At 38.9% G+C, this 278,785-nt stretch overlaps 6 protein-coding genes across 8 annotated transcripts; 3 read left to right on the forward strand and 3 right to left on the reverse strand.

Moving 5' to 3' along the window:
- Positions 1–37,605: 37,605 nt before the first annotated feature.
- On the reverse strand, positions 37,606–170,214 carry DZANK1 (double zinc ribbon and ankyrin repeat domains 1). Its single transcript, XM_036751307.1, has 20 exons — positions 170,106–170,214; positions 161,443–161,596; positions 155,656–155,773; positions 154,033–154,126; positions 153,642–153,709; positions 148,863–148,948; positions 145,498–145,615; positions 127,994–128,107; positions 120,981–121,073; positions 114,050–114,169; positions 113,068–113,232; positions 107,313–107,514; positions 80,214–80,317; positions 73,897–73,968; positions 63,564–63,660; positions 63,072–63,163; positions 59,496–59,576; positions 57,487–57,614; positions 38,370–38,444; positions 37,606–37,872 (listed from the first exon to the last, which is right to left on the reverse strand). The coding sequence occupies exons 1-20, from the start codon at positions 170,212–170,214 to the stop codon at positions 37,707–37,709; spliced, it is 2,256 nt and encodes a 751-aa protein (XP_036607202.1). The 3' UTR covers positions 37,606–37,706.
- Positions 170,215–175,564: 5,350 nt separating this feature from the next.
- On the forward strand, positions 175,565–196,142 carry POLR3F (RNA polymerase III subunit F). Its single transcript, XM_036748223.1, has 9 exons — positions 175,565–175,720; positions 183,424–183,541; positions 184,622–184,689; positions 184,820–184,887; positions 186,724–186,836; positions 187,551–187,694; positions 187,877–187,984; positions 190,522–190,713; positions 194,364–196,142. The coding sequence occupies exons 1-9, from the start codon at positions 175,659–175,661 to the stop codon at positions 194,439–194,441; spliced, it is 951 nt and encodes a 316-aa protein (XP_036604118.1). The 5' UTR covers positions 175,565–175,658; the 3' UTR covers positions 194,442–196,142.
- An 11,293-nt stretch (positions 196,143–207,435) lies between these two features.
- On the reverse strand, positions 207,436–216,029 carry RBBP9 (RB binding protein 9, serine hydrolase). The gene is made up of 5 exons (XM_036751432.1): positions 215,861–216,029; positions 213,083–213,125; positions 212,285–212,390; positions 208,671–208,756; positions 207,436–207,755 (listed from the first exon to the last, which is right to left on the reverse strand). The coding sequence occupies exons 1-5, from the start codon at positions 215,960–215,962 to the stop codon at positions 207,529–207,531; spliced, it is 564 nt and encodes a 187-aa protein (XP_036607327.1). The 5' UTR covers positions 215,963–216,029; the 3' UTR covers positions 207,436–207,528.
- Positions 216,030–231,533: 15,504 nt separating this feature from the next.
- SEC23B (SEC23 homolog B, COPII coat complex component) lies at positions 231,534–269,082 on the forward strand. 3 transcript variants are annotated; one of them, XM_036750508.1, is made up of 20 exons: positions 231,534–231,872; positions 234,688–234,922; positions 235,704–235,761; positions 236,988–237,074; positions 238,659–238,895; positions 238,989–239,074; positions 240,836–240,980; positions 241,373–241,531; positions 242,106–242,221; positions 247,265–247,388; positions 249,324–249,404; positions 251,183–251,272; positions 252,451–252,557; positions 253,251–253,404; positions 256,060–256,137; positions 256,702–256,863; positions 258,246–258,332; positions 264,390–264,545; positions 265,358–265,423; positions 268,602–269,082. In XM_036750508.1, exons 2-20 carry the CDS (start codon positions 234,702–234,704, stop codon positions 268,689–268,691), a joined length of 2,304 nt encoding a protein of 767 aa, XP_036606403.1. In that variant the 5' UTR covers positions 231,534–231,872; positions 234,688–234,701; the 3' UTR covers positions 268,692–269,082. The 3 variants fall into 3 exon arrangements, with proteins under 3 accessions (XP_036606403.1, XP_036606404.1, XP_036606405.1); XM_036750509.1 differs by having other exon boundaries at positions 231,820–231,872; positions 234,699–234,922; XM_036750510.1 differs by lacking the exon at positions 231,534–231,872 and adding an exon at positions 231,925–231,947.
- LOC118843102 (60S ribosomal protein L36-like) lies at positions 248,714–249,110 on the reverse strand. Its single transcript, XM_036750511.1, has one exon. The coding sequence runs from the start codon at positions 249,081–249,083 to the stop codon at positions 248,766–248,768; it is 318 nt and encodes a 105-aa protein (XP_036606406.1). The 5' UTR covers positions 249,084–249,110; the 3' UTR covers positions 248,714–248,765.
- A 5,324-nt stretch (positions 269,083–274,406) lies between the features above and the next one.
- On the forward strand, positions 274,407–276,765 carry SMIM26 (small integral membrane protein 26). The gene is made up of 2 exons (XM_036751044.1): positions 274,407–274,617; positions 276,404–276,765. Exons 1-2 carry the CDS (start codon positions 274,500–274,502, stop codon positions 276,604–276,606), a joined length of 321 nt encoding a protein of 106 aa, XP_036606939.1. The 5' UTR covers positions 274,407–274,499; the 3' UTR covers positions 276,607–276,765.
- The last annotated feature ends 2,020 nt before the right edge of the window (positions 276,766–278,785 follow it).

Below are 278,785 nucleotides of genomic sequence, written 5' to 3' on the forward strand. Positions count from 1 at the left end.
TAAGATCGCAAGTTCTTTGAGGAAGGAGACTTTTTTCATTTTTTGCTTTGTAGGCTACTAGTGTAATCCAAAGCACACAGTAAATGCTGAATACAAGCAGCATAGCCTAGCCTCAGAATCTTGACCAGAGCCTCAGGTCTTACCTATTATGGTCACCATGACCTTGTGTGAATCACTTGGGTCCTCTCAGTGCAACAGGCAGATTAGGGCTAGAAGTTGCAAATAGTTATTGATCTGCCCTACACTGCTAAAATCACAGGCCTAAACAAAAAAGGAAAAAAAAACTCCAAAAAACCAAACCCGCCTCGTATTATAAGCTCCTAATTTCCGGAATTGTATGATTTTGTTACACACACACACACATCCCTCCCAGTACCTGGCATGACCCTTAAGCACAACAAGTGGTCCTCAATCACTAGGCCATTAAACCATCATGGCTCAAGACCAAAGCACATGAAGTACTCTGGAAATGTCACATTCGTCCTCAAGAAGTTTTGGTTTGATTTTGATTTGAAGACCTCGAGGCCTGAAAGTGGAGTCATCTGCCAAATGACTCTTCCAGGGTGACAGAGGAAGGAACAGGCTGCATCTTTTCTGTCCTCTAGGATAATGCCCAGGTTCATCTTTGTTCTTGCCTAGTAGGTGATGTTCAAGACAAAGAAGCTTTAATGAGACTTTCCAGTAACTAAACCACCTTGGCTGAGGTCCAAGACAGACCCAACTTAATACTCGCTTATTCCACTCTATAAGTAATAGTACTCTAAGGAAGTTCTAGTGAATTTAGAAAATTGGAGTAGGACCAACAAGGGAGAGGAGAAAGCTGAAGAGCCTAGAAAGAAGAGCAGTTAAAAGCAAATTCATCCTTCCCATTTTACCCAATTGCCTCTCATATTGAAATGAAAGATAAATTGAATAAAAACATATGTCTAGTGAAAGATTTGTACTCTGGAAAACAAAGCTTCCTTTGAAGAGTATCTCCCATGAAGGTTTTTGAAAAAGTGAGAATGTTTTCTCAGTTTAGGAAATTTTGGCCTGAACTGTGACCTGTCATGTTTACCTGTCATGTTTATTTACCCGTACTGTGCTTGCAGACTCAGCAGAGATGTGGCAGCAAATGTGGGACGAAAGCATTAGAATTTCATTGAAACCCAGACACATTGCAGAGCACTGAAGGTTCTACATGAAATCATGACACCATTTCATACCACTTGCTTTTTAAATGATAGAGTATGATAGAGTTCCTTATGAACTGCATTTTTTAAAATGTTACGATGATTGTTCTGGGGTGTCACTATTTTTGAAATTTATTTTATTTTTAATTTATGAAGCTAAAGAAGCATTTACATAATAGAGTAGAATTTTTTAAAATGCACTATTACTAAGCTTCCAAACCCCCTCTCCCCAATTAAAAACCAAGAGAAAAAAAAAACTTGTGAAAAATAAGCATAGTCAAGCAAAATGAATCTACACTTTAAATTGTTAAATCTGTTAAAAAAAATTTGTCTCTATACCTTGTGTCCATCAACTATCAGGAGGGGGGTAATTGGATGCTGCATTGAGCAGAATTCTTAAATCTTTCATGGCTGTTTTTTCTTCCTAATGTTTCTACCCTTGTGTGAGCTGTTTTTGTTTTGCTCACCTCTCTCTGTATCAGTTCATATAGCCTCAGACTCTATGAAATCTTCTCTTTCATATTTTCTTGTGTAGTAATCCATTACACTCATATTCCACAATTTGTTTAGACATTCCTCAGTTGTCTAAGTCACCCCTTTAGATTCTAGTTCTTTGTCTTTCACCCCTCTTTAGTCCACCCTTCAGGATCCTCACACCGCTCCCACCCTGCCTTTACACACACACCTGATTGTTTCTTTATTGAGTTTTGTTAATATTTCTATAGCAAACTTTCTATAGCAAATTTCTATAGCAAAAAAATGCGTTCACCCATCCTTTGTCCATTTCAGGTGAGTGAGATTCATCGGATGCTGATGCTCACTTCCCCCGTCCCTTCCTCTATGTTTGTATTCTTTATGTACCCCAATACCCTGATGACTCTGGAGGAAACAGTGAGGCTGATGACTTTGCACAGCTCTGCCTCACTTAGATCCAATTGACTTGCAAGTCAAGACATCCCCCTCCTGATGCCATTGGTCCTCTTTGAGAATGACATATGAATAGCAACAATTATCCTCAGGAAGAGGGTGTCCTGGAAAGAAAGAGATATTTTATATATCTACATCTATATATGTACATATATGTGTGTATATATGTATATGTGTGTGTGTGAGTGTGTGAGTGTGTGTGTATGTGATGAATGGCCATGAATGTCCAGAACCAGTAGGGATGTGTTGATTGTTTAATCGCAAGTGTGAGGAGTGTGTGACAGCATGAGATACTCTAGCTTCCTCTAACTCTAGTAGAACCATGAGGGGCCGGCTTGCCCATAATCCTCTCCTGTGTCAGGTTTCTCCTCAGGAGAGCCACTGGCAAGGAAGGGGTGAGTTGGACGGTTCATAAAGTTCAACCATGAGGCCACAATACAAGTAGAGAGCTCCAAATCTGTTGAGTTCTAGTAGCTTCTTGGTCTAGCAGTGCCATCACTGTCCAATCTTGCCTTACTTCATTCCTTGGACCGGTTTCTCCTCACTGTGGAGGGCCAGGAAGAGAAGATAGGAATGTTTCATATAACATGGCCAAGTGTCACCCTAACTAGTAGAGATTTTCAACCAGAACAAGTTGTTCTAGCTTCTAACTGCAGCAGTACCATCAGAGGCCAGCCTTGCTATAAATGATACGACGTAAGGATTATACTGCACTCTCTGAGCCAAGAGAACTTGATTGATGGCAGGACAAAATTTCAGTCTGTAAGCGCCAGGTTAAAATAGGGCGCCTCACGTAAGTTGAGTGCATTGGGTGCTTCGCAGGCACTCATATTACGAACATGAGTGAGGAGCTATATACAGGCTTTTAATTTAATTTTTCAATGAACAAAAATTTATTTTCTCTGCCTCCTTCCTCCTCCCCCCATTCAAAAGAAATGCAAAACTCTTGTACCAAATATGCATATGTAAGCAAAAAAATTACCACGTTGTTCATGTCCAAAAGTATATATGTCTCGTCCTGCAGTTAGGTGGTACAGGGACTAGAACACTGGGTTTGGAGTCAGGAAAGCCTAAATTCAAATCCAGACTCAGACATTTAGTACCTGTATGACCCTGGGTAAGTCATGTAATCTGCCTCAATTTCCTCAACTGTTAAAATGGGGGTAATAATAGTACCTACTTCACAGGGTTGTTGTGAAGATCAGATGAAATATTTGTAAAGTGCCTGGCACATATTAGACATTTAATAAATATTTGTCAATCAATTGAGAGGTAAGCCTGCCTGTTATTATTATTATATGTTGTAATTATGAAAATTATGTTATTTAATCAATAAATATCTGTGCATATTATATCTATTAAATGTTTAAGATGTATTTGTTATAAAACAAATTCTTAATTTTGTTTTAATAAAATATGAAGGCAATGGAATACTATTGTGCTATAAGAAATGGGGATGATACGGACTTCAAAACAACCTGGAAAGACCTACATAATATAATGCTGAGTGAGCGGAGCAGAGCCAGGAGAACACTGTACACGACCACAGATATATGGATTCTGTGAGGACCAACCCTGACAGACTTTGCTCTTCTCAGCAACACAAGGTGCAAAGACAACTCCAAAGGACTCACGATGGAGAATGCTATCTACATCCAGAGAAAGAATTGTGAAGTTTGAATGCAGATTGAGGCACACTTCATGCTCACCTTTTTTTTCCCCTTATTTTTCTCTCTTTTGTTTTTGGGGTTTTTTTTGTGGTTCTGTTTCTTCTTTCTTATGATTCATTCCATTGGTCATAATTCTTCTCCACAACTTGACTGGTGTGTAAATTAATTCAATGCGAAGTTACACGTGGAAGATGTATCGGATTCCATGCTGTCTTGGGGAGGGAGGGGGGGAGGGAGGGAAGAAAATCTGGAACTCAAAATTATGTAGAACCGAGTGTTACAAACTAAAAATTAAAAAATAATAAAAATTAAAAAATAAATAAAATATGAGCCAAAAGTCAGTTGTGTTGATTCTTTTATCAAAAGTGTGAGGGGTGTGTGACAATTTTTTGTTACCAAACACTTTTGCTAAATGAATAAATAAACATATCAGACTGTATAGCTGTTCTGTCAGCAAAAGGTGGGGCAGTGGATAAGAGGATTGGCCTTGGTGTCAGGAAAAGGAAAATTCAGCATTCTGCTTCTGGTTCAAACTAGGGCTTCGTGACCTGGGGCAGGTCATTTATCTCGGTGCCCTTGCCAGCTCTCTGACATTACAAGTTAGTGATGAGTTACTAATTTCTTTCAGGGGAGGGACATTCCACGTCTGGAGTACCCTGATACCCACCAGAAAAAATCACAACTCATATGTACATACAGTATAAGAGCTTCCTTTCCAATAACCCTATGAGGTATCTACTTCATTTTACAGATAAGAAAACAGGCTCTGAAAGGTTAGGTGACTTGCCCACAGTCAAAAAACTCAGTAAATATCCAAGGGAATTTAAAGTCATGTTAACCGACTCCAAGTCCAAGGCTCAAATGCCTTCTAAGCCATGTTTCTCACTAGTTGGTTTACGAAACTGTGGCCTTTTCATGCTCTTCACACTTACTGTGTGCAGAGCTCAGTCCTAGGCACTGTAGGGGAAATACAGTGTGCATCATGGGTACAAAAACCCAAGACAAAGTGTCCAGGGGCCAGTAGGTTCTATAACTGTTGGATAGTATCCCAGGATTCAATTGCAAGCCAAATGTCATCTTAAATCTGTTCATTTTATTCATTTGTTTCCCTAAGCCTTTCCTTGTCAACTGGCCCCCCTTTGCAGCCTGGAGGGCATTTACCTACACCGTGGCTGAATGGCTAGGATATGTACCAATTGACTGGTATAACCTGCCTGGGTCCTACAAACGAGGCAAGCTAGTAAGCAATGAAGTTTCAACCTCCTCCTCTAATGTATAAAGAAAAAAGACATTCGTAGTGTTTATAGAACATTTAGTTGAGTGCAGAGCTCTATGCAAAGAGATTTCAATATCTAATTGATTTTTGACATGTAACTTGGTAATCAAGTTGATTCTCTACGATATGATAAAGATTTATTAAATTCTTCTTCCTTATTAAACACCTACTATATGCCAGGCTCTGTGCTAAACTCTGGGAATACAAATAAGAAAGAGGACAGTTCTTACCCTTAAGGAGCTCATAATCTTTTTTAAAAATGTATTTTTATATATTTCATTAACTATTTCCCAATCACATGTAAAAGCATTTTTTTAATTTATTTTTTTATTTTGGGGGGGTTGGCAGGGCAATTGGGGTCAAGTGACTTGCCCAAGGTCACACAGTTAGTACATGTGTCAAGTGTCCGAGGTCAAATTTCAACTCAGGTCCTCCTGACTCCAGGGCCGGTGCTCTACTCACTGCACCACCTAGCTGCCCCAAAAGCATTTTTAACATTCATTTTTTTAAATAATGAGTTCCAAGTTACCTCCCTTCCCCTCCCCCACCCTTTGAGAGGGCAAGCAATACAATATGGATTGTACACACGAAGTCATGCAAAGCATTTCCATATCAGCCATGTTGCAAAAGAAAACACAAACACACAAACCCAAGAAAAATAAAGCAAAAAAAAAAGACTTCATCAGTCCCCTGGAGGCGGATAGCATTTTTCATCATGGATGTTCTGGATTTGTCATGGATCATTGTCTTGATCAGAGTAGTCAGGCCTTTCACAGTTGATCATCATTACAATATGGCTGTTGCTGTTTACAACGTTCAAAGGGCTCATAATCTAATGGGAAAAGACGATGGCCAAAAAGAAACTAAAAAGGGTAACGAGGTTTGGCCACAGAGCAGCTCGTGGCAAAGGAAGAGACTGGTGGGATTGTGACTTTGGGGGAAGTTTTTGCTCCTCCATTCAGCCGTCCAATCAGAGGGGCAGAATCTATTCCACAGTACCAAAGCTCAAACAACCTCCATGATGATGAGTTTCCTAATGATGAGTTTATGGGGGTGAGGGTGGGGGAGCAGGGCAGGAAAGGAAAAGGTATATGTGTGTGTGTGTGTGTGTGTGTGTGTGTGTGTGTGTGTGCCACTAGAGAAATAGTGATGATGGTAGAGGCGAAACCAAGCAGAGCAGTTGGTGGCAAATGATTGCTCTAATTAGATTTCGATCAGATAATGCTTAGGGAAGCTTTCCTGAAAAAGTGGAAAAGTTGTTGGGTCTGTGTTCAACTGTAGTTTCCTAACTTGCAAAATGATGATCATATCTCCATACTATATACACCTCAGTGCTGTTGTAAGGACATTACTATACTAAATGCAAGTTGTTATCATTTGTAAAGGTTTCTCTATGAATATCAAAATAGGATTGGAATTCCTGCATCAGCAGGTACATTTAGAATACCATTGTAGTGGGGATTACAAACTTTCCCCTCTGATGAAGGCTTCTCTCCAGGTCAGGAGCCTGGCCTGTGATCCCCCGGCTCTACCCTGTCCCCATGGAGAACTTTAATGAAACAACCCAGGGTTGACTTGCTTTACCTGGAACTGCTTCCCTGGAGGAAAATGGAAAACAGACAAAGGGAGAGCCCTTAGAAGACTCTATAGGAAATTTGCTGCCTGCTAGGGTAAATGAAGCATCTTTATCATGACCTAGCCCAGAGTAGAAAATCCACCTATTTGAAGTGGCATTAAAAAAAAATAGATGTTTCTAATGCTATCTGAAAATACATACCAAAATATGGAAACCGAAGGAAAAACATCAGAAGATAATCCATGTATCAGGGACAGAATTCTAGAACTCTCCTTCCCTTCCTGGCTGTGTTTCTGACTCTCACTTTGGACTTTGCCCTGGAACTCTTGGAAGGCCTGGAATGGCCAGGCCTCAGCGCCATAGGCCTTCTTATCCTACAGCATGCCTCTTTCTCCTGTGGATGAGTTCCTTTCCAGGGCCTCCATTTTGGATACAGCTGACCACTCTTCATTTCTCTCCCAGCTTCTGTACCCTACACATTTACTGTACAGCTCTGCCCCTAGGTGGGTACCTTATCTCCTGCAGTCCCCTACTTTTCAGCTCTCTTTTATGTGCTGTCTTCCCCTACTAGTAGATAAGATCCTCAAGGGCAGGACCAATCTCTTTTTGCTTGTATTTGTATCCCCAGCCCTTGGCACCATGCCTGGGACATAGTCCACACTTAATAAATGCTTGTTGCCTGCCCACCTGTCAGAAGAGGTTCTAATGTAATCACCCAACAGTCCAGTTGCTCAAGAGCTAGACACCAGAGGTATGTTCTAAGCTGGGCCTGACTTAGGCCAGGCACCTGGTGGTATAAGTCTGATGTTGAAATGAGGCAGTCATATATCATACACATTCAGTAGTTAACAAAAGCTCTCCTTAGCCACAGCAAAGGAAGGCTCTTCAACAAGGACTTGACCAAGGATACCTTAAATCGATTTCAGCTGAGTGAAACTGCCTTCTCTTTGAAATGTCCATCATGGTCCACCAGCCAACGGGTCCCTGGACGGGTCCTCAACGGGTATGGAATGATTATCACCACCTTCTAGAAGGGAGTCAAAAGAGAAATAGCGAAACCTTAATGACCAGGAGGGAGCTGCCCAGTGAGAGAGTGGTCATTTTGGTCACATCGCACATTGGTGCATTAGGGTCAGCAACGTGAAGTTTGGAAAGATAGACTAAACTATGAAGGGCTTTAAATTTTGGGCCAAGGAGTTCATGATTTATTTTAGAGGCAATGAGGAACGCTTAAAGGTTCTTGAGTGGAAGCAAGGCAAGATCAAGCTTACCTGTTCTGTGTTCTCAGGTTCCACTTGGCTAGGGACGATGACCTCAAGAAGTAAAAGGTTTTCAAAGTACACCAGGCCCTTCAGGTTAGGAGGGAGACACAAGCCTCCCCAGCTGAAGCTGTATTGGTGACTCGAGTGAACTACACCATGTACCCAGTAAACAATGGTCCCCAGCCTGAGTAGTCAGGGCATCAGAAATCTCAGTACATCCAGACCCTATTTGAATGGCCCAGGGCTGTGCAGAACCGGATTCCCTTCAGTTTAAAATAGCTGGTTGGTTTTTGTGGCTAGAGCAGTTGGTGTCTCTAGCCTCAGGTAGTTTCACCGTGGTAATAGTTGAATCTTGCCTCTTTCTTTTTCTCCTCTTGGATAATGGGTGTGTCTAGGGATGTTAAGAGATGTGAAATCATAGCCCTAGAAAACCAGAGAACCCACTTGGTGAGTTCTCAGCAGAGTGCGGCATGTTTTAAATGTTTTTTTAAAAGAGAGAATTAGCAGCCAAAAATGCCTGTCAGTATAATCAATCATTTTAAAAGAGAACTCTGTTTCTTAAATATAGCAAAAACTACAAAAATAGAGTATGTTATGATTATGTTGAAACTATTCTCTCCAATATTACTAATGATCCCCTAAATGACAGATCCAATGGCCTTTTCTCAATCTTCTTTCTTCTTGACATCTCTCCAAGCTCTAATATAATTACCTCCTCCTCCTGAACATTCTCTTCTCTCTGGGTTTTCCTGCTTTCTCTTGGTTCTCTTCCTGTCTGTCTCATTGCTCCTTCTTATTCTCTTTTGATGGAGCTTCTATGTCATGCCTGAACTGTGTTTGTCTCCCCAGGGTCCTGGGCTCATTTCTCTTTTTTCCTCTAAACTCTCTCACATTCAATGATCTCCTCAGTTCCCATAGGTTCAATGATCATCTCTGTGCAGATGATTCATCGGAGGAAAAAGTATTAATCTTGACTTTAAGATTTTGGGGTTCAAGTCCCAAGCTCTGGGGCATATTTGATTGTCCAAAGGGCTTTGTGGAAGGCAGGATAGATGTTTCTCTTCCTTCCTCTTTTCCCCTACCCCCACCCCCGCTAGTAATGAAGTCTAGTAGCAGAGCAAGAGATACCACTTTTAGTAGTTTTGAAGAGGTTAAAGAAAAATGAACGATAGGTAGGGAACCATACGTTTCTAGGTGTGCTCGAGAACCCAAAATACCTACATGCCGGGTCCTGCTGAAAGAATTTGACTCAAGCTTTCTCAGCCAAGGAAAAAGACAAAGTTTATTAGGGATTCACCATAACGGGTTGTCTTAAGAAATCCCACCCTTTATGACAAGGAAAAAGACAAAGTTTATTAGGGATTCACCATAACGGGTTGTCTTAAGAAATCCCACCCTTTATGACGCCTGTTTTCACAAGCGGCCCAGATTCAATCTACAAAGCTAGACAGAATCTGAGCACCTTCATGGAGGTGAGAGGAGACTTATATACACAAAGATTGTGGGAGGGATTGAGGGATCATCTGGGGTGACTAGAGGAGGGGTTTAGGGAGGGTCTTGAGGAGGAGTCTAAGGAGGAGCTTGATGGGACCGGGATGAGGTCAGACTCCAGGGACTAGGTTGAGGTTAGACTCCAGGAACCAAGAGAATGGGATTAAGGGTGGGAAGTAGCTGAAGGCATGGATATTGGTAGTATCATGGGTGGCAAGTAGCTGGACAATAAAGGGCAAGGCTAGGTAGAGATTTGGGCCTAATGATAATGTAAGGTTATAGCCTCAGGGCAAGGCCAGATCTCTTTGGAAGATTCAAGGAGAGTTCAAGGAGGCTCCCAGAAACTGTATTCCAGGTTCAAGGGGGTTCCCAGAGACTGTGCCCTCATCAGTTTGATTCTCTATTTAGAGAGAGGGGGAACACACTCCTCCAGATAGATACCATGATGAAAAGCAGTCCCTGAGGAAGGAAGCAACCTTGAAGAATAAGACCTCTAAGAGCAAAGAAGAGAGCAGGCTATAGATTCAAGAGATTTGACCATGAAAATCTAGGTAGTGTAACTAGGAAAAGGATTAGACCCTGGGGATCCAGCTGTGCAACTTCCCAGTAGAGTCTCTTCATGGGAGCTCTCCCTATGAAGAGAAATAGAACTTCCAAGCCCCGCCGTGCCAGGAGTTGTGTTACCTGGGCCTGATAAGGGCACAGTCTCTGGGAACCCCTTGCACCCTTGAACTCTCCTTGAATCTTCCCACTTGATCTGGCCTTGGCCTGAGGCTATAACCATTAAGCCCAAATGCCTACCTTGCCCAGTCCTCTATTGTCCAGCTGTTTCCCACCCTTAATCCTGTTTCCCATCCTTAATCCTGATCAAAATATCTATACCCTAGCTCGGTTACCCCAGCCCTTTATGGTCTGTCATTTCCATATAGCCTTCAGGTATTTCCCCCACCCTGGAGTCTGACCTCATCCCAGTCCCTTCAAGCTCCTCCTTAGACTCCTCCTTAAGTCCCTCCCTAGACCCCTCCTCTGGTCACCCCAGACCACCCCTCAATCCCTCCCACAACCTTTGTGTATATAATCTCCATTTTGCCTCCATCAAGTTAGTCAGATCCAATCTAGCTCAGATTGGTCTGGCCCGCTTTCCTTACAGGCGTCGCAAGGGGTGGGATGTCTTGGGGCAGGCCTATTTGGCCAACTCTTAATAAACTTTGTCTTTTCCCTTGGCTGAGAAAGCTTGAGTCGAATTCTTTCGGCAGGACCCGGTGTGTCGGTACCTTGGGGTGTCGAGCACCCCTCACCCCAAACCCTCATCAGGCCACACATATCTACATCACTATCATTGTACTTCCCCCGCGGCCCCCCCGCCCCCGCCTTTGATTTATTTATTTTTAATTAATTTTATTTTCAACGCATGGAACAAAACAAGCATTTCCATAACACAGTACAATAAAAGATGATTGTACACGAAACTGCAAATTTACCATATACTATTTCCTCCAAATCTACAACAAAGGTATCATGTAAATTTTTTTCTTCCCTTCCCCCCTTCCCCAGAGATGGCTACCATTAGACACAAATAGGTATATATATAAAATATACATATATGTATGTATGTATATATTTATGTATGTAAAATTATTTTATACATACTTCTGTTGGTCAGTTCTTTCTCTGGATGCAGATAGTGTCTTTTTTCAAATATCCTTTATTTTTAAATTTGTGTATTTATTATAGGCAAAATATCACTCAAGGTCGTTCTTAAACGTTCTCTTGGTTCTGCTCACTTTGCTCTTCATCGTTTTCTGCAATAAGATCACTGAGCTTGTCAATCGACAGCGATCTGTGCAATTTCCAGCTCTTTGCCACCACAAAGAGAGCTGCTATAAACATCCCATTCACATTCAAAGTTCTAATGGCTATTTGTGAATTTCCCTCCATCTTATTTTTACTATTTTCTTTCTCAGCTTCTCTTTTTACCCTATCCCTGTTACTTCATTTTCTCCCTCACCCACCCATCCTCCCCTCCAAGAGCTCCCCCACCCCCCCCAATCTCAATCCACATACCTCTCCAAAAATTCCCCCATCCTCTTCCCTCACCATCCCAAATCCTATCCACACATTCCTCTAAATGTCCCTCCTCAAACTGTCCCCCAGTTTTCTCATCTCTCTACACTTTCAGAAGATTTCTACTCTCCTAGATGTACACATTCCTTCCCCTTCAACCCAGACGAGAGGAAGCTTCCAGCATTCCCAGCCTTCCACCACCACTTACTTTCTCTGTATTAGTTCTTCCTTTCACACCCATTTTAGTAATATAATTACTCCTTTTTACCTTTTCCTACACAATTTTGTTTTTTAGAATCATCCCATTATACACAACTCAGCCCCAACTTTGCTTCCAAGCTACCTTAGTAATGATGAGTTTTAAGAATACTGAGAACATTTTCATATGTGTATGTGTGTGTGTGTGTGTGTGTGTGTGCGTTAAAAATTTGATCTTAATGAGTGTCTTTAATGTTTTCCTTAAATTTTTTTCTGGATCTTTTGTATCAAATTTTCCATTGAGCGCTCCTCTTTTTGTTACAAATACCTGAAAATCTTTCAGTTCATCAAATATCTATTTTTTTTTCGCTCAGGAACTTTGCTGGGAAAGTTATTCTTGGACACAACCCCAGCTCTTTTGCTCTTTGAAATATAATGTTCCAAGAACTCTTAGAGTAGAAGCTGCTGGGTCTTGTGAAATCCTGACTATACTTCCGCTGTATTTAAATTATTTTTTTTTCTTGTTGCTTGCAATATTTTCTCCTTAACCTGGGAGTTTAGAAACTTGGCTATGACATTCCTATAAGTTTTCCTTCAGGGATCTTTTTCAGGTGGTGAATGGTAGATTTTTTTCTATTTTTTTAGAACTTCAAGGCAATTTTCCTTAATAATTTCTTGTAATATTGGAACCAAATTCTTTTTTTTTTTTATCATAGCTTTCAGGTAGTTTGACAATTCTTATAGTCTCTCCTTGATCTGTTCACCAGTTCAGTTTTTTTTTCCTAATGAGATGTTTCAGATTCTCTTGTATTTTTTCTAGTTTTATTATTTCTTGGTGTCATAACATCATTTGATTCCTCTTCTCCAATTCTAGTTTTCAAGGAGTTATTTTCTTCCTTAAGGTTTTGTATCTCATTTTCCGATTGGTTAACTTTCTTTTTGTAATTTTCCTGGATTACTTTTATTTATTTTCCTAATTTTTCCTCGGTCTCTCTTATTTGATTTTTAAATTCCTTTTTAAGTTCTTCTAAGAACTTTTTGGGCCTGTGACCATTTGATGTTACTCTTTGGGGTAGGAGTGTTTTTTTTTTTTTTAACTTCACTATCTTCCTCTGAATATGAAGCCAGATCTTCTTTTCCACCAAAGTAGCTGTCCAGGGTTGGGTTCTTTTTTCCTTTGCTTGCTCGTTTTTATTTTGCTTTATTTTATTTTTAGTAGTTTATAATTATAATCAGGTTTTAATCCTCTGAGTTGTGGGTAATGTTGCACTAGGCCTCAGGTCCTCCTTATTGTTATTTTCTGAATTCTGTCTGGGGGCTCCACCTCAGAGACTTCTCTCCTCCCCTAAGCCATAGTTAGGGCCCTCAGCCACACTGTCCCCAATATGTTCTCCCTCCCTATGGGTACCACATTCAGAAGTCTGCTGTGCCTTAGATGAAAGTTTGTGAGGTAAAAGTTCCTGAGGCAAAGTTTCTTGAGGCTGTGAGTGAGGTGAAAGTTGAGTGCTCCAGGGCCTGCTGTTTGTTGATTCAGTGGAGTTGGGCCTGGTGGCATCTATACTTCACTCAGGCCAAACCTCAGCCCGGGGAGGGCCTGTCTTTTCTGAGGTCCTCTCAAGTTATCCTGGGAAGACAATTGCTTTATTCCTTTATTTTTGCTGCTCCACGTTCATTTCGTGGCAATTTTCTGTCTGTTTGTAGAGGAAATCTGGAAAGCCTGGAAATTTCTGAGCTCCTCCGCCATCTTCTCAGAATGGCCCTCATTGTGCTTTTTAAGATTGAAGCCGCTCTTCCCAGATGCCAAATCTAGTTGTGGGAGAGCATACCCCAGGTCGGCGAGGGGACTATTTTTAGCTACCATTTTTTACTGTTGTCTTAGTAAACACCTTTGCTAAGAGCTAGGTAAGCCTACTCGCTGATCATTTTTGGAGAGTATACCAGTAAGGGCTCATGAGCTATAGTGTTAGGGGTACAGATCTAGAGTTACCCTTAGAACCCAAGAAATCAGCTGCCGTATGGAGATCTAATCCACAAATTGTGACTGCCTGTTGGGTAAGCAGCCCAGAGTAAGCATCATATTGATGAGGTTTGGGGTTGAAGGGTGCTCGAGACCCCAAAACACCGACAACTGGGTCCTGCCGAATGAATTGGACTCAAGCCTTCTCAGCCAAGGAAAAACAAAGTTTATTAAGGATTTGCCTTATGGGGTTGTCTTAAGAAATCTCACCATTTGTGACACTTGTTTTCACAAGCTGGCCAGATTCAATCTACTGAGCTTAGTCATCGTAATTTTACACGATTTTTTCTTAATTTCTCTCATTTCTTGTATTTGCATAGCACCTGCCTCCTGCCGAACTCAGAGAACTTCCTTAGGACATTGAGCCTGCAGTCTCATTTTCTATACTTTCTATCTTTGATTTTACAAGGGTTACGCCTTTAGTAGTGTTTGCCCCAAAAGAATGAATGAAAATGTTTTTGTTAAACATCTCTTCTAGGCCAAGCACTCAGCTAAAAACTAGGGATTAAAAATGCAAAAACGAGACAGTTCCTGCCCTCGAGGAATATATATATCCTTTTTTTTAAGCAGTATTTTTTTATTTTATGGAATAAAATAAGCATTTCCATAACATACAACAGAAACAATAAAAAAGGCAATTGCAAATCTACTACACACAACTTGCTATTGCTTTCAAATATACAACAAAACTATCATGTAAATTTTCTTTTCTTCTCCCCGACTCCAATCACATTTGGGGAAGAATTCTTTGGTCTGGGAGGTCACTGAAACCAAGGAGCTGGAAAAGTGGGCTGTCCACTGACACACTCTTTAGAAAGTTGTTGAGTTCTTTTTCAGTCCTGTTCTATTCTTCATGATCTCATTTGGGTTTTTCTTGGCAAAGACACCGGAGTGATTTGCCATTTCCTTCTCCAGCTTACTTTACAGATGAGGAAACTGAGGCCAACCAAGGTTAAGTGACTGGCCTAATGTACCACTGGGACCACATGTAGTATCCATGTACTATCCATACTCCTTATGTGTGATACCTAGGTATTATATTTTTTATAAGTTTTTATTGATATTTTGTTTCTTAAATTGCCATAGTATCCCATGTATTCCTCCCCATCCCCCTCCTTCTCCTCCTCCCTTAGACAAATAATTGTCCATCTCATATGACAAATAATGTTTTTTAAAGAGGATAAAAAAATGTCAGTATAACTGATCAATACATTGAAAAATTCTGAAAAAATGTAAAATGTGTAAGACTTGTGAACTTCCAAGAAGGGTAGGCTGGGCACATCATCTCGTCTCTCATTTGATTTTTATAATTTTGTTACGTTTGTAATTTTGATTTTTTGATGTGTCATTGTTTTAACATTTATATTATTGTGGTTACTGTTTATATTGTTGGCTTTGCTTACATCATTCTGCATCAGTTCATATAGATCTTTCCATGTTTCTCTGTATTTATCACACAGATCATTTCTTTTAACTCAGCATGTGTAGATTTCCTCTGGCAGAATGGGTAGATGAGAACCATTTGCTTCAATGGCCATGAAGGTGGATGGAGCACTTAGAGCTTGGTCAGACATTGAAGATGCCAAGGTCATCCACTGCCATTGTTAGTCATCCTGACTCTTTTGGGGGTTGTTTTTGGGGGGGCAGGGCAATTGGGATTAAGTGACATGCCCAAGATCACAGAGCTAGTACATGTGTCAAGTGTCTGAGGCCAGGTTTGAACTCAGGTCCTCCTGACTTCAGGGCTGGTGCTCTACTCACTGAGCCACCTAGCTGCCCCTCATCCTGACTTGTCTTGCCACTGGACTTTGATGACTCTAGAAGAGAGAGACTGACAATTTGTGCCACTCTGCCTCATTTAAATCCAATTCATGCACATGTCAAGACATCACCTGTGATGTCATTGGTCCTCTTCAAAAACAAAGGATGAACAACATTCCATTACATCCATATGCCACAATTCATTTAGCCAGTCCCTAGTTAATGGGTATCTACTTAGTTTCCAATTATTAGCTATCAAAAAGGTGCTAAATTATATATAGATGTACATATACATGTATATATGTACATACACACACATATATCTAGGCGTTATTTGCCTTCTATTGATGATATGCATATTTATGGGAGATTGTGTTCCAAGGTTATTGGTGGTTCTTTTGCTATGTTATCTCATGAAATGCCTTTGTTTTGCACTGCTAATGTCCTCTGACTGGATTGCCTAAAAAAGCAGTCAACATCAATGAGCTAGAGTTTTTGAGGAAATATGGTCCTACAGAGTACTCTGAACTGCAGGTAACTTAACTATTCTAGGGGTCCCATATGTGAGTAGGAGTGCCTTAAGCGCTACATTAAAACTTATGAAAATTTCTCAGGTATGTCAGAGATCTTGAGATAAAATAGGGAAACTGAGTCCAAGACTTAAAGGCTTTCTTTTCAGGTGAAATATAGTTTTGCATTAACATTTGCATTAAAAATGCAACCAGTCTGAAATCCGAGGAGAGTCCCTAGTCTGAATGCTATATGGCTTCTTGAGACCAGGATTACTGGGAAACAGTTTCTCTAGCCCCAATTAATAACATTAACTAAATGTTCACTCACTCTGGATTACCATATTTGGCACGTATAGATTTGTAGGTTGGCCCAGGGATAACTACTACTGCCTAAAACTGATTCTCAAGCTCTTTATCAGTGAACTTTCCCTTGACAATTTTTTCTTATTGATACAATTAGTTCTACCTCTTTCTGTATCCCTAGCACTTAGCACAGTGCTGCACATAGTAGTAGCTTAATAAATGTTTATTGATTGAAAGCTAAAACTAAGCTGGCATAATTTTTTTAAAAAAGGAACTAGAAAATATTCCTACCATAGAGACAGCTCAGGGGCACAGTAGATAAAATTTTGGACTTGGAATCAGAAAGAACTGAGTTCAAATCTGGCCAGACACTTATTAACCATGTGACTCACTTTACCTCTGAGCTTCAGTTTCCTTATCTGTTTGAAAAGGGGGCGGATAAAATAGCATCTACCTCCCATGGTTGTTGTGAAGATAAAATACAATAACTTTTGTAAAGTGCTGTACAAATGCTAACTGTCATTATATTCCTGGGCACTCTCCTACAAATACACACCCATGGTGATGTCAAATAGAATTTAATAATGAGGCACGTGTGGAGGGAACACAAGTGGTAAGGGAAATTCACATTTTTGAGACCTCAGTGCCTTGATGTCCTTTTTCTACTTATGGAGTCCCTGGGCTCCTACCCCCTTAGACACAGTACCTCAGCTTGGCAGATTGCTCAGTTGACCTCCCAGAGTTGGATTCTCACCACACCTTGACTCTTGGTTGCCAGTGGAATTTTCACTTGAATCCACAGGTGGCTCTCTTCTCTGCCGCCCAGGTCATGCTCTTCAAAGGGGCTACATCCTTTTAATCAGTGCCTTTCTGTGTCTGTGTCTCCATAAAGAGTGTGTCTGCTTCAAGTTGGATGCTGTGCCTCAGACTTTTCTTGAACTTCTGTGTGGGATGTCTCCTACTGACTCAGGCGCTCCACCACGTCCTGTATGTAGATAAGAGAGAGAGAAATCTCTTCCTTCCTTCCCCAAGAGATACAGAGCAATTCCTTCTCAATATCTGATAATGATTGAAATGGTAGTGAGCTCAGACTTTTAAGGGTCCATGGGCGGCATTGCTAATCTTAATTTGGTAACAGTCGTAGTTTCCTTCCAGTTCAATCAACAATTCTGTCTAATTCCGCCAAGGAGAATTTTTTCTGCTCTTCATAAGGGGACAGGGTATAATGAAATCTTTACAGTTAATTTAACACTTTCTTATTGCCTCAGACTGGGTTGCACCCTGGGTTTCCTGGGTTGGGGGCTGCTCAGATATCAGCTCTACTACTTTAAAATGTTGATCAAATGGAAATCCTAGCCCTCTGACCTGTGTATCTTATGGTATATCACACATATCTGGGTAAAGACCACATCTGCCCCCCATGGCTCTAAGCTTATGGCAAGATAAGAGAGTACTGAACAAGGAGGCAGGATGTATGGCAAGATAAGAGAGTACTGAACAAGGAGGCAGGATGGGAAGAGGAGTGGAATTGTTTCTTGCCACCCAATATAAAATTAATAAGCTCAGCATGTATTTCTCAGAATATGCCATTTTTAAATTTGTCAAACTCTTCTTCCCTTTCTCTATCTCCCTCTCCTTTTTCTCATGGTTTCCATCGGAGGCATCTGATCAGCTGGTTGATGCCTTAGATAACCAGAAATCCATTTATCTTCTCCAAATACATTTTTTGGTCCTGACAAGAGTTGGTCCTGAATTCCAAATGCTGCCCCAAATCTTCCTTTACTAGTTTGGCTTATTCAAGTGGCTCCTACATGTGCTCAGGGAGGAGGCTTTATACGATCTGTGGGGTAGAACAGAAGCATAGACTAGAGGAATGTTCACCGGAGTACATCCAGTGCTAATGAATAAACCATGTTTGTGCTGAGTGGCACACAATGAGTTCAGTCAATTTATTGCTTGGCCTGGAGGGAATGTGAGCTGGCAACAACCTCCACTCCTCACCCAGAATAGAACAGATTATAGATCACAGTGGTTGGAGATACAGGTCTCAGATTATTCATGCCGATAAGAAAAGAAGTGTTCAGGATTTGCAATGGTTTCAAGTAGCTAAGAAAGTATGAATTCAAAAAATTTACACAAAAAAAGAATCTTAGCTTAAGTAAATATTTTTTTAAAAAAGGGCTGGTTGGTTGTTATCTTTGTTCTCAAAGAGGACCAAAATGACATCACTATGTTAGAATCAAGTTACAGTGTTTTTTATTGTGGCTGATCAGACCAATATGAGCTCAGAATGCTCTACCACAGGTCAGGTACAAATAGTCCATGTGAACATTTGGGGTGGATTCTCCAAATTGGAGCATCCTCGTGTTTCTTTTGAGCTATTTCAATTTGGCTTTGCCTTTTCTGACGAGGGCACACCATGCTGAACCAGTGTCTCCCATGTCACATAATCAATTCCAAAGTTCTTAAGAGACACTTTGAGAGTGTCCTTGTGTTGCTTTTTCTGACCACCATGTGAGTGCTTGCCCTGTGTGAGCTCTCCAAAAATAGTCTTTTAGGCAAGCTTAAGTCTTGCATTTGAACAGCGTGGCCAGCCCATCGGAGTTGTGCTCTCTGCAGTAGAGTTTGAATGCTGGGCAGCTTAGTTTAGGAAAGAACTTCAGTGTCCTGGCAGCCTTTGAATGGCAAGTTAAGTAGGTAGACTTTATTCACAAGGCAATGGGGAAGGAAGGGAAGAAGGAAGGAAGGGAAATAAAGAGGGGGAAGGAAGGGGGGAAGGAAGGGAGGAAGGAAGGGAGGAAGGAAGGAAAGAAAGGACAAGGACGAATCTGGGAATTGGAAGGTCTTAATTCTAATTATTCCTTAGCTTCCTTCCTTGCTATTCATACATTCTAAGGGAGGGAGATGACATGGTTAAGGGCAGCCCCTTAAAAGAGTGCTCTCTTTATTTCAGTTCTACTGGTTTGGGTAAGGAGAACCCAGAATGCCCACGGATTTCACACACACACACACACACACACACACACACACACACACACACACACGGCAGTTAAATTCTCATCCTGAAAAACTTTGTTGTAGCCACGGACAGTACCCTTTACCCCCAACCAACTGCCTCAGCCTCACCTGACGTGGTGAGGGATTAGAGCAAAAAAAAAATTGGAAGACCACATTCTGTTTCTCTGCTCCTTAACCCACTCTCTTTTTTTCCTTCAATATGCTCCATCCCAAATGGAATATAAACTTCTCGAGGGCAGGGACTGTTTAGTTTTTGTCTTTGTATCCTCAGTATCTCCTTTACCCATAGTAGGCACTTAATAGCTGCTTAAGTGAATTGAATTGAGTTTTGGTATGTTTCCCTTTTTGAGATATTTTCTAAATGGATGCTTAGGTACTTTGAAAATTATGTCGTTTTCCGCACACAGAGATGTCTTCTGAGTGTGCCACTCTTCACCCTTATCTCCTTAAGTTTCATTTCTGTGTCTTCATACAGCGTACCAGTGAATGAGTTAAGACTCTGAAAGGGATGATCAGCTCTGGCCTTGACTATGACAATAGCCCCCCAATAGGTCTTCTTGCATCTAGTCTTTTCTCTACTCTTAATCATTCCTATACATTGACAGATTAATCTTTTTTAAAAATGCACTTCTAATGCTCTCACCTCTTTGCCTACTTTCCATGACTCCCCATTGCCTTGTGAATAAAGTCTATCTACTTAACTTGGCATTCAAAGCCTGCCACGACTTGTCTCCAGACTGCCTTTTCAAACTCATCTCCCACTATTCCCTTTCACATATTCTAAGATGAATTCAAACAGAAATACTTTCTGTTCTTGAACTGCGTCTCCTATTTTCCACCTCTGTACATTTGGTCAGTTTAACTCAACATTCATTTATTAAGGGCTGCCATGTATAAGGTGTGGTTCTAGGGGCTGAGCTGGATTGGCTCATGCCAATCACTGAATCACAGAGTATATTGGGGAAGTTAAGGCATAACAAAGACTAGAAAGGTAGGAAGGGGCCAGATTAGAAAAGGCTTTGAAGGCTAAACAAAGGATTTCATATTTGATCCTGGAGGTAACTGGGAGCCATTGTTGTTTGTTGAATGGGGCAGCTGGGTGACACAGTCAGAACCGCTCTTTAGGAAGATCAGTTTGACACCTGAATGGCAGATGGACTGGAGTGGTAAATGCAGAGGCTTTTGGCAAGGAGACCAACCAGCAGGCTAGTGCAGTGGTCCAGGCGTGAATGGTATTATTACTGTGAATACTTACACAGCAGTTCACTCTTCTTTTTTTTACCAGTAGGTAGATGGGCTGAATCTCTTCTCTGCCCCCCTGCTATGGTCCCATCGACAAGATACTTTTGTTGTCTTTGTGTTATTGTAGTCGCCTCTGTCCCCCTTTCTGCTCTGGCTATATAGGACAGAGGAATGGGATAGGGATGCTTTCTCCAGCATCAGAACTGGGCAGGGTCTGTAAACAGATCCTCTTTGCCTTCTGAAGCAGTGATGGGGCAGATGTTTGGATGGCAGCTAAGCTTTCCTGGGGAGCTGTACCACTTTCTAAACCAGACTACCAAAGCCTTGGTATTTCCTAGCTAGTAGAAGAAATTTCCATTCCCCTGTGGTTTAGCCCTCTCTTCTAGAAGTTTCACAAGCAGAGCTTGTAAGATAGTGCATAGTGCCCTATAAGGACTCTCCCTTTATGACCTCCAGGGAGACATCTGAAGGAAATAAACTTGGGACCCCCCCTTCCCCAAAAAAGGACATCTTTTTGCACTCTCAGCACATACAAATATGTTCACACAGCTAGATTTGGGTCAGCTGCCAGAAATTCCTCAGATTTCCACTCTCTAAATTTGATTCAATTCAACAAACATTTTTAAGCACTTACTATATCTAAGGCACTCTACTAGACATTGAGGATACAAGACAAAAATGAAAGTATCCCTCTCAGTCTCTTGGAGAGAAGAAGATCCCAGAACCCAGATTTCTAGAGAGAATAGGGAAGTTACAGAGCAAGGCTAGTGTGTTCGCAAGAAGATCATGCACAGGGCTCCCCCAATGCTGAGGGAGCAGTAAGAGACTGAGACAAGGCGAGGGACCAAAAGACCAAAAAATTTGTTAACTCATGGCCATGAGTTGTTCAAACAGTGCAGGTCCGATGGGGAGGGAGGCTGCTTCTCCAGCAACTCCTGATTTCCTTCTTGGAAGTGAGGGGATCCAAGCCTTAGAGTACCTATAACTGTACCTGAGGTCAAAATGGGACTGACCAGAATGTTGGCAATCCTGCTCAAGTCCCCATGGCTAAGTCAGGAAGGGGAAACATGCAAAAGCAAACGATTTGGTCTTTATCCTCTGGCATTGCCATGATCTGTAAGTTGGCTGAAAAGAGGGTTGCCACTCTAAGCAACCCCAAGTTAATTTTCCTTCAGTTTAAACTACAAGATGGCACTATGAACCTGGCACATTATATAAGAGAGATGAAAGATAATACGTACAAAGAGGAAGAAGAATCGTGTATGGACAACTATGAATTCTTTGTGTGTTTCTTGAAACATTTGTGGGACAGAATAAAGGCTTTACTATACTTCATGTGGCACACAATATCAAACTGGCATAAACCACACTACATCCAGTGTAGGGGAAAGTGCATGCCAGGCATTGCCTCTGCTGATGAAATTACAGGTCTGGAAAGAAAGGGAAAAAAGGCAATGATTAATCAAGTGAGGAGTATTATTCACCTGACTAGAGGAAAGAGTTAATTCAATAACTAAGCACCTACTATTTATAGCCATTCAGAGATTGATTGAGAACCTGGGAAAGCTGAAGAATTTTTATGTCTTTGATGCAAATAGGGGAGTTTGGAAGAGGATTCAGTTTAAGGAGGAAGAGAATGAGTTCTATTTTGGATGTGTTTATGAGGTGTTTGTGGGACACCTAGGCTGAGATGTTCATTTTTCAGTTGGAAATATAGGCTATTTCATACATTCATAATACATTCATATACCACAACTTGTTCAGCCATTCCCCAATTGATGGGCATCCCCTTGGTTTCCAATTCTTTGCCACCACAAAAAGAGCAGTTATAAATATTTTTGTACATATGGGTCCCTTTCCCACTTGTGTGATCTCTTTGGGATGTAGCCCTAGGAGTGGCATTGCTGGGCCAAAGGGTATGCACATTTTTATAGCCCTTTGGGCATAGTTCCAAATTGCTCTCCAGAATGGCTGGATCAGTTCACAACTCCACCAACAATGTATTAATGTTCCAGTTTTCCCACATCCTCTCCAGCATTTATCATTCTCCTGTTTTGTCATGTTAGCCAATCTGACAGGAGAGATGTGGTACCTAAGAGTTGTTTTGATTTGCATTTCTCTAATCAGTAGGGATCTAGAGCATTTTTTCATATGCCTATAGATATCTTTAATTTCTTCCTCTGAAAATGGCCTGTTCATATCCTTTGACCATTTCTCAATTGGGGAATGACTTTTATTCCTATAAATTTGGCTAAGTTCCCTGTGTATTTTAGAGATGAGGCCTTTATCAGAGACGCTAGTTGTAAAGATTTTCTCCCAATTTTCTGCTTCCCTCCTAATCTTTGTTGCATTGGCTTTGTTTATACAAAAACTTTTCAGTTTAGCATAATCAAAATTATCCATTTTGCTCTTTCTTGTTGGGTCAGGAATTCTTCCCTTTCTCATAAATCTGACGGATAAACTATTCCTTGCTCTCCGAAATTGCTTATACTATCAGCCTTTATTCCTAAATCATGTACCCATTTTGACTTTATTTTGGTATGTGGTGTAAGATATGGGTCTATGCCCAGTTTCTGCCATACTATTTTCCATTTTTTCCCAGCAGTTTTGTGAAATAGTGAATTCTTAGCCCAGAAGCTGGATTCTTTGGGTTTATCAGAGAGTAGATTGCTATAGTCAGTGACTTCTGCGTCTTGTGTACCTAACCTATTCCAATTGGAGTCTCTTTAGAGCAATCTTGAGGAGATATCACAGCAGAAGCTAAGTGTTTAAATTGTGATGATAGCTGTTACTGGAACCAGATTCTAGTGCAGAGAGAGGGCCATTTGTGACACCTTGCAGTGAAAAGGCAAGCATTCAGATAAATACAGCTTAAGGATGTCTGATATGAAAGTTATGAGCTCAGCAGTAAGAAACAAATTTAGAACATCAATAGGGTAGTATCTATAACAAGAAGTTTTTTCTGTTGAAGCCCCCATCAGAATCCATGCCATCTGTATAATGGGAGTCTGGGGCATTTGAGGTCACTGAGATGGTGTCTCTTCCTGTGGAGGATGCTAAGTGGTTGCTTCTAAGGGAATTCGATGACAACTAAGCAATTCCCTTGCAGAGACTGGAACTTGTATAGACTTTTCGTCATTGGCTCTGGTCAGCTGACCATGTGATGAAGATGAGGCTCCCGGATTGTCTGTGGAGTCATTCAAAAAGGCCTGTCAACTTCAGATACCTCTCTTTGTCTCAGTGCTTTTGGAAGAGCTCAGCAAGTGAAGAGGGTAGAGCCTTGACCTTGTAAATTTAAGACGTCTAGAGGGCTCTTCTGGATCCCATCATTCCAGAATTTGGGTTTGTGGTATCAGTGTCCCCAAGGTGTGAAGGTGGTAGGACAAGGGTGTGCTGGAGTCATCTCAAGCTGGCTTGTGGGAGCCTATGGTGAATTTTTCAAAGTACGCATTTTCATTGTTGTTCAGTCCATTCAGTCATGTCTGACTCTTTGTGACCCTATTTGGGATTTTCTTGGCAGAGATACTGGAGTAGTTTTGCCATTTCCTTCTTTAGCTCATTTTATAGATGAAGAAACTGAGACAAACAGGGTTAAGTGACTTGCTGTAATGGCAAGCAGGGTGGGACTTTTTGCTGTTTTTTGTTTTGGAGTGCTTCTCAGCACTAAGGCAATTAAGTGCCTTTGAGTCTTGCCTTTGCTTTGATCAAGAGTCTTTGATTGAATGGGGAGTATTTGATGACCTGCTTAAGTCATAGGAAAGCCTAGGTCACATGCATTTGAGTTTTATGGTTGTGACGCCCTCTGACCCTGAAGAAGTGTGTATATATATATATATATATATATATATATATTCTGAGGTTAGCATTTTGCTTGGGGCTCACTCATTGGAAGAGTGTTCCTGTGATTTTACCAGATGAGGCTCTGGGCAGCCATTAAGGAGCCCTCCTGGCTTTGAAAACTCAGATGTTGGTGCTTCTCTCTTTGGTAACTATGTATGTATTACTATGGACAGACAGCTAGAAGCCTGTCTGTTGATTTGTGTTATTGGTTCTGTTTATATTTTCTCTGTTTGTAATTTCTGTTTGTATTTGCTCTGAAGTTCAGAGTGCTGACTTTTTCCCTGAACTAAGTGAATGATATCTGTATGTTTGATTAAAGTGAGATTGTAAACCCCTTAAAGTTGCTTTTCTTAGAAAAGCAAATCGAAGAACTTGTGCTAGCAGCTCTCCTGTGTGCTGGTGTTATTGGCCCTACACAGCCACAGTAGCTGCAAGCAGCATTATTGTTACACTTGCCCAAGGTCACACAGCTAGTAAGTGTCTGAGGGTAGATTTGACTTTAGGCATAGCATTCTATCTACTGTGCAAATTGGCAAACTGTAAATAGGGCCTGATTCATTGTTTAATTGGTTGTCTGGACCTAAGAAGATAATGAAGAAATGATTAATAATATAGATTAAATTAAAAATGTGTCCTGCTAACATTTTTCCCCCAGAGAGATGATTGCTAATTATTTACTAGCATCCCACTGGAGTGGAGCATCCCTTACCCTGGCATTCAGTCTGGGTTTCCCAGATGGTGTAACATCATTGCCCTGAGGTGCGAGGATTGACCTTTGGTAATAACCATCAGGGCCAAGTGGTAGTTGAGATACAAGGTCATCCAGCCATCATACCTCATGGGGACATAAATTTTGCTATGTAAGAACTGAACTAAGTTTTGAGACTACTTCTTCTGAGACTGAGGTGATATAGGGGAGAATCTGCCTCTGAGGATGGGGTGCGGGGGGTGGGGGGATAATGTATGGGTTTTTTTGCTATATTTTGGAAGTAAATATAAAAGCTAATTCAATGATAAATGGACACTTAGTAGCTGTGTGAACCTGGGGAAGTCACTTAACTCCTCTTTGCCTCAGTTTCTCTATCTGTAAAAAAGGAATAAAAATAGCACTTAGCTTGCAGGGTTGTTGTGAGGAATAAATGAGAGATAACAAACACAAAATGCTTAACGCAGTGGCTGGCACATAGTAATTACTATATAAATGTTAGCTATTATTATTAAATGGTACTGGAGCACTAGCAACTTAGTTGTTGTTCAGTCATTTCAGTCGTCTGGCTTTTTGTGACCCCATCTGGGGTTTTCTTGGCAAAGATACTCGAATGGTTTGCTATTTCCTTCTCCAGCTCATTTTACAGATGAGGCAACTGAGGCAAACAGGGTGAAATGACTTGCTCGGGGTCAAAAAACTAGTATGTGTCTGAGGCCAGATTTGAATTCAGGAAGATGAGTCTTCCTGACTCCAGGCCAAGCACTCTATCCACTGTGCACCTAGCTGCCGGCTAGTAACTGCCCTTCCCTCCACCCATAATGGGGGAACCTGCTGGCTGGTGGGGTTTGAGAAGACCCCTCAGTGTACCTGGAAACCTGAGGGGCACCTTAGGCTCAGGCAGCAGGCCTCATCCTAAGAGAGGCTGCATGCTCTACATGTAAGATACAACTAATGACACGTATAGTCCTAGCTTAGAGGATTATCCTACAGATAACAGTTTCTCCCTGTCCCCCACGGGGACAGATAATTGTGCATTTGTCCCTAGGAGCAACTACAGTTACATGATTTCATCTCTGGTGCCTTTCTCAATAGTCCATGTGGCCTTGAGCCCAATGAGAAGATATGTTTTTATAGGAGAAAACTCCTACTGAAGGTTTGTCCATGATCCTTTTGATTCCTATCCAGAGCAAAATGAAAACCCAGGGGTCTTAACTGCAGCCACTTTGGAAGCCTCAGGCTTTCATGCTTTCTGGGCCCAGTTGTGTATCTTCAATGAGACAATGTATATGAAAAAAAATGCTTTGAAAAATAGCAAATTCCCCTAGGCAGCCAGTCAGAGAGAACCAGGGCTATCAGGGTGGAAGCTGGGGCTAAAGGTGAGGAGAGGTGGCCGTGGGTGGGGAGGCCAATTACTGGGTCCTTTTAAAGCTGGTTAAGAAAACAGCTCAAGATTGCCAAGCCATGAGGCAGTTTCCAGAGGTCTCAGGCTGCATTGTTGGGCCCTCTGGTTCCACTGGAAAATGTTCCAGTTTCCCTACCCTGAGTCCCAAGAGGCCCCACAGCATCCTAAGAACACCGGGGAGGGGCAGGTGGTGGCTGGTCGGGCTTGGGAGGGGCCAGGGAACGGGATTTCTCTTTCAGCTGTAGGTTTTCTCAGGAGGGGAATCTTGTCATCAGAGGCCTCAAACCAACAATTCTCATTACTCCTTCTGCCTCCTTCCCACATCCTTTCCTCTCTGCTCACGGAGGAGGGGACCCGGAGACATTCCTTCCTTCCCACCCTTCCCCCACACCCCCCAAGAGCCGGAATCCGAGCTCCACACCAAATGCCCAGCCTGGGGGCAAACCCTCTGCCTCATTACCACTTCAATAGGCCAAGCAGCAGGCAGGAGCTTGCCGTTTCCACCCCACCACCCCCGCCTTCCTTCCCCTCCTCCCGGTGGCTCCGAGCTGGGAGCTACTTTCCCAAGCAATCTCACCTTCCCCAAAGGGGCTGGGCCCTAGCCTTGGGTCAGCCCCGCCCAATTCCCAAGGTGTTATCAATCCTACCATCCAGGGCTGGAAGGGCCAAAGGGTACGTCCTCACCACCGGCATGGCCACACCTAAAACCAACCGGGATTTCCGAGCCAGAAACTTCGGGCTCCTGGTAAAAGTTACGAGATTCTTTGTATTTGGTTACTCATTCTCCACCTAACAATCTAATTAATTGGGTTGTTAACCTCTTTCAGCCTTTCCGCAAGGACTGCCCCATCCCTCACAAATATTCCTACGCTGACCTTCTCCCCCCTCCTCAACTCTCCCTATGCGGAGTGATAATTAAGCGGCAAATTAGAGAGAAGAGATAACAATCTTGGATCCACTATTCTCTACCTGAGCGGACCCTGCCAGATTTCCCCTATCACAACAGGAAAAGACTTAGCTCTTGGTCTGGGAGCGTTTTCCACCTTGGAGAGCCTGATCTGTAGAAACAGTGCAGACCACAGCACTGCTTCCCACAAACGACCTCCCTTCTTGCTTTCACCACCTTCCAGGCTCACCTACTCAGGTGCCTCGAAGAGGTATAATAAGGAATAGGATAAATTGAGTGGGGAAGGGGAGGATGGGCTGTAACCACTCATCCCCCATCCAGTCAGGCCCAAATCTTTTAGAAGGAGGTTGTCAGAGAATGAAACACCTGGGGAAGGCAGGCCTTGGAAGAGGAGAGTAATTATAAAAGGAGCTTGCTGGTGAATCGTTTCAGTCGTGTATGACTTTTGGTGACCCTATGTGGGGTCACAAACTGGAGTGGTTCGCCATTTCCTTCTTCAGTTCATCTTACAGATGAGGAACTGGTGGAAACCGGGTTAAGTGACTTGTCCAGGGTCACACAGCTAGTAAGTGGGTGAGGCCAGATTTGAACTCATGAAGATGAGTTTTCCCTATTCCAAACCTCTGTACCCATCTAGTTGCCCCATAAAGGGACCTTGGAGGTTGGTAACCAAGGGATGAACCAGGAAGTAGGGTGCTTATTTTACAAAAGTAGGCCCCTCTATGGTGTCAGCACCTTAGCACGAAACCACCCTTGCCCTGTTCTTATTATAGTGTTGAAGACATGGTGGGTGCTTAATAAATGTTTATTGACTTGATGCTACCTCCATCTAACCCTTCACCCTAGTTGTTCTTTCCCTCCTCAAAGAAATTAAAAAAAAAAATCTGTGTAATGGAAAACTACTGTATGTGCACAGGCTAGTTGGATGTAGTTAAGACAGTTCCAATTTTGTTGATTATACCCAAAGCATCACAGTCTTGGGACAAGATGGACATCCTCTCTATCCAGAGAGGTCAGGGTGCTGGCCACTTTGGTGTTATGTAGCTTCTATACAGCCTGGTTAATATGATGTTTATTGGTCTTAATATCCATAATGAATACTAGAGTGTTATTGTCAGTGAGCCAACGAGCATTTTAAAAGCACCATCTACTATGTGCGAAGTCCTGGATCATGGAGATTGTCCTCAGTTTTCTTTGGAGGGCTTAGCACATAGCAGGTATTTAGTATTTAGTAAATATTTATTAATTGATTGACTATTAGCTGATTTCCTTGGTTAAAGGACACTTAATGATAGCATAGTGATCAAATTTCTTCCTTCTAGGTGAGATTTTCAGAGGGTACTAGGGCTGTCTTCAAAGCCAAAGAATCTTGGGTGCCAGAAGATGAGGGACGTTTAGATTTTCTTCTTTTGGTGGCTCTATAGACCCTTCAGCTCTGCTTTCTTGGTCTTAAGCTCTTTGATTTGGTTTCTGTCTTGGGGAGACAGCTCCTTCCTTCTTTGCCTTTGTTGCCATCATGGAGGAAAGGGCTGGAATAATCTTCTATTTATCAGTGTATGTCCTTAGAGGCAGTGTAACATAGTGGTTAGAGTGCTGCAGTTAGATTCTGGGAGATCCGAGTTCAAATCCTACCTCACACACTAAGTTTGTGACTGTGGGGAAAAAATCACTCAGCTACTCTGAGCCTCAGTTTCCTTATTTATAGAATGGGAATAATAGCACAGAATAATACTGTTGTGAGGATCAAATGAGACTGTATACATAAAGCTTTTTGTCATCCTTAAAATGCTGTGGAAATTTTATGATGACGATTCTCCCCAGGAGAATATCACTTTACTGACAGCAGGAACTTTTTTGGGCTTTTGTTGTTCTATCCATGGTGCCTGGCTGTAGCAGGTGCTTTTGTAAATGTTTGCTGCGTAGCTCTGAGCTCCTGAGCACAGAGAGGACAGACCCAAGCAAGAGGCGATCTTAGAGTCTGGGGATTTCTTTTCAAATCTGCCTTTCTGAGTCTCTGTGGTTTTGAAGCATGCTCTAAGAGGAAAGCCAGAAGAAGAAGAGAACGGGTCCCTCATTTTGTGTCATGGGACTAGGCAGGGGCCAGAGTGTGTCTGGTCTCCAGATGCTGCCTCTGCTCTTTCCTTCTGAGACTGTGGTGGGTAGAGTGACCAGAGCTGAGGGGTGACAGGGACACTCATAAGAACTGACAGCCCTGTGAGCCCCCCTCCCCGCCCCCCACTTCCTCTGACTCCTCTGACTCTGGCCGGGGTGGGGAGGGGATGGCCGCAGCTCCCCAGTAGCTGTCAAACTCATCTGGCCGGGAGTTGTTAGGGTGAGAAGAAGCCAAGATAGTGTTTCTGGTGAACGTGTCTCCCTCCATGCCTCATGACTCACTGCCTTTCCATTACTAGCTCCCCCATCCTCGTATTAAAAAAAAAATCTAGCAGCCGCTAAATCCTTGTCTGGTGTGATTAATTCTGGCACAGGCTGGGATTAAGGGAGAGCCTTGGATTTTTGTTCAGGGACACGAGATACAATTCTATTTCAGCACAGCTGAGGAACAAGGGGAGGAAGAGCAGACAGACTCTGTTGGAAAGTAGAAAATGCAATGAAGGCATACTGAAATTATACTCCAAGACAAGTATAGTTTTCTATAAACAGGAGAGCAAAAATGAGAGAGTTTATATATACAATATTTGTATATTTATAAAATTTACATACATAAATGACATATAAACTCATATAAATATAGCATATATTTATATATAAACTCTATATTTTATAATATATATTGATAATGTATAATTTATATAAAAATGATAAAAACCCTCATATAAATATAATAAACATTCTTCCTCCCCCCACCCCCCCCCACATCCCTAGATGTGGTGGAAGTAGGAAGGTCTAAAGTCCTTGGCATCAAGCCAAGCCCAGGAAGTAGGGTCATACCCTGGGGGATTTTCATCATCATTCATCACACATGGGAACACAGTCCAATACCGCTAGAAGCCCAGGACTAGAGCCTCTTGGTGGGAACCCATCTGCAGCTGTGCTGATATGTGGGAACCACCAAATCCCCTTGTATTCATTAGAAGTGGAAACCATCCTCCCCTTTCTCAATGTTACACTGAATTGAACTAAATGGTTCATAACTGGGTTGAGATATTATATATTCATTCATTCTTTAACCCTCTAGTAGTAAGCACCTAATAAAGACTGAATTTGAATTTTGAATTCATTCATTCAACAATATTTATTAAAGACTGATTCATTAATATGCAAATATAATTCACAGGCCCAATACCTATCATGTATGTCTGATCTCTCTCTCTCTCCCCTCCCCCCCAAACATATACACACATATCCGTGAAAGAGTAGGTAAGATGTGCTGTCACACTCCGTAGCAAACATTATCCTTGACCCTTCCCTGAGAAGAATAGGAAAGGCCATTGGTATTTTTCAAAAACCTGTGACAGCTTTATGTAGGCCTATAGTCTATATATAAACAGCATATACACATACACATACAATATACATATGCGTACACTTGTGGGTGTCACCTTATAGGTGATACAGAAGCATCCACAGGTCACTGCCCTCTAGAAACTTATAGTTTAGTTGGGGAGATAGAATAACCAAGCAATTATCATGTCATTGCAAGACATATAGGGCATGCCAAAGCTTTAATAGCTTAAAACAGCACCTAGACTTTTGGGACACCCAGTACACATAAATATCATACCAGTCCTGAGCAAAGATAAGGTGTGCTCCACAAATACTTGTTCAGTGCTGTGGTGGTCATGCTCCAAGGCCTTGATGTTCTCAGAGGCAGCAGCAGGGCTCTACCAGAGACAAAATGGCATATGGGACGGCTCTCAGACAGCCAACAGAACTCAGTCCCGTGTAAGCTCAGCTTTTGTCACTGTGATATTGTTGCAGGTAGGGGTGGGACTGAGTCCTAGAGAAGCAAAGTTTAGCTTCTCACCCCCAAGGAATGGTAAGGGTAGTTTCAAGGTCCCTCACACCCATGGATTTCAAGTGTGCCCCAGGCTCATAGGATGTCAGAGTTGAAAGTGAGTGACTTCCAGATCATGCCCCAGGGGAACTGTTTGGAAGAACCTGGAGAAGAGAAGACTTAGGGGGAGTAGGTAAGGGTCACAATTCTAGAGCCAGAAGGAACCTCAGAGACCATCTAATCCAATCCCTTCCTTTTTACAGATGAAGAAATAGAGGCCCAACGACTTACCCAAGGTGACACTGAGGCAGGAGATGAGCCTTAGTCCTATGACCCAGGGTTAGCGCCCTTTCCAGTGTACCTGCCACACTTGGAACAGTGCAGCAGCATCCTAGCTGAAATCCTTGCATCTAGTGTCTCCCCTCTCCAGTTCATTCTCTTGACAAGCGGTGAAAATTATCTTCCTAAAGCACTAGTTCGGTCAGGATTTTCCCTTTTGTCTCCAGCATAAAATAACATTTTATGGACATTTAAAGCCCTTAATGATCTTAACTCCAGCCTACATTTCTGTCTTACTGGACTTGACTCCCTCTTGTGAACTCAAAGAGAGTTAAGTGGACATTGCATATAGCAATAGACTTGAAAACAGGAAGACCTGAGTTCAAATCCTGCCTCCAACAGTTACAAGCTGTGTGACCCTGGGGAAGTCACTTAACCCTTGCCTGCCTGGCTTCTTACTCTGAAATAACAATAGCACTTGCCTCCTAGGGTTATTGTAAGGATAAAATGAGAAATGTGTAAAGCATTTTACAAACCTTAAAATTCTATCTAAGTTTATTATTATTGTTAATTCCAGCTAAATTGGACTCTCTGCCGCTTCTCCAACTCTGCATCCCATCTCTAGTTTCTGCTCCTTTGCAGTTTTCTCTCAGGCTTAGAATGGATTGCCTGTTTGATGGGGGATGGGAAAGCCCCGGAACCCAGATCTCAGGCATTCTCCTGAGGCACCAGGCCCATCCCAGCCAATAATCCCTTTACCTGTCCTTTCCTTGTGGCCTATTGTTTGCACTCAGCCCCATCCCAGGCTACTTGCCGCTCCTTAATCCCATCCATATTTTCCCACAGTCTTTCTCTATAAAAGTGTCCCTGTTGCCCCCATTAAATTGTTCTGATTCTTAAAATTTGGCCTGCTTCTATTAGTGATACAGTGAACCCTGTCTCTGACTGAAAGAAGGCTTGAGTGGTGGAATTCTTTCAAGGCAGACCCTCACGCCTTTTGCCCTTGAACTTCGGGGTCCCTGCACCCCTAGACCACAACATAGTCACCTCTGCCTCTTATAGTCCCTCAAATTCATTTAGAAATTATTAGGTCATGCATCATCTCCTAGGAGGATTTTTTTCAGATTCTCTTGGTTGTTACTTCTCTCATCTTTATCCAATAATGTTAGATCCAGCAGGACCCACACAGATCATCCAGTTTGGTAGAGTCAAACAAATAGAAAGGAGAGGGGGGGTGGGCCGCTGAACCACACATAAGGATCCCATCTGCTTCAAATTGACTTAGAAAACCATATATTAACATTATCTACATTTTATTGTATTTTTATTTATTTTGTTAAATATTTCCCAATGACATATTTATCTGGTTCTGGCTGTACTGCCTAAGTATTGGGGGCCACATTCAGCCTGTCATCTAGTCCTAACTACCTCTTTGCACCAGTGGGGAAACAGGCCTTCAGAGGCTGAATGATTTGTCAAGGTCAGACAGGTCTTAAGGAGCAAAGCAAAGTCTTGAGCTCTTTCTACAACTGGCTTTAGGGACCCTCAGTTTGGAAAAGCAGCTTCCGACCCTAAATATGGAATCCTGGATAAATAACCTAAAACACTCTCTCAGCCTTAGTTTTCTTATCTTTAAAATGAGCGTAAAAATAGATTTACCTCGTAGAGTTTTTTTGTGAGGATCAAATGAGCTGATTATCGGGTAAAGCTTTTGGAAACCTTGAGTTGCTATATAAATGTCAGCTAATACGCAAAATGCTCCGTCAGCCATTAAGTGCTTTGCAAATGGGAGGCGTTGTCATTGTTGTGATTATCACCTTAGACAATCATTTCATCTTTCTAATACTAGTTCTTGTCTTCTGTTAAATCATCAAATCAACTGGTATTTATTAAGTGTCTACTACATGTCAGGCAGCAAGGTGGTGCAGTGGATAGAGTGCCAGGCCCGGGGGCAGGAAGACCCATCTTCCTGAGTTCAAATCTGGCCTCAGATATTTACTAGTTGGGTGACCCTGGGCAAGTCTCTTAACCCTGTTTGCCTCAGTTTCTTCATCTGTAAAATGAGCTGGAGAAGGAAATAGCAAATCACCCCAGCATCTTTGCCAAGAAAATCCAGAAATGGCGTCACGAAGAGTCAGATACAACTGAAATGAATGGAGGAGGAACAAGAAGTCAGTTGTCAGTCAACAAACATTTATTAAATGCCTATTGTGTGCCACACGTGGCATAAAGTGCTGGGGGTACAAAGAAAGATGCATTCTAGTGGAAGGCGCAGCACACCCATAGTCACATACAAACAAGATAGAAAAAATGTGACTGGAAGGTAGTTTCAGAGGGCAGGGACAAGGGGAGAATCTGGAAATGACTTTTGCAGAAGGCTGAGCTTGAACTGAGTCTCGAAGGAAGCTGAGAAAGGCAGGAGGTTGAAGGGAGGGAGAGCATTTTAGGTATGGTGATCAGCTACTGAAAAGCATGGGGTGAAGCAAGGGCATATCATCTGTGTCATTGGTCTTCAGTCACGCTCGACTTTTTGTGACCCCATTTGGGGTTTTCTTGGCAAAGCTACTGGAGTGGTTTGCCATTTCCTCATCCAGCTCATTTTACAGATGAGGAAACTGAGGCATACAGGGTTAAGTGGCTTGCCCAGGGTCACCCAGCTAGTAAGTGTCAGAGGCCAGATTTGAGCTCAGGAAGATGAGTCTTCCTGACTCCAGGCCCAGTGCTCTATGCACTATGGTGCCCCCTAGTGGCTCTTTATATCATCTGTAAGGAGCAGCAAGTAAGCCAGTATAGCTGGATCATGGCAGGCATGGAGGTAGAATCAAGTGTGGGAGTTGTTGGAGTTAAGCCCTAGTCCAGAAGTCTGGACAGATCAGAAGGGGCCAGGTTGTGAAGTACTGTAAGAGGATTCCATATTTGCTCCTAGATGCAGCAGAGAGCCATTAGAGTTTCCTGAGTAATGGGATGACACGGCCAGACCTGAGCTTTGGTAAAATCTATTTGGCAGCTGTGTTGACAAAGGATTGAAGAGTGGAGAAACCCGAGGCAGGGGGACCAAGTAGACAACTATTATTGCCAAAGTCCAGGGTGGGGGCTCTGTGAATAGAGAGGGGGGATGGCAGAGGAGAGATGTGGAGGCAGACAAGATTCAACAACTAATTAGATGTGTGGTGAGAGGACTGATTATTAAATAACTGATTGTTAATATTGGGGAGACTCAGGATTTTTTCCCTTCTTACATCCTCATTCTCTACTAGGCCAAGCCAGCATCTGAAGGACATTGTTAATGGATGAGATTGCTCAAGATTCCATCTTGGGTGGGAGTTGTTGCCCTACCCCACCTTACAAAGAGTTTAATCTAAGGTGAATTCTGGCCCATTGTGTTCTACTCAGTCACCTGGGAGCAGAAGTGGACCCCCTTTTGTCTAGATTCAGATAAGAGATAAGTCTCTTAGACTAAGACTGAGTAATCAGTCACATCCCCAGACCCTCATTAGAATAAGCCCAACTCTCATTATAATAGTCATTCTCTCATAACTTGTTAACCAATCAGAGCTGATTGCCACTCTCAGGAACACCCACTCTTCCAAGGGCGTATAAGGGTTGAGTGGGTTCCATGAGGGGTCTTTGGCATTCTAGAGGGCCACTAACCCCTTTTATTAATTATTGCTAGCATGATTAATAAAATGGTTAATTACCCAGAAACTATGTCTCATGAACTTTTTATACAGCACAGTAGGATGAGTATGAAGAGTCTATGAGGACACTGAAGTTTCAAACCTGGGTGACTAAGAAGATGGTGGTGTCCTAGATGGTAATAGGAAAGATGGAAAGGAGGGAGGGTTTGGGGGGAAGACAATAAATTTTGTTTTACACACGTTCAATTGGAGATACCCAGAGAGCATCTAGTTTGAGATAGCTTAATTCTGAGCTTCATTTCATTTTGGGGGTCCTATTATAAACAGAAAAAAAACCCAAAAGACAAGGGGCTAAAACTTCAAAAAGGAGGCTAGAAGACCATAGCATTTCAGCAATAATAACAACAACAAACATTTCTAGCACCTACTTTCTATAATTTCTCAATGCTTTTGGCTTGAAACTAGTAATACCTAACATTCCTGGGAGGTAAAAAGAGATTCTGGACTATTTGAGACCTGGGCAAAAGAACCAGTAAGTGAATTATCCTCAGCAAGGCAGTGATAGGATAAATCCAAGAATCTCATTCTTTGTAGATTTCAGGGTTGGTCTGAGGTACCACCTCATACCTATCAGATTGGCTAATATGACAGAAAAGGAAAATGATAAATGTTGGAGAAGATGCGGGAAAATTGGAACACTATACATTGTTGATGGAGTTGTGAATTGATCCAGCCATCTTGGAGAGCAATTTGGAACTATCCTCAAAGTGCTATAAAATTGTACATACCCTTTGATCCACCAATACCACTTCTAGGTCTGTATCCCAAAGAGATCATAAAAATGGGAAAAGGACCCACATGTACAAAAATATTTATAGCAGCTCTTTTTGTGGTGGCAAAGAATTGGAAATTGAGGGGATACCCATCAATTGGGGAATGGCTGAACAAGGTGTGGTATAAGAATGTAATGGAATACTATTGCTCTATAAGAAGTGATGAGCAGGCAGACTTCAGAAAAACCTGGAAAGACTTACATGAACTGATGCTGAGTGAAAGTGAGCAGAACCAAGAGAACATTGTACATAGTAAACAGCAACACTGTGCAATGATCAACTATGATAGACTTAGCTCTTCTCAGCAATACAATGATCCTAGACAATTCCAAAAAATTCATGATGGAAAATGCTATCCCCATCCAGAGAAAGAACTGATGGAGTCTAAATGCAGCTGGACGCATACTATTTTCACCTTTTTTTTTTTATGGTTTTTTCCCTTTTGTTCTGTTTTTTCTTTCACAACATGACTAATATAGAAATATGTTTAACCTGGCTGTACATGTATAACCTATATCAGATTGCTTGTTGTCTTGGTGGGGGGAAAGGGAGGGAGGAAGAAAAATTTGGAACTCAAAGTCTTGTAAAAGTGAATCTTGAAAACAACCTTTACATGTAATTGGAAAAAAAATAAAATGCTATTAAGTGCAAAAAAAGAAAGAATCCAGGGCTGGTCAGGACTTCATAGGACATGTAGTCCAAATTCCCCTTTTTTTTAAAGAGGAGGAAATTGAGACTTGTGGAGGTTAAGTGACCTGCCCAAGATCACCAAGGTTATAAATAATGGAGCTCCAAAACTTCACAGATATAGAACTAGAAGGATCCTCAGAGATCATCTAGACCAGTCCCATCATTTTGTAGATGAGGATACTGAGGCCCAGAGCAGTTAGGTGATTTACCTAAGGTCACATAGCCTTTAAGTAGCAGCATTGGGAGTCACTAATCTTTTTACTGCACTATGAGGGAAGGTTGGATTTGGAGTCAGGGTAGCTGGGTTCATGTCTTAGTATGTGACTTACTGCTTTTGACCATGTGCAAGTCACTTCTCAGAATCTCAGGTTCTTCATTTGCAACATGAAGCGAATATTCCTTGTTTTGTTCTTCGGTAACGTCTGACTGTTTGTGACCCCATTTGGGGTTTTGTTGGCACAGATACTGGAGGGGTTTGTTATTTCCTTCTCCAGCTTATTTTACAGATGAGGAAACTGAGGCAAACAGGGTTAAGTGACTTGCCCAAGGTCACACATCTCGTAAGCATCCAAGGACAGATTTGAACTCAGGAAGATAAGCCTTCTTGACTTCTTTTACCCCAACCTAGTCATCAAACCATTGGAGATCAAAAGTAGATCCCATTAGAAAAAGTTGGGGGACACCCTGAGCTACTTGATCACACACAAATTAAAATATCCAAAAAAGAAGCATAGTTGCATATTGCTGTATAATGATTTATTCAAACATAATTTGTAGGGCCAAAGGTTAAATAAACATATCTGATATAGAAATTGTTTATAAGTTTCATAACAGAAAAAAATTTCAGAGTTTTATAAGCAAGTATGGATATATTTATCACAATACGGAGTAATCAGGGCATGGCCTTGTGTGCTGGTTCTTTAAATAAAGACAAAGTGGCATTTAGGAGTAAAGAAACTTAGGGTCAAAAGTCTTCTAGACTGAGGTTCTTAGATTGGGTATGTTGGTCCAGGATTCCTTGGCCAAGTTTTGCAGCAAACAGTGAGATGATTTCATCATTCCCAGTCTTCAGAGCCAAATCATACGCTGACTGTCCTTCTTCATTTCTCTTTTGAATATCTGCATTGTATCTGCACATGAAATATATGAAAGTGGAAGTGGCTTGTGGAAAGGGTGTCTTGTCAGCTATATCCACCATCTATCATAGAACTTGGTCTAACTGACCTTTGTGCCATCTGGCTTTCATAGAGAGGTTATGATTGTGTCTGGCATAAGAAATATACATGCATTTGGCAAATAAGGAAAAGCATGAGATCTGTACATTTATACTTCATTTATACTACATTTCATAAAACATACAATTCTAAATCTTGGGCATTACATCAAAACAACATATCCAGGTATATTGAAGGCAACCAACAAAAGGGCAATGCTTTCATTGTGCCTTTGAAAGTTCTTTATTTACCAGTCCAAGCCTAAAAGGCAAGGTAGAGCTCTTTCTATGGTGGTGGCTTTCTAATATCGTGAGAACCCCTTTTAGGTCCACTTTTCAGCAGGATGGTTTTTATGCCCACATTTCACTTCCCTCTTTTCAATATCTGACTCACCCAAGAACCAAGGAACTTACCTCAATAAGGCTTCTATGCATTTCTTTCCTTCTGGCCCCAGCAGACACGCTTCATGAAGAGCTGTGTTTCTGAGTCTGATTGGAGGAGAAACAAAGTCTGTTTTATTCCTGACTAAGGCTTTGGTATCAACAGGAACAGACATTGGTGAGGAGAAGATGGGCACTAGTGGGTAGGTACTGCATAATGCTAGGAACGAACATGGATTCTACCTCAAACTCCACCACTGACATACTCACTAATTGTGGAAGGTCACATCAATTTCCTCCTTTATCCTTTGCTTAGAGAGAGGCTGTGAAGATGAATGAGTTTAAGTTGCAGAGAGAACGAGAAGTCTTATAAACATTAATTTAAAAATATTGATATGAATAAACACATATGACCCTTGTATCAAAGACACCCTCCTTACATGAAGGGCACAGATACATACGTGTGTGTGCATATATATGTGTGTGTGTCTCCCCATATACAAGCATGTGTATGTATATATATGTGTGTGTGTATGTACATACACACACACATATATATACATACATACATACATTTTGAGAACTTCTTACTTCTATGGCTCATTTGTCTCTGCCCAGGTGAAATCTGAGAACTTCAGTAGATGGCACCCCCTCCAAATTTCCCTTACAAGCACTTATGCTCACAAGGCTTCAAAATAGATATAGTAAAGGCCATAGAAAAAACTCACATCTGAGTCTACGGTGAGTCAAGAAGTCCCTTTCGGTTTCAGGTGGACCTCCACCTCTTCCTCCTTCTAGACACCTATACTGTCCTTGTGATTTATAGCACTACCCCGAATGGGGTCCCTAGCAGGAGAAAGGAAAGCAAGAGAGTCCAAAGAAGTCCCTGTTCTCCCTCAGTGACTCATATGGCTTCTTTATCTTATAATATTAGATTGGGTGAAGTTCCTAGTGAGGGAGAAGGGCTTATGGTTCATTGGCTGTTTGATACTTTTTCATTGGCATGATCCCTGGTTGGTATTTCCTTCACTCCAGTTTTGTTGTCTCTGCTTCGTATTGCCATCAGACATTATGGGTCCATCTTGTCTTTGTCACAGTCCTCTCTTTCTGCCCCCTGTTGTTGTCCTCGCTTTTGCTTGGGTACTTGCTGTTGTTCATTCTCTTGCTCAGGAAATGGTGTCAGCTCTATAGCAGGGGGACCATGAAATGATCATACTAGAATCTCAACCTATACTTTTTGGTGTTTCAAGAACCAGGATTCCTCTAGGCTGTTTAACACTCTGCTCCTTGTACCTGGGTTCCGCAGTCCTGCAATGTGGCCAAAGGACGTCTTTAGGTGAGGGTGGGAATCTCCTTTTATTCAAGTAGAATGAAACTGTTCTATTTAACCGTAGACTCTATTTCCTGCCCCTGACTAGGTTAGTGAGTCGATTCCACTTCTTTGTTTCTAGCTGTCAGCATTTCCCAGTGGGTCTTTGGGTGAGGGGAGAGGATACAGAAAGGCTCTTGAATGTTCACCCTCCCTTTCCATTTCCCTTTCTAACTCCTATCTTATTCCTTGGTAGCTGGATCTAGCCAGGCAAATTACCCAAATTCCTTCTTCATAGATCTCTGAAAGAGGAAAGAGAGGAGAAAGGGGGAGAGCCAGTGGGTAGTGCCAGGGCTCTGGAATGTAGAGCTTTGCTCTACAAACCAGCAGAGAGTCATGTTCTTGCTGCACATACAAGGAGCTCATTTTTAGCTAATGATGTGTTATGATATTGCATATGTAGAATGATTTTGAAAGAGTTCATCTCCTCTAGGATCAAATATAAAATCCTCTGTTTGGAGTTTAAAGTCCTTTATAACCTGTCCCCTCCCATACCTTTCCAATCTTCTTACACCTTACCCTCCCTTGGCACACATACTCTGTGACCCAATGACACTGGCCTCCTTGCTATTCCTTAAACTCGACACTCCATTTCCCAACTCAAGGCATTTTTACTGGTGGTCCTCCATGCCTGGAATGTCCCTCCTCATTTTCACCTCCTGGCTCCCCTAGTTTCCTTCAAGTCCCAGCCAGTCTTACCTTCTAAAGGAAGCATTTTCCAATCTCCCTTAATTCTAGTTACTTTCTTCTGTTTCTTATTTCCAATTTATTCTGTATATAACATGCTTGTATGTAGTTGTTTGCATATTGTCTCTCCCATTACACTGTGAATTCCTTGGAAGCAGGGACTGCTCTTTCTATCTCTAGCACTTAGCACGGTGTCTGGCACACAGTAGGTGCTTAATAAACATTTATGGACTAATTGACCTAATACAGTTTGGTTTGCTAATCTGACACAGGCAAAATCACTTAAGTGTCTTAAGTGAGAGTTTATCCTGTAGGACTGATTTATCATGAAAATAAAGCTTGGTCAATGCATGTAGGGCCTAAAAGGAATCAGAATAGGCCTATGGAAATCAATCAGAAGGCTTAATGGGAATAAGGCAGAGTCTGAAATAAACTTATGCAGTGGACACTGCATAATACTCAGTTTCTTTATGCTTGTCATTTTTGTTGTTACTATTTTCCTATGTGTTTTTTGTGAATTGCAATGTTTTAAGTACATATGTGTTTTAAAGTTGTGTTCATCCACTTGGAAAAGCACTAGTTTTTTTTTTTCTTCACCTTTTTCCTTTGGCATTATTTCCACCTCTTAACTACACTAAGGAATTTCCATCAAGCCATTGTGATCTATAGGTTCCAGTCCAAGATGGCTACCAATGGACCCAGTAAGTGTAATTGCCACAGGTCTTCTTTGGTCTTTTCAGGTGTAACATAACAATATGGGGATTATTAGGAGGAATGGTGGATAATATGAGGAAATATGGATGGGGTATGGTCTCTGTCTAAAACTTGGGGGCCAAATAAGACTTTCAGTCTATTGAAACCATGTGAAAGGCTACTCTAGACCAGCTAAACCAATTAACCCAAGCCCACAGCTCCATGTCTTGAAAGAAATTGTTACATATAAAAGATATCAGATTGTAGGCAAATAAGAATTTTAATAAAATAATAGAACACTGTAACATCACTGTACCCCCACCTCACTCCCACTTCCACCTGCCAAGACGCAGCAAGACATATATATGAAGTAGAGACAAAAAACAGTGGAAAAAGAAAATCACCACAAAAGAAAAGGACACCTCCCTTTGAAGGACACCATTGAACCGAAGTGTGTTAGGTCCTCACTGTGGTCCTTTCTGAGGGCTATGGAAGTTAAAGGACTTGCCCATGTCCTAGTGGCTAGGATTGGAACCCAGGTCCTCTGGCTACAGAGTCAGTGCTTTTGTCACCAAATGATACATTGGCTTGGTTTGTAGGAAAGGATGGGAGGCTTTCTGTCTCTGAAAAGTCCCCTGACCTTATTTTAGATGCTTTAAAAGGGTGTTACTCTTAGACACATTACAGGGAAACATACAAAGGGTTAAAAAACAACAAAGAAAGGGAGAAGTTACAAGGTTCCTGTAGGTCATAATAGCTAATTCTTGTCTTCTGTGATGGTGACCTCCTAAATGGGGGCCCATCACCCTTCTGAGGGCTGTGCCATGACCCTCACCTGGCACGAACCACCAGTTGGAGGATAAGAAGATAGTTTACTGCAACCTTTTCCTCTTGGCCAATCATAGACCTCGTCTCTAATAAAACCTTATCACCTCTTTCACCCATAATCACTCATCTTCTTGAGCCCCCTTTGGGACTGTACTTTGTCATTCTTTGTATCCTTTGCACTTAGCACAATGATGGCACATAGTAGGTGCTTAATAAATGCCTATTGACTCTCTCACTGGTACATCTCAACTCCTCTTGCTACTGACCTCCCAGAGCAAGCTCTTAACCTCTTGCCTTCTACATCTGTGTGGGCCCCGCTAAATGGAACAGTGACTTAGGCAACTGCAACAGCCACAGACAAAATTTCTTCTCCCCTCCAACATACTCATACCATGTGCCTCTTCTCTCCCCCAACCCAAGAGCTGGGGCAGGCACCCTTCAATGAGCTCTGTGTTCTAGGGCAGTGGATAGAAAGAGCTCTACTCTCCTCCACTTTCCTTTTCATTTTCAACAGGACAGAGCAAGTAGCCCAGGATAAGCAGGTACGATGACTTGTGATCTGTTTAGCAGATCTCATATTTTCCCCCCCAAACCCACCTCTTTTCCTAACTTCCCTGTTTGTCAAAGGCATCCCCATTCTTCCAGTGATTGAGATCTTGATGTCATTCTTGATTTTTCAGTCTTATCCAAACACTTGTCTATCCTTGTCATTTCTCTCTTTGTAACACCTCTCACATATTTCCCCTTTTCTGCACTCACACAACCACCAGCCTAATTCAGCCTTCCTCACCACTTGCCTGAACTGCTGCAGGAGCCTCCTGCGAGGCCTCCCTGCCTCAAGGCTCTCTCCTGCTCCATTCCATCCTTCCCACTGCTGCCAAAAGGATTTTCCTAAAGAACAGGCCTGACCATGTCACTCCCCTAATGACAAAACTCCAGTGGTTTACTACTGAGTCTAGGATCATTTTAATCTTTTTAATGTCTATTTTTGTTTTTAAAACAACATATAAAATGATTTAGCATAGTAGAAAATGTATACAATTTATGAATACATAAATACATATGTGGGTACAGTCTCATTTTTTCTCTTTTTACTGGTGGGGTGCACAATGTTTGGAGACCACTGCTTTACGCAATTATCCAGGGACCTGGGCCTTGTTTCTTCTTGGTTTCTCTTTGGCCACCCCCACCCTCACCCATACTCCTTTCTTAATGATAGCCTCTAGGGTCAGCCAGCCAAATGTCATCTGGACTGTTAACATACCGTTCTGATGAGAACAGATCTTGGTTTCTAGTCATTGGCTTCAGTTGGGCAAAACAGCAGGCATTTCAGTTCTCCTGGAATCTTCCCCTTTTACCATCTGTCTTCCTTGCCCCTTAGTTCGGAATATGGAAGCCACATGCCATGAAGGCAATTCCTACCCTATTTTCTCTCCCACCTCCCAGAAAAGACTTCTCTTGGGTTTCTCACATGTAAGAAATAGTTGCCTTTTTTATGCTACAGACCCTCCTGGGCAAGGCCCTGTTCTTACTCCATGGTTTCCCCTGGACTTCAGGCTGCGAGAAATTTAAACAGTGATTGGAATATAATAGTGTTTAATAAATGCTTATTGACTGATCCATATATACTTTCTCTTGTTGCTGGAATCCTAGAGCAAGTCCTTAACCTCACCCCTGCTGCAACTGTGTAGGCCTAACTAGATGGTTGAAACCTAACCATGACTTAGCCCATCTGTAACAGCAGGAACATGGGCAAAATTTCCTCTTTCTTCCAGTGTACCCATGCCATGCGCCTCTCCTGTCCCATGACCCAAAAGCTGTGGCAGGTACCTTTCAATGGGCTCTGTGCCCTAGGGCAGTGGATGGCAGGAGCTCTACTGTTCCCCAACCCCCTTTCCATTTTTAGGGGGACATGAATGTTCCATTGGAGATAACAATGTTTGGCCTTGAAAAACTCTCTTCAGAAATTCTGCATTACCTTTGACTATCTTCTCTCTTAGTTGATCTGATTGAAGCAAATCCAGCAGTTTCTTATGGTGACTGGTTTGGCCTTTATTGGCGGTGACTTTTCTACACTATTGCTATACAGTGACATCTGAATGCCTTGCTCTATGGCAGTCATGTAGGTTAGGCACCATGAAATCTAAACTGTCATATCCCTTTTCCTGGGCTGATCCTGGGATCTCCATGTTGCTCCCAACTACAGACCTTCCCTTCAGTCTCCCCTTCTCTTCTTGGAGCACTGGACGTGGAGACAGCAAGACTTAGATTTTGAATTCCACCTCAGATACTACTTGTGTGACCTTGGGAAGGTCACGCAATCTCTCATCTTCATTTTCTTCATCTGCAAAATTAGTGGATAATAGTGAATGACCTCCAAAGTCTCTCTAGTCTCTAAATTTGATGGCCCTTCCATTAAATTCCTGATTCTGGGACTCTGGGCTCACAGTTCTTTGTAAGATAGACATAACTGGTATATCCTTGGGAAGAACAACTGTGGACTCCCTTTCCTGGCCCTCCTATTGGCTCTTCCTATACATATCACTGTTTCCTATGTATCCTGAATTACTGAGTCATGGTGCATGTTCCTGCTCCAGTGCATGGAAGGAAGAGAAGGAATGAAATTTTAATCATACAGTAAGTAATATTAAACCATTCCTTTTCATCTGTCAGGGCAGGCTCATGATATCAAAAACATATAGCACTGGTAGGAAGATCTTTCCAAAGGATGCTCAGTAGTGTCAAGTCTATCATCACCGTGGCATGGGGGAACTTTATAGCCTGGTAACATTTGCAAGGGGGCTACAAAGTTTTCAGTTGTGAGAGATGCAGATAAATAGTGATCCATGAGAAAGCTGAGTCAGTTTTTTTTTCCAGAGAGTGGGGTGCAGGCCAGATGTCCTAAGATCCCCTCTCAGACTAAGATTTTTTGATGAATTGTGGAACTTACTAGGGAGAAAAGTTTGGATTAATTCCTATTTCAATCATTCATTCAAAACACAGATCTTTCCCTGGTTTAAAAGGCAGGATTGTTGTCTTAAGATAAAGCACAGAATTTTTAACTAGAATGGACCATGGAAATCAGTTATTCCACCTCACTCACGTCACAGATGAGGAAACAAGATGCTGAGATACCTGGCCTTCTTTGCTAAGGTCATACAACTAGTGGTGAAGGAGGCCGAGTGTTTTAGTCTGTATGTTTTAGTCTGTAATTACATGGAATAAAATGAGTGATAGTATATTCAAATGTATCTGGCACCTTATACTCAGACACAGAGACAGCATAGGACCATTATTAAGCCATTTTCCTACTGTCATGAGTAAGTCAATATTGTACTGCAAGAAGTTTGGGTAAACAGATATACCTTTCTCTCTGAAATCTTGAAAGCCTCATCTCATTAGTGGCACAAAAATCTTTTAAAATGTCAATCATGTATACAATGTAAGGCACCCCCTGCCCCGCCCCAGCATGTTGGGAGGACCCTTTGTGGAGGATTTATAGAAGAACATGGACAAAAGTCACACGGGATGAGGGAATTAGAAGGGTTGCAAGCTCACCTTAACAGGATGTACCTGTATCAGTGAGATCACAAGATCTCTCAAAGTGCCATTGAAGTAAATGATTCTGCAAAGTTCTAGGTGGAATACACACCTACTCCTGTGAGTCATGGAACCATCTATGTTTCATGTCCTTTGGCTACCTAAATAACTTAGCTAGCTAAGGTTCTTGATGACAAGGAGAGTTAAATTGTGTGGTTGGCTCCTCTCCCCTTACGCTTTGTCAGAGGAAATCCAAGATTGACCAGGTGATTGCCATTGTGCTAGGCAGCAAAAATGTCTGCAAACGGTTTCAAAGGGCAGCTCATGAAGGATTGTGCTGCACACACTGCCCTTTTATCAGCAAAAACTTAGCTATAACATCTCAAGGCCTTGGGTTTTTTTTAACCTATAAAATGAGGAAGTTGGACTATGGGCTCTAAGGCCCTTACTAGCTCTAAATTTTATGACCCTATGTTTTATGATGGTGCTTTCCATATTGCCACATCAGTCTATTACCCCATTAACAGATAATGATAGTGTCCTATCTGAACCACAATGAGTGATGGTGTGAGAAGGAATTTTGAATATTTTCATTTGCTGCAACTCTAATCTTGGGACATTTTTCAGTTAAGGGGTTTTTGCCTTGGATGAAAATTTTTTTAAAATCCTATATCATCAAAGCTTCTGGGAGTTTCCTTCTTTACAATCAGCATTCACTTTGCTCATAATGTCTGGTGTCAAGGCTATCTTTTCTGAAGCCTTTTTTTAGTAGACTAACTCTTCTACTGTGATCAAATAAGGAGCTTCCACAACTTAATTTCATTGATTGATTTATCAGTGACTGACTACCAGTCCTATCACTTAGGATATTGGAGAAATTCTGTTTATATGAAGAATTAAGAAAATGTAGCATAGAAGTGTGCACATAGCACCCACAAATGATTGTTAACTATAGAGAAGGATTTCACTCTGTGTTCTCAAGGTCAATGTATTGGGGCACTGTTAGTCTCAAAGGGGGAAAAGTTCCTCTCTACAGGTTTTCAGCTCCCAATAAAACAAATCTAGTAATACTGAACTCTGTGCTGTGTTAGTATATATAGTGAGGATGAATTTAAAATTCAAGTGAACTGCTCTTGGGGACAGAGCATCAGTCAACACAGTGAAATGATCTGCTCCATGAAAAGATTCTTCTCAAGCAAATGAGACTTCTAGTTTTCCACCAACCTAAGGTGTAGGGAAGAACTGAAATTCAGTCTGTCCAAGTACACCGAATGTGACTAGGCTACAATCTTCTTGCCAGGCTTGTCTCGGCACCAAATTTAAAGGGTAGCTCATAGCGCTTGTACTCCTCTAAGGAAGGTGGCCCAGGTGGAGGTGATGGGCTTAGAGCTGAAATGGGGCAGTCAGTGACTGGAGGGTAAGAACTGGTTTGAATTTAGAGCAGGACTCCCACTTCAGCTGGGAAAGAAATCTGAGTCTAGATTCAGTTCCCTGGGTTCATCTGGCTGCAGGTGGGAAGTTGGAACACATAAATACCAGAATTCATGTTCTGGCCTGGCCTAGAAAAAGGGAGAGGCCCAGCCCTAGCTCTGGACCCTTCAGTGGCAAAAACAGTACCCCTTCAGGGGCTATTTTGTGGCACATTTTCCCTGAAGAGGAACAGAAACCCAGCTACCAACTGGGTTAGAGGTTGAGAGCTTCATTGGTCCCCCACTTCCAGAGGGGCAGGCCTTTTGACAGGACAAGCTAATGAGGGGACACACTGAGAAATATTTTCATATCTAAAAATTTGAGATATTAGGCAGTAAAATTGTAGTAAAATTGTGGTGGGTCAATCAACCCACAAACACTTAATTGCCTACTATGTCCAGGCATTCTCAGAGGTGAGTATTCAGTAGCCACAGGCCCTGCAGGTGATATGGGCCATCTTGGTGAGAGCAGAGAAAACTTCCTCAGGTTTAGGAGTTTTCAGCTGTTTCTGAGGGTGGGGTAAAGGGAAGAGAAGAGGAAAGGAATTAGCACTTATTAAGTACCTATTATATGCCAGGCATTATGCTAAATGCTTTACAAATATTATTTAATACTTACAACCACCCAAGGAAGTAGGTGTTTCAACAATCCTGCTAGCAGCTGCTGTGAGGGAGTGTAAAACAAACAACAACTAGCTCACAGAACTGCAAGCCTAGGTTCTTTTGATCTGCTTTACTAAGGAAAGCAACGTTAAGGGGTTAACAATCTTACTTTAATCCAGCATACAAATATCATTCACTTAGTTCAGGGGAAAAAACCAGCACCATGAACTTCAGAGCAAATACAAACAAATTACAAACATCAACAGACAGACCAAATACAATTCATAGTTATCAACATCTGAACCAGGGAGCTCATAACAACGGCTGGCTCAGAGTCACGGTCGCTACTGCTGCAGCTCAGAGCTCTGAAAAAAGAAAGCTGACTCCTGGTTTTATATCTTTTTCAGGATCAAGGGTAGGTCACATATGCAACTCACCTACGTGACCTAAAATTGTCACCAAAATGTGACTTAAACCCACGTGATCTAAAAGCCTCTGATGTCATAAACACGTCATTCAAAGCCATGTAAACTAGGCTTTCCCTTGAAGCAAGGAGGTCATCAAGGACCCCTAATTTAATCACGGAAATAAAGGCCAAACTCTTCAAGGATCCCCAATACACTTGGCGTAGTTGGCAGTGTATTGGGGATCCTTGAAGAGTTTGGCCTTTGTTTCCTTTGATTATTCAGTGTCTTTGATTGAGTCTTACTAGGTGCTAAGCCCCAGGCCCAAACCCCTGTCTATTAGGTGCTAAGCCTATGTGGGTGTGAATTGGTAACTAAGGTGGGGCTCCAGGTTGGTCCAATGAAGGGAGGCGCTAACACTAGAGCCAATCGAAAGAGCCTAAGTTCTGGTTGCTCAGATGACGTTTGATGACACCTGAAACTGTATAGAAAGAGAAGACAGAGCTCTTTGCTTACAGCTCTCACTCCTGGAGGCTCGGGACTCTAGGTAGCTGCTGTAAGGGCTGAACTCAGATGTTGATGCTTTTCTTGGTAACTATGAATTGTATTGGGTCTGTTTGTAATTTGATTGTATTTGCTCTGAAGTTCAAGGTGCTGGCTTTTTCCCCTGAACTAAGTGAATGATATTTGTATGCTGGATTAAATTGAGATTGTTAACCTCTTAACGTTGCTTTCCTTAGTAAAGCAGGTCAAAAGAATCTGGGCTTGCAGTGTTCTGTGAGCCGGTTGTTGTTTTTTTTACACCCCGCCCACAGCAGCTGCTAGCCGGACTGCTGAAACAGTAGGAAAGGTCACTTCATGTGGCCAACCCCCCGGCCACCAGGACTTTTACTCTTTCCCTCTGAGTTGTGCTCTCCTCATCTCTCCAACTTTTCTGCTGACTGGAGGATGCAGAGTAAGCTTGGGCTACTGTTCTAGGAGAGCCAGTCCCCAGGAGGAGGTCATGAAGAGTCTAAGTTTTAATAATGTAGCCAAAAAATCCCTGGACTAAGAGTCAGGACATTGGGGTTCTAGTACCCTCTCTGACATTAATTCTGGGCCTCTGGGTCTCTTCTGTTAAAGAGGGTTGGCCAATGTTGTCTCTAAGCAGTTCCAGTTATAACAGTCTGTGAGTCTGAGATTTAGTTCCATCTGATTCTGCCTTGGCTCAATCTCACTTTCAGTAAAGGTTCAATAATCTTTCCTCTATGACCAGGGGCAAGTCATTCCTCCTCTCTGGGGCCTCAATTCTTCTGTAAAATGGAGGTGTTGCACTGGGTTAGGGGTTCTTAACCTGTGAACTTGGGTTTCACTTAGGTTAAATGAACTTGTGAAGTTGTTTTAAAAGTACTTTGCTAACTATACTGTATTTCGATATATTTGGTTTCCTTTGTAATCCTTTTGTTTCATGCATTTCTGTTTATTTTTAACTATTTGATTATAAGTTGGTGCCTCAGAGAAAGGTGCCTTTTCAGCTTTAACAGTTTACAAAATGTGACGGGAATGGAAGCCATAAGAAGGTTGGGTGACTTACCTATAGGAAGACCGTATTAGAGATAAGATTGAAATTGTGTTCGCATATTCTTTTACCTTACCCACTGGATTCCAATGTTTATGTTTTTTTTTTTTTAAGAACTTTTACCAGCTGCTATTCCTCTATACCCTTACCATACACATACCATCTCATAACTAAGGTAGGGACTGCCAAGTAAAACTGCTCGCCATTCTCCACGTGTTACTCTCTCTTGCCTCTGAACTATTATACAAATCATTTAGTTAAGCTGGAATGCTTTCTCCTTGCTATTACATTTGCCACAAAGCCCTCTCTCCTTCAAAATTTACTTTTAAAAATAATGCATCTCAGCATAATCCCATTTATTCTAGTTACTCTAGTCATTGAAGTCATCTCGTTATCTTCATCTCTCTCAGCTTCCTGATTACCTGGCATTTAAATGTATACCTCCAGTAATACTGTATATTGTTATATTGTTGGCTATACATATATATATATATATGCTTATGTTTCCCTCATTTGGACTGATGTGCATAAATTGGTCTCTTCCAGTAGAATGCAAGTTAAATGAAGGCAGAGCTATCTTTTTCATTAGTTTTGTAATCCCCTCACGGCCTAGTTTAAGTGTTCTATACACAATATGGATTGAACTAATGACTTAGATTTAAATAATGCCTTATTTGCTGTGAGAATCTCTTAGTTGTGACATTATAAGCCATCTGAAATGTTATAGTAGAATTCTGTCACTATGTACTTTGTACTAATTCCTTCTTGGTTACTGCTGATTTCATGCAATACTCTTCAAATAATTGCACTGTATGTGGCACATATTTTTACTTTGGCATAGGATGACTGAGGAAATGTGATATGTCCTTAAGTCTTTTGGAGAGTCTCCATCATTAAAGGAGACTCAATTCAATGCATATTTTATTAAGACTATAATGATATGTACAAAACACTATGTGGGCACTGAGGATAAAAAGACAGAAGTGAGCTTCCAATGTATTTACATATTGCACTAAGTAGTGGGCTTTGCCCAATACAGCTGTAACAATGCTGCTTGTGCCACTGTGGAGGTGTAAGGCCAATAACTGCAGCACACAGTGGGGCTGCTAGCACAGGTTCTTTGATCGACTTTTTTAAGGAAAGCAACTTTAAGGTGTTAATAATCTCAGTTCAATTAAACATACATATATCATTCACTTAGTTCAGGGGAAAAAGCCAGCACCCTGAACTTCAGAGCAAATACAAACAGAAATTACAAGCATACATTATATAAACAGAGCAAACAAACAGAGAAATTGACAGACAGGCCTCTATCTGTCTGACCAGGGAATTACATAGCAGAGAAAGAAGTACCAACATCTGGGTGTTCAAAGCAGGTGGAGGGGCAGGGGAGGACAGGACAGGGGGTGGGGTGGGTGAAGGGGGGTGGCTCCAACAGCTACCCAGAGTGTCATCTGGCCAAATCACCAACATTCTTTCAATGAGTGTGCCCCCAAAGGGAAAAAAACAAACGAACCAAAAAGAACCGCTCCCCCCCCCCCAACCTCAGAGCTCTATTATACCCTGTTCAGGGCCCTAAGGGCTCAGAGCCTACATAGTAAAAAGGTATGGGGCCTGGGGCCTCACATCTAGTTAGTGAAAGGGTATGGGCCTGCTTCTAATCAGGCCTCCCTTTGTTGGCCCCACCTGAGGCCTATTCAATGGGTGGGAAAGATTGGCTGGCCTAGGGGCTACTCAGTAAGAGAAACAACCAAAATTTATCTACAGAATCTAAGATTCATGGTGGATTAAGTCAATTTCTTCCTAGAAAACCTCACCAATTAAGGGAAAAATTCTTCTCAATTAAACAAAAGAATGTGGGAAAGAACAGAGAGGGACAGATTATTTTAACTCTTTGGGAGACATAACTATTAGTGTCCTTGATTATGGTAAATTTGAGAACTGAGACTATTTTCTGTGCCCTTTATGCAGATGCTAGCCTCTCCCTGTCATCTTTTCAAGTCATACAGCTAACAATCTCAAGAATCTGCTTTATATTTTCTAGAGGCTGTTGTTAAATGCCTTCATTTTCTGGTGGACACGTATTTCTCCTTAGCAGTTTCTACCAGGTGTAGATAGGTTCATTATGGTACAAATGACATAGAACACAAACCCTTGGAACGCTCCAAGCAGGCAGTCTGCAGCCTGCCAAGCTATTTGATGGAACATCTAGGCAGTAACCTGGGCTGTGCTTCCCTTTGCCTGGCAGATGAGTGAGAGAAGAGGACAACGCAAATGTTTATTTGCCAGTGACCACTATCTCAAAGGCAGAAACATAACCAAATAAATCCTAAATCAAATGAACAATGTACATTATTCTGTGATATTGGAGAGAGTGAAATTCATGTACTTTATTCCTTTATTAATGTATCTATATATTCATTCGTTCATTTATTTATTTAATCTGCCTTCACCAAGATACTGAGATAGGAAGAGAGATAATCTTCTATTTTGTTCAGGGAGAGACCACTTGTTCCACTTTATTACTTCACCTAAATGTGACCTAAATCATACCAATAACAATGATAATAAGAATAAGAGTTATGTAAAATACAGATAAATCATTATAGTTATTATACTTAGAAGAAACATTACAAAATCTTATACAGAAATAGTAAATAAATACATGGCTCTGACTCTGGAGTTAAAGCAAATGTGGAAAATTGGAGAGCATAGTGTACCAAACATCAACTCTCTTAGGCACCTCACAGAACTGGGGAACTTTGATATTTTAGGACCTATGAAAAAAGTACTTCTGCACAATTCCTTTGTCAAGAGGTTTCTTCCAATAATAGATTACTATGGACTTTAGGCCAGTAGAGCTAATAATGCTATTAGACCAGAATCACCTATTATAAAATACATATATATGTAAGCCTAATATGAAAAATGTTATTATAAAACACTCCAGCAATTAGCCCTCAAAAAGAAACTGACAAAAGAATTCACAAAGTACTTTAAGATTAAACACTAACAATATTTGAGACAATTATCTGTAAAACAAATCTTCAAACACAGGTAAGATATTCTGCTATTTGATAAAATAATGTAGTGGGATCATGGATCTAAAGCTGTAAAGCACTTCAGAGACCATCTCATCCAATTTAGATAGAGATAAGAAAACAAGCCCAGAAAAATGACTTGCCCAAGGCCACATAAACAGTGTCAAAGAAGGGATTTGAACCATGGTCCTCTGGCTTGAGAGCCAGTTTTCTTTGCACTATACTAGTAGACTTTGCTCACAGAGATGTTCTATTTGGTAGAAAAAGTTAAAACACACACAAACAGACACATACAGAAAAAATCATTCTGGAAAAGAGGCTAAAATAAATTTGAACGCTAAGGAAGGATCAAGGCAAAGTTATTTGTAATCTTAGCAACTGGGGTAATTTCATATTCACCAGGGGTACATTTTATAGAAATGGGGATGTTATTTAGGAGTCAATTCACAAGAGTAACCACCACAGTAAGAAATTTCCATTCTAATAACAGCTTATTTTAATGTCTTTGGCCCATTATGCTATAACGACTAAATACAAATAAAATGAATCCATGCTGGAAATGATACCATTTTAAAGTACTCAGGCACTGATTTTCAGAGTAGTTTGAAAAGGGGAGATTCTAAGTGGAAACTATTACTGATGCTATTACAAACTAAAACAACATGACTGAGATGATAGCAGCTAACATAGGGGTGCACAGTGGTCAAGGTGTGCTGTCACACCAATCCCATGCTCTATGCATACCTATGGCAGCCACATACAACTTCTTTTCATCTCTATAAAGCTCCTTATGAGAATGGACTATACATGTATCAAGGATTACTCAAGTAGGAGAGAAATTTGGAGTCATTAAAAGAACCTTGCAATTTCTCAAAAGTTAGAATCTAGCTATTTTTTCTCCTCCTTCTGTTGAGTTCTGACCCAACTAATTGCCCATGTGTAGTATCTGTCCAAAATAGATTATCTCTATAGACTGTCTATTCAACTGAACATTATAGTCTGGGCAATAGGCATTCTTCATCCACTTGGTTTTTCCTATGTGGGTGATTAGGCCAAACTCTTGAGTGGTTATGGATCTCAGGAGGTTTTGCAACATTTTGAAACTTGATGTAATCAGCACATTGTTATTCACAAATTGGAGCATCTAAAGGACCCTTCTGTCTAGAAATAGTTTCTCTTTGACTTGGACTTTGCACTGGATCTCTTTCACAATAGTAGAGAATACCTTTGGTGAGCATATGTCTCCCTGTTTTATCCTCTGCTTGATAATAATGACCAATGGATCACTGAATGAGGTTATCAACATCTCTCTTGAAGCATCTAGTACATTTTGGACATATAAATATGTAATAGGGATAAACAGGTGAGTCCCTCTGATCTACAGAACCCAGAGCCACTTCTAGTTGGCCAAAGGTATTCTGGCTCAGCTCTGAAGCACTTCAGGAGGGCAAGCATTTTTTTTTTAAAGATTTAAAACAAACAAACAAACATGCTTCCAGGGATTTGAAAGAATATAGATGCCTCAGTGATGAGCACCTAGTTCATTCCTAGGAAGATAGCATCTTCATAGACTTATACCCTAACTTTTGGTGCTGTCAGCTAGGAATAGTGATGGGGGCCACCAAACCTCATCAATAGTACCTGGATCCTAGGGATGGGGACTCTAGCATCTCCTCTGCTAAAGATAAAAGGAGAGCCCGCATAAAAGAGCTGTGAATCTGTAAACCCTGGGTGGCCTCTTGATGTCTCCTGTAATGACAGTAGGACAAAGAGGGTCTGTATCATCCCAAAGCACCAAGCCCTTCAAGGATGAGCCAGAGAACATACAGCCCATTGGAAGTGGTCTAGACTCTTGGAGATCATGGCAAGGGGAGCTTACCTGTTTGCCCCCATTACAAATAGGAGATAACTTGTTAGAGTAGAGCCTTTAGGATGGAATTTTACTTTATCAGAATAAATCCTTTCTTATTGTCAATAAGCACAAATAAATTTTATAGCTTTTTTTCATCTTGTATTTGTTTTTTTTTACTCCTTCCAATTTCATTCTTAATTGTCCTTGGTATGACTTAGCTCAGTTGGATCTCTTTCAGTCAGTTAATAAACCTTTAGTAAGAACCTAGTAAGTAGCAGGTACTTTGCTAAGGGCTAGGGATATAAAAAGAAGCAAAAGATAGTTCCTGCCTTTGAGGAGCTCATAATCTAATGAGGGAGACAACAAGCAAACAAATATGTACAGGCAAGCTATATACAGGATAAATAGGAAATAATTAAGAGAGGGAAACTATTAGAATTAAGAGAGATTTGGTAAAGGCTTCCTGTAGATAGGATTTTAGTTGAAATTTAAAGGAAGCTAAATAGAGAGGAGGAGGGAAAGCATTCCAGGCATGGAGAACATGCTCAAAGTAAAGAGCTGGAATGTCTTGTTCATGGGACAGGAAGAAGGCCAGTGTCTTTCTCTAAACTGTGCTTTCCTTCTATTGCTCCATGCTGTTTTATTATAGGACTACTATTGGTAATCTTCTATCATCTTTTTCCATAAGAGTTTACAAATGAATTTATATTTGAGTGGCAGTATAGTGAAATAGACAGGGCACAGAAAGGCCAGGGTTCAAATCACACCTCAGATTTTACTAGCTCTGAATAAATCATGAAACCTTTCTTTGCCTCAGCTTCTTCCTCCTAGAAATGAGAGATTGGTTTCTATGGCCTCTAAGATCCCTTCCAGCTCTATCTCTATGATTCTATCATATTCTAGACAGGCACTGCCTTGGCTGCCATACTGTTCTACTTTAAACATATGTGAAGTATTTGCTGACTAATATGGTTTTTAGGCCCTAGGTTTCTTAATTATAGAAATTTGTTTATATCGGTTAAATTTCTGTAAGAAATTATTATAAACATAATGGATATCCTTTCCTCTATCCATTTCTCCTTTTTGGAAGTTTGTTCAAATATGTCAGATTGGAATTGTTTTCAATGTGCTCCATATTTGTCTCATTTTTATTTTCTTCTAACTGTATGAATTTTGAATCCTATCCTAGGATATCTTTGATGAAAATACAAGAAGGGTACTGGTAGACTTTTACAGCTGTTTTCCTGTAGTAGATCACATCATCATAGTTATCCAAATGACTGAATAGTGTAGTGAAGATAAAATCTCACTCTATCTACTGTTTGTTGATTACAAACAAACATTTGGTGAAGTAGCACAAAATGTAGCCTTAAAGGCTCTCCACCAATCCCTCTTATAGAGACATATACAATCAAACAAGATTCCCTAAAATAGGTGACCATGGAGATAACTTTGTTTACTGATCTGCTAGGTATCAACATCAAAAGAGACATCAAACAGGGAGACAGATGTTCAAAGGTTATTTGTCAGTGTTAACAAGGATGTCCTCAAAAAAAAAAAAGGATGTCCTCTTGCAGCCTATCTCCTAAAAAGATATGCATGTGAGAAGTGGTATAAGCATGTATAACAGGGGCCAGTAATATAGCAAGAACAGATGGAAAGCCTGAGTTTTGCAATAGTGCATAGGAGATAATTTTTGAAAGCTAAAAGGAGGCTTTTAGCTTGTCGGGTGAAGGCTTTATGGGAAGATAGGGACAAGAGTTATACAGGATAAGAGTATGGATACATTTCAATCTGTACCAGCAGAAGGAGTATCCAAACCAATGAAATCATGGCTCCATTAAAGTATAAGAAATAGTATTAAAAAATGGAGTTTTCCACTCTATATTATCAAAAAATTTGGTAAGGGTGCAATAGAAGGAGCAAGCTGAGAGAGGTAGGAGATTAGGTAGCCTATTCTTAGCAGGTATTCCTCCCATTTAGCAGATGGAGAATTTAAGATGAGTAAGTGCTACCCTCAAAATTATCTAGTTCATCAGCAATACCATTGAGAACAGGATCCAGAATTCCTGATTTCTTTTTGTGGTCTATTCATTGATATTTTAGGGTAGACAATGCCGCCTCCTTTATGAGATGCAATATGAACAATTAAAATCTTGATGATCCTAGACAAATCACTTAACTTCTTAAAGACCAAGCAACTCTCTTAAGCTATAAATTACAAAGCAAGTGCTGATCTGAATTAATAGAGGGAGTTTCCTCACCCTATACTAGTGAAATCACAAGTCTAGACCAAAAAAAATCTTAATAAAATTTTAAGAATACTCTATCCTTCAGATGTTAGCTGTATTTGAGGGTCATAAAATAGTATAAACTAATAAGTTAAAATTTAAACTAAGGACAGTTTCATTGTTTTAATGTTCATTTAATGAGTTCTATGGAAAACCCACTGAAAATAGGTAAATCAATAGTCCTTTTTTTTCTTTACACAGTTTTGGAAGGTTAAAGAAAATAACCTTTTCAATACAGAGAGGTAGCTTGGTTTAGTGGAGCAAGGATTTGCATCGTGGTAAGGAAGAATTAGGTTCAAATATTGCATCTGACAAATAATCACTTTGTGACTGACTATGTGGCCAGGCCCTTAACCTCTTAGTGCTCCAAGATGAAGAAGTTACCATAGGCCAAGGTCTCCTACTGCATCCTGGTCCATCTCCAGTTGTCTTGATCTATATCTGGCCACTGGACCCAGATGGCTCCATTTGAGAAAGTAAAGCTGGTAACTTTGCACAGCTCTCCCTCATTTAAAATCCAATTCACTTGCGTGTCATAGCACTACCTCCCTGATGTCATTGTTCTCTACGAGAACAAAGGACAAACAACAACAACCACCACCACACTAGAGGGAAGTTCCTTATACCTATGAGATCACAGGTCCAGGCAGAAACACTTTCAATGATCAAGTGACTTTAACCATCTTTAAATCATTTAAATTGAATAGAGATTGCACTTTCTTTTCATTATGCTAAAGGAAAGTCCTAGAGTATTTTTAGATGGTTGCTACAGAAAATGAGAAGACTAGCTAATGTATTCAATTGGGGTTACTTACGGTCCTGACTGGTGGTCAATGTCTGCACCTTTTTGCAGAAGAACTGGTATTGCTTCATGGTGCTTATTTAAAACTGCCACAGTTAAAGAAGGTCTGTCTTCATTATTGGTACAATTGGGATCAGCTCCCTGCAATGGACATAAAAGGAGATATTTTAATAAAAACTCTGTAGTCCAACTAATAGTACGGTGAAATGATTGCAGAGATCGGTAAAACATAACTCTTCATGGACTAAAGGAGAGGGACTTTAAGAGTTAAGATCAGACCCACAGGAGACATGGATGTGTGAAGGAACAAATACGGATTCTGTACAATAGAGAAAGCAACTCAATTTGCAGTTCTGTGAGTTATGTATGGGAAAGAGGATTTCCTGGCTCTTAATGAGCTAGGATTACAAACTTTCTTTCCAAAGAACCCTCAGGGCAGGCGTTGAAGTGCTTAGAAAAGTGCGAACTTGGAAATCGTTCATATCCTTTCAGCCAGAAATCCTACTACTAGGTATATGTTCCAAAGAGATAAAAACCAGAAGGGTTCCATATATAACAAAACATTCATAACAGAACTTTTGTGTCAGGGAAAAAACCCAACAATTAAACAAAGAGGGTAGCCATTGATAAAGGAATAGATGAACAAATTCTGGTTTATGAAACAACAGAACATTATTATGCCTTATGAAAAGACAAATACAAGAAATTCAGAGACATAAAACAAAGAAAACAAAACCAAGAGACAAATATACATAATAATTACAGTAATGTAATAAAAAACAATACCAAAAAGCAGCTGTTTATTAATTTCAATGAGCAATCTTGGTCTCAGAGAGAGATAATGAAATATACTCTCCTTTTTCTTAGAATAGAGGCAGGAGACTATTGGTGCATAATATGTTGAATGCTTCCAGACAAGTTTGTTTTATTGGTTAGTTCTGTTGTCTTTCTTTGTTACAAGAGGAATTTCTGGGGGAGGGGTGGGTGGGAGGGAGAGTATATAGACAAATGAATGTGGTATTAAAAAATAGCCATCGGTAAGTCTATTTTTCTTTTCTTTCTTTCTCTTTCTTTCTTCCTTTCCTTCTTTCTTCCTCCTTCCCTCCCTCCCTCTTCTTTTTTCTTTCTTTCTGGCAATTGGGGTTAAGTGACTTGCCCAAGGTCATAAAGCTAGTAAGTTTCTGAGGTCAGATTTGAACTCAAGTCTTCCTGATCCAGGACTGGTGCCTCATCTACTGCACCACGTTGCTGCCCCCAGTAAATGTAGTAGCAATTTAGATTTGAAGATCTTTTTCATCCATTAATAGGCATGTGACCTGCAGGAAGCCTAGGTCATGTGTGGTGGGAGGAGCTTCCTGACAGGAAAAGGAAGTTATGTCACAGGAAATGCTAATGGGGGGGAGGGAGAGAGCAGTTATGACTGCTTATGGCTGCTAATGGCCACCCTCATGATGGTTAGAGCTGAACAGGCTGACTTAGCTGTACTGTGAGTTTGTTTTGGGTAAGACCCCAGCAGGGGGTAAGAGAGGTTTTGGGATGGTAAGGCTCTAGGTTGTGATGTTGTGTTTTGGGTTCCTTGCTGTTATGATGAAGTGGACTGACTGGTTGTGGGAGCAGATTGTTTGGTTATGGGATATGGTTCTCTGGTGTCTGAATAAATGGTTTATTTCTTCTACCTTCTATGTGGAGAGTCTCATATACTTTGTGATACAGAACTACATAGGCATTTTGACAATAATCTTCTACATTGTTATTATTGCCTTACTGTCACAGTAAATCTATTTTTAAGGACATATGTTAAATTTCCTAAAATTGTGCATATTGCCTCTATACTATTAAAACTTGAAGTAGGTAGCATTTAGCTTAAAGTTTTTAATCTAGTGGTTAGATCCATATTAAAACAGCTTTTTTATTTAACATGGGTTTAAAACAACATTGAAAAATGTTGTCAGAAACAAATAGACAGGAGGCAGTATATTTAACCGTTTTGAAGAGAGCCTTTGTTGCTATTATTACACTTACCTCATCAAGCATTTGTTCAAGCACAAAGATTCTTCCATCTCCTTTTAGACTTATTTCCTTCAAAAGGTGTCTACTTTCAGCCTACAGAAACACAGAACATGGTTTATAAACATTCTCTTCTGAGTTATACCTTTCCAATCTCTATCTCAGGCCTAATCTTGGGAACAAACCTCCTGACACGTTAAAGACTAGAGTGGCACTGAAATTGGTTTGCTTTAATCACCAACTTTGGCAAATTAACATGGGACCACAAATAATTGATAGAGGAGGTGAGAACTTGGTGGTGTAAAGGAAACAAGGAAGGAAATAAGTATTCATTAAGCATTTACTATGTGCCAGGTACAGGTAAGCATTTTATAAATATTGCCTTATTTGTTCTCACAACTCTACAACGTAGGTGCTATTATCATCCTCATTTTACAGTTGAGGAAACTGAGGCAGTCAGAAGTTCAGTGACTTGCCTAGGGTCGCACAGCACTCAGGTCTTTCTGACTCAGGCCCAGCATTCTATCCACTGCCTCACTAGCTTCTTCATGATAAGCCAGTGATATGGCTGTTGGCAAACAAATGGAAGTGGTTAATATAAAATGGTTAATTATAAAATCTGTGCCTGAATTATTTTTGGGCTCCTTTAGGTTCTTTGTGTTTTCAGCATTTTCTTTGCGGTAAAATAAAGGTTATCTTGTACTGTGTTTTCATTGTTACTATGAGTGCTTGTATAGGAGGAGATGCTAACATGAGTTATATGCTGAGGTTTCCCAGAGGAAACTCTGGGTACAGGTGATAAAAGGCTAACTAGAACAATCTCTTTGTTAGGGGTCATTCCCTAAGATCAGACGCTATCTTTGTAGACACAAAGTTTGGGTTTGCATTTCACAACTGGAAAATAGAACTTTTATGTCTCAAAGGCAGAAAGAAACCTACTTAGGGTCTTTAAAGGAGAAAAGGGAGTAGGGACGATCTCTAACAGCATCGGTAGATAGAAAAGACTCAAAAGAAAAAGAGGTTAAGCACAGAGAAGGAAAAAAGAGACTATAATCATAGTAAAGAAGCACCTTGACAGTTACATTAAAAAATATAGCATTAGTGACTCCATTTTGCCTCTGCTCACTACTCTGTGAAGCTAAGTTTGTAAATCACCTGATTTTGGAGAAGTCACAAGATTATCCAGCCTCCCAATGGTCACTCAACTTAAAGAATATCATGACTACCTCTCTTCCTCTCACCTCAGTGTCTCCTGATTCTCTCCACCAAAAACAAATCAGGTGTGTTAATCCCTATATCCTGGTTTTTTCCTGTTTTTCACTCCCTCCACATTGTATATTAATTGTGTAGAAATCAATGGTCAATGTCCTTGGCTACTGAGAGCCTTGTACTGGATTTGTTTCTGCCACTGAATGCATTGCTAAATAAATCATTTGCCTGGATAAAACTTGGTTTCTTTATTCCACTGTAACAATCCCCTTTCACCTGGTTACCTGTAATAGTCCCTGCCTCAAGTCTCTCCCCAGTACAATCCATATACCGTATAGCTGTCAAAGTGATTTTCCTAATGAGCAGATCTAACTACGTCACTTTCATATTCAATAAACACCCTACTGCCTCTAGGATAAGCCTTGTTTGGCTTCTAAAGCCCTTTACAACCTGTATGTCCAGTCTTTTTAAATGTTGATGCAACTCTATGAGCACAACCAATGGCTCTCTATTTTCTCTAGGATCAAATATAAACTCCATTTGCCTTCCCCATTAGACTGTGAGCTCCTTGAAATCAGGAACTGTCTTTTGCCTTTTTGTCTCCCCAGTGCTTAGCACAGCACCTGGCACATAGTAGGCTCTTAATATTTATTGATTGATACAACCCATCCCCCAAATTACTTTATTATGCATTGAAGCAGCAGAAGGCCAAAGTGGAGAGAGTGCCAGACTTGTCAAATCCTGTCTCAGACACTTCCTGGCTCAGTGACCCTGGGCAGTCATTTGACCTCTCTCAGTATCAGCTTCCTCATCTATAAAATAAGGATGATGAATAGTAGTGCCCACCTCACAGGGCTGTAGTGGGGATCAAAGGAGATGCTATGTACAAAGCACTTACAAACCTAAAAATGCTATATAAAAACCAGCGATTACATCATCACGATTGTTACTCTTATTACATTACTTCCCTTTATACAGTCTATGATTCAGACCAAGGGCGGGGAACCTGAAGCTTTGACGCCACTTGCGGCCCTCTAGGCTCTCAAGCGTGGCCAAGAATGTTCTGGAAAGTTTGGATTCAGTCAAAGGCATGCACTTGAGGGCCTAGAGGGACACATGTGGCCTTGAGGCTGCCAGTCCCCTACTCCTGGTCCAGTCTGGCCTTCTTGCTGTTCCTTGCACTTAGCACCCTCCATACCTTTGCACTGGCTGTCCCCCCAAACAGAGCCCGAAATGGATTCCCTCCTCACTTTTCCCCCTAAGAATCCTTATTTTCTTCAAAATTCAGCTCAAAGGTGGCCTTCTGTGTGAAGCTTTTCCTGTTTCTTGCAGTTGCTATTAGACTGTGAGCTCTTCGAGGGCAGGGATGATCTTTTGCCTTTCTCTGAATCCCCAGTGCTTAGCACAGTGCCTAGCACTTGGTAGGTGCTTAATAAATATTTATTGACAGACTGTAACCCCTCCCCCATTTTCTGTATTTATTTTGAACATAATTATACACAAATACGTTGTCTTCCTTGAGGGAAGGAACTATTTCATGTTTGTCTTTGTGTCCCCAGTGCCTGGCAATATGTGACATCTAGCAGGAGCTTACTCAATGTTTGTTGGTTGACTAGTTGTTTGAAATGTTCCTTCTGGATGTATGTCCCTAGGCTTCTAAGACAGACCTGAAACGAGAGGGGGCTGCTGGTGAGGCTGCAAGCACTCACAGAGGAGAGGGATTAAGATCTTGGTGGATGTTCAGTTCAAAGGCTCATACACTAGAACAACTCTTAACTCTGAGGCTTGGCAGAAACTACCCAGAAGGGGCCATCCAACAATGGTACCACAAAGAGCAAATTTTTTTCTCTGCCACTTAGTAGTTGCATCATGTTGGGTGAGTAACTGTGTTTCACCAAATCTCCATTTCCTAATTTATAGAATGGGAATAATAAGATTTTCATTTACTTACCATACAAGGTGGCTACGAAGAAAGTACTTTGAGATATTTCTAAATGTCATGTGGGCCCTCCAAAAGATTTCTGTGATTAGTTCTCTTTTTGAGAGGTCTTTAAAACAGTTTCTAAGAATTTGAGAGATTAATTAACAGGCAGAAAGGTACAATGGAAAAAAAAACTAAATTGGATGAAAAATTGAAGAGACATGGGTACTAGGTCCAATTAGTGACTTAGATCATCATTTAACCTCGTTTGACTTGTTTCCTTATCTGTAAACTAAAAAGGTTGGACTAGTTGACCTTTAAGGTCTCTTCTACTTCCTGAAATTTTGTGATTCTGTTTATTGAAGGTACTCCTTTTCTACCCTTCCATTGAATTGTTGTGAATAGCAGGGCTATCCCCTGTAGTAGAGAAGGCAATCACAAAGAATAAGGGTTGTACATACTGAAATAAGGTCTTCCTTTCCTAGAAATGGTATCTTCCTTTTATTCATTATGTCCCTTGTAGAGTCTGAGGTGCTTTGGTTGTTTTCATTTACTAAAAAAGGACATAAAAAAGTTAAGATTCAAAGAAATACTCTCTCCTTGCAGTATACTGGCAGATGAGACAATCTATGTTGAAGGGGGTGGTAGGGAATAAAGAAAATTAGATGGTAGAATTTGTGTTCCATTAATCCTGTAAGAAGGGTCCTTACCATTTCCTCATGAAGCTTTCTCTTAACCAAGCCATAGAACCTCATCATCCTGTTTCCAGGGCATTTCAGCTGGTATATACTTAATTCTAAGGAAATATCAACTAAGTGGAAGGGTGTCAATATATGAGTTATTGTAATGGGTGGTAAAGTACATTATTTTCAGGTTCTCTTCTACTATAGGTTGCTATTATCAAGTTTTATGAGATACTCTTAACTTGTTGGAAACATTAAGGGAAAACTCACCTGCGCACAATTGGCTACCATAATGTCCATTTCGACCTTCTATTGTTGTGCTTGGAAAATGCTTGTCATAATTTACTAGTTTGTTGGTGGAAATATTCTGGCAAAGGACATAAATAATGCATTTTAAAAGATAACCCTGAATTTTTTTTGCTTAATGAGTACACAGTGATTCTTCCTAGATAATTCAAAATTTTTTTAAGAAAGGCAATGTCTGAAACAAAAAGAAACATTGAAAAATAAAACTTAGCAAGTTAATCTTCAAAACAATGAGCTTTTATATAATACATATGTAAAATATATATTTAGATTCAGTTAATATTAAGAACTATTAGAATACCAAAGGAAAAAGAAAAATTAGAGAATTCAGAGCAGATAACTAACTGAAAGACCTCAAATTTTTAAAAAGGTATTGTATATTAATTTAGCCAAGATAAGAATAATGGTTGCAAGAAAGGATCAAGCCCTAGTATTGACAGTTAGAACATCAAGTAGATGTGATATGTTTAAAAGCAGATGAAGAATACTTCAGGATATAAAAGAACTGATAATCTGCCAACAAATCTCTGTAGCTACAAACACCATTACCAATATCGGTGGAGATAAGAAAACTTATAAAAAGATTTTTAAGAGTTAGGTGGAGTAGAATGTTAATAAAGATCAGGGTGAAAGACATAAAGTAAAATCAATGACTAAATTAGATTATATACAATGAAAATGGCACAGTATAAACATCTTTTCACAAATGGTTTCTCTCTATAAACATACAGCCACAAAGTGCAGGTAGAGACAGTGTTGTGGAGAAAGGAGAGATAACCTTTGAAAGCTAGATTGTATATCACTTCTAGAAGTGAATTTAAGGTTTATTATCTTAATGACAGAAACACATAAGAAATAATTCAAATAGCTATGTTAAAAGTTCATGTTTAAAATATTAAAAAAAACTAGATAAGTTATCTTCTGATTCAATTTAAAGGAAAATAAAACATTTAAAGTCAATAAAGAAATTAAGGAGATGATATGGACTGTCTGTGTGACACCAGGCAATTCACACAACCTCTCAGTAGCCCCAGGAAACTCTGTGTCACAATCAGGTAGAAGGGTATAAAAGGCAGAATAGTTGTTTATCTGCATTTGTACAACGTGTTGCCTAATTGGGCATTCCCTTCCCTAATGAAATCATAGGTCCAAATCCCAAATCTCAAATCAGAACTAAAAGGAACCTAAACATATGGAAATTTGAGACAGGATTATAGATTTAGAGCTGCAAGGATTTCTGGGGCCATCTAATCCAAAACGCTTGTTTTACAGATAAGGAAACAGACTTGGTGACTAAATGACTTTGCCCAGGATCATATAGGCAGTGAGCAATGGTACTTGGGCACTCTGGCTTCAAATCTAGCACACTTTGTATCACACCAAGCAGTCTCTGGAATAAATATAGAAAACAATGCTGTATATTTTTAAAAATCTAATCAATGACTTTGTGAATATGCATAAGTCCTTAGTAACATTGGGGGCCAGTTCCTGAATTATCACTCACTATAGCAGGTTGTGGTTGTCACAGGGTTGACTTCTTTAAAAAAATTTATTTTTCAAATTAATCAGTATTTATTCTCTCACTCCCTCCTCCATTGGGAAAAAAGAAAAACAAAGTTCTTATTACAAATCTTCATAGTCTCCATGTTGATTATTTTCAAATCTACCTATCTTCCCCCAACCTCTCTGCTCACCTCCTATCTTGCATCTCCAACTGCCTTTCAGACATCTTGAACGGAATGTCTGGTAGACATCTTAAATGTAACACATCCAAAACTGAACTCATCTTTCTCGCTAAACCCTGTTCGGCCCCCATCCCCACCCCAATTTTTCCTGTTACTGTAGAAGGTAGCACCATCCTCCAAGTCCCTCAGGTTTACAACCTAGGAGTCATCCCTGTCTCAGAAACTACCTCACACCCCCATATCCAATCTTTTGCTAAGGCCTGTTGATTTCACCTTTGTATATGTTCCCTTCTCTCTGCTACAGCCACTCTCTGGACACTGCCACCACCCTGGAGTAGGCCCTTATCATCTCATTCCTGGACTATTATAATAGCCTGCTGGTAGGTCTGCCTGCCACAAGTCTCTTCCAACTCCAATCCATCCTCCATTCAGACAGCAAAGTGATTTTCTTTTTATTTATTTTCAGCCCCACTGGATAGTATTTTTTTCCAATTACATGTAAAGATAGTTTTCAACATTCATTTTTATAAGATTTTGAGTTCCAAATTTTTCTCCTTCCCCTCGCCCCTCCCCAAGACAGCAAGCTATCTGATATAGGTTATACATGTACAATCATGTTAAACATATTTCCACATTAGTCATGTTGTGAAAGAAGAATCAGAACAAAAGGGGAAAACCATGAGAAAGAAAGAACAAAAAACAAAAAAAGTGAGAATAATATGCTTCAATCTGCATTCAGATTCCATAGTTTAATGCAGGTCTGATCACAACACCCTCTATAAATTCTAGTGGCTCCCTATGCCTTCAGGATCAAATACAAAATGCTCTGTTTAGCATTCAAAGCTTTTAGCAGCCTAGCCCCGATACCTTTTCCAATCTCCTCATACATCCTTCCCTGACATGTACTCTTTGATCCAGTGACCCTGGCTCCTGGCTACTCCAGAAACAAGACAATTCATCTATCTTGTCTGTGGGCATTTTCACCAGCTGTGCTCCATGCCTGGAATGTTCTCCCTCCTCAGCTCTGCCTACTGATTTCCCTGGCTTCCTCTAAGTGCCAACTAAAATCCTATCTTTTACAGGAAGCCTTTCCAATGCCTCTTAATTCTACTGCTTTTCCTTCTGTTAATTATTTACTATTTATCCTTATTTGTATATATTTGTTTGCATGTTGTTTCCTCCTTTAGATTGTAAGTTCCTTGAAAGCAGTCTTTTACCTCTTTTTGAATCTCCAAGTGTCTGGCACATAGGCCCTTAATAAGTGTTATTTGTTTGATAACTGAATGAAATAATTCCCACTTTGATCATGTCCAAAAATATTTCTCATTTGGCATCTTAAATCCATCATCTCTTTGTCATATTGTACTATTATTACTCATTAGCTCCCTTCACTATGTTTCCCACTAACAATTATCCAGTAGATCAGTAGACATTTTGAAAAGGCATTTACTAAGGAAGTTGAGTAAAAATAGTTTATGCCCCCAAATTCTGGGGCATACTCTCACAAATATACACAGATTCATGGAACTAGTGGACTCAAACTTAAAGAGTACAATGGTAGTGAGAAATATTGGTAGGACTGAGGTAAGGCAAAGGAATAACTCACAATTCTTGTTGTTTTGTTGCCTGGATGTACTTTCTTGAGTTCATACCTGGCATTTTCTATAAGGCTGAGAGTGGAGGCATCAAAAAGAGAAAGAAACTATCCTACTTATAAAAGCAGTTCCCTGTTAGGGGCTTTGCTCTATCTTTGGAACTGAAACCCTTACCCCCCCAAACCTGGAGTCTTCCATTGACTTGAAATGGTTTGCATACACACACACATGTGCATATATATATGTATGTATGTATATATGTGTGTGTACATACATCTCTCTATATATATCTATGTATACATCTCTATATCTCCATCCCAAGGAGTGTGGCTTTATATCAATGAATCATAAGATACTTCTAATGTGCTATCTGATTTCATCCAGAAACTAATATCCCAAAATTCTATAAAATTGATTAGGCATTTATTCATAAATTGTGTTGAAGTTGAAGGAAAATTCCTTAATACCCAGCACAATGAGTCAGCTGCAGCATCTGGGACTTCTGTGATTATGTTCATTGGGGTGGAGGTATAATCCCCGGCCCTTACACTCTTAACCTCCCAGATCCTCATTTTCCCCAACTGATTATCTAGCAGAGCTTAATGGATAGGAGTGGATTTGAAGTCAGGAAACTCTGGATTCAAAACCCAGCTCAGATGGATGGGGAATGGAGTGGAGGCAGTGAGAGAATTGAAATGAAATAAATGAAAATAAAAATGAAATGGAATAAAAAAAAATCCCAGGTCATACATTTACTAGCTGGGTAAATGAACCTGGGTAAATGACTTCATTTCTCCCATTCTCAGTTTTCTCATCTGTAAACTGGTGACAAAAACTTCTACCCTTTCCAGGCCTGTGAGGCTCAAATAAGTTCATGTATGCAAAGTATTTATGAACCTCCAAGTGTAATATAAATGTGAGCTCAAACATGGCTGCTCATTTAAAAAGTTGAGTTTTTACCACAAAAAGAGTTTTGGAATATGAATTAATTTCTTCTTTTTTTCCTCCTCCTTCTCCTCCTTCCTCCTCCTCCTCCTCTTCCCTCATCCCCCTCTGTCAAAACCACACTTGTTATTTCATCAATACAGAAAGCACTCTGTGAAAAACTCCCTTTACCAATAAAGCTCAGTCATAAGACTGTAACTTATTCTTAGAGAGTCGTCTGGGTCACTGAAAGGTTAAATGATGCAATGTAGCTGATATTTGTTAGAGACAGGTTTTGAACACCTTCCTGACTGTGAGGTCAGCTCTCTACATCAGCCAATATATCATGCTACCACTCACATATTCATTGAAGAATTAAAAAATAATAAAAATTTAGCTGTTTTATTTTAAAAGACAACTTTCTCAGACTATAAACTGGAGAGGTGTGGATTATCATTGGCAGAGGTAGCTTCCTCACCTGGAAGTTCCCTATATCAATGAAATCACAAGTCTAGTGTTGTTGAGTTGTTTTCAGTCACGTCTGACTCTCTGTGATCCTATTTTTGGGATTTTCTTGGCAAAGACCCCAAAGGGGTTTGTCATTTCCTTCTCCAGCTCATTTTACAGATGAGGAAACTGAGGCAAACAGGGTTAAGTAACTTGCTCACAGTCACATAGTTATTAGGTGTCTGAGGCCAAATTTGAACTCAGGTCCTCCTGATTCCAAGGCTGGAGCTCTATCCCACCTAACTGCTATGTTGAAATCAAGTAGCTATTTCTTTTCCTTTCTTTTCTTTCTGCTTTGTGTTTTTATTGATGTCTTTTTTTTAAACATAACTGTAATTTCTCCCAGTATCCCTCCTTATCGCTTCCCAAAGGAACATCCCATATAAGAGGTAATATTTTAAAGGCAAAAAGAAAAAGAGAAAAAAGTTCACACAACTGATCAATATAACAATAAAATCTAAAACTATGTGCAATGTACAATGCTTGTGGACCTCTCACCTCTAAAAAGAGATGCAGTGGGGCTATTTTTTTCATATCTCTTCTTTCAAGCCATGCTTATTTATTTAAATTTTTAAATATTCATTTGTGATTATTCTTTTTGTTTGTGGTAGTTTCTGTGCATATTGTTTTCTTATCTCTGTTTACTGCCCTCTGCATCAGTTCATGTAGATCTTTCCATGTATTTCTATTCCATTTCCATTTTCATATTCGTCATTTCTTTATATCACAGTAATATTCCATTATATTCATGTACGACAATTTGTTTAACCATTCTCATTCCTCAAATGATAAGCATTTACTTTATTTTCCAATTCTTTGCTTTCACAAAAAGTGTTGTTATAAATATTTTGATATGTAGGGCTTTCTTCTTCTCAATGTTTGTTCGTGTCCTTTGACCACTTATCGACTGCAGAATAGCTTTTAGTCTTCTATATATCTACAAATTGTTTATATATCTCAAATACCAAACTCTTATCAGAGAATTTTGATACAATGATTTTTTATCCCTGTTTTATTGCTCCCCATCTTATCCTAGGTGCCTTAATTTTGTTTGTGCAGAAGGTTTTCAGTTGTAGGTAATAAAAGGCATCTATTTTGTCTTTTGCAATTGCCTCTATTCCTTATTTGGTTAAGAATACTTCTCTGCGGTGGGGGTGGGGGGGTGGGGTGCAGAGCCAAGATGGAGACTGGAAAGCAGGGGACTGGCCTAAAGTTCAACCCCAGGACCCTCCAAACACCTATAAAAATGGCTCTGAACAAATTCCAGAACTGCAGAACCCATGAAATAGCAGAGGGAAGCAGGGCTCCAGCCCAGGACAGCCTGGATAGTTGCTGGGTAAGGTTTATCCCACAGAGCTGGGAGTGGAGCAGAGCAGAGCCCAGCATGGGCTGCGCTCAGACCAACCAGACTGGGAGCCTTGTGGAACAGGCTCTAGTGCCCTGAATCAGTGAGCTGTGGCAATTACTAGACTTCTCAGCCCACAAATACCAAACACAACAGAGAAGGTTAGTGGGAAAAAACTGCAGGGACTGAGTGCAAGGAGTTCACTGTTCGGCCACTGCCCTGGGAGCAGTGGAGGTGGTGCAGCTACAGAAGTACAGCTGCAGTTGCTTCTGGCCCCAGGCCCACCTGGTGGGAGGAATTAAGTGGCAGATCCCAGCAGGAGTGCAGAGCCTGCTCAGATCTGAGTGGAGGTCCGGGTTGGTGGTTCCTGGGGGAGGAGGAGTGCTAGTATGGCAGAGCTTGCTATGTAGAAAAAGATCTGAAAATAACAGTGCAGCCCCTCAAGCTTGGGACAAAGTACTCTATACTCCACAAGCAGTCATAACCTGACAAAAAACTCAAGGGTAAAGTAGTTGGCTGGGAACACGTCCAGGCAACAAAAACGGACTCAGATTCAGACTCAGACTTCGAAATCTTTCTTTGATGACAAAGACCAAAACATACAGCCAGAAGAAGTCAACAAAGTCAAAGAGCCTACATCAAAAGCCTCCAAGAAAAACATGAACTAGTCTCAGGCCATGGAAGAGCTCAAAAAGGATTTGGAAAAGCAAGTAAGAGAAGTGGAGGAAAAATTGGGAAGAGAAATGAGAGTGATGCAAGAAAACCATGAAAAACAAGTCAATGACTTGCTAAAGGAGACCCAAAAAAATACTGAAGAAAATAACACCTTAAAAAATAGACAAACTCAAATGGCAAAAGAGCTCCAAAAAGCCAATGAGGAGAAGAATGCCTTGAAAGGCAGAATTAGCCAAATGGAAAAGTAGGTCCAAAAGACTACTGAAGAAAATACTACCTTAAAAATTAGATTAAATTAGGAGCAAGTGGAAGCTAGTGACTTTATGAGAAATCAAGATATTATAAAACAGAACCAAAGGAATGAACAAATGGAAGACAATGTGAAATATCTCATTGGAAAAACCACTGACCTGGAAAATAGATCCAGGAGAGATAAATTTTAAAATTATTGGACTGCTTGAAAGCCATGATCAAAAAAAGAGCCTAGATATCATCTTTCAAGAAATTATCAACAAGAACTTCCCCGATATTCTAGAGCCAGAGGGTAAAATAGGAATTGAAAGAATCCACAGATCACCTCGAAAAAGATCCCAAAAAGAAAACTCCTAGGAACATTGTTGCCAAATTCCAGAGCTCCCAGATCAAGGAGAAAATACTGCAAGCAGCCAGAAAGAAACAATTTGATTATTGTGGGAATACAATCACAATAATCCAAGATCTAGCAGCTTCTACATTAAGGGATCGAAGGGCTTAGAATATGATATTCCGGAGGTGAATGGAACTAGGATTAAAACCAAGAATCACCTACCCAGCAAAACTGAGTATCATGCCCCAAGGCAAAATATGGATTTTCAATAAAATGGAGGACTTTCAAGCTTTCTCAGTGAAAAGACCACAGCTGAATAGAAAAGTTGACTTTCAAAAACAAAAATCAAGAGAAGCATGAAAAGGTAAACAAGAAAGAGAAATCATAAGAGACTTACTAAAGTTGAACTGTTTTGTTTACATTTCTACATGGAAAGATGATGTGTATAATTCAGGAGACCTCAGTATTACGGTAGCTGAAGGGAATATACATACATACATACATATATACATATATACATATATACATATATACATATGTATATATATATATATAGACAGAGGGCACAGGGTGAGTTGAATATGAAGGGATGATATCCAAAAAAATAAAATCAAATTAAGGGATGAGAGAGGAATATGTTGAGTGAGGGAGAAAGGGAGAGATAGAATGGGGTAAATTATCTCACATAAAAATGGCAAGAAAAAGCAGTTCTGTAGGAAGGGAAGACGGGGCAGTGAGGGGGAATGAGTGAATCTTGCTCTCATCAGATTTGACCTGAGGAGGGAATAATATACACACTCAATTGGGTATCTTACCCCACAGGAAAGAAGGAGGAAGGAGATAAAAAAGGGGGGATGATAGAAGGGAGGGCAGATAGGGGGAGGAGGTAATCAAAAGCAAACACTTTCGAAAAGGGGCAGGGTCAAGGGAGAAAATTGAACAAAGGGGATAGGATAGGAAGGAGCAAAATATAGTTAGTCTTTCACAACATGAGTACTGTGGAAGGGTTTTACATAATGATACACATGTGGCCTATGTTGAATTGCTTGCCTTCTTAGGGAGGGTGGGTGGGGAGGGAAGAGGGGAGAGAATTTGGAACTCAAAGTTTTAAAAGAAGATGTTCAAAAAAAAAGTTTTTGTATGCAACTAGGAAATAAGATATACAGGCAGTGGGGCATAGAAATCTATCTTGCCCTATAAGAAAGTAAGGGAAAAGGGGATGGGGAGAGTGGGGTGACAGAAGGGAGGGCTGACTGGGGAATGGGGCAATCAGCATATATGCCATCTTGGAGTGGGGGGGAGGGTAGAAATGGGGAGAAAAGTTGTAATTCAAACTCTTGTGAAAATGCTGAAAACTAAAAATAAAAAAAGAATACATGTCTCACTCACAGCTGGGAATGGGATATGATCTGCTTTTCTCCTAATTTTTTTCTGTAGTATGATCTTTAATGTTAAAATTACATAGTCTCTGTCCTGAAATGTAATTGGGAGAAAAAATGAAATACTATTGGAAAAACAAAAAAAATTAAAAATTAAGTAGGGAGTTCTTTCCTATTAGATTTGTATTTTCCAGTTCTTCAAATATAGTTATTTATTTCCATTGTTTCTGATTTTTCCTTGTCTAGTTTGTTCTATTGGTCTACTTCACTCTTTTTTTAAAAAAATATTTCTTTATTTGTGAAAAGGGAATAGAAATGTATTTTTATTTCAGTATTTCTATTAGAAAAATAATGTTCAACAGAATTACTATATTTTATGCTAGCAACTCTATATCATTGAATTTGTTGCCCCTTTCTTTTTAAAAAAACATTTTTTAACATTCTTTTTAAATTTTGAGCTCCAGATTCTCTCCTTCCCTCCCACACATCCCCACCTACTGAGAAGGCAAATAATATATCAATTATACATGTGAAACCATGCAAAACATATTTCCATATTAGCCACATTGAAAAAAAAAAAGCAAAAATAAAATAAAGAAAATTATACTTCAATTTGTACTCAGAGTTCATCAGTTCTCTCTCTGGAGGTGGATAGCATTTTTCATCATGAGTCCCTTGGAATTGTCTTGGATTGTTGTATTGATCGGCATAGCCAAATCTTTCACAGTTGATCATCATTCTAACATTGTTCTCATTGTGCACAATGATCTCTCAGTTCACTTTATTTTGCTTCAGTTCATGTAGGTTTTGCCGTGTTATATAGCACAATTGTATTCCATTACAACCATATGCCACAACTTGTTCAGCCATTCCCCAATTGAGGGGCATCCCCTTGATTTCCAATCCTTTGCCACCACAAGAGGAGCTGCTATAAGTATTTTTGTACTCATGGTGCTTTTCCTTTTTTTTTTGATCTCTTTGGGGTATGGACCTAGTCATGGTATTAGCGGACAAAGGGTATGCACAATTTGATATCCTTTCAGACATAGTTCTAGATCATTCTCCTGAATGGTTAGACCAGTACACTACTCCATCAACTACTCATTAGTGTACTTATTTTTCCCTCATCCCCTCCAGCATGTATTATCCACAGGCAAGCTGCTGTAGAGAAGAAATCAGATCCAGGAGAGAACAAAGGGCTACGGGGTGTTGCCGGTGTGGTTATGGTTAATTTTTTACTTAAAATAAGACCATTAAATAACAATCTTTACAATACTTTGTATGTAAGTGGCAAGGGACCATGAACATCCTTTGTACCCCATGGAGCCCGCTGTGCCACATGTGGCAAAATGCTGAAAAGAGCTTAAAGATGAGTTCTGGGTTGTGCCCCTAGACAGTGCCCCTACCTGAGACCCAGTGTCTAGGGTTAGTCTATTTTTTAGTTCTGTACTATTAAGTGGCTTGCCTATTGTCAATCTTAAAAACATATCAAGATAAATGGAAGCACTCCCATGAATTGTTAACTCAAAAATAATGAAATAAATAGATCTTCAAACTTAGGTTGTGTTTTTTTTTTAAACAATCTGACTCTTCCCACTCACCTTTATGATTTTCATGTAATTCAGCCTGATGCTGACTGCATAACCATCTTCATGGATTGTAGCTGAGAGAAGCTATTAAAAAACACACACACATAAAGGAGACATTCACAGTTGTTTGAGTCTCATTGGCCTGAAAAATAGCCTAGAAAATTAACGGACTTTGAGCTATATGTGGATCCTTAGATACTTAATTTTAATTAATAACTGGATATCTCCTCAGTTATGAAAGGGCAGAGTCCAGGAGAAATACTGGCAACATACTGGTTAGATTTTAGAAATCACTTAATTGTTTCTGTTAAATTGCCTTATCTAAAAATAGAAGGATTAGATTATGTATCTATTAGCAAAGATTTTTGTCTATGAGATTATCTAACAATAAAAGTAAACTAATAAAGGTAGATCATGTAATATTTAATAGTGAGAGAGATAATTTGTCCAAGATATTTTTAATATAGCTTAGTGCCATCAGGGCAATGAATAGACAAGATCAGGGGGATCTCCAAACCACAGTCCCCAAGTCATATTAAGCAGCCTTCTGTTCAGATGAATATTTAAGCGCATTAACAAGTTTTTGTGAAGAGAAATAAAGATTGAAACAGTAATAGTAGTACCTAAATAGGATGCCGCGTATTACCACCTAAGAATGGCATGGAGTGTAAAAAGTGACTTAAAAGATAGTATCAAAGAGATGTATGAGGTTACATTAAAAAATAGCATTAGCGACTCTATTTTCCCTTTATCCATCATTTTTGTGAAGTTGGTTTCAGTTGCTTGTAAGTCACCTGATTTTGGAGGAGTCACAAGATTATTTCCCCTCCCAAAGGTCACTCAGCTTAAGGAATGTCACAATTACCCTTTTCCCTCTCAACTCACTATCTCCTGATCTTCTCCATCAATAGGAAAAGAGATGTTTCCATCCCTGTAATCCTGTTTTTCATTACTTTCAGTTGTAATACTAACTGTATAGAGATCAATGGTCATCATCTTTGGCTATCAAGAGCTTTGGTCCTAGTTTATTTCTGCAACTGCATGCACTGCTAAATAAATCATTGTCAGGATGTAACTATTTGGTTTTTTTATCCCACTGTAACAATTATAGTGACCAAAGAAGGGACTGAGACTGCAAGTTTTTGTGTGACTTTGCCAAAGGATCATCCTAGGGCTCTGATAAGATTTCTACTGATGGACTTCCTCAGTGAAGGACCTTCCATCCCTGGACCTCCGTGCCCTCCCAAACCACATGCAGATGGACTTCCATAGATGTGAGTAGCCCTCAGATGAGGGTACCATGGGGGCCAGCTCTAGTATGCATATGGATACCCCTTTGGGGAAATTTTTATTGGCTTTGGAACAGGAAAAAGTTCCCATTCAGAAAGGGATAACTAAGGATAGCGCTCTCAAATTGGGTAAAGATTGGTCTAAAATATAAAAAAAAAATCCAGATGGGTTCCTGATCTGGTCTGAAGAAGCAATTTTCCATTATTGTAAATTAAAGACTTTGAGACTGCTTTTAGAAAGTTTGTGCGTACTTTTTCATTAAACTTTCAGTGGGAGATAAGAAGAAAAGGCTTTGCCAACAAGTACATCTATGTATCTCTCTTATTGTATTATCTGTATTTTGTATTTTGGTCAATCAAAGTAACTCCTTCCTGTGGCTTGATCAGCCAAAGGGAAATGTGTAAAATGTGGAAACTTTTTCTGAGGAACTTTCAAAGTCTTCAGAAACATAGTTTCTCTCTCTTTCTGCATTTCTAACTCTATCCAAGTTGGAGAGGATGACAATGAGACACAGACAAGAAGGAAGGGAATCTTTGTTCCCAATTTGCAGGAATTTATGGCATTGTAAATCAATTAGAGACTAAATTTGTGACTGAAATTTCTCTAAGGTGAATTTCCAAATTATAGTTTGAAAGTTTCTATAAAGGTTGAAATGTTTTAGTGAGTTTTGAAGTACCACTGCATAGAATTTATTTTAAGGAAAAATAAGAATAAAACTTCATGAAAGTTACATGGAAACAGTGCTTAGACCTTCTATCACTCTTTCCCCTGAAGAGTTTATTTATTATTTTATTATTTATTTATTGTTTTAGTGCAAGGAAGGAAGGTGATTTTACTGATTAGAGAAAAGAGAAAAAAATGGGTCTGCAATTTACAGTTCAAATTTATTTGGTACTTAAGTACTACCTATTATTAACTTTTTCTTCACCATGAAAAGAGAGAAACATGTTTAAATCAGGGAGCAACTTAAAAGTAAGTAAAATTTAATCTGGAAGACTGTTTTGTGTTACCACTATATTTCTTCTGTGAATGATATAACAGAATTTAATTGTTTAGGTAAACTAGAAGCAAAATCACCAAAAGGTATTAGAATAGATCACACATCTGTTATCTTTAAGAACCCCAAAGGCAAAAGTCTTGCAATTCTTTGGTTTTATATAATAAAAACTTATGCTAAATTGTAAAGGAAAAATTCAGTGGAGTGAAGATAAGTTCTATAGATAGTTTGAGATATGATTGGGAAATGAAGACTAGAGAATTTAAGCTGGGTGGAATTAGGTTAGATTGTGAAAACAAAATGAAATGAGTTGGCTCAATGGGTGATTTTAAAGCAAAAGAAAGAAAAGTTATGGGGAGATGGGTATACCACTATGAATTTTTTTCTTTCTCTGGATATGAGCTAACTGAAACAACTTTTCACGTTGAATTGCATTTTTATTTATTTTGTTAAACATTCCTCAATACATTTTAATTGAGTTTGACACCTCCGGTGTAGATAGCAATCCAGCCATGCTTTCTCTTCCTGTGCAACCTTTGAAATTTGAAATGCTGGCAGGTGATGGCCCTTGGGAAAACTGAGATATGATATGATTCCATTTGTAAATATGGAACCAGAGGCAACTGAATTTGTTTCTGTCACATTTAAGTGAGATGTGTTCTCCTACCAGCATATTGTGGTAAATCAGCTTTTAATGAAAGATACATTTGATGTTGGCAGTAAGGAGACACACTTGGAAAACTACACAGATCAGAAAACCCGAGATAAAGTCTGGTCTCAGAAATTGTGATCTTCAGCAAGTCCCTTCACCTGTTTGCCTCAGTTCCCTCATGTGTATAAAATGGGATAACGATGGTACACCTCCTAGGGTTGTTGTGAGCATCAAATAATATAATATTTGTGAAGTGCTTAACACAGTACCTGGCATATAGTAAGTACTAGATAAATATTAGTGATTATTATTACAGTATTACTCCATACTGGATTACTCTATCCAGGGGTAGGGAACCTGCAGCCTTGAGGCCACATGTGACCTTCTAGTCTACTACGCCCATGAGACTAAAACACCATGGGACTATGGGATGAACAAAACAACATGCCAATGAAAATTCTATGTACTGTAGTCACCACTGGACCAAAAAGGTCTAGTGGAGAAACATACCTAGCAGAGATGCCATGCAGCAGACTCAATGAGAGCAGCTTGATGAACAAAAGATATCAGTGGCCCTGCAGCAGTAGAGGTACAAGTTGATCCTCCACATGTATGTGTGCCTTTGTCACATGTTCCTCACTTATGTATACCTTTTGTGTGATCTCCCTATTATATGTGTGTATATATGCATATATGTATATGAATACACACACACATGTAGATATAGATATATATGAGGCAGCTAGGTGGCATAGTAGACAGAACTGTTGAGAAAAAATGTTATACTATTATATATAACTAATTATTAATTTGTGATTCATACTTTCCCTTTTATTTCTCTTAAAATCCAATTCCTGAAAAGGTCAGTCAATCTCTGAAGGGCATGGCTGAGTGATGAGATTTGCTCCTAGCCCCCAAGGCACAGGTTTATTAACTAAGTGGGTGAGACTCTACCCAACTGGGAGACCCAATTTCTGTTTAAAGCATAAATAGAATCCAGTCTGGGGGAGCCTTTGCCTGGGGGAAGAACCCCCTGTCTTTGGTCCCCTCCACTAGAATTTAGGGCAACCCTGCTCGTGAAGGAGAAAACTAGCCAGACGTGCATCTCCTCATTAAATGTAGATTGAGTTTCATTCGTCAGCAGAGTTCCCTTTTAGAAGGGATTTAAGGCATTTCAAGGTCTCCCTATGGTTACCAAAAGAAACCACTGGCCATCAATTTATTGATTGCCGCTAATCTAATTAACAAATTGATTATTATTAACCCAGAAACTCTGTCCCTCAGGTTTTCATTCACCACACCATGTGACCCTGTACAAGTCACTTAACCCTGTGTACCTCAGTTTTCTCATCTGTAAGCTGGAGAAGGAAATGGCAAACCACTCCAGTATCTTTGCTGAGAAAACCCCAGTGGAGTCACACACCTAAAATGACTAAACTGATATATAAAATAGTTATGATATCCTCCTATTTTGTCATAGGAATGGAGTAAAGCTCTTGAGGTGACTTCTCAGTCTATAAGAACTTCCATTGTGCACACACAGCAGCTTTTGAAGTTATGCCATAGGACTTGTACAATTTAGAGTTAAAAATATTTAAGAGATCAACTAATCCAGACTCCTTTGATGGATGAGGAAATGAAGCCCAAGGAAGTTAAGTGACCTGTATAGTATTGAGCATGTAATGAGTAGCAGTCAGGATTTGAACCTGATACTCTGAGACCAGATCTAGTGTCCTGTCTCTATAGGTTCTCAATTAAGGGTCAGCAACAACTTCTACATAGCAAATTTCATATTTCTTTAGCAATATCTTCTCCTTATGAGATCTCAGAGGAGCCTAAAGATTATTTTGCTCCCAGTTTCACAATATATCAAGGTGAAGTTGTAGCCTTCAAGGGCTGTTTACATTTCAACACACTTAAATATAGGTATCACCTAATTTTGGTTTTCCAGCTTCTGGGACAAATGGAAAGCTGCTTAAGGCTCTGTAATTTAAGTTTTATTTCTTACATACAAAATACCCTTTTTTCCTCTTTCAGTAGGATTTTTCCCTTTAAAGCCTACAAAAATAACATTTCTATTAATCTATTCCACATTTAATCAAGTTCGGTAGTGTTACTCAATTCAACCAATATATTCCAACTATATGCAAGGCACACATAGTTTGTATCCTGGAGGATACAAAGACAAACTTTAAGCAGTCCTTTCCATCAAGGAAAATACATTCTAGTAATATACTTTTTTTTGGGTGGGGGGAGGAATTGTAGTCCAGAGTAGTCTAGAACTATGATTTCATAGGTTTAGAGAACTCCAGGTGAGGAAGGTCATCTACCAATGTAGAATATTATGCTGTTCTTGTTCAGTCGTGTCCCACTCTTTGTGACTCCATTTGGGGTTTTCTTAGCAAAGATACTGAATGGTTTGCCACTTCCTTCTTCAGCTCATTTTACAGATGAGGAACTGAGGCAAACAGGGTTAAGAGACTTGCCCAGGGTCACACAGCTAATAAGTGTGGGAAGCTAGATTTGAACTCAGGAAGATAAAGCACTCTATCCATTGCACCACCTAGCTGGCCCCATTCTTAAAAAGTTGGCTTGAGCACTGAATTGTCCAGGGTCACACAACAGGTATACATAGAGATGGGACTTACTCTCAAGGTGTAAGCTGCCTCTAAGCTTTAGCTCCACCTTCGTCACCTCTCTAGTAATGCATATACTTGCTATTAAATAATTCACTGACAGGCAACAAGGCTAGACAAGCAAGTTTGGGGACCTTGAAGTTATTGGTGTGGTCCTTATACTGGATATGGGCATGCTGACTCAGAGGGAAGGGCTCTCTGTCTGAGTCATCATAATCCCTTTCAGCAACACCTGGCTATTTTTTTTTTCGGTCAGCTCCCATGCTGAGTCTGTCTAACTTTGCTCTACGGAAAAGCTCTGACAAGATTATAGCAAGAGGTGCTTATAACTGCAGGCTGAATACTCTAAGGACTTAGATTAAATGAACCTCTAACATCTTCACTCTGTTTGGAAAAACCAAAACAAAACAAAACAACCTCTTTCAGCCAGAGTGGAGCAGATATTTGGTAAAGTTTGACAATTCATGATTCCTGGATCTTTTATGCTTTTCTTGGCTAGATTTATAGGGCACAAAAGTGCTAGGAGTTAATACATTGTAGGAAAAATTCTTCAACGCGTTCTTTCTCTCATCTTTAGTAGTACATAGATAATGAATTATGATGTTTAGTCATGTATCTTGTTTCCAAGAAAGCTACAAAGATATTACCTAGAGGTGCCTACTAATTAGGCCAATAGGACCTAGAAGCGATAAAAAAAAAATCATAATTTTATTCCTATTCCTTGTCCTGCCCTTTTTATCCATTGTTTTCTTACCTTTCCCATCCTTGGTTCTCCAACTAAGGCCCTGAAGTTAGGGTTGTTCTGGGTATAACTTCTGAGATGAGCAAAGATATGATCCAACTGTTTCCTCCAATATCCTGAAAGTAAAAGGAAAAATAAAAGCAGACATTGATAATTCTTCTGTTGCTATGTAGGAACAAAGACAGAAAAAAGAAACATTTAAATGGGAATTTTCTCATTCAATTCTTATACTTTGTTTTTTAAAGATTTGAAAATATTTTGTAACCTTTTGGAATCAGTATTAGAATGTCATTGGATTTACTGACTCTAACGGCTTAGGTTTCATAGAGGTCAGCTATTCCAATCATCTCATTGTACAGTTGAGGAAATTGATGTTCAGAGAGTTAAGTAGTTTGCTCATTGTCACACAGCTAATTAATTAGTGGCAGAATTAGAACTAAAATCTAATTTTTTTAAAAAAATTCCCAATTCAATTCTTTTTCTAAGACCTCAAGCTATCTCTCCAGTAGCAGCTCAATGTGTCACAAAATGACTCCAAGAAGATCTGGAGGAAAAAAATCCAGGCTTCCTTGATAGTGGGGGTTGGCAAATAGATTTAGATTCCATGTTTAGCAACAGCATTTCCAGGGTAACATGGTTGTAAATTCACTGGAAAACCATTTGATCTTTTTATAGTTAAATAACAACAGTAATGACGGTGATGATTATATTCATGTAAATAACATATCCAAGTACATAGTGTGAATAAGAGCAAATATTCTGGATAGTTGCCAAAATGTCCTATTACATTGGAATGGTATCAGAAACTTTTTTGGATACACATTTTATTTATATTTTTAACATTATTGTCCTTCCTGAAAACCACCCTTTCCCATTTTCTTCTCTAACAAAGGAATACAACAATAAGGTAAAACAGACCCTGTCTGACAGGCGAGGTCTCCCTTCGGCAGCACCTGGAGTCTAAGGAGAGGTTAATAGGCTTCATCATCAAGTTCTCTGGAATCAAGATTGGCCATTGGGTTGATTTGAATTCTAATGTCTAGGTGCTGTTTTCCTGTCCATTGTTGTGGAAACAGTGCATATGGTTCTCTTGCCTTGGCTTGCATGGATTGCTCTGCATAAATGTAGGTAAGTTTTCCCCAGCGTCTCTGCACTCTTCATATTTGTTCTTTTGTCTCTGAACCACACTTGTAATTTCACTGGCATATGAAACTCCGGAGAGAATCCAGATCTGCATCTGGCCCTGTGTGGAGCACTGAGAAGTCACGCATCATCATGTATCAGAGGCCAGCAAGTTGTCCTAGACAGCACCATGGAATTGAGTGCTGGACCTGGAATCAGGAAAACCTGAGTTCAAATCCTGCCCCAGATACTTAATAGCGGTGTGACTCTAGGCAAGTCACTTAACCTTTGCTTGCCTCAGTTTCCTCATCTGTAAAACAGGAATAATAATAGCACCTATTTCCCAGGGTTGTTGTGAGGATCAAATGAGATATCTGTAAAGTACTTTGTAAATCTTAAAGATATCTATATATAGGCTATTCTTATTTTTTAAATATATTTATTTATTTATTTTTAGTTTACAACATTCAGTTCCACGAGCTTTTGAGTTCTAAGTTTTCTCCCACTCCCTTCCCTCTCCCCTCCCCAAGACCATGTGCAATCTGTTATAGGCTCTACATATACATTCACAGTAAACATATTTTCACATTAGTCATCTTGTAAAGAAGAATTATAACCAATGGAATGAATCATGAGAAAGACGAAACAAAACAAAAGAAAGAGAGAGAGAGAGAGCAGATAGTCTGCTTTGATCCGCATTCAGACTCTGTAATTCTTTCTCCGGATGTGGAGAGCATTTTCCACCATGAGCAAAAGGCTATTATTATTATTATTATCATCATTATTACCATCCACTATGCCATGCTTCCTTTCACTGTTGTTTCTTATGGCACAACCATATACTATTCAACAACAATATTATATTCAAATAACACATTGATTTGCAGCCATTCTCCAATTATTTGACACCTGCTTTGTTTCCAGTTTTTTGTTTACCTCAATGACTTCTTTATCCTAACTTTTCATTTAATGAATCTAATTCCACATACTGTCAAATGGCAAGTGATAAAGGAAGAATAAAGGGCTTGAGCCTCTACCTTGTCTTTTTTCTTAAGGAAAAATAATCTACCAATGATTTAGGGTTGCAAATATTCCCCTTAACTGTCAAAAAAACAAAATGTAGCAAAATGAAAGCATGTGCATTTTTCTGTCCCTAGGAAGATTCTGAGGCAGTGGCTAGAATCTCTTGCTGCGCCCGACAGTTTCCATCCTCCTCAGCAATGCTGGCTGCCCAGGACATATATCCACGTAGACTTCCCAAGAGGTCAAGTGCTCTAATCTATTGATGTTAATCCTTCTGATAGTTGCCATGCCTTGGAGTGCTGCTTTTGTTGAATGTGGATGTTTAGCTTGGACAGAATGAGTCTATGATTGGTCCAGCACTCTGCCAGATATCTCCTTCATCACTCTCACTTCCTGTCTCTTCTCCACAATGACATAGTCTATTAAATGCCAATGTTTGTTGTGAGGGTGCATCCATGAAGTTTTATTGTGTTTAGGTAAATGGAAGACAGGGTTGGCGATGAGAAGGTCATGAGATGCTCAAGTTTTCAGTAGTGACTATTGCTGTTGCTGTTTCCAACTTAATTCCTTGCAAGGACTGTCTGCCATATCTCATAGTCTGTGCTTACTCTGGCATTAAAGTCACCCAGAATTATAAGCTTGTCCTCTTTAGGCACACTGATGATAAAGGTCTCCAGGTCTTCATAAAATTTTTCTTTGACCTCATCAGGGTTTATCATGGTGGGCGCATATGTACTGATGATGGTGGCATAGCACTTTTCTGCAAGTGGCAATCCCATTGTCATAAACCTGTCATTTACTCCTTTTGGGAACCATGCAAACTTGTTAACTAGATTAGACTTGATGCAAAAATCTACATCAGCTTCACAATGCTCCCCATCACTGTGGCTACTACAGAAAAATGTGTATCCAGCTCTAACTTCAGTAAGCTGGCCTTCATTTGCCAGCTTTGTTTCACTCAGAGGTGCTATTTGCATGTTATACCTGCAGAGTTCTCATTTTTCTTTCAGGTCTGCTGGATTTCTTGTTATTCATCATTTTCACAAAAGTTTTTGCATATGTTTTTGTGTTTCAACTGCATGGTAGGATCCCCACCTGCCACAGTAAGCAGGCCAGGGTTAGGTGAAGCACACAATTTTTAGGGCACCTTTTCTAGCCCCTTCCTCATGCTAGGAGCTGTGAGGTCCTTAAGAAGGCTGCTCAGATACCCAGGGAACTGCTGAATACCACTAATGCTTCAGTCTAGTGAGAAGACAACCCTATGGTCTGTGCTGCCTGTGTGCAGGGTTGTGACTACAATTCCCAGTGTATCCATACTGCTGCTTTATCACTAGCTTGTCACCATAGGTCTTCAAGGTAGATAAAATAGTAACATAATAAAATAATAAAATGATGAAATAGTAAAATAGTCTTTTGACTAGTACATAAATTGGATTTAAATAAGGCAGAGTTGCATCAAGTCATTGGCCTCATTCTCTCTTCCAGAATCACTAGAGCCCAGTAACAAGGCAAAAGTCAAGACAAATGGCAATGGCTCTGGAAACAGGTGATGATCTTGGTGTCTTTGGTGTCTGACCAAGCTCTAAGTGCTCCACAGTGCCTACTTCTGCCACCTTCATCACCTATGGAAACAAAATGTTCACATCCACCTGGGGAAGTCTTCAAATGTTTGGGGCAGATACCCCACTAACTTACTAACAGGTTTGAGGCCTGTCAGTTACCATCAACCTGTTTTATCCCATCTGCCAAGATGGTTTTATTGGGGTGTGGCCACTGCATATGTTATAGCTTCTTGGAGTCACAGAAGAGAATTGGGTGGCAGGTGGACACCAAAGGTGGATAAGCAGCCCTGAAAAGGCTCAGCAGCTCTCACACCAGAAGTACTAATCCTCCCTGAATACTCCATATACCCAGATCTATCTGCTACCACTAAAAAAAAACAGAGAGCTTGGAGTATGATAGTTCAGAAGACAGAGGATAGGCTTACAACTAAAAATAACTTACTCAGAAAAAATGGAGTGTAATTCTACAGGGAGAAAAATGGAATTTTAATGGAAGAATACTTTTTTTTTTAATCAGTCAGTCAACTACCATTTATCAAGCATCTACTAAGTTCTGGTGCTAAGTTCTGGTGTTACAAAGAAAGGCAAAAAAGCCAATGCTCTCAAAGGGCTCACAGTCTAATGGGGGAGACATGTTAAAGGTTAAAGGCACAAATAAGATACACACAGGATAAATTGGGAGGTAATCTCAGTGGGAAAGTAGTAAGATTAGGGAGGAGTGAACAAAGCTTGCAGAAAGTTGTACTTTAACTGAGGCTTGGTCATCTTGGGCATCTCTTGGTCCTCTCACCTTGTAGTACTTAAGATGAGCATGAACAAAGAGATCACTACGAATATAACCTCACCTTGTATGCTAACATCTGTTCTGGGTGCTCAAAACAGAACTCCTCATCTTTACTCCATCCCACCTTTCTTCTGAACCTCCTTATTTTTATTATAGATACTACCAGTCTCCCAGTCACCCAGATTTGCAACTTCTGTGTCATTCTTAACTCCTTATTCTCAGTCATCCCATATATCTAACCAAGTGCTAAATATTGTTATTGCTACTTCTACAACACCTCTCACATTTGTCCTCTTCCTCTTGCATAGCTGCTACCCTAGTTCAGACCTTATTTCCTCTTCCTGGACAATTGCAGTACCCTCCTATATGCTCTCTCTGCTTCAAGTACCTCATTGCTCCAATCCATTCTCCATACATTTGCCAAAGTCATTTTCCTAAGGAACATTTTGACCATGTCATTCCCTTACTCAACCAACTAATGGAACAATACTTTCAAGCATTCTTGATGAAAAGACCAGAGCTTCATAGAAACTTTGAAGTGCAAACATAAGAGTCAAGAAACATAAAAAGATAAACCTGTGTCAGCAATCACAAGAGATTAAACAAGAATAAACTATTTACATTCTAATATAAGTAGATGATAAATGTGTCCCCTCAGAACCCCATCATCAGGAGTTATAATGGGAGTCTAATTAGATAGAAGATCTGGAAATCTTTCTATTAGGTTTTGATGATCTTAAAAGAAGAATGGAAAGGAAGGGGTACAGGAACACATTAGGGGAGAAAAGAGAGAAGAAGGTTAAGAAAATTACCTCACATAATGGGGGTGCACAAAATAGAAGTCTACACAAACAAGGAGAAAAGAGAGGGAAGAGTTGACACTTGAATTTTATTCTCATGTCAACTGGTCAAAGGAAGAAAAAATACACATTTGGGTATAGAAATACATTTCACTCAATAGGAAAAGAAGAAAGAGGGGTAAATAATAGGGTAGATTGAGGGAATAGTCTTAAGATAAACTCTGAGGATGTACAAAATTATTTATAGTAGCTCTCTCTGCTTTGACAAACAATTGAAAAGTTGAGGGGGTACCCCCCAATTATAGTATACAAATGTAGAATACTACTGTGCTGTAAGAAATGATGAAAGGGGTAGTTTCATAGAAATCTGGGATGATTTTATGTAATCTGAAGCAGAGCGAAATAAGCCAAACTAGGAAAACAATTTATACAATAGCAATAATATTGGAAAGACGACCATGAAAGACTGATCAATACAATCAAAAAAAAAGAAAAAAGCATTTGTTAGGAGCCTGCTTTGTGTCAGGTATTGGGCTAAGTGCTTTGCCAATACATCTCATTTGATCCTCCCAGCAGCTCTGACGGTTAGGTTCTATGTCTACCCTCATTTTACAGTTGACGAAATTGAGGCAAACAAAGGTCAAGTGACTTGTCCAGCATCACATAGCTAGTTAGTGTCTGAGGCAGGATTAAAACTCAGGTCTTCCTAACTCTAGGCCCAGTGCTTGATCCACTGTACCAACTAGTTGTCTCTATAGTAACCAACTCCAATGCAAGAGGCCTCATAACAAAACATGCTAATCATCTCCTGAGTCCTAATGGACTTAGAATACAGACTGACATATATACATATATACATTTGACATGGGTGATGAGAATATTTATTCACATTTATAGTTTTTTCTATTTTTCTCAATTGGGAGGATAGGTGGGAGAGAAAATGATTTTGTGTTGACAGAAAAAAACTTATTAAAAAAGCACTAAATGTTGATTAATATTATTACTGGGTAGATAGGAAGGAGTGAAGCAGCTTTGGAGCTTTAGGGATAGGATGATAGTACTCATTAAAGGTTCTCCATTTTAAAACTAATCATTTAGATTGATAATCTAAATAATTCAGATCACACTAGATAGTTTTAGTCTAGTTTTTATCATTATAGTTATGTGGTATTCATGATCAAATACCAGTGGGTACTCTCTTGTATTCATGAAACACCTTGGCTTTCTTCTTAGTGTCTTAGAGCAGCTGGTTGTCAATCACCTCTATACTCTGCCTCTCTGGGAGTAGTGTTGACAGCTTGTTTGCTCCCATCTCAGTGGTTCTTCCAATTCTTTAAGTCCTTTATTACATGCTTCATTGATTCATCTTTTACAAGGCCACTATGGTACAAGCATTTATTGGGATTATATAAAAGGTAATAACATCTATAGCAATATCTGCATGTAATGTACATAGACAGTACATTACATTTGATCTTTGGACCCAGCCTTCCCAAAGATGGAAACAATTTCTGGGCTGAAATTCATCTTTTTCCCCTTTTATATCCATCCTGGAGTTGAGAGCTAACCCTGAAATTCAGTTCCCAATTGTTCCCATTTGGGATCTGAATGAATGAGACTTCTCAGTTCTCTAAGCACAAAGTGAAGGGACATGCCAGTCACTCAGAATTCACATCAATTGGACACAAACCATCTTGTTCATATTTAAAGGCTACAGGAACCACAATCCTGCACCTTAGCTTCTCCTTGTTGGGCTTTATGTTTCTCCCTTAGGATCTGAATTTTAATAGGCTGTAATGTGTTTCTCCATCATCCTCCCCCAGTTTTGAAATAGGGTACTGAAAAGTACTAATGTGACTCATAGTTCCCCCAAGCCCTGGGCTAATATGGACTATGTCTAATCTCAGAGTCTTTCCCAAAACAGTAATTTTCTCATCTGGTTCATTATGCTCCTACCCAGAGTTCATTACTAGAAATCTCCAAACACTCTCACGTCTAGGTCGCCACAAAAGTAAATAAGAGGAATCCCATACAAGCACTTAAGGTAACAAATATATATTGGGCATAAGACAGTTTTTGTTTTATCCCCCCAAAATGTAGATGATACAAGGGGATCCAAGACAGATCAGCCTTAACCTCAGTTTTTCAGTATTAAAGAGGGATTATTCATGTAATAACAACAAGGGATAACACATGTAAAGTTCAAATACTGCACGGGCTTTCTAAATACTCACTGAACCTATGCAAACACACAAAACACACAGCTCCTTCCCCTCAGAAGAAACTGATTTTGAGGCTGCCAGTGAGGTAACATTCTGACACTCTAGCAAATCTCTAACTCCCAAATGGTCCAACGCTGTCCTTTTAAAATTCATGTTTCCTGTGGTTTTGACTCTCCTCAAAGGCAAACACACATTGAAGCTGCCAGATGGGTAATCCATCTCCTAGCAGACCTATGCTGTCTTAATTGCTCACCTCAAGAGTAGCAAGATGGTAAGGTCTATTTTCCTTGCTCTCTCAAGTTGGAGCTTTAGCCTTAACTATCCTTATACCTGCAGGAACTATGTAAGGTAGTCCTCTTATTTCTCCATGAGGCATACCACCAGAAAATCCTTTTCTCTCTCTAGAAAATACATTCCCAAATTTTCAAACTTAAGGTTACTTTCCAAGCAACCCTTAAGTTAACATTGCCCAAGAAATCAGTAGCTAGAAGAATAGATTCTGGGATTGAAATTAAGATCCCTGCTCCTCTACAAAGGAGGCTGGGGTTCAGGAACACTATCTATGAACTCCTCTCTCAGGCCAAACGGGCGAGCAATTGTCTGCTTCTGCAGGAGCTTCTGCAGGAACTCTTATCATTGTCTCCCGAGGCTGCCATCATGTCCCTGGTCTTCGACTTATGCTAAGAAAGCAATTCAGAAAGGCAGAAGACGGTCAGGAATTTGAGGTCCAGGAATCCTCCTCAGGCCACCTAAGCAAGTATAGGCCGCTTATCATGTACTCCTGCCATGAGTTACCATTGTTTGCTAGAGGAGTGGGTGAGTAGAGAAGAAATGAGAGGGGATAACTCCCTCCTATCAGCCGTGCTGAACTCCAAAAGAAAGATGTAAAGGAGAAGATGAAGTCTGAAAAAGGATCCTGGGAACAATTACAAACCATTAAAATCAATCACGAGTTAGTGTGTTGTCTCCTTAATACGGTGCCAAATAGGCATGTTTATATTGCATAGGAGGAGAGAGATGCTCATCAAATTGACCAAGAGAAACTCTCTTGATCAACATCTCTTTAAACTGAGACCCCATAACTATATGGCAAAATTTGCCTGACATATTCATACTTACAGAGGCAGGATCCTTCCTTCTTCATTTCCAAAACTCATGCTATCCTGTCTCTGACATCACCAAATCTGTCAACTAACAGGAAATTGTAATTACACCTGCTATAGCCACGATAATGTTATAGGCTTCATAGAAGCCTGAAATAAGAAGGAGCTTTTCAAAGCGTTATGTGTCATCCCAAAATATGAATAACGGATGGCATGGAACCCAAGAAAACCCTTCCGAAACCTTGGTATCTCTCAATATACTTCCATACTAGGGTGGCTTCATGATCACAACATTGTGAGTACTTCCTTCACCTGTATAGAATGCATCTCTTCACTTGTCTTGTCATAGGTGATTTTTTCCATGTCTTTCTGTAAATCTTTAATAATGAATATGCACAATGCATAGGAGTGCTATCTATTAATCTTTTAATATTTTGTGAATACCAGTACAGCATTTGGGATTTACATCTGTTTTCCCTTATTGTTATTATATGACCTTGCACTTTTTAATTCAAAAAATTTGAGGTTAAGGCAGGTCTCTATTTTGAGTCCTATTCAATGAAATTTAGTTATTAAAATATCAGAAGGGTAGTGTATACTATGGGCCTAGAATATAATGTTCTAGCAAGATTCTATTGTAGAGGAATAAAGACAGAAAATTAATTAGGAGGTAAGATTTCTGAGTTTGGCTCTTGGTCTGCCACTTGCTCAATTTGTTATAAATTTACGTTCATTTTCTAATAATAATAATAATAATTATTACGATAACAAATTCATAAAGTGCTTAAAGGTTAGCAAAATGCTTTCTTGAAAAGAACTTTGTGAGTGAAGTGAGCAGAATCAGGAGAACATTATGCATGGTAAGGGCAACATTGTACGATGATCAAAAATGATTGACTTAGCTCTTCTCAGCAATACAATGATCCAAGACAATTCCAAAAGACTCAGGATGGAAAATGTTATTGACATCCAGAGAAAGAACTTGTGGTGTCTGAATGCAGATCAAAGCATATTATTTTCACTTTTTTTGGTGTTTTTTTTTTCCTTTTGAAAATTGCAATTGTTTTTGCACACTCTTCTTTCACAATTAGTATGGAAATGTTATACATGATTGTACATACATAACATATCAAATTGCTTTGCTGTCTTAGGGAGAGGGGAGGGAAGAGAGGGAGAAGGGAAAATTTGGAACTCAAAATTTTATTAAAAATGAATGTTAAAAATTGTCTTTACATGTAATTGGAAAAAATAAAATACTATTAAAATTTTTTTTAAAAAAGAATTTTGTGAAGTTATCCTTTTTTATGACTAGAGAAACAGATTCAGCAAGATGAAGTTTGCTCATGGTCACTCAGCTAATTGGATTTGGAGCCAGGATTTAAACTTAAGCCTTCTGGTTCTAAGTCAAAGATATTTTCTACTACTCTAATCTATTTCTCTAGGTTTGTTCTGAAATCTCTATATGAATGCCAACTATCTTTTGTTGCCCTTTTATTTTCTTACTATGATTTATCCGGATTAACCTTGGTGGCAGCTAGGTGGAGCAGTGGATAGAGCACCGTGGAGTCAAGAGGACCCGAGTTCAAATGTGGCCTCAGACACTTGACACTTACTAGCTGCGGGACCTAGGTAAGTCCCTTAACCCCTTTTGACTCACCAAAAAAAGGGAAATTAAATCCTTTTGCTCTAAAACACAGACATACAAATGCTCAGGCACACATAACTGTGTAACTTTGTTTACCTGAAAATGATATCTCATCATGACCTTGTTACTTCCTCTTCTGGAACTACTTTAGTATATTAGTACTGCCTCTACAAAATAGGTTACAAAAATTATATCTTTTTTGGGGGGGCCATTGAAAGGATTTTCTTAATATTTTATTCCCCCCCCCAATTACATGTAAAAACAATTTTAACATTCTTTTTCTTTTAAATTTAGGTCCCAAATTCTCTTCCTCCCCTCTCATTTCCCCCACTGCAAGGAAAGCAATTTTGATGTAGGTTATGTAGGCTACATGTGTAGTCATGTAAAACACATTTCTTGTAAGTCATGCTGTGAAAGAAAACAAATGGAAAAAAAAAACCAACCCCAAAATTAAAAAAAAAATCTTTGATCTGCATTCAAGTTTTACCAGTTCTTTCTCTGGAGATGGACACACCTTTCATTATAAGTCCTTCAGAATTGTCTTGGATCGTTGTATTGCTGAGAATAGCTAAGTTATTCACAGTAGATCATCATATAATATTGCTGCTACTCTGTACAATGTTCTCCTGGTTCTGCGCATTTCACTTTGCAACAATTCATGTAAGTCTTTCCAGGTTTTTCTGAGAGCATCCTGCTTGTCATTTTTTATAACACAATAGTATTCCATCACAATCACGTACAACAACTTGTTCAGCTGTTCCCCAATTGATGGCTATGTCCTCAATTTCCAATTCTTTGCCTCCATTAAAAGCTGCTATAAATATTTTTGTACATATTTTTTGTTTTTTTTTATCTCTTTGGGATACAGACCTAGTAGTAGCATTACTGGATCAAAGGGCATACACAAAAACTATATCTTTTGACTTAAAGCTTTGTCCATATGCAGTGAAACATACATGGAGGAAAATATCAAAAGGGCATTTTTTTCTAGCTAAGCTGGACTTTTGTAACATTCTGAGAAAAAGGTACAAATTTCACATAACTAAGTAAATTTATAAGTCAACCAAGACTTTGAAGAAATCAAGCTATGGGCTTAAAAGGAATCAAATATAGTTTAGTTCTACTTTTTATGTCATGTCTGCTAATTTGCATCGAAACCTTTGTTAGGAATCTCTGACAATATTTATTGCAAATAGACGTTTGTGTTTTCCCAGCCAAATATTAATGACAGTAGTAGGAAAAATGTTGGTAGCTAGAAGGAGGTCAAATAAGAGAACAAGATTACATTGGGAGGTGTGAGTGAAAGCCAAATCAAAGTTGGTGAACCAAACTGAATTCCATCACCTAAGGACAAAGCAATTCTAATACAAATTTCTTTTTATACAAGATGACATTCATTTCCTTATAGGTATGGGTTTGTAAGAGGTGGCTACAGAGTACTATTTCCTTCCTTCTTCATATTTTGCCTGCAATTAGGTTACACTGCCATCTGGTGAAGAACAGAGCCATGGTTACAGCCATGAAGTGCTTGGTTAAGGCCTTAGGGAAACCAGGCTTCTCACAGGCATGGCACATCTCCATCCTCCTGGAGTCCTCACTTTCCCTAACCCCACATATCCAATCATTTGACAAATCTTGTCATTTCTACTTCTACAGTATCTTCTGATTCCAATCTCTCTGCACTTACAAGGCTACCACCTTGGTCTGGACCATCATCACTTTTTGACTGTGATAGCCTCAGATGTTCCCCTTCTCCAGTCCACCCTTTACTCGGCGGCCAAAATGATTGTTCTTAAGTGCAAATCTGATCATGTCACTCCCCTCCTCAACAGACTCCAACGCTTCTAAGGTCAAATGTAAACTCCTCTGTCATTTAAAGATTTTTACAACCTGGCCCTAACCTATCTTTATACACTACTTCCTTTCATATGCTGTCCTTGGTATTCTTCATACATATACTCTATCTTCTATCTTCATCCCTTTGCTCAGATATTTTGTGCCTGGAATACACTACCTCTGACTTTTAAAGTCTCTTAGAATCCCCTCTTTCATTCAAGATTTGGCTTGAGAACCACTTTCTACCTGAAGCCTCCACTGATCTCTCAGCTAATAGAGCTCTCCCTCCCAAAACTGTTTTGCATTTTGGGGGTATACATTCTGTGTGTGTATATATACACACACATACATACATACATACATATATATACACATACATACACACATATATACGTATACACACACATATATACACACATATATACATACATACATACATATACACATACACACATATAAATATACATATATATACACACACCTAGGTACATATATGTGTATATATGTTTACATATTTATGTGGATACACACACATACATATATATTGGGCAGGGGCTATTTCATTTTTTTCTGGTGCCCAATCTAGTGCCTACCACAGAGCAGGCCTCTAATATATGCTTGTCCATGGATTGATTAACCAAAGATTTAGTATGTGCAAGATACTGTGCTAGATAAATAAGATAAATAAAAGACTGTCATTACCCTTGGGCAGTCTGAAACCCAGTAGGGCAGATACATTCTAGTAGTAATGGTGGTATATGCAAGGAAACCATGGAACACATATGGCAGCGGAAATACATATGGTAGGAGTAGGCTACAAAATACTAAAGATAAGGAATTATAATTGAGAAGCAGGATAATAGATGTTATCAAAGAAATACATGAACCAAAAAGTTATGTTGGTGACATGCTAAGACGGACAGTCCTTGTTCTTTACTGGTTTTCTCCTAATGTCAAGAGAGAGAAAAGAAGGCCCCTAGCATAGGAGGTGTAATGAATTTCTGAGAAGACGTGGATAAGAGTCATCCAGGATGGGCAAGTAGAAGTTGCAATTTGCATCACTGGAAGGGGTACCCATATCAGTAGGTCTCAGATCCATCTGAGTATTTTAAGGAAGATAAGATATGTTAACAAATATTATAATAGAAAACATAATATGGTAAGTTCACAGAAGTACAAAGTATGAGAGATCCAGGGAAGGAGAGATAACTTCTGGCTAGAAGAATAAAAGAAAGCTTCATGGAGGAGGTGCCATCTGTAGAAATTGAACGAGTTTGGAAAAGAACAGGGTATATTCCAAATATATGGCATAACATGAGCAAATGCACAGGTCAAGACAAGTTTTGGGAAGAATAAATAGTCCAGAGTGTCAGTATCATAGTATATATGAAAAGAAGTGAAATAAGACTAGAAAAGGTAGTCAGGGCCAGACTGACTGTGAAGGGCCTTGATTTCTAGGCGTAAGGAATATGGACTTTATTTGGTGAGCAAAGAAGACCAATGAAGGTTTTCAGCAGAGGGTGATATTATAAAGGCTGTGTTTTAGGAAGATTACTCTGACAGTGGTATGAAGCATATGTTACCAAGAGCAGAGATTTGAGAAAGGGAGACCAATTAAAAGCCAACTGCAATACTTCTACCAGGATGTAATGAGGGCCTGAACAAGGGTGGTGGCTGTGAGCACAGAAAGGAGGTAATTGAAGTCTTGAGGAAAAAGAATTGACAGAATTTGACAACTGATTTTATGTGAGAATTAGGGCTAGAAATTAAGGGCAATAATGAGAAAAATTAATCTAATATTTTAAGCATGAAAAGCTTAGGAGAACAGTGATGTTATTAACAAAATAGGAAGGTTAGAAATGACAATTTAAAGGAAAGATAAGTTCAGTTTTAAATATGTTAAGTTGCTGGTGAGACAAATATAAAAGTTGTTGCAGATGTGGGAGTAGAGCACTGAGGAGTTGTCAGGGGGAGATAGAGTTTGGGGATTCATCCTCAAAGATAATAGCTGAAACTAAGCGTAGACAAGAATACCAAATGTGAGGAGTGTAGAGAGAAAGGAAGCAGACCTAATGCATAACTTCACGGTAGGAATTAGCATCCTACTCCTTTGACCAAAGAAGTTAGGGTAATTTCAGTGTCCATAGGAAATAACTGAAAAGGGTAATTTAATCAGATTAAATGTACTTCCTACAATTACAGATAACTGCCTCCCAAATCGGTAATTTGGTGAAAAATTAGTTGGCATGCCCAAGAAGAAACAGGTCATCCTCGTAGAATCTGTTTCCTGATGAGGTTTATTGGAGGATGCTCTCTGTAGCCAATAGAGGGCTCAGGAGGGCTGCGAATGAGACAAGGTGTTCTTCCATTTGGCTATTCTAGTTGGGTTTCCAGCAGTCATAAATTAGCTAGTGGGAAAAGAGATGAAAGGTGGCAGACTTCCCAGATGGTTGGGGGGGAGGAGGGGAGTAACATCTCAGACTGAGTGGCAGCAGCACCAAAGTTGGTTCTTCACTTGTTTTTGAATCAGAGCAGAGCCCTGTGCCCCAGACCAGCTAATTAGGGGTAGCAACTTCCAGAGGTCTCAGGAAAATGGAAGCACCAAAGATGTCTTCGCCAAGTTTCCCTTTTTATAATCCCTTTCTGGAGATTCTAGGGCAGTGATTAGAGGGCTCACCTTTCTTAACTTTGCTTGGAAGGCAGAAATTTGTTGTCTACAGCAGGGCTATCCAATCTAAGGTTTACTAAAGCATTTATGTAAATGTCTATGCTTGTAGGCAGGCCGCATTTTGGACAGCCCTGATCTATGGGGTAGATTCTACAAAACTTCATTTGGCCTAAATTGAGCATAATCACAGTTTAGAAACAGGAAGAGATCTTCCCAGCAGTTTAAGTAAAACAAAGTAATCAAATTGCAATACCTTTCAAGGGCAAATAAAAAACAATTCAAGTGCCCTAGAAACTTTTCTTTATCTTCTAATTAGCTATTTCCATTGTCAAAGGAAATGGCCTTGAGGCTTGCTTGCTTCACTTAGGAGAATCTTACAGCCTTTGCCCAAAAGGTGGCATTGTGACTTTCCCTTCAGATTCTATATAAGAGTGCTGACCTAGATAGGGGAGAAGAAGCAGGGAATTTAAAAGGATTCTAATATTAAAGGGAAAAGGCTTCAATTTATCAGTATATAGTCCTGAATGGATACATTCTCTAGAAAAACCATTAAGAATGTGCTGGCATGGGCAGCTAGGTGGCGCAGTGAATAGAGCACCAGCCCTGAAGTCAGGAGGACCTGAGTTCAAATACAGCCTCAGACACTTTACACATGTACTAACTGTGTGACCTTGGGCAAGTCACTTAACCCCAATTGCCCTGCCCCACCCAAAAGAATGTGTTCGCATTCAATGAAGAAGGATGGCACTTGTCATTCAGAGAAGCTAGGTAGAGCAATGGATAAGATCACTGGGCTTGGAGTCAGTAAAACCAGAGTTTAAATTCAACTTCAGATGTTTACACCTGTGTGACCCTGGGCAAGTCATTTGGTGTCTATCTGCCTCAGTTTCCTCATCTGTAAAATAGGGATAATAATAGAACCAACCTCACAGGGTAATTGTGAAAGTAAAATAACATAATAGTTATAAAGTGCTATACGAATGCTACACGAATGCTAGCTAATATTTGTATTAATCTCAAAAATTCTAAATGGCAAACATTTACATACACCATGAAAAACTAGACATTATGGAAAACACTACAACAGTCATAATTTTGTTGACACCTATGTAGGAGAACACCCACATTTAGCAGACAGAAAAGGAGCAAGTACTGAAAATTAGAAAAAGGAATGGTCAAAGAGGTAGGAGAACTGTGAATACAATGTCACAGAAATCAAGGAATTATGACATCATAAGTTTAGAACTGGAAAGAACCATAGAGGTCATTTGGTCCAACACTTTCCTTTTACAGATTAGGAAACTGAGGCCCAGGGAAGATAAGTAATTTGTTCAAGGTTAGCTAGGATTACCAAAAGGGAGGGGAGATTATCCAGAAGCAGGTTTTAGTAGTAAAGAACAAGGACTGAGAATTGGCCTAGAATGCCCATAATTAGTAATGAGAAAGTTATAGGTGGCTCTTTTTTTGCAAGGAATTTCAGTAGTGTGTGGAAAAAGAGGGAGGAGATTATATTCTAACCTCTCATTTTAAATCTGTAACTTTCTGTTTTAGGCAATATATTGTTGGGTCTTTTTAAAACCATTTTGTAATCCTTTTCCTTTTTTCATAGGTAGATAAAGTATTTAAATACTTACTATGTGAAACAATAAAAAAGAGGAATTTTCATAAAGGGTAATTTTCAATTAATTTATATTTAATGTTGCAATAGCAATATTAAATTTATTTTTTTCTTATATTATATTCTGCCACATTTGTTTTATCAGTAAGCACTATGGTATATCTATTTCATCAGTACTAATCCAACCCCAGACTTTAATATATGCAAATCACTAAATACAGTTCTTAAGTCTTTATTGTTATCTCTTTAACTTTTTAAAAAAATTATACACCTGTGTGACCCTGGGAAAATTACTTAACCTCTGCCTGTGTCAGTTTCCTCATCTGTAAAATGGAGTTAATGATAGCACCCACCTCATAAGGTTATTGTGAAGGTAAAGTGCCCTCATCTCTTTTCTGTATAGGTCTATGGGTTTGGTATTATGAACTTTACTCTTTTCTCACAATTCACCAATTATTCATTTGTGATGCTAACAATTTATTTCTCTTCTCCTCTCCCTTTATTTTTAAAATGTGGATGGGGTTAGTATATGTGAATATTTTTAGTTATCTATTCCATCCCCAAGACCACTTACAACTTTTAATTGCTAATTAAACCAAATTTGTTGCTGCCTTCTTTTTTAAGGATTTGCTAATCAAGTCAAAACTATACTACCATGAGAACAATGAAGGCGTATTTAATTATATTTATGATTTAGTTATTTTGACACAACAATTTGCAATTTCCATGTAGTGGTTCATAAATTTAAAGTTTTCTTAGGCTTTCCCTTTCTGAATTCCTTTTTCAGGGTTGGTTGGTCCTAGCCAGGAAGAGTTTTCATTAATTTGATCTCCATTTCCTTCAATATGATTGCTGTGGAATTTTATTGATTAAAACAATTCTGCTGTTGTTTTTCTATTACCTGTATAGAATTTACATTGAGTAAATGATAAGTCATTGATGGTTGTAAAGTTGTTCTAAGATTTACAGGTTGAAATTCTGCTTCTAGGTTTGTTCTCACCTTAGTATAACAAGGCCATGGTTTGACTATATAGAAACACTGGAAACCAGTGTCCTGCTTGGTTAGGTATGAACAACTTAATTTATTTATTTATTTTTTTAATTTAAATTTATTTATTTAACATATTTGATTTTCAGCATTGATTTTCACAACAGTTTGAATTACAAATTTTTTCCCCATTTCTACCCTCCCCCCACTCCAAGATGGCTTATATTCTGGTTGCCCTGTTCCCCAGTCAGCCCTCCCCTCCATCACCCCCCTCCCCTCTTGTAGGGCAAGATAAATTTCTACGCCCCATTGCCTGTGTATCTTATTTTTTAGTTGCATGCAAAAACTTTTTTTTTTGAACATCTGATTTTAAAACTTTGAGTTCCAAATTCTCCCCCCTCTTCCCTTCCTACCTACCCTCCCTAAGAAGTCGAGCAATTCAACCTAGGCCACACATGTATCATTATGTATAACCCTTCCACAATACTCATGTTGTAAAGGCTAACTACATTTTGCTCCTTTTCAACCCATCCCGCTTTATTGAATTTTCTCCCTTGACCCTGTCCCCTTTCCCAAGTGTTTGTTTTGATTACCTCCACCCCCATCTGCCCTCCCCTCCATCATCCCCCCCCCCCCTTTTATTTTATTTTTTTATCTTCCTCCCTCTTCTTTCCTGTGGGGTAAGATACCCAACTGAGTATGTATGGTATTCCCCCTCAGGCCAAATCTGATGAGAGCAAGGTTCACTCATTCCCCCCTCACCTGCCCTCTCCCCTCCTCCCACAGAACTGCTTCCTCTTGCCACCTTTATGTGAGATAATCCACCCCATTCTATCTCTCCCTATCTCCCTCTCTCAGTATGTTGCTCTCTCATCCCTTAATTTCATTTTATTTCTTTTAGATATCTTCCCTTCATCTTCAACTCACCCTGTGTCTGCTCTCTCTCTTTTACATATATATATATACACATATATAAACAGACATATATACACACATACATACACATACATACATATACACATAGATATATACATACATACACATTCTCCTATATATATACATAAACATATACATATATATATGCATATTCCCTTCAACTACCCTAATACTGAGGTCTCATGAATCATACATGTCATCTTTCCATGTAGGAATGTAAACAAAACAGTTCAACTTTAGTAAGTCCCTTGCAATTTCCGTTTCTTGATTACCTTTTCATGCTTCTCTTGATTCTTGTGTTTGAAAGTCAAATTTTCTATTCAGTTCTGGTCTTTTCATTGAGAAAGCTTGAAAGTCCTCTATTTTATTGAAAATCCATATTTTGCCTTGGAACATGATACTCAGTTTTGCTGGGTAGGTGATTCTAGGTTTTAATCCTAGCTCCATTGACCTTCGGAATATCGCATTCCAAGCCCTTCGATCTCTTAATGTAGAAGCTGCCAGGTCTTGGGTTATTCTGATTGGGTTTCCACAATACTCAAATTGTTTCTTTCTGGCTGCTTGCAGTATTTTCTCCTTGATCTGGGAGCTCTGGAATTTGGCAACAATATTCCTAGGAGATTTCTTTTTGGGATCTATTTGAGGAGGTGATCGATGGATTCTTTCAATTTCTATTTTGCCCTGTGCCTCTAGAATATCAGGGCAGTTCTCCTTGATAATTTCTTGAAAGATAGTATCTAGGCTCTTTTTTTGATCATGGCTTTCAGGTAGTTCAATAATTTTTAAATTATCTCTCCTGGATCTATTTTCCAGGTCAGTGGTTTTTCCAATGAGATATTTCACATTGTCTTCCATTTTTTCATTCCTTTGGTTCTGTTTTATAATATCCTGATTCCTCATAAAGTCACTAGCTTCCACTTGCTCCAATCTAATTTTTAAAGTAGTATTTTCTTCAGTGTCTTTTGGACCTCCTTTTCCATTTGGCTAATTCTGCCTTTCAAGGCATTCTTCTCCTCATTGGCTTTTTGGAGCTCTTTTGCCATTTGAGTTAGTCTGTTTTTTAAGGTGTTGTTTTCATCAGTGTATTTTTCAGTATTTTTTTGGGTCTCCTTTAGCAAGTCATTGACTTGTTTTTCATGGTTTTCTCACATCCTTCTCATTTCTCTTCCCAATTTTTCCTCTACTTCTCTAACTTGCTTTTCCAAATCCTTTTTGAGTTCTTCTATGGCCTGGGGCCAGTTCATGTTTTTCTTGGAGGCTTTTGTTGTAGGCTCTATGACTTTGTTGTCTTCTTTAGGCTGTATGTTTTGGTCTTCTTTGTCACCAAAGAAAGAATCCAAAGTCTGAGACTGAATCTGGGCGTGTTTTCGCTGCCTGGCCATATTCCCAACCAACTAACTTGACCCTTGAGTTTTTCAGTGGGGTATGACTGCTTGTAGATTAACGAGTTCTATGTTCCACGTTTGGGGGGGAGGTGCCAGCTCTGTCAGACCCGCACTGCTCCTTCCCCAAGAACCCCCAACCCGAACTGGGCTTAGATCTTCGGCAGGCTGTGCACCCCTGCTCTGATCCGCCACTTAATCCTCCCACCAGGTGGGCCTGTGGGCCTGGAGCCGGAAGTAACAACAGCTGTAGCTGCCCCACCTCCGCTGCCCCCGGGGCTGGAAGCCGAACTGCTAACTCCTTCCACTCCCGCAGCTTTTCCCACTAACCTTCTCCGCAGTCTTTGGTGTTTGTAGGTCGAGGGGTCTGGTAACTGCCGCAGCTCACTGAATCAGGGCGCTAGGGCCCCCTCCGCCCGGCTTCTGGTCTGGATGGTCCACGCTGCTCAGGCTGGGCTCTGCTCCACTCCGTTCCCAGCTCCCAGCTCCCAGCTCCGTGTGGAATAGACCTCACCCAGAGACCATCCAGGCTGTCCTGGGCTGGAGCCCTGCTTCCCTCTGCTGTTCTGTGGGTTCTGCCGTTCTAGAATTGGTTCAGAGCCATTTTTTATAGGTTTTTGGAGGGACTCGGGTACGGAGCTCACTCTAGTCCCTGCTTACCAGCCGCCATCTTCGAACAACTTTATTTTTGAGGGATATTATTCAATACTTGCTATGTATCTTGAAAATATTTATGATATATAGACATAGAACTTCTGAGTAGTTTATAAACCTTTGTTTCTTTTTTTAGTCCTGAACCCCATTTTCCAACATATTTATAACATCTTCCCCCTATGTTTAAATACCTTTCCTTTGAAGTCATTGAGTGTTTGATCATTAAAGATGTTTGCCAGTGTCATAGATTATATTCTATAGATGTTGAAGTCTTCTGTTTCTGTTTGTAGATGATTAAAGAGTTGATAACATGAAGTCTCAGAATCTCTTTAATGAGATCTACTTCTACTCAAAAAGAATTCATCCTATCAATCCACACAGGAAAAACCAAGTGGATGAAGAATGCCTGTTGTTCTGATTATAGCATAGTTTGCCATTTAGTTAGTCTATCAGTGCATGGATTTTGGATATTTCTTGGGCAGATGCTGCAGATGGACAATGAGCTAGACCCAGAATGAAATAGCAAAAGACTAGACCAGATTAAGTTTAAGAAACTGAACTGCATTTTTAACAATCCCAAGTTGTTCTAAAAACTTACCTTTGGGTATTACATATTATATGGTTCTCAAGTCCTCTCACCATTCTAGACATCCTCTTTTGGAATACTCCAGTTTATTTATATGCTTCCTAAAATGTAGCACCTGGAATTGAACTCAGTACTCCATATGCAGTCAACGAGGGCAGGGCACAGAATAATATGGCAAAATTACTACTTCCCATCATGCCACTTAAGGCAACAGCTTGAAACAGTGCTAGATCTTCCAGTTTCCAGTTCATGAAATGCCCCAGAAACTGTTATCTAACCATGCCTTCCCCCTCACTGGCTGAGTGAATTGTGGATTTGGTTATTTGAACCCAAAGGTAGAATTCATCCCTACTAAATAAGCAGCATAATGTTATAGGGGGTAAGGTGTTGCATTGAGAGTTGGGAAGATCAGAATTAAAATTCCACCTCTAACGATACATGTATAGCTGTGAGCAGGCCATTTAACTTTTCTGAACTTCAGGCAACTTTCTAAAGCAACATATTATTGCAATCTGTGATGGTGGAGGGAATTCTCACAATGATGGAACCACAGATTGTTAATATATCTCAAATTATAGATTCCTTTGGAGCCCTGACTGTCATCCAAGATGTTAGCTATTCTTTGCAACTTTATGGCATCTACAATTTTGACAGGAATGACTTCTATGGGTTTATCCCAGCTATTGATAAAAAAAAAATGTTGACTAGCAAAAGACAAAGGACAAATGCTTTGGGTACCCTAATACGAATCTGCCTTTGAGTTAACTTGACCCATTAATGGCTACTGTTTGGTTCCAGTCATTCAAATGATTCTGAATTCACTTATGATCTGGTCCACATCTCTCCATACTATCCACAAGGATAGCATGAAAGACATTCAAATACCTTCCTGAAATCCAAGTATACTACTATATTATAGCATCCCTTTGATCTATCCATGTTGTTCAGCCTTTTCAGGAAGGAAATTAGGTGAGACTGTCATGATTTGTGCTTTTGAAAGAATGCTACTTGTATTGTAACTTTCCCTTTGTAATGTTCACAAATTATCCCTTTATTACCGTGTTTTAGAATTTTGCCAGGGATTTAGAAGTCAAGCTCACTTTTCTATAGTTCACAGATTCTATTTCCTTTTGGAAATGGGAACATTTGCCCTTTTCTAATTCTACAGCATCTCCCTCAATCTGCGAGATCTTTCAGGGATCACTGAGCAATCGCCCTCAGCAATTATATCTGCTTACGGGCTCTTTTAGTAGCCTAGGATGTAGTTTCTCTATAGCTTGAAGTCATTGAGGACCTCTAAATATTGAACTATTATTTTCTCACTTACTTTGGATTTCTGCTGACTATTAAGCATTGTTGGTTTGTCCTTACCAGTCTAAAGATCATTCTTTAGAAATGCAAATAAGATAATACAGGAGCTGAGTAGTGCAGCCTTTTCACCATCATCCATTATCATCATATCTTCTTTGCCCAAATAACCCTCCTACCCCATTCTTGATCCTCCGCTTGATGGCAGTATAATTTCTAAAAGCCCCAATCCTTTTGGTTGTCCTTGGCACTTATTGCCAGCCTCAGTTCATTTTGGGCTTTTGCATTCCTGACATTTTTCTTACACAACCATGATCAAGTGTTCTTGTCCACATTTGTAACACTCTAAGGCAGTGCTTCACCCAAGAGTGTTCTGAGGATCCCTACGAGTCCCTGAGACCCGATCATGTGGCCTATGAGGTTAAATCTGTTTTAATAATAATACCAAGATATTTTAAATTCATATATGGTAAATATCAATAGAAATAACCCACATAAACTAAAGTTCTTGTGTGGAGGGTCTTCAATAATTTTTATGAATGTAAAGAGGTCCTGAAACCAAAAAGTTTGAGAATTGCTTCTCTATGGAAACAAATAGGGCTTTTTTTTTTTTCCTAGCAGCCTTCTCACCCTGGATATATCTTTTCCTGAAGTCCCCTCCTCCAACTGGCAAGTTTCTATCCCTGACCACCATTTCAGAAAGTATCCAGGTTCTCTATGCTTACTTTTCTCCCAGATCTCCTCCTGACTTTCCGGACATTTCTGCTTTAGGCCACCTTCCCTTCCCCACCAGCTCCCTTTTATATGTTCTCTTCCCCCATTATAATGTAAGCTCCTTGAGGGTAAAGAGGTGTCCTTTTTTACTTATATTTACATTCCCACCACTTAGCACAATGCCTGTGCTTAGTAAGTGCTCCATATTCTTTCTATCTATCTATCTATCTATCATCTCCTATCTGTCTAGATACACTCTATTCTTGTCCATACATTCCTACATTTTAAGCTGTGGTTCATAAACTGAAATCCATTTCTCAGACACTATTGAATGGGATGGCGAAGCCCTCTCATGGAATCTGGATCTCAGGCTTTCTGTGAGTTAAGTGGGATGAATGGGGGTGGGGACCTTTCAGCATGGCTCAGGGCTTCTGATTGACAGCTAGGCCTAAGTTTCAAGTTACTAAAATCACCTGAACTGTGTCCTCGCCAAATAAGGATAAAAGTGTTCTTAAGAATTGTTATTGGCTCAATTAGCGTTTCCTTGTCCCTTATACCTGGGTTAGATTTCTCTCAAAATTGTGAGCCTGGAATCCACCAATGAGAGTAAAAAGTCAGTGGTGGGGTGGGGTTGTTTGCGTTAAGGTACAAAGCTAAGCTCTGCCCTCTGGGCGCTGCTTCTCCCTACCGATTGTCTGTCTGGTCCCTTTGTCGCCAGATCATAATAAAGAAGTTTTCTGTTTCTAAATTTGAGAGACCTCTGACTTTTAATTAATTGTTGGCAGGTGATCTCACCCCACATACTATCTTCTTAGTTAGCTATTCACTTTTTAATGCTGCCTTTCTCTTCTGAATATCCTACCTTTAATTGGCAGTAATGATGAAAACACCATTTGTGGCCCCAAAATGTTGAGGTTTTTACCCAGGACTCCATATTCTTTATCAAAACTTCCTGGTTTTCTTCTAGGGGCATCACTTGGACACACAATGAGTCGACAGATGTGGTAGCGGTTATCAAGTTTTACAAGTTTGAAGTTCTCTATCACAGCCCAAATTCATGCCTTGGAAAGACTGTAGACTTTTCTGTTGTTCATTGTCAGGACAATAAATAGCTGCCTCAGTACCCCTTGGAAAGGATTCACCAGTCACCATTATTCCTCTTTCCTTCCTCTGATCAAGCACTGGAGAGCACCTATGGATTCCCATCATCATTTCTTAGCATGTGAAAAACTATTTTGCCTTAAGATGGTTCAGAACCCCACTCTTCTACAGGAGTCCTAATAGGCATCATTTAGTTCCAAGTATTTAGATGTCTTTCTTCTTCTCCAATCTCCAACTTTCTGATACAGGTTAGAAATCCTTTTTGCCTCTTCACATTCTGTCTCTTCTTTGTGTCTTCATAAAAGTACTTCAAATATTTCTATCTATATAATGCCAATTGATCTTCACAATAATTCTGTGAGACTGAGAGAGGTTAAGGGACTGGCATCGATGGTAAGTTCTGGATTCAAAACCAAGTCTCTCTGTCTGACCACTGCTCCCTGCCCACTATTATTAGGTGAGTTCCTGCAGATGTTCCCCTTTCCACTTGGGGAAACTGAACAATTTAGCTGTTTCACAGACACAATCTTTCATAGACTTTTGATTACATTCCACAAATTCAATGGCATATACATGCTATCAGACTACTATTGCCTAATGAAGTGACGTTTGCTTGTTCCAAACTTACTTCTGTAGGGTCACATGCTCTACAAATATCGCTCCTCTTTCTCCCTTTTGGGAAGTAAGTATTCTTTTTTTTTTTTATAGCTGACTTAGGTGAAATGTTTGGTGTTAAAGGGTCATTAATATCATGGATTTTTGTTAGAATACTTTCCAAAGCTGTTGCGGTCCATTTGATAGTGCACCAAACCTGGTATTGTGTACGTGTTAACAGCTTTAAGCATTTTTTTTCCATTCAGCTAGATTTCAGGATGACATTAAGCCTCTCAACATATTTAGCCACAGCCCTTTCCTTGATCTCTTTGTGCTCCTTATGCCTTGCCTGGAGAGCAAGGTTGTAGTCGGTTTTTTTTTTTGTTAAACATATCTTCTATTGACCAAGAGGATAAAAATTATAATCAATAACAGGCTCTACAGAAAGAATTCACATTTAATAGACTTAATTATTTAATCCTGGAGAGTTAGTGACTCAAAAAAGAAATCACAGAAATGATAATTTCATCAAACAATGACAGGAATAAGACAACACCTCAAATCTTTGAGATGGCCTCCAAAGCAGGCCGGAGGGGACATGGGATCCTGGAAGTTGATGGGATTATCACAAGAGAGAGTGTAGAAAGAAAAAAGAAGAGGGTCCAGGACACAGCCTTGCCATGTTAGCAGACATTCCATGAATTACGATGTAGCAAAAGAGATTGAGAGGGAGCAGTTAGGAGAAGACCCAAGAGAAAGCAGGGTCACTAGCAAGCACAGGGTATCCATAAGAGAAGAGAGTCAACAGTGTTCAATGATAGAGGCGTCACAAAGTACGAGGAGGAGAAAGGCCCTTAGATTTGACAATTAGACTCAGGAGGGGTAGGCCTGTGGTAGAGATGATAAAGTAATGGGGAGAAGTAACAGCAGCAGAGAAAAGAGGGATTCACCTAGGCAGTCTTCAACTCTGAATCATAAGGATTAGGAAGAGGTAAATAGAGTTACTACTCTTAGGGTATGGAAGTACTATTTGTTTGGAACTCCTACCCACAAGGTTCCTTTGTCAGTGGACATACACAAGGTGTCTGTTTTGGTAATCCTCAAATACCAGGAAAGAAGAGAGATCAACATGAGTATATAAGATGTCAATATATTCCTGGTAATTGAGGCGGGGGAACTGACTGAAATCATATTCAATACCAGTTCCTTTGCTTATCCCAATATGATTGGTGCACAGTCAGAATATACCAGAAACAAAATATATCCAAACACCTGATTCTTGGTTAGGCCTGGTGTCTGAACATCTTTTGTAGGAGGTTCAAAAACAAGGTATTTGTAAGAGGAAAGGAAGGTAATAAGCATTTATTAAGTGTCTACTATGTGCCAGATACTGTACAAAGTGATTTACAAATATTATCTCACTTGGTCCTCACAACAGCCTTATGAAGTGGGTGCTATGATTACCCCCATTTTGCAGAGGAAGAAACTGAGGCACAGAGGTTAAATGATTTGGCCAAGGTCACATAGTTAGCAAGTGTCCAAGGCCAAATTTGACCATAGGTCTTCCTGTTTCCAGGCCCAGTGCTCTATGCACTGCACCACCTAACTATTGCTTTCCCCTTAATCTATTGGTTCAAAGTGATCTCCATCCAGTCTCTATTTTTCCTTGGCTTATGTTTACAACTGTCAGAGGCAGCTTTGCAAAAGATCTCCAAAAAGGAGAGGAGAGGAATAGATCCTGGTGTTCCCAATAACGCAAGCACTCGTGTGGAGAAGAAAGACATCTCTGCTACACATATTTTCAGGAGAAATTGCCTGTTCAAAGGTTAACAAACACGACTGTCTTTGAATGGACACAAGCCTTCACGGGACATAGATTTGGAACCAAAGAAATGTAAACATCATCATATATTGAAAGAGCAATCAGTAGTACAAATAACAAGCTCCCTCCGACTTGAACTAAGAAGAATAGACAAGAAAACAATAAATGCTTCAGGAAATATTTGTGAGATATTCAGGCTTCAGTGATTTTGAAAGATACTTGCAAAGGAGAAGAACTGGGTCACACTTGAATCAGTTCAAATCAGAATTATGGTTTTCAAAACACTAAATGATTCTGTCTGCTCTTGATTATGCTCCTCTGGCCATTTACAAATATGGGCACCTATCTACAAAATGATAATTTTATGATGGAGAATCATCACAGAAATGTTGATTTTGCACTTGTTTTCTCAGAGAGCTCAGGGAGGCAACCAAGCGATAAGCGATGCTTTGGTAATAGTTATACCAGAAAATGATAATGTTAAGGGGTTAAATTACAATGGGCTAGCAATATTTCTACAGTCAAATAATATAATAATATTATGAAAACAGAAGTGGTTTAAAAAAAGCTGAAAATATTCTATTTAAATACTAGAGAATAATTTCCCCACTGATCCCTAGAGAAATCATATCCTATATCTCACCTCTTCCAGGGCTAATGGCTGTGAGCAGAGGCCTGTGATCATTCATCTTCTCTTGCCTTTCTTTTAGAGAAAAAAGATCCATTTCTTTTTTCCCCAAAAACTTGTTTGATGGATAAAACAGTCCAACGGTCTGTGTGCCTTTGTCCTTCTTTATTGGCATGTTAGATTTCGACAAGGGAGCATGTAGCCATGCAGATTGAGGCTATGAGGCAAAATAGAGAAAGTAAAAATTAAAATATAATTTAATTTTTCTAGTCTTCTTAACTTCTCTTGTCTTCATATCAAAATTATATTTATAAACAACAAAATCTTTTCTAGAGAAATAAACATCGAACAAAGGAAACTATCAAATTATGAAGGATGTTGTGGGGAAAAATAGTAAATGAAACAGTCTAAACTTTTCACTTTGTTCTCACTAACCCTTTTTCAGTCGATCACTATGAAGTGCTTTCCTTCATCAAGTAAGTACTACAATTCTATCAGGTTTCCAAAAGAGCCTAAATTATGTCCAGGTAGTTGCTTATGAATTCAAGAGTGTCAATATTAAATTATTTTCAGCACTGTTTCTATCTTCTGTGAGAGGCTGTGGAAGAAGCAGGAGAAGAGAAGACTAAAGCTGAATAAAATAGGAAAGGAAAACTGCAAATAGTTTAGAAGACTTTGGCCTTGAGAAGGAGAGCAGAGATTAAATTTTGGGAGAAACTGAGGAAAAGCTGAAGACCAACTCAGCCTGAAAGAAGAGGAGGAAAAGGACTGAGATCTTGGGGAAGAAAAAGATTGAGAGAAAGGGATCAAAGGGGAGGAAAGAATGTAGTTAGAGCAGTAAGATAAGTAAAACAAAATGCTAAAACACTAAAAGTTACAGAGAAAGGACAGGAAGGTGCACATGGCCATGAAGTTGCTGAAAAAAAGAAGATGAATTTAGCTGTTATCAGATTGTAAAGGAGACAAGTTGTAAACACTCACTAGCAGATTTTAAAACAAAGTTGAATACCCTTCTCTCTCCCCTCCCCCCATTCTGCTTTGTCAATGGAAATGCTTTTTTTGGGATACCAAACCATTTATTGCACTGGTTGAACTTAGCCCTGCGTGGCTGGGACCTATATTGTGCTGTTTTTCTCTCAATTATCAAATCATATTGTTCTGGCAGCTCCTGTCAGGTCTGACTACTCCTATAGCTGCCAACGTGTGTATATGGACTCCTTGATCCTTTTGTCACATCTGAGGACTGCCCCCGCTCCTGGGTGAACATCTGAGTCCATAGGAGACCTTGCCCTCTGGTTTCAAAGAGCCTGAAGGGGACAGAATCAGACATAGACAGCTTTTTTCCCGAGTCCAGACCAGAACCTGAAGAAAGAACTGCTCTTTCCCTTTCTGAGTCCCTTGCATTCCCAAGACTGTTTGCCTATGTCTTTGGTATCTTTAGCCATTATGCTCCCTACCCTGATCCCCCTTGCAACTTGCTCCCTCTGCTTGTTTACGATTAGTTTACACTTACTGTACATCTCTGGGAATGTCCAACCACAGGAAAAAAAAACACCTGAATCCACCTAGATAAAGATTTTTAGAACTTCACCCTTGAGGAAGATAGAGGTTTTTCCATATCTTATTGGTCTACAGGCAAAACTTCCAGTATGCCTTTGACCAAAAGGGGGAAATGTGGAACATTTTATACCATTTTATATCATTTTTGTAATTTCAATCAAAGGCCAGGGCCTGAATTAATGATCAGCTGGAAGAAGAGCCTGGACCTGGGCTTCTCTGTTCTCTAAAGTTTGCTCAGAGAATACCTTTTCTCTATCAACAAGGCCAGATCTGGCTGACCTACGAACACTCTTTCCCCTGTTAACCATTAAAGGATGAGACCCTCATCCCGAGAGACTACCTCGCTTAATATTTTACGGACATATACTGTGTTATGGAATGTTGATGAAACACAGAAACGCCGGGTTGTAGTTTCAACTGACCCTTGTCAACACTCTTGTCTTATTGTATTTACAAATCTATTCCATTGAGGAAAATCCTCTTCTTGTATCATGGTTCAACATACAAGCGGATTGTAAAAGGGAGGTAACACAGGCTTTCTGAGTCTGCCAAAAATAACGTATATAAGTTTTCTCATTTCTTTGTTCAGACAGCTAGAGCTTATGCTCTGACTCCTTTTACGTACAAGTAAAGTAGCTTAGCTATGCTTTAAGGGAAAAAAATAAACAACATGGATTTTTCTGTCACCTAGCTTGTTTGCCTTCTTTAACCAAACTTTCAGGGTTCAACAGTTATGGTGCCGTGACTCAGATGGAAATGATGGAAACAGGACAAAGCAGCCCAACCTTGCCAATGCTTCAGGTGCCACAGGATTAATTTTTCCTGGAATTTTGGCCTTGACAAGGTAGGGGTAAGTTGTCCCTATTCCCAGCTTCCAAAAAGGACTCCTGCAAATTTGGTTGAAGTCCGAAATTCCCTTTAAGCTAGCTCTGGGGGCAGGGAGCAAATCTGTGGTAAAACGCAGATTTGCAGTCAAACGCACATAGATCTCCTGGAAACACTGATTGATCTAGAAAATTAGCTATGGATCAATAAAAAACAAGAATTAGAAGTCCAACCATTCCTCCACTCCCTCCACCCTATTCCTCACCCCCTCCCTCCCTTCCTTCCCTTGGAGGCCTGGATCCAGGGGAGAAAAACTGCACTTTGCTGTTACCCCCTCCCCCTCTGCCTCCCAGTACCTACTTTAACTGGAAAGGGGTAACTGTTCTGCTACCATTGCCTCCTCTCTCTCCTCTGCCACCCATTTCCCCCTTCCCTTAAGGGCTCTGTTTTTGCCTTCTGCCCTATTCCTGCTTCCTTTCCCTTAAAGGCTCTGATTATGCGGAGGATAAATGCATTTTATCCTTACTCCTAGCCTTCCCTTACCTGCGCTAGTCCTCCTCCATTTCCCCTTTCCCCCTTCCTAAGGGATAGGATATGGAGAGTCAGAAAAATCAGGAAGCCAAGCCCCCTTAATTCTAGTGCCTTTCCTCTACTATTTCCTATTTATCCTGCACATAGCTGGCTTTGGATAGATTTGTTTGCATGTTGTTTCCTCCATTAGATTGTGAGGAGCTTGAGGGCAGGGACTGTCTTTTGCTTCTTTTTGTATCCTCAGCGCTTAGGACAATGCCTGGCACAAGGTAAGTGTTTAATAAATGTTTATTGAATGATTGATTAGTGCCTGCGGCTTCAAGTCTCTCCCCACTCTACTCTGTCCTCCGTTCAGCTGCCAGTGATCTTCCTAAATTGTAGTCCTAATCTAACTATTCTAATCTAACTATTAGATTAACAATTAACTCCTGTGGCTCCCTGTCACTTCTAAGACCAAATATAAAATTCTCTGGCATTCAAGGCCCTTCCTAATCCAAACCTTTACCTTTCTAGTCTTCTAACATTTTCTTCACCCCCACAATCTCTGCAATCCAGTGGCCCTGGCCTTCTCACTCTGCCTCATATAAAACATTCCATCTCTTGATTCCAGGCATTTTCACTGGCTGTCTTCCCATTCCTGGAATTCTCTTCCTCCTCATCTCTGCCTCCCACCTTCCTTGACTTCTTCATTTCCCACCTTAAGGTCCTCCTTCTACAAGAAACCTTTCTTATTCCTCCTTAATACTAGTGCCTTCCCTGTGTTGATTATCTCCAAAGTATCCTGTATTTAGCTTGTTTGTACATAGTTACTTGTACGTTGTCTACCCAGCAGAGTCTAAACTCCTGGAGAAGGGGTTGTCTTTTGCCTTTTTTTGTATCCCTGGAGCTTAGTACAGTGAATGGCACATAGTAGTTGCTTAATAAATAATCACTGACTGACTTAGTCTTTCTGTTTTTCTAGTAATTTTTTGTAAAACGAGTCCTTACCTGGTTGTTAATCAAACATTATGCTGTGTTCATTTTATTCTGTGTATTGTGCACTGAATCTATTAACCATACTGAATTATTTAGAAGATTACTGCTTTGTAGTATAATTTGAGATCTAGTTAGTACTACTAGGCCTCCTTCTTTCCTACTTGCATATGAATTTAATTATTTTTTTCTGGCTCTATAAAGTTATCCTTTGGTAGTTTGCTTGGTATCACACTGAATAAATTAATTTAGATATAATTGTCATCTTACATATATTTGTTCAACCTATCCACAGGCAATTACTATTTCTTCAATTGTTTTATGTTTGTCTTTATTTTGATAAAGTGTTTTGTAATTAAATTCATATAGCTCCTAGGTAAGTCTTGGTGGACTCAAACATTTTATATGTTCTGGAATTTGTCTTTCTATATCTTTCCTACTGGGTTTTGTTATGAGTATAAAGGAATGCTGGTGAATTATGTTTATTTTATATCCTGCAACTCTGATGAATTTATGAGCTGTTTCAATTAGTTTTAGTTGAGTCTTTAAGACTTTCTAAGTGAATCATCATATAATCTGCAAAATAAAATATTGCTTTCTTTTTGCCTATTTTTATTCTCTCAATTTTCTATTTCTTGTCTTATAGCAATAGCTAGCATTTCTAACAGTATGCTAAGGAGTAGTGGCAATAACAGGCATCCTTGCTTACTCCTAATCTTCCTGGAAAAGCCTCTAAGTTTTTTGCATTATGTATAATATTTGCTCTGGGTTTTAGGAAAATATTGTTCACTATATTGAGGAAAGTCCATTTATTCTTATATTTTCTAGTGCATTTTTTTTTGTTTTTGTTTTTTTGTTTTTTTTTTTATTTTTTTTTTTTATTTTTTTTTATTTTTTTGTTTTTTTTATTTTTATTTTTTTGTTTTTTTTTTTTATTTTTTTATTTTTTTAATCTAGTGCATTTTTTTAAACAAAAACAATTGGACAACTTTGTCAAATTGAAACAATTTCATCAAAAGCTTTTTCAGCACCAATTATTAATATAATCATATGGTTATTATTTGTATGATTCATATGCTTTATTATGTTGAAAGACTTCTTTTTATTGAACCAATGATGAATTTTTGGTTCAAATTCAACCTGGTCTTTGATTTTCAGAATTTCAATTCTGTTGTTTAGTTGGGCATTTTTTCATTTGTTGTTATTCTGATTCTTTTTACTTGTGCATTCAATTCACTGATTTTTTTTGTTACTTTTCTTGTTAATAAATGGGTTTTTTTTTGTTAATAAATGATTTAACAAAAATGATTAATTTTTCCACCGAGGACTGCTTTGGCTCATCCTATAAATTTTGGTATGTTGTTCGATTGTTGTAATTTTCTTTGATAAAAATTTCTATTGTTTATATACTTTGTTCAAGGGAAAGAAATTGTGGGCCCCAAGAGTTCCCAAAGAGAAGGGTAGAGCCATTTCCAAAGATTTCTAGCCCCAGTAAAGTCCATCTTCTTCACTCTCAGGGGACAATCATCTGTGACACCATACTATAGTCATGAAGGCCAAACAAGAGTTTCTGCGTTACCCTGCAAAAGAAATGTCACTTAGCAAAGAGCCAGAGAGCAAACCCACCTTCTTCATGGAAGGGCTTCTTTTCTAGGAAAAAAAAAGTTCCACATCTGTAATTTTGTCAAGTAGACTACAGGACTCAATTGACCAGGAATACCTTCATTTAATACCTGCTACACATTTAAATACTTTGAGCCTAAGTTCTCCATAAAAACATAAATATCTCAAACAATATTCAGATACACAGTGACAGCACCCAAATAATCTGAATATATATAATCCAAAGTATCTGTGTGGCATTCTCTTTTATAAACCTTACCTCAGAAAGAGTCTCCATTTCTCTACCATTAAAGATCACACTATTACTAGATTCTATTTTTGTGAAGGGTTCCACATAATCACCGCAAGATCCACAGTATCGAGCATTTGGATAATTGCTGGCTCTACATTTATTGCAAATGGAAGAGCCAGCAGGAGCAGGAGGCTAGAAAATAGAAGATATTTCTCATTTTAGTGACAATTTCAAGGATCTGTGATTTTATCAACATGGTCTTCCTTCTGCCAATGCAAATCACAACCCCTCTGCAACATAATAAATGGTCTCATGAGACTTGTCATGCAGAAAAAATTTATTATCCTGCAACCAATGTGATGATGATTGTCCTTGGGCGGGGACGGGGGGAAGAAGGAGGAGGAGGAAGGGGACGAGAAGAAGAACTACTCACACTATTTAGGTAGCCAGTGACTAGAACACTAGGCTTAATCCTGTAACAGGGAGAGAGAAAGAGAGGGGGAAGAGAGAGAGAGAGAAAGAGAGACAGAGAGACAGAGAGAGAGAGAGAGAGAGAGACAGAGAGACAGAGAGATAGAGAGAGAGAGACAGAGAGATGCCACTGGGCCTTGAGGACTTGCCAAAGTTTGCGCTCAGCTAGTATCATCTTCAAGAGCACAGTGTCATTTCTATACCTGGAGGAGATACCATAATAGATTAGGATTTTAGTCAAAGTGATCCAGGGTTCCCAATGGCTACATCAATGGAACACACATTCCGACGGTGACTACCAGAGCCATGTGGCAGTGATTTTAGTGACTATTAATTCAGTTAATAAGGCAGTTCTTTTTTCTCTGAAAAAAAAATTATCCCTACCTTTAGATTCCTTGAGAACACTGGGCAAATAAATAGATGTCCCTACTATAATCCCAAGAAGATAATTTTGAGATTAATAGAAGCTATAGAGCAGAAACACTGGATCAGCTTCAAGAAGAGCAGGGCTAAAGAAGTCTGAGTTGAATGTACATACCTTAGCTCCACACCAGTCACAAAAACGTGCATCACAACGATTCCTACGGCCACATGTTGGACAGGAAACAGTTGCTTCCTTCTGAATAAGAGGTGAAGTTACTCCTCCAGTGAACATTGGCTAGTGAAACAAAACTATTTTTAAGAAACAGAAACAATATTTTCTTCATTCTCCCCTTCCCCAATGTTATTTATATAGGACAGACTGTTCTTGGGCCCTCTTTTGTGCGAGGGCAACAGGTATACCTGTAGTAAGCTCATTCGAAGAGATTAATCTTAATAAGCATGATAATTGGAATAATTATGATTAGGCTATAAAACAATTGAATGTAGCCTAAGGCCCTAAATTGGGCCCATTGGTATGGGACTTTTTCCTCATTGGCAGGGATCAATGCCTTGGGCCTGACTGAGAGGCAGTGTGGAAGAGTTGGTGAAGATGGGAGAGAAGAGAGATCTACATAGTTTTCAATTGAAGGGAGGGATATTCCAATCTCTCTTCAAAGTTATAAAAGGAGAAAGACTCTGGGAAGAAACTGACATGTAGAACTTCAATCATGTCCTCATTCTTAGTTATGGACTTCAGGGAATTTTGCTTGGGTAAGATATGGGATTCTCTCTCTTGAGTGAGTTTTAGTTACCTCACTCCCAATAGGAGAGCTCCTTCAATCTATATGGTCTGGTATATATTCTCATATGTATACTTTCTCTGATTTCTGTTTTGCTTGCGACTTGGATAAACAGATTGCTATTTGCCATATGTGTTCATTGTGGAACCTGTATTTGAGGAGAAGGGAGTCAATCAAACCTTTGATATAAAGCTTTCCCCATTTATGAATAGTGATCAGGAGTATAGCTTGAACATGAAAACTACCTCTTGTGAACTAATAATGTGTTAGGGAGCAGACAGATATAATTCTAGCCTGGTACTCCCTTCTGAGGAGAGCGGAGTGACTGGCCTCTGGTCCCACCTCCTGCTTCCCCTCCTGGAAGGAATTACAGCCTCCCTTGGAAAAGGTAGGGAGGAAGACAGAGGCTAGGGATGTCTATTCTTGGTTCCCTTTGGGACACACGCAGCACCCCTTGCTACAGATATGTATATGTTTATTTCTGTTTTCAGGGTGATTTGCAGGCTCTGTATCCTTTTTTTAGCTGGCAAGAAGATATAGTGGGCATGCATGATCAACGAAAAACAGGACTTAATTTCTCATAGTGCTTCAAGTCCAGAAAGCATTTTCCTAGAAAGGGGCATGTTGGGTCATATAGACAAAGGCCAACAGGATTGTGGTAGAGAGTATTTTGTAAGACAGAAAGTTTCCCAAAAAGTGGGATACCCAGAGTTTAAGGGGTTAGAGGATATAAAAAAAAGAAAAGCAAACAACGTGTTACATTCAGAGTGGAGGACTGAAGAATGTATAGAGTGGTGCTACCATGGAAATCTCCCAAACCCAGGAGTCATGGTGGGATCTTGGTACCCCAAATTCTAACCAAGAGGCTTCACAGATCTCCAGCCTGATCTGAAAGATTTTCTGAAAAGAAAGGGAGATTGCCAGTTTCTTCACTTGGTCTGCACACATGTCAAGAGATGGTTTCCTCACCTCATCATAAATTTTTCTCAGAAGGTTTCAGTCCCATCCATGCCGTTGGCAAACAAAATCATCAACTTCTCATGCACAAATTTGTGCATGAGAAGTTGATGATTTTACTATTTGAGTCCCTTCTTTGTTACTTATGTATTTTTTAAAAGTTTTAATTACATGTTTTCTCAGGCTATTTTTAAAAAAATGTTTCTTATATGGTCTGTGTTAGAGTTGCACTGAATAGGGCCTCATGCTGTGAATCTGCAAGACTGATACCCCAAATACCTACACTAAATTTGGGATGGAAATGGGATTCCTAAGGCATTTGGTACGTATGCTATGTTTCTGTAAGCCAGGTCAGACAATGAAAATGCATCATAGAAAACACAAGTCCTTACTGTTCAATAATTTCCTCCAAAAGGCAGATCTGCTACTAGACTTTTAAAAGGGGTAAATTGGCTATAGTGCAGATGCTAGTGCCAATACAAATATTTCTGAATATATGGACAAGTTTAAAAATCTCTGGGAGAAATTTTCTGTACACCTGGGTACCAATTAATCACTTTACACATTAAATGATATCCTTGAAAGAAGTTAATGAATAGGCTATTTGTTCACTTAGGAACATTTTGTTTTACCATAGAATTTGGCTCAGAAAAGAGGGTGGGAGAATTGAAATCATACTAGCCTGCTTTGTGACTCTGAAACTGACAACTCAACAGAAGAAATCTGAAAGGAAATATGTTTACCAACTTGGCCAACCAGCTCTTGTGTTCCCATAGACAGGAAAGATTCCCACACTGAGCAGTGAGGATATTTTGGAGGGGTTAGGGATTGGTAGCAGAAAGCCCCTTTGCAAAGCTTAAGTTTAGACCTAGAAATTTTAATTCATTTATCAAACAGGAATCTCTTGAAACTGCCTTAAAAAAAGGAAAATAAGTCACTTTATCCCATCACATTAAATAAGAGATATCAGATTGAGTTGCAAATTTTGCTCCCAAAATATGTTAATACTGCTACAGAGAAATCTCTTATTTATTCAGTATTTACCATCTTGATGGAAAAATTCAATTTTAGAAATCCTGTTAAAGCAGTTTTGCTATCAGCTATGAGCAGAGCTGGGCTTATATAGTTTATGAGGTTAATAGGAAGAGATATAAATTTTGGGTATAGGAAGGTATATAGATTTTAAATATTTATCATCTATGCAAGCCACATCACATAGTGTGAGGCAAGAATGGACTTCTAAGTAGTAATTTATTTGCCTCTATTAATAAAGACTATGATAAAGATTCTATACATACAACATTTTTAAATTTTTTTAACTTATTTTATTTATTTTCAACCTGTAGTATTTGTCTTGTTCTTTGGAAAATAGCAATTTTCTAAGGCATAATAATGAGTTGATTTTTTTAAACTGTAAAAGTTATTTTAAAAATCACTAAAATATCATCCTAAACATAAATTCACCACTGATATTGTGGTTTATAATTTTAATCTCAACCTAAAAATCTACATTATAGAGCAGATTCATGAAAATACAACACATGAACTGTGTTTTTACATGACCATGTAAGTTATTTTCCCAAATGATCAATTTATTAAATATAATCAGTCAGTCCAGTCAACCAATATTTGATCTCTTAACTACTCTATCACAGATACATACTATAATTTTATAAGGCAATTGTGAAATAACTTCTTATGGATTATTTTCAGAGAAGAGAAGTCACTCTAAATGCGGTCAACAATTGATTAAGATCTTCAAAAGAGAACAAGCTTGTCTTATAATATTGGCTACCATTCTAGCTACTTGTCAGTAATGTCAGGAAATGGGCATGTTGAAAAGGTAAGTTCCTAAGTCTTCTTTAAACAGAAAACTAGTTTAAACTAGAAACGCTTACTTTGTAAAAGCCCATATTCTTTGCAATTCAATATATACTACTCCAGTTTCTCAGCACAGTACCTGCAAAAAGATAATCTGATGCCATGTTGTCTGTGTATAGGAAGATGTTGGAGACTAATGCCCACAAGTGGAAGAAGTTCCCTAGTGTCCATCTGCTTGAATCCCTGAGGAGTCACTGAGACTGTGATTGGAAGGCAAGCCTCTCTCCCATTCTTAAAAGATAGAGAAGGGCAAAGACTTCATGAAAAGAGACTTAAGAAAATGTAGGCACAAACAGGCTCGAAGTATGGGCACAGAACTATGCCCACCTTTGTTTGTACTAGACCAGATAGGAGAGTGGGCAGCACTGGGGCCCCAGAAGTACTGGGAGAATACGAATGAAAAAAAAAACTGGACTGAGTCAATCACTAAGGAAGCAGAAGTAAGAGCTGCGTCCATGAAGTCACCTGCCCTGGACCCTGAGAGAGGTCTGTCTTGGGGCTTGAGACAAGTCTGAGGCTTGTCTGGGCAGATCTTGGTATTGTTGAAATTGTCCAGGTAGGCAGATACAAGATTATGATTCCATTTTCCCTCTCACTGCCCATGGAGAACATGCGTTTATTCCAAAAGCTTAGCTGTTTCTTTAAAGTTTATTTGCATGCCTGCCTATTCATCTAGTCCTTAAAGCTGGTGTTAAAATAAAGTTATGGTTACCCATTGCATTACTCATCTGTGTTTTCTTTGCTTAAAGGCAGTTGAGGAAGAGGTAGTAAGATACACAAGGGAGAGGCATAGAGGGAGAGGGAAATAAAATGTATAAGACCTTCCCTAGGAAAAATATGGGGGCTCGGTGATGAATAAAGGTTATTTTATTGATTCTTATTTTCATAGCTGACCCAAAGTGGAGAACAATGTGGATCCAGACTACTCATAGACAACTGAGTTTAGCAGCCTTTGGTGGGGGGAGGGGGAGAGGTTGTGAGTGGGCCCTAGTTTTGCTGAGGTGGCCTACTCAGGTAATTCCTCTTCCCACTGTCTTCCCATGGTAGGCTTGAAAGGAAAACCATTTTTCCCGGGGGAGCTTACTAGAAAAGAAAGTCGTATCTGAAGGGAGGAGCTCAGAAATTGTGGCACTCGCTACTCACACAAGTGTGGGACCAGCAAAAGTCAAACTCTCTATGTGGGCACACCCCAAAACTCTTCTAGATCCTCTTAGTTTTTCTTTATGTAGTTTCTCATTTGGTGATCTCATCAGCTCCTGTGAATTCTATTATCATCTCTATGAAGATGACTCCCATCTCTCTTAATCTCTCTCTCTTGTTCTTTCTCTCTCTCTCTCTCTCTCTCCTCTCTGTGTCTTTCTGCCTCTCTATCTGTATGTCAATATCTATCTATATCTATCTGTACATAGAGATCTGTCTATACACAAATACACACACACACACACACACACACACACACACACCCAGACCTAGTCTCTTTTCTGAGCTCAAGTTCCACACCACCAGTTGTATGTTAGACATTTCAAACTTAACATTCTGTCAGCACCTCAAACTCAACATGTCCAAATCAGAACTCATTATATTTTCATCCACCTCTGTCTTTCCAAACTTCCTATTTCTGTCAAAGGCATCACTTTCTAATCACTTAGGTTCCCAACTGCAGTGTCACCCTCAGTTCCTCATTCTCACTATCCTTACGTGTCCAGACAGTTACGAAATCTTGTTCCCATCTCCTCAACATGTCTCATATATATGTATGTCCCCTTTTCTCTATTCACACAACCACCATCTTAGTTCAGGACCTCATCACCTCTGGCCTGCACTAGTACTGCAGCATCTGAATTTGCTTCCTTTTCTCAAGTTTCTCTCATCTCCAATCCACCCTCCATCGAGTTGTCAAAATTATTTTCCTAAAGCACAAATCTCACCATTCTTTGATGTTCATAGCTGGCCAGGCCTAGGTGTTAACAAATGGATGACAATATAAGTACTAAACCACCTTAAAGATGCCACCCGTTATCATGCTTTTGAGAAGGAATTCATCGAGTGTGCCCACATAATTAGTAGAATGCTTGAGAAGAGTCATTGAGCAGAAGGAGAAGCTAATGAAGGAAAGGAAGTATACTCCCCTAAATGACCACTCAGGGAAGGAAGAGCTGAAGCCTTGAGCAGCCTGTGGTGACATTGGGCAGCTTCATTCTTTATGCTGGGATGAAAATGTACCCTGTTGTCCACCAGAAACATAATTTTCTAAAATAAACACCTCCTTCTGAAGGTTAAAAATTAGAGACCAGAAGCCACCCTGCTTTCCCTGACCCCTTTGTTGTTTCTGTATTTTGCCATTATAACAACCAAACCAGGCAAATTGGTGGCAATGGTTCATCCTCTAATATAAGATCTGTGATTCTGCCTGTCTCTAAAAACAAGCATTTTGGAAAGTAAACATTTGCCAGTGTAGAGAAAAATTTTGTAAAAAAAAAAAAATCCCCTCCTTTGTTTAATAAACTTCAGTGGCCTTCAAGGATCAAAACTCCTCTTTGGGATATTTAAAGCTCTTCACATTCTGGATGCTTGGTATCTTTCTAGTCTTCTTATGTATAATACCCTCTTTGTGTACTCTATGGGCACAAGCAGCCAAACTAGCGGTCTTGCTTTTCCTCACACATGATGCCCCATCTCTTGGCTTGGTACCTTTCTACTGGCTGTTCTTCATGCAAGGAAGGCATCCTCCTCATCACCACCCCTTCAAGGTTCAACTCAAATCCCACCTTCTCTAAGAGGAATTCCCCTCTAAAGTTACCTTGTATCTACTCTGTATCTATCCTGTATTTCTGTGTTCCCTCTCCGTTAGAATGAGAGTTACTGGAGGACAGGGCTCTTTTGATTTTCTTTATACCCCTCGTGCTTGGCTCAATGTCTAGAACATAGTAAGTTCTTAATGCGTGTTGGTGGACTGATTGATTGATGATGGCTCCTTGGGCCTGACTTCAGACAACCAATGCTGAGTTTATTCTGCTTCCACTGCTGGTTTCTTTCTTTGCTGCCAGGGATCACTCTCCTTGGAGCCACTTCTACTGATTCTCTACTCATTGCTGGGTTTGATGTCTTAACGCTGGGAGAACAGCTCCAATACAAAAGGCCATGCATGGCTAACGTAGGGTAAAGGGGAAGAGAATTCCCCTTCCAATCCCTACTGCTCTTTGGAGAAGCACAAGGGAAAGAACAATCTCTTCTCAAGAGGTGGATTTTTGCTCCGTAGCTGGCTCTCCTGTAGGCTATCAGAAGTCAGTGTGAAATTAGATTTCCCAGGATTTATTTGGGGGACAGGAGGAAGTCTTCTAGTCTTAATCTGGTAGTACAATTCCCTCTGTTTCTTTAATATCAAGGGAAATTGTGCTAAAGCTTTACTCTTCACAACAATCCAACTTTGAGATCAGTATAGTTTGAAGCAAGCTTGAGTCAACCTACCACATGTGTTTCAGGCAGGCGACTCTCACAGGTCACACAGTGCTTAAAGGGAGCCGGGTTTCCAGTTCCACAAAAACGGCAGATTCCCTTACCCTTAGAAATAAAGAATAATGTATTGCTTTAGGCAAACAACTCAACAAAATAATAATCAAGGCCCTCAAACAGTGTCAGCCATCAGATCTCTAAATAAATTTTTTAGGAAATGAGCCAAGAACTATGCCCAAAGGGCTAGAAAACTGTGCATACCCTTTGATCCAGCAATGCCACTACTAGGCCTATATTCCAAAGAGATCATAAAAAAGGGAAAAGGACCCACATATACAAAAATATTTATAGCAGCTCTTTTAGTGGTGGCAAAGAATTAGAAATTGAGGGAATGTCCATCAATTGGGGAATGGCTCAACAAGTTGTGGTGTATACATAAATGAAATGGAATACTACTGTTCTATAAGAAATGATGAGCAGGCAGATTTCAGAAAAACCTGGAAAGACTTACATGAATTGATGCTGAGTAAAGTGAGCAGAACTAGGACAACCTTGTACAAGGTAACAGCAACGTTGTATGATGATCAACTATGATAGACTTAGCTCTTCTCAGCAATACAATGATCCAAGACAATTCTAAGACTGGTGATGGAAAATGCTAGTCACATCTAGAGAAAGAACTATGGAGTCTGAATGCAGATTGAAATGTACTATTTTCTCTTCGTTTTTTCTTTCTCATGCATGGTTTTTCCCTTTTGTTCTGATTCTTTCACAACATGACTAATGTAGAAATATGTTTAACATGATTGTGCATGTATAACCTCTATCAAATTGCTTACTCTCTTGGGGAGGGGGAAGAAGGGAAGGAAGGAGAAAAATCTGGAACTCAAAACCTTACAAAAATGAATGTTGAAAACTATTTTTACACGTAGTTTGAAAAAATTAAATAAAAAAAGGAAAATGAACCAGGATAAGGGACAGGTAAGTAAACAGTTAAACAGAAAGGATCACTACTGTTGGCCTTAAAAAAGTCTGACACTGGCACAGAGGAATGACTTTAGCTCCAAATTCACATTGGAAAACAATGACTACAATTTGGAAGAAGGGACATGGGATGGTCCTGTTATAAATGCTGCTGCTATGGTCCCAGTAGGTGTCCCTGAGGAGAGAAACAGAATGGGAATTTCCTCACAGCTTTAAAGATGTTTTGGAGGTTAAAAAAAAGTTTCCAGAGGCAGTGAAAAGTGCTTTTTCCCTCAAGGTTTTTCCTGGAACTCACAATGTTACAGAAGCGAGGAATCACAGAAACCACACTGGGGTCTCCAGAGTCTTTTACTCCTACCAAGGATAGTGACCAGAACTTGGTGAAATTTATGGTTAAATACATGGTGAACTATATGGCCACTTGTTTTCTGAGGGGCTCCAATCACATACATGATGTCTTATGGTTGAGGCCATAGTAAGGCCTGGCTTTTGCATAACTAGTTGAGAGACTTCAGGCTAGGAAGAAGTGATCCCAAAGCTTTTAGATTGCAACAAAGTGAATTTCTAAAGATCTTTGAGAGTGCTATGATGAACAATAAGAACTCCATTAAAAATTAAAAAATTAATACCCAGGGCATTTTTTTTTTTACCTATTTCCATCCCAGTGACAGTGTTTCTTGCGCAGCAATAGACAGGTGGGAATCACCATCTGAGGGCCTTAGCCTGGAACTTAAAACTCCTAACAGAAGTACAAAAACCTCAATTTCATGTAACTGAAATTATCTATTTTATCTTTTGTGATCAGCTCTGTCTGCTGTGTGGTTGAGAGTTCTCCCTCCAGTCATAACTGTGAAAGGAGCCTCATCTTGTTGTTACCTAATTTTTTATGGTGTGACCTTTATTATTTAAGTTGCATACCCATTTTGATCTTATCTTGGTCGGTGGTACAAGATGTTTGTCTAATCTAAATGTCTGTCTGACTTCTCTCCAGTTTACCCAGTAATTTTTGTCAAATAGGGAGTTGTTTCTCAAGTATTTTATGTTCTCAGATTTATAGAAGCAGGTTTACCAAACCTGAAAAGTGACTTTAAGTGGAAAACAAAAACTGACATTTGTCTATCACTTTAGCTACATTATATCATTTGATCCTCATAACAATCTGGTGAGATAAGTAGTATAGGAACCATTAGCCTGATTTTACAGATAAGGAAATTGAGGCTCAGAGAGTTCAGTGACTTGCTCATAGTCACACAGGCCTTAAATGTCAAAGGCAGAATTTGAACCCAGGTCTTCCTGAGTCAGAATCCAGTATGCTATGCATCTCTTCCTCAACCAAAAGAACTGTGGCTATGAAAAACTTTAATATAAGCTATCATATGTATCATGATTCTCAGTATTTAATTTCTGTTTTTCATCTGAGTAGCCATGATAATTTTGAATATGTTATCTACAAGCATTCTGCACAGTACATTTAAATAAAAAAATAGTCTTTCATTATTATGACAAGTGGTCTTTTGTAGATTATCAGCTTCTAAATGCTCTATTTTTCTTACCCACTTTAAATGCTGTTATTTGACACAGCTCTAGAGCATCAGCTCTCCAACTTTTTGGTCTTAGGATCCATTTCCTCTCTTGAAAACTATCAAAGATCCTTCCCTCAAGAGCTATTGTTTATGTAGCTTATAAATCTATTGATATTTACTATATTAGAAATTAAAACGTCTTAGTATCAAGTACTCTCAGGGGTCCTGAACCACACTGACAACCACTGTTCTAGACCATGTAAAAACTAAGGGGGGAAAATAGCTTCCTTAAATAGTGACATTTGGCAACTCCTTTTAGAGCCTAGATGAAATCTTTCAAATTTGTTTAAGAAGTCTGTCATTGGCTCCCAATCAAGGGTTGCCCCCCCCCGCCCCATATACATACTCAGTGGTAAGATTTAGCTGGTTTGCACTGGGTTTGGTAGAACAGGTACCTAATTCTAGGTTGAATTCCACGAGCTGGTTCCTAATGGGCATGTCAGCAACGGGGGCAGGGCCTCAGCTCGGTTTTGTGGAGAACCAGTTGTTAATTCATTTGAATCCCACCATCAATATATATGCCCACAGTAAAAGGAAAAATTAGGAGAAAGAATGCTTAGAAGAAAATACTTTTTTTAAACCTCCTCGTTTGGGAAGATAAGTCTTCGGAATTGCCAGGTGACCCTCTGGCAACGCTTTTGAACATTAGAAAGGAAAAAAATATACCGATCTACTTAAGTAGTATATCTGCTTCCTTTATTAAATGGCAGCTTGGCATAAAAGACAGAGAACCAGCTTCATAGCCAGGGAGAAGGTTCAAATCCCACATGTACTGACATATCCTGGCTGGGTAATCAAGTCACTTAAACTCTCTAAGGCTTACTTTCCTCATTTGTAAAATTTAATAATAAGAGCACTTAACTCAAAGGGTTGCTGTGAGGACCAAATGAGAAAGCAGATATAAAGTGCTTCATGAACCTTAACGTGGTATATAAATGTTAGCTGTTATTACTAATAACAAGGCGAACGCTATTGCTAATGATAGCAAAAAGATAAGAGAAGGAGTCAATGTCATAAACTATGGCAAAGAAGAAACAAAACTATATCTATTTGCTGGTAACATGATGCTGATAACATGAAACAGCAAAGAAATTGAGACAATTAACAGTTTTAGTAACGTAAAAGACTACAAAATAAACCCACAAAAATCAACAGAATTTCTATATAGCAATACCAAAACCCAGGAGGAAATATTAGAAAAGGGTGTCTCATTCTAAATAACTACAAAATATGTAAAATATATGGGAGTCAGTCTAACAATGCACACAAGACCTGAAGAGATATTATTATAAAATACTCCATAATGAAATAAAGAATTATTTAAATAACTGGAAGCTTGTTCACTGTTCATGACTAAGCTATGCCAATATAATAAAAAAAATGCTATTATCTAAATCAATTTGTAGATTTAGTGCTATAACAATCAGTCTACCAAGGGGATGTATTATAGAGCTAGATAAAAAATAACAAATCATTTAAAGAAAGGTCTTGAATCTCAAGGGAGATAATTTTTTAAAAATCAAGCTACCAAGGGGATACCTCATAGAGCTAGATAAAATGATAATATAATTAATTCAAAGGAACAGAAGACTTAGAATCTCAAGGGAAATCTTGAAAAAAAAGTATAAATTAGGGAATTCCAGACCTCAAATTGTATTACAAAACAATAATCACCAAAGCTATATGGTACTGACTTTTTAAAAGTGACAAATAAGTATGAATCAGAAACAACAATCTGGTAACAACTAGGAACATAAATTAATTGGGGGAAAAACTACTCCCAATTTGATGAGAACTGCTGGGAAAACTGGAAAAAGATTTGCCAGGAATTAAATTTAGATCACCATCTTATATAATATGCAACAATAAATTTATAACAGATATGTGACATAATATCAAAGACCACACCATGAAAAAATTAGAAGAGAGCCAAATCAAATCTCTTTAACAGTTATGGCTAGGAGATGAATTCCCAACCAAACAAGAGACAGTTGATCACAAGAGATAAAACAGATCATTTCAATTACATGAAATTAAAGAGGTTTTGCATTTATAAAATCAAAGCAATTACGTTAAAAGGGAAGTGGTCAACTGGGAAAAAATCTTTGTGTCAAAATTTTCTTAAAAAAGAATACCTCAATTTAAAAAACATACCTCATAATTTTGAAGACTAGAAATATCTGTTTGATTTAGAAAATCCACTACTGGGCACATTCAGGGAGGGCAAAGACATAATGGAATGTACCATATATAAAAAATATCCATAGAAGCTCTCTTTGTAGTAACAAAATATTGGAAATAAAGTGAGTATTGATTGGGGAACAGATAAAAATAGTTGTGGTAGATGCATACCAATGGTGCTTCTATTTTCTTACATACTGCTTTATGCCCTGGAAGTAATATTTCCTATTTTGGGGTTCTTTCTGCAGCTTCTATTGTAATGTTGAAATTTTATCAAAGTTAGTCAGGAGCCACCCTTTGAAGGACACTTAGCACCCTTTGAAATAACTTTCTCGTAAAAGAATAAGTAAATTATCATTTATATTCCCTTGGTACCAGTTGTCCTTAATAATCACATATTTTTTAAATATTATGGGGCCAGTGACAATTCTGAACATTTCAAAGTATGAGGGCTTGGAAGTGGGAAAATCAAGTAATAACACAAGAAGCTACTGAATTAAATTCTTATTTCTTATTGACTTAGCTCGGTTATACCCAGATCAGTTCAGTCTCTAGGAATCATGTTTGCAGTTATTAGAATCTCAACTATGAGTATAGGTAAATATTCTAATTTTGGCTGGATTCTCTTAACTAAATAATTATTTTCTTATTGTGAGTTTTTCTCATTGCTAATTAGTCTTGTTTTGGAACCAAAAGAATGTTTTTCTGTAAGATGAGGCTAATTTTACAACAATCTCCTTATTTTAGTCACCACTTGGAATTAAAGGGAATATAAGACTTATTTCTATCTACCCAACAGGTAACAGATAAAATTGGATGTATAGAAGAAAACTTTTATTTTTTACTAGGATTTACAGGTCAGGTGATTAGTTATGACTGTGTCCTCTGACTATAGAAATATATATTTTTGTACACATATGGGGCAGCTAGGTGGTGTTGTGGCTCAAGTGCTGGGTCTGAAGTCAGGAAGACTAATTTTCCTGAATTCAAATCTAGTTTAGACACATACTAGCTGTGTGACTCTGGGCAAGTCACTTAACCCTGTTTGCCTCAATTTCCTCATCTGTAAAATGAACTGGATAAGGAAATGGCAGACCATTCTAGTATCTTTGCCAAGAAAACCCAAACTGGGACATGGAGAGTCGGATACTACTGAAAACAACTGAACGACAACAATGTCTACATACATACATACATTAATATGTATCTCAATAATCTGAGAAACATTTATTAAGATCCTACTATGTTTCAGGTATTTCACATGCCAGGAATACAATAAGATGAATGAAATATTCTGTGCTTCCAAGGAACTGATAGTCTTTCCATCTTTCTTCTCAATTTATACATCTGTCTATGTATGTCCAGATCTGTGATTTCATTCACATTCTCCACCAATGAAGACTGGCAACTTGTTTGCAACTTAAAGTGTTAGAAACTTGCCTGGAATACTGAGAAATTAACTGACTTGCCCGTGGTCACACAGCTAGTATAAGTCCTAGGCAAGACGTGAACCCAGGTCTTCCTGATTCCAAGGTTAGCCTTCTATCCATTATATCAGACTCTATCATACAACTTTTCTCTATGATAGTAATTCTCTATACTCTTTCTGTATGGTAGTATGGTAATAATTGATAATCAAAGTAAACAGAAGCTTGAGAATAGTTTAAATAAAAGCCATCTCCAGTCATTCTGATTTATATCTTGCCATTGGACCCAGATGGCTCTAGAGGAGAAAGTGAGGCTGGTGACTTTGCACAGCCCTCCTTATTTAAATCCAATTCACTTGCATCATCTTCCTGATCTCATGGTCCTCTTTGAGAATGAAGCACAAACAACAACAACAAATAAAAACTATAATAATAAAAATAAAATAAAAATAAGGCATAATGTTCAATTTTTATCAAATTATAAAATTTATCAAAATATTTATAAAATTTATTAAGTAATGCCAAAATTTTCCTGAAGCTTAGAATATTGTAAAATTCAGTTATAATGAGTTTGAGCTGGAAACCTTTATTAAATAATTTTACAGAAGGAACTTTACTGTACCTATCTCTCATGCACATAGACACAATTGGCAGATTATTTTGTACAATATGACTAGCCATGAATAAAAGTGTCTTTAATCATAGATACAATTTAATAAGCATCACACGTGATCAAGGACTTGACTGTGGCAATAGTTCAATTAACCAAACACATAATCTATATCAAAATGTGCATTCTACTATTCAAAACATTACTTTCAACAGCTTTAATTCACGATTTAATTTTCATTACCTTTAAATGAACATTAGCCTGGTGCTGTAGCTGTGGAGCACGAGGGGCCTCACACACAACACATAAAGGAGTGTTCACTGGTACCATGGTTCTGCATTCAGTGCACATCCCCATCTGTATAGAAGTGATAGTTGCTTTATATTTTAAAAAAATTAACTGAAGAGGAAAACAGAATTTAGTGTATAAAATAAACTTTTAGGTAATACTGAACTATAGAGAAAGTCATAGGTAAATGAAGGGATTTTACAAGGCCTAAAATAAATCCAAATTCTTTAAGTGGCTGTGCAACAACAGTAAGTCAATATACTTATTTCAATATACATTTTGAGATTTTAAAATAAAGGTATCATTGTGATTATCTTAGTTGTTTCAGTTTTTTCTGTAAAATGAAGAGTAAGACAGACTTACTGTCCTCCCCCAAAGCCAAATAATGAAGTAAGGCAACAATCCCAGCTTACACCTTGAAATCTATTTGCAAAGACAAATTACTCTATATATTTTTCAAGATTAAGTTTCCTATTTCATATAGAAAGCTTCATTCTTACCTTACCTTTCAATGTCTAGGTTCATAATTTATTAAGAATAACAATATTTTCTTAAAAAGAAAAATATTTTGTTGGTCAAAGATTAACTAATTAGTCTGAAAGTTTCCTCTTTCATCTCAGGACAAACTCAAATAGGATGACATCACTGTTGACTTGCTTTCTGTATTTCAACTCTGACTTGGACGAACCACTAGCTCTCTGTCATCCATTCTGTCTTCTCCTGAGACTATCAGCAAAGCTATCACTTTTGTTAGATAAGGATCTTGACTTAGGCTTCCCAATTCTTTTTTTTTTTTTATTGTTAACAGACTTAAAAATTTCTAAATTTCCCACAGAGAGGATAAGCCTTTGGAAAGAATACATTGAACTATGATAATGGAAAAAAGTGAAGGGGCTTATGGATACAGCAATTTGGCTGTGAGAGTATTTGGGAGAATGGGAATAGAAACAAGGAAGGAAGGAGTTGGGAAGTGTGTCTCATTTCTGATCCATTAGGAAGATAAAGATTAGATCCATATTAGCAAAGAGGGGATAAAGGAGAAAGAGTAGAATAAGCAAGGCATAAGAATAGGTTTGGACCTTGAAGGAGTCAGTTCTTGTGTGAGAAGAGCTAGAAATGGGTCTGCCAGAAGTTCGGGCTGGCACACAAGATCCTGAAGACGCACTGGTGTATTCTGATATGGATTGGTTGAAAACAGTGTACCAAACAAAATACTATAGAGGACTAGATGAATAATTATGATGCCTCTTATTTGTATAATGCTTTAATGTTTATAAAATGCTTTCTTCTCAACACTGGGAGGTACGTAGTAAGTTTTATTATTCTCCTTATACAAAGGAAGAAATGAAGGCTTAAGAAAGCTGAAGTGACCTGGCCAGGCTATGTTGCTTCAAGGTAAGCTCTGGGCAAATGTTTGAACCCTGGCCTCCTGACTCCATGTCAAGCATGCCATGCTGCCTCTTTCAAACTAACATAAATTTATTTTCCAAGGACCATAGAAAACTGAGGAACATTTAGTTTTAATTTGGGCTGTACTAAACAGTGTACTGAAGCTGAGCTCTGTTCCTTGAACATATGTACTGCTGGAAAAGATGAAGTTAATGGGTCCTCACTAGATACGGAATTCTTTCTCCAACTTTACCTGCTGAAATTCCACCAATCGTTTCATAGCTATCACTTGAGAAATGGTTTCTACCCACTTCTCAAAAAGTTGCAAAAATGCCACTTATAACAGCTAGTAATATTATTATTAACTAGCATTTATATAGCACATCAACATTTGCAAATGCTTTACAAACATTATCTAATTTTATCCTCACAATAAGCCTGAGAAATTCTATTATTATCCCCATTTCATAGATGAAACTGAGACAGACAGAAGCTAAGTGATCTGGCCAGAATCACAGAGTTAGTATCTAAAGTCATATTTGAACTCAGGACTTCCTGACTCCACTTTCAGCACTCTATCCACCATACCACTTAATGTTTTAAAGTTTTATTTATTTATTTTTAATGCTTTAAAGTTCTGCAAAGCCCTTTATACATGTTACCTCATTTGATCCTTGTAACAATCCTGTGAGGTTGGTGCTATTATTATCTCTGGTTTACAGATGAGGAAAACAGAGGTTAATGAGATTAAGTGACTTGTCCAGGGTCACAAAGTTAATAATCTGCTTCAGGATTTGAACTCAGGTCTTGCCGACTCCCAATCCAGCATTCTATCCATAAGTTGCCTTTATATTTTGGATATGAAGTTTTTTCTGATTTTCCCAGTAGGAAATTATTCTCCTTTCCTCCAAAAATGCTTATCACTTTGTACTTCTCACTCATGTTTATTTCATATCATAGACATTTATTTGCATTCTTATCTTCCCTATTAAAATATAGGCTCCTTGAGGACAAGGACCATTTATCCTTCTATATCCCTTATAACCTAGCACAGTGAATTACTCATAGCAGGCCATGAGAAGAGTTCCAGGGATGGCAACTGGTTCTAGAGTCTTCTTTGAGCTACCAATCTATTTTTATCAGTCTGTGAATTCCAAGAACTTCCCAAATGCTTCCTTAAGGAAATAATGTAATGCAGGGTGGTAAAGTTATTTTAATTGGCTTCTGGGCCAGAACAAAAGATTTAGGCAGATGACTTCTCATATTTTTCCTCAGTGGCTTGTGAGCAGAGAAAAATATTGTGAGCTGTCATGAGAGGAAGGGGCAGATTTGTTTTTATTCTTTCCAGATCTTAGGTGAATGTGTATTCTAAGTGAAAAAAGTATGATGTGCTTGCATCAAAGAAGGTGCTGTGCTCTATGAATAAAGCAGAATTGTAGTAGCTCAAAGGAAACATGAGATGTGCAAATTCAGAGACATCTCCACCCTAAATGTTCATACTGACTATTCATACCCAACCTGTGGTAGAGCCTTCTGAGCTTGTCTTAGTCTGATCAGCCACAGGTGGACACATTGTACATTGACTCCATCATTTCAAGCAACCCATTTGTTTTATGTGGAAACTGCTGCTGTGCTGGCCAATCAGCTACTGTGTTTCCTTGTTCTTTTATTTGAATCCTGTATGTAATTTACAGACACTCAAGGGAAGTGGGCCACCCCTTATTTCAGTTTTCCACTATGCTGACAACTTAATAAACTTTTTTCTAAATTATTACAATTTAGAAATCTTTTCTTCTCAGCTCATAAATTGGTGTCAGAATTGGGATCTCTGATGGTTGACTCAAAAGGTTGGATTTGACCTAGACAGGATCACTCTGCACAGAGAAAACTGGAGAAAACTGAGTACCCCTGTAGTTCAAGTGGAACATAGTCAAATTGCACTTGGCCCCAGACTAGGTCTTAGGACTCAGGACTCTGAGTGTCCAGAAAGCTAGGGGGCCTGTGTACCATTTCAAACTGGGGAATTACTTAGGGAGAGTTAGAATTAGCCTAGCCACATTTATGGGCTAATGAGTAGTCATTTTGGACAGATCAACCAAGAGTTTTGAGGAGGTATGTCCATCATCTGTTAATCTAGTTAGTCCTCCAACAGATCTTTCTCTTCTCTTCTCTTCTCTTCTCTTCTCTTCTCTTCTCTTCTCTTCTCTTCTCTTCTCTGTCTCTCTCTGTCTCTCTCTCTGTCTCTCTCTCTCTCTCTCTCTCTATCTCTCTCTCTCTCTCTCCCCCTCCCTCCCTTCCTTCCTCCCTTCCCCACCCCCTTTCTCTGTAGTTCACTTACTCTCCAGTGATTATCACAAAATAAACGGGATACATTTTCTGTGACTATCTACTGGCAGCAGCAAATACGAGGGCCATCAGTTGAACTATGCAACTTGCTGGGTGGGAATCTTTTATTCATTTAGTTGATTGAGCAACCCTGATAAACCACCTACCCACATTCATTCACTTAAAATGACCGTTTATTAAGGAGAGAAGCTAGTATGTGTAGGAGTCAAAATAAACAGTTGACCAGGGTTGAGCTGTTCATGGGCCAAGTGCTCAAGCCCCAAGAGTAGGAAACCTCTCTTTTTCTCTCTCTCTCTACCCTTCCTAAGAGCTTCTCAGAAAAATCTTAATCTAGTGTCATGCCTAGTGTTGTTTATAGATTCTACTACCTTGGAAGATTTCTCAGGAGAAAATACAGCTAGAAAGATTGTGATGTAAAAAAATGTAGCCAGGGAGCCAAGATAGAAGCTTAGAGGCGGCCACCCAGCTAAACTCTCCCAACATTCCCCTCCAAACAACTTTAAAATAACACTTCTAATCAGATATTGGAGTGGCAGAGCCAATGAAAATTCAGGGTGAGAATTTTTCTGGCCTAAAAACACTTAAGAGGTAATAGGAGAAGTCTGTAATACTGAGGTGGAGGTCTGATGAGTTTGTCTGGAGCTCATACACTTTTAAAAGCAGATGCTCAAAAAAAAGTTGTTTTGCAGGCAACTGGGAAATAAGATATATAGGGAATGGGGCATAGAAATCTACCTTGTCCTACAAGAAAGTAAGGGTAAAGAGGATTGGGGAGGGGAGTGGGGTGTCAGAAGGAAGGGCTCACTGGGGAATGGGGCAATCAGAATATATGCCATCTTGGAGTGGGGGGGAAGATAGAAATGGGGAGAAAATTTGTAAGTCAAAATCTTGTGGAAATCAATGTTAAAAACTAAAATATTAAATAATAAAATTTGGGGAAAAAACAGAATTGGCCTAATGGTAAAAGAGTCATAAAATTCACTGAAAAAAAGAATTCCTTAAAAAGTAGAGGAGGTCAAATGGAAAAAGAGGACAAAATCTCACTGAAGAAAATAATTCCTTAAAAATTACAATTGGGCAAGTGGAAGCTAATGATTCCATGAGACATCAAGAAACAATAAGACAAAGTCAAAAGAATGAAAAAAAAGAAGAAAATATGAAATATCTCATCAGAAAAACATCTGACCTGGAAAATACATCAAGGAGAGATAATTTAAGAATTATTGGATTACCCGAATGCCATATTCAAAGAAAGAGCCTAGACATCATAATTCAAGAAATTATCAAGGAAAACTGCCCTGATATCAGAGGCCAAATAGAAATTGAAAGAATCCACCAAGTACTTTCTAAAAGAAATCCCAAAATGAAAATTCGCAGGAATATTATAGCCAAATTTCACAGGTGGCATGTCAAAAAGGAAATATTGCAAGCAGCCAGAAAGAAACAATTCAAATAATGTGGAGCCACAGTCAGTTTCACACAAGATTTAGTGACTTCCACATTAAAGGAGCAGAAGGTATGGAATATGATATTCCAGAAGGCAAAAGGTCTAGGATTATAACCAAGTCACCAACCCAGCAAAATTGAGTGTAATCCTTCAGGAGAATATATGGTTCTTTCATTAATAGAGGACTTACAAGCATTCCTGAGGAAAAGACCAGAGCTGAATTGAAAATCTGACATTCAAAAAAAAATCTGACATTCAAATACAAGATTCAAGAGAAGTATAAAAAGGTAAACATGAAAGAGTAATAATAAGGGACTCAATAAAGCTAAACTATTTACATTCCTATACAGAAAGATGAAACATGTAACTCTTAAGAACTTTATCATTATTAGGGCAATCAGAAGGAGTCCACATAGACAGAGGGCATGGGTACGAGTTGATTATGTTGGAATGATCTCAAAAAAATGAAGGGGGAGAAAGAGGGATGCACTGGGAGAAGGGAGAAGGGAGAGGTGGAATGGAGGAATATTTCTCACTTAAAAGAGGCACTCAAGGAAGAGCTTTCACAATGGAGGGGGAAATGAGGGAGCAGGCAATGCTTGAAACTCACTCTCATTAGAATTGATTCAAAGAAGGAAAACATATATATATATACACATTCAGTTGTGTACAGAAGTATAACTTACCCAATAGGAAAATAGCAAGGGAAGGGGATAAGAGATGGGAGGCAGTGATAAAAAGGGGGGTAGATCAAAGGAGGCAGTGGTTAGAAACAAAAAAGGCTTTTAAAGAAGGACAGGATAATATGAGAGAGGAAGAACTTGAAGATGATGGGATGGAAGAAAGTACACAGTTAAGTAATCATAACTGTAAATTTGAATGGGATGAGTTCACCCATAAAATGGAAGCAGATAGCAAAATGGATTAGAAACCAGAATCCAATAACATGTTGTTCACACGAGACATACTTGAAACAGAAGAGACACACATAGAATTAAAATAAAGGGCTGGAGTAAAATCTAATATGTTTTAGGTGAAGTAAAAAAGGCAGGGGTAGCAATTATGATCTTAGACAAAGCAAAAGCAAAAATAGACCTAATTAAAAGAGATAACTGGGGGAACCACATTTTGCTAAAAGGTACCATAGACAATGAAGTAATAACAAAAATTTTACAGCAAGTTTCTCTGATGAGAAAGACCTCATTTCTCAAATATACACTGAGCATAGAACTGAGTCAATTTCATAAAAGAGCCATTCCCCATTTGAAAAATGGTCAAAGGATATTAACAGGCAGTTTTCAGAAGAAGAAATCAAATAGTTACAGTCATATGACAAAATGCTCTCAATCATTATTGCTTAAAGAAATACAAATGAAAACAACTCCGAGGTACCCCCTCACACCTATCAGAAATGACAAATGCTAGAGGAGAAAAGAGAAAAAGAGGTACACTAATGAAGTACTGGTGGAGTTGTGAACTGATCCAAGCATTCTAGAAAAGAATTTGGCACAATGTCCAAAGGGCTATAATACTGTGTATACCTTTTGACTCACCAACATACTGGGTTTGCATCCCAAAAAAGATCAAAAAAAGGGGAAAAGAATCTAGGTGTAAAAAAATATTCATAGCAGCTCTTTCTGTATTGGCAAAGAATTGGAAATTGAGGGGATATTCATCAATTGGGTAATGGCTGAACAAGTTGTGGCATATGATTTTGATAGGGTACTACTGTGTTATGGGAAATGATGAGGGGGGTGGTTTCAGAAAAAACATGGCAACACCTATAGGAACTGATGCAAAGTAAAGTGAGAAGAACTAGGATACCACTGTGCATAGTAACAGCAATGTTGTAATGATGATCAACTGTGGAAAACTTGGATACTCTGATCAATGCAACAATCCAAGACAATTCCAAAGGACTCATGATGAAGACATGCTATCCACCTCCAGAGAGAGAACTGATGAACTCTGAGTGCAAATTAAAGTATAATTTTCTCACTTTCTTTATTTTTTTGCTTTTTAAAAAATATGGCTAATACGGAAATATATTTTGCATGGTTTCACATGTCTAACTGATATATTGTTTGCCTTCTCAGTGGGTGGGGGAGGAAGTAGAGGGAAGAGAATTTGGAACTCAAAATTTAAAAAGAAAAGAATGTTAAAAATAAATAAATGATAAATTTGAAAATTAAAAAAAATTAAAAATCAAAAACTGTATACAGAGAGTTAAAAATCTGGGGAAGATTAGTGAAATTTCATACCTGAAACAATTCTCTCAGTTTTCTATAACCTGATGCTAAACTCTCCATCCCAGTAAGCAGGGACTTACACTCCCACTTCAGACTTTCAGTGAGAGAGAAGGTTTTAGGAAGAAAAAAACCAAACAAAAACAAAACAAACAAAAAAAAAACCCTGCACCACAAAACTTTTTCTAAGTCATTTCAGCCCTTGCCAGATTGGGGTTACAGAGATAAAGTCAGAAAAGTAAAGAAAGGGATAATATTTTTTTCCTATATTGTAGAAATATATGGTATTATAAGCTACTTAGAGGTTAAATTTGTAATTGTAATCTAATATCTTAGCTGTAAATGTGGGTTGTATAATTTGAGGTGCTGGCAGCTAATAGTCCGTGAGATAACTGAAATTTTGACTGATACCATCTGTGATTGTAAATTCAGATTTTATTTTATTTTGTCCTAAAACTAATATAAAACTAAAGATAATTTTGATGTCTGATCCTCTATAGGAAGATCAGATCTTAAAAAATATACTTGATATTTGGCAATAAAATGACATGTAGATGATATTTAGAAACTGCATGAATAAGAATTAAAAGTATAAGTATTCTATATTTGCTTTTGATGCAATTAGTATAGAATGCCAAATTGATAGATGAAGTGATTTACTATGTAAGATCATCTGGGCATAGATTCAATGGAATTGATGTTATTTGACTGGCAAAAAGTTTTGTGGTACATTTAAAAATTTGTAATATTATTTATGTTACTATTAGACTCCTAATTTTTCTTGTATTGTGATTTTTGGGAAATTGTTGTATAAGAAGTGTTGTTAATTTGAAATCATACCTATAGGGTAATCCAATTTTATTACTTGAAAATTAACTCTTCTTTTGATAGAGACTGTTGCCATTATGATTTTAAAAACCTGTCAAGAATTTAATTGGGTATATTTTGCCTAAAATGAATAATATTGTAATTATTTAGAGTTGGGGAAAATGCCACAGACCTTGTAAATATCTGAGAAGTTCTTTAGGGACTTGACAGATTTTCAGTTTCCTAGATCTTAATATTTACTAAAGTCATATATCTCATTAACTCTGTGGAAGAAGTTGCTGAAAGAATGTTGTGAAGTTCTAAAATAATGAAGTGGTTTAATGAGAAACTAGGATCTCCCATAAGTGAAGTAGAGGGACTTAGGAATTTATTTTATAAAGAGTGATTTTTATCTTATAGATTGTTTAGCCATTGTTTATGAAAATTATAAAAGTACACCTGGAATAGCAGTTATGCAAGTTACATCTTTGAGTCAACCTAGTATCAACAGATCTCAGATCTAAAGATTTTGTTTTGGTGTTAGGGTTTAATATGTTATACTTTCAGATAGGAGATCTATCAGACTCAAGGCCTACAGTAGCTACTATTTTTCTGGGTTTTGAATGAACTATTATGTATTCGCTATATGTGTATAATCATAGATTGTGATAATTTTCTTAATTTCTAAAGCTGAATGTGTGTTCCAAGATGGATTTGAACTAGCAAGGATGTACAAGATTAGGCTTATATGTATTGCTAAGTGTTAATGAGACAACATGAGAAAAAAATAATAGCTATGCCTAAACTGTGGTTTAGTGAGGCAAAATCTCTTGGGATTGTAATTTGATGTTGTTCTGAGTTTTTTTTCTATTTCAGGTATGAGTGCCTGAATTTTCACTGAGTCAATAATCTATCATGTAAGGGAAAAGCCAAGTGCTGTTTAAGGGGAGTATGGTCTGAGAACTGTCAGGCAGATGTTGTGCCTGGTAATGTTGAGAGGATAACCCTGTATAGGTGAAGGTAGGATCCTCTTGACTTAGTTTCTCCACTGTGTTATTTCCTTCTGAATAGGAAATTTTCCCTCCTGGTTAATTTTGAGTGGCTATGATACCCTGTGAATAGTGTGGAACTTTGCTATATGCTTAGCTATTCCAAAATAAAGGCAAACTATGGCTTTTATCTGCACTCAGAGTTAAGGAAGCTTTATACTTAAGTCAGTCAATATTGTTATAACCATGTCCATCTTTTTCCTTTCATAGGAAATTTCTAAACAAAGGCAAGTAAATTATAAAAGTTTATATACATGAAGAATCTTCTTGTTGCAATGCTACAGCTCTCTGAGTTACTATAATTGGTTGCAAATATGAAAGATCTTACTGTTTTTAATTTTACTATTCTGAATTTATTGTCAACAATAGTTATATATTCATGTATAAGGTTAGCCCCTTAAAATATCTCATTCTTTCTAGGTGATTTGAGAATATTATATCCTCAAAAGGTAGATAGGGCAATTAGGACAAAAATGTGATGGGATAAAGCTATAAAAGTTTTAAATTGTAATGTAGTAAAATACCACTTTGAGAAAAACAAGATTAAATTGTTTTCTCTAAGAACTGAGATACATACATATATATAACTGGCTTTTGAGATAGATGATTTTAATTAGACCCCTATTTTACTCCAACCAGTATTAATTTGTTTAGTGTGATTTCATAGGGGTAGTGATTATACTGATGTGCATATCTATTAACATACATTTAGTCAGTCTAAGCAACTAATATAAATATAGGAATTATATCTAGTAATACATATTCATACGCATTGTATTTAGGGATAATTAAGATAAATTCTTTCTTACAATAGGCCCCAAACTTTAACCTACAACCTGTAAGTTCACTAACCTGTTGTAAAGTTCGCTTGCCTAACCACAAGAATGCTGACTAGAGGACCTCCACCCTTTTGGCCTATAGTACCAAAGCTAATGTGGGTGAGAGGCTGGTAGGGCTCTAGACCTCTGCCATATTCTGCTTAATCACTGTGACCAAGTCCAACATAGGTGGAATGTTATGACATGATATGGAAAGTCCCTCTACTTATTTTTGTACCCCTGGACCACCCTCTCTTGCCCAACATGAGGAGGGGACCATCTTATGAATACTTAGTGGAGATGACCCTTGCCTTGCTCATCCTGTGACTATCCATAGTGATGCATCATTTCTGGCTCTCCTGGAGAATCAAGGTCTATCAACCTATGAAACTGCATTTTACTTTGCTTCTTTTGTGTATCTGGGTATCTGGGGACAGGGGACATCGCATATCATGAGGAAGATCTGAATTCCACTCCATTAGAGGGGACTATGGATCCTTTAATAAAGTGCTACTGGCTTGGAGCTCTGCCTCAGTTTCTTTTATTGTAGATAGGACAATTTTGGACTGTATGCTTTCAAATGTTTCTATTAAGAACAATGACAAAAAGACAAGTATAAAGCTCTCTCCTTAAGGTTTGAACTGATTTTTACTGTTTGAACTAGTTAATGAAAAACAATATTTAAGAGGAATATCCTTCTACAACTGCCTTGGGAATGAGGCCTATTCCAGAATTTCCAGGGAGAATGTTTCTAAGCATCAGACGGCTCCATGAGACAGCCAAGGGCCTAGATGAAATAAATGGATGAAAGGTGGTTTAATCTGTAACCTGAGTTTACCTGTGGAGTCTGTTTAACTCTGTTTGTTCCCTAAGGGATATAGGAGATTATGACTCTGTTTAACTATGTTTGTTCAACTTTTATGACATTGAAGGAAAAATGAATTTATCTTTTTTTTAACCTTTTAGGAAATATGTGACCCTATGTGTTCTTTCAATTTCTGAGAAGTCTTCATGTATTCGGAGAGGCACTTGTTTCCTGGTACATATAATCCTGACGTTTGTTTACCCAGTTTCACCCCTCTGACTGAGTTGCAACCAATCTGATCCCTATCATACTTTAAAGGAATTCTATCAAGCTCTTGATAAGATGATCAGTGAAGGAGATGCCTCCATGGACTCATTATTTTAAACCTTAACCTCGTTATCTGCTTCCGTAATTGTACCTAGCCCTTTGTGGCTGAGAAACCAGATCAGTTATTTACAGACCATATTTGGTTAATATTTAACTCAGATTATGCTGACCAGAAACACAGTCAGATCTGAAGATTCAAGCATATCAAGTACCCCACAAGTCTTACCTGGAATCTGCCTCCATGCTGGCCAACCAGCTACTGTTTCCTTATTCCTTTGTTCGAATCCTTTATATTGTATAATTTACATATACTGGGTCGGGGGGTTGTAAGCCACCCCTTTTTTTGGCTCTCCCCTCTGATGGGCAACTTAATAAACTTCTTTCTAAATTATTTTAGTTTAGGAATCTTTTGTTCTCACTAACAACTGGATACTGAAATATACACTGAAAATTAAATAAAAATCACTGACCCAACATAAATAGTCTATGGCATATTTGAACAAATATATGAAATGAGCAAGAACCAAAAAGAAATCAAAAAGTACTCAAAATACTGAAAGGAAAAATAGGTCTTGGGTTCTTTTTTTTTTTTAAAGTTTACAAAAGCTACTTCCAACATTCCTTAGGCACATATACTGTGAAGAGTTTTCATGGTACTCTTCACTGATGAAATATACTCCTACCAAAAAAAAAAAACCAAACCCAAAAGAAACCATAGAAATGGATTTTAAAAATAAGTGATGCATGGTGTTCTGTCCTTATGAAGAATGCCTAGCAGGCATGTTTTTTATCCAAAAATCATTTTTTGAAATTGACATCTTAACCTCTAGATAAGCTTTTAAAAATTAAACCTGTGTTAGAAGCACAGTTGTTTTAATCACTTCTAAATGCCACTCAAATTCACTTAACAGCTTAGCTAATACCTGACAGAAAATCAACAGCTGTTCTTTTTCTGCCAAACAAGAGTCATGGAATTGACTTCATTATATCAAAGTTCATTAACTTAATTTGTTTGAGACTAGTATGTTACTCCAAAATTACACATATCTTACAGGGTACGTGTGCTGACAGAAGTGAAAATATTTGTGGTGGCAGTTTTTTCATCTTCATAAGCCTTGTTAATCTAAGTGGATTTTCTGCCTGAAACCAAATGTCAAATCTCTAAAAATATATAGGTATACATACACACACATACACACATATATATATACATACGTATACACACACACATATACATGTATATATACGATTTTATTTTTTACTCTTTTCTTCCTTTCTAGCCTGCAGTGATAAAGAAACCCCATGGCCCCTTAGGGTTGCCCCTAGAACTCTGAGGGTAAGAAGGAGCCAGCCCCACTAATAGCATGAGTGGGAACTGGGCCAAGGATATCAAATATCGTCCCCTCCAGTCTGGTCACCTCCATAACCTCCTCAGCAACCACCAGAGCCTCCTCACCAGCTGCTTGGCTGTCTCTGCTTTTGTTTTTTGAATCCCTGGTGTTTACCACATGGCAAGCACTTAACAAATGCTTTCTTTTCATCCATCCATTCATTCATTCATTCCTGACCCTGCCATTCCCCTGCATCAGTGGCTTCCTATGGCCTCTAGGTTAAATTGCAAACTCCTCTCATTGGCATTTAAAACCCCTCAAAATCTGGCTCCAACCTATCTTTCCAAACTAATATCCTATTACACTCCTTCACATACTATTCCCAGAGCCTGGCCTTTCATTTCCCACCACTGTAACTTTTTATAGGCTGTTCCACCATCCCTGGAATGCTCTTGGAATCTCTAGTTCATGTCAAGGCTCAGCTCAGGGGCCATCTCCTACATGAACCTGATTAACCCCCAAATGAAAACCCTTTGTATTTACTTTCCACTTCATGTTTACTTATTTGCATATGCATCATTCTGCTCCTACCTTCACCCCAGCTCTAAGTAGGGTAAAAGTTCTTCGAAGGGCAAGGAATACTACTAAATGCATTTGGGTGGTGGATCGATGGAATAGCGTAGGTACACATGACAATGACTATAGTGATACTGCTTGATAAACCCCAAAACTCCAGCTTCTGGGATAAGAACTCACTAGTCAACAAAAACTGCTGGGAAAACTGGAAAATAGTATGGCAGAAACTAGGCATAGACGAAAGTCAAAAAGGGTACACAATTTAGACATAAAGGCTAATACTATAAGCAAATTAGGAGAGCAAGGAATAGTTTACCTGTCAGATTTATGGAGAATGGAGGAACTTATGACCAAACAAGAGTTAAAGAACATTATGAAATGCAAAATGGACAATTTCGATTACATTAAATTGAAAAGTTTTTGCATGAACAAAAGCAATGCAACTAAGATTAGAAGGGAAGCAGAAAACTGGGAAAGAATTTATACAGCTAGTGTCTCTGACAAACGCCTTATTTCTAAAATATATAGAGAACTGAGTCAAATTTATAAGAATACAAGTCATTCCCCAACTGGTCCAATGGTCAAAGAATATGAACAGGCAGTAATCAGATGACGAAATTAAAGCTATCTGGAAAAAATGTTCTAAATCATTATTGATTAGAGAAATGCAAATCAAAACAACTCTGGCTAACAAAACAATTGGCTAACATGACAAAACAGGAAAATGATGAATGTTGGAGAAGATGTGGGAAAATTGGAACACTGATACATTGCCGATGGAGTTGTGAATTGATCCAACCATTCTGGAGAGCAATTTGGAACTATGCCCAAAAGGATATAAAACTGTGCATACCCTTTGATCCAGCAATACCATTAGTAGGTCTGTATCCCAAAGAGATCATAAAAATGGGAAAAGGACCCATATGTACAAAAATATTTATAGCAGCTCTTTTTGTGGTGGCAAAGAATTGGAAATTGAGGGGATGTCCATCAATTGGGGAATGGCTGAACAAGTTGTGGTATATGGATGTAATGGAATACTGTTGTTTCATAAGAAATGATGAGCAAGTGGACTTCAGAAAAACCTGGAAAGATTTACATATATTGATGCTAAGTGAAGTGAGCAGAACCAGGAGAACACTGTATACAGTAACAGCAACATTGTGTGATGACTAACTTTGATAGTTAGCTCTTATCTAAGTTAGCTCTTCTCAGCAATGCAAGGATCTAAGATAACTCCAAAAGACTCATGATGGAAAATGCTATCCACATCTAGAAAAAGAACTATGGAGTCTGACTGCAGATCAAAGCATACTATTTGCTCTCTCTTTTTTTTTTTTTGTTTCTTCTTTCTCGCGGTCTCTCCCATTGGTTCAAATTCTTCTTTACAACATGACTAATGTGAAAATATGTTTAATATGAATGTATTTGTATAGTCCATATCAGATTGTATGTTGTCTTGGGGAAGGTAGAAGGGAGGGAGGGGGAGAAAATTTAGAACTTAAAATCTTATGGAAGTGAATGTTGAAAACTAGGAAGAAAAGGAAAGAAAAGAAAGAGAGACAGAAAGAAAAGAAAGAAAGAAAAGGACTTGGGTTTGAGCAAATTTCTATAAAAGAAGGACTGCAGAGGAGAGGCTTCCTTATGTGGTGCAGCATTCTTGAACAGAAAGAGAGATCCTGGGGTATTCCTTCTGCTGTACCAGGATGGAAGCTTGACAGAAAAGTACTATGTCCAGTAAATGGGACAGGGAGCAGGCAATGGTTCTTGCTGGGAGCAAAGGAGAGTGGCCAGAACACATCAGCCACTAACCAGAGGGGGACTTCGAGCAGGGAGCTGAGCCTACACCCTCCACTGAAGTAGAAGGAGGGAACAGAGACAGCACCACCTCCTGGGAGTTAAAACAGAGTAAACTCATGATCTCATTAAAATTTGAAATGATCTCATACAGTAAGCAGAAAGGCAGTGTATTTGGAACACTAGACTTGGAGACAGGAAGACCTGGATTCAAATCCTGACACCTCCTGGATGTGAGTCTGGACAAGTCACTGGCCTTTTCCGGGCCTCAGTTTTTCCATTTGTAAATAGCAATAATAATCATACCTGCCTCAGAGGGTTGATGTCAGGATCAAACTTCAAAGCACTAAATAAATATAAGCTACAATAATTATTAAAAAGAGTACATTTTAAGATGTCCGTTCAGAACCTATAAGTGACTTGTGTCTCAATTCTAGAACTAAGTGTTTCTTACTCATCACTCTTTACTCATCACTCATCAATTAAACAAAGGACCTACAGGTGCCTTTTCAGGGACTGTCACTTTATATGCAACAGCGCTGGTCCTTTCACTTCATTTTGTACAACTCAATCAATTAAGGAACTCTGATATTTTACAATATCCTCCCAAGCAAATGTAATAGCTGAGATTTATGGAAGAGAGAGGGCTGATGTAAAGAGGAAGTTTAATGAGGCACTAGGCTAAAAAAAAATTAAGGGCAAGCTAATCTCAATCTTGTCATTCTTACCTCCACAACATCTCTCATATCCCTTCCATTTTCTCTGCTCACACAACCACCACCTTGGTGTAGGAACTCATTACCTCTCATTTCAATAGCCTTCTAACTGATCCCCTTGACTCAAAGTCTCCCTCCTCTCCAGTCCATGTTCCCCACAACATGTGATTTTCTTAAAGTATAGGTCTGACCATGTTACTCCCCTGTTCAATAAACTCTTAACGGTTCCCTATTACCTCTAGGATCAAAGTTCCTCTGTTTAGCCTTTAAAGTCCTTCACAATCTAGCCTCTATCTTTCCAATTGTATTATACATTATTACCCTTCCCTCACATTATGGTTTAACCAAACTGTTCTTCCTGTTCCTCAAATGTGACATACCATCTCCTTTCTTGTTGCACTGGCTGACACCACCCTCACCCCTCAAGCTTGGAATGCACTCATCTTTATGTCTTAGAATCCCATTTTTCCTTCAAAGCTCTGCTGGAGCACCACCTTCCAGAGGAAACTTTTTCTGATCCACTCCCTGCACCAGCTCCAAGGGCCCTCACTCTCCCCCAATTCTGAATTTATTATATTTACTTCATACATGCTTATATATATGTTATCTCCCCTGACTAAAGACAAGGTCCTTGAGGAGAACTGTTTGTTTTGTCATTGCATCTTCAGTGCCTAAGGCAGAATCTGGCAGGTGTTAAATACCTACTTGCTGAACGATTAGTTATTACTGATATCTAATCAACATGTTCAAGGCAAAGCTTCCTCTGTCAGATATGAAAGTTAAGCTGTGGCTTCTTTCAAAATTCAGCTACTTCTTCTATATAGTAGGGTAATTTGTGGATATGTGCATTCATGATCAGTATTTTATTTAATACTGATTATATACCATTGATTAGACTGTTACTGGAAGTGTGTGTGTGTGTGTGTGTGTGTGTGTGTGTGTGTGTGTGTGATTCCTTTGGGGTTCTTGTTTCAGGAAAGATTTTAGGAAAATCTTGTTTTAGAAAACTGTATCTTATAAAGTGGATGGTGACCAGGATAGTAAAGCTGCTCAGAGTCACATCATATGAGAAATGATGGAGAAAGGTTAGCCTGATGAACAGAAAACTTAGGGGAAACGAGAGATGTTTGAAGACCTGGATAAGCCCATGTGGAAGAGGCATTAGACATATTTTCTGTAGATCCAGAAGGAAGATCTAGTGCTAGCTGGAAAAAGCTAGATGGAAACTGTTTTCAGCATAACATAAGGAAGACCTACATAATAACTAGAATGGTCCAAAACTGCCTTATAAAGTAGTGAGTGAGGTGCTCAAGCAGAAGCTGAAAGATAACTTGTCAGAGATGCTGTAGAATAAATGCATGTATTAGATAAGAGGTTGGGGTAGATGACTTGTCAGGTACCTTTCCAATTCTAAGCTTTTATGACTCATGAATATTTTTCTTTATTATATTTATATTATGAATTAAAAACTACGCTGGGCAGGAATATCTTTTCTTTCATGTAATATTATGATGAAGGATGCTTAAGACAAAATTGACATTTCAAATCTTTTCATCACCTGAGACCAACAAACAAACAGAAGAAAGAAATACCAAACATTCAGTAAGGAGCACAAACACTAAAATGGTTCCAAAAACAGGTTTTTCCAACCGGGTATAAGAAGGGCATAAGAAATATACAGAGTATAACAGGTATAGGCTACAATAGGTATAAGAAACCTATAGTTTCTTAATATTAAGTCATGCAGTTGGCTGATACTATCTATAAAGAATGAATAAATAAAAGATTGTTTTCAGTTTTCTCACCTGAGCTCCTTCTGGGGGTGGATGGTGTTGACCAAATATAGGTGGAACAGGAGTACCACATTCTTGACAGAAAAGAGTAAAAGGGTCACATGGGCGAGTAGTTAAACAATTTGAACACCTGAAAAAAAGGGTCTATTAGTTGAATGTATCTTAAGATTCAATGTTAAGAATATGAAAAAATAAGCAATCATGGTCATAAGATACTTTTACAATGTTTTTACTAAATCTATAACCTTTTCCAAACTTTACAACTGTGCATTCAAAATAGACATAGGGAGATTAAGGTGTTCATTGGCCAAAATTTTATATCAAAGCACTGAGGCTTATATCCTAACAGATATGTACAATGAAGACAGGAATGTGGGCTAGTAGGATGGAGTACATTGACCTTATCTCCTTAATCTACCTTTTATTCTGGCTCAAATTAATATGAAGCTAAGTCAGGGATGATCTTGGGAATATGGAAGAGGGCCAAAACCCATTAGATAGTTATCTGTAAGAAAAGGCTTTGATTTCTGCCCAGATAGGAAAAAAAAGACCTAGACTGGGGGCACGATACCTGGCTTTTAATTAGCTGACTATGGTGGTTATGAGCAAAAAACTGTCAGTCAGTCCTTATCAGAGGAAGGTTCTAGCTACTGTATCCCAACGTACTGAAGCTTGCCTTACCTTAAAGATAGGAGCAGTGACCAGGAGAGAGACACTAAGATTAGCAAAGCAACACACCACTGGAGACTACACAACACACCACAGTCAGACCATCAGGAGCCACACTCAGTGTAAAAGGTAGGGAGAGGATTAAGGGCACAAGAGGACAGGGCAGCGTTGGAGAAGAGAAAGGCACCTTTTCACAGACTAAAGGAGGAGGGTTTTGAAGTGGAGAATAGGTGAGAAGAGGGAGCTCATAATAGATAGCAACTATATTCTTAGTGTCCCATGAGTTCAGGTTCCTCATTGTTTCAATGTTTGTACTAAGTCCAGAGAAAAAGATAAGAAAATGCTTTTGTCACTGGCTTTATTAATTAAGAATGAAATAACTTTTATCTTCATTAAGATATTACCTTAAAATTTGATTATAATCTAAATTGAAAAATAATAAATCTTCATTAACATGATTAAGAAAAATGCTACTCTTGCTCTTGGTGTCTAGCTCTCAATAAAAGAACATTATAATGACATCTGCAATTACTAGAACAATCTTTAGCCATAAACTTTAGGTGACTAGTCTATTGTTCTTTAAAAAAAATCTCTAGAAATTAACATTACTATTCACAATAATAATAAATTACATTTATAGAGAGCTTTTGCAATTTGCAAGGATCTTCCTCATAAAAACCTTGTAAGACAGAGATGCAATTGTTATTATTATCCTGATTTCTGGGAGGTATGACCAGCTGTGATTTCATTGGTATAGACAACTCCCATTGAGAAAATTCTCTCTACTAATACAGATTTGCTGGGCCATCTCCAGTCATCCTGACTGATATCTAGCCACTGGATCCAAATGGCTCTGGGGGAGAAAGTGAGGCTGGTGATTTTGCACAGCCCTCCCTCACTCAAATCAATTCAATTGCAAGTCATGTCATCATCTCTATGATATCATGGTTTTCTTTGAGAACCAAGGACAAACCACAATAGACACACACACAAACACACACATACACATACACACACACCTGCTCTGCAATTCAGTTGTGTGGGCACAGAGAGAAGTAAATGCTTTCACTAGGGCAGCCAGCAGACTTAGCAGAACCACTTAAAGCCCTAAATCTTGGAGGCTGTGTCTCTATTCACTATACTATGTTGCCTTTCATCTGTACTAGACCAATGGGAGAACAGAAGCTCCCAGACTTTAGGAGACTTGTCCAAGTTCACATAAACCTTTGGGACAGGGGGGAGTGTGCAATCCAAACCAGGTATTTGGACTCTAAGTCCACAGATCTTTCCTTTTACTGCTTCTCATTTAAAAAAAATAAAACACAATAATATGTTTTTACTAAGTCTATGTAACTGGTGAAGTAGAGGGTTTAGGTGTTAATAAACATATTTCAAAACAGAGGAATTCTTTTGTTTGAAAAGCTCTAAATCAGATTTTGGTCATATGGTTAATTGCTTTGCTATATCTTTCTGCACATGAAGAGACACAATCTTCCAAAGACCCTCAGAATACTGACAAGTGATATTAAACCCCTGGCAAATGAGGTCAGTTTCTGATTTCTAGGATCCTCAACATCAATTTCCTGAGCTGTCAATCTAATGTCTACTTCATGACTTACCTCCTTTAAAGCAAGAACCGTACACTACTACAAATAACCATTGTACAGGACACTACTTCATTTTATCTTAAAGGGAGTTTGTCCTAGGCTTCATTTCTATCTCAGCAACTAACTTACTTAGCAATCCGAGCATATAACTAGCTTTCGTTACAGGGATATGTACAGCAACGTTGGATTAGTGAGCCCCATAAATTGTTATAAAGAAAATGCAAAAAATATACCTAGGCCTTGGAAGTACCTCCAGATAGGGTAATGAATGCCCTCATGTGGCTAAGACCCTGCCTCTACTGTACCTCAAATTCTCTTCTTTAAAATGAGCATGATTTCTATTACTACCTCCCTATTAGAAAGTTAGATAAAACCTTTAAAGTACTCTAGCTCCCCAGCATTAATAGGACGAAACATGTATTTTGGACATGAGTGATGCATGGATTTGTTTTGCTTGACTATGCATATTTGTTACAATTAAAAATTTTTTTTCAATTGAGAAGAGGTAACAGTGAAAATTAATTGTGAAAAAGATAGAATAGAAGCTCCTTGAGGACAGGGGCTGTCTTTTCTTTTGTATTTTTATTCCTAGGGCTTTGCATAGTGCTTGGCACACAGTAAGTTCTTGTAAAATGCTTTTTCATTCAGTGCCAAAAAAAAAAAAAGGATTTAAGCACTAAGTAGGATCTATTATGGGCAGCTAGGTGGTCCAATGGATTGAGTACCAGGCCTGGAGTCAGGAAGACTCATCTTCCTGAGTTCAAAGGTGACTTCAGACACTTACTAGCTGTGTGACCCTGGGCTTCTCACTTAACCCTGTTTGCCTCAGTCTCCTCTTCTATAAAATGTGCTGAAGAAGGAAACGGCAAACCACTCCAGTATCTCTCCCAAGAAAACCTCCGATGGGGTCATGAAGAGTCAGACATGGCTGAACAATGATTGAACAACAACAAAGGATCTTTTATAGGTGAGGCAATTATTTAAAACTATAATAAGTTTTAAGTATCACAAAATGATGTTTTTGTTGTATCTTTCCCTCAAGTTTGCCATTGTCCTTTTCCACTGCTAAAAGCTAAGAACAAAGAGAAAAGCTCTACTTACTTGAAAAAGTTTGTTGCTTTATTAATTCTCAGGACCTGGGCACCGATCAGCCTTTTCTGGCCATTCATGCATGGTGAATTAGTAAGCTAAACAAATAGAGATGTTTATTTATTCTATTAGCATAACAATATGAAGACAGGCTGAATGCAAAATTCTTTTAGATCCTTTCATCTAAAAAAAAGTACAGGAATCATAAAATAATCTTAGCCCAAAACTCCAAGTATAGCTTTAGAACATTTGACTAGAGCTCAATTGCAAATACAATGTCTACATTTGAGGAAGAGATTTTACAATTTTTTTTTTTTTTTTTTTTGCTTTTTGGCATTTTTGGCAGGGCAATTGGGGTTAAGTGACTTGCCCAAGGTCACACAGCTAGTACATGTGTCAAGTGTCTGAGGCCGGATTTGAACTCAGGTCCTCCTGACTCCAGGGCCGGTGCTCTACTCACTGCGCCACCTAGCTGCCCGATTTTACAATTTTTAAAAAATGCTTTTTGACCTAGAGATCCCACTACTAGGCCTGCAATTGCAGAAATAAAGGCCCCCCCTATACGAAAACATTCTTAGGGGCCCTTTCTGTGGTAGTAAAAAACTGTAAATAAAGAGTGTACCCATAAATTGCCGGGAAAGCTGAACAAACAAGTATATAATTCAATATCATTAGGTAACAAGAAATAACAAATATGAAGGATTCAGAGAAACTTGAGAAGATACATGAAATGATGCAGACTGAAGCAAATAGAAGCAGGGAACAATGTGGTTAATGACTGATGTACATGATATGAATACTAAAAGGAAGCTGAACTCCAAGTAACTATAAAAACCAATCTTGTGCCCAGAAAAGAGATAATGGACCAAAGCATTCTCCTCTTATCAGAGAGGTGGAGATTATAAGGCAAATGTTACACATGTTTTCAGACATAGCTTGGCACTATATTAGGTGTTTTATTCAATTGGTTTTTCTTTGTTCCTAGGAAAGGTTCAGTATTGGTGCAGAGGGGGTGGGAGTGCAGTGGTATAAGTAGAAATGAATGTTATATGTAAGATGAATAAAATAGATTTTTAAAAATGCCCTGAATTAAGTAGCCAGTAGCTTAGTATTAAAACGCTTTACCAATATCTGATTTTCAAAGATTTTATCCCAAAGAAATTTAGGAAATAAATCAATGTGAAGCAACTTAACTCATTGTTGCTCTCTGGAAACATGGTGTTCTAGTTTCCTGGTGCTTCTGTGTCATCCATAGTCATGGCTCATACATTCTGGCTTAAATGTAAGTATGTCTCTTTGACAGCTACTAAAATGCCATGAGCTACCATAAAGTCATCAGTGTGTTATTAGAACCAATTTGCCAAAGTATAATTCGGTAGGCCCACGTTTGAGGAAGATTGGAGAAAACCTTTCATTGACCTGAAGGACAACAATGGGAAAAATAACTTTTCTAACAGACCCTGACCTCTTACATTCCTGCAATTTGGACTTTGGGTGTTCATTTCATTTTGTTGCTTTGATTTGGTTTTTTGGATATTGTTTTGTTATATTTTTCATTTTTAAGTAATAGCTCTGCCAAAAACCTGCTGGGTAAGGTAAGTCTTATAGATATGCAGAAGGAAAATAGATGTCTCTAGACCTGAAACAGATAATTATCCCATGTGAAAAATGAAGATGTGAGAATTGAGACATAACTTAAAGTGTCACATATGAGAAGACAGACAGATGAACCCCTAGATCTGGAGTGCACTCTCTCCTCTTCTGAAAAAATCCCTAGTTTCCTTTAAAGTACACCTCAGGTGATTTCTCCTACCCCCAGCCATGTGTGATCCCTTCCATTGCTGGTACATTCTCACTCCTGAAATCACTTTTTTTTAACTTATTATGTACTTTGTATTTACTAATACGTGCATAAATTGTATGTCTTCCCCAACCCCCCTGCCTAGAGGGTAGGGACTTTTTTTTTAATCACATAATCACTTTATTTTAAAGTTGCGAGAAATCTTAATGGCCATCCAGCTGAACCCATATCTGGAAATAAACCCACTACAATCTGGACAATAAGTAGTGACCTGGCCTTTGCCTGAAAACCTCAAGTGGGAAGGTGCCCACTGCCTTACAAATCAGTATCATCCTATCACTCCCCTGATCAAAAATATTCAGTGGTTCCCTATTGCAAACTCCTTCATTTGGAATTTAAGGCTTTCCAGAACCCAGCTCCAACCTCTTCACATTCCTATCTCACATGACTGCCCTCTATATGCTCTGTTTCAGCCAAACTGGAATGGTAACTGGCCTCCACAGGGCATAGGCCAAGTTCTGCTTCTGTGCATCCACAGAGTTAGCCCCTAAGACTGTGCTGTACTTTTCTGTCTTTTAGAGTCCTCCTATTCTTACAAAAGACTCAGCTCAATTGCTCCCTCCTCCACGAAGTGTTCCTGGATTCCCCTCCCCCCAGATGTTAGTGTTCTCTTCCTCCTCAACTGTCCCTGGGTCTTGTTATCTCCTCTCCCTCTGACCTCCTGCTTCCCCACCTGATGTCTTTTGCACCATACTTATCGCTATACGTACTGTCACCTCAGTGGGATGCAAACTCCTTGAAGGGATGCATTATTTCACTTTTGCCTTTATAACTCCCACACTTAGCACAGTGCTTTGCCCTTAATGTTTGATGAACTGAACTGCCCGAATGATAGCAATGGCCAGAGACAAGCAGAGGAAGGAAAAGGAAGTCTGAGCTACAGTTTTGAGGAACAAGCCAATGGACTTGGAAACAGAAGGCCAAGGCAGGGATGAAAAGGGAACACCAGGTCTCAGGGAAAACAAGGGTCCAGAATCCAAAAAGTCAGGTGATTAGATGGAGCCAGCTTGATCATAGGACATCAATAGTTTGTTCTCTGATAGCATGTCTTTACTGTCCTGAGCAGTCTTGAGATCACAGGTACACATAAGAGATCATTTTAGGTCATCTGAATAGGAAATACAAGTCCAGGTGTACTCTCATTACAACTACGGTGAGAGTAAGAAAGTTAGGACTGTCAGAATGTTCTTATGCCTTAGAGACTTATATTATTGTTTTGAAAAGTACAGACACCTACACTAATGTCCTTTTCCAGTGCCTCTCTGTGGCACACTGGTTATAAAAGGTTATTCCGCAGTATAAGATCTAGAAGGTCCTACCAAGCTGGAAGGGGTTTTAATACAAGCTTGGTGATGGACTCCATGTGTCTGTTATCGCCGGGCATGTCTCACTGAGCGATAAGAGTGCGTCGTTGCCAGTCTGGCCACAAGTGCATGAAGGTGTTTTGTTTTGTTTTGTTTTTACCAGAAACAGAATTTTTATGTCTTCAGAAAAGAAAATTTAGTGATGGTGTCCTTGATGAATAAGGGTGACTGCTTATCTTTTGCAGTTCAATAACAGTAACAAAAACAATAAAAATATCTCAGATGATCAAGCTAGAAAGGCAGTCACCCCAGAGAGCTGGAGCTGTTGTTGCCTAAGTAAATAATATAATAACTACTAAGGAAAATAAGTTCATATTTAGCATGGAAATGGTCATTCTATTTCAATGAATTAAACAAAAAAGCTATAATTATATAGTCTTCAAAAATGATAGCACAATCATACAGTTCTTTATCTGATTTACGTAGAATATTACAGCTTTATACAGAGGGAGAAAAAATATAATTGACACAGAACCAGGTAAAATTAAAAGACAAGAAACTTAACCCCCACTCCCCATACCTACACCCAACATGCCTAGAAAAGAAGATATCATTTGGCTAAAGGAATGAAGAAAAAGATGTTTAAGTTTCTGAAAACAGAAGTGCATGAAGGTTTTGAACAGTTTCAAAGACATTCCACTAAGCCATAAAGAAGCTATGTTCCATATTCATGAAGACCCACACCAACCAATATCACAGATGCTTGAAGTACCAAGAGAGAGAAGCACAAATGTTCACAGCAAAATTCAGTAATAATTGGTACTGGGAGGACAATGATACTGTTAATGTTATAAGCTTTCTGTACAATTAGATAACTACATGTCACTAGATAGACAGGAACATGATATGACTCACAGAACCACATTCTCAATATTTTAGAATGATTGGTAGGTGGGCACTTTTGAATTACTTAGGTATGCATTACAGACTAATTTTAATAAAGTACAATTTATTACTTTCAAGTACATACAAATAAAATCAACAAATATTAATTACTCATTGTGTACAAGGCACTGTCCTAAACAATGGAAATACAAAGAAAAATCCCTAGCCACATCCCTGGCCACAGGTGCTTGCGCTCCCCTAAACTGACAATATATTAAATAATAGATATCTGTAAGGGACTTCTTTAAAAGAATAAGTAAGGATGATTTTTAAAAGCATATTAATTGTAAATATTGCTTAGGAAGTATTTAATAAAGAAAAAAGGTTGTCTTGTTAATTAAGCATTTAATGCAATCCTTCAAAAACATTTTTTTCACTATTAGTTTGTATTCTCTATGGAAGAAAAGCTTTGCATTAAACATAGTAGGTAATAAATATTTGAACTGAACTGTGTTGTTATGTAAAGGCAAACTTCATCAAAGACCCTGGGTAATCATAACAAACTGCAAATTAACAGAGTCTGAATTAATAGAGTATAGCTGTACATCCAAATCTTGGGTATAGGAAAGTACTTTACAATAGTGATTTGTTGTACTATTTAAAATATCTGACATGTGAAGTACTATAAACAGTTAAGGTAATAGGAAATTTAAAAATTAGAACCATAAATGTTTCTTTTACCTGGGACTGAGAATTGGATTGTGTAAAAATTGGTTCCGCTTGGCGAGATGGGGGTTCCATTGGACTTTCTGCGGAAAAGACAAACTCATAAAGATTTATTTTCTGTTCTAGCCTCTCCTTTGAAGTCTAAAATGACAATACATCATTGTTTCATGAACAGTAATAATTATACATAGTCACAAAATTATCTTTAATGAAGGACCATCACCATTGTATCTTTTCTTTAAAATAGCAATTGTGAAAAAGTACAGTCCTGGGTGAATTTAAGCGTGTGACTCAAAAGTAGAAATTTCTTTTCTGAGCATTATTCCCATATTTGTTTATATGAGGAATGAATGAATTATTATGGCTTTGCAATGCTAGACCTAGTCTTAATTATATCATATCATACCTTGGGATTTAATTCCAGCATTACGACCAGGTTTGTTTTCAACATTTATATCTCTTTCTTCAAGCTTTGATGCTAAGATTCCATTTTTCCATTCCTAAGAGTGAAAAGATTGTACATCAATAATTCTATTGTACCTAACATTTTACTATATAAAATTAAAAGTTACTATAGGAAAAGAATAATAGTTAAAACCTGCTACTTGAAATTACCTAAGGCAAATTATATGGAACAACTTTAAAAAACAGTTTAAAAATTCTGTACATCACACCAACTATATTGAAACCAAGAGGTTTATATTAATTCTACCAAGGCATGAAGACAGTAGGGCAGAGCGGAACAAGAAGAATCAAGACTAGCTCTCAACAAGACCAATGTGGTAGATAGCTAGACATAAAAGCAAGATGCCACAAATAGTAGAGGTGGAGAAAACAATTAGTATGGACCAAGGGTTATTAATCTGTGATGCACAACCCCCAGGGAGCCCATAGATAGGTTTCATAAGGTCCATTAACTTGGATGGAAAAAATGTTACATCTTTATTTTCATTAATGAATATAGGCAACAAAGAACATTCTGAGAAGGGGTCCATTAAGGCTTCACTGGACTGCCAAAATCAGTGGTGTCAAACTCAAATAGAAGTAGGGGCCACTAATCCACACATAAGGATCCCTGGGGCCACATTCTGATGTAGTTTTAAAATGTAATGTTATCTATATTTTTAAAAATATTATTAATTTTGTTAAATATTTCTGAATTATATTTTAATCTGGTCTGGGCTGCATTAAGAAGTGTCATGGGCCACATGTAAGCCACATATTAGTTATTTCAGAGAGAAACCACAAAGTTGGGGTTTGGGTTATCAGGTTAATTGGGGTGCACCTACACAGTGAACACATCTGTATCAAATGAGAAGATATCAGTCACAATGTCCAGACTCTAGTCTCTGCCTCATTCTCCAGAAGGAGCCTGAATCTTGACCTTGACTATATACTTGGACTTTGCTTCTCCTTGTGCTCTTGCTCCTGATCTGGATCTTTTGAGATTGATCTGATATGTGCCACACTGACAAAACCAAGGGCAAGAGTTGTCTGCCTTCTGTCATGATTTTAAGGATCTTTCATGGCCATAAGCAGATAAGTCCCAGAAAGTGCTGCTATCCAGAATGAAGGAAGGCAAGGCATTTGTGATTCTAGATTGAAGCAAGAGCAGAAGGCTTTTGAGGTCAACTAGTTCTTAAGTTTGACTTCATATAAAGAATAACTATCAACTAAAATTCTGTAAGTAGAATATTTTGGTTACAGTATAAGTCGGGTATAGGTGAGTAGTGAGAGGTGAGGCTAGAAAAATAGTCTGGACCCACAAAAAGGAAGACTTAGAATGTCAGGCTTAGTCATTTGGACTTTATTCTTTGTGTGATGAGGAATGTATTTGAACTGGGAAGTAATATTAAGTGATACTGTAAGGAGATCAATCTAGGAGTTGGTATGCAAGGTGGATTATAAGACATATAGTAACAAAGGTCAGATTTATGCTGCTAATATTAGGAATAGAAAGAAATTGACATTAAAATGGAGTTGTAAAGGAAAAAATCACGACTTGGAGACTACCTTTATTATAACTTGCCTGATTGTCAAAGTTTTTGAGAATATTTTCATCATTGTCTTCTTGAAAAGAAGTCACACTTGTTGGCTCATAGTCTACCTGAAATATCTTTGTTACGATGCCACTTTCCCTGCAGTCTCTGAAAATTAATAAACAAAAGGTTTTCTATAACTGAAAGGCAGAAAAGACATCTGCAATAATAGTAAATTTATCAATGAACATTGTTAGTTCAACTACTTAATCACTGAAACACACTGACAAAATGGAAATATTGTGTGGGTTAATTTCTGCTTTCTCTCCTTACCATTTATTCATGGTCAAGTGAAAATATCAATATCCTATAGCTTATTTTATCATCAAATATTAGGATGCCTATACATATCATTCATACTACATTATGAAAATTCATTCTTTTGACTAAAATTATCATCCAATGTGATTCAACAAGGGTTTCTTTACCCAGGCCAAGGAAAACAGTAAGTTTCAAAGTAAGGGTTGTATACATGAGCATATGGTTTAAATGGATTCATTTTAATATCAACATCAATATTTTGGCTTTGGTTAAATCTGATGCTTCTAATTTCTTTACATAAACATTGAAAGATAAATGAAATATTTTGTTAGAGATGTTAACACAGTATCTCAAGAGAAAATAGCATCTTCTGACCAGAGAATAAATTGCTAGTTCTTGAAGTGCCTGGTAAAAGTCCGACTAAAGTCTGTTAAAATTATGTCACATTTATATATTATTGTGCCTTTTTATTTGCCTATGGGACATTTAAAAGTCTAACTCAAGAGAGCATTTAAAGGGGCATCTAGGTAGCACAATGAGAAGAGCACGGGCCCTGGAGTCAGGAGGACCTGAGTTTAAATCTGGCCTCAGACACCTGATACACTTACTAGCTGTGTGACCTTGGACAAGTCACTTAACCCCATTGCCCTGCCCTCCCCCCTCCAAAAATAGCAACAACGAAAAACAGGACTTCTTTAAAAAAGAGAGAGAGCATTTAAAGCTAAAGCTACATAGTGATGTAGTTCAAACAAATTTCTTTTTTTTTTTAATCTTTGTTTCTTTTCTTCTTCTTTTTAACATTCATTTTACTAAAATGTTGAGTTCCAAACTCTTCCTCCCTCCTGCCCCTCCCCCATCCACTGAGAAGGTAAGTGATATGATATCAATTATACATGCGAAATCATGCAAAACACTTCCATATTAGCCATGTTACAAAAAATAAAAAATAAAAAGCAAGCAACATAAAGAAAATGAAAAAAATATGCTTCAATATGAACTCTGTTCATCAGATCTCTCTCTGGAGATGGAGAACATTTATCATCATAATCTTTTGAAATTGTCTTGGATCATTATGTTGATCAGAGTAGCTAAGTCTTTCATAGTGATCATTATTACAATATTTGCTGTTACTGTATACAATGTCAAATATTTCTAGATATTTTCAGGACCTTCTCTTAGGCCCTAGTCTGATGCCCTGCTACTTGGGACCCTGGTTCCAATCCTAGGGGAAAAATTGGGCAACAACCACCACATAGAAATTCAAAGGAATTAATCTCCATTCTCTTCCCTAGTCCCCAGATTATTACACCAAAAGAAAAAAGAAACCTGAGGTTTTTTATCCAACGTGATTTTTCTCTGAGGTATTCAGAAAAACACATCGAGCCACATGAACTGATACAGAGTGAAATGAACAGAACCAGAAGAACAATATACATAATGACTACAATGATGTAAATAAAAAACAAGATGAAAAGTCAGATTAATTAGAATATGCAATCTAGGTCCCAGAAGACAGATCACGAGACAATGCCTCCCTCCTCTGGGTAGATATGTAAGGGACAAACATGTGGAATGCCACATTTGCTGAGAGTGGTCTTTTTAAAAGTTGGTTTTGCTTAACTATTTGTCTTTATAATTCAATTGGGAGGAGAGAAGGAGCACAAAATGACTGCTGTATAAGAAATAAAAGACATCAATAAAGATTTAAAATCAGTAAGTAGACATCACCCAAATAGCCTGACTGATATAACATAGTGAACTTTGTAATTAAGTGAAATGGGAAAAATCTGCCCAATTAAGAGTCAAAACTACCTGGGATGAATTGATATTACCGAGTGAGAGGGTGGTTTAGTTCATGGAAAATAATCTATAAATCCTAGCTGATCTACTTGAAGTGCTAAAGTATTTAGTATTTTGTATTCTACTTTTGAAATTCTCAAGTATCAGCTATCTTGAAAGATCATCATCTCATTAAACAATTCCCCAAAAATATATATATTGAAGGTAGACCAGCAGTGGGAGTATGAAAGGCACTTTTCATGTCTATAGTCTCTAGGGATCCAAACAGGTAATTGTGCAACATGGTGCTTGAAACCTAGATGGTGACAAAACTGTCCTGTAGGATACAATGATATATCACCGCCACATCACTAAATCAGCCACTCAGTTGACTCTTCTTTCGGAAAACATAATACTGAAGTTTCTAAGTTCAATAAAGTGAGGCTTTATGTGAAAATACAAGAAAGTTATTGGTAGGAAGGGGAAGAAAAGATAACAACGAAATAACTAATATCAAGTGTAATTGAGGTTGGCACATGCCAAGACCAACCATAATGGAGTCATACACGTGGAAGATTGAGGAGCTGCCTCCAGGAGGCTGAAGTCATAGAGCATGTGTGGATAATCTGTACTGGCCACATGGCTAGGAGCAGTCTTTCTCCATTAGCTGAATAGCCACAACTCTCTCCGTCTTTAAAATGGTCTGACTCAGCGTGTGCTTGTGGCTTTTGCTGAATGTCTGAGGAAGGAGGCGAACTGGAAAGATCTTAAGACCTCCTTCTCTCCCACTGAAGCCTTATGGCCCTGAAAAACAGGTCTGGGTCTTTGGCCTTTTTCACAGTTTCTTTTCTGAGCTGGCTTGGGAGCATAAGCCACAGGGATCCAGGAGTTCATGAATCCAGGCCAGGTATTGCAGCCAGTCCAGCAGCAAACACTCTGAGAAACCAGGGGGACAGCAACTTCATCCTGGCAGAAGCAGGCACTGCCAGCCTTGAACTTGATCTTGGTGAGACCAAGGCTGTGTAGAAACTTAGCTAAATATGAGCCTGTTGTTGTTTGGTCATTTTTCAAGTCATGTCCTACTCTTCATGTCTTCCTGACTCCTGGCCCAGCACTTTATCCACTTTGCCACTTAGCTACTTCAATCGTAAGCCTAATTAACTCTAAACTACGCTAGGTGGAGGGGGATCATGTCCCCAAGGAACTAAAGAGAAATGTTTGTACATTTGTTTTTAATATATCTTTGAAGTAAATATCCCATTCTGTAATCTGATGGCAAATAGTTAAATGGAACCGGGGTGCCAGTCACTGGGCCCTTAAAAATTAGGAGAACACAGCCAATGGTAAGCTTGAGCCAATGACAGAGAAGAGAGACCCCTTAACCCTTTCAGGGTACCTGAAGAACCCTAAGAGGGGCTAAAAGTAATAGATCTGGCTTTGAGAGAGTGGGGCCAGAGTCAACTATATTACACAAATCATCCAACACCCAGCAGACTGTAAGCTCCTTGAGGGCGGAGATTTTTTTTTCTTTTTATGCTTATGCTTTATACATAGTAGACACTTAATAAGTGTTAAATTAATTCAACGGACATATGTTGAATATGGTAGCATGTACTGTAATAAGTCCAAGAAACAAAAATAAATCCTGGGGTAAAAAATAAAAGGGTTTCTGATGTAGTAAACTGAAGCCTGAAACATAAAGAAATTAACCATAATAATATACCATTTCCATGGGAAAAAAAATTTATCAGGCCTGTCATAATATAATAATGGCCATCTCCTCCCTACCAGCCTTCAAGCTTCTAAGATCCTGTGCTCCAGCTTCCACCTCTAATCAGTACTTTAAGCTCCATCTAGAGATACTAGGCCACTGATTGGTGAGTATTTAGCATTTCTAGGTCAGATCTAGATCTATCATGCTCTTTCTCAGCCATTATAATGGCATGATGTGCCATAAATACCCTTCTTGCCCAGCCCTTGAGAGCCCTTGAGGCTCTGAGATACTGATAGGGACCGAATTTGTGATTTCACTGATGTAGAGAAGAGCTGTCAAACACGTGGTCCACAGGCCATATGTGGCCCACAACAACCCTGGGTGCAGCCTAAACTATGTTAAAATGGAAATGGAAATAAGCAGAACCAAGAGAACACTGTACACAGTAACAAACCACATTGTGTGATGACTTTGATAGATTTAGCTCTTCTCAGCAATGCAAGGATCTAAGACAACTCCAAAAGACTCACAATGGAAAGTGCTATCCACATCCAGAGAAAGAACTTTGAAGTCTGAATGCAGATGGAAGCATACTATTTGCTCTCCTTTTCTTTCCTTGTTTTGTTTTGTTTCTTCTTTTTCGTGTTTTCTCCCATTGGCTCTAATTCTTCTTTACATCATGACTAATGTGAAAATATGTTTAATATGAATGTATATGTAGAGCCTATATCAGATTGCATGCCCTCTTGGGAAGGGAGGGGGAGAAAATTTGAAACTCAAAATCTTATGGAAGTGGATGTTGAAAACTGAATATAAATGAGTTAATTTTTAAAAAAGAAAATGTAACTGGGAAATATTTAACAAAATAAATAAAAATGCAATAAAGGATAGATAATATTACATTTTAAAACTAAGTCAATATGTTGCCCATAGGCATCGTGCACACGATGGTTTGGTGGTCATTCCTTTTTGAATTTGACCCCACTGGTATAGAGAACTTCCTCAACCAATTAAGGCTGGAACCTTCTCTGCAACTTATACTCTTAGTGAGGTGCTTGGAGTAGTGAGAGGTTAAATGACTTGCCCAAGTTAACTATGTATAAGACAGGGGCAGGGTTTGAAGTCAAGTCTTTCTGGCTTTGACACTGTCTCTAGAGTTCTCGAAACTGGAATCAAATCAACACTACTATTCCTGCAAAGGAAATGTCAATTAATTACCCTAATACCTGTGATTTCCTTGTCAAAAGACTCCTCCTCAGTCACCCCTCTCCATCGGAGATGTCTTCCTTTATTAGAACATAACCTCTTAGAGGTCAGCAACTGTTTTGCTTGTGTATATTTATATCCACAGCATTTAGCACAGTGACTTATACATAGTAAGCACCTAATCAATGTTTATTTAGTCACACTAATTTTTAATTTATTTTTTATTTTTAGCTTACAACACTCAGTTCCACAAGTTTTTGAGTTCCAAAATTTCCCCCCTTCCTCTCCTTCCACCTCCCTCTGCAAGATGGCATGTCATCTGATATAGGTTCTATATATACCTTCACATTAAACTTATTTTCACAATAGTGAAGTTGTAAAGAAGAATTACAACCAATGGAATGAACCATGAGAAACAAAAAACAAAACCAAAAAGAGAGAGAGAGAGAGAAAGCAAATAGTTTGCTTCAATCTGCATTCAGACTCTGTGATTCTTTCTCTGGATGTGGATAGCTTTTTCCATCATGAGTCTTTTGGAGCTGTCTTAGAACCTTGTATTGCTGAGAGGAGCCAAGTCTATCAAAGTTAGTTATCATAGGTACCGTGTATCTGTAATTGTGTATAATGTTCTCCTGGTTCTACTCCCCTCACTCAGCATCAGATCATGAAAGCCTTTCCAGTTTATTATGAAGTCCATCTGCTCCTCATTTCTTATAGCACAATAGCATTCCATTACATTCATATACCACAACTTGTTTAGCCATTCTCCAATTGATGGAGTCACATTAATTTTTGAAGAAATATAGTGCTAACTTACTTTGAGACTGCCATAGCTTTAACTTGTATTTTTCCATCAGGAAGAGTGATTGGTCCCGTATACTTAAAAGTGCTATTTTCACCATATCCTTTTTTCTTTAATAACTCAGGTTTGCTGCCATCCAAGGTGTAATATATGTTGACACCCGTGGTATCTAGAAGTCATAAATAAAACAAATGTCATAAATAACACAAGAACCAGAAAAAATAATCCATAAAGAGTAGTAAATTATGATTTGTTTTTTTTTACTTATTTGTTATGAAGGTTATGGAAAACTTTGGGGGCAGCTAGGTGGCAAAATAGAGAGTTCCGGACATGGAGTCAGGAAGACTCCTCTTCCTGATTTCAAACCTGGCCTCAGACACTCACTAGTTATGAGACCCTGGGCAAGTCACTTAACCCCAATTGCCTACCCCCCTCCCAAAAAAAAGAAAGAAAAGGAAACCCCAAATGGGGTCATGATGAGTTGGACATGACTGAAATGACTGAACAACAACAACAATAGGGAAATGTTTTGCATGATTTGACATATATAAAAGATATCATATTGCTTGTCTTTCGCAACAGGTGAAGGAGGGACTGAAGAAAGAGAGAGAGAATTTGGAACTCAAAATTTTTAAAAAGTGAATGCTAGAAAATAAATATAAAAAACCCCACGAAGCTAAAATTCAAGCTCAAGTCAAGAGCTGCTTGCTGCCAGTTAGTATGCTGATGGATTCACAAAAATTGGCTCAAGTAGTCATCCTCACCCTGAGGATCAATACTGAGATCACTCTCCTACTTTCAAAGTCTTCTTTGTATTTGAGGGAGAGGGAGACCTGGATATCATCAACCTTCACCAAGTACCTATTCAGAAGGAAGGTACAAAGAACAACAAAAGATGGGTCCAGCCATAATTTCTAACAATTATGATTGTCAAAAAACATCAATGGTGCATCAAGACCCTTGGAAGCACTATGTTTGTGATCACAAAACTAGGCCAGGAGGGTGAGAGGATTATTATATTCTTGGAAAGGTGGCCTCTAAACTCCTTTTTCCTAATGAGCCAACAGTGCTTCTTTTATTCCTTCCCTCCGTAGATAATTTAAATGCAATTAATTGGTAATATACTCCAGAGTTTAGATAGCTCTGGTGCCTCTCAGAACTCACCCATTTGTCTTTTCTCTACTGTACCCCATTATGTGAGTCTACAGGAGATCAATGACCCCCCCATTTTTACTGCTAACATTTATATGAATATTTCAGCTCTCCCTTGAAAAACTTCAGTGTTGGTCTCTGAAGCCCCCACGCTGGGGCTTAAATGGCGAGTTTATTAGAATGCATGGCTATTAGACTTTAAAGATATATAGAAATGGGTAATAAAATTTCTCTCTAAACAAGCTGGTAGAAAAAAATCTCTTTTAGTAAATGACTAGACTACAGGATTCCTAAACTTATTGGGTAAATGAAAATTGCCTTTTAAAGCATATGATAATGAACCAAGTTGTTTAAAAACACACCCATACAAAAGAATGCTTCTACTCGCTATAGCTGCAAAATATGATCTGTTTTTCTTTTATTTTTATAGTATGATCTTGAATATTAAGGTAATGTGTCAACTCAGAATGTATTGTAGAATATGGTGTAAGGGGTCAGTATGAGCCTAATTTCTTCCAGTGCCTCAAGGGAGTCAGAGAGAGGAGGTTCTCAAGGAGGTCAGTCAGAGACAACATGGAAAAACTATATGCAAATGAACTATACACAGGATAACTGGAGATAATCAATAGAAAAGAATACAATGGCATTAAAGGGGATCAGGAATAAAAATGAGATTTTAGCTGAGACTTGAAGGATGCCAGGGAAGCCAGGAGGTAGAGATGAGGAGGAAGACTATTTCAGGCAGAGGATGTCAATGAAAAAGCCCATAATCTGGTAAGAAGACTGAAAATATGTGCTCTCTTACTGCCTCCTCTCATGTTTGCTACTTGTGTAACCTTGGGCAAGTCATCTAACTTTCTAGGCCTCAGTTTCTTTATCTGTAAAGTAAGGGGGTTGGACTATACGGCTTCTAACATCCTAACTCTATTTCTATGATTCCAGGATCTTGGGTATCAACTCTCCGCTAGCTAATTGTGTCTGTTATTTCTAATACAAAAGTCATTCTCTTTGGCAGAGAGAACAGAATTGAGCTGCTCTTCCTTCTCTCTTTTATCAGTCATCATCATCCCATCTACCCCAAGAAAAGGTCCTATCTGTTCTTTGATCTTCCCTTTTCTCCCAATAGAGCTTTTAAAGACCATTTTATTTGCTCTTGACTTCACACTCCAGCCTCAACTCATTCTCAGCTTGAGCTCTCTGGATATTACTGCTCAATCTACATGTATTTATAAAGCTCACTGTGGTAGGTGCTGGTAACACAAGCACAAAAAATGAAACAAATAATCCCTACTAGCAAGCATCTCACTTTTTTTTTTATCAGGCAAACAAGTACACAGGTAAGTATAAAGTAAATGAATACAAATATATACAAAGTATACACACACAACGGATAAGAAAGGCACTAGCAACTGAAGTGAATCAGGAAAGGCTTCATCTAGAAGATGGTACCTGAGCTACATCTTAAAGAACAAGAAGGATTCTGTGAGGCAGAAGTAAGGAGAAAGTGCATTCCAGGCATTGTAGACAGCCAGGACAAAGGTGAGATGGGAGATGAAGTCTTGCTCACGAGGAATAGAGAGAAGTTCACTATGGCTGGTTGTGGAGGGAGTAGTGTCCAATGAGGCCAGAAATATAGGCTGGGGCCAGGTTTTATAGGGCTTTAGAAGTTAAACAGCAGAGTTTAGATTTGATCCTAAAAGCAATAGGAAGCCACTGGAGTTGACTGAGGAGGAAGTCACATGGTGAGACCTGTGTTTAAGGAAAATTACTTTGACAGCAGTGTGGAGTATAGGAGAGACTTGAGGCAAAGAAACCAATTAGAAGACTGTTGCAATAGTCTAGGCAAGAGGAGACAAAAATCTAAACCAAGGTGATAGCTGTAATGAGTGGAGAGAAAGTGTCAGATGGAGAAGATGTTATGAAGGTAGAAAAGTCAAGCTTTGGCAAGTGATTGGAAATGTGGAATAAGGGAAAGTGAGGCATCTCAGATAATGCTGATGCAATGAACCTGGGAAACTGGAAGGATGTTGATGCCTTTTACAGAAACAGGGAAGTTTAAAACAGAGGAGGGCTTTGGAGGAAAGAAAATTACTTCAGTTTTTGACATGTTGAGTTTGACTTACCTCCAAGATATGCCGTTTAAAGCATCCAATAGACAATTGGTGATGTGGGACTGAAGCTCAGGGAAAAGACTGGATATGGATAGATAGATCCAGAAGTCAAGGGAATAAAGATGATAGTTGAACTCACGGGAGCTAATGAGGTTATCAACAGGGAATGTACTGAAGAAAAAGAGAAAATGGCCTAGAACCTTGTGGAACATCTGCAGAGTTTGGGGGATGTGATATGGATGATGAGCCAGAAAAGAAGATTAGGTCACACCAGTAGGAGGTGAACCAGGAAAGGGTAGTACCATGAAAACTCAGAGAGGAGAGAACGTGTAGTGGAAGGTGGCCTACAGTGTCAAATGCAGCAGATAGGTTCAGAAAGTTGAGGACTGAGAAAAGACCGTTAGATTTGGTAATTAGGAGCTCATTGGTAACTTTGGAGAGAACATGTACACAACAAATACTGGATGGTCCATTGGTCCTCCTATTCTCCCCCTATAGCAGAGATAGCTTCTGTCTCACTTTCTTCCTCCAATTCAACATATGGCAAAAAACTCTTCCTTACCTGGCTTCCAATGAGTGTTTGAGAAGGGACTCCACTTCCCTACACCACCAAAAATGATCAACTGTAAACATGGCAGTGAAAGGGTAGGTGTTGATGTAGATAGTCTCAGCCTAGGTTTTGGGCCTCTAGCTTCCTTTTCTTCTTTGCTTTCCTTCCATTAGCATAGGTGATAAATCAGCAAAGGAGAGGGGGAGTTGACCAGTGTCCAAAGAAGCCTTGTGATTGTAAGAGGTCTAACTGTCAGAGCTGATGGGCAGCAGAATGAGTGACCTGCCACTATACTCTGCACGGAGGAGGAACATGAATAGGAGGAGGAGCCAAGCTCTGGCCTGGCTCAGAAGAAGACACAGACCTTGAGGGAGATAATACAGAATTAATGTGAAACATAACAAGGCTTATTTAATGCTTCTGACAACTGCTTTCCATTTCTGGTCATTTTTGATTGTTTTAAGTATCACCCTCCCAGGAAAGCATAACAGTATTATAAGTAACTGCTTCTTGTTGACATTTTTGTCAATGCAAGCATCTGGGTCTTATGTGTGTTAAGTATTTATTGTGAGCAGAAGAAATAAATAATTGTCCTATACTTGATCAACACTATCCAGATTTATTATCCCTTTGTCCCTTTTGGGGAGACTCTAGACATAAGCTAAACCTAAGCTTTAAGTAACTTGTCATTGGACTCTGGAGTGGAGGCATAAAAAGGCCAATAGTTAGAGAAAGAATGTAACCCCTTTCTTTAAAAGCCCGGCATCTTTAGGACTTAATCCAAGTATTTTGCATATATGAAATCAGAGCTAGCTGTCCTTTAACAGAGAGGGAGAGGGCAAGCACACCAGCCCTAATGGATCCACTAGCAGTTTTTCTGGTTATGTTTAAAAGCTGAATTCATTGTTTGATTGGGCTGGGGATTATCACTCACCAAGACTGGCAGTGTGTGCCAATGTTCCATCAAAGAAAAGTAAATAAGAAGCTGACAAAACTTTCTTTACATTGAAGACGAAACATTCAAATGTAAGGGGTGGGGAAGAGGAGAATGATTTGGGGGGATTAAAATCTCTTGAAAATAAATGCAAAAAACTTCTTTAAACATACACGCACATAGACATACACACATCATGTATCAGAACAACAATATTGTAAAGACAAATAACTTCGAAAGGCTTAAGGAACTTTTATCAACACAATGACATAACACAATTCCAAAGGACTCATGATACCAAAATATTACCCAAAAAGGTGAAGGATGCAGAGTGCAGATTATTTTTTTTTGGACATGGCTAATGTTGGAATTTGTTTTGTTTGACTATACGTGTTTGTAACAGGTTTTTTTTTTACTTTCTTCTACTGAGTGTGAAGGAACATGTAGGAGGGAGAGAATTAAAGCTGAAAATAAAAAATCATTTGTGAAGGTATTCATTACTTTTCAAATTAGTCAGCAAGAAACCATTTAAACAGTAACATTTTTTAAAAAAGAAATTGATTCTTATGTGCCCCTGTTCTATGTCCTATAGTCACTGCTTTAACTCCATGAATAGAAAAATTAAGAAATGAAAGACACATTAAGAATCTTCAATTTCTGTAATATTTATTATTTTGTATATTTTGTATGATCTACATGTATTTAATATATTTTAATTTAGTGATAAAATAGCTGTTATGGCTTATTGAAGAATTTCATATGTGTATGCATTAGGCAGCTAGGTGAAGACACAGGAGATATAGCTCTGAGCCTGGAGTCAGGAAGACCTGAATTTACTATTCTTTGAGTCAACAATTATCAGTTCCATTTAATTGTACCATTATCTAGCCCAGATCTCAGTTTTTTTCCACAAGAATAGCATGACTTGACAAATACTTTCCTAAAATCTAGTTAAACTGTAATACAGCATTGCCTTTATCTACCAGTTTAATAATCCAGTCAAAAAAAGGAAATAAAGTTAATCTAATATGGCCTCTTCTTGATGAAGCCATCCTAGCTCTTCGTGACCACAGCATCCTTTTATATATATATATATATATATTTACCAAGATAAATATATAAAAGCCAGACAAACCTACCTACACAAAATTAAAACCAACTCTGGTAGATTTCAGTGTAATAAATTGTCAATAACTTGAATATTTGCCCTTCTGCCTCTTCCCCCTGCCCAAGGAAGATCTTCTGAACTTCCAAGTCTTTAAGATAGGCAACTTAGCCACTGACCGCCAAGTCAAGGAACATGACTTGCTCTTTTCCTATAATCGGTGGAACTGCTTCCTTTTCTAGATTTTCTATAATTTCTTTAATAACATTTTCTAAAAATTCGCCAGAAAGACAAAGTGTCAAAATAAGGGAAGTGATTGATACTCCTGCTATATACTCTGTTCAAGTCAGACCATGTGTGGAGTATTTTGGATAGCTCTGACAAAGACATTAACAAGCTTTGGCTCACAACAGAACACCCGAGATGGTGAGGAGAAAGGAACTAGTTTATAGAACTAGTAGAATAAATTGGGGATGTTTAGCCTAATGAAAAGAGAAGTTCATGGGAATATGGTAATTATCTTCAAGTATTTGAAGGTCTGTCACTTGGAAGAGCTATTAGACTTGTTCTTCTTAGTTCCAGAGGTCAGAACTAGGAGCAATATGCAAAGATTACAGATACCATATAAAAATGTCATCTTCATGTAAGAAAAACAATGTCCTAACAATTAGCAGTATCTAAAAGTGAAATGGGCTGCCTCAGGAAACAGTGGGTTTAGGGATGATGGTAGTGGTCTCTTCTAACTCTGAGATTCTGTGCTTCTCTCTGATGAAGAAGTGGCCCTTCTCTCCAAAGATAATCCCTCTACTTATATCCTTGATCCCATCTTTTTAAGCAGACTGCCTATGTGATTATTCCTTCTCTCTCTTATCTTCAATATCTTCCTATCTATTGATTCTCACAAACATGTCCACATCCTTTAAAAGTTTTCTTCTTTTGACTCTACTACTCCTTCAAATATTATCTTTTTTCCTCCTTTTCACAAACTACTAGAAAAAAGGTTGCCATACTTATTGCCTCTACTATTTTTTCTATTCTCTTAACCTTCATTCCCATGTCAATAACTACCTATTGGACCTCTCCAACTGGATGTCTCTTAGGCATCTCAAACTCTACATGTCCAAAATAGAACTCATTTTCCTTCCTTTCAACCAAACCTTTTTCTTAATTTCCCTATTTCTATCAAAGGCACTGCCAAGTCAACCAAGTTTCCAACCATAGCTATCAAATACTAATTGAAATTACCCCAATATTAAATTCTACACTAAGTTTATCAATTCTACTTTTACAACTTCTGTGTCATCTATCCCCTTCTCTCCATTCATAAAGTCACTATCCTAGTTAAGTTTTTCCACCTCTGAGCAGGACTACTGCAATAGCTCCTAAGTGGTCTCTTTGCCTCAGAGTTCTACTGAACTTCCACACCACCATCAAAATAATTTTCCTGAAGCATAAGTCTGACTAGCTCATTCTCCTCCTCAACAAGCTCCAGTGGCTCCTCTCTATTGCTGCTGGGATAAAATACCCACTCCTCTGCTTAACTTTTAAAGGTTATCACAATCTGGCTAAAACTTGCCTTTCTAGGCTTATTACAGTCAAACTATTCTACTTGCTGTTCCTCACACAGAACAACCCAACTCCCACCTTCCTGCCTTTGCACTGGATGTCCCCCATGGGTAGAATGCTTTCCTGGCTCACCTCTACTTCTTAGAGATGCATTCAAGTGCCACCTCCTATATCAGGACCTTCCCAATGCCATCATTAGTCTACACTTACTTTGTATAAGTTTTGCATTTACATATAAGTAGTATTTCCCCAAATAGATTACAAGCTCTTTGAGATCAAGTGCTGTTTCATTTTTATCTTTTCATCTCTAGCATCTACTACTGCACATGACATATAGTAGTGTGGGAAAATTTTATTGCATTTTTTGAACTTAGCCTTGTGTGGCTGAGAAACTAAACCTTTGCTGAGAGACTAGACTTGGTTAATGCTTAACTCAGGACCTAGGTTGTACTGACTGGAAACCCCCTCAGATCCAAAGACTGAGGCAAGGAATGTGAGTAGTCTTCTGTTACACATCTGAAGCAACCCATGTGTATTATTTGGAAACTGCCTCTGTGTTGCCCAGTGTTACTATTTCTTTCCTCCTTTGTTTGGATCGCTCATTATGAGTAACCTACAAATGGGGGGCAGGGGAGATGGGCCACCCCATTTTTTGGCTCTCTCCTCTGCTGGACAACTTAATAAATTTATTTCCAAATTATTTCAGTTTGGAGCTTTGTTCTCAGCCTAACAGTAGGTACTTAATAAATGCTTATTGATTGGCCAGTTTCCTCATCTGCAAAATGAAGCTGCGGGTTATATGCTAGTCCCTCCAAGGGCCCCTTCAGATCTAAACCCTAGAATCCTATGAAATACAAAAGTCTAAAATCATCAGGGCAGACTGCATAAATGTACATAATTTATAAGGCTCAATCTTTTCCCTTTCCAAATGGTAACATCCATTTGTTTTTATATTTATGTAAACAGAAAACCAATCTTTTCTACAACATAAAAAAATCACATGTTTCATTACGCAGTTAGACTTTGTCTATCAGTCATTTAGAAGTATCCCCCCAAGGAGCTATGTATATTTTCTTTATTCTTATAAAAAATGTTGGTTTTCCCACTGAAATGATTAACTCCCTGGTAAAGTTTGAGGGGGCTCTAGGAACTTTTTATAAAGGCATATAAAAAAAGCAAATTTGAAAAGAAATACTGTAAGCCAAGTAAGCACTGTATTATGTATTATCAGCAATGATTTAAGTCATTCTTAATTCTTACCTGATTTCATTTCTACAAGCGTATTGGTATCTATTTCATGTTTGTTTTTTCCTGGACAAGGGACCCTTAATGGGATAATCTGAGGAACACAAACTGAACCAGCAGTCATTTTCTCTGTTACAGCCTAAAGAAAAAAAGACACATATCTGAAAATAATACACAATGTATGCTCTCCTAACAATTTTACTCAGTTATTAGATCATAATTGCTAATAAGAAGCAACTCTTTCTAAATTATACAGAAAATCATAGAGAAGGCTGTTTCTTCAAAAAACAACAACAACAACAACAAAACTTTGGTGCAGTCCAGTGATTTCAGCACTGTGCCTGGCACATAGTAGGCACTTAATAAATGTTTATTGACTGATTTCATTGGTATAGGGAATGGAACTCCTGATGAGAAAACTCCCTCTACCATGCAGATCCAATCATTCTGAAATTTGTAATACTAGAAAATTGCCTGAGGCACTGAGAGGTTAAATGACTTGTTAATTATCACATTATAGCCAATACATCTCTGAGACAGCTTCTCTACTAAACTTAGCTAGGCTGCCTATATTTTCTCCAAATATGGCTTACTTACACACACACACACACACACACACACACACACACACACATACACACAAGAGGTTTCTGCCAGTCCAACAATCCAGACGACCAAAAAAATCTGTGTCACACTGTCCAGAGCTTCCTAGAAGGAGTTAGCTCACTGAAGGAAGCTCTTTTTGTCTCCTTGATACCAGAGCCATGAGTTTCATCTTACTCTTCCTGCCTTTCAACAGTTGAACAGGACATTTAGAATCTTTTCTCCTAAATAAGTAATGGGGGACAAACAAGCATTCACCTCTACCATATGAAAGGTATTGAGTATAAATGTAAATAATGTTTAAATCTCTTTAGTTAAATGCCAGAAACAGGCCCACTTTCTAAGAGCTACTTTGCAATTAACTAAAAGTATAAGCTTCTTCCTTATTTTTTTTGCAATCATAGCCAAGTTAACCTTAGAGAACTAATCTCTATCTCAGTTTACCTTTCCAATTTTATTACACTTGACTCCTCTTCTATCACTCCACAGTCCAGCCCAAAAGGTCCACTTGCTATTCTTTGCACAAAAAATTTCATCGCCTGTTTCCACACTTTTGCACAGATATGCCCCCATGCCAGGAATGTTACCTCTATCTCTTGGAATCCCTAGTTTCCTTCAAAGCTCATTTCAAGTACAACCTCCTAGAAGAGGCATTTTCTTATTCCCCTAGGTGTTAACACCTCTTTCCCACCAACTATTTTATATATATAGTGTTGTAGGCAGTTAGGTGGAACAGTGCCCCAGACCTGGAGTCAGGATAAACCTAAATTCATATCCAGTCTTAGATGCTTACTAGCTATATGACCCTGGACAAATCACTTAACTATGTATTTAAACTTCTTCATCTGTAAAATGGAGATAAAATTTGTTGTGAGGATCAAATGAGCTAATATTTATAAATCATTTTACAAACTTTAAAACTATATGTAAATGCTAACTATTATTATATTAAAATGTATATATATTGATTCTTTCAATAGAAGGGGTCCTTTAGGGAAGGGGTTGTTTCATTTTGTGTGTGTTTATCTATCCCTATATCCCTAGAGCCTAGCACAGAGCCTGGCACATAATAATCACTTAATAAATGTGTGTTGTCTGATTAGTATTATGCCAACAGAAATATACTACAGAGTGTGGGTTTGGGGGTTAAGAGATGGGTGGATTTCTTCCACTAATATTTTTATACATATAAAATTTAGTTAAAATCGACATATTGAGATAGAGTGGGAAAGCGATGGTAGATCAAAGCTGTCTGTCTGGAAAAGTGAGAGAGCATTTTTCACTGCCTTGGCCAGTGTTAAAAGTGCTAGCATTAGAGGTACTGATTGCATTTCATTGTACAGTATTGATATTTTCCTTCTTCTGAGGCAGCTGGGTGGGCCAATGGATAAACCTGAGTTTGAATCATGCCTAGCTATGTGACTCTGGGAAGGTCACTTAAAATCTTTCAGCCTGTTTCCCCATCCGTTAAATGGAGATAATAATTGTAGCTACCTTACAGGATTGTTATGAAGATCAAAGGAGATAACACCTATAAAGCACTTCGCCACCTTAAGGCATCACGAAAGTGCTATCATTGTTATTATAATCCTCCTCCATCTTCTTAGTCCCTCTCTCCTCCGCTCTAGCTGACAGTTCACCAATATTTAGCCCATAGTTTCTGTTCCCTATTGTTAGGTCTGGTGGGCAACAAAATGTTGATTTAACCTTATTAAATCTATAAAGGAATCCTATGCATTAGTAGAGGGATATTCTTCACCAGAAGTTCCTATACCAATAAACTCATAAATCTGGTCCTTCCTACCATGTAAAAAATTAAAGGAATCTAGTATGATCTTAACATATATGTGGAAGACATTATTGGAGGTATTGAGTACACATTTAAGTATACATTTCAGTCTCTTCACCAAATCCTTTTCTGTAATGACCAACCAAAAAACAGAGACCTCTTGGTCAGTTGTATGATTCAAGATGTGGTTTGCTGTGGAAAATCTTCCAATATGTGTCTTTTTCCTTCAAGGACTGAATCATACCTTATTTCATACTAAAACTACAAGCCTGGAGCAAGACATATTCTTACTTCTAGTCCAAAGGTTCTTAACCTTTTTGCATGTCATGGATCCCTTTGGCAGTCTAGTGAAGCTTGTGGACCCCTTCTCAGAATATTATTGTTGTCTACAGTCATAATCGAAGAAAACAATACATTTCAGTTAGAGGTTAGTAAAAACAAAGACGTAATTTATTTTCCCACCCAAATTCACAGACTCCATGAAATCTATTTGTGGATCCTTGGAGGGAGCCTTGGAGGGGTTCCTAGATCCCAGGTTAAGAACCTCTGTTCTAGAAGCACGTTGGAAGAAACTCACAGTGCTTGCACCTTCAGTCTTTGCTTTTTTATCAGACACCTGGCTGGGTGTAAAATATCATTCAACTAACCTCATTATGATATGTATATATACACATATAAGCATATGCACTTGCCACAATATATGTATATATGGATATACACCTTGCTATGAAATGTATCTATACAGATATGCTATCTATATGTATATATTTATCTGTGATACATATATATACACTCACTATGTATGTGTATGTATATATGTATACACTAATTATGATATATATGTAGATATGCTCACTGTATGTGCGCATATGTGTATATATCTATACATATACAGCAGCTGTGATACATGTGCATGCACATGTCCAGATACAAACATATACACATGTGTATATGTATGTGTACACACATATACATATACATAGGGCAGATAGATGGTGCAGCAGATAGAGTGCCAGACCTGCTGTCAGAAAGACTCATCTTCCTGAGATCAAATCTGTCCTCAGACGCTTACTAGCTGTTTGACCCTGGGCAAGCCATTTAACCCTGTTGGCTTGTTTCCTCATCTGTTAAATGAGGCAGAGAAGGAAATGGCAAATCACTCCAATATCTTTACCAAGAAAACCCCAAATGGGGTCATGAAGTCATATACAATGGAAAACAACTGAACAACAACAACAACAACACACACACACACACACACACACACACACACACACATACACTGACCTGTAATGAACACCCTAGCTCATAGTAGTGGATGATGACCAAGTCTGGTTTTCCCAAAAATGAATCAGAAGGAGCAGCCCTTACATCTGGGCTCCAAAACTCCACAAAGATGTATTAGTGTTGCTGGATGTGCCTTTGCCTTCTCCAGTGTACCTCTAGGCAGACACCATATTTAATAGTCAGGGAATAGGTGTTAGTGGTGCGATGGACAGAGCATTGGGCCTGGAGTCAGGAAGACCTGAGTTCAAATCCAGCCTCAGACACTTACTAGCTGGGTGACCCTGGGCAAGCCACTTGACCCCTATTTACCTCAGTTTCTCATTTGTAAAATGGGGACACACTGAAGAAGGAAATGGCAAACCACTCCAGAATCTTTGCCAAGAAAACACCACAGACAAAGTCCATGGGGTCACAGTAAAGTCAGACATAACTGAACACCTGAACAACAACAAAATACAGTTGCTATGTGTGTGCATATATATGTGTGTAAATATACCTATATGCTAGTTATATGTGCGTGTATATATAAATATATCCTTCTGTTATGCGTGCATATATAGTAGCTTGCTGTATTAGCTGTGATTTTGTGGGGAAATTGTTCCCCATAATTTTATATATACATATATACACACACACACACACACATCTGTGTATGTCCATATATGTACACCTAGGTGTATACATATACATCCATACGTATACATACATATACACACATATATAAAGCTTCCTGCGTTAGCAGTGATTTTTGTGGGAAAACTGCTCTCCACCATTATAGATCCATAAACACATGTATGTATATCTTTATATGGCTACATAAATATGTGGGAGGGCGGGGGTGAAAACTGTTCCCCACAATTATACGTGCGTATAAGCTTTCTGCAACAGCAGTGATGTTGTGGGGAAACCCTCGAGAGCCAGGGCAACCACAGGAATTCGGAAAAAAAACGGCTAAGAGCGCTCCCCCGAAGCCGGCTCGCTCTGAGGCCGGACAGACGCCTTAGGACAGCGCCCCGAGCAGCGGCTCTCTCAGTGGCAGCGGAGCCCCGGCGGCTGGCCCTCCCTCTCTCCCACGCCAGGTTAGCGGTAGCAGCCATCCCGGGGCCGTCCGCGCAGGTGCTAGGCAATGTGCCCTTGGGACGCAGAGAAGGCCCGGGGAGCCGTCGGGAAGGACCCGGGGAAGAAACCCGAAGCTGGCGGGCAAAGCTCGGCTATGACATCCCCAAGGTCATCCCCAAACGGCAGGTTTTCCCACCAGGTGAGGGTGTCACCCCATTCATCTAGAGTAGAAGCTTCCTGGGCTTTCCCATCCTGCTGCCCGCCCCTGGGGTGTCCCGTGTCCACCTAGACTGACCCCAGCCTTCAGTCGCTCCTCACCGGGTGGATCCTGAGGACTCCAGTTACCAGAGACGCTTCAGCACCAGCCAAAATCGAGAGGGAGACTATTTTGATTGGTTTAAATCCCGCTTCCTAGCAACTGGCTCCGCCCCTTCCAAGCCGTTGGGAGAATCCCGCGAATTCTCCTCCTACTCCTAACTCAAGGAGTGTCTTAGGCGTCTAAATATTCACCTGATCCATGGAAGGAAAATATTGAAGAAGAGAGCCTAAGGGGACAAGGAAACCCATGAACCCATTGAACGTGTGGGGAAATATACTTTAAATGGTTAACGCTGTGTACGAGCCACGCAGCACCCAATTGTCAAACGGGACCGGCCTGCGTTAGACAACTCAAAGGGGGATGAGGGTCCTTTGCTGCGACGCGACTCAGAGGAAAAGGCCCCTTTCTCCCCGGGTAGGGGCGGAGTCGGGGGTGGGGGTAGGGGTGGTTGCCGGATGTTCAACCTAGCTCCTGCTTTCTCAGCCCTGGCTGAACTGAGCACGGCCTCCCCATGGCTGAGGTAAAAGTGAAGGCACAACCGCCGGATGCGGACCCGGTCGAAATAGAAAACAGGTAAAAAGGAGACGCTGGGAATTATCTAGAGTTTGCGTTCTCCTCACCACCAGCCCGCCTCCTCCCGGCCCCTCCTCCTTGCGATTCATGTGGGGACCTGGGGAGTGAAAGGTCCTGGGGGGAGGGGGTGGAAGGGTAGAAAGACTGTCCGGGGGGGCTTTGCGCTCTTCCCCTTTCTTGCCCCCTAACCTTTACAAGTCTGTGTGGTTTGATGAGTTCGAATTGATTTCGGAAAGTTTTCAGACTCTAAATCGCTTAGCTTGTTCTTGCTACTGTCTAGACAGTTGCAATAATTAACTGAAGTGGCTACACGTGTAGACCGAGTCGATGGTGCTGGGCACTTAGTAAGTGCTTAAATGCTTTTTTATTCATTTATTAAATGACATGAGTAAAAATGTGCTTTTAAAATCGTTCCAGTAGTGGTGATAATTTGACTGGTCTAGTGTGAGGAAATATCAGAGTTAAGTGTACAGCTTTTGTAAGGAATATAGAATTGAACATAAGACCTTAGCTTTATTGGATGCCCTAGCCCAGGGAGTCTTAATTTTTTTGTGTGTGTCAAACCAATGAATCCCTTCTTAGAATGTTATTTTTTAAATGTATAAAATGAGATAATATAGGGTTACGAAGGAAACTAATTATGTTGCTATATGATTATCAAAACACTTAAAAAGATAAGCTTCACAGAGGAGAGATAGACACTCATAACATTTTATTAATTATTCTGTCAAGAAGCACACTCGTCAATGCCTGTGCTAGGAGCTGGGGATACAAAGACAAAAGTGAAACAGTTTCAACCATCCTTCTATGGAGGGAAACAACGTATACATACATAAGCACATACAAAATACATGTGGAGAGGAAAGACACTTGGAACTACTACCCTTGGTTCCTAATGTCCTGATTGGTGAAAGCCCATCATATCTAGCTGGCCCCATACCCTGACCATATTTCTCCCTATTGATCTTCCACTCATGCTGCTGCCCTTTTCTTTCCACCTTGCACTCTTCCTACCTCTTGCTCTAGGAACAGTAATCAATTCAACACTTTCATTGCTTTTGGAAAGAATTATCTCATTTTAAGAGTCCTGTTAGTATCTTCACCATTCTTGTGCTTCTGGGCCTTAACCATTCTTACCTAGCCACCACTCTCCTATATACTTTGTCTCTTCCTTTTAGAATGAAGGTTCCTTGAGAGTTTTGACTATTTCTCTTTTGACTTTGTATTCTCAGTATTCAGTGAAGAGAATAAAACACAAAGGAAATGCCTAATAAATGGCTTTTTGTTCATTCACTAAGCAGTTTGGGGGGTGTTATTAAGAAAGTCAGGTCAAATCAGCAAGCATTGTTAGTGGCTACCATGTTCCAGGCGCTATTCTAAGGGATACAAAGAAAGGCAAAAAACCAGTCCCTGCTCCCAAGAAGCTCATAGTCTGAAACAATGTGCAAATAAAAAATATGCAGGGTAAAATGGAGATAGTCTCAGAGGGGTGGCACTAAGATTAATGAGGACTAAGGAAGGCTTCTTGAAGAAAGTAAGACTTTAACTTGAAGGAAGCCATGGAAGCAGGGAGGCAGAAATGAAGAAAAAGAGCCTTCCAGGCATGGAGGACAATGAAAATGCCTGAAGTCTGGATTTGGAGTGTTATATGTGAGGAAAAGCAAGGAGATCAGTGTCACTGGATTACTGAGTACATAGATGGGAAGAATATAAGGTGAAAGAAGACTGGAAAGGTGTGTGTGAGAGAAGGATACATAAGAGATATTTTGAAGGTAGAATTAACAGGACTTAACAACTCAGTGGATATGGGGACTGAGAAAAACTGAGAAGTCAAGATGATACTGTGGTAGCAAGGAATAAAGCGTAATATGTATAAAAAGGGTATTTTGGGGCCAAGTTATGAAGGCCTTTAAATGTCAAACAAAGGAATTTGTATTTTATTCCATAGGCTGTAGAGAGCCACTGAAGCTTCTTGAGCAAGGGAGGGACATGGTCAAACTTGTGTTTTAGCTGTGTGGAGAATTGAAGAAGGGAGAAATCTGAGACAAAAAGACTAATTAATAATAACAACAGTAGTTAGCATTTATATAGGGCTTTAAGGCTTTGATCCTCACAACAATACTGGGAGGTAGGTGCTATTCTTATCCTCATTTTATAGATGAGGAAACTGAGGCAGGTAGAGTTTAAGTAACTTACCCAGGATCACATAGCTAGTAAATGTCTGAGGCTAGAGTAATTTTTTTCAGTAGGCCAGGCAAGAGATGATCAGAGCCTGAAACTATGGTTTGAATGTGGAGAAGGGGAAAGATATGAAAGATGTTTTAGTGAAAGAATTGACACGGCTTGATTGGATATAGCAGATGTGGGATGAGGGAGAATGAGGAGGTAATTGATTGTGTATGTGAGAAGAGGGGAGAGCGGTGGGGGATCATCCTGAGTTTAGGAATTTGAGCAACTAGATGTATGGTTGTGCCCATATCAGAAACAGGAAAGTTAAATAGAGAGTTGAATTTGGGAAGAAAGATGAGTTCTGTTTTGGATGGATTGAAATGCTTACTGTATATACAATTTGAAAGTTCCAGTATATACAGTATAAGTTCCTTCCTTGAGGGTAAAGTCTTTCATTTTTTTTTTTTTGTATTCTCAATGCCTAACCCAGTGCCTGACGTATAATAGAAATTTGATAAATGATTAACTGGAGCTAAGGAGAGAGACCAGGGCTAGGTAGTCTGGGATAATTTTTGTAGTGGTAATAATTGAACACATAGTAGTTAATGAGGGCATTGAGAGAATGTGTAGAAGAAGAGAAAAAGGACAGTCTTGGGGTCCACCCATAGTAAGGGGAAGGGACATGGTCACAGAAAAGGATTTAGATAGAAGGAAAACGGAGAGAGCAAGCATCATATGAGGAATATAGAAAAAGCCAATTTGTCAAGATCACAAAGGACTTGAGGGGGAGTAATGTCTAATGATGCTGGAAAGATAGGTTGAAGCCAGGCTAGGCTATAAAAACTAAATGGAGGAGTTTATATTTAATCCTTTAGGGTGGCAATTGGAGGCCTTGGAGTTTATTGAATAGGAGAGGGGCCTGAGCTAAGGCAGTAGCTGTGTGAATGGGGAGAGGGATTGGAGATGAGAGCTGTCATGTAGGTAGAAATAGCAAGATTTGGCAACAGATTAGATGTGTAGAAAAGTGAGGAGTTCAGAATAATGCCAAGATCACAAACCTAGAAGACTAGAAAGATAGCACCTGTCTATATGACCTATATACTTGGACCAAAGATACCAATGCCAGGCATATACCCAAGGGAGGTCAAAAATTCCAAGAAAGCTCCAGTATACCCCAAAATAATGGAAGTGGGTGGCAAATCAGGGAGGAGACATGTTATAATAATGAAGTTATAGAACAGAAGATACCACTGCAATTTTAACACTAAAGAATAGAATCATTGTTAACTTTGGAAAGCAATTTTGATTGGGTGGTAAGGTTGGCAGCAAGAATGCAAAGGCTGAAATGGGAGAAAGTTGAGGAAGCTAGTATAGACAGCTTCTTAAGGATAGAGGAGAAAGAATGAGATGTATTTGGAGGCAGCAGGCAAGAAACCAATAGATAGACAGAGACTGAAGATTGGAGCGGGGGCAGTTGATTGTATGAGCAGTGCGCTGGAGGAGATGGGTAGGGGATATAAAGGGTGCCAGTAAAGTTCTTGGCCTTGATGAAGATAAAGACCACCTCTTCAGAGACCATAGTAAGGGAGAAAATGAGTGATATCAAAGGGTTTTTGAGATGTGAAATAGGGGAGAAGGAGGAATCATATCAAATGGCCTCTGTTTTCTCAGCAAAGAATGAGAAAGAGGTCTTCTTTTGAGGGGGTCAGGGAGGGGTGGGATGGAAGGCATGAGGAAAAAAGATTTGGCTTAGCTGCTTTGGGAAGTGTGACAAAGAATCATTTAGGGAAGAATAAAAAAATTGCTTTGCTGTGGTGAGAGCTCAGTTGAGATTTGGTATCATAAATTTTTTTTTCTTACGTATTGGTGATTTTATTTAATATTTCAGTTTCCAACATTGATTTCCACAAGATTTTGAATTACAAATCTTCTCCCCATTTCTACCCTCTCCCCTATTAACAAGGTGGCATATATTCTGATTGCCTTGTTCCCCAGTCAGCCCTCCCCTCTTTCACCCCACTCCCCCCCCCCAGTCCCCTTTCCCCTTACTTTCTTGTAGGGCAGGATAGATTTCTATACCCCATTCCCTATATATCTTGTCTCCCAGCTGCATGCAAAAAACCTTTTTTTTTTTTTAATTTTTTTAAGCATCTGCTTTTAAAACTTTGAGTTCCAAATTCTCTCCCCTCTTCCCTTCCCACCCACCCTCCCTAGGAAGGCAAGCAATTCAACATAGATCACACATGTATCGTTATATAAAACACTTCCACAATGCTCATGTTGTGAAAACCTAACTATATTTCCTTCCATCCTATCCTGTCCCCCTTTATTCAGTTTTCTCCCTTGACCCTGTCCCTTTTCAAAAGTGTTTGATTTTCATTACCCCCTCCCCCATCTGCCCTCCCTTCTATCATCCCCCCTTTTTTATCCCCTTCCCCTTACTTTCCTGTGGATTAAGATACCCAATTGAGTGTGTATGTTATTCCCTCCTCGAGTTGAATCTGATGAGAGTAAGATTCACTCATTCCCCCTCACCTGTCCCCTCTTCCCTTCCAACAGAACTGCTTTTCCTTGCCACTTTTATGTGAGATAATTTACCCCGTTCTTTCTCTCCCTTTCTCCTTCTCTCAATATATTCCTTTCTCATCCCTTAATTTCATTTTATTTTTTAGATATCATCCCTTCATATTCAACTCATCCTGTGCCCTCTGTCTATATTCCCTTCAACTCCCCTAATACTGAGAAAGGTCTCATGAATTACACACATCATCTTTCCATGTAAGAATATAAATATAACAGTTCAACTTTAGTAAGTCCCTTACAAATTCTCTTTCTTGTTTACCTTTTCATGCTTCTCTTGATTCTCATATTTGAAAGTCAAATTTTCTATTCACCTCTGGTCTTTCCATTGAGAAAGCTTGAAAGTCTTCTATTTTATTGAAAGTCAGTATTTTGCCTTGGAGCATTATACTCAGTTTTGCTGGGTAGGTGATTCTTGGTTTTAATTCTAGCTCCTTTTACCTCGGGAATATCATATTCCAAGCCCTTTGATCCCTTAATGTAGAAGCTGCTAGATCTTGTGTTATCCTGATTGTTTTTTCACAATACTCAAATTGTTTTTTTCTGGCTGCTTGCAGTATTTTCTCCTTGACCTGGGAACTCTGGAATTTGGTGAAAATATTCCTAGGAGTTTTCTGTTTTATAATATCTTGATTTCTCATCAAGTCACTAGCTTCCACTTGCTCCAATCTAATTTTTAAGGTAGTATTTTCTTCGGTGGTCTTTTGGACCTCCTTTTCCATTTGGCTAATTCTGCCTTTCAAGGCATTCTTCTCCTCATTGGCTTTTTGGAGCTCTTTTGACATTTGGGTTAGTCTGTTCTTTTTGTTTGTTTGTTTTTTGTTTTGGGGGTTTTTTTTGGCAGGGCATTTGGGGTTAAGTGACTTGCCCAAGGTCACACAGATAATACATGTGTCAAGCCTCTGAGGCTGGATTTCAACTCAGGTCCTCCTGACTCCAGGCCTGGTGCTCTACTCACCGTGACATCTAGCTGCCCCAAGTCTGTTCTTTAAGGTGTTATTTTCTTCAGTATTTTTTGGGGTCTCCTTTAGGAAGTCGTTGACTTGTTTGTCATGGTTTTCTTGCGTCACTCTCATTTCTCTTCCCATTTTTTCCTCTACTTCTCCTACTTGCTTTTCCAAATCCTTTTTGAGCTCTTCCATGGCCTGGGACCAATTCATATTTTTCTTGGAGGCTTTTGATATAGGCTCTTTGACTTTGTTGACTTACTCTGGCTGTATGTTTTGGTCTTGTTTGTCACCAAAAAAGGAATCTAGAGTTTGAGTTTCAGCCTGAGTTTGAATCTGAGTTCGTTTTCGCTGCCTGTTCATGTTCCCAGCCAACTACTTGACCCTTGAGCTTTTTTGTCAGCATATAACTGCTTGTAGAGTAGAGAGTACTTTGTCCCAAGTTTTAGGGTCCAAGCACTGATGTTTTCAGAGCTACTTCTACTCCACAGTCCCCCGAGGCTCTGTTACAGCAGCACCCCTCCTCCCCCAAGAACCGCTAACAAGGACCACGATACAGATCCAAGCAGGGCACACAGCAAGAGAATCTGCCTTTGTGCCCACAAAGCGTTCCTTGTACTCCTGCTCTGATCTGCTGCTAGATTCCTCCCACCATGTGAGCCTGGAACTGGGGAAGCAGCTGACGCTGGTGCTCTGGAAGCATCCTCAGGAGCTTCTTGCTGCTGCTGCCGCCACTGCTGCACCACTTCCTCCACCCCCAGAGCTGGTGGCCTGACTGCTCTGAACTCAATCCTGCAGTTTCCCCCTAATCTGCTCTTTAGCGTTTGTGGGTTGAAAAATCTTCTAACTGCCACAGTTTCATGGCCCCAAGGCGTGTTATGGCTGGCTGACTCGGTCTGGTCTGTCCTGGAGAGGCCCATGCTGGGCTGCCTTCCGCTCTCAGCACCATGCAATAGACCCTTCCTGGCCACCATCCAGGCTCTCCTGGGCTGGAGACCTGTTTCCCTCTGCTATTTCGTGGGTTCTGCAGCTCTAGAATTTGTTCAGAGCCATTTTTTACAGGAGTTTGGAGGGATTTGGGGGAGAGCTTAAGGAAGTCCCTGCTTTCCAGCTGCCATCTTGGCTCCGCCTCCCTGGTATCATAAATTTATAGTAAATCCAGTTAACATGGTTGAGTGAATTTCCTCCAGCACCATTCAGCAGCTCTGGGATTGTACCTGATTATATGCTAGATTCTTTGTATAGTTTTAATTCTAGTCAGGAAACACTTATTCTGAGACTACTGTGTACAAGGAAAGTACTTAAGCTGGATTCTGGCAGGGATACAGGAATGAATCTGTTCCCTGCCCTCAAGGAGCTCACAACTCAACACAATAAACTGTCCAGTGATAGGGGAATATTCTGCATTGAGTTTTATTTGGTAGTATAGGCTAGAGAACAATATAATGGTGGGTTGAAACAATGGTATTGTCTTCAGAAATGTCAATAGCAAATTTGTAAAATAGAGGAAATTCCAAGTCTTTCCTGTTAGGTCTTGACTATTTCATGCTTAATCCATCTTAAGGTATACAGTCAATCTATAAATATTAAGTACTTACCACAGGCACTGTGCTAAGTACTGGGAAGACAAAGAAAAGTAAAAGAGAGTCCCTCCTCTCAAGGACTTCACAATCTAATGGCAAAACATGCAAGTAACTATGTATAAACAAGCTATACGATAAATTGGAAATAATAGATACACACTAGAATTACAAGGGATTGGGAAAAGCTTCCTTTGGAAAGTAGTATTTTAAATGTTACTTTAAAGCCACAACTTTAAATTTTCCCCCAAATGTTATGAGTTTTACTCTAATTTAAAACTCAGATTTGGTTAAAGAGTGAACAAAATCAGTCATAACAATTATCTGTCAGATGTGGAAAAGATGAAACATTATTTCATGATACTAGCCTTTTTCCTCACTCCTTGAAATGAGTTGTATAAAATATTATTGATATCTTTGTTCATAGGATTATAGAATTATGTCATCAGTTCCCTCATGGAATCACAGACCAAGTTATTCAGAATGAGATGCCTCATATAGAAGCTCAACAGAGGGCAATGGCCATCAACAGACTCTTATCTATGGTAAGGTAAAATCTAATTTTTTTGGTTAGGCATTTATTGATTCACAGTATTGGCTTCACCATCTTTGATGAAGGTGCTGATTGAAATGGTACTCTTAGAATGCCTGGTTTTTAGTGTCTGGATTTAGGTGTGCTTGCAGAATAAGTGACCCTTTGCTAGAGAAGTAGGAAGTCCTGCCTGCCTAGGTAGACCCAGGTGTCTTCAAAAGGTCCTGCTCCACCCCTATTTCTGTTTTAGCACCTAACTCTAGGAATGCATGGTTTAATTATGTAAAAATCATATTGGCACAATTACTTGAAACATTTCCCATCCATGTCTAATTATATCATGACATAGTAACAATTCATATCATTGTAGGGTCAGATAATTCATAACAATAATTTCCATAGTGCTATAGGGTTTACAAAACCCTTTCCTCACAACAACACTGTGAGGTAGTTGATTAAATTCTTTTTGTCCCAGTTTTATAAATGATGAAATTGAGACACCAAGAGGTTCAGTGAATTGCCCAGTCATGTAAGCAATAAATGTTAGTGCTTAGATTTAAATCCAGGTCTCTCCTGATATTAAATTAATTATAAGTATTGCAAGTTTTATTTGATTACAGAACATCTATGCTTATATATTCTGAATGTGCATATTTTAATATTTATACTTATTATTACTTATATTTTATTATTTTTATATATTACTTTTATATTTATATTACTGTTTTTTTATATTTATATTACTTATATTTGTTTTATTATTATTTAGGCAGGGTGGTTGCTCACAATTTTTGGAAGTTTTTTTTCAAGAATTAGTGGGAACATAATTGAATATGCCTTGTTTTGTTATGGCTAGTTCACAGAATTGCCATATGGTATGATACCTCAAAGGCTACCTAGTCCAAACCATACCTGAACAAGATTCCTCCTGAACTCTAGTTGATTCAAGCTAGGGATTAATGTTTAAATGAGAAGGCAGAGTACCTATTTGGGTATTTGTGTTAGAGAAAACTATTATAAATAAGTATTTTGAAATTCTTTATCAAATTTGATGTCTCAAATAATTAACTGTTTTCTATAAAAATAACTATAGGGACAGTTGGATCTCTTAAGGAGCAATACAGGCCTTCTGTATAGAATAAAAGAATCTCAGAATACTGGGTAAGTTCTTGTATTTGTAAATAAATAAATGTAACAACATAATGTTTTAATACATGAATATTTTCAAAACCAGGGATAAACTTCAGAAATAATATTCTAACTTTTTTTGCCTTCTAATAATATTTTCCAGTAAAATGAAGGGATCAGATAACCAAGAGAAGCTAGTGTACCAAATCATAGAAGATGCTGGAAACAAAGGTATTGAAAAATCATGTCTAAAATATTTGTATTTTAGTATATAGTATTTATTGTGTAGTAGAAAGTACTGTTCAGATTCTGTATTGATGCTTCCCTGGAAAAGTATGATACTGTTTGAAATTGCAATTTTGATTTTATATGTTATCAATTATAACAAAATTGTTTTTAAAATGGATGGTAATTTTAACCTGACAGTTCAATAAACAGGTTGGTATAGTGGCCTCATAGTTACAAAGACCCTGAGTTCAAGTCCTGCCTCTAATACGTAGGGGTTCTGTGACCCTGGGTAAGTCACCTAATCTTCAGAGCCTGGGCATCTGTTCAAGGCCATAAGTTGCAGAGAAGGTATTGCTGAGTTAGTAGAGGGAGTTTACACCAATGAAATAACAGTCCAAAAAATTTCAATAAGCAATTTTAGGTTTAAAAAAAATGTTTCCACATTTCATTTCAAGCTATAGTTTTCTAGGCCAATAAAGTTAAATTCTGTATACGTATAACTATATATGCTGTACGCACACGTATGTGTGTAAGACTACACATACACACAAAAATATGGTACAGTTGTGTGTTTCTTCTCCTGATCTCTCTATTTAGGAAAGAAAATCAAGAAAAATATTTTCCCCATGTAATTCCTTCCAAATGTTTACACCAGTTTTCTGTTTTGAAACAGTCCTTTTTGCTTCATCACATTTTAGCTCATAAGAAGTTTTTTTCATCAGTCTTAATTGCTTGATTGCTAGGATAGGTTTATAGAGAACTTTGGGAACATTAGTTAGTTTCATTGTTGAAGGCGTACAACTTTCCTTAGGAACTACTTTTCAACAGATAACATGTGCTTTTGTCTTCTAGGGCAAAGGGTTTAATTAAAGGACCTACAAGCATGAAAACAAACTGCTTACCTGGTTCTATATAGAATGAGAGAAAGTAGATTAAATAGGAGCTCATTCCTGTCTTTGTTAGCTAGCAGCTACTCTTCTTTCTTACTCATTTCCCTGTTACCTCCTTTGGGTCTTCAGTAAGCTTAGCTAAGAAATCTAGCACCTTCAGTTCTACCAGCAGACTTATATGAGGGCTATATAGCCTTTCTTCGCAGAGGTACTTAATAGGTACTTCAGTCCTAAATTTAAAAGGAAGAGAAATCTTTAATAAAAATACTATTTTCCAATAATTTTACATGTCACTTTGTGCTTTCTTCCTTTTCTTTCTTATTTTTTCCCTCTCAGATGTATTGACACATACATTAGCTTTTCTCACAGAAATTCTTGCTTAAAAACCTTTTTCAGGGGCAGCTAGGTAGCGCAGTGAGTAGAGCACCAGCCCTGGAGTCAGGAGGACCTGAGTTCAAATGTGGCCTCAGACACTTGACACACTTTCTAGCTGTGTGACCTTGGGCAAGTCACTTAACCCTAATTGCCCTGCCTTCCCCCTTCAAAAAAAAAAAAGGAAAAAAAAACTTTTTTCATTCTGAGGTAAGGGTAGAATGCTTACTTATTCTTCCCCATCCTTATGACTAGGGAGAAAATATACATATTAAATATTGTTTTTAACTTTTTAATCTTTTTGAGATACTTTAGTTTTTATTTTCTTTTACAAAGATGAATTTGTAGGACTTGAGATTTTTTTAAAAATTAAAAAATAGTGTAATGACTGGGTTGATTTTCTTTTTACAATCTAAGTACAGTTAGAAACCAGTAAGTGACTATGGTATTACATATATTTGTTATCCTAGCCAGTTTTGGAACTGTAACAAAATAGCAAATAAACATAAATCAGGTATGTGTCATTTGTTTGACATGAAATATTTTGAGGAGTTCAGCTATTTAAACATTTTTTTAGGTATCTGGAGCAGAGATATTCGATATAAAAGTAACTTGCCATTAACAGAAATCAACAAAATACTAAAGAATTTGGAGAGTAAAAAGCTCATCAAAGCTGTTAAATCTGTGGCAGTAAGTAAATTTTTTCAGCTCTTCAAAATATGCACATGAAAGTTATACTATTCTTGACTACTCTTCTTAGTATAAAGTCCTTGGCAGTCAGAAATTAGAAGCTTTAAAAAAATTCTGTTTTGTTTAGTAGACTCAAAGTTCCCATTCAGACATAGTCCTGTTTCTTTATATCATCTTGCCTTGGCCTGGCACAAAAGAAATTTTAAAGCCACGGTACTCTTTCAGGCAAGAATTGTTGCTTAGTGGTAGTGATCATTTCTCAGGTAGTTATCCAATGGTAGACATAATTTCTATTTTAGCACCTTAACTCTAATTTATTGATGTGTCTCCTATTTCTTTCCCCCAACCCTACCACACTGATAAGCTCCCTGCATTTCAATAGAGGGAGCTTGATTAGTAACCTTTAATCCTGACCCTTTAGAGATGTGTGTCCAAGTAACTCAGTTTACATAAGTTTGGCTAAAACGTATAACTAATTTTCAGAGACTGAGCTATTTACCAGTGTATGCATATTGAAACAGTGAAAAGCTAGCTTTTTGGCATTTAGACTATGCTCACAGATTGATGGTTATATTATAGTCTTTCTCCATTTTAGAGTATTGCCTTCCTCTCCATACACACATCTTTTTATGGGTTAGAATAATAATCTTTAAGGTTTGGAAAAAAATTGTGTTTGTCAAACTAGTAAAATAAGCTTTGCATATTTCCTCACAGGCCTCAAAGAAGAAGGTTTATATGCTGTATAATTTACAGCCTGATAGATCAGTAACTGGTGGAGCCTGGTATAGTGACCAAGATTTTGAATCTGAATTTGTAGAAGTGCTAAACCAACAGTGTTTTAAATTCTTACAAAGCAAGGTAAGACAGGTATTACTGCAATAATAACATTATTTAGAAATCAAAGATGTTAGACTGGGTTATAAATATCCAAATATTTGCTTAATATAATTTCTTTAGTTTGGCAGTGTTGTATAAATTGTGCATTTAAAAAAACATTCATTAACGTTCCTCCTAACTGAAATTTTTCCTTACTCTTTCAGGCAGAAACAGCTAGAGAAAGCAAACAGAACCCTATGATACAAAGAAACAGTTCGTTTGCTTCATCTCATGAAGTATGGAAATATATTTGTGAACTAGGCATTAGTAAGGTCAGTATCAAGTTTCCAACCTTTTTGCTTCATCACATTTTAGCTCATAAGAAGTTTTTTTCATCAGTCTTAATGCCTTGCAATTGCTCTAAATTTTTGTTGAAAGGGTGGAATTGTATCACTTCAGCTATTACCAGAACCAAGAATGTGGACTTAAGTAAGTGCTTGACAAGTATCTTTCAGAATTTGGGAGCTAGGTGACTGCTTTCACTTTTAAGAAAATAAAAAGCAGGGGAATGAGCAGCATGTTGACATAGAGCTCAGGTTGAGGTCCAGGTTCTGCATAAGGATCTTGAAAAGAATCCTTTGATAAAGGACCAAAGAGGGAGCTAAGCACATCTGGCCAGGTTTGTCCAAAGTCAGGGAAGCCCCTTGTGTCTCAGAGCGTGAAGCCCAAGCCAAGCCTGGAGGGGGTGGCACAGAGAAGACTGCAGATCAACGAAATGGCTTGGTGCCTTTCCTGACTGGCACTGGGGATTTGTAAAGCCTCAGGCTAGTTGAAGAGAACGAAGAAATGAAGAAAGGAAAGAAGGATGCTTTGTGTATATTATTTCGTTTGATCCTTACAACAACCCTGGGAGGTAAATGCCCTTGTCCCCATTTTCAGTTGAGAAAACTTAGGCAGACAGTGGTCAAGTGGTTTGCCCAGGGTGACCCAGCTACTAAGTGTCTGAGGCTGGATTTGAACTCAAGCCTTCGTGACTCTAGGCCTAGCATTCTGTGGTGCTGTCCTCTGCCACCTATTGTATGGAATGTATAACAAAACACTCTCTTTTATCAAGCAATTGTTAGTTTTAGAAGTAATTCTTTTTTCTGTGAAAGACTTGGATTTCTAACTTGGAAGAATGAATATTTTAGCGAGTATTTTGGTTAATTGGACTGGAAATGTGAACTAATTGGGTTCCATTGTAAACACTGTGCCATGTGCTGACTCTGTGCACACCTTTGGGATCGTGGGTTTAGACCTGAAAGAGGCTGTGAAGCCGTCTAGTTCAATCTACTTATTTTACCCAGTCTGTACTTCACCCTCTTGTTCCACAGTATAGCAGGTTGGTGCTTTCCTCATTTCACGGGGTAATTGTGACACTTTGATAGCTGTAGATACTGAAAGGCATATTCTCTTTAGTCGCTAAATCCAGTGTCTTTTTTTCAGTTCTCTGTAGTATTACTACTACTGTACTGTACTAGTACTGCTACTGCAAATACTGCAGACTTCTCTGTAGTGTTTGATGCTGCTAACCACCTCATTTGCAGGATAATCTTTCTTTCCTGTGTTTTCTTGACTGCTTCCTCCTGATTTTTCTCCCTCTTAGCTGTGCAGTCTTTCTCCATTTCATTTACAGAATCATCATGCATGTCCTACATCTGAATCTATGCAACCAAGGGCTTTGTCCTGTGCCCTTTTCTCTTTCTGTACTCTGTTGGTAATCTCATCAGCTCTCATGGATTCAGCTATTACATCTATGTAAATAACTCCCAAATCCTGTGTCCAGCGAGCCCTCATCTCTCCCCAGCTCCAGTTTTGCATTGCTACTGGCCTATGGGATATTTAAACCTGGATGTCTCATAGATATCTCAGATTTAGCAAGAGGAAACAACATAGGATAGGAGAAAGATCACAGCCCTGTAGTCCCCAGACTTGGGTTCAAATCCTCCCTCTGTTGCTTACTACATGTGTGACCTTGGGCAAGTCATTTAACCTCTGTGGGCGCCATTTCCTCATAAGTTAAATGTAGGGAGTAGAGATAACGTCTAAGATCCTTCCTAGTACTCAGTCTAGTAATGTTCTATTTTATAACCTCTGCTTTTGTAACCCCTAGCTCAGGTGCTGCCTCCTGTGTATAGCCTTGACTAATTCCCCTAGGTATTTTCACTTCTCATCCTACCCCAACAAAATTGCTTTGTATTTAGTTTTTATACATTTTGTATTTACTTATCTATGCTGTTTCTGCCCAGCAAAATATAAGCTTCTTGAGGTCAGGAACTGAAATCTGAATAAATGCTTGTTGAGCTGAATCAAATTGAATTATAAGTGGTATATCAGTGTTGGTTTGGTTTTTTCCCCCCAAAGAAAAAGTGGCTGCATCTCACAAGTGTCTAGAGTATTAGTCTTGGAGTCAGGAAGATTTATGATCAAATCCTGCCACCTGCAATTATCAACTATTTAACCATGGACAAGTCATTTAAATTCTCTGAGATTCAATTTCCTAATCTGTAAATGGCTATAATAATACATGTAATGTCTGCCTCATAAGGTTGTTATGTGGCTTAAAAATGAGGCTCACAGTGCCTAGAATGTGCTTAATAACTAATTATTGACTTGACTCAAAAAATACTACTTAATATACCTTAAAATATGTGGTCCACTATTATTTCCGTTTTTATATTTTTTTTGCAGCTTTTGTTATACATGTGACAAATATGAACAATTTTTATATTTAAAAAACCTGAAAAAAGAGGCTTGTGTATGAATCTGTCAATCTCTGTTGTATGTAGATAGTATCATGAGGGTTTATTTGCCTTTTTTTTTTTTTTAGGTAGAGTTGTCCATGGAAGATATTGAAACAATTTTGAACACACTTATTTATGATGGCAAAGTGGAAATGACTATCATTGCTGCCAAAGAAGGTACAGTTGGCAGTGTTGATGGACATATGAAACTGTATAGGGCTGTTAGTCCAATCATACAGCCTACTGGCTTAGTCCGAGCACCTTGTGGACTCTGTCCGGTAAGTTTGGCTATTTTGTATTTTTTAATTGATTTTAAAATGAACATACTAAATAGCTAACCTAGGAAAAATAAAACTTTTCTTCTTCAAAGACTGTTGTAGGTAGCCATGAACTGTCACGTGTGAATTTGCTATCGTAATTTTGGCCTCATTGGCCAAATCATATCTTTATGCACATTCATCCTTATCATGAGAACAAGGGGGGACTGCAGACCCTGAGAGTTAGAAAATTTGAATTCTTAGCTCCAAAGCTAATTAGTTTTGTCAAGTGGGCAAATCATTTACCTTTTTTTTTTCCTAGAAAATAGCTGTTAAGCCCTTTGTCTTTTATTAAGACCACTATTGAAGTGCTGTTTATATACTGGGCTTTTTATGCCTCAGTTTCCTCATCTATAAATAAAGGTAAAATTAATTTATTCCTGACAACATTCTGGAATTAAAAAGTTGTTTTAGAATTCTTGAAAGAAGAGGAAGAAATACAGAATGTTTGGTAACAAAATCTTCAAATGTTTGGTAACAAAACCTTCATATTTATAAATTTATTTATATTCATTTATTTGAAAAAATATTTGTTAAATACCCACTACATATACAAGACATCATGGGCACTACAAAGATGAATAATACTTCTCTCCTCAAGAAGCTTAAACTAATGGAAGGGGAAGGCAAGACAATATGATAATAACTCACCTTTATTTATAAAGGTTTGCAAAATGCTTCCTTACCACAATCCTGAAAGGTTGGTAGTCTAGGGATGAGGAAATAAGCTCATAGATATTAAGTAAGTGTCAGAGCCAGGAAATAAACCCAATCCACACTGCTCTTATTACGTTTATGCAAATAACTATCTACAAGGCTAAATATTGAAAATGACACACAAGAAGTAAAAACAAAGTTCTGTCAGATTCAGAGGACAGAGACATCACTTCAGTCTGTGAGGACAGGCAAGGCTTCACTTCATGAAAGTGATTTTAAAATGGAGATTTAAAGATGAGTAAAATTTCAACAAAGGGATGAGGTTAAGCAAGGCTTTCTAGGCAAAGGGATAGTCTGACCAGAAGTACACAAGTGGAAAAGCACAAGACAGATTCAGAACGTGATTAATGATTTGGTTTGGCCAGAATGCAGGGTATGCTTAGGGAAGTAATAGAAAATTATACTGGAAAGATAGTTTAAGGCTAAGTTGTATTTAGTATCTCACGATGCTGAGATGCCATCCTGTGCCAGCATACTAAAGTTTGACTTCATTCAGTAGGAAATAGGCAACCATTGAAAGTTTGTGAGCAGTTTAATAACATGATCAGAGCTTTGCTGTAACACTGGAAGGACCAGGCACACTAATTGACACACAGAAAAAATAATTTACTTTGAAACAAAATTCTCCATCCTGCTCTCTCTATTTTCTTTGCCTTATGGATTAAAAAAAAATAAGCTGCATCAATTGATGCAGGTTGGTCCTTCAAGATATTCTTAAATTCCAGTCCTTCTAGTGGTAAGATTAATCTGGTAACAGTATAAAAGACAGATGGGAAGAGAGGGGAAAACACTAGAGGCAGAGAGATCGTTTATGACATTCTTACCAAAGTCTTGTAGTCACAACTGGCATTCATATAAGGCTTTAATATTTACAAAACACTTTACTTATATTAGCTCATCTGATCCTTACAATAGCTCTTTGAGGTAAATAATGCAGGTATTGTCTCCATTTATAGATGGGGAAACTTAGGCTTATAGAGATTGAGTGATTTGCCCAAGATCACCCAGCTAGTCAATTTCAGAGGCAGGATTCAAATCCAGGGCTTTCCAGACTGCTTTTTCCACTATATTGTTAATGGTGCTGTGGTAAGATAATAGGGACCTCAGCTAAAATAATGGAATGTGGTTATAAAGCAGAGAAAGATATAAGTGACCCTATTGAGATAAAGTGTTCAATAGTTCTTAGCAACTGACAGTATTTGAAGAATAAGAAAGAGAACAGCTTGAGTCTCATTAATAGAACTTTTTTGGGGGGGGAGCAGGGCAGTTGGGGTTAAGTGACTTGCCCAAGGTCACACAGCTAGTAAGTGTGTCAAGTGTCTGAGGCTGGATTTGAACTCAGGTCCTCCTGACTCCAGGGCTGGTGCTGTACTCACTGCGCCACCTAGTTTCCCGCATTGGCAGAACTTTGGAAGTGAGGAAGAAGCAATGATTTAGTGGGGGAAAATGAGAAGTTCAGCATTTGGGATGTTAAAATATCTGCCACTTACTACCTATATGACCTTAGGTAAATCACTTTCTTTCTGGGCCTGTTCCTTCATCGGTAAAATGTTGGCTTAGATGATTGCTTCCAGCTCAACATTTGATCCTATGTTTAGCATGCCTTTACACCCTAGTGTTCAGGAGAGAGATTACAACTGGAGATAGAGATTGGAGGATCACCTAAATAGAGGCAGTAGCTGAAGCTATGAGATTAAATAAGATTGCCAAGGTTAATCTACAGGAAGCAGTGTGAGCAAAGAATAGAACCTTAAGAAATACTCGTATTTTGTAGGAGGGAAGAGGAGTTAGTAAATCAGTCAGAGAAGAAGCTTTTAAAGAGATAAGATAAGAAGCAAAAGAGTGCCATAACACAAAAGCAAATTGAGTAGAAGATTTCAAGAAGGAGTGCTCTGCAGTTTCACCTGTTGCAGAAAGAACAAGATAGAGCTGTTAGACTAAAAATCAGGAGGTCTCTGTTGATCTAAGCAGCACTTTGAGTAGAATAGTAGCAATAAAAATCTAATTGCATAGATTTATAGAGGATGAAAAGTAGAGGCAACAAGTGTAGACTAACTTCTCTTGAGAAGTTTGTCAAGAAAAGCGAGAGAGCACCATTGTTCAAGGGGGTAGCAAAGATGGCGAATGGTGTAGGGGGAGGATTGGAAGTAATGGAGAAGTATAGAACTGGAGAAAACTGAACATGTTGTTAGGCACATTTGATAAAGAGGGAGAGATTAAAAATGCAAGAAAGAAGAGATGATTAATAAAGCAAGGTCTTAAGAAAGAAGGGATCAAGAATATAAATGGAGGGAAGGAGTAAATGAACTAAGAGAAATGTTACGGTAGAGAGATAAGGAAATTGAGAAAACTCAAATCATGTGGCCTAGGAGGTAATCTTTGATAGACTTTGGGGTCCATAAACTTAAAAAAATTTTGATAACTGAATTTCATAACTATTTTTGGATAGTACCTATCTTAAAGCATTGTCTGGGGCTACAGAGGGGTTAAATGATTTGCCTATGTTAACATGGCCAATAAGTGCCGCAGGCAGGATTGAAGTTAAGGTCATCCTTACACCTAGTTCAGCACTATCTACCATTCCGTGCTGCTACCTTAAATAAAATGATTAATGTGAGCATTTAATTTTAGTGGTTTATTAAAAACTCTAATAATTACGATAAAATTCACCTTGCAGTTGAAGGTCAGACTTTATGATGGTACGTTATTAGGCACTGTCCTGATTCCTTTAAAACTCAACGAATTTCATTTTGAATATTGCTTGAAATAAGTAAACTATCAATTGATCCTAAGAAACATATTTTTGTAGTGGGGTATAACATAATTGATATCTGTGCCTGTATTGAAATTGTTTTTTAAAACTTAATTGGAACCTTTTTTTTTTGTTCCCAAAGGTTTTTGATGACTGCCATGAAGGTGGTGAAATTTCACCTTCGAATTGTATATATATGACAGAGTGGTTGGAATTTTAATAGCAAAGTGTGCATTCTACTCACATTTTATAAATGCAGAAGAAAATGAAATTACTTTGAAAGCTAAGAATGTATTTATCATGAACTATTGAAGTTGGTTAAAAGCAAACTTCACTAAAAGACTTCTTGCTGTATAGAACATATTTCTATTTATAAAGATTAAAAATTCTGATATATGTTGCTGAGTGGGCCAAAAGTACATGAGGCAGCTATTAGAGATTAATAGTGAAACTATTCCTCTTGCTAATAAAGTACCATGAAAATAAGAGGAATTCGCCTACCAAGCTATCAAAAGGGATTATTTTTGAATGGTTTTAAAGAGGAAAATAAACTACAAGATAATTCTGACATTTGCCAAGGACAGAGGTAATAAAGGGAACTTGAAATTTCCCCTTCCTATGTTGCTGCTAGAGGCAAGCAGTTTTGAGTTAATGCAGATATTGTGAAAAAGCATTATGTCTGGTTCATTCTCACCATTATCGTTTTCCATTGATCAATTGAGCAAGAAGTTGAAAGCTGCCAGATGAAAAGGCTTAAAGGTAGTAGAAACAGCAACAGGCAGGACCACATGCAGACTAGATAAATATGTGGAACGGTTAGGCATTGTTATCCCAAACACTCTACTTATTCTCACATAATGGAACAGAAAAGCATTGAAAAGCACTTACTGTTTGGCAAGAACAGTGCTAAATTCTGAAGACACCAAAGGAAAAGGGAGATGGTTCCTGCCTTCAAGGAGCTCACGCTGTAATTTGGGTAGACAGCACATAAGGGAGAATTCAGCTTCATGGCCAATGAAAAAAACATGAATCCAGCTGACAAACCAGCAGGGCAGATGGTAAGGCTCTGTGGACCTTGGGGAGCAGTGGTAGGGTAGACAGTCTCCAAACAATGACTGTTGGGAAGGGGTTAGGTGGGTGGGCCCAAGGGTTAAAGTGAAGTGTCTCTGTTACCTCCACCAGCCAAGATGGGGATGGGGGTAGGGGCGGGGAGTAGGGGCAGGTTAGCATCCTATTGAAAGTGGATATCCATTGCTTGGTGGGAGCTTTGGAACTGGACATTTGGGATTAAGTTGGAAGGTTCTCCAAAGCTGATTCATGCTGGCCCTTATTCATTAGGTGCCCCTTGCTGGACTGAGGCAAGTGATGGTAAGGTCCTCATTTTCCTGCCATGGTGGCTGCTAGTATTGGTCTGTTTTCAGGCCGTCCTGTTATTGGGCTGGTGCAGAGAAGTAATTTAACAGAAGTAAGGAAACTTTAAACCAAAATAATGACAGTTACAAAGGGTATATGTTTTTTCAATGTATAGATGTTAATTACTATTCTTGTTTAGTAAAAGCATTAATTTCATTTGAAATACTTGCTTTATTTTATGGTATGCAACTCAATGGCTCAGTTTCATTGTTGCCCATCGTTTTTATTTAATGACAAATTATAATTGCCCTTGGAAATATCATTACATTTTGAGCTTTAAAAGGCCAGCAGCCTAGAAATTAAAGTTGGTCTGTCCTCAGTATAAGTTGAATAATTTTGTGTATTTAATATTCCTTTCTCCCCCTCCGTCTGTGATGTTTAAAGTGATGTATTCTTCGATGACTCTGATTTCATCAAACTGTAAATTCCCTGATTCCATTCCCTCTTTATGGTTCATCCTGTGCTAGTTGTTCATCCTTGAATAAATCCTTTAGAGCTGGTCTACCAACATTCTGGAAGCCTTCTTCTAGGTCTTTTGTATTTTGTGGATTATATTTTGTACAATACAGGCTTATCCATCAGGCTTTTGCCACATTACTAGCCCATCTTTTTTTCCCGTTATGTCCTTGATATCTTCTATACTACTTCTCTAGCGGGAGGGAGCGAATAAGCATTTAAGAATCACCTGCTATGTGTCAGACACTGTGCCAAGTGCTTTACAGTTGTTATCTCATTTGATTCTTTAGTGCAAGTCATCAATGATAGTATGCTAAAAGGAGAGTGCAAACTATAACACAAGGACAGTAGGCTGCCTATTTTTGTACTATTTTAAAAATTGTATTTAAATACAATAAAACTTTACTTTAAAATGTAAAAATCGTTCTTATTGTGAAGTCTTACAATAATAGGCAGCAGGCCAGCCTCTGTCTGGTCACTGTTTCCAGTGATGGCTGCACCTTCACTCATTCTCCTCAGCTCACTCATCTAGGTTGCTCCTCATTGCCACTTCCAAGATTTCCCCCTCTTCCATCAGTCAGTAACCTCTCCTCCTTTGAGGTTCATTGTGTTTGTTTCTACCACCTAATCAGAATCCTGGTAGTTGTCTATAAACCTCCAAGTCATTCCCCTTTTTTCTTCATTGAGTTCAGTACATAGCTCACAATTTTTCTCTTTTCCCTAACGCCTACCCTCATCCAGGAGATCCACCATTCATATTGACTCTTTCTTAAGCACCCTAACCACTCAGTTTCTCAACCTACTCACTTCTAAGACCTCCTCTTCTACCTCAGCCCTCACAAAGGTGATCATCATATTCTTCATCTTATCACCCACAAATACACCACCTCCATGTTAAAGAATTACAAAATCCAATCATAATCCCATCAGCTTTTCATCTCTCTTTCTGCCTTTCTTTACCAAACTCTACTCTTCATCCAAACTGCAGCCTCCAAACTCTCAACCTAGTTCTTTCCCAGGCCATCTCCCCTGCACCAGCCATTCTCTCTTCTTTTCCCTATCTTAACCCGGTGGTGAACCAATTCAACTCTCTAATGTCCTCTTCTTTTGAGTCCCTAGCCCACTTATCATTTTGCCAATTGCACAGTTCCAAGTGTCAGCCTTGGATGACTTGGATGACATTCACTGTCTTTACTCCTACCCAAGGTGCTGTTGAGTGGAAGGGAAAATCACAAAACCATTCAGACAGGGTCCACTCCAAATTTATGTTATACAACCTCAACTGTGTCTTCATTCCGCTAGGCAATTCTATAACTTTCCCATCAGCTCACTATCCCACTCTCCATAGCGGCTTTCTAAAACCTTTCCCCTGCCTCTCAGTTCAGAATCTGTGAACTCTCTTCTTCTGGCTTCCTCATATCCTCTGCCCTCATATGCCCTCTGCCAGTAACCTCTTTCTTCACCCCTGTCTCACATGATGAGGTGGCCTTACCTTCTTACCAAAGCTACCATATGCCTGGTTCAAGAGATCCCATTCCATCCTGTCTCCTCCAACAGATTGCTCCCTCTCTCATCTCTACTCTCACATTTTCAGTCTCCCTGTCTACTGGCTCTTTCCCTATTGTCAATAAACATGCTCATGTCTCCTCCATTCTCAAAAAACCCTCACTTGATCCTTCCATCCCCTCTCACTATCATCCTATATCTCTTCTGCCCTTTGTAGCTAAACTCTTTGAAAAGGCCATCTGTAATAGATGCCTCCACTTTCTCTCCTCTCGTTCCCTTACAATCTAGCTTCCAACCTTATCATTCCACCGAAACTCCTCTCTCCAAAGTTACCAATGATCTCTTTAGTTTCCAAGTCCAATGGCCTTTTCTCAGTCGTCAATCTCCTCAACCTTTCTGTAGCCTTTGACACTATCGATCAGTTTTTCCTGCAACACTTAGCTCTGTGTTATAGCGCTTTGTAAATATTTCTTGTTTGATTAATGCTCTCTCTGGGTTTTTGTGACACCATTCTGGTTCTGCTCCTCAGGCTCCTTCGCTGGATCCCCATGCATATCACACCCTCTAATTGTGGTTGTCCCAAAGGGTTCTGTCCTGGGTCTTCTCCCTCTAGTACTTCACTTAATCTCTTCAGCTCCCATGGATTTAATTACCGTCTCTGTGCTGATGATTTTCAAATCTATCTATCTTGACCTAACCTCTCTACTGAACTCCAGTCTTGCATCTCCAACTGCCTTTCAGAGATTTCAGATTGGATAACTAGTAGACATCTAAACTTAACATGTCCAAAATTGAACTCATTGTCTTTCCCCCTAAACCCTACCTACCTCCATACCTCTTCATTACTATAGAGTCCCTTAGGCTTACAGCCTAGGAGTCTTCTTGGATTCCTCACTGTGTCCTCCCCATGTCCAATCTGTTAGCAAGGCCTGTCGATTTCACCTTTTCAGCATCTCCTGAATACACCATTTTCTCTCCTCTGACACTGCTTCCACTCTAGTGCAGGCCCTCATCACCTCATACCTCAACTATTGCAGTAGTTTGCTGGTGGGCCGGCCTGCCTGCCTCAAAATGTCTCCCCATTTCAGTCCATCCTCTATTCAGCCACTAAAGTGATTTTTCTAAAGCACAGGTCTGACCATGTTACCCCCTTATTCTAAACTTCAGTGGCTCCCTGTCACCTGCAAGATCGAATTCTAACTCCTCTGATTGGCTTGCAAAAGCCTTTCATAATCTAACCCATCCAACCTTTCTAGTCCTCTTACACCCTACCCACCCCAACCCCCATGCCTCTTACTCTTTGGTCCACCCTCCTGGCTGTTGGGCAAACAAGACACTCCATCTCTTAGCTCTAGACATTTTCTTTGACTGCCATGCCTAGAATGTTTTCCCTTTTCAATATAGCCTACTTACTTCTCTGGCTTCCTTTAATTCCCTACTAAAATTATATATTCTGGGAAGCTTTTCTTAATTTTAGTGCCTTCCCACTCTCAGTTATTTCCTATTTATCCTGTATATAGCTTGTTTGTAGATATTTATTTACCTGTCTGTTTGCAGGTCAGGGACTGTCTTTTGCCTCTTTTTGTATGCCCAGTGCTTAGCACAGTGCCTGTCATATGGTAGGCAATTAATATTTATTGACTGACTAATTTGCCAACTAACCCTGAATACACGCCAGCATTAGTCTTTTAATTTTCCTTTGGGTGGTAACCTACGGTTTTGAGTCTTTTGATATTTTGATATTTGATCATTTATAGACATGTAAATCTGGCCTTTACCAGAACATGAAAGATGTGTATATGTAAATAAGGAAAAAAAGACTTTATAATTCTCAGTTCTGATTCACAGGGGACTATATGTGAACTTTTTTTATATGGCATCCATGCTTTCCTTATGTACACATTTTTATGAATGAGACAGAAACATCATGTACACTTTTTGTTGTTCAGTAGTATCTGACTCTTTGACCCTGTGGACCATAGCATGCCAATGCTGTCCATGGGCTTTTCTTGACAAAGATACTGGAATGGTTTGCCATTTCCTTCTCCAGAGGATTAAGGCAAACAGAGGTTAAGTGACATGGCTAATAAGTGTCTGAGGCCAGATTTGAACTCAGTTCTTCCTAACTCCAGGCCCAGTGCTGTATCCATTGAACCACCTAGCTGCTTCCATAATATACACTTAGATATTTCATATTTGACCACAGTTTTTATGATCATTAAAAATTATGCAAGCCTGTGTATCTACCTACTGAAGTTTATATTGTAAAATATTATTTATTGGTATATACTGCATGAAAAGAGACCTTAGCACATATTTTTCATTATTTTAAATTAATATCAGAAAATTTTTAAAAATGTTTTAAAATGTTTTATCTTATATTGTGGGTTTGATATAAATATGACAGGGAAAAACATATCACATGAAAGAATTTGAGTCTGCCAAGCATCTTTAACTTGGATTTAACAGAACTTTTCATGAGCTGTAATCTGTAGCCATAAAAACACAGGACATAAGAATTTTCCTTTCACCTATTTGTTCATTATGTCCTTCCTTTTGATGAGGAAACCTTAGTTGTATTTTACTAATGAATAGTCTAAAACAGTGGTTCTCAAAGTGTGGTCTGGGCATCCCTGAGATATATCCAGAGAGGGATCAAAACTATTTTCATAAATAATTCTGGTGTTATTTACATAACTCACATAAACAAAAGTTCTTTGGAGTCCTCAATAATTTTTAAGACTGAAGAGTTCCTGAGACCCAAAAGTTTAAGAAATACTGATCTAAAACATTGTATTTTGAGTTTTATGGTAGTAGAGGTTTTATGAGTAAATTTCTATGCTGTCTTTGTTTTTCTTCCTAAGTAATAGATATGACTGCATACTTTTCACCAACAGTCCTTCAGTATGAAAATGAGAATTTCTTCTCTTTAACTACAACATTGCCAAGATTCCTCCCAAACTCTTTTGCTGAGATATTCCATAATAATAAATGGCATTTATATAGTGCTTTAAAGTTCACATTTTACAAATATATTCTTATTGCCTGCTGGATGACCCTTTTGGGATCAGGATTTAGTGGTGTAAGGGTTGGTGAATAGTCAGCTTACCTGGAACATAGAGTATATAAAAGGTAGTAGTATGACATATGAGTGGAAAGGTAGCTTTGGGCTAGATTGTGTAGAGCCTTGACATAATGAAGGTGACTAGGTGAAAAGTGGTATCACTTAAAAAAACAGAAGAGTTAGGGGAAGGGGAAGTGTTTTGTTGGAGAAGATAAGTTCACTTCTGGACATGTGAAGTTCTAAGTTACAGTAGAATTTGAATACAGATCTCTGCTAAACTACAAAATCATTATACTACTTCTACAAGCCAGAAAACCAAGCCATGGAACTTGCCAAAGGAAACATGGAAGGCACAGGTATATGTACTTACGCCATTACGACTTGGCAGGAGCAGTGGGATACCTGAGTTACATGAGCATGCCAGCAGAACCTTGGCATTTGAAAAATCCAACCCAAGTTTTAGAAAAGCATTAGTAGACTGGAAGACTAAAGTTGCAGGAGAGGCAAGGAAGACTCTCTCCCCTCCATCCACCTAGGATCCACAGGGTTTGATGTGGACATGACAGGGAAAAACACAAATAACAAAGTAATAAGCTCAAGTTCAAAAGCACAGGTACAATTTCAACACTTGGGGCAGTCCAGGAGAAGCAACACAAATAGACACTCTTTAACTAATTTCCAAGTAATTAAAACATCCGTTGAGTGAGAGGGAGAATAAATGACTTTAATGGTTTAAGGCGATAGAACCTGGTATGTGTGTGTGTGTGTGAGCTCTGAGAAGTCTCTAGTCCAACTTCAGAATTTAGGGACAAATATTCTCTTTCTACCAGTGTACAGGAAGGAAGTTAACATGGGTGTTATTTACACTTGGGGGACAGGATGGGGATAGAAGTGTCACTGATTGTGGAAGGAGGGAAGGGGAGAGATTGATTCTCCTGAAAAGGTTGGAGGGGGAGAATAGAGCTGGGGTTCCTTTATGTGAGGAAGAACATGAGCAGTTCACTAGTTCTGTTGTCCTCATAACCAATGGGAATCCTAACCTCTTCCTTGCTTTTTTTTTTTTTTTTGCTAGCACCTGACCTCCTACTCCTTTCTATTTATTCTCAGAAGAAATGTTTATCTTAAGTGTTAAGGCAGTCCACTCTGGTGGCTCTAGGCTATGGCTCTACTCAAGATTGATTTAACATATGCACATGTGGGACAGGACAAGAGGTTCTTGAATTACTGGGCTGACTGATAAAAGCCTACTTTGCAAGATGCAACATTCTGATTGCCCTTGAGTCTAACAAAAAATACTTTGTGGCCTCAAATGGAGAGCTTGTAGTGATTTTTAATGCAGGATACTGAGGATGTGCAAAATGTCCCTTAGCTTTTCTTGATAGGAAATTGTCTCCCAGAAAACAGGCTGGGATGAAAAAGGTGTGTCGTTAATACCTCTGTGGGAAGCCCCTTTTTCCTTCTAATCCCTACAGAAGACTGACATGTTTAACTTCTGTGAAGAGGTCCAGTTGGAAACCACCCAAGTGATCATAGTTTTTTGTAAAACTTCAGTTTCAATATCAGATACAAACTAATTCTCTCCAACACTACTGTAGATTCCTTTTCCTGGAGTTTTTAAAGAACTTTAGTCTACTGACTCAAAGGAAAAAGAAATGTTAAAATTTGAAACGAGGGCATAATTTTATTTTTAGGTGGGAAGTAATACTTGAATACATCTATGATCCCATGTCTTAGCCTTCCTTTGGGGTTCTCAATATTCTGTGTGTTATTGTATGGCAATAACAGATTAGGCTGTTATGCTTCCTTCTCTCTACATGGTCAGCCCACCTTTTCTGATTATGTATTTCCTGGATGATCTCTTTTATACCATTCTTTGAGCACAAAGCATCATCAATATGTTTGCTGCCTGTTTACCCCCACCACTTGTCTCTCCATTGCCCTTTGGGTCCTCCATAATTTTGATTCTTTACAAGTTTTAGTGTTCCATAACTGATAGTTATATAAAATTTCCAGACGACTACTGGTCTTAAAAAGATGAGTTTTATGTGAGTGAGCAGTCTGAAATCCCAGAAGCTGTTGTGCAGTTTCCCAAATGCAATCGAATCTCCTCTTCTTTCAAGCTCATGGTCCATCTGTACTGCCTGTCTGATACACATGTACTTATAGGTGCAGTACAAGTGCCTATCATAGTCTATACAACATCTCATCCATTTAGCTTTTCATTGTTGTTGATAGTGTTGATTGTTAAGCCAGTCTCTTCTGAATGACTTGGGATGAGGAAAGACCTAAAATTACTTTCCTTCCTAAAGCAGAGAGATATTTTATTTGGAAACTACCAGTTGGGAATCTCCTTAGAAATGTAAATGGAAAAAAAAAAGAAACATAAATGAATACTGTTTTATTCTCTACTGCTTCAATTTTCATGTTGCTATAGTTCCCATTTCTCCATTGTATATTCACTATTTAGTTTTCATGATAGATCCCTTTAAAAACACCCAAAAGGTTGGGGTGCTATTATTAGGCAGTAGGGGATAGGATGAGGGATTAAGAAATGTTTTGTGGGGGCAGCTAGGTGGCACAGTGAATAGAGTGCTGACCCTGGAGTCAGGATGACCTGAGTTCAAATGTGGCCTCAGACACTTGACACACTTACTAGCTGTGTGACCTTGGGAAAGTGACTTAACCCCAATTGCCCTGCCTTCCCCCCTCCAAAAAAATTTTTTAAAAAAAGAAATATTTTGTGGATTTTCTCCTTTATGGATCTGGTTTTTAAGGTACTGCAGTAAGCCAGGGATAGCTAGGTGGTACAGTGGATAGAACACTGACCTGGAATTAGGAAGACCTAATTTCAAATATAACCTCAGACTAGCTGTGTGACCCTGGGCGAATCATCACCATTTCCTTATGTGTAAAATGAACTGGAGAAGGAAATGGCAAATCATTCCAGGATTTTTGCCAAGAATACCCCAAAAGAGGTCATAAAGAGTCAGACATGACTAGAAGATGACTGAACAAGTAAGCCAGGGAGAGTGGCAAAAAGCAAAAAACTTGGAAGGGACAACAGTGAGCCAAGGAGCCTGGACTTCCTGGTAGAAAAAGGAGCTTCCTGGGATACCAATGGATCATTGGCACCAAGGATACCACAGGGCTAACTCTAGAGACAATATTGAAGAGATGGGATTGCCAGGAAATGGGAAATTTAAAAAGTTTTAATCTTAGATTTTCCTTGGTATGGAAAACCAGATTAATTTTTAAGACCAAAGAATCAGCCCCAGAGGTGAAAGGGACCTCATTTTATTCAGTACTCTCTGCCCCCTTATTTTACAGATTAGGAAATTGAGGCCTAGAAATGTTAAGTGAAGGTCACGTAGGTATTAAGCATCAGAGGAAATATTTGAACCCTGAACACAAGTCTTCTGGCTTGGTTTGTGACTTTTATAAATCTGTAGCTTGTCCCATTTTGTTAATTATTCTAAACTATGATATTTACCCTTGTAGATAACTAGGGAAAATACCTTTAAAAAACCCAAACCTATAAAGAACTAGACATTCTAAGTCCATTAGCAGTGCAGGATAGAATTAGAAGCCTGACAGTGAGATCACTAGGCTGGGAGAATGGGTGGTACCGGGGTGGGGGGTGGGGGCAATAAAATAGACCCTGGTGGGGGAAAAAAAGTGAAACTGGGGGAAGACTAGGAAGTATAGCACCTCTGTTGCAAAAAAGGAAAAATAATTTTATGGAAAACAACAAAACTCTGAGGCTTGAACCCAAGGTCTTTTGGGAAAATGCACCATTTCTCTATATAGTTCAACCTTCACTCTGTAGAGTATTGTAGATTACAGGTGTGGCAACGGGAGAACACCAGAGCTTCTGAGAATGTGAGAACTACACCAAGCTCTCTCACTTGTAAAATGAAGTACTACCTTTGTATCCTAGCAGAGTCATCTGTGTACAATGGTCTTGATGATGTTCATTAATCATATAGAGAATACATGATGGCTGTCTTCAGAGCTGAAGTGCTATCATATAAAAAAGGAAGTATACTTGTTTCCTGTAGCTCCAGAGAACAGGTCAACGAGTAGAAGTTACAGGGAGGCAGGGTTCAATTTAATATAAGCAAAAACTTTCTAACAAAAAGGACTTTGCTTCAGCGGAATGGGCTGCCCTGAGAAGTAATGAGCTCATTGTAAGAAGTATTTGAGTAAGTTGTATAACCATCTTTGAAAGATGCTGTTGCGAGTGTTCCATACATCAAATGCCCAAGAAGGTCCATTATAATGCAGAGATCCTATTATTCCAATGCAATTTATTAAGGGTTTATTTAGAAGATTCCAGTAAAATCTATATAAATGCTAAACAGTAGTGTGGGAACTGAATTCCAAAAGATGTATCTAATTTGTTTTTCATAAAGGTGTCACATTTTGTGGATGTATTCATTCTAGAATAGTCTCTGATCCTCTGCAGATTCACTAGACCATAGACCACTGGAACATATCTTAGGAAATGTCTAGCCCGAACCCTTCATTTTACAAATGAGGAAGCTGAGCCCAGGGAATTCAAATGACTTGTCCAAGGTCATATAGATGGTAAAGGGTAGAGCTAGGATCTGAACCCAGGTCTCACAATTTTGAGTTAAGTGCTGTAGCCACCACTACATCACCATGTGCTCTCCCCACCCCTAAAAATTATGGATATGATAAAATGGCATGTTATAAAGAACCTGGCCCTCCATGAAGACATAAAATAATCTGGAAATTCATACTAATGTCTTGAATGACACTGGAATATCAAGCTCAACAATCCACGTTTCTTTTAAAAAAGAAAACCACATCCTCTTTTCCAAAAAGATCTGTCTATATTTCAGTGTTATATGAGAACAAAAAAAATATGTGATGAGGCTGTAGTCAAGCCAAAACTATACAGTGTACCTGGTTTTTGAAGGAGGCAGAAATCTTGGGCCCAGTTAGAGGCCCAAACTAAGAATCCCTAGGATTACTTACTATTGGTCAGTTGTTTTCAGTTGTGTCCAACTCTTCATGACCCCATTTGGGATTTTCTTGGCAAAGATATTGGGGTGGTTTGCCATTTCCATCTCCAGCTCATTTTACAGATGAGGAAACTGAGGCAAACAGGGTTAGGTGATTTACCCAGGGTCACACAGCTAGTAAGTGTCTGAGGCCAGATTTCAATCAGGAAGAGGAGTCTTCCTGACTCCAGGCCTGGTCCTCTAGTGACTATCACCTAACTGCCCCAAAATTACTTATACAAAGCAGAAAACTCAAGATGCATTGATGTGTAATGAAGGTTCTTGAACAAAGATGTAGAGGCAGTAATTATCTAGTGCAGGGCTTCCACCCCTTTCCATCTCAATTGAGTGGCCTGTAGCCATGCACAGTGCAAAGTGCCCATGCTTTGTGTTCAGAACCAAGGCTACAGTGAAGTTGTGTTATTCGACACTGGCAAGTGTCGGATTCATTCCTCATTTGATTTTTAATTAATTTTTGGTTGCACCTTCATAAACTTTTTACTGTTGCTAATTTTCTCAACCCCATACAGGATTGAGACCCACAGTTTAAGAAGCGCTGGAGTGAACAGTGTGCTGGAATTGAAATCAAGACCTAGGTTCAAACCCACCTCCCACACTCCACTGATACTACCCATGTCACTCTGGGCAAGTCACTTAACCTCATGGTGGCTCAGGCAACTGCTTGAGCCCAATTTAGGGATTACAATATGTGTGGGGGAATGGCAATCACTGTGCTAATGAAATCCTTCCTGTTAAATGTGAGACTCTGGGAACAAATCCAGGTGGAACTATCTCTATCAGTGTCTTCCCAGTAACTCTTTTTCTTTTAAAATCATATCCACCTATTTTAGTCCTTGTCTTTATAATCATTCATTTAGCACACATTGCCTAATCACTCCTGTACTCTTAGGTGTCAAGGGATAAACTTTAGTGCTTCCAAAGACCACTCATTTAGCTGATTTTAATCTTCCTCTCCACACTTTAACAGAGATGATTTTTGTGTAGTTCAGTGGGTCCCAGAAAGTCATCACTTAGTGACCCAACCCTGTGAATATGAACCTCTAGTGTAATATACACAGCCTGTCATTAAATCCATACCAAGCCACCACTCGTAGGATGCTAGCGTTTAGAGGTTGAAGGTTTCTTAGGGAACACCCAGTCCCTCATTTTACAGATTTGGAAATAGAACTGAGATTCAAAAGGAGGTCCTCTGACCAAATACAGGGTTTTTCCCTTTACACCTGCTTGTCCTCATCACCACCCTGTGGCCTGAGCATCCCTCCAATGAAACAAGTGGTATTTCCATAGCTGCTCTCCAGCTATCATCCGCAGTAGAAGACATGCCATCCTGGGGACCTTTTTGAGCCTAAGGTGCTGCAGGAGCAATGGAAAACCTCTCCAGGAGGATGAGACCCAGAATTTTCAAGGACAGCTAGAACTATGCTACCTTACCTACATTGTGAATCTTTTCCCACTCTCCACAGCACAGCAGCAGAATATTGGGCCATCCACAAACATCCGACATCCATCACCTCCATGGTCTTTCTTAATGGCCCTCGGTTAATTGCTATGCCCTGAGTCAGCTGCTACTTCCTAGAAGCACTGCTTGTGCCCAGGGCTCTAAAGCTTCCTCTCTCTGCCTGCTACTCACGCTAGAGGCTTCCTGCCCATGTAGTAATTATTTGAAAACCTGGAAAAGAACACTGAAACAACTGTGGTTTGCTTTTTTGCCAATCACTTGGGCAGTGTTACTTAATCTTTGCTGTTTATTGTCCTTTAATGAAGGTCCAGACTATAAAGTACAGATCTGGTCATAACAGCCTAACAAGAGTTCATTAAGTCTAAGTGGGTACATTCAGCAGAGACTGCACCACAGTGACCAGTTCATTAAACTCAGTGTTTTGAAAGTGGCCACGGTCTGTGAATTTGTGCAGTTTGGCTCCCAACTCATTGGCCACTTCCTGCTGTTCACTCCAAGGAAGGAAAGGATCATCAGTGGACCCAAACTGTACTATATGTTGGCAATTGGACTTGATCTTCTCCCACTGCCAAGGACGGTTGAAGTATCCTGTGAAGCACAAGGGGGGAATAGCTCATCATAAGTCTGGTAAAAAGTATTTAGTATTATACTTTCTGAGTATAAGCCAAATGCACTACTGTTGTACCAAATCAATAGGGCTTGATACTGAATCCTAAATAAGGAAGGACTAGAGTCTTGTACTTGTAGACTAACTAGATACAAGGGCCTTGTGCCTAAAAATACCTAACTTTCCCCTCAGTGAGTAATTGATAAATGATTTTGCCCACTTTAAAGCCTTCCTATACTGTATCACAGCCTAAAAATGGAAATACTCAAAAAGGGCAAAGGCCTCTCTCAAATAATAGCTTAGCTTTTCTATGGTCTGTGCTTCCTTGGGTGAGGAAATTCATTCCTTCTCCACCATGTGCTTAAAGTCCAAATTTATTCCCAGCTTTTTGGTCATTCCTTCTGTCTTTCCATCCTTGCCTCCCCTGATGGTATTTTCATTGTATTGGTAAATACGATATATTTTTGTCTCTTTGTCCATGTGGACCAGATTTGACATGATTATCAGAACGGTATAATAAAATTAAATGAGATTAAATTGTGCTCTCATATGAAAGATGGCAAAAGCAAAAGGTTGATATTAGCCATGTTTCTCAAGAGAGGAAATATAACAAATGAGAAAACAAATGAAGTCATATATAATGGATATCATATTGCTTGCTCCTCATGAGATGGAGGAGAATTTGGAACTCAAAATTTTCAAAAATGAATGTTAAAAATTTTTTCCATGTAATTAGGAATTATTTAAAGAAATAAAGATGTGAGGATTGTAGGTGAGAATAAGAAATTTGAAAACTGACACTTGAAAGCAGTGCATAAATAGATGAGAAAATAGGGATCAAAATAAATGAGAAATTGTAGGCAGATAGAGATGGAAGGGAATAAAACCTAAATTACCACTTGCTCGTTCATTCTCATCCCCCAAATCTGATGTATATGCAGACACTAGTATGATAGCATATACACGATGTGTTTCTGCATACCTGGGAAAAAGAAAATAGTGTTAACTGAGCACTTCTTTCCTGGAGTTATTAAATCTAACTTTACTTTGTTTTCAGAAAGCCTATAATGGAACAATTTGTTATAAGAAAGAACTATATCCTCCCCTCCAAACTCCTCCCTTCAAAGGAAACTCAGAATCCCTAACCCAAAGGCTGATCACTGAAGCTGTCTGCAAACTAATAGGCTAGGTGGTTTCTGGAGATCTCAGCAATTAATAATTTTAAGATACTTTTTTGGTTGAGCTACTTTTACTGGGCTACTAGGTTATATTTGCTTTTGAAAAACCTATTTCTGAGGATCCTCCTACCTTCAGTCAGCTTCGGGGGCTTTTGAAATATATGACTTTTATAAGCTAACCTTTTCAGTACTACAAGGACTGATAAGTTAGTTCTTCTTTAGAACTTTTACCAACACAACTCAGTTCCTCTATAATTTTGATGGGGTGCTTGGACCCCACTTCCAAAATCACATTTCTCCCTCAAAATGCTGTCCCTGACAGTTTTCTCCCCAGACCAAGGACACTATGTCTGGCAGTTACTCATGAGTGGGCCCCAGTGAGGCCAACCATCTCTCCCTGTTATAAGAACAAGCTGAGCTCTGTAGAATTTCTCTTGTGAAAACAGGACTATGTTGTACCCACAGAATTATCATGTACTGTTTCCCACAGTTACAGCATACAATCCAGAGGTCAAGCTATAGACATCAACTCACAAAGCTATCTTGCCACAAACATAACAGACCAAAAATATACCCCTTAGAGGCTCCTTCCCCTGGTTTCCAGTAGGTTTCCAGTAGTGAATGGTGCCTGTGACTAAGGTTGTATGTTATTGCCTAATTAGCATATCTGCCAGATAATCCGCTACTTTTCCTATATAAGCTTTAGCATCATTCCTGTTAGGTTACAAGTTCTTAAGGACCTCTGCCCATCATATTGGCATCACAATAAACCTTTGCCAACTTGACTTTAAGAATGTTTGAGTCCATGAATTCATTCCAGATGACCCTGTCCTGCTCTCTGGTCCTTGAGGGGTCCCTGAATCCCTTAAACTGCATCATTTCCAGTAGAACACCTATAAATGTAGCAATGGCTAGCTGCAATTGCCCTGGAAGTTTTAACCCTTTCGTCCCCAGACATTCTGCCCTGCCTATACCACCCCTATCCTTATCTTCTGATCCTGATTTGTAGTCTGTCTCTATTGGCCCACAATTTCAGGAAGGCTCCAGCCATGCTTCACTTCACTCTACTCTCGTGGCATAATTTGGATAGTCTCACCAACCTCCTTGCTTACTAGGTAACCTCTTCAATTCTGCTCCCGTCTCCTTCCAGTTCTGGAATATTGATCAAATCAACTCTTCCATTGTTCGTGATTCCTGGAAGAGGTGTGTTGGTCCCTTCCCCAATGGCCCCACTCACCATTCCAGCAACTTTTAGGATCAGAGTTCTCCTTTTTGCCTAAAGGATCACCACTGACCAATGTGTATTTCTTCCCCTACTAGAATGTAAACTAGAGAGATTTGTAATTTATATTTATTGTATATTTGTATTTATACTTGTATTCCCAGTTTGACAAAATGCTTGACACATAGTAGGCACTTAATAAATACTTTTTCAGTCATTCATTCCATTCCCCAAGAGACAAGTAATGGAGATATATGAACAAAGAGTTCTGTAAAGAAAGACTGAGGAAATGAAAAGCAAAACAACTTCGAAGTTTTGCTCCCTATTCAGAAATTGACAAAGACCATAAAATGTGGAAATAATTCATTCCCATTGACTCTTGGAGTTGCAAGAACACAGGCATACCTATACATTGTAGGGGAGCTGTAAGTTGGTCCACTGGAAAGCAATTTGTAATTGTAATAAGAGAGTGACTAAAATGCCTACAATGCTCTGACCAATACATCCCACTTCTAGGACTCCAGGGAGGTCAAAGATAGAAAGAAAGATCCTGTATACAGCAAAATATTTATATAGCCACACTTTTTAATAGTAGCAAAGGACTCTAAAACAAAATAGATGTCCAACAGTTAAACTGGGAATGGCTCAACAATGTATGGTACATGAATGTAATGAAATACTACTGTGTCATAACAAAAGATGAGTATGAAGAATACAGGGAGGCACAGGAAAATATAAATTGTTACAAAGTGAAGTAAACAGAACCAGGAAAACAACATGCATCATGATTATAACAAAGCAAGTAGAAAGAACATAAGAACAACAAAATCAGAAACTGTACACTCTGTAAGTGTAAAGATCAAGCTTGACCCCAAATAAGAGATAGGAGAATGTACTCCCTCTCCTTTTTTGCAGAGGTGGGAGACATGGAGGTGGAACATAGAATGATGTGTTGGTTAATATTGATAAACTACTTTCCTTATTTTTATTCGTTATAAGAGATGGATGGCCCTTTGGGTGAAGAAGAGGGGAGGAATATATTTTGAAATGACCATATAAGAACATAAGTTATCAATAAGAAAATTTCTTAAGAGTTGCAGATGATAAAAAATTCATTGCCCTACAGTCAACCTAGAAAAGACCTCCAAAGCTGGCTAGGCTGAACCCTCAGAAAACAGACATATATTGTTCCCAGATCAATATTCAAAGCTTTTTTGGCATTGTAGAATCTTCCTGAACTTGTGTTCTACTGGCATAATCAGAAAGAGCCCAGGGTCGCCTTTGTGCTACAGTGAGGCTTCAGAATGGGGCTATAAACTAACATTCTGAGAAAATGTAGTTTAATAGGACTTGGGAGAGGTTGCCAAAAGCAACATCTTCCTTCATTTTTCAGATATCCCATTGGAGCACATTAGCATTTTTATTTTGTCATTTTGTTGTTTCACATTTGAGCCCTTCTTTCATTACACTGCTAATTTGAATGGATATGACTAGAAGATTATGGTATTTAATGAGCAGTTCTTTAATGTGGAACTAATATGATACTTTAAGCTGCTTCTGGATGCAAGAGGCCAAGCAAACAAAAACATTTAATACAGTGGAGCCCTGTAACCAAGAAAGAAGCCCAGCCCTAAATTGTTCATCCAGCCAGTTACTTATCTACCCTCTAGTCTTTATGTGGGATAAAGGAAAAGAGTGCTAGATTGCATAGTTGCTATTATTTATGTATTAAAGCTGAAAACTGGTAATGGGGGGGGGGGGCCAACGTGGAGGTGTTGCTACTCCAATTTCCCTTTTCTATTGTAGCTGCAGAATAGCAGGTGAGAAGGGAGTGCATTAGAGGCATGGGAGATAGCCTGTTCAAAGGGGCGAAGATGGAAAATGGAATGGTGTGTCTGAGAAACAGCAAGAATGTGATCTTTGAACCAAAGACTACATGAAGGAGAAAGGATAAGGCTGGACAGGTACGTTAGAGCAAAATTGTCTAGGGCTTTAAATGCCAACAGAAACAGAAAGCTTAAGGTGCAAAGAGGCAGGCAAGCAGAAGACTTTCAGGTGTACTTTTGTATGTGTGGATAATACCATGAACTATTTTTACAAGCATTCATACCTCATGGCAGCAATGGCACCAGAACTGTGTCCTATGATGATTGTCTTCTCATCACAATGGAACTCAGACTCCATGAATGGCAGCCAAACACTTTCTCGAGCTACAACTGATTTTAAGCAGAGAGGAAATTTAATATTACTTGGTAGTGATAATTACAACCTGTTAGGATCATGCTACCCTTTTTTTAGCTGGTATAGTACAGAATTTTATAAACTTTAAAAATTGCATAATAATTTCCAAAAAGAGAGTCTATATATTAGACACAAATCAGGACATGGGATCAGAGCCAAAGGGATTGTTGGTGCTAGATAGTTTGGTAAGTGTGATCTGGCAGGTGGTTTTATTTTACCATGTTCTCCTGAGAGACCAACAGCCACAGATCAAGGAAATAGACTGTTAAAAAATTCTCACAATACTAGTAAAACATATAGCAACACAGTACGTAAGTAGTAGTATACTTTTTAAGCACCCTCTCAAACATATACTCTCCCTGAGTATCATTTCTTTTATTCCTCATGGAAATGTGACTTTCAGAAAAGTATTTCTTTGAGAAACTATTATGAAAGTATGGAATAAAAAACCAGACTCAAGAAAAAGTAGAAAATTGAATTTTGCCTCATGGCTCAGTGATAATTATCCTTAAAGAAACTCAAAACTCATCCCTCTTGGAACCATCTGTTCCTAGGAAATTATTATTATACTTTTGTTTCTCTTATGTCATTCTGGTGCCTATGGTAAAAAAATAAAAATAAAAAAAGATACAGTAAGATAAAAGGATTTTTTTTAATAAAAACTTACTTGGGTCAGGCATATTTTGAGACAAACACTGGAAATCGGGTATCTACAAGAGAAAGATATAGGAACCAACTTGATTAGTTAATACTAGACAATTTCCATAACACATGGTTTTTGATATTACTGTTATCAATTCATTCAGTCATTTATTAGTGTCTACAACATAACAAACATTGGCTAGGTGCAGGGAGGTGATACATAGGCTATGGTAGGAGTAACATCCACCGAGGTCCCTGACTCGTAGGCTGACATTTTTTCCCTAAAAGGCAATGAAATCATCCTTAAGATTTAATTGGTCCAGGACACTAAGGCTCAAACTGTAAAAGTACCTTCCTGGTTGCCTAAGTACAAAGACCTAATAGTTGAGGGCTCCTCAGACTTGAAATGCTTCCGACCAGGCATACCACCCTGGTAAATGTGGAGGCAGGGAACCTGTGCCCACCTGTATCAATTCTGTCTCCTTGTTCACTGTCTTTTCCATCTACTGTTAGATGGGCTATGTGTATTTCATTCCAGGCTTGAACCTAACAGCTAAACAACGCTGAGTCAGTCCAGCCCAGAAAAGACACACACATACACACACATGCACACGCACATACACATGCACACAGGCACACACACAATCATAGAATTTCAGAGTAGAAAGCTATCTGAGTCCATCTAGTCTAACTTATAACTGAAAAATGATTCCCTCTAAAACAAACCTGACAGATGGTCATACCACTTCTACTTAAAGACCTCCAATTAGGAGGAGCCCATTACCTCTCAAGGAAGCCCATTTCCCTTTTGGATAGTTCTAATTCTTTTGAAGTTTTTCATTACATTGAGGTACCTCTCTGCTATTTCCACTTATGCTTCTTATTCTGCCATCTGGAGCCAAAGAGAATGGGTCCAGTGCCATATGATGGCCCTTTAAATTACTTGGAAGACAGGTCTCATGTTTTCTCTTAGTCCAAACATCCCCAGTTCTTGCGACTGATTTTCGTATGGCATAAACTCAAAGCCCTTCACCCTGGTTGCCCTGCTCTGAATACTGTCCAGCTTATCGGTATTCATACACATGAAACAGGGGACTGTATTGATTAACCCGGAATTAAACTGACAGCTGCTCTGGGGTAGGCAAAATATGGCAGCCTGGACTAAACTTCTAATGTAGAAAGTTGGGGCACCCTCGACAGACTCTCCAAGAAGAAAAGCCAGCCTTCTGAGTAGCCCTAGCTCTATATTTTTTAAAAATAAATTTACTATTTATTTTTAACATTCATTTAAAAATTTTTTGAATGCCAAGAAGGCAAGAAATGTGTTCTCAATTATACATTTGAAATCATGCAAAACATATTTCCATGTTAGCCATGTTGTCAAAAAAAAAAGCTAGAAAAATAAAGTAAAAAAAATTATGCTTCAATCTGTGCTCAGATTCCATGAGTTCTCTTTCTGGAGGTGGATAGCATATTTCATCGTATTTTACTAAGTTCCTCAGAATTGTCTTGGATCATTGCATTGATCATAATAACCAAGTCACTCCTAGTTCTGTATTTTTGTTGGTGCCTCTGTCTCTACTTTTCAGTCATGTCTGAAATTTTATTAGACTCTATATGCTTAAAGCAGGTCATTCAATTAAATACCTATGAATACTGTGCTCCGGGTTAGGGATAGGAAGACCAATAAGATAGTCCCTGCCCTGACAGCACTTACCACTTAGCAGGTGGATGTAATGCATACACAAATAGTCATATTGGAAAATGAACAAGGACAGGTTTGTTAGAGAAATATTAGCAAAGTACAGGGTGTGCCAAGCTTTAATAGCTTAAAACTACGCTAAGACTTTTGGGGAACCCTGCATTATTTAGGCAAGAAAGCTTCATAGTTTATTAAACTTTAGGCAACCTGGAGGAGACAAGTACTTATTTCATACTCTCACTGGGGAAGAAGGGCTGGGGCTGAGATGCAGAAGTTAGAGGAGAAAGTAAAGAGGCAAAGGGGAGGTAGTGTGTGGGCTACTACCAGATCTCAGTGGACTAGACTGGGCTGAGTAAAGGGGCTGTTCTGCTTTCCTTAGCATGATGCAGTGGAGACAGTCAACAATCATTTACTAAGCCCTTACTATATGACAGGTGCCAAAAGGCAAAAATGACCCTGCCCTCGAGGAGCTCACATACTAATGGGGATTGGGGGAAGGGGGGGCAATGTGGAAAGAAAAGTTCATACAGTATATATGGTAAGTATTCTTTGAAAGAAGTTGCTGACATTAAAAGGGAACTGAAAAAGACTGCCTGCAGAAGGTGGGATTTGACCACAGTTTTCAAGCAAACCATCCAGGAAACCTGAATTCAAGTCCTGATTCCTCACCATTTATTCAGCAAGTTGACCCTAGGCAGGTCACTCACCGCTCTGAGGCTCAGTTTCCTTATCTGTGAAATGGGAGGTAGTAACAGTTTTACTGTCTCCCTCATAGAATTTCTCTAAACTGTGAAGTACTCTATAAATGTGAGTCATTATCATGATTATTTCAAAGGGGAAACCATTTAGGTCTTGATGTATATAGTCTTCAGCAAAGTTTTGGGGGCAGAAATGTTTCTGGAAAAAAAAAAAAGCATTACCAGCCAGTGTTTCTCCCTACAGGACATGCAGGAAGAAAATAAGGGGAGCAGTAGAGAAAGCCGAGAATACAGGTGATTGTTTGCCTGTGACCAGTCCACAACTCTGGGACTGAGCTAGGAAGGGAATAAAAACGACTTGGTTAATTCTTAAAGAAAAAACAAACATTTCCTAGAGTCTTACCTTCTCCAGTCTCTTTTTGACCCATCCATACCAACCATGGGTCACCACATCACCTCCTCCGTTCCCAGGAACAATCACAGCCTTGCTAGGAGAAACCATCATCCCAACTGGGATTGTTTCTCCCCAGCTCACTCCTGTTTCTCCACTGAGGAAGGCTGTACCTATCACGAGAGGCTACGATCATAACGCATCATGGGACTTGTAGTCTTTGCAGCAGTAGGTCCTAGAAATATTAGCATTCTAGCTAAAGACTTTTCAATTCAAAGTACAGTGATGAAAGCATATTTTTTTTCACTTTTGGGGGGTAACATAGTTAATATGAAAATATGTTTTGCCTGACTTCACGTGTAAAACGGATATATTGCTTGCTTTTTCAATGAGTGGGGCAAGCACAGGAGGAAAAGAAAGAATTTGGATCTCAGAATTTTTAAAATGAATGTTAAATAAAAATTAAAAATAAAATCAAGTACAGTAACGGGTAATTTTAAATTAAGGTCAGGTCAAAAACTATTGACACAACATTTTACTGATATTTAACGAGAAGAATCTATCACATATGATTAAAGTTTGTATTTTTCTTTTTAAACTGATTAAAGTTAGGCTGCAACTAACATATGGCAGCCCTAGATGGCGTCTGTGTTTCCTTCCAGCTCTGATCCTATGATCACTTACCAGTTCTTTGATAAGTCCCTTACATTCTCTTAAGTCTCAGATCTCCATCTGTAAAATGACATAAAAAAACTTGTCCTACTTCCTTCAGAGGGATATTTGAAGACAATCTATATAAAGCACTTTGCAAACTTTATATCAGGGATATTAGCTATAGTACTATTTTTTTTTTGTTACTTCATTACCTCCATTTGGCAAGTAACAATATAACTCTAACTTATAGTCTTAGAGGGTTGCCTGAGACTCTGCAACTTGCTTATGGTCACACAGCCAGCTAGTAGGTACCACGGCAAGTTTTAAAGCTCTAAGCACTATACAACGGTGCCTTCTTCCAAATTTTACAAGACTGTTAAATGACTATTGCTACTGGTATTATTATCTCTAGAATCCTGATGACATAAAACCAAATTTCTATCTTCCTTAGAAATTAAAAAAATAGAGGGGCAGCTAGATAGTGCAGTGAGTAGAGCACCAGCCCTGGAGTCAGGAGGACCTGAGTTCAAATCCGACCTCAGACGCTTGACACTTACTAGCTGTGTGACCTTGGGCAAGTCACTTAACCCCAATTGCCTTGCCTTGCCCCCTCCAAAAATAAAAAATAAAGAAATAAAGAATAGGAACTGGACTTGTGATTTCATGAAAATTGGGAATTCGCAGTTGAGGGGACTCCCCCTGCCAGTAAAAGTCATCCCCTTCTAGACTTAGGATTGCCTAGCACTGACAAGTTAAGTGACTTGCCGTGGGTCAAGAAGCCACCATGTGTCAGAGCTGGGACTTAATGCTACTTTTGGGTGACTCTACACTAAATCACAACTACCTCTCTTCACATATAGTTTATATTTTTCTCTTGCTAAAAACTTCTTTCTTAGTCAATTCTGCTAAAACGCTTGTTTTTAAAATGCTGATTTGTTCCAATGTAATCGATGTCTTGGGAAACGATTTGAGTATAATGAATTTTGGTCTGCTTGTTGTCGATTTCATCTCACAAAGACAAGAGGACAGTGAAGTACACTCACCTACATTTGGTGTTACAATTGTGCACCCAATTTCAGATAACTCTTAACCACAACAACTCACAAGCTGAAACTCTTCCAACTCCCACAACCACAAGCAAACTTCTGTTCTTTTCTCAAGGTAAAATGTCGTATTTATTGTATGTCTTTTGTTGCAGTAGGAGCCGTGGGTAGAGGAAGGCTGACAGCTGAACCCAGGAATTCCTCCCCAACCATGCTCACCTTTAGCCTTGGCTGAAGCCCTGGCCTCGAGTCCTGGAGTTTCCGCTGACCTCAACTATAGCTGGGATCATTTAGCTCAGCTTAAGTATAGGCTGAATAGTAGCCCTGTGGATCCTGCCACTATTTATGATGGTATTTACGTATTTCTTAAGCACTTAATATATATAAAACGGTACTGCCATTTTTATCAGGTTCCTATCTTTTTAATGTGTCACCAATGATATTTTTGAGTGTTGTCCCCCAACACCATTTTCCCCATAAGCTCTGTGGTTTTTACTGTGTGATTTTTGTGGTGATTTTAATGCATAAATCATATTATAGCCAAATAGACTAGAATACTTTTTCTTTTTGATCATAAAGCAGCTGTTAGCATAACAACAAATTAAACATCCCCTTGGTTTTATTATTCATTTCTTTATGCTTTATATTTACCAGAGGCATAACTATCACTAATTGTATTCTGGAAAGTGCCTGTATAGCAAACAGATAATATTTAAGCTTATTTTCATTTTATGGACCAGTCATCTTTTGCACTTGCATCTTTTTCTCCCTGTCCCCCTCCCCCATATCCAATTATTTACTAAATCTGCTTCATTCTGCCTCTGTCATACCTCTCAGATTTGTCCCTTTTTTCTACCCTTACTGCAGTCAATTCAGGCCTTCTTTCCATTTGCTTCGACTACGATAAAAGTGGCCCAACTAATTTTGTGGCCTCCAATCTCTTTCCTCTTTCAGTCCCTTATGCTTTTCTCTACTACCAGAGTATTCTTCCTAGTGCATAGATCTGAGTATATCACTCCCCTGCTCAAAAACAGGCAGTGTGTGCAGGCCTCAAAGTTCTTCAGGAAGAATAAAGTCAGAATAACTTCTGATATCCTGTTGGAGCCATAGCAGGGGGACAAAGGCAGCTCGCAGTAGGTGGCTGGCCAAGGAGATAAAGGTAGAGAAAAAATGCCCACCTAACCCATCCTGGGCAACTCTCATGGAGGCTTGAAAACAATGATGTCTCCCATATTTGATGGCTACAGCTGAGGATAAAGGAAGTTGAGATGAGGCAAGGGCAACCAGGAGGCCTGCAGCAGCATTATCTCAAAAATCCAGTTGGGGCTTTCAGGGCTGCTGCAAGGGGGCAAAGTCAGCTCCAGATGGGTGATTATGCAAGGTGAAAGAGGGAAAGATGGAGATAAATACAAGGCCAGTGCCTGTGTTAGGCAGGAGAAGGAGGCAGAAGGCTAGGATTATGGCAGAGGGTATAGCTGGATCCTAGCTCTATGTCATAGGCCAGAATTGACGGAAAAGTCAGGGAAAGGGATCAGGAACTAGCCATCCCATCCATTACTGTGACAGGTCAGGAGTAGCACCATCCAAACTTCAGAGGAAACAAGGCTAGAGCATTGCCACCCCATCAAGAGTGCAAGAAGGGGCAAAACAAAGTACTAACATTAACTCCCAACCCAGAAGCTAGGGTCGAAGACATGAGTAAAGAGAAGAAAACTCCTAATACAATGAAGAAATACTGTAGAGTAAGAAAAGTCTCGAGAATTAAACTGAAAAGAGAGGGGCAACTCCACAGTACGTACAAGTAAATTAAAAAAAAAAGTCTTGGCTTCAAGGACTTTGATAGTGGATAGAAGAAAGGAAGCAAGAGATAAAAACTGTAATTAAATTGTGAAGGTCAGAACTAAATTTGATACTCATAGGCTCATAGACAGAGAGCTGGGAAGAACCCTCAGCAGCCGTGTAATTTGATCTCATCATATTACAGATGAGGAAGCAGAAGCTCAGGAAATTTAATTGACTTGCATAAGGTCACAAAGGTATTAAATGTTAGAGGTAGGGGTTTGAACCCAAATTCTTTCACTCCAGAACCAATACTCTTTCCACTATATTACACTGCCTCCCGTACTCCAGATGTTGTCTAACCAAGGCAGAACAGAGTGGACTCTCATGCCCCGGATTCGTAGAAGCTAGAAGAGAGATTAATGCAGCCTGAGATTGCCTTGGTTTTCTAGGCTGCCATATCACACTATTGACTCACGTCAAGTTTATATAGGCTATTAAAATGCTTTTCAGGCAGACTGTTGTCAGGGCACAGCTCCCCCATTTGGACTTGTGAAATAGGTTTTTTTAAATCCAAGGATGAGTTTACATTTAGCCTCATTAAATTTCATTTTATTTGATACAGATCTTTTTTTATGCTTTTGAATCATTATTTTGTCATCAAGTGTGCTAACTATGCCTCCCAGTTTTGTGTTATCTCCAGATTTGATAGACTTTCCATCTATGCCCCTAAGTCATTTATTAAAATATTAAACAGCACAGAGTCAAACAGATCTATGGGGGCCTCCACTGGAGAGACTGGCTTATGAGTTAACATTGAACTATTTATGACTTGCTCTTTGGTTTCAGTTTCAAATTGTCTAGCCTAGAAGCGTCAGATGTGCCACCTACAGCCGTGTGTTGCTCCCAAAAGTCTCAAATGCCACCTGAACCGGATTAAAATATAATTGAGAAATAGTTAACAAAATAAAAATATAATAGAACATTGATTAGTGTTAACATGTGGTTTTCTTTTTTAATATTCATATTTTATAGTATGTGGTTTTTCTAAGTTAATATGCAAACTGCAAGGATTCTTACATACAGTTTAGTGGTCCTGTTTCTATTTGAGTTTGACACCACTGATACACTCCACATCAATCCATTTTTCCCACAACAGCTCGAGAAATGTTGTCAAATGCTTTGCTAAAACCTAAACAAACTGTCACTTGGTATAGTGCAGTAGAAATGGTGTTTTATTTTAGTCAGATGAGTTAAGTTCAAATCCTGCCCCTCACCCCCTGCTTGGTCAAGTCACCCAACCTTTTATTGGTCTAAGTTTCCTCATTTGTAAAATGAAAGAATTGGACTAGATGACTTCTGAGTCCCTCCTAGATTTAAATCATGATCCTGTGATCCCTGATCTATCAGTTTAGTAGCTAGGGTTAGAGATTGGACCTATGATTTCATTAGTATAGGGAACTCCCAGATGGGGGCACTCCCTCCACCCATGCATATTTGCACTTTTTCTGCAACTTAAAATCTTTGAGAGTTTCCTCTAAGTTAGTTGTTGCTCCTTCATTCTTGAAGAGAACTGATGATACCACCAGGGTGAGTTCTTGACTTGCTAATGAATTGGGTTTAAGTGAGACAGAGCTGTGCCAAAATGTCAGCCTCATTCTCTCCTCCAGTCATCAAAGTCCACTAGTAAGACAAAACTTTAGAAATTAAACGACTTGTACAGGGTCACACGTTCAGTAGGAAGATTTGAACCCAGGTCTTCCTGACTCAAAGATCCACTTTGTAGCCACCATGTTACTCTGACTCTCATCAATTTAGTGATCCTGCCAATAACGGAAATAAGATTAGTATGGTATGACTTGTTTTTGATGAAGTCATACTAATGAAACCAAGGGAAATTAGCCTGGCACTCAAGGTTTTCTGCAGTCTGTCTCCAACCTACCTTTCCTGGCTTATCATATATCATATATTATCATATATATTGGCTTAAAGAGTTCTCTGTCTGCCCAAGCTGTATGACTCAGTATTTCTTAGTTTTATCTTGTACCTGCCTTCTTCTCTGTCTCTCTGCATGCCATCCCCTGTGTTTGACATGATCTTCCCCTATACTATTCTGTCTATTCTAATCTGTCCCTTCTTTTATGGAAGCATATTTTAAAAAACTTCCTTTTTAGTTCAATTGAAAATATTAAGAAAAATATTTCTCCAGCCAAAACTTTTTCCAGATTTTTCTCTTTAAGGAAAAATTTTCAGAGGTCAAGAACAGAAAGCTAAGTAAGGCCTGGGGGAAATGGATTAATGGTGGTGATCAAATTTTAAACAAAAAATACATCTGGTCTAGATAAGATCATCATCTTTTCCATATTTGCAAGGTATTAAGATATCAGGGAAGTTGCCTTTGATTACTCCAAGAAAAAACTTGAGGGGAGCAGCCAAGGATAGAATTGAGTAGTCATTAAGTGATTTTTGTTTTCAAGATTCTTAACCTGGAATACATTGACTTTTAAAAGGTTTGTGAACTGGGATGGGAAAAAAATTAACTCTAATTTTCACTAGTCTCTAACTAAAATTTAGCATTTCCTTCCATTATGAATATAGGCAACAAACCACACTAGAATTAACAGTACCTGTGACTTTAATAGCAATAGAAAACAGATATTTTCACATCGCATTACAGTTGTTACATCCAAATTATTGTTGTTATTAGACCTACCACTAGACTGCAGTAGATCCCAGTATATGTTTTGAATTGAAACAGAGATAGATCAGGTTCATAGATCTAGACCCTGAAGTGACCTTGGAGGATGAGGAGCCTCTCTACCTCATTTTGCAGATCACGAAATTGAAGCACCAAGAGGTACAAGTGGTTTTTGGCTCTAAGCAGCTGAAGCGGGATTCAAACACAGGTCTAATCCCTTACCAAGTCCACCAACCTATTTATTCACCATGCCATGCTCCTTCTAGGCAAAAAATTACTGAAGTAACTAACCCAAGCCAGCTTAGAGTGCTCAGTGGAGAGAAGGCTGCTCCTGGAGTTAGAAAGGTGCTTTATTTTAAAAAGTCAGACACTTGCTAGCTATGCGACCCAGGGTAAGTCATTTAATGTCTCTCAGCTTCAGTTTCCTCAACTGTAATATGGGGACAATAGTAACATCTACTTCCCAGGATTTCTGTGAGGCTCAAATGAGATAATATTTCTATAGTGTCTAGCACATAGTAGGTACTTAATAAGTGCTTTCTTCTAGGAAAATACAGCCAAAACTTGCTTTTTCACAAAGGTACCTAATGTGAATCATGAATTTAAATTTTTTTTTAAGTTAAACCATGTAAATAAATTTTATTAGATGTGAAAGTGAGTATATTTGTACTTGTAAGAATGGAAATGACAAGGCACAGAACACTGATATTCTATGTGATAATAATGCACTTCTCATAAGAAAAAAAGGTGAAGGCTTTCCCTTTTTGGCTCATACTTTTATTTTTTCTAGAGGTCCCAATCAAAGCAGTCATCTATGACTGGCAACCCAGATTTTCAGTGAAAGCAAGCCCTGGAATCTGAGACATTTCTGAGAAGGTTGCCTTTAAATTTTATTTATTTAAGAAGCTGTCAGATGAATTACCTGGGCTGAATTGTTTGCTTAATGGTTGTAAGTTCCAGGAACAATGAAGTCATTTCTAACCCGGATCTGAGGCCTGAAAAAGGATTTATCTTTCTCAAGATCTGCCCTTAAGAGAGTTTAGTCTTAGCAAAGACTGGTGCTCACATAGAAATCTTTTCTGAGAGGAGAAAACGGAGCAACTAAGTCAAACTTCACCTATTCAAGTTTGTTTGCCAACAACGTATACAGACATAATACAATTATGATGTTAATCCATATGATTTTATTTTGCTATTTTTATCTAATGTGTTGCACAAACATTTTATAAGCATACCGTCATTTAAAAAAAAATTGGCTTTTTAGTTGTGGTTTGTTTTGTGAGTTGACCCAAAATAGCCAACTCATTTGAAAAATATAAAAATAATTCTGAAAAGTCATCCTCTGATTTGTGTATGTTATTTTCCACTATTGCTTTAATGCCTACTGCCTGATAGAGACAGCAGTATTGTGGATGGAATATATAATAGATCCGAGGTCAGAAAGACCTTCAAATCTTGCCTTTGACATTTACTAGCTGAGTGGCTCTGGACAAATGAAAGTGAGGCAAATATTTGTGCTGAAGGCATCCTTCCTTATTACCAAGTCAAAGCTGTGTTTTATTAAGGAGTTCCCTGAACTTGCCTTTTTGAGTTGCCATACTTTCCAGAAACACTGGACCCAGAGCAGGCAGGAGGCCCTGAATGTGTCAAGGACAAAACTCCCTATAAGATGAAATAATTTGTTGTTGCACCCCAAGCAGGACTCCCTGTGTGTCTTTAGGAGGCAAGATGGGAGCCAGCCAGTCTTTGCCAGGCCAAGATAATACTTGTGCATCTGGGGTCCTTTGCAGTTAGGCAGACTCTTCTAATCTTCATAGTCTTATTTCCCAAGGGAAAAGAATAAGGCATTTGCCATCACCTCACTCCTCCCCATGGGGAGGATTTTGTCTTTTTCCCCACCTTTGCTGCACTGTTCCCCTCCCATGTCATGCCCCTTCCTGGTATCCCCTTCTCCCTTGGTCCTGCTATTATAAAAATGTAAACTTCTGTAAAGACTGGGAACCCTTTAGGTTCCATGTGCGTGGTCATTTCTCTCACAATAAACCTGGTTTTCATCTAAGTCTTGTGACGGTGTGGCTCCCTGTTGACAGCTTCCATTAACTTTGGTTCCAGCACCTCAAAATCCTTGCAACGAGTAGATCATATCATACCAGTCATAGCCTGTCCAGCACTGTGCCTTGTGTTGTACATAGTAATCATTTATAAATGTTTGTTGAATCAGATGTTTTTGTTGAATTCCCAAAGGAAGCTGGCTTTCCTACAGCTTATCCAGGATAGATATCAGCCTATTTTTTGTGGTTTTAAATACCATCTTGATTCCTTTGTTAACCTTTAAGTGCTATACAAATAGGCTATACAAATTATTTTTTTCTAGACCTTTGAAGAAATTCCTTTTATTATTGCATATCAGATGTTATTCTGCAATTTATAATCTTAGAGAATGCATGTGATATGCCCAGCATCACACTTGAACATAGGTCTTCTTGACTCTGAAGATGCTTCTTTATTCATTATGCCAAGTAGCCCTGCCATTATCATCGGTGACATCATTGTCATCATCTAAAGCTCTTTTACCTTGGACCATTTCCCTCTGACTATCTTCAGGCAATTCATCTCCATTTATCAGCTCATTTAACATTCTGCCCCAACTTTTTTTTCTTTCCCTTAGGGTAAATTTTTTATTCCTATCAGTATCTAGTCATGAGGCATCCAGGTGGCATGGTGGATAGTGCTGGGCCTACAGTCAGGAAGACTTTTCTTCCTGAGTTCAAAGCTGGCCTCAGATACTTACTAGCTGTATGACCCTTGGAAAGTCACTTAACCCTGTTAGCCTCAGTTCCCTCATCTATAAAATGAGCTGGAGAAGGAAATGGCAAACCATTCCAGTATCTTTCCCAAAAAAAACTCCAATGGGGTCATGAAGAATCAGACATGACTGAAAACAAGTGAACAACAATAACCTAGTTATAACCTTAAAGAAGCTATTTTTCATCTGATAAAAGGATTCACTGCTCACAGGCTGTGCATTTGGATAAAATGTTTGTCTCTGCCTAGTTTCTAAGTGTCTAATTTGTCTCAGACCAACTCTAGGATGATTTTGGATAAAAGAATGAGCCTGCTGATACAACAGTGAAGTAGAACTAGAGTGTCATTATTAAGAATCATTTAGTGATGGTTCAATTAACAAATTCTCTCGGACACAAAGTTCCTTTAAACAAAGTTGACCTCAGTGGTAGGAAGTTCAGAAAGTTCTTTTGTCTTATCACTAAATTGTCAGAAACTAAAAAGATACTTAGATTTTTGGAACTCCCTGTATTGACACAAGTTGTAACTGACCGCTCTGTGCCTAAATAGCATCATAGCTGGTCGTTCTGAGCTGCTATGACTAAAAAATTAGTCACTGAAAGTGATGAATATGATGAACCTTTCCAAACTTATCTAGTTGGTCCTTCCATCATACATAGTCCTTTGTCAAGCCAGCATTGAAAGGACTGGCTAGATACTTAGATTCTGTCATCATAGGCTTTGGTGACTGAAGGTCACCTCCGTGGAATTTATACAATATTGCCTTGGTTTGTTAATTCTTACTTAGGTTTTTGATACCAAAAGTATGCTTACTATGTGACAGCAGTGGGAATATAAAGATAGAAATGAAACAATTCCTGCTTTTGATGATCTTATGTTCTTTCAGGGGAAATAGTGTATCTGTATAATCTTCTACAAAATAGAGACAAAATATAAGCTGATTTCCCAGGGGAGGCACTAGCAATGGGGAGGAGGGAGGAGGGGGGATCAAAAAGGTCTTAGGTTAGGAGATGGTGCTTTGTGTTGATCTTTAAAGGAAATTAGGAATTCTAAGAGGCAGAGGTGACAGGGTAGTATGTTCTAGGCAACCACAGCCGGTACAAAGGCACATGGATGGGAAATTGAATGTAATGTGTGAGGAACCGTAAGATAAGATAAGGAACAGTAAGACCAGTTTGGCTGGATTGCAGAGTGTGTGAATGGTACTAATGTAATAAACCTGGAAAGGTAGGGTGGTGCTAGGTTGTGAAGGATTTTAAATGCCAAATAAGAATTTGTATTTGAATCTACAGGAATCAGGGAGCTGCTGGAAATTGAGCATGGGAATGACATGGATCGGCTTTTTAGGAAGATATATATCTACCTCTATAGGTCTATATAAGTGCTTATACAGATCTATATAGATAGATATAACATTGGCAGTTAAGTGGGAGGATGGATTGAAGAGGAAAGAGACTTAAGTTAGAGAGACCAGTTAAGAGGTTATTTTTTCTTTTTATTTCATAATGTTTTATTCCCCTCCCGCATTACATGTTAAAGTAATTTTTAAACATCTTAAAAAAGGTTTTGAGTTCCAAATTCTATCCCTCCCTTCCACTCTTCCCTCCCTCCTACCTGAGATGGTAAGCAATCCAATATAGTTTATATATGTACAATCATGTAATACATTTCCATGTTAATAATTTTGTATGAGACTCAAATTTAAAAAATGAAAGAAAGTGAAAAATAGCATGCTGTACTCTCTGTTTAGACAGTATCAATTCTTTCTCTGGAGGCAGATAGCATGCTTCATTATGAGTCCTTTGGGATTGTCTTGGATCATTGTATTGCTGAGATTAGCTAAGTCATTCACAGTTCTTCAACGTACAATATTGCCGTTACTGTGTACAACAGTCTCCTGGTTCTGCTCATTTCACTTTGAATCAGTTCACGTAAATATTTCCAGGTTTTTAGGAGGTGTGGAATCCCACCTGAGCCCTTCAAAATTCTTTCTGAGTATACCCCAAAATTAAGCTGACTGGGAGCATTCTTCTGTTTATGACTAATAAGGACCAGGTGCCTTGAACTGGACATTATCTTGATTAATGGCATTTCTCTTATCTAGTTATTTCATGGGCACTATTCTGTTATGACACTCTCCTATTTTTGACACCCCCTTGTTTATGGCTGACAGAAACCAGGCACCGTGGGGGTACTGTCTTATTCTATGGAAACTAATAATTTTGGCTGACACAAGCATCCTGAGTCACGGGGAGGGAACACTTACTCTATGGGTATATAATCTCCTTCAACTAACTTTTCTTTGAGCTCATTTCCAAATGAACTCTGGAGCGCATGGACCCATGCATATCCGCCAATTTTAGTGAAACAAACATGTGCATACAGCGTAACTCTGTCTTTCTTGGAATGTATTCTGGCATGTTATTTCAAAGGTGAGAGGGGGCTGAACCAGGGTACTAACCATGTTAGTCTTAAGAAGGAAACAGATCCCAGATCTGGAGGTAGTGATAACAAGACTTGGCAACTGAATGCATATATTGATAAGGTAATAAGTAAAACATTTATTAAGTAAGCACTCACTATGTGCAAAGTGGTAGGTATACACATAGAAAGTTAAGATACTCCAGGCTCTCAAGGAGCTCACATGTAAATGAAAGAGCAGCACATATGGAAGATTTTGCCTGCTAGTTAGATAGAAAGTTACCATGGTCCTCAGGGTGCAGCAGCAAAGCAGATTGAGGGTTTGAGAGACCAAGTCCAGGAACCCCAAGACTGGAGTTCCCAGATAGGGTTGTTGAAGGAGAGATACCCCTCAAGGACCGGAGTACTGGAGAGGGTTGGGCCATCTGGAATGAATTTGAGGACTCAAGCATTTTTCAAGTCAAGGTGGCAAAGATTTATTATGCTTTTCAATGGGCAAGAGTTCTTAGGGAACCTGCAGCCTTACAGGGGTACAGGTAAAGTTTATATAGGATAAAATTTAGTAAGATGTGCCAAATATGTTAATTAGGTGATTCAGGGTGGGATTAGGGAGTGGTTAAGGGGTGGTCAGTTCTTAAAGGAACATACACTTTTTGTATCTACTGTTGTTGCAATAATTCAGCTAGCAGCTGCTGTAGGGGTGAAAGACCAATACAAGCCCAACAACAAGGACCCTGCCAGCACTGGTTCTTTTGATCTGCTTTACTAAGGAAAGCAACTTTAAGGGGGTTAATAATCTCATTTCAATTCAACATACAAATATCATTCACTTCAGGGGAAAAAGCCTGAACTTCAGAGCAAATACAAAACAAATTACAAACATACATTATAAACAGACCAAATACAATTCATAGTTACCAAGAAACCATCAACATCTGGGTTGATGCCGGGAGGCTCTTGGAGCAGTTGCCCAGAATGCCACGCCAACACTCCTCCAGGAGTGAGAGCCTCAAGGGAGAATGCCAACCTCTGAGTTTATATATCTTGTTCAGGGTCAAAGGTGAGTCACACATGCGACTCACCCACATCACCTAAAATCATCACAAAAATGCGACTTAAACCCATGTGGTCTAAAAGTCTCTGATGTCACAAACATGTCACTCAAACCCATGTAAACTAGGCTTTCCCTTGAGGCAAGGAGATCATCAAGGACTCCTAGTTTAATCAAGGAAACAAAGGCCAAACTCTTCAAGGGCACTTGATTGGCTAAAAGCCCACTTTAATTAGCAATACAACTATGCAGGTTTCTTAACCCAGAGTTCACTGGGAAATAGCCCAAGGCCCAAAGGTGGGGACTACGTAGAGGTGTGGTTTTAGGTCACTAAGTCAACAAACATCAAGGCTGACTGGGAAATACCCCGGCTTGCCCCCATCAATGTCATTAGAAAAAATAAATGTAAGGGAGTATACATATGTCTAGGTCTAGCATGCATATGATAGGTCAGTAAGTAGTAAATATTGTTATGATCCAGTACACAGCCAGTTTAGCATATACACAACTAGATCCAAACTAATAAATTCTATAGGTGCAGCTGGCTACTGTGTCAGGAAGAGAGACAAGTATTTTGCTCAGGCATGTTGCCCTTGAACTGGAGAGGAACTGCCTGAGACAGTATTTTGAGGCTAGGGAGAGATGTGATTTTAGAACTGGATGTGGTTTTGGAATTGGCTAAGGAGAAATGTTAGAATTAGGGTCCATGCACTGGCACCCAAACACCCCATCAGTAATGTCATTCTGTTTCTATAATGTCATTTGTACTGATAACATAATATTAGTGTCTGATGCTGAGCCATTTGACAGTGCCAAGGACTATAATAACAAGAAGCTTCTTTTCTAGGTCTTCAGTAGCTGTGAATCCTCTAGGAGTGGTTAGCTACTAGGCTGTATTTCCTCATCCTAGGATGATGCCTATGGGCACTGGATGGGAAGCATTGCTAAGGCTCTTGGGTTCAGAGCTCTGTGTTGTCCTTCCCCAGGCTGCTGTGGAACTTAGTTTTTATAGTTCTTCTGGAAGCATCCATCACCTGAATGGTTCTTTTAAATATTGTGAGTTTCCCTGCTGACAGTTTTTTTTTTCCTGATATGGTTCATCCTGCCTCTGATGTGGGTGTGTGTGTGTGGTGTCACATTAGGCATGTGACAAATGCACAGCATGGCTCCACAACAAGTTTTCCTTTCACTCAAATCTTTTTCCCTCTTTCCCAAACCAAGATTTTGCTCTCAGTGAAAGGAGTAAAAGGGTTGGATTTAGAGCCAAGGGGACCTGAGTTCAAATACAAAATGCCATTTCTATCTGTGTGAGCCTATAAAGCAAGTTGACGTTATTTATTATTAAGCATTTACTATGTTGTGCTGGGGATACAAAAAAAGACACAGAGTTCCTGCCCTCAAAGAACATTCATTCTAATAAGGGAGACAGTATGCAAACAACTATGTACAAACAAGTTACTGTTTTTCAGTCGTGTTTAACTCTATGTGACCCCATGAACATTGCCCATGGGGTTTTCTTGGCAAAGATACTAGAGTGGTTTGCCATTTCCTTCTCTAGTGTGTCCCCATTTTACAGAAGAGGAATTAAGGCAAAAAGGAGCTAAGTGACTTGCCCAAGGTCACACAGCTAGTAAGTGTGTGAGGCTGGATTTGAATTCAGATCTTCCTGACTCCAGGTCTGGTGCTGTCTCCATTGCACCACCTAGCTGCCTCCATAAACAAGTTATAGAAAGGATAAACTTGAGATAACACAGCAAACGTACTAGAATTAAGAGGGACTAGGAGAGGCTTCTTATATCAGGTGGTTTGGGGGTTGACTTGAAGCAAGAAATACTGGAGGTGGAGGTGAAGGAAACTATTTACCAGGCTTAGAGGACAAGCAGTGAAAATGCACAGAATCTGGAGATATGAGTTTTTGCCAGGAACCTCTCAAAGCCTCAGTCTTCTGATCTGTGAATTGAGCAATTTGGCCTATCATGGCAGTTTTCAAGTTGGGTCCCAGGACCATTTCAGGGGACCTATTTTCATAATAATACTAAATAATAATAAAAAGACTTTGCTTTTACAAACAGTCCTACTTTTCAGCCACATAACTGTGTAAAGCTAGATTTTCCAAAAAAAAAAAAAATCACATCAGATTGAATGCAGAAGCAGATAGAATCCATTTGCCTTCTATTAAACCAGATGGAAAATTTATAACAGCTCTTTTCTGGGGGAAAAGAATTAGAGATTGAGGGGATGTCCATCAATTGGGGAATGGCTGAACAAGTTGTGGTATGTGATTGTGATGGAATACTTTAAGTATACTTTAAGTACTTTAAGAAATAATGAGCACAGGATGCTCTCAGAAAAACCTAGAAAGACTTGTGTGGGCTGATGCAAAGTGAAATGTACCCTGTACAAAGTAATAGCAATACAAAGATCCAAGACAACTCTGAAGGACTGAGGATGAAAAATGCTATCCATCCTCACAGAAAAAACTGATGGTGTCTGAATACAAAGTGAACCATACTTTTTTAAACTTTATTTTTCTTGAGGTTTTTTTTTTGTCTACGTTTTCTTTCACAACATGACTATTGTGCATGTTTTGCATGACTACACATGTATAACCTAGATCGAATTGCCTGCTTTTTCAATGGGAGTGGGGTGGGGAGGGAGGGAGGGAAAGAGAGAATTTGTAACTCAAAGTTTTAAAAAACAAATGTTGAAAATTGTTTTTACATGTAACTCGGGAACAATTAAATACTAAACATTTTTTTTAAAAAAGAAAAAAAGACATAGAGATTTGAAAAAATACGTAAAACATTGAACTTTTTTTTGTTTTGGAGAATATATTTATCATAAAAATGTTATTCATCCGAATTCATTCGAATCCGAAATAATAGGGATTATTTTAAATGATTTAGTATTTTTAAATTTATGGTGTTTAACGTAATTTCAGTAGCTATACCCCACATAAACAAAAGCTCTTCCAATAATTTCCAGTTTCCAAGAACTTCAAGTGTCAAGGAACCCTCATTTTTAACAGCCGAAAGGGGACCCTGGGACCCGCTGGCTCAGTCGCCCCGTGTGCTAGTCTGCCTCTTTGCACACCCAAGTCTCTCCCACGCTTGGAGGCCAGCTGGGGCACCCAGCCCAGCATCCCTCCAAAGTCTTCCGGGCTCCCCCAAGTTCCTTCGGGTCTGCCCCGCCCAGCTCCGGGTCTCTGACGTCATCAATCCGGCTCGCTCTGTCACTAGGTGACGGGCACATTCGGCGTCCGGCCGCAGGCGATTCTTGAAGAACTTGGAGGCGAAGACGGAAGGGAAGGGAAGGAACTTGAGGAGAGCTCGGGCTTCCTGGGCCGGCCGCTTACCCTGACCCAACGTGGCGGCCGCAGCTTCGCGGGTCCTCCTTCCTCTTCCCCTCTCGGGCGGGGGGCGGTGCTCCTCTCTGATTGGTCGATGCGAGGGCGACGTGGCGCCGACGCGCGCCGGCTGCCGACCCAACCGGCGTCCAGCTGAGCTGGACTTGGCGCTGGGCCCGGGAGGCTGCCGGTTGTTTCCGTCTCAGAGTGTTAGCGGCCTGGCTCAGGTGAGTGGACTTGAGGCGCTGGGAACAGATGGTCCATCGCGCCTGGGGCAGGCAAGGAGAGAGGGAGGCCGCGGGGTGAGAAACGCGCGTGGCCCGGGGCCGGGGGTGGGGCACTGGTGTCCCCGGCCCGGGCTGGGGAGGAAGGGAGGGATGAAGGGCCGCGGGGACCCCGGCAGCCCGATCCAGCCTGCGGCCCCGGATTGGTGCCGGAGGCTTTCGTTTTCCTTCCAGCGGGGCTCACGGTGCTCGTCCTGTGCCCGGCGTTCTAGTTCTGGCCAGCCCTTGCTCGGGCTGGAGAGCTGGACTGTCCGGAGGAGGACTTTAGGGCCTTCCCAGAGCTTTCCCCTGACTCCAGATGGTCTGGTCAGAGAAAGAGGAGCCAGTCAAGACGGGAGGGAGAGGTAAAGGACAAGGATCCCCCTCCAGTCCCCCAGGATTTAGAAGCAGGGGAGGTTGGAAAAGGGGCATGACGTTTGGGAGAGAACTGGCTTTTTGGCTTAAGTACTTTGAGTCAAGTTGGTTGAGAAGTACACACGCTAAGGCAGTGTGTCCTCGCCCTTTCGTTCTTACTTGACTTTTCCCCTTTTGGCATTTCAGTTCTAACGTTTGTGGTGGTACCGGTAGAAAGAGTGCCGAACCAGAAGTCAGAAAGGCCGCGCTCAAATTCCAGGTCTACCCCTTAATACCTGTGTGATCTTGAGAAAGCCATTTAACTTCTTTCGGCCTCAGTTTCCTCATTTGTAAAAGGGGGACTTTGGACTAAATCACTTTATAAAGTCTCTTCTAACTTTTGAATCTGCTACGTAACGATGGCTGAATTTCATATTGCTGAAATCCTGGTGTGGATCAGGAGAAAAAAGCTAGTCTCTTTTCTCGTCATCATCAACCAAAATTTATTAAATGCTGTGATGTGCGTAGGGTAGTCTTACTGTTTGTGTTACTTATACCTCTTTTACCTCAAGGTCGGAGATGCAATGTGGAGTGTTATATCAGTGTGGAAGCATTTCATTCATTACAAAGGTGATGAACAGGAGCTTGGACTCGATTCAGAAGTCGTGTTTGAGGTGTATACTTGCGTTGTAACACAGTGCAGGTGCTGTTTTACTCGAGGAATGTCAATCCTGGAATATTTATCCTGGGATCATAGATTTGAGCTAGAAGGGGCCTTAGAGACCTCAGTTTCCTCATCTGGGGAAGCTTAGTGACTTGCCAGAAGTCACATTTGAGATTTGAATCCAGGTGCTCTGACTTCCTAGCCTTCTGCTTCCCAGTTATTCCAATTCCATGTGGTACAGTATGGCACTTACCAAACTGAGATACTTTCGTTTCTCAGGTGTATCAAGGCCTTATTTTTCATTACATGAAAGTAATATTGGAGACTACTTTACCAAATTTTTAACTTGGTGCTATATTTCTTTTCTCCAGGAAGTTTATCCATTTGGTTCTTAGTAGCCAAATTCTTTATTGTCTCAGGCTTTTACCTGAACAATGCTTACGAACAGAATGTGTAAACACACAATGGAATTGCAGTTTGCCCAGGTTTGGAAGATTTAGATTGAATTCTTTAACGTGACAGGTTGAATTTAGAAGTATGAACATAATAAACAGTAAGAGAATATGTAGTCAAACACAGCATAGAAGAAAACTTATGCTTTTGGTGGTTGTGAGCTTTGGCCAAAGACTATTATGGCATAGCCATTAAGAACTGAGTAGAAGATTCTGTGTGTACTTCTTCAAAATTAGCAGCATAGAGGAAATGGAATGAGGAAGCACAGTTCATAAAGGAGCACAGTTTTGTTTTTTTTTGCAGGGGGGGAAGGCAGGGCAATTGGGGTTAAGTGACTTGCCCAAGGTCACACAGCTAGTAAGTGTGTCAAGTGTCTGAGGCTGGATTTGAACTCAGGGCCTCCTGACTTCAGGGCCGGTGCTCTACTTACTGTGCCACCTAGCTGCCCTAGGAGCACAATTTTCACTTACTCATTGAACCCAAATATTACAGTGCGGAGAGGGAGGGGCTACTACTGTTACACATTTATATAGTCTTAACTGACATAGCTACCATCAGAATCAAGTGCAGATCCCAGGTCTTCTGATGCTAAACTCATATATCTTAAGTGAACTTTTCCATGGCCAGACAAGTAGCAGAGCTCAAAGGAACATCAGAAATATCAAGCTTAAATTATACACATTAACCCTACAGAGTATACCTCATATAACTACTTTTGTATGGTCTCTGTGTCAAACCCCTTGACGTAGTGGTTAGCTGGAGTGGATTCCATAGGGCTAGTGTTGGAATTAAACACTGCAAACCTTAAAACCCTATATAATTGTCAACTATTTAAGGTACGTATTTTCTAAACAGTATCTTGTGTATATTTGATGAAAAAAGGGAAGGAATTCCTGTGTATGTCAAATATTGTAATTTTTTCAAACTCCTCCGTATTTTGGGGGAATACAGTTAAAATAACAGCTGGCAAGTTTATCTGTTCAGACTGACAGGCGCTATCTCTCCTTTTCTGTTTACCTATAATGTTTTTGTTTAGGGAGATTTCACACTGATTTATACAATGTTTGATCAATAGCAAAAGAGTATTTATGTATTTGTATTTAATAGCTCAGGTCTTTCTCATACTGGTAACATCCCTTTGTGCCCTTGGATAGGTCTTGGTGAAAGGTAGAATTTTAGTCCTTAATCAGAAGATGGGGGCCACTCTGGGGAAAGGCCATTGCGATATCTACATCTGATTGATAAATGTTAATTTAGATTAGTTTACTACTGGTGATAAATATATTTATATTAAAATTTTAATGTCAGTTATTTTTCAGACCATGGCAACATATCTGGAGTTTATCCAGCAAAATGAGGAGCAAGATGGTGTTCGTTTCAGTTGGAATGTGTGGCCGTCTAGCCGCCTTGAGGCCACAAGAATGGTTGTCCCTCTGGCATGTCTACTTACTCCCTTAAAGGAACGTCCAGATCTACCTCCAGTACAATATGAACCTGTACTTTGTAGCAGGCCAACTTGTAAAGCAGTTCTTAATCCACTTTGGTATGAATTTTTAAAATATTGATAAAATGATAATTAGAATAAAATATGTGAAGTACTTTTGTGGTATAGACTAAAAGGTGGTCTGTTTAGAATAATATAGTTTATCAGAACTTTAGTCAGTCAGCAAATATTCATTAGCACTGGAGATACAAAGAAAGGTTTCAAGGAGCTCATATTTTAATGGAGGAAGACATGAAAATATATACATATAGTGTCCATGGAATGTAGCCTTAGAGGGAAAGGACTAGCAGTGGGGGGGAGAACCATCCTCATGGTGGGAGGGAAAGAAAAACCTGTAGAAGGTGGGATTTGAACTGAATTTTGAAGGAAGTTTGGAATTGGAGTTGAGGGAAAATGTTCCAAGCCTGAGGGACAGGTAGCGCAAATGCGCAGAGTTGGGAGATAAAGTGCTAGATATGATGAATAGCAAGGAGGCCATTTTTCATTTAAAAATTCATTACTAAAGTAATTTTCGTAACCCCTGAGAGTTTTGAGAAGCATAGTACCTCGGTAGGGTTCTTAGCTGTTGTGTTTGGGTTGAATATTAATCTGATAGATCTTTAGCTTTAATAAAGTGTGGTTTTCCCAGATGTGACAAGGACATGTTTAAATGATAAACTGGTATATCTAATTAGGAAATCCTCTGCAAAATTTTAAAATTCCATTTCAGTAAGTGATAAGAGTATAGATACATTTAATGTGATGCAGCTTAAATTTGCATGTAAGTACTTCATCCTTAAAATTAATAACTATATAAATATTTCATTTTCTCTTTTCATAGTCAGGTTGATTATCGAGCTAAGCTTTGGGCCTGTAATTTCTGTTTTCAGAGAAATCAGGTAGGTGAATTATGTTTAAAATGAAGCAACTAAAAAGATGCTTTTTATATGTATCCTTCTCGTTTATGACATTGTGAGACTTAATTGATGGAATAATAGAAACCTTATCTGACACCCCTTTCAAGGCTCATTGCCATTGTCTGGTTGGTTCTCCAGAGAGTTGACTGTTACTACTGCCAGGATTTGAGAGTGACCCTGTGGGTGTTCATCATCCCAGAGCAGATCAAAACATCCTCTACATTTTTTGAGGGCTGCCCAAAATCCTTTGGCAGGCTGCAGGTTGTGCAGGTCTATCCTAGAAGCTAGCTCTTGAGCTCCTCTTTGGTGGGCTTACCTTTAATTAGACAGTAATTTCAGTTCTTTAGCAAAGGCATTTACTCAAATGGCATAGCAAGGACAATAGTTACAAAGCATTTCCCTCAACACCGGGGGCATAGTCTCCTATAGATACCATCTAGGAAGGGGAAGAGTGGGCACAAAATTAAAGTACAGTGGTAGTAAGGCACACATGTGGGGGACACACCTGACCAGTGCAATGGATAACTCCACAACTGAGGTACTTGATGCACTCTCTCTTTCCAAAGAAAAGAAGATACATACATTGTAAATGATCACTTCGAAATATATACTACTACTAAATTTTTAGAAACAACAAAGGTTGTTTTAAAAACTACCTGTGCCTACACAATTGGAAAGAATAAACAGTCATTAAGCTCAGTGCTGGCAGGACTATAGAAAATAAGTACATGCCTTTATTGGTGGTAGCACTAAGAAGTGTGGTAATATTTTTAAAGAGCAAATCTGGAAATATATACTAGAATTTTATAACCTGAAAACCTGGGAGGTCCTGTTGCAGAATGGGTTAACAAATCAGTATATTAATGTAATGTGATAATACAGTGAAGAAGGGAAAATGATGAGGAAATAACTTTGGAAAGATATGAAATAATAGGACATACAGGAACTAGAAGTTCAATATTTGCACTGACATTTTTATCAATGGAAAAATGTAAAGGAACATATGAAAATGAATAGAGATTGGGAATCAGCTTAAATGTGTATTTATAGTTATTTATGATTTGAATGTTTTTAGTATAAGTAATTTCATGTATATGTACAAATAAAAGGTCTTAATGTTTAAAGTTTAGTTCGTTGTAGTTATTTAGTAGCTTTATAATCTAAATCTCTTTTTCTTTATAAATACCTTAAAATGATTTTCTTTACAGTTCCCTCCCGCATATGCTGGCATATCTGAGATGAATCAACCTGCAGAATTGATGCCCCAGTTTTCCACAATTGAGTACATAGTGCAGGTAATTTGTTAGTATTAATTTGACAATGTTCTACAGATTGTCTTTCTGTATATATACTTTGAGTCTTTTGTTTTTCTTACTAGTCAGAACTATAAAGGAAAGGCAGTAATTAGTAGGTTTTTAGTGATAGCCATACTATTGTAGATTTTTAAGTCTTGGGAGAAATCGTGTTAGCAATTTCTTGATCCCTGCTTTAGGCCATAGAATAAGTATGGACTGAAATCTGAGTTTTCTAAATTCTAGTTTTGATGTTTAACCTCATAAACATGTGCCTTATGTAGCTATCTTTCCCCTCAAGAATAAATATTAATGATGATACTCCATTTTTGTAGGTTGGCATTCTTCTTTGAATTTTTAAAATACAAAAATAAATTAACTTTGAATCTGGCTTTTAAAGTTTGTTACTAAACTTAAAAAATATGTGAGGTATATGTGGTAATGCTTAGACTCTTTAGATTGGGTGATGATAATGAACATTTCTGGTAATTGAATGCATGTTCTGGCAAAAAGAAAGCCCTGAGGTTTTTCTGATGCCCAAGTTATGTTAAAAAGTTATGTCCATGCATGTTAAACATCAGGCAAATTCATCTTATTAGAAAGAAATTGTGGACATTGAATAAATTTCTAGCCCCCTTCTACTTCCCTTTATGTAAATGTAAGTCAGCCTTCAGTGTGGTGTGGACTTGGAGTCAGAGGACCTGGGATCAGTCTCAGCTCTGCGACTTACTCTCTGTGTGACTTTGGACAAATCACTTCTGCCTCTCTGAGCTTCACGTTCCTCAGCTATATATAAAGGAAAGGGACTGTACTAGATCAGGGATTCTTAGCCTTTTTATGTCATTGACCCCTTTTCCAAGCTGGTGAAGCCAGTTGACCCCTTCACAGGATAACATGTATTTATGCATGTAGGATCACAGAGGTTTTGAAACCAATTATATTGAAATACAGTTATCAAAATCAGTCCCTTCTAACTCTAAATGCTTTAATCTAGTCATAATGGGCAGCTTGATTTTATAGCCTTAACTGATTTAATAATTCTGTTCTGTTTAAATCAGTGTCATGTCATCGCTTAATATGAGGAGAGTTTACATTCAGCAAATACCAAGGTTAATTTATCATTATTGCTTGTAGTTGACTTTTAGCATTACTAGTTTGGGACAAATCATTCCAATTTCTACTCTCCTTTTCTCTTGCTTAGTCCTTCTTGCCGAACTTCTGAATATTTGTATTTACCTCATCTGCTGGCTGTTCCCTACCTCCACCCTGCTTTCAGCAAAGTATCTGATATTAGAGAGGATGCTAGACTTCCTGCTGCAACAGTTTTCATACATACTGTGCTGTGTTGATTCCTTCTGGCCCAGGCACACCTTAAGGAGAACATGTTGCTCACTTCCCCCTGCTAGACATTTTTTCAATTTTTCTTTGTTTATTGAGGGTAATACTAATGATAATATAAAGTTAAAATATTAGATTAAGGAATTGTTTTAATTGCAGTTAGAAAAAGCTTTCAAGAATTTTTTCTTTTTATGGGGGTTAGATATTATTTATGTGAAGTATCTTATGTCTTGTTTCTTTCTTCTTAAGCGAGGGCCTCAGACACCCTTGATTTTTCTCTATGTTGTTGATACATGTCTGGAAGAAGAAGACCTTCAGGCTCTAAAAGAGTCTCTGCAGATGTCCCTGAGTCTTCTTCCTCCAGATGCTCTGGTGGGTCTAATCACCTTTGGTAGAATGGTGCAAGTTCATGAGTTGAGCTGTGAAGGAATCTCCAAAAGCTATGTCTTTCGAGGAACCAAGGATTTGACTGCAAAGCAAATACAGGTTTGTTTCGTAGGTGTAAATGCACAAAACACTAGAAACTTTTCCTTAAGGATCCTTTAAAAAGATTTTAAACATTTTCTTTTCTTTTGTTAGGATATGTTAGGCCTTAGCAAGCCAGCTATGTCTGCTCAGCAAGCAAGACCTGTTCAGCCACAGGGACAACCTTTTATTTCAAGCAGGTAAGGTCAGATTATTATTTGACCCAGAGTATAAGGGAATTCATAGTCATCCCAACTTTCTTCTTTTCTCTTTTCTGAAAAATAGGTGTTTGAGCCTGTGATTTAAGTTCCCATGGACAAATTTTTGTTATTTCTTTTAAAGGCACAGAACATTTTTTTTCTTATACCCTAACCTTTAAAAAGTTTAAACTGGTTTTTAGTCCATTACTTTTAGATTTTGATTTAATGTATTTCCAATGTAGATAAGGTTTGGACTTAATTTGTCCCAACTCGTCAGTTCCCCTCTCCCTTCCCAGAGAGTCATCCCTTATAATTAATAATACAAAAACCTCCTAATTGAGAAAAACTAACATATCAAAAATCTGACGTTATCTTCAGATTCCACATTTGTAGTACCTCTACTTCTGCAAAGAAGAAAGAAATGTTCCTTTTCATATCTCTTCTTTGGAGCTAAGCTTGGGCATTATAATTTCACAACATTAAGTTTCGACTGCTTTGTTGTTCTTCCCATTTCTATTAGTTTTGTCATTGTGTATATTTGTAAGACAGATAACACTAGCACAGAGGATGGCTGCTAGCACAGGTTCACTTTTGATCTGTTCAGACAGGAAGACAGCTTTGAAGGGGTTAATAATCTTACTTTATTCTAGTGTAGTCTTCTCACAAGGGTTGCTGATAATGGGAGCACCAACTCCTACAGCATTCCCTAATCATCCTTCTCGCAGAGGCTGGCAAGAAGGCAGGGCAACTACCCCTCCGTCTCAGTAGGGTCTGTCAAGACAGGCACAACTTGTGTGCTCCCCTAAATCCCCTCAAGCCTCACTGGGGGCTGGTTGAAGCAAATGCAGATTTCCCCCCAAGACTTGATGGGGGCCTATCAAGTCACACATAGCATTCTAGCTTGTGCATTCAACCTAAGGGTTCTCCACTCCTTGACCAGTGCCCACCTGCTTTATAGGGCAACAGACAAAGAAGGCATATTGCCAGCAATAGCCTCACAAGTCTACGTCACTTCACCCCTATAATCTCACTGCACAATCACAGTAAATATTTACAATTTAAGCACAAATGTTTATATTATTTATCATTATATAATGCTGTGCAAGCGTGGTGGAGATGTTTTGAACCGTAATCATGAGAACTCATATCTAATACCTGGGAACAAGAGATTGCCATGGCTATGGATCCTGGGAAACTGAACTCTAAGAAATAATAACAAAATCCACTTTACACACTAAAATCCACCTTACTTACCATATTGTTTTCCCAGTTCTACTTACTTTACTTTGTATCAGTTTATATATTTAACCATGCTGCTCTATAATCATCATATTCATCATTCCATTATATTCAGGTTTCAGAATTTTTTCAGACATTCCCCAATACTCATGCTACCTATATTCTTTGCTACCCCCCAAAAAGTGCTGCTATATAATTTTAGCATATATATCTAATACAAATATAAATTCTTGGCATATTTTTCTTTGACCTCTTTGGCATATATGCCTTCAGGTTAGAATAGTTTTTAGTTTTGAAAAGAATGTTTAATTTGAATGTCAAGAATAAGATTTGTGAATGATGTATCTTTGGAATAATATATAATAAATCATACTGACTGAATTCCTTGGAGAGGCATATTATTAGAAATTGTTCACTACTAAGATTGAACAAAGAGGCTTGTTAATCTGATAGATTGCTCATGATTAAAGACCGGAGTGCTTTTTAAAACTCATATTGATGGTCTCATTTGAAATCTTTTAGGTTTCTGCAGCCTGTTCATAAGATTGACATGAACCTGACAGATCTTCTTGGGGAATTACAAAGGGACCCATGGCCAGTAACTCAAGGAAAAAGACCCTTGCGATCCACAGGTGTCGCTTTGTCCATTGCTGTTGGCTTATTGGAGGTAATTTAGATTTTTCTGTGACTTCTTAAATGAAACAGAGTGATTCAAAAAATATTAGTGGTTTTGGTTGGTTATTGGTAGTGTCTTCAATTTATTAACTGTTTATTTTAGTTTATTTGGAAGTATAATTCATTATTATGTCACACATTTGAATGTACCATTACTTAGGTGAAAAACATAGAGGGGAGATAAGAGAAGTGGGTCATAGGAAATGCTGAAAATAAGTTGGTAAAAGGCTTGAATTAGAGGAAGATGTCTTGCTGAATGGAAAATATTCTTAATGTTTATAAATGTGGAGGAAAATTCATTCATACTTTCTTTCCTTGGAAAAACTGGTAAACCACGTTTTCCTAATTCGTGTGTTTCTACAATAATGTAATTAATATCCTCAGGGCACTTTTCCAAATACGGGAGCCAGAATTATGTTGTTTACTGGAGGCCCACCTACTCAAGGACCAGGCATGGTAGTTGGAGATGAATTGAAAGTTCCCATTCGTTCCTGGCATGACATAGAGAAAGACAATGCACGTTTTATGAAAAAGGCAACCAAAGTAAGTTCTTGCAAATAAAGAAAACAGTAGTAGTTTGCCTATTAACAAATCCATACTGTACGTAGGAATCATAGAAACTACTGAACTTGGTCTGTGTTGTCACTCCAGAAAGATCAATGTGTGTTGTCCCCAGGTACTTAGAAGATGCAATTCTGAGAAGTATGGTGGCATTCTTGACTTTCAGTAATATCTTGCACTTTGTCTGCAAGCATACCAAGGATATCCTTCAGTTCTCACTGTCTTGGAGAGTACCCATAAGTATTTGTAATTTGGCTGACAATGCTGATGATTGATGGCTTTATTGATTTTGGCCAGATTTAATTAACTTTCTGAATTACTAAACTCTAGTTAATGTAAATGTCATTAAATATAGGATTTGTAAGTTGTTTTCCAGATGAATTAATGTTTATTATAGTTCAGTGATATGTTTTAAGTATAAAATGAATATCTTTTTCATAGCTATCTACAAATTCGAATACTATTCCCCTTAGGAGAATCAAGAAATATATAAAAGAATGTGAAGAATGTTATTGTGTTGGTAATATGTTTTAAAGCAACTTTTTTCTTGTTGCAGCACTATGAGATGCTTGCTAATCGTACTGCTACAAATGGTCACTGCATTGATATTTATGCCTGTGCCCTTGATCAAACTGGTCTTCTGGAGATGAAGTGTTGTGCAAATCTTACTGGGTATGTTGACAGTGAACATACTATGGGAGAAGAAAAGTTTCGTTTTAAGGGAAGAGAAACAGAAGATAGAACCATTAGATTAAGGATGGATTTAAAATCCTAGATACAGTGTTCCATGGCCTGTAGTATTTTTTGACCCTGGACAAGTCACTTAACCTCTGTAGGTTTCAGTTTCCTCATTTGTAAAATTGGGATAACATTTTTGTGAGGATCAAATGAGATAATAAATGTAATGCACGTAGCATAGTGTCTGGCGCATAGTGTCTGGCACATAGTGCCATGCAAACATTAGTCATTATTATTTCTACAGTATTAGAAAATAGTGCCTTAGGGAATATTTTCCTTTTGTATTTTTTTTTCTTTGAAAGTTGTTCTGTTCACTAGCTATTCGCTTAGATTATTGAACCAACCATATTATTGTTCAGCAGATCACTCTGATTTGCCAAATTACATGACATAAAAAAGGAATATTGACAATAAAAAATGTTTTAAGTTATTTTATGTGTACAAATACATATATACACACATACATGCATGTATGTGTGTGCATGTATTACATATGTGCATAGAGAGGTTATAGATATATCTTGATTCATGGCAGAAGAAAATTAAATTCATATTAATCCTGGATTTAAACTTCTAAAAATATGTCTTGGGCAGTTTAATTTTATGTTGACTCCTTGGTAGAAATTCCGAAGGTGGCCAGTCAATTAATTACTTCATTAACTTCTAGATCAGAGATTTTAGAAAATGAGTGGAAACATACTTTTCACCTCTCAATGGAGAGGTAAGGAACTATCCCTGTGTAATTTTACACATATCATAAGAAGTTATTACTTTGTTGCTTGATTTTGCTTAACTGTTTTACCTTGTTAACTAGGGAGAGTGGTGTTATGGCTTTAATTTGGCATCATTCAGTTTAATAGACATTTATAACTTTAATACTTTAGTAAATCTGAATTCATTATATTGGTACTCTTTTTACTGATGCACATTGCAACTGCTGACATGACCAAAGCACTCATCACCCTTTGGCTCATCACTTTAACCTTGTGATGAGGCCCACCAGACTTAGGTTGATCTTTTTAAAAAATCTTATTTAGTATTTTATTTTTCCTCCAATATTACAGAAAAACAATTTTAATGTCTTTTTTTTTCTTCAAATTTTGAGTTCCAAATTCTCTCCCTCCTTCCCCTCCCCCCATTGAGAAGGCAAGCAATTTGACATAGGTCATACATGTATAGTCATGTAAAACACATTCCCATGTAATTCATTTTGTGAAAGAAGATAGACAAAATAAAACCCAAGAAAACATTTTAAAATTAAAGACCTTTCATCCTAAGCCCTGCAGAATTATCTTGGATCATTGTATTGTTGAGAATAGCTAAGTTATTCATAGCAGATCATCATACAATATTGTTGTTACTGTGCATAGTGTTCTCCTGACTCTGCTCATTTCACTTTGCATCAGTTGATTTAAGGCTTTCCTGAGAGCATCCTGCTCATCATTTCTTAAAACACAATAGTATTGCTTCACAATTATATACAGCAACTTGTTCAGCTGTTTATTCCCCAATTGATGAACATCCCCTCAATTTCAAATTCTTTGCCACCACTAACAAAGCTGCTATAAATATTTTTGTTCACATGGGTCCTTTTCCTTTCTATTTTTTATCTCTTTGGGATATAGACATAGTGGTATTGCTTGGTCAAAGGGTTTGCATGGGTTTTTTTTTTGTTTTGTTTTTTAATATTTTTTTTGGAGGGGGGCAGGCAGGGCAATTGGAGTTAAGTGACTTGCCCAAGGTCACACAGCTAATATGTGTGTCAAGTGTCTGGGGCTGGATTTGACCTCAGGTTCTCCTGACTCCAGGGCTCATGCTCTACTCACTGCGCCACCTAGCTGCTCCAGGTTTGAGTGGTTTTATGACCTTTTGGATGTAGTTCCAAATTGCTTTCCAGAATGGTTGAATCAGTATACAGCTTTATCAGTAGTACATTAGTGTTTTAATTTTCCCACATCTCCAACATTTGTCATTTTGCTTTTCTGTCATATTAGTCAGTCTGACAGATGTGAGGTAGTAGTAGCTCAGAATTGTTTTAATTTGCATTTCTCTCATCAATAGTGGTTTAGAGCATTTTTTTCATATAACTGTAGATAGCTCTGATTGCTTTGTCTGAAAACTGCCTGTTCATATCCTTTGACCATTTATCAGTTGAGAATGGCTTTTATTTCTATAAGTTTGACTCTATTTTCTATATGTTTGAGAAAAAAGTCTTTATCAGAGGAAATCACTGTAAAAAATGTTTTTTACAGTAATGATTACCAACTATATATTTCCATCCATCCTATTTTCCCCGTTTATCCTATTCTCTCTCTCTCCTTTTACCCTGTCCATTCTTAAAAGTGTTTTGCTTCTGATTTTTACCTCGCCCAAACTGCCTTCCCTTCTATCAGCTCACCCCCTTTTCCCCCTTCTCTTATTCCTTCCTTTCCTCCTTTCCTGTATGGTAAGATAGTTTTCTAATGTTCTACACACAACTGAGTATGTGTATTATTCCCTCTCTGAGCCAGTTCTGATGAGTTCACGTGCTCTCCTCCCTGCTTCTCCCTTTTCCCCTTCCATTGTAAAATCTGTTTCAGGCCTTTTTTATGTCAGATAATTTATCCCATTCTACCTCTCCCTTTCTCCTTCTCTCAGTGGATTCTTCTTTCTCATCTCTTAATTTTTTTTTTTTAGATAATCATACCATCACATTCAACTCACACCTCTGCTTTCTGTCTATCTGTACTCCTTCTAGAGGCCCTGATAATGAGGAAGTTTTTAGGAGTTTAATAAATATCCTTTTCGCTTGTAGGGATATAAACAGTTTAACCTTATTGAATCCCTCATGATTTCTCTTTCTTATTTACCTTTTTATGCCTCTTTCATATTTTGTATTTGAAAGTCTGACTCTCCATTCAGCTCTGGTCGTTTCGTCAGGAATGCTTGAAAGTCTTCTATTTCATTGAGTGCCCATTTTTCCCCCCTGAAGGATTATACTCAGTTTTGCTGGGTAGGTGATTCTTGGTTGTAACTCTAGGTCTTTTGCCCTCTGGAACATCATATTCTAAGCCCTCTGATCCTTTAATGAAGAAGCTGCTAAATCTTGTGTTATCCTGACTGTGCTCCACAATATTTGAAGTGTTTCTTTTTAACTACTTTCAATATTTTCTCCTTGATCTGGGAGGTCTGGAATTTGGTTATAATATTCCTGGGAGTTTTCATTTTGGGATCTCTTTCAGTAGTTGATTGGTGGATTCTTTCAATTTCTGTTTTACCCTTCAGTTTTAGAATATTAGGGCAGTTTTCCTGGATAATCTCTTGAAAGATGACGTCTAGGCTCTTTTTTTGATCAAGACTTTCAGGTAGTCCAATAATTCTTAAATTCTCTCTTCTGGATCTTTTTTCCAGGTCAGTTGTTTTTCCAATGAAATATTTCACATCATCTTCTATTTTTTCATTCTTTTGATTTTGTTTGATTGTTTCTTAATGACTCATAAAATCATTAGCTTCTACTTGCTGATTCTAACTTTTAAGGAATTATTTTCTTCAGTGAGTTTTTCTGCCTCTTTTTCCATTTGGCCAATAATGCTTTTCAAGGCATTCTTTTCTTCATTGAATTTTTGTGCCTCTTTTGCCATTTGGCTTATTCTGGTTTTTAAGGTGCTGTTTTCTTTATTTTTTTATCCCTACTTTACCAAGCTGTTGACCCTTTTTTCATGATTTTCTTGATCACTCTCATTTCTCTTTTCAGTTTTTCCTCTACTTTTCTTACCTGAATTTTAAAATCCTTTTTGAGCTCTTCCATGGCCTGAGACCAATTCATATTTTTCTTTGAGGCTTTGGAAATAGGAATTTTAACTTTGTTGTCTCCTTCTGAGTACATGTTTTGATCTTCCTTGTTACCATAATTACTTTCTATACTCAGGATCTTTTTCTGTTGTTTGCTCGTTTTACAGCCAATTTTTTGACTTTTGACTCTGTCCTAAAATGGTGCTTTGCTTCCCAAGTGGAGGAAGTAGTGTCCCAAGCTTCAGGTTTTTTTGTGTGGCTGTTTTCAGAGGTAATTCTGGGGACCTGTAAGTTTTTGGCTTTTGCAGGGTGGTATGATTTAGGGAAAAGTGTGTTTACTACTCTCCTGTACACTGCTTTGTGAGTGACCACAAGTACTCTTTTCTGCCCTGGAACTGTGACCAGAGTCACTGCTCCCCTGAGACTGAAAGCTCTGCTGTGTTAGTGTTCTCTCCTCATACTGGGACTAAGACCCAGGACTGCAACCCAGATCCAAGTATAGGCAGTGCAACAGAGACCTGCCCCTGGTGCCAGCAAGGGCCCTGTATATCTCCTTATCCATTGTCTGATTTCCTTACCATCTGTGGACCGAGAGGTCTGGAAACCACCACTACTGCTACTGATTCAGTTGCCTTGAGGCCTGCTCCTCCTATGCTGGGGCCCATTCTGAGCTGCTATGGCCTGTGCTGGACTGCCTTCCTCTTTCACCAGGTGCAACAGACTTTTCCTGCTGAACTTCTGAGTTGTCTTAGGCTGTCTTTATGTGGGTTCTGCCACTCTGGAATTCATTTAGAGTCATTATTTAAAGGTATTTGGGGGAGTTTGGGGGGAGCTCAGAAGAATCCCTGCCTTTATCTTGGCTCTTCCCCCGGTCTTCACTTGACACTTGACCTACCCTAGGTCTGTACCTGAAAGCTTTTCCACCTCGGCAGGACCTGCCAGCATGTATGCTTTGTTGGCACACTCTTTAGGAACTTAAGGTCACTTCCATAGCATAGACATTAGAGTATGACTTCATAGGAAGATTTCAATTGTTAATACATTTTAAGTTAAATTTAGTGTATGTAGTCTTGAATAATGTTAGTTGTATGCATATTGTCGTTCTTTTTTGGATTGGTTTACATTTCTTAAATGTTGAGAAATCTGTGAGCTATTTGGGTTTTTTTTTTGACCTTTGACCTTTGCTCTTCCTTTTAAAATTCCTAGTGGTCATATGGTGATGGGAGATTCCTTCAATACATCTCTCTTCAAGCAGACATTCCAAAGGGTTTTTAGTAAAGACTTTAATGGAGATTTTCGAATGGCATTTGGTGCTACCTTGGATGTCAAGGTAAGATATGAAAGTCTTTTCTCCTCCCACCCCATTTTTTTAAAGTGTTGTGAATGAGCACTTCTTATACCATTGGGTTGTGTAAGTGCACAGGAAAGTATTATGGTACTTGTACAATGAAGAAATAAAGGAATGTAAATATAGTAATGTTCTTTTTACACAGCTGTCATATTTCTGGTAGTTTGGGTATATTTCCCAGTCTTCTGGCAAATGGAAAAAAACCATAAAAGGCTTAAAAAGTAGCCCTTATGAAACCTTTTTCTTTTATTTCATCCATTCATTTCTTAGACACAGAATAGGCCACCTCAACTTCTGCTCTGCCATACCTTCAGACCACAGGTATGAGGCAGCAGGAGAAGAGGCAGTAAGGAGAAGGTATATTCATCTATAGTAGTAGATGAGAACATACTTGGTGTCCAGTGTCCCAGTATACAAAGATCAACAAAGCAGTCTAGAGAAGTACAATATTGTAGTGGTAAACAAGTCTACTTAGTTGGCCATCAGAGCACTACATGTTTCAGCTCATTGATGGTCATGAGGATGACCCTGATTCATCAAGAAAAAGGGGATGTTGCAAAACAGAATTGGGTATTGCAGGTAACAGCTTAGAATTATATGTAATTAAATATTTCATATTTATATAATGCTTTAAAGTTTATGAAGAACATTCCTCATGACAACCCTAAGGAGTAGGTAGTAGTTATCATGTCCATTTTTTAGATGAGAAAACTGAGGCTGTATGGGAGGTAAATTAAATTATCTGTAGTCTGCCAACTAACAAGTATCTCAGGCAAATTTTTCATAGTCTAGTACTGTTTCTGCTCCCTATTCTAAATAGGCTAAATCCTAATGTTAAATTTGATAACTATATTCTTAAAATTTTTGCTGTATAAATTTTTCTGAAATATGAGTTTAAAAAGTAGTTGTTAATTATTCCAGTAGTGGTGATAAAACATCATATATAACAACAGCTCACATTTACATAATGTTATATGGTTTGCAAAGCACTTTACAAATATCTCATTTGATTCCCACAACCACTTTTGGAGGTAGGTGCTATTATTATCCCCGCTTTACAGATGAAGTAACTGAGGCAGACAGGGGTTAAGCTACTTCCCTAGGGTCATATAGCCAGTAAGTATTTGAGGCAGAATCAGTGCAGATCTTTCTGACTCGGGCCCGGCATTCTGTCCACTGTGCCACCTTGCTGCCTTAAGACGGTTTAAATTTAATGGATGCTGATAGCAGTCTTACTTTAGATATGTAAGTTTTTTGAACATAATTTATATACAGTTCATAAAGGAGGGAATTGTTAGTATTTTTTGTTTATTTGTCAAATCTTTATTGGGTAAGTGGGAAAGATTGGCAGGGTCCAGTTTAGTCCTTCTTGGCAGCAGCCTTCCTCATGGCAGCTAGGACGTTGCTGAGCTCCCCTCTCTTCCTCTTGGCCCGGATGTGAGTTCCCACCCTTTTTTTGATGAACTTAAGGGCTCTCTTATCCTTAGAGACCTTTAACAATTCCATGGCACGCCTCTCATAAGGGGCAAATCCACACACTTCCCGGATCATATCTCTCACAAACTTGGTGTGTTTGGTCAAGCGCCCACGGCGGCGGCAGTGTCGCGGCTTCGAAACGTTTTTGGTAACTTTGTGGCTCTTGTTGAGGCCCACGGCCATGGGGTATCGGATGGCCATGGCTGCGGCGCGTAGCCCCAACGGCAGCCACAGCAGAAGACGGAATTGTTAGTATTTTAATCATTTAACAGTGATCCTGCAGAGACCCTGAAGAAAACAGTTATATATTATTTAAATGTATATAATTTTTTTCTCCATAGAGAATGTGCTGTTGAATTTTTTCCTAACAAACTATTGGGTTTGTGGGATGAGTGTGGCTCTCAGTTTTATATTTCATACTCTTCTATTATTGTGTTTTAGACTTCTAGAGAATTGAAGATTTCAGGAGCAATTGGTCCATGTATATCTCTAAATGTGAAAGGGCCATGTGTGTCAGAAAATGTGAGTAAAAATTTTCTCCTCATTCCAAAGAAATTGGAAAATTATTAGCTGTGAGGCAGTGCATTAAATGATTGGTTTATAATTCTTTAGGTAGAAAGGATTTCCCTATAATAGAACTTTTGCTATTCTGCTGGGCAATGAACTTGCATTTGGGCATTTTTTCTCCTATTCATTACAAAGTTAAAGACTCTCGGGAGAGAGAGAACTAAGTTTTGAAATGCCTGTTTTCTTTTTCGTGTAGATGGCTTATTGTTTTGTTTCCTTGAAGGACTGATTTAAGTAATACATGAGTACTGTTGTGTCTAAAGTTGTGAGGTGCCTAAGTAGACCAGCTGTGTTTTGGGAACCACAAACTATCAGGATTGAGCAAACAAAAAACAGATTTAGTGATTAACTTAGTGGGAGGAGTCAAGTACTGATAGCCCAGCTCCTTCAGTTCTTCCTTATTTTCCAAGAGGGAAAACCCAAGGTATGTCTAGAGTCCAAAGAAGAGACCTAAAGCCTTAAGGATTTACAAAGGGCTTTCCTCATGATGACCCTATGAAGTGGGTAGGACATGGTACACTTGTTGTGGAGGGCAAAATTGTATCATAGAACATTATATAGTCAAAGGGGAGCAGGAAGCCTATAAGCCTCGGTAGTGATAAAAAGTAGGAGTACAATTATAAGAAGGAGATCCCCTAGATCAAACTTTAGCAGCTTTGCAGTTTAGCTAACCAGGTTGGCCCTGCTTCTTAACTTCTCCCAGAGAGTAGATGTCAGATGCTTAACACCTAAGAAGGTAGGAAGACGAGGTGAGTAAGATGAGGAGATAAGGGCATGGCTACTGTAATCTCCATCCTGCCATTTATCAATGAAATCATGTATTATTTCCTCCCTTCACCTACTGCTTAACCTCATCTGAAAACTTTGCTTTCTCCCACGTCTGGCAAAGAGTTGCTAGGTGAAGGAAGCTGAGAAAACTAGAAAACTATGGGTCAATTTCAGATGTGACAGTAGGCAGTGTGAGCAGTTGAGATTTTGGTGGTTGGTGGCCATACCTAGTTTATGTCTGCTCGCTTGCTTCAGCTTATTTTCCTGTTTCAGATCTCTAAAGAACCATACTCAACATTTGGATGAGATGGGTTAGTAAGAACAGCACTAAATGTTGGTTTGGATTGGATTGCCTTCTTTAAATACTAGAAATACTTTGCTGTTAATATATTAAATGTAGTAATTTACCCTTTGAACAAATTAATATTTTACCGTTTCTGAAGAGTTCAAATTCCAATCCTGTGTTCTCTGAACCTACCACTGTGAAAGCACTGGACTATAAATAGGCATTTTTGCATCTGTTACTAAAAAAAAGTCCAAAGAAATCATATACTGTTGAAAAATTACATACTAATCTTTCTATGGAAAAATTTCATTTACAATTCATTTTCATATTGTCAGTATTCTAGCTTTTTCTTAAGTATATGTGTCAAGAAAATAAATCCAGAAAAGAATTAAGAAGATGTCATAATGGGAACTCATAAGATAGTCCTAATTCATTGCACTTGTTTGTCACTTGTATCTTTTCACATTATATGATGAGAGTTGGTTCAAATTTCATTTGAGATATATTAATTTTAAAATAGTACAAACCAAAACTTATAATCTCATATGTAATTAAACAGCTTACAATCTGTTGTATTGAAATTTTTATCTGGAAAGAAGGTTCTGAAAGTAATACTCATAGCAGACTTTTTCCATTAGCAATTAACTGCCTTTGATTTTTTTTTTCCTCCTTTTTTTAGGAATATGGCATTAGTGGTACTAGTCAATGGAAAATCTGTAGTCTGGATCCCACATCAACTCTTGGCATCTACTTTGAAGTAGTTAATCAGGTCGGTCTGGTTCTTTCCCATGTATGCAGGGAGTTGTACCAGGTCCTATGAGCAATACAGAAATTCGATCCTCTTCTTTGAGAGCCTAGGGAAGATAAGGAGCTTGATCAGACAGCTGTGATACAAGATAGTATATAAGTGCTGTGAAAGTGATACAGAGAGAACGCTTTGTTAGCTCAGAGGAGAGGGTGAGAGGATTTCAAGCAGCAGAATTGCATAGGGAAATCAGGAAAGGCTTAATGGAGCAGATGGCATTTAAGTTGGTCCTTGGAAGATGGATAAGATTTAAGAGGTGAAAGGAGGCCTTTCCAAGGGAAGAGAACATCATGAACAAAGGGAAATGTATAGTAGTTCATTTTGACTGGAGCCTAGTACACTTGAAGTTAAGTAGTGGGAAATAACCCTGGGAGGGTAGTTTGAGGCCTGATTATAAAGGATCTGAATTCTTTGCTTTGGGGTTTGGGACTTCTATTCTGCAAGCAATGGAGACCTGAGAGACAGTGTTACATACTGGATGGAGGGTCAGCCTTGGAATCAGAACAGTGGGATTAGGTCCTCCCTAACACATGTTGGCTCTGTGTGACCATGGGTGGATTGCTTAATCTCTCCTTGTCCCAGGAAACTCTCCAAAGCCATAAGTCCTAGACAGGTTGCCAGTGTGCTTCGGTGGAAGGAATTTCCACACTGGTTGTTTGACATTCCAGTAAAATCATAGGCCTAGATCACAGAGATGGATAGAAAAAAATGTAGATGTATTGAGGGTTTTGAGCAGACGAAGTAATGATCACAGCCATATTTTAGGTGCTGTCATATCCATTAAATTCACATTTTTCATAATCTTTCCCCAGTAGGAAGTAAATACTTTAAAATATTGTCTTTGTACATCATCATCAATGTAGGATTATTTACTTGACCCCAGTTTGGCACAGTTTCACTTATGCTTCCTAGGACTGCTTCATGATAAACAGATTACTTAAGTCCCCACATTGGTAAATTGCTTTGATTGTCTTTGAGATAGCATTGCTTTTATGACCTTCTACCATAATATTTGCAAGCTGCTTGCTGAAGCTTCATGGTATGTTGGTTGTGATAAGAATGGGGCAGCTTGTGGATTATTTATTTGTGTTTGCAGAGGTGACATAAAATGACAAAACTGCTTAACACCATTTTTCTCATAGCACAATGCACCAATACCTCAAGGAGGCAGAGGAGCAATTCAGTTTGTTACCCAGTATCAGCATTCCAGCACCCAGAGACGAATCCGAGTGACCACAGTTGCCAGAAAGTGAGGATTTCACATTTGTTGTTCTCTCGTGTTAATGAATAATTCTCCCTGTGAAGAAAGATTCTGTTATTAACGAACTGTTAAAATTCTACTGACTGGTTTGAGCCATATCTCCATGTTTGATAAAAGAGGTCATATTAGCTATTACAGTTATATCAGCTACAGTATTCACTTGCCTAGTAACCATTTATGTCAAGCTAAGAAGTAAAAATCACTAGTCCATTTTACTGTGTGTTTTTAGTCAACCAGCTTAAACAATTTCATGGACTATTAAATGGTTTTAACTTCTTTGTAATATTAGTCTAGGAGATAGAACATTATATTAGAACTTTAGTCTTGCTTCCACAGTTTAATTCTTTGGAATATTGGACAAGTTACTTCTGTAATATTTCCTTTAGAAAAATAGAAGTAATGGTTATTATCTTCAGAGATGATGTGTGGCTAATTGATAATGTATAAATCTGGTAAAAAATTCAAATTTAGCAAATATTGATTAAGTGCCTCCTGTGTGCAAAGCACTATAACAGCTTTTGAAGATCCAAAAATATAATATGACAGAGTTCCTAAAAGACTGAGCTTTTTGGGAGAAGAAAAAAATGTTACAAGATAAATTTTTTTCTAAGTTGTTCTCCCCCCCCGCCCCATATATGTTGAATCTAAGCTATAGCATTACATTAATTCTGGAATTATCAGTTGGGCAGATGCACAGAATCAGCTCCAGCATATAGAAGCTGCCTTTGACCAAGAAGCTGCTGCAGTATTGATGGCCCGGCTTGGAGTGTTCAGGGCTGAATCAGAAGAAGGACCTGATGTTCTCCGATGGCTAGACAGGCAGCTAATCAGACTGGTAGGTGTGGAAAGCTATGTTTTGGTTATGTCACGATTTCACTGATGTTTGTGCCAAAAAGACACACTAATAATTTAATTTCATTTTGTTTTGGGCAGTTAACCAAAAATGTCTAAAACATAAAAAGTCCTATAATATTACCCCTTCCTAATTTTGAATTAGAAATAAATAAAATTGGAATTCACCTATTATTGGAGGTTTGTGGTAATGTGAATAGATTGGTGAACTTGAAATTAAGAGACACTTAAGTTTTTGGCTCTTACCAGTTTAGTAATATTCAGCAAGTCATTTAACCTCTGTGATTCTCAAGTTCCTGATCTGCAACACAGACGTGAAAATATTTGAGAAAATGTCTTACAAACTGTAAAGTGGTAGAGAGACCCAAGTTACTATTTTTCAGTGAGTACTGAATGAATGTCTAGTGTATGTTGTGTGCCGCCAGGTGCTGTGACAGGGAAGGCCTTGATGTAAAAAACAAAAGGAAACCATTATAGGATCTTGAAAAGAAGAGTGATGAAAATGGAATTTATGTTCAACTGCTTCCATTCAGTGAATGTATATTAGGCACCTGCTATGAACGGAGTACTCTTAGATCCTAGGGGAAAATACAAAGTTGAGATAATAGATGGTCACTGCCTTGATTGAGCTTCTAGTCTAGTGGAGGATATAAAACATGCACCTATGACTGTTAAGTACATTTTAAGTACACAAGAGAGCTGCAGATGAGTTAGATGAGTTCCAAGGCGGGGCCAAGGTCTTCCTGATGGTGGTCAGGGAAGGCTTTCTGAAGGAGGTAGCACTTGAGTTGGGCTCTACAGCAGAAGGTTTTAACTGTTTTCTGTATCATAGACCTCTTTGGTAGTCTGGCAAAAACTATGGGGAACTTCTCAGAAAAATATTTTTAAGTGCATAAAATATGCAGTATTATAAAGAAAACCAATAGTATTGAAATACAGTTCTCAAAATATTTTTTTTAAAAAGTTTATGGATCCAGGTTACCTTGTGCTTTGAAGGATATGGGAAGAATGTAATACATGAGGAGCTGGGTAGAGAGTATTCCTGGCATTGGAAGCATTGTGAGCAAAGGGAAAAGAGCAGGAAAGTAGGGAGTGTGTATGAGGACAGAGAATACACCTGTTTGACTGAAGTATACTGTGTTTATATAGGGACCATAAATATTAACAGTTAAGGCTGGAAAGGATCGTATGGCATTGGATTCGAAGAGCATTGAATACCAGTCTAAAGAATTTTAACTTTTATTCGATAGGGCAGTAGGGAGCCATTGAAGGGTTTCAAACAGAAGAGTGACGTGATGCGATGTGACCAGGTTTATGCATAAAAAGATAAATATGGAGATGCTAGGAAAGATGGATTGAATAATATTAATAGCCTACATTTGTGGAGTAGTTGAAGGGGACAGAGGCTGCCAACATAAGACCTATTAGAGGGTATTGCAGTAGTCCAGAGCAGTGGTACTAAAGTCCTATACTAGAGTAACAGTGGAAATGGGGAGAGAATTGAATTTGAGAAATATTACAGAGAAAGAATCAAGATTAATTACTTAGCTGGATATGAGAGGTGGGGAGTATGGAAAGAGTTAAAGATAATGCCAAGAGCACAGACATGGGAAAGAGTAGTCAGATACTAGTAAAGTATATTGGAAAGAAGAGAAGCTTGTCAGAGACCAGGTAAGGGGTTTTTGTAGGAATTTAGGCATAACTTGATAGGATTAGGACTGGGATAATAAAGCAGGGAGAGTTTTAAAGGAAAAAGACAGGGTTTAGTGGCTGACTAAATGGGGTTAAAAAAAGAAGAGTAAATAATTATTTAAAAGTTTGAGGTGAAGCCTGGGCAATTGAGAAAACAGTGGTATCATTGAGAGAGATGGGAAAAGGGGTGCCAATTTTAGGGGAAAGGTAGTTAGCTTGGTTTGTGACTTGTTGAAATTGAGGTAGAAAAGGGGAGTGAAGAGGCAAGGGGAAGGGAATAAGCATTTATAATAAGCCTGCCCTGTGCTGAGCACTTTACAGATCTCTCGTTTGATCTTCCCAACAACCCAGCAAAGTAGGTGCTGTTGTCGTGCTCATTTTTTAGACGAGGAAACCGAGGCTAAAAGAGGTTAGTGTCTGAGGCTGGATTTGAACTCGAATCTTTCAGACTCTAGGCCCAGTGCTCTATCCATTGAGCTCAGTAAAAATGTGTTTCAGACAAATAAGCTATAAGAAGGAGCTTCCTGAGCCAGAAGAGCACAAAGCAAGAAGAGTAGGAGAAAGAAGGTAAAATTTTGGAAAATACCCAGTGATGAAGTATAGGCAGAAGGAGTCAGCTCATAGAGATCAATGGAGGAGTTTTCAAGAAGTAGAGATGGTTAATAAGAACACATTGTAGGAGATCAAGAACTTTGAGAATTAAGTAATTCATCGGGTTTGTCAAGAAGGATGTTATTGATGACTTTAGAGAAAACAGCTATATGAAAGTGGTGAGACAGGAGCTAGATTACAAGGCAGTCAAGAAGAAGTGGGGAAAATAGGAATATAGCCTGTGACATTGAAAAGAAGGTGGCACCGTAAGAGAAGGGGCAGCCCTTGTGTCATCAGTGTCATCACCATTATTTCAGTCAGACTAACTTGCATTTCTTTTATGTTCCTCCACCAGTGTCAGAAATTTGGACAGTATAACAAAGATGACCCCAATTCTTTTAGATTGTCAGACTCATTTTCTTTGTATCCTCAGGTAAGGAATGAATATCTTATGGATAACGGATTCCACTTCAGGGGTTTTATCCAATACTGTGGGGAGTTAATTCTACCGAAGCTCAGTGTTTAGGTCACTGAAGCTGACCCTTTCCCAAAGAATTACAATAACAAAGATTTGCTTGATGAAAATTTTTGCTAAAAGCACTTTTCTGTTTTTTAAACAGAATATGCTGACTATAATATAGCCTTTTCTTTATGACTCAATTATCATTCTAAACAACATTTGTTAACTTTTAAATACACTAGTTTTTCTTTCTCTTTCCTCTCTACTGTTATTTCTCCATGATCTGTAGCAGTCCTAGGTTCCAGTCTGGTATGGTCTGAGAAATTGTATAACATATCCTATTACGTAGTGTCTTAGCAACAACCTGAGAGCCTTTTTTCATAAGCCACATAGGCTCAGTGACCACTAATTCTGCATCTGAGCAGCTTATTTTGCTTGTCTCCAACTTACCTCTGTTCTGGATATTTGAGGGAAATCTGGCCTTGGCATAAATGAGATATTTCTATATCAACTTGCTGTTTTTCTTTGAAAATGCAGTTCATGTTCCATCTTCGAAGATCCCCATTTCTTCAAGTGTTTAATAACAGTCCAGATGAATCATCTTATTACCGACATCATTTTGCCAGACAAGACTTGACCCAGTCTCTCATCATGATCCAGCCTATTCTTTATTCTTATTCTTTCCATGGTCCTCCTGAGGTAAGACTTGATGAAATTTATTTTTAGTTCTCTTATATGATCATTTTTCAGTGAAGTTAATTATATGGTGAGACATTTTAAATTATCATCTTCACAGTAGCTTAAAAATATTTTCTACAGTAGATTTTTAAAGTTTTTCATCGAGGCTCACTATTGGTTTCTTTATACTGTGAACAAACTATATAGATGAAAGGAAGGGTAGTTCTTAGTAACGGATAGTAATGTTTCCAAAGCCTGCCAATTTTACTTTCATAATATCTCTTGCATACTCTCTTCTCTCCTGTGATACTGCCACCACTGTGTTGCAGGCCTTCATCATCTCACACTGGGCTTATTACAGTAGCCTGCTGTGACCTTGGGCAAGTCAACTAACCCCTATTAGCTCACACAAAAAAAATCAGAATACAGTAGCCGGCTGCTTCTTCTCCCAGGCACAAGTCTCTCTCTCTACTTCATTGCCTCCTCCACTCACCTGTCAAAGGGATCTTCCTATCCTGAAGGTCTCACCATGTCACCCACCTATTCAGTAACTCCAATGACTCCCTGTCATCACTAGGATAAAATATGAAATCCTCTGTTTGTCATTCAGAGCCCTTCAAAATCTGTCACCCTGCAAGTCCACCCCCACCCCCATTTTTGTCTTCTTACATATTGCACCTCCCATATACTCTTTGATCCAATAACACTGGCCTCTTTGCTGTTCCTCAAACAAAATACTCCATCTTCTGCCTCCAGGCATAGCACTGGCTGTCCTTCATGCCTGGAATGCTCTCTTTTCTCATCTCTGCCTTCCCTGGCTTCTAGTCTCAGCTAAAATCCCACCTTCTACCAGAAGCCTTTCCTTATCTCTCTTAATGCTCATGCCTTCCCTCAGTTGATTATCTCTCATTGATCCTGTACATAGCTTATCTGCATGTCTTCTCCCTCGAATCAGACTGTGTGCTCCTTGAGAGCAGGAACTGCCTTTTACCTTTCTTTATACCTAACTGCAAGACCTGTCACAGAGCAGTCAGGTAATTAATATTTATTGACACACAAACTGACTGGAGCTGGAATAGAAAAGGAGTTTTCAGCAGAGAAGAGACAGTTCTTGGGAGTAGTTTCTCAGTTTATTATTGTCCTTCCTCCATAATTATCAGGGATTATTTTTCAATGTGGTTAGCATTTATTCCATGCTGTTGAAATTTAAAACTTGTCAAGCAGAAAGAAGAAAACATAATACACAAATTGATAAAAGGTACAGTGATTTATCGTTTAAATCAACATGGTTATTCAGTTTTATAATCATCCACAAGCCTAGATTAAAGCTGTGTTTATGTAATAAGCAGTACTTAAGTTTTCTAGTAATGTCACCATTTTAATTCTTTCCCACTCTTTCTCAGCCAGTACTTCTGGACAGCAGCAGCATTTTAGCTGACAGAATTCTACTGATGGATACCTTTTTCCAAATTGTCATCTATCTTGGTGAGGTAAGGTGACACAGACACTCTCCTGATTTATTCTTTATGGCATTTCTGAGACTTCAGATAGTATCTGAATAGTAATGATGACGATGATGATGATGATAATGATGTTGATAAGTATTGGATAAGAAAACAGTTATCTTCATAATGTGACCAGTTTTCAGAGGGTACCCTTTTTTCATATCTCCAAGTTGTTTGTCTCAAATAGTAGTCAGTTTTACTTTACATCTTAAGAATTCTTTTGAAATATCATGCTAAAGTACCTTATTTAAGGTGGGTTTCCCTAGATATTCTCGCCAGGGAAACCTGGCAAAATGTTTTAGGTAGCAAGTGTTGCTTGACTGTTTTAACGTAACAGTCCATAATATAAATCTATGTTTCATAATGACCATAAATAAATATATTTAAAGAGATTGAATTTTAACTTACCGATGGGTTCATAAATAGAATTACTGTTAATATTTGTGTAAATAGTACTTTGTTTTTTCTTTCTGTCACAATTTTTGTTTTCTGGAAATATCTCTGGTTGTTTGCATGGGAATTTCTCCATATAGTCAGTTACTTATTTCCTCCTTTGAGGTTCTACGTTGTATACAAGAACTTACAGTAACAATATTGAAGGAAATAAACTGAGTTAGTATCGTGTTAAATGACCAGATCTTTTAGAAAGAGTATTTTTATTAGTTATGTTAAACAGCTATTTTTGAGGACAGTTACCCAGTAAAGAGATCCTTCTCTATTAACCAAGTGTTTCAGTTTGACAGAAATGTGATACTATGGTCCCAAGTACTTGTAGAAATGCTTCTAGTACTGAGCTGCCTGAACGGCTGCAGCACCACTGAGGGCAGCTGTGGCGAGGTGTCCCTCCTATGCCTCTTGCTGCCTCTATTGTAGACCTGTGGCAGAAAGTCTTGAGCTGGGCTGAGAAGCACCTCACACAGTCCTCTCTCTTGTTCTGAATATTGTTTGTGTGGGTCTGCCGCTGTGTATGGTATTATGTTTTATAACCTGCATCACTCTATTCTACCCAGTCATACCTAATGTAGAAAATCAGTTTCCAGCGAAAGTAATATGTAGTGCTTTTGTGACATCCATGTGCAGAATCCCCTCTTCCATTTGATGTAAAAGAAACAAACTCAATTCCACAATAAAATACAAACGTGAAAAAAGAAATGCTTCTAGTAAGCTCCGTAGAAAGTTATAGAAATTACTTGATATACTGCAGAGTTTGCAGTTACAAATCAAGAACAGAGTGTTTGTCAAACTAAAGAGAAAACAAGTCAAAGATACAATTTGCGATGTTAGATCATAATAGAATTATATAGCTTCAGAGATTTTCAGGATGAAATAGAGATATTACAGGTCGCAAAGGAACAATAATAGTTTTATGTGAACAAATTTATTTTTTTCTAATCATATAAAAATGTCAATATCTTGTCAGATATGTTATTGTGGGGATTCCTTTTATGTATGGGTTGGAGGAGATAGCTGCTAAGACTCCTTCCAACCCTGTGATTGTGATTTTTTTAATACCTTCTAATGTATGCTAGCAGTTGCCTGAAGACTATTTTGGCAACTAGTAGCTTTGTAAATGTGGAGACCTAGAAAATTTTAGCTATCTTATGTATTACTTAGTTTCAGTTATCTGTTCAGTTAACTGAACCCATCTAAGTTGATGAGCTCACCAAAGATAAGTGCAGAAAGAGAATATAAGAGGGCCTGAGCCAGATAATAGGCCATGGAGTACATCTACATGTAAGAAATAGGACAAGGGTGATGATCCAGCAAAAGTGACTGAGGAGTGGCCAGGCAGGTAGACGGAGAACCAGAAAGGAACCATGTCATAAAAACCCAGGAACATGAAAGGTATGAGAAAATTGGGCAATTAACAGTATCCCATAATACAAAGAAATCAGGAAGGATAAGGCTTGAAAACAGGCCATTGGACTTGGCAGTTGACTGTTAACCTTGGAGAAATCAGTTTCAATTCAGAGATTTGTTTTGAATATAAAAGTCCCAGACTTATAACAGTCACTTTCTTTGGCCCTACATGATTCCTTCCTTGGTCGTATGGCCTATAAGAACCTTATAATTACTTCTTTCATTTCCATCACTTTCTCAGTAATCATAGCGTATTCTCTCGCTCTTTTGAAAAAGACCCTTTTGTCTATGACTTCTCCCCTGAGGTTCAGACCTCCTGCAGTGACCTAGCAGTTATCTCCTTCATCCTCTTGGTTATTTCCCTCCCTCCTGCCTCCATAAGCATGTTCTTTCACCCTTGACACATCCTCTCTTTTGAAAAAAATTGCCAAGTATTGTGCTAGGCATTGAGGGTACAAGCCAGAAATGAAACTGTTTCTACCCTCAAGGACTTTGCATTCTACTGGAAGGATACATATTTATAGAAGTAAAAAGATATATACAAAATAAATCCAAAGTGACTTGTGGAGAGGGGAATGGGGAAAATGGAAGGAATCAGGAAAGACCTTCTGAAGGAAGTGGCACATGAGTTTTGAAGGGCAGTATGGCTTCCAAGAAGGAGAGGTGAAAAGGGACACAATCCAGACACATAAAACAGTTTGGGCAGACTCATGGGGATGGGAGACAGAATCTAATATGTGGGGATAGCATGCAGGGCCATTTGAGTCACATGACCAGCAAGATGACAGAATAATGACTTTCTGCAAACCTCTTTAGCTCCTAAACTCAAAAAAATGGAATTATGCACTAAATTTAGATTAATTACAGAAGACAAGAAGACAGAAACCCCCAGGAAGGTAGTAATGAATTAACAGTCTGACAGTGTTTCGTCCCAAACACTCTACTTTGAACCTCATAAGATAGAGCAGACACTGATTCTGCCCATCCACATGAAGGAAAGGAAGAAAAGGGTCAGAGGAATGGGTCACACTAAAAATGTGCCCTGAAGGGAGGTGCCGGGAGCCACAGGCTAGTAGGAGACAGTACATTTAGCCTGATGAGAAGGGACTGGAAACCCAGCTGGGGACACTTCGTAAGAGGTTATTTAAGGCCAAAACTCAGTTCTTCTAGACTCTCATATTTGAAACTGCCATGTAACAGGGAGTATGGGAGTATGTGTACCATTGGAACCATTACGTGTACCATTAGGGAGTATGTGTGCTATTGGAAGGGAAGTGTGGCAGAAAAGTGAGTGAGGAGGCTGTAATAAAAAGACTGAAATACAAGAAAATATAGAGGTGAATGGAAATAGAGTACATGAATAAAAGTTTAGCATACAAACAGATAAATCAATAGACAATAACCTAAAACTAGGAAGAGGAATGAGTAAAATCTTATAAAAAACTAAGTATATTTGAGGAAAAAAAAAGATGTGAAAGAATGTGAACCAGTATTGTTGATAAGACAGTATTGTTGAAAGACAGAATCATGTCAACTCTTTTAAGATCATGGAACAATAACAAGGAATTCCAGGAATGATTCAAAAGGGAACCAGTCATAAAAGAAGAAATTAATAATGAATTTAGCTCAGAAATTAGAAGTATCATTGTGCAAATACAATAAACAATAGGAAAAATTGAATGAATAATGGAGAATCTTTACAAAGAATTGGAAGCTCTGAAAAACTGACACATGTGGAACACAGAAATAAGGTATAAGAAAATTTGGCAGAAGAAAAGCAAAAGGAAAGAATTCTAAAAGAATGCATGATTTTTATGCGAACCACGTTGACTAATCTTGAAGACAGAATGCAGAGATATAATTTAAAGTTGCAAAGAGGCAAATTTAGACCCGATGTAAAAAAAGAAAACCTTCCTCACAATTAGAGCCATCCAAAAGTAGAACATGATGCCTCTGGAGATAGTGTGTGTTCCCCTTCAGTAGAGGTCTTCAAGCAGAGACCAGATGACCATTTACTACATATTTGAGAGTGGGGAATTCCTTCGTAGGATGGGTTGAACTAGATGATGTCTGAGATCTCAACAATGAAATTCTTGGAGCTGTTTTCTTGGAGCGCTTAGGTTTGTAGAAGCCCATTGATAGAAACGACTGATTGGTTCTCCTCATTTGGAGGATGCTAAGGCAGCTTGGTGGCACCATAATGCCCAGAGTGCTACACTTGGAGTCAGGAAGGTCCTGAGTTCATATCTAGCCTCAGATACTTACTAAATATATGACCTTGGGCAAGTCACTTCATCTGTGCTTCAGTTTCCTTGTCTGTAAATTGGGGGTGAAAATAGCATCTACTTCCCAGGATTGTTGTGAGGATCAGTTGATGCAGTACAATAGTAGGAACTATATAAATGCTTATTCTCTCCCCTTCTTTTCATTCTGTGCCTCAAACCCCCCCCCCCCCCCCATAAGTCCTACTCTTCATCCCCGCCAAACCAGAAAAATAGTTGGTTTTCTAGGTCCCTAGAAAATGAATAAAACACAAGAAAGTGAGGATTTATATCTACCTTGTTTCTTTCTACATCTTCCCTTGCCCCTTTTCCTATTTCTGCCTCTGCCATTGTCCAGGATAGGGTAGCTCGACTTTTTAGCTGATTTGTGACCTGAAGAAATGTACTCCTTCAGAATGGATCATGGTTTTCAGGGGGAAATGTGAACTCAGCCCAAGTGCTGAGTTCTTATGACAAAGAAGCCTATAGAATGGAGGAAGAAATTGAATAAAGTACTATCACCAGTTTCGTAGCTTCCGCTGCCATTTCTGATGGATTTAAAGTAGAAGCAATCAGTTAATAGTAATAGTTAGAAGTTCTGTAGTGCTTTAAGGTTTGCAAAGCTTTTTACTTGTATTGTTTCATTGATCCTTTCGACATCCCTTGAGGGTAAGTGCTATTATTATCTCCGTTTTATAGTTAGTTTATAGTTGAAGAAACAGAATGAGAGATCAAGTGATAGGTCCAAGGTCAGACAGCTAAGTATGTATGTGAGGCACGATTTGAACCTTGTTCTTCCTGAATCCAAGTCCAGTGCTCTGTCAACTGTGTGGCTGTCTGGTTGTCATTAGGGCCTATCACTCACCTCATTTCTAACAATAGGCTTCTAGGAACATCTGGAGTCCAAGTTAAACATAGGGCACCTGTATAGGGAACGTAACATAGACTAGTAAGCATGGTCAAGTGGTTGACTTTTCAGCAAACTCCTAGCATTATCTTTAGGGAATTTTAAAGTGGTGAAAATATTTGTAATTATTGTGTCTTAAATAGTATTTTATGTGTTACTCTGAGACAGTGTGGTATAATGGATGGAGTACTGGGCTTAGGGTTCATATCCCACCTGTGGCATTTGTTAGAAGTGACCTTGGACAAGTCATTTCATCTCTGGACCTCTCTAGGTACAAAATCACCAGTCGGTTGTGTTTTGTATTTATGCAGGAAGTACCTACCTTGAAAATTTCCCATACTGAGACTATCAGTATCTGTCCTGTAGTCTTCATTTATTTGCATGTTTCTACTATGTTACTAAATGAGGTGGCCTGGGTGGTAGTAGGAGAAGAAAGGAAGAGATAGACAAAATAGGTTTTCTGAACAGGATTTGGTGACCAGATTCAATGTATTAGAAAAAGGTGGAGTACTCAGAGATGATGTTAGGCTTTATTCCTGTGAAGTGGGAGACTCTTGACAAGAAAAAAGGAGAGGGAATAGATTATGACGGAGAGGGGAGAAACATTATGCAGTGAGTTTTGTTTTAGATTTGTTTATAACATGTTAACAAAGGTACAGAGTTAGAAATTCTGGGGATTGAAAAGTGCTGTACTTACTTGTAGCCTAGAATTTTACCCTAGTGAATTTTAAAAAGTTATATGCGATTATGTCAGAATCTTTAAAGGAAAAACCATTCCATGATTTAAACATAGTAATCATTAAGTCCTTTGTGATGTAGAATGCCTTGGGTCTAATCTCTTCTGCTTTATCATCACCTTAGAGCTTTACTTCCTTATCTTGTAATTTTGCTGTTTGGAATAAATCCTTATTTATTTCATTTTTTGTTGTTGTTGGAATGTCAAATAAATTTCATGGAAAATCAAGTTTAAAAGACCCGAAGGTTTTACCATAAAATGTTTTACTTTTCGTGTAGACTATAGCCCAGTGGCGTAAAGCTGGCTATCAAGACATGCCTGAATATGAAAATTTCAAGCATCTTCTGCAAGCTCCATTAGATGATGCCCAGGATATCCTGCAAACTCGATTCCCAATGCCAAGATACATTAACACTGAACACGGAGGTAGTCAGGTAAGTTCAGAGAGACTCATCACCAGGTTAGCAGAAGCTGAGAAATTTGTTTTTGGCCGCAGCAGCTCTTGAAGACTATTTCTTAAGATACAGAAGCATTGTAGTAAATGTCAATAGAGAGAATACACACTGATGGAATAAAGAGCTTAAAGTAAACTTGCAAAATGGCTTTAAAAAAAATATAGCTATAATCCTAAAATGAAAAAAGTTGATCTAAGAATAGAGAAATATTTTGTAAAATAAAGTATTTGGAAGAAAACTGGATTCAGTAAAAATCCCTCTTAGACTCTTAGTTTTCATACTTATTGAATATGTTACCATATTTAAGTCACTTCACCTTTTATGAGCCTCACTTTTTTCATAAGTAAATTGGAAATAATACTTATATTAACTTAATCCCAAGGATGTTGTATGGTTTAAATGAAAAATGTATGGGAAGGGCTTTTTAAACTAGAAAACATCATACAAGTGTAAGTTGTTGTTGTTATAGTTTTGGTGGTTATTATTGCTGATTAAGGAAACAGCTTCAGCAGGGAAAAATTTCGACTAAAAAAATGAGGTGCTTGATGACTAACTTAATCTAAGGAACCACTGGGTATGGAGTTAAAGAACCTTCAGTTCTACTTACTAATGGCACAGCCTCAGAAAAGTAACTCAGCCTCAGTTTCCTTGTGTCAAATGAAGATAATAATGCTTGCCATAGTCATATAACAGAGTTGTAATGAGGAAAGTACTTTGTAAACATATTCTTTATATACATTAATATAAATAGAATTTATCATCATTAAATAATGTGCTTTTATATTTTTAAGGCTCGATTCCTCTTGTCCAAAGTGAATCCATCTCAGACGCACAATAATTTGTATGCTTGGGGACAGGTAAGGAACTGAATTCCCAAAATTATGGCAAGATTAGGCCTCCCTCTCCCATTCCATCACCACTGCCCCTTTCTCTCACCCTCCCTTGCATCTAGCACCACCACCAATGAATGTTCTCTCCCATTAATTTCAAGTACATTTAACCTCTATGGATCTATTTTCTCATTTATACAATAGGAATAATATCACTTGTACTGTTTTCCTTGCCAAATTGTTAAGGATTCAACCAGAGACTGTCTAGGCATGCCCCCAATAATAATATTGCCCAAACTAACATTTTCACAGTAATATCATTATCAGGTTATCATCTTCACTATGGCACTTAACATTGGTTTTACTAAAACAATTAAGTATGATGAGTGGATTATGTCTTAAGTGAAAATGTCTGTCTTTCTTTTTCTCTCTCTCTCCACACACACACACACACACACACACACACACACACACACACACGATAGTATTTTGCTAAATTCAGTTCTGTTTTGATGTACTGGGCCTTCACTGTGTGTAGATATGTAGCTCAATACAAAATTTCTGTAATCATAAAATATTTTCTCTAAAATAAGTTTACATTGATAGCTGATATTTGCAAATTTGTATCTGTCCAAAACTCACTGAACTTATCTATGAAAATCGGGTTTGGAATTTTAACTGTACATTCTGCTTATGTTTGTGGCTCCAGCATCTAGTATGGTTTTTGAACACAATGTGTTCAAGAAATGCTGTTAGCTAATCAGTAGGCATTAATCCGATGGATTTTCTTTCATTCGGCACACATTTAGAGTCTATTGTCTACAGGACGGTGTGCCAGGAAAGCTGGAGAAAATGCGGAGTTTAGCTAAGATATGGTCTCCCCAGTCATGAAGCCAGGGGAGAACACAATAGCATTGGAATAGTGTGTATTGTATTGTAGTTTTCAAGTTTCAGTACAGAGTGATTTGTGAGGTCCTAGGTGAAACATGGCTTTTGTGGAGGTGGTGGCATTTAAGTTGAACTTTAAAGAATAGATAGGAATTCAGCAGACAAAGAAAGAGGACATTCCAGGCATGGGGAATAGAGTAAGGAGATATATTTAGTCAGTCCAGTTTGGCTGGAGTGCTGAAGTGAGTGGAGGGTGGTAATATGATAGGAAGATAGGCTGATGCCAGGGGATCCTTGAAAAACCAAGCAAAGGAATTGGAACTCTACTCTTCAGTGGAAATTTTTGAGGACCTTAGTGATAGTTGGGCAGCAGTGTTGAAGGATGTATTTGAAGATCGTAGGAGTAAAGGACAAGATGACCTGTTAGGATATTATGGTGGTAGTCTAGGCAGGTGGTAATAAGAGCCCTGTAATAAAAAGGTGTAGGGGGGTGGGGATATGGAAGGGATAGAAATAAGAAATTGTAGAGGTAGAATAATAATAATGAGCCTTGATAACTGGTTGAATATGAGAGGTAAGGGAAGAAGAATCAAATTATAATGCCAAGGTTTTAAGCATAGGAGTTAGGGTGAATATGGGTGCCACCAACAGAAGAGCAGGTTGAGAGGAAAGATAAACTCAATTAGAAATATGTTGAGTTTAAGCTTCCGATGGGACATTCATCTTTGTATAGACTTTGTATTTACTTATGTAAATGTTATATTTCCCCAATAGAATGCTAACTTCTTTAGAGGCGTTTGCCTTTGTATCCTTAGCAGCTGGTACAGTGCTTTATACACAATGGGTTTTTGGTGAGCATTTGTTAAATTGATCAATTCAACTAGAGCGGTCATATAAACAGCAGGTCTGGGAGCTTAGAAGAGATATCAGTGCCAAAGATAGTAATTTGAGAGTAATTTGCACAGTTGAAGCTGTGGGAATTAGTAAGATTGCTCAGGAAGAAAGAGTAAAGACTTAAGAACAAACCCTTAGGAATATCTACATGAGAGGTGGGGAAAGATGAGGAGAGTCCAGAGAGGAGAGGTTATATAATAGCGAGAAGGGAGATAGTGATTAGTGTAACAAGTTGCAGAGAAGTCAGAGAGGATGGGGACTGAAAAATGAGAGTGTCATGGCTTTTGAGAGAGCAGTGTTGTTAGCATGGTGAAGCTGACCACATCTGCAAGGGGTTGGGAAAAGAATTACTTTGTGAGGAAGTAGAGGTATCGAATGTAGACAACTTTTTCAAGAAGTTTAGCAGGAAGGTGAGTTGGGGTACAAGGATCCAGACAAGATAGTTTTAGGATGTGAATGACCTGAGTGTTATTGTAGGTAAATGGGAAGGAGCCATTTGACAGGCAAAGTGGGGTGAGGTGGTGACATGACAGCTAGAGCAAGATCTTTAAGAAGGGAAGCCAAAAGGACTGGCATTAAGGTAAAGAGAAAGATTGGTGTCTGTGAGGAGTAGGGTAACCTCTTCTGAAACCGGAAGGTCAAAGGAGAGAACAGGTGGTGATGCTGAGGAAGGAAAGGATGAGGGGAGCTTGTGTGGACTGTCACCTCATTATCATGTCTCTTTGCTGGCCTTCAGAGGCCTCCACCATCTGGCACTTGTGTCTTTGTAGCCTTATGTCACACTGCTCTCCTCTATATACTTTGTATTTGTAAGTACATCCTGCCCTTTCCTTTGTCTTCGCTCATGCTGCTCTGGAAGCTTGATCTCTTCATCCTTCCCTGCTCCACCAGCTGAATTTCTGTCTTTTAAAACCCAGCTCAGATGCCACCTCAACATTAATTCCTCAGATCACTTATCTATAGTAATGACCTTATTTCTGTGGCTGTCACATAAGAGTATTTTGTTCTTTCCTTCTGAATTTCACTTGTGTGAGACTTTGTATTATAGCTTTTGTACATATCTGTTCTGTCACACTGCCAGACTGTAAGATCTATGAGAGCAGGGAACCGTGTTGTCGTGTGTAAACCTTTTGTGATCTATGCCAATCATAGTATTCTACAAACAGATATTTAGTAAACACTTGTTGAATTGAGTTGGATTAAATTGGATAATCTGAATTTTGGGGGGGGGAGACAGGAAACTAAGTTATCTACTGTTTCTGTAGAAAGTTGTGTACGAGAAGAGTAAGGGAAAGGTTTGAACATGGAATTCTATCCCTTTGCAAAATAATCCACTTAGACCTTATACTGAATGTGGTTTACATTTCTTTTTTCCTCCTGTTATCTCATGATTTCTAAAATATCTTTATTTTTCGGTTTTCAGGAATCTGGAGCTCCAATATTAACAGACGATGTTAGTCTGCAAGTGTTCATGGATCATTTGAAAAAGTTAGCAGTGTCAAGTGCCTCCTAAACAGAGAAAGTAGCAGGAATGTTCAAGAAAAAAGACAATAACTAGACTATGCTCATAGCTATTCAAAACATTTACTACATTCCTTTTGCTTTATTGTAAGATTTTAAAATGTCATCATGTACTCCATGCATTCAAAAGCAGTTTTTTAACATAGTTCTTTTGATTTCTAATTTATTTGTACTCTTTTTATTCTGTCCTTTTTCATGAACTGTATGTAGTTTATTGATGTTTTGAAACTTGTAGATCTCTATCAGCCTTCTTTATCTTAACATTATAATAGTCTGTATAAACTAGGGGAAACTTTTTGCAGCTCCCTCAGATGAAGGAATAATGGTCATGAAAAAAATAAACTGGATGGGGAGAGTACTGGCTGAAAAGGTGTAATAGAAAACCTGAGTTTCTTTTGTTTTGTTCAAAGAATTTACCCATGTTACACTTCCCGGAGAGATAATGTATTGTTGTGTATGGAGACCTGGCCCCAGAACCAGGAAGAAGTGGGGTCAAGTACCACTTATGAAACCTCTTGGCTTTTGTGGCCCGGGCCAAGATACTCAGTGGCCTGGGCAGCAACTCTCTAAGGTTACAAATTGCAGAGAAGGTGCCAGCCTGCATCGGGAGAGGGTTTTTTTTTCCACAGAGGAGTTCCTTCACCTATCACCTAAGATAGAAAGAGATCCCTGCAGGCAGCAAGCTACAGGGCCCAAGTTTGATGCCTCTGCCTTCCATCAGTGAAATCACAGTTCCAGTCTCTGTCCTTATCCCTCTGGAACTTCATCTTCATTTATCCTCTAAATGATAACAGGAAAAGTGTGCCAGTAGCGCCACATTAGAGTAATGTGACCTGGGGGGGCCAGTGCGGTCTGAACACATCTCTAAGTTAAGTCCACAAGCATTTAAAAGTAGATATTATTGGTGTATTATTGGCACATATTATGTGTGCTAAGCACTAAGAAAGGCAACTCTGTCCCCCCACCAAAAAAAAAAAAACTTCCATAGTCTTTATTCTCAAGGAGTCATAGTCTAATGGAAGAGACAGCATGGAGGCAAGGATAAATGAGATTATTTATTTATAATTTTACTTACCTGAGGACAGGCACTAAGGAAGAAACATTTATTAAGGTCCATGTGCCAAGTACCGTGCTCAGTGCTTTACAGCTATTGTCTCACTTCATCTACCCTGGGGGAGAAGTGCTATTATTCCATCTTACAGACGAAGAAACAGGCAGGCAGACATTGAATGACAGGCTCAGGGTTACGCAGCTAGTAAGTATCTGAGCCTGAATTTAATCAAGGCTTCCTGCCTCTGGGCCCAGAGCTCTGTACTGTGGTGCCCCCTAGCTTCCTTGGCCCGAAGATGGAGGACATTTGGGTGGGCTTCTGCCATGAGGTGAGACTTGAAGAAGTTGGGAGGCAGAGATGAGGAGGGAGATGCAAGCCTGGGAGACAGCCAGGGAAGGTGCCCAAAATCAGGAGATACGAGCATCTTGGTTGAGGTACAGCCAGGAGGCCAGTGTCACTGGATGCTGGAAGTAAGACAAATGTCATAGTGCAATGAGCATGGTAGTCATGGTCATGTGTGCCAAGTAGTTTTAATTTTTTGACATCAACTACCAGATGTAGTAATGCCATTACAACTACTAGCTTTCTCTAAAAACAAAAACTAGGGGTAGCTAGGTGGCACAGTGTCAGCCTGGAGTCAGAAAGACCTAAGTTCAAATCTGGCCTCAGACACTAGCTGCAAGTCATGTCATCATTTCCCTGATGTCATGGTCCTCTTTGAAAAGAAAGGACAAACAACAACCTGAGTAGCCTCTCACTCTCCCTTTCCCCCCTCCCCCTCCTGGTCCTTAACTTCAGGTTTACTGGCTAGATTTCTTTCTCAAAAACCAAGCCTTAAATCCAATTCACTCTGGAGCTCACAGATTGGACAATAGGTCTCTGCCCTCCTATCTGAGAGAATGTAAATACTAAATAGTAACTTTCTCATTTGGCCTAGAACCCTGAGGGTCTTCCCCTCCCAGTTTGGTTAAAGGGGCCCATCCCTTGATTAACTTCTTAAAGAGGCCTATTCATTGAATGGGTGTTCCCTCACTCAAAGTGAGAACCTGAAAAGACTTTAGTGCAGAAGGGCCAGAGTCTCCCATTGCATCCCAGGCCATCTCCAGTTGTCCCTGGTCAACTAGACCCAGATGGCTCTGGAGGAGAAAGTGAGGCTGGTGACCTTGCACCACCCTTCCTCAAATCAAAGTCAACTGCAAGTCACGTCATCATGTCCTCTTCAAAAATGAAGGACAAACACAAGCTGTATGACCCTGGGCAAGTCACTTAAACCCAATTGCCTTGGGGGTGGGTAGGGGAGCTTCCTGGCTCTTCTCCTTAAGGAATGACCTGTCCTGTTCTTGTCCAGGGTCTTGTCAGTAAGATCAGTCTTCTCTAGGCAGGAGGAGATTCTTTGTCCCACACCTAAGTATTTATCCATGTAGGACCTGCTTGCTCAATAACTCCCTTGTAGATGACTGGGTAGGAGGAAGGCACAGAGACAAAGTTAATAGCAAACCTGCCTACTTAAGCATCCCTGGCTTTGTATCTATACGTGTGTATGTATATATATGTGTGTGTGTGTCCATCAAAGCCTTAAGACAAAAGAACTTTTCCTCCTACACCCCAACCCTCTTTGCCCAGGTTCCTACTAAACTCTGTACCCACCTGGTTGAAAGCCACTCTCTCTTTCCCTCTCCTCCCACCAGAGGTGTCCCAGAATTTTGCTCAACAGACTCTAGGGCCCACTAATACTTTCTCCCCAGTGGCTGTTGGTTAAGGACGCGGCTATTCAACAGCTGGTTGTGTAGGAAGTAAACAATTACAATTCATCTGGTTAGACCCCAGGACCTTTTCATCTCCCCTGCAGCTGAAACTGCTATTTGAATTGACTTACCTTGTTAGTGAACTTCTTCAGAACATAAGAACATGTTTGTAACACCAGCACTTAGCACAGTGTTTGACACAGCAGTAAATACTTTAGTTAAAGATTTTATACTTTCCATTAAAGGAAGGCAAGGTTTTTCCCCTCACAGGCCCAGGTGTGTGGTCCACCTCCCCAGTTTGGCAGGAATTAGATTTAAATGTAATTGGAAAATATTTCATAAAACAAAAATGCCATAGAACATGGATAATGTTAATATGTGTTTTTCCAAGTCAATTTCCACAGTGATCCTTATTCTTAACACATGGTCCCATTTCCATTTGACTTTGACACAACTGTTTGAGAGTACAGTTATGCCTTCCACATCTCAGGGGTTAGGGCCATGCCACCCCCATGATCTGGAAAAGCTGTGTAAAATTTTTTAGCCCTCCCCTCATACCAGAAAAAATTGAATTTTTTCTTTTTTTGTGTGGGATGTTTACAGTACCTCATTGTAAAATTTGGGTTAAGTATTTGTTCATAGGCTTTGTGTCATGTGCGGCTTCTGCAAAACTCCCCCCAAATTCCATAATTTCTTACATGCCAATCCAATATTTATTGGGATGGGGAAAGATGAGATGTGGAAGGGATAACTGTACGGGGTCTGGAGACAGAAGATAAGTTTGAATTCCAGCTCTGCCACTTGCTAGCTTCTCTATGCTTCAGTTTCATCATCTTTCAATTGAAGATATACGCATTACCTATTTCAAAGAGTCAAATGAGAGAATGAATGTAAAGTTTGTTTTAAGCTTGAAAACCCCACATAATCTCAGCTGTTTGTTTCAAGCAATCACAATGAGAAACCTGGGAACATTTATATGAACTGATTCAAAGGGAACAATTTATAGAATAACAATATTGTAAAGACAACTTGGTCTTTGATCAATGCGATGACCAACAATAATTTCAGAGGATTCATGGTGAAACATGCTGCCTACCTCTTGATACATGATTGACCCAGGTGCCTATTGAGCCTCTTTATAAATGTGTATAATGTGAAAATTTGTTTTGCAGGTGGGAAAAACAGAAGACAGATTTTCTTGATTGAAAAAAAAATTTAGTTTAAAAAAACCCAACAGTTTTTCAGGCATGTGCTAGGTGATGGGAATATAAAGACCAAAATCCAACATTTCTTGTTCCTAAGAACCTTACATTCTGGAGTGGGTGGGGACACAATTGAATTGCCCCAGCCTTGACATCAGAAATTTGGATACTAAGTACTAAGAATTATGTAGCCAAACATTTTATAAAAGAGGACCCAGAAGTGACTTACCCAAAGTGACATAGGCAGTAAATGACAAAGCCAGGATCAGAACACCGATATTCTTACTCCCAATCCAAAGCTTTTTTCAGAACAACTTGTTTGTATTCATATAAAGCACAACTTTGGAGTGTTAAGGTGGTAAATACACTTGAGTTTTTGTAGACACTGCCACTGAGTGCTCCTGGCTTCCCTGTGCCCACTGGACTATGGTGGCTGCCTGCCACTGTCTCCCTGTAGCTTAGGTATCTGAAGCCATAGTTAATCCCATTATGTTCTTTGATGAGGACCCCTGGAGGGAGAGGATTTGGATACAAGAGATCCTGCCTTATAGGAGTCATTCCTGGGTTCATGTGGGAGGGTGGTGACGTTATAGGTCAAAATGGCACTGATGGCACCACTGCTGAATGTGGACAAAACTTCTAATTTTGTTCATTTTGTCTTAACCCACCAAACTTCTGAAGCTGAGTAGAACGTCTCCCAAACCCAATCTGCTCTCCTGCCTTGTAAATCATTGAGCTCTTACTTGCTGCAGTTCTCCTTGGATTTCATTCCACTTTTCTTTCCACAAGTCTGGCTAGACTGCAGGGACAAGAGTCAGGAAGACTTGTGTTCCTGAATTCAAATCTGTCCTCAGACACTAGCTGTGTGGCCCTGGGCAAGTCATTTAACTGCCTCAGTTCTCCATCTGTAAAACCACTCCAGTATTCTGCCAAGGAAATCCCAAATGGGGTCATGAAGAGTCACCACGACTGAACAACTAGAAAAGTCATTCTGTATATTGCTTTCTTGCCTCTTTTACCTCACTTTGAACTTTTATAGTTCGTGTAAGTCCATAATTCTCTGTATTTATCATATTGTTTCCTACAGCACAATAATATTCCATTATACTTCATTCATGTGCCATATTTTGATTCCCCAACTGATGGACATTTACTTTGTTTTCAATTCTTTGCAACCACAAAATTGCTGCTATAAATATTTTATTTACATGGAACTTTTTTTTAATCAATGACCTCTTTGGGATACATGCCAGTCAATTGAATCTCTATATCAAAAGGCATTGCTGTTTTAGCCATTTTGTTTGCATAATTCCAAATTGCTTTCCAAAATTATTGTGTCAAAAAAATAGCCTCACCGGAAATGTATTAATTACCCATTTCCCACACCCTTTCAACACTGAATTTTTGCCTTCTTTTGTCATCTTGACCAATTGGTAGGTTTGAGGTGAAGCCTCCAGGTTTTACTAGAATTTCTCATATTATTGGTGATTTTGACTATTCTTTCATATAATCTTTAGTAGATTGCAATTCTTTTGAGAACTGTTTGTTCATAATATTTGACCACTTATCTATAGTGAAATAAATGGCTTTTGGTCTTATAGATTTCTTTTAGCGAACTACATTTCCCAAGATGCAACGGAATTTCAAGCTTCCGGAAGGTGTTCATTGGCCGAGAGTTCCGCCAATCCAGAAGGCCTAACGCAGACGCGCCTGCGTCGTGTCTGCCTCGCAGGCCAGGGCCTAGGGCTCTTGATGGTTCCCCGAAGCCGCCGGTGGGGAGGCTTCCCAGTCGGGCTGGCGTCATGCAGGCGCTCGCGTCCTCCATCTGGTACCGGCGGATGTCCTTAGTCTATCTTATCGGGGCTTGGACCACGGTGGGCTCCATTTGCCTCTCAAGATGGAAGAGAAGGCAGCCGTTAGGTACCTACCGAGGGTGACCAGGGTGACCAGGAGGGGCCCGAGGGCTGGTCTCGCTATCTGGAAGACGTGGGTTAAAATCACGCCTCTGACGTCGATCAGCGGCGCAGCCTCACCCCGCTCGCCTCCCCGAGCCTCGATTTCCTCATTTGTAAGGGGGGGGGGGAGAGGGAAGGAGCATCCCTCCTAGAGAGGTCGCGGGTGCTAGTACCTATAAAGCGCCGCCCTTCTCTGCCCCTCCCTTCGGCTCCGAGGCGCCATGTGGTGGGGCTACCTCTGAGTGATGGTGTTGAGCAGGTAGTGCCCCTCCAAGTTCGGTGGCGGAAGGGGTAGAGCGCTGAGCTTGGAGTTAGGAAGACCTGAGTTCAAATGTAGCCTCATACCCTTGCTAGCGGTGTGACCCTGGGCAAATCGCTTAGCCTTTGTTTCCATCCGTTTCCTCCTCTGTCAACTGGGGTTAATAACAGCACTCATCTCCCAGGGTTGTGGCGAGGATCAAATGAGATAATAATTGTAAAGCTTAGCGCAATGCCTGCCACATAGTGTTATATAAATGTTGACTATTATTATTATTATTAGCGGTGGTGGTAGTGGTGGAGTGGTGGTAGTAATTTCCCATCGCACACGGGCTTCAGAGATGGCTGTAGAAATAATTTCATCCCTAAGAATGGTTGAGTCAAATCATACTGGAGAGGCAGTAGATAATTTTATTAAAGATAATGACTGCAGTGAGACAACGTGCCAAAAATTTTGAGATGTAGCCACAGTAGTCCTCAGAGGAAATAGTATTATCCCTAACGACTTTCTAAAATATAAGAAAGGACAGATCAACAAATTGGGCAATTTACTAAAAGAACCAGGGAAAAAAACATGCCCAGAGGACCGATAATCTTAATATTAAAAAGTAAAAGCAGGATTCCTTTGAGAAAGGTGGTTAGTTAGGGTTAGTTATGAGAATGGGCAAAAACAAGCAAAAAATTAAATCCCTGCATTTGCTACCAACTTGTGGGGAAGGGGCTAGTGGCCTTAGGAAAAAAAGACTGAAAAACACTTCAGGAAAACTTTTCTTTTTAAAAATAGACTTAAGTTGTCAGGTCCTTAGTTTTCAGATCTGCAAATAGTATGTTGGACTAGATGACCTCTAAGAGTGTGTGTATTTACATATAGTATCATATTTACACGTAGTGTAATTTTTTTGTCTGTATTGGATCAGTTTTGCTGATTTTCTCTTTTTTTTTTCCTGAAAAAAGAAATCTATGTTATATAGGATAGCTCTCTGAGAGGGAGTGGAAGGGAGAAGAAAAGATACAGTTGGAAATTTCGGCTGTGTAAAAACAAAAGGTGGCAATAATGTGGTTTTTAAGGTTTATATACAGAAAGTCTAGTAGAGGCTGGAAACTGCTGCCTTTAAATTTCCTCCTTAAACTTAGCCCAAATTAGCTCATCCAACCTCTCGGCAAAGGGTAGTAAAATGTAAAGAATTTCAAGGCAGAACTTGAAAAGTGTTAAAGATTGGTGACCTCTATTTCACAAGCAAATTCTGATTAACCTGATTAACCAATATAGTCTGAAGCACTAGGTTTTGGGAAAAAAAATTTAGCCTTCAGAAGTGTTCACCGAAAGAAATGGATGGATAGAGCATTTCCCTTCCCATGCCTATCAAATAATTGTATGTAGCAACAGTAGATATAAAATATTGGTGTTATTTTTAATAAAATAGTCAACAATCTGTTTTCACAGTCTCAGTTTATGTACTTGCAATGATTGAGAATTACAATTCTTTTCTTAGCCAAAGAAGAGGCACTTAAAGATGAAGACTTAGCCAAAGAAGAGTCACTTGAAGACAAAGCGTTCTCTGTTGAGAAGCCTGAAGCCAGAAGAGGATTTTATGTGGAAACAATTGTGACATATAAAGAAAATTTTGTACCATATACTACTAGGCTCTACAACTACTGGAAATCATGGAGTAATGGCCCTAGTCCATCAGAATAACTAATTTCTAATGCTCAAATCAGTATTTTGGCATGATGTATAAATTTGATGGAAGAATTGACTTAAAACCTTGAGTTTGTTTAAAAATATGCAAACATGTATAATGTAGATGTCTAACTTTACTGTAATGATGTACAATAAATACTTTCTTTGAGACAACTGAGTTTGCATTTCATTAAGAAATATGCCTTTGCAGTTGAAGGTAAATGTTGAAGTAGAATTATGTTAAGCTTAGTGTCTTGAAAATGCATTTATTGTAACTGTTAAGTTTCTTTTATGGTGCAATTATATATAGCTTAATAGGTTGTTAAATGCTTGATGTAAGAACCTTTCCACATCTTTCTTCTCTAATAGTTCAAGTAACACTGGCTAGTCTATGTGGTAAATATATTCTGAATTAGATCATAAAGCCTTCAGATAAGAGACCAGGTGCCATATTACTTAGGATCCTCCAGTATTTCAGTAGACTGGGGAAGGAGGAAGGTGGATTGGTGGCATTCTGATGTTCTTACTTGAATTCTCTATCATAGACTACTCAAACAGTATGCCTGTCAATGAAATATTTTAGGTGTTGCAGTGAGTATAGCATGAGCCCTGGAGTCAGGAGAACCTGAGGTCAAATCCAGCCCCAGACACTTGACACACTTACTAGCTGTGTGACCTTGGGCAAGTCACTTAACCCCAATTGCCCCTGCCAAAAAACAAACAAAAATATTTTTAAGGAAATTGAATGACATTGTGAAGGGAAGGGAACAGTCAATTATTAATGCATACTATTAGTGCACAGGGCCAAGCACTTTATAATTGTTTTCTCATTTAAAACTCACAAAAACCCTGGAATATTATGCTATTATTATCATCATTTTACAGATAAGGAAACTGAGGCAAATAGAGATTAAGTGACTTGTCCAGGGTCACATAGCTAGTAAACGTTTTGAGTTTGGATTTGAACTTGGGGCTTCCTTACTCCAAGCCCAGCATTTTATCCATTGTGTCACTTGGCTGTGGCTAAGCAGCACTATAAAGATAATTTTTTCAAATACATACGCTTTCAGTTGAGCTCAGTCTTAAAGCATCATAATAGAACTCACCTAGCACAATGCCAGGGAACATAGTAAGCTCTTAGATGCTTGTTGATAGGTTTTTTTTTATTAAAGCTATCTAGTGTTTTTTTTTTTTTTGCTGTTTATGTTTTACATGACTTCATAGGTATCATTGATAATATTGCTTGCCTTCTCAAGGGGGAGGAAGGGTGAGAGGGAGAAAATTTGGAATTCAAAATTTTTTAAAAAATTAACATTTTTAAAAAATGTAATTGGGAAATATTTAATGAAATAAAAAATATTTTTTAAACAAGTAAGGGATAAAGATAGTCTGAGTGGGAGACAGTAGGATATAATAGAATACTGGCTCTGGAATCACAAGATTGAGGTTCAAACCCCACCTTTTGACATGTCCTACTTAGGTAGGTGGCTTTGGACAAATCACCGGAGCTCCGTAGGCCTCAGTTTTCTCATCTGTAAAATGCAGGGGTTAGAGGTCTATTGAAGTCCCAGCTCTAGATCCTGTGATCGATTCACTGATAGCTGTGGTAATAGCATTTACATAATGATGACTTTACATTATATTCAAGATCAACCTGAGGCACTGTGAGATACTGAGGTGCATTGTAGGTTATCAAAGAAACAAAATTATGTTTAGTAATAGTTTTAGGCCTTAGATTGTGAGCTGTTGGAGCTCAAGGGCTGTTTTACCTTTTTAGAAAATCCCTAGCACCTAGGATGTAAGTGCTTAGTAAATGCTTGTTGACTGCACTAGGAGAGTCAAGTTTTTAGCTAAGGATATTTTACTGTATTCCATTTCTTTAAAATTCGTAAGCCAAACATATGTGAAAGCCCATATAGAAATGATAAGAAATTATTTTTTGAAGAACAAAAATGCATGAGGAGACTTGGATGAACTGATACATTGATACAAGCACAACAAAGAACGTAACACATAATGACTACCACAAAGTGGAAAGAACCAAAAAACCTAAAAGCTGTGTATTTATTATGACTAAAAAGTTTGGCCCTGGAGAAGAATTGAGAAGATGTACTTCTTTGCAGATGTGGGAGACTTATCAGTATGGGACGCCGCATATGTGTAAATGTTGGTGTGTTGGTTTGTTGAACTGAAT

The sequence above is a fragment of the Trichosurus vulpecula genome, chromosome 3, assembly GCF_011100635.1.
Source record: "Trichosurus vulpecula isolate mTriVul1 chromosome 3, mTriVul1.pri, whole genome shotgun sequence".
NCBI classification, from domain to species: domain Eukaryota; kingdom Metazoa; phylum Chordata; class Mammalia; order Diprotodontia; family Phalangeridae; genus Trichosurus; species Trichosurus vulpecula.

Excerpts from the sequence above, each read along its gene's own strand:
- RBBP9 (XM_036751432.1), bottom strand. The coding sequence starts at position 215,962 with ATGATGGTTTCTCCTAGCAAGGCTGTGATTGTTCCTGGGAACGGAGGA. Across the intron at positions 212,391-213,082 it reads TCAAAATATGCCTGACCCAA|TTGTAGCTCGAGAAAGTGTT; the intron begins GTAAGTTTTTAT and ends GCTTAAAATCAG. Across the intron at positions 208,757-212,284 it reads GGTGCCATTGCTGCCATGAG|GTATGCAGAAACACATCGTG; the intron begins GTATGAATGCTT and ends TCTTTTTCCCAG.
- LOC118843102 (XM_036750511.1), bottom strand. The coding sequence starts at position 249,083 with ATGGCCATCCGATACCCCATGGCCGTGGGCCTCAACAAGAGCCACAAA.
- SMIM26 (XM_036751044.1), top strand. The coding sequence starts at position 274,500 with ATGCAGGCGCTCGCGTCCTCCATCTGGTACCGGCGGATGTCCTTAGTC. Across the intron at positions 274,618-276,403 it reads GAAGAGAAGGCAGCCGTTAG|CCAAAGAAGAGGCACTTAAA; the intron begins GTACCTACCGAG and ends TTCTTTTCTTAG.
- POLR3F (XM_036748223.1), top strand. The coding sequence starts at position 175,659 with ATGGCTGAGGTAAAAGTGAAGGCACAACCGCCGGATGCGGACCCGGTC. Across the intron at positions 175,721-183,423 it reads CCGGTCGAAATAGAAAACAG|GATTATAGAATTATGTCATC; the intron begins GTAAAAAGGAGA and ends CTTTGTTCATAG. Across the intron at positions 184,888-186,723 it reads AGAAGATGCTGGAAACAAAG|GTATCTGGAGCAGAGATATT; the intron begins GTATTGAAAAAT and ends ACATTTTTTTAG.
- DZANK1 (XM_036751307.1), bottom strand. The coding sequence starts at position 170,214 with ATGACTGCTGGTTCAGTTTGTGTTCCTCAGATTATCCCATTAAGGGTC. Across the intron at positions 153,710-154,032 it reads TGCTGGAATTAAATCCCAAG|AAAGTCCAATGGAACCCCCA; the intron begins GTATGATATGAT and ends TCTTTTCCGCAG. Across the intron at positions 63,164-63,563 it reads TGGTAGCCAATTGTGCGCAG|TAAATGAAAACAACCAAAGC; the intron begins GTGAGTTTTCCC and ends GTCCTTTTTTAG.
- SEC23B (XM_036750508.1), top strand. The coding sequence starts at position 234,702 with ATGGCAACATATCTGGAGTTTATCCAGCAAAATGAGGAGCAAGATGGT. Across the intron at positions 235,762-236,987 it reads TCTGTTTTCAGAGAAATCAG|TTCCCTCCCGCATATGCTGG; the intron begins GTAGGTGAATTA and ends TTTTCTTTACAG. Across the intron at positions 251,273-252,450 it reads ACTTTGAAGTAGTTAATCAG|CACAATGCACCAATACCTCA; the intron begins GTCGGTCTGGTT and ends TTTTTCTCATAG.